Source organism: Dromaius novaehollandiae, chromosome 15 (genome assembly GCF_036370855.1).
Source record: "Dromaius novaehollandiae isolate bDroNov1 chromosome 15, bDroNov1.hap1, whole genome shotgun sequence".
NCBI classification, from domain to species: domain Eukaryota; kingdom Metazoa; phylum Chordata; class Aves; order Casuariiformes; family Dromaiidae; genus Dromaius; species Dromaius novaehollandiae.
Genome location: NC_088112.1, coordinates 10,687,445 through 10,960,311, shown reverse-complemented (window position 1 = coordinate 10,960,311; position 272,867 = coordinate 10,687,445). Strand labels below are relative to the sequence as shown.

The 272,867-nt window shown below is 55.6% G+C and overlaps 11 protein-coding genes and 3 long non-coding RNA genes across 25 annotated transcripts; 6 read left to right on the top strand and 8 right to left on the bottom strand.

Moving 5' to 3' along the window:
* Positions 1–530: 530 nt before the first annotated feature.
* On the bottom strand, positions 531–6,890 carry GM2A (ganglioside GM2 activator). Its single transcript, XM_026118678.2, has 4 exons — positions 6,525–6,890; positions 4,147–4,299; positions 2,992–3,174; positions 531–2,682 (listed from the first exon to the last, which is right to left on the bottom strand). The coding sequence occupies exons 1-4, from the start codon at positions 6,636–6,638 to the stop codon at positions 2,527–2,529; spliced, it is 606 nt and encodes a 201-aa protein (XP_025974463.2). The 5' UTR covers positions 6,639–6,890; the 3' UTR covers positions 531–2,526.
* A 6,734-nt stretch (positions 6,891–13,624) lies between these two features.
* Positions 13,625–22,988, top strand: CCDC69 (coiled-coil domain containing 69). 2 transcript variants are annotated; one of them, XM_064520895.1, is made up of 9 exons: positions 13,625–13,831; positions 18,755–18,824; positions 19,265–19,431; positions 20,004–20,091; positions 20,345–20,418; positions 20,654–20,755; positions 21,116–21,235; positions 21,516–21,613; positions 21,822–22,988. In XM_064520895.1, exons 1-9 carry the CDS (start codon positions 13,763–13,765, stop codon positions 21,988–21,990), a joined length of 957 nt encoding a protein of 318 aa, XP_064376965.1. In that variant the 5' UTR covers positions 13,625–13,762; the 3' UTR covers positions 21,991–22,988. The 2 variants fall into 2 exon arrangements, with proteins under 2 accessions (XP_064376965.1, XP_025974379.2); XM_026118594.2 differs by lacking the exon at positions 13,625–13,831 and having other exon boundaries at positions 18,066–18,824.
* An 11,811-nt stretch (positions 22,989–34,799) lies between these two features.
* On the top strand, positions 34,800–56,429 carry ANXA6 (annexin A6). 2 transcript variants are annotated; one of them, XM_026118658.2, is made up of 26 exons: positions 34,800–34,929; positions 38,308–38,368; positions 41,683–41,767; positions 42,090–42,184; positions 42,446–42,559; positions 42,650–42,740; positions 42,849–42,928; positions 43,011–43,067; positions 43,253–43,346; positions 43,848–43,943; positions 44,804–44,862; positions 45,330–45,452; positions 45,590–45,648; positions 46,336–46,414; positions 47,339–47,420; positions 47,762–47,856; positions 48,530–48,643; positions 49,806–49,896; positions 50,692–50,771; positions 51,009–51,062; positions 53,069–53,086; positions 54,145–54,241; positions 54,606–54,701; positions 55,044–55,102; positions 55,397–55,519; positions 56,052–56,429. In XM_026118658.2, the coding sequence occupies exons 2-26, from the start codon at positions 38,351–38,353 to the stop codon at positions 56,109–56,111; spliced, it is 2,019 nt and encodes a 672-aa protein (XP_025974443.1). In that variant the 5' UTR covers positions 34,800–34,929; positions 38,308–38,350; the 3' UTR covers positions 56,112–56,429. The 2 variants fall into 2 exon arrangements, with proteins under 2 accessions (XP_025974443.1, XP_025974445.1); XM_026118660.2 differs by lacking the exon at positions 53,069–53,086.
* Positions 56,430–63,686: 7,257 nt separating this feature from the next.
* On the top strand, positions 63,687–89,631 carry TNIP1 (TNFAIP3 interacting protein 1). 6 transcript variants are annotated; one of them, XM_064520888.1, is made up of 19 exons: positions 65,473–65,557; positions 74,586–74,737; positions 75,446–75,616; positions 76,754–76,876; positions 78,472–78,560; positions 79,074–79,142; positions 82,847–83,038; positions 83,363–83,457; positions 83,551–83,632; positions 83,910–83,999; positions 84,319–84,384; positions 84,588–84,723; positions 84,804–84,928; positions 85,443–85,565; positions 85,865–85,990; positions 86,645–86,725; positions 86,917–87,111; positions 87,446–87,536; positions 88,118–89,631. In XM_064520888.1, the coding sequence occupies exons 3-19, from the start codon at positions 75,475–75,477 to the stop codon at positions 88,141–88,143; spliced, it is 1,851 nt and encodes a 616-aa protein (XP_064376958.1). In that variant the 5' UTR covers positions 65,473–65,557; positions 74,586–74,737; positions 75,446–75,474; the 3' UTR covers positions 88,144–89,631. The 6 variants fall into 6 exon arrangements, with proteins under 6 accessions (XP_064376961.1, XP_064376960.1, XP_064376962.1 ...); XM_064520890.1 differs by lacking the exons at positions 65,473–65,557; positions 74,586–74,737 and adding an exon at positions 63,736–63,813; XM_064520892.1 differs by lacking the exon at positions 74,586–74,737 and having other exon boundaries at positions 65,451–65,557; positions 87,450–87,536.
* A 484-nt stretch (positions 89,632–90,115) lies between these two features.
* On the bottom strand, positions 90,116–93,764 carry GPX3 (glutathione peroxidase 3). The gene is made up of 5 exons (XM_026118581.2): positions 93,493–93,764; positions 91,831–91,984; positions 91,582–91,699; positions 91,143–91,242; positions 90,116–91,042 (listed from the first exon to the last, which is right to left on the bottom strand). Exons 1-5 carry the CDS (start codon positions 93,577–93,579, stop codon positions 90,836–90,838), a joined length of 666 nt encoding a protein of 221 aa, XP_025974366.1. The 5' UTR covers positions 93,580–93,764; the 3' UTR covers positions 90,116–90,835.
* A 12,227-nt stretch (positions 93,765–105,991) lies between these two features.
* On the top strand, positions 105,992–119,934 carry DCTN4 (dynactin subunit 4). 3 transcript variants are annotated; one of them, XM_064520883.1, is made up of 14 exons: positions 105,992–106,196; positions 107,914–107,984; positions 108,460–108,638; positions 109,569–109,612; positions 110,561–110,668; positions 111,341–111,361; positions 112,322–112,395; positions 112,730–112,842; positions 114,190–114,299; positions 115,281–115,354; positions 115,756–115,810; positions 116,296–116,403; positions 116,747–116,844; positions 117,558–119,934. In XM_064520883.1, exons 1-14 carry the CDS (start codon positions 106,062–106,064, stop codon positions 117,769–117,771), a joined length of 1,404 nt encoding a protein of 467 aa, XP_064376953.1. In that variant the 5' UTR covers positions 105,992–106,061; the 3' UTR covers positions 117,772–119,934. The 3 variants fall into 3 exon arrangements, with proteins under 3 accessions (XP_064376953.1, XP_064376954.1, XP_064376955.1); XM_064520885.1 differs by lacking the exon at positions 105,992–106,196 and adding an exon at positions 106,677–106,784; XM_064520884.1 differs by lacking the exon at positions 111,341–111,361.
* Positions 119,935–120,180: 246 nt separating this feature from the next.
* RBM22 (RNA binding motif protein 22) lies at positions 120,181–128,601 on the top strand. The gene is made up of 11 exons (XM_026118644.2): positions 120,181–120,334; positions 120,824–120,877; positions 121,899–121,928; positions 122,990–123,122; positions 123,396–123,496; positions 123,685–123,857; positions 124,437–124,637; positions 125,192–125,356; positions 125,807–125,895; positions 126,432–126,563; positions 127,293–128,601. Exons 1-11 carry the CDS (start codon positions 120,281–120,283, stop codon positions 127,421–127,423), a joined length of 1,263 nt encoding a protein of 420 aa, XP_025974429.1. The 5' UTR covers positions 120,181–120,280; the 3' UTR covers positions 127,424–128,601.
* A 308-nt stretch (positions 128,602–128,909) lies between these two features.
* MYOZ3 (myozenin 3) lies at positions 128,910–140,031 on the bottom strand. 2 transcript variants are annotated; one of them, XM_064520886.1, is made up of 7 exons: positions 139,100–140,031; positions 136,946–137,095; positions 136,322–136,476; positions 135,869–135,943; positions 135,343–135,490; positions 134,075–134,246; positions 128,910–130,810 (listed from the first exon to the last, which is right to left on the bottom strand). In XM_064520886.1, exons 2-7 carry the CDS (start codon positions 136,974–136,976, stop codon positions 130,648–130,650), a joined length of 744 nt encoding a protein of 247 aa, XP_064376956.1. In that variant the 5' UTR covers positions 136,977–137,095; positions 139,100–140,031; the 3' UTR covers positions 128,910–130,647. The 2 variants fall into 2 exon arrangements, with proteins under 2 accessions (XP_064376956.1, XP_025974431.1); XM_026118646.2 differs by having other exon boundaries at positions 136,946–137,061.
* Positions 140,032–140,152: 121 nt separating this feature from the next.
* On the bottom strand, positions 140,153–165,371 carry SYNPO (synaptopodin). Its single transcript, XM_026118662.2, has 4 exons — positions 165,265–165,371; positions 156,201–157,023; positions 144,461–146,340; positions 140,153–142,904 (listed from the first exon to the last, which is right to left on the bottom strand). Exons 2-4 carry the CDS (start codon positions 156,667–156,669, stop codon positions 142,101–142,103), a joined length of 3,153 nt encoding a protein of 1,050 aa, XP_025974447.2. The 5' UTR covers positions 156,670–157,023; positions 165,265–165,371; the 3' UTR covers positions 140,153–142,100.
* LOC135330021 (uncharacterized) lies at positions 148,679–153,607 on the bottom strand. The gene is made up of 2 exons (XR_010391732.1): positions 153,544–153,607; positions 148,679–149,774 (listed from the first exon to the last, which is right to left on the bottom strand). It is a non-coding gene; the product is annotated as an uncharacterized LOC135330021 (long non-coding RNA).
* Positions 165,372–169,544: 4,173 nt separating the features above from the next.
* Positions 169,545–178,057, bottom strand: LOC135330019 (uncharacterized). The gene is made up of 3 exons (XR_010391731.1): positions 176,061–178,057; positions 171,767–175,946; positions 169,545–170,145 (listed from the first exon to the last, which is right to left on the bottom strand). It is a non-coding gene; the product is annotated as an uncharacterized LOC135330019 (long non-coding RNA).
* Positions 178,058–181,144: 3,087 nt separating this feature from the next.
* NDST1 (N-deacetylase and N-sulfotransferase 1) lies at positions 181,145–222,921 on the bottom strand. Of its 2 annotated transcripts, none has more exons than XM_064520880.1 (15): positions 222,784–222,921; positions 196,310–197,202; positions 193,660–194,142; positions 193,282–193,369; positions 192,034–192,188; positions 190,024–190,209; positions 189,488–189,616; positions 189,120–189,302; positions 188,637–188,733; positions 188,357–188,480; positions 187,289–187,463; positions 186,825–186,995; positions 185,475–185,584; positions 183,960–184,062; positions 181,145–183,759 (listed from the first exon to the last, which is right to left on the bottom strand). In XM_064520880.1, the coding sequence occupies exons 2-15, from the start codon at positions 196,817–196,819 to the stop codon at positions 183,640–183,642; spliced, it is 2,634 nt and encodes an 877-aa protein (XP_064376950.1). In that variant the 5' UTR covers positions 196,820–197,202; positions 222,784–222,921; the 3' UTR covers positions 181,145–183,639. The 2 variants fall into 2 exon arrangements, with proteins under 2 accessions (XP_064376950.1, XP_064376951.1); XM_064520881.1 differs by lacking the exon at positions 222,784–222,921 and adding an exon at positions 221,093–221,109.
* Positions 222,922–224,326: 1,405 nt separating this feature from the next.
* On the bottom strand, positions 224,327–231,005 carry LOC112994337 (uncharacterized). The gene is made up of 2 exons (XR_003261929.2): positions 229,831–231,005; positions 224,327–226,220 (listed from the first exon to the last, which is right to left on the bottom strand). It is a non-coding gene; the product is annotated as an uncharacterized LOC112994337 (long non-coding RNA).
* Positions 231,006–231,133: 128 nt separating this feature from the next.
* On the top strand, positions 231,134–235,401 carry RPS14 (ribosomal protein S14). Its single transcript, XM_026118601.2, has 5 exons — positions 231,134–231,267; positions 232,715–232,865; positions 233,758–233,919; positions 234,571–234,647; positions 235,291–235,401. The coding sequence occupies exons 2-5, from the start codon at positions 232,717–232,719 to the stop codon at positions 235,356–235,358; spliced, it is 456 nt and encodes a 151-aa protein (XP_025974386.1). The 5' UTR covers positions 231,134–231,267; positions 232,715–232,716; the 3' UTR covers positions 235,359–235,401.
* The last annotated feature ends 37,466 nt before the right edge of the window (positions 235,402–272,867 follow it).

Below are 272,867 nucleotides of genomic sequence, written 5' to 3'. Positions count from 1 at the left end.
CTGCAGCGAGCAGCCCCAGCCCGCGCTTCCCCGCCCGCACCCGACCCCTCGGAGGAGCAGGCGGTGCCCAGGGGCACGGTGCGCCGGCGTGCTGGCATGCCTTGCTCATGCACGTGCTGCCGAGGCTCGGTGCACCCGAATCCCCCTGCGTGTGGGGCAGCAAGGAGAGCCCTGATGGCGGGGCAGTTCCTGGGCAAGGCCTGCTGCTGTGCGCGCTGTGCCAGGGCCTGCAGAGCAAGGAGAGTCAGCATGATGCAGGGAGGTGGCTGGTGGCAAGGATGATCAAGACAGCCCACGAGGGGAGGGACAGACCATTGCGAGGTTGTGCCTTTCGGCTGCGTGGTGCTGTATTGCAGGGGGAGCATGTGCAGATCCACCGCAAGCCTTGCACAGGCAGCCGGCTCCAGGCTGCTGTTGATCGCCTCTGATACCACCACTTTTGTTTCCACCGGCCCAAAGCCACGTCACCACCATCCCAAGGAAAGCAAATCTGGCTCCCTAGTTCGCTCCAAGCACCAAGAGGCATCAACTGCAATTTTCAGGGAAAAAGATTTATTAAGAACCTGCAGTGGCTGCCCGAGAGGAGGTGCCTCCTTGGCGGGCGCGCTGAGCAGCGAAGCAGCGAAGCAGCGGGTGGGTTGGTTAGCACTTCTCTAGGCAAAACAAATCCCAGCCGAAGGCAGTGGCCGTATGAAGTGGCACAAGCTCAGGGTGCAAAAAGGTGCTGGGAGCCTTGCAGAGCACCCACAGCCTGGGCTCCGCTCTCTGCCAGGGCAGCGCGCAGGAGCGAAGGCATACGAAGCGCTCGAGGAAGACCAGACAGAAATACTAAATAAGGTGATCGGAGGCTCAGCAGCCAGATGGGAGGAGCTGCGCCGCGGCTGAAGGCCACCCGAGCAGGCTGCTGTTCTTCAAGGGCCACCCCCTGGTCCCAGCCAGCCCTCCGAGTGGTGGGATGGGACCGGCAGCCTGCCCCGCACGCAGCCCCCCCGTGGCGTCCCCCGCGCGCCCAGGATGGCGCTGCCCGCCTGCCGCCATGGGCAGGAGCACACAGCGGTCACGGAGGGGGGACCGGCTGGCAGCACGGGGCGATCCAGCGCATACACATGCCTGCCACATCACCGGCTGCGCGTTTGTCCAGTGAGGGATGCCGGCGTTTTGGCTGCATGGTGGACGTCCATCCGGTCACCCGAGGGATGGAGTCAGGGGCTGACCTTCTGCAGCCAAGGGGCCCGGTGCTGTGGGAAACAAGTTTCGCTCACCGATGTCAAGGGGCTGCAATAAATAAACAGTTCAGAACAACCCCCCCCCGCGGCTGCTGGGGCAGATCTGCGCAGCCTCCCCAGCAAAGCTCGTGGGGTAGGTACTAAACTGTGTTTTGCATCACCCCAGCCTGTGGAAAACACTCATTTCAGCCCATTTCCAAGGGCAACGGGTGCGTGCTGCGGTGTGGGAGAGGCTGCATGCTTTGCCCGCCACAAGCACGTGCACCGATGCGTGCAAGCGCCTTCAAGAAGCAGCTCCGTAGAGGCTGTGGTTAAAACGTTCACCCTTGCCGGAGTTAGGGCTTGAAAAGGAGATGAGGAGGACGCGTCCTCGGTGAGGCTGTGCCCCAGCCGCCTGCCGTAGTCATGCCCCGCAGCGCGGGAGCCGGCGGCGTCCGGACTCCTCTCCCCCCGTGAGGAGCAGCGTGAGTCATGCGGTACCCTGAGAGCGCGAAGGCCGCTCGGGGGTTACGTGTTTTCAGTTCCTTCTCCCTCGCAGGGGTGGCTGCTTTCAGCAGGGTCGTCTCCGGAGCTGGCCCCGCGCACGGGGGGGGGGGGGGGGGGGGGGGGATTTGCTGGAAGGGGACCCGGAGCTGCCGTTCTGGGGACGGGTCTCTCGTGGATGCTTCTGCACGTCGTGGCCCGGCCGGAGGAGGTAGGGGCGAGTGGGGGGCACCCTTGTAGCTAATCCTGCACCCTCCAGCCTGCCTGGGGGCCGGAGGCATGAGACAGCCCCCAGGCAAATCCCAACACTCCCTTTCCAAATGCTCCCTCCCTTCTTCTTTCAAGAAATACGGGTTGCTTTTCCCTGGAATGCTTTTGTCTAAAATTCCCCTGATGGGATTAAGAGAAAAAGAATTGAAAACAGGTAAAAAATCACTGCCCTGCCCCCGTCCCCTCCGAAAGGCTGGGGGTGCTCGAGGACGGCTTTGCCCTGGCAGGGGATGCTGGTGGTGGCTCTGGGGTGGAGCGGGACAGCTGGGGGCCCTTCTCTGTTCACCAGGATGGGGGGGACATAAAGCAGCAGGAATCGGGGACACGTCCCGGGACCGGCGCCTCGCCAGCCCACCCAAAGGCTCTCCCTCCCCTTGCCTTGGAGGTCGGTGTTTCGTTTCAGGAGCAAGAGGAGGGCCAAGGTGGGGGGCTGGAGCGGGAACGGCAGTGGGGGGAGTGGAGTGAGGGTGGGCCGCAGTGGGTGCCAGGGCGCGCGCCTCGGGGAACGGCGGAGGGGGCGTCGGGCAGGGGTGAGACCCCCGGCCCCTCACTGCTCCTGCAGGGAGAAGGTCAGCCTGACGCAGGCGAGCTCCTCCCCGTTGTTGCTGATGGCTGTGCGGACGCGGTAGTTGCCATTGGTCATCCAGGAGGGCAGCTGGATGTCAGGCAGCAGGAAGTCTCTGGCTGGCAGCGAGTAGGAGCCCTGCGGAGAGGGGAGGTGTAGGTTGAGATGTCAGTGGTGGCCCCGGCCAAAATTCCCCGGCCAAAATTCCCAAAACACCCAGCACTGCCCCCGTCCCTCTCAGCTGCCCCCGACACGGCAGCACTGAAAGGCGTTTCAGCGCCCGGCGCCGCAGCAAGGCAGCAGCTCCAGCTGGAAAAGCGCCGGTGTGGGGGCAGCAGCCACATGGCAGCCGAGGGGAGGCGGGAGGAGATGGACCATGGTCCCGCGCAGCTGCGGCACCGGGCAGGCGGTGCAGGGCACGGCCAGGCAGCTCGGCGCTGAGCTTACCGCTTTGAAGGGGCAGTGGCAAGGGATGCCGTAGGTGAGGAGGGGCTCCGGGCAGGTCATCCCCGGAGGGATGAGGTTGTCCAGCATGGCGCAGATGTCGCTGTAGGTGCAGCTGCCCAGCTGTTCAATGCAGGGCAGCTGGACCCAGAAATCGCCCAGCGCCTTCTCCATGACCACAATCACCTGGAAGGAAGGAGGTCGGACACCGGGGCAGCCCGCAGGCGCCAGTGCCCTGCGGCTCCTCTGCCGCATCCCACCCCATCCCTCCTCCGCTTCCACTCAGCCCTCTGCCCTCTGCTTTGGGGCTTAGCGCGCACACCGGCCTGCGTCTTGGGTGGCTGCAGGGAGCAGGGTAAGCGCGGATTTGCACCAGCACAACTGAGCTCAAAACCAGCCCGTTTGCAAGCTGATGGGCCAGTTCACAGCAGGAGGGGTAAAATGCAGGGTGAAACAACATGGGAGACCTCCCTGAGGGCTGCAAGTGTCTCACCAAGCGTGGCTCAGCGGAGATTAAACTTCTCCTCCCCTGTTCTCAAAAATCATGTGGTTTCCTCCAGGCTCTTTACAGCACCGATCACCCAAGGTGCCGGCAGGGCCACCTCCCACAGCACTGCAGGAGGCACCAGCTCGCACCTCCGGTCCCACCGCAGCGCCCCGCACCCAGCTGCGACGTGCCAGCCCCGGCCACCCGGCAGAGCCCAGCACTGCCCTGGCCTTGGCAAGCCCCGCGAGCACAGAGCCCGGGCGGCTGCGCGGGGACGATCGGGACGGCGCTGACGCCATCCACCTCAGCGCCCCGTGGCACACAGGGATGGGATGAGAGATGATCCCAGCCCTTGTGGGGAGCCTTGTGATCCGAGGGGGGAGCCACACTCCCGTTGCCCCTGGGCATCTGTGGGGCCATCACATGCCTCCACCTCCCGGCCGCCTTCTTCCCGCTTTTGGTTCCTCTCTTCCCACGGGTTTCTCTTCCCTCCTTCCAGCCTTGGCTGCGCCGCTGACAAAGCTTTGCGCTTTGTCCAGCCCGGCACGGCTCCACATGCCCAGCTCCCTCCACGGGCTGCTCGTTCCCGGGCACGTCACAGCTCCCGGCACCTCCGCGGGCTCCCTGCCGCCCCAGGCAGCACCTCAGCCCCGCGGGTCCCTGGCACCTACCTTCAGCGGGGAGGTCAGCGCCTTGCTGCTGTTGATGGCGACGCTGATCCGCAGGTGCCCCGGGATGGTGATGGGGTCCGGCGCCACGGAGAGGCTCTGGAGCACCACTGGATCCTTCCCATCACCACAGTTCTCCCAGGAGAAGCCTCCGACCTGCGGTGTCAAGGGACAGGACTCAGACTCAGCGCCACAGGGTGCCCCGGGGTGCTGGCCCGCGTCCCCCAGGCGCTGGGGCCGGGATGGGCCCCAGACGTTGCTCGGGGGCTGGAGGACGCCCTGCACCCACGCGTCCGCTGCCATGCGGGGCTGCTCGCAAACACGGCGCAAAGGAGCCTCAGGCCCCCAAAGGCTGAGGAGATGCTTCACCTGCTCTTTGACTTCCACAAGTCTAAAGGCATTTTAGAAACTCTTTCCTTTAGATAATAATTGTAACAAAACTCCTTTCTATCCTTTTTACTGCATGTTCCCTTGCTGCAATTTCCAAACCATCTGTTAGGCCATACTCAAAGCGCTTCGCATGCACAAGGTAAAAGTCAAATTTCATGCCAACTTTAATGAGATGCCGGTGAAACCGGAGGTGCAAGAGCCCAGGAGAAACCGCGGGGACAGCAGCGGCCGCGCTGGGCGGGAGCTGCCGGGCTCCCCAGGGAGCTCGCCTGGACTCGTGCAGCCTCTGAACTGAGCCCCAACCAGCCCGAAGCGAAAAGCTCGCTGCGGGGAGGGAGAACCAGCCCGGCCTGTTCACTCAGCGCCTGGTCCACCGACTCCTGCCATGCAATCCTGTGCAGGAGCGGGAGCCGCGCTCGTGCTTTACGCTTCAAAACCTGCTCAGCATTTCCATACGGCCTGCTGCGGAGCGGAGGCAGAGGAGCCTGACTCACTCGCGCGGTCGGCACCTCCGCTCCCCAGACACCTCCGCGCGTGGCAGCTCAACCAGTTTAATGACTCTCTGGCTGAGCCTGGAAAACAGCTTCGTCCCGTCCCTGGGTGGCTGCGGTGCCCGAAGCAACACGCGGAGCAGATGGGTCTGATGGCCCTCAGCACCACACCGTGCCCGGCCGCCCCGGGAGGAGGCGAGGGGCTACTGCCACGGGCCAGTTGCCAGGCCTTGGGGAAGTCTCTGCTTTGGGAACCTCGCGGCCAGATGGAAGCAGCTAAAGCAGAAGTGGTATTTAAAGAACCTAAAGAAGAACTGAAATGTGGGGGCGAGCATCCAGACGGCCACCCCTTAAACCACAGCGCTGGCACGTATCATGCCGGGAGCTGAGCTCCTGTGCCACCCTGACCAGGCACCAGCCCAGCTGCAGGTATTTCCCTGCGGTGCAGGCGGCTCCGGGCTGCCCACCCCAGCAGGTTTGGTGGCGGCAGGGGCTCTCCCTGCCTGCCGCAGCAGAGAGCCGCAGCCACTGCCGGTGGCACCGGCTGGGCCGGTGGAGGTGGCATCCCTGGCGCCAGCGCCGAGACCCGTCGGGCAGCGCTGCCCACGCGGCCCAGCCCAGCCCTCCCTGGCCCCATCGCCGAGGCCGCAGGCTCCTTGCGAGCCCTGCCAAATTTGGCAAGGGGCAGGTGAGCCCGGCAGGCGGACTGGCGGGTGGAGCAGCTCCTCGGGCAGCTCAGTGCGGCAGCGCGTGTGCGCAGCCGTGCCGAGCTGCGGGGTCACCCAAACCCTGCTGCTGCCCCACATAGCCACCCTCAGCCTGTCCAGCCTGGCTGTCCCTTCCCAGCAACATTGGCTTTCCTGAAAGGAAAGGGATGCTCCATGCTAGCCAAAAGTCAAGCGGAGATCCCCATGTCCCCCAGAACTGCAAGGATATTTTCTGTGCATCTCCTAATTCGTGCGCGTTGATTCATCTGACCCAACACCACGTGTGGGAACACGGCAGCGGTGCGAGCTGGTGAGCTGGGAAACGCGGATGGAGTGAAGGGCTGAAATCAGACTCGCTGAGATGCCGCTCTTCAAGCCCAGCTAAATGCAAAGAGGTCAGCTGGGCATTTCAGTGCCAAATGGTTTGCCCAAGCTGAAACTCCCTTCTGCCGGGAGAAGAGGCAAGGCTGAACTCCAGACACATCTCCAGCCCTGCTCCCAGCAACACGATCGATCCGACCCTTGCTGCCCCGCCACCCGGGTGGCAGAGCTGGCGCGTGTTGGCCACTGTGAGCCCTCGTCCTGCGCCAGGCAGAAATCGCTTCTGACCCCTTGCGAAGCACAGCAGGACAGGGAAGGCTTTTCCTGCAGGGCCGCGTCACTCCGCCGCTGCTGCTCGCCCCGTAAAGCACCCGGGTGCCCCCCGCGAGGCCCCCGCACCCGCACCGCCAGCCCCGTGCGTGCCGCTCCCTGCAGAAGCGGAAGCAGGGTGAAGGGGTCTCACACCTCCTACCTTCCTCAGCTTCCCGGCCCCGCTCCGCTCCACCACGACCTGCGGGCGCCCCCGCCCGCCGCGCACAGCTGGGCACAGCTGCAGGGCGCAGAGAGCCAGCAGCGCTGCTCGCATGGCGGCGGCGGCTCGCGAGCGCGGCCTGGGCGGCACAGACCAGGGAGGCGAAGCACGAGCTGGGGGCAGCGAGGCCACTGCGCGCCGCCTGAGCAGGGCTTGCTTGCAGCACGGTGCCCGCCGGCTCTGGATGCGGCGCACGGGCGACAGGGCAGGCCCAGCACGCCGGCTGCAGCAGGGATGCACCCTCTTAGCTGCTCGTCCGGCCCACCCACGATTCTCCTCCCTCCGCTTGCATTTGCTCAGAGATTTTCCCTCCCCGTCCCCACCCTTTTTTTTTTTTTTTTTTTTTTTTTTTGCCAAGCACAGGACTGGAGCTGCGCGAAAGCCGGGACGGGAAGCAGCGTCTTCCCAGGCATCCGGGCCTCCCCCCTGCCGGCACGGCAGGGCTGCCGGGGACGGGAGGCTGGCACGGGATGCACCCCGCTGCCCAGCCGTGGCCAGGCCCTCTCCCCCTGTGCCAACCCTCTGGCCTGGCCAGTGGCTCCGGCAGCCCATCTCCCGCTCCGGCAGCCGCCTGTCCTGCACGGGCCAGCTGTGGCAGCTGCAGCACGTGCAAGGTCTTCAAAAGGGCAAGAAGCAGGACCCAGGGAACTACAGGCAGGTCAGCCTAATTTCGATCCTTGGAAAGGTGATGGAGCAGCTCATCCCGGATGCCATCTCCATGCATGTGGAGGATAAGAAGGTGATCAGGAGTAGTCGGCATGGATTCATAAAGGGGAAATCATGCTTAATGAACCTGATAGCCTTCTCAGATGGAATGACTGGCTGGATAGATGAGGGGAGAGCAGTGGATGTTATCTACCCTGACTTCAGTAAGGCTTTTGACACTGTCTCCCATAACATCCTTATAGGCAAGCTCAGGAAGTGCGAGCTAGATGAGCAGACAGTGAGGTGAATTGAGAACTGGCTGAAAGGCAGAGCTCAGAGGGTTGTGATCAGTGGCACAAAGTCTAGTTCGAGGCCTGGAGCTAGCAGTGTCCCCCAGGTGTCAATCCTGGGTCCAGTACTGTTTAATTTATTCATCAATGACCTAGATAAAGGACTTCTCTCCAGTATAAGAGAGACATGGAGCTACTGAAGCAAGTCCAGCGAAGGGCTACTAAGATGATTAAGGGACTGGAGCATGTCTCATATGAAGAAAAGCTGAGAGAGCTGGGATGTTCAGCCCACAGAGCAGAAGACTGAGGGGGATCTTATCAATGTGTATAAGTATCTGAAGGGAGGCTGTAGAGAGGATGGGGCCAGATTCTTTTCATTGGTGCCAGCGATAGGACAAGAGGCAACGGGCACAAACTGAAACATAGGAAGTTCCGTTTGAACATGAGAAAAACCTGCTTTACAGTGAGGGTGACAGAGCACTGGAACAGGTTACCCAGAGAGGTTGTGGAGTCTCCATCCTTGGAGATATTCAAAAGCCATCTGGACATGATCCTGAGCAATGTGCTTTAGGTGATCCTGCTTGAGCAGGTGGTGTTGGACCAGATGATCTCCAGAGGTGCCTTCCAACCTCAACCATTCTGTGGTTCTGTGATGGGCTTGGCACTCGCCGTGGACTTGCACTGGCCCTCTCCAGCTCCAGTGCAGCCTCCTCAGCACAGGACAGGTGGCAACTAGAGAGGAAAAGGAGACACTTGAGAGACCAGATATGATGCCACATGTGGTGTGGGAGCGTGGAAGTACCCAGACACCGGGCAGCAGCTTGCTGCAACAATAAAGAGACACCCTGCTACCCACTGCCCCTCTCTCCACCGCTTTGGCGTTTAATGCCCCCCTCTTCCATCCTTGCCCCTTCCAGCACCCATTTTCCATCCAGAGCTCCCCCAAGCTGTCTGTCATACTGGAATGAGCCCAGCTGCTACCACGCAACTGCTCTAAGTCATGAATGACTCTGGAATACAATTTCCCCCAGATTCTGGTGAATGGGTGTTTTTTTTCTGTTGAAAGCCTGAGCTCCCTCCTGCCACCCCTGTGAGGAGAGAGGGTGGATCATCTGACAGCATGAGGTGATGGGGGGCGGAAGGGGCACATCCCCGGCTTCCTGGCCCAGCAGGCTGCCTGGACCCTGGCAGATGCCCACGAGTGCCCCTGTGGCAGAAGGACCGTCCTGACCCAGCGCTCGCTTTCCGAGAAGCCGTGGCTGGACCCTCCATGCGTCTCTTGGGCACCGAGAGGCTGGAAGGGGCTGAGCCGACTGACCACACAGGATATGAGTGTGGCAGGTCTCAACTCTTTCTTCTCCTCCGAGGTGCAGTTCGGACCTCCAAGCAGGCCCCTCCTGGCCACAGCTCAGCTCTCCCCTCACATGTGGATCCCAGCTGTCCCCCGCCGGGGCCAGGAACTCACCACAAGGCAGGGCTACCATCCGTAACGGCACGCCAGGGCTCGGCTCTCCGCTCCACCGAGCCCCCGTCACCCAGGAGAGCCTCAGAGCCACCTCCTGACACGGAATAGACCAAGAGCAAACAGATCCCAGTCCAAACTTGGCCACGCTGACCTTCTCCGCACCACATGCCGGGGGCGAGCGTGGGCCCCTGCCTCCTCGGGCATGGCGGGATACTGGAGCCCTGCTGGCAGATGCCCGCGAGGCGCCCCTCGGGTATCCAGCGCCGTGCGCCCCCGCGGGAGGAGGGCTCCCAGGCCCTGGGATGGGTCGCGTGGCTTGTCCGGACCCCAGCTCGCCTCTATTTTTAGCCGCTCATCCTTATTTAGTAGCGAGGCCGGCTGGGAGCATGCGCGTAGGGCGCGGGAGCGGGCCGGGGCCCCGCACAGCGGGGGCTACCCAGCCCCGCAGTGACAACTGCGTCGCGACCGGTCCTCAGAGGCTTAAGGGCGAGGAATAAATAGCACCATTCCCGCGGGCCCCGTCCTCCCGCCCGCCGCCTGCTGCGGCCGCGCTCTTCCTGGGAGTGAGAGTGCAAGTTATCGCCTGGCATTGATCTCTGCTTCCACTTTTGCCCTTGGAAAAGAGAAAAAAAGAGTAAAGAACTATTAAGACAAGTTAACCCACGTCATTTTGTTTGAAAAACACAGACAGAGGCAGGAATGATTTCAAATCACTTTGCCTTCTAAAAGCAGAAGCATGTATGACCTCGAGCCGGCACTCCCGAGAGCCAGGACCTCCCGCAGGTACAACCAGAGCAGTCTGCGGCTTTTTTCTTGGGCTCCAGCACATGCAGGACGCTCTCCAGTGCAAAGGATTTTCTGAGTTATCTTGCGCCATGCAAAGCCCAAGTCACGAGGTCTTGCAGATCTGGCCTTTGATTTGCATTGAGGAGAGCCAGCAAAGAACAGCAACAATGTTAATGATTTCTTTATGTCTCATTTACAAAAACAAATGATTGCAGACGATGTGCGTGGCCACAGAGCACAACCACAGACCACCCTCTCCCTGCGGGTTGGGGCTGGAGTGGGTCCAGCCTGGTCCCATGCAGAGGCCCAATGGGCCTCCTTGGCCGGGGGGAGCGTTGCCGCAGGCTGGCTCCTCAGCCGCATGTTGAGCTGGCCAAAAATCTTCCAGCAAAATCTTTCTTCTCCCCCCCCCCCCCCGTTTTTTTTGTCAGAAGACTAGGTTTTGAAAAAAAGAAATACGTAAGAAAGAATGACTGCATCAAGTATCTGCTTCCTGCAGTAAATCTTATTTTCATCTGGCAAAATTCATGTCCTGAAAATCGTTTCAGGTATAAACTGAATTCACACAGTGGGGAGCGAGTGCCCCTGATGCCCCTGGAGCAGCGTGAGGGGCCGTGAGCCCCTCGGGGGAAGCCTCTGTGGGGCGCTACTGCGCAGCCATAATTCAGGTCTCCCACCCCAAAGAGAGCACGGGACTTGGGCTGAGCGTCCCTTTGGAGCAGAGCAGGTGGCAAGAGCAGGGGAGCCATGGCAGGCGGTGCGTGAGCGGTCCCCTCTGCACACAGACACCCCTTCAGCCCCGCACCGCGGCCGGGCGCCCCGACCTGCTGCACAGACAGCCTACGAGCTCGTACCGACGCCGGCTTGTGCCCCCTCCGTCCTGACCACTCCCTGCCAGCTAAAACTGCGGAGAGCGGAGACGCTTCGTCAGCTTGTGTAAATACTTCTCTTATCCGTGAGCTTTGGCAAACACTTTAAATTAACATTGGCACAAAATAACTCCCCATCAGGTCGGCTGTTATCCCATTTACGGCAATTCAGCCAAGGATGAGATAAACCTTCCCCGGATCATTTTTCCAGTCAAACCCCTTGAGATATCTCCAGCCACTATCATCCCTGGGGACCCAGGGAAATTGTGAAAACACGCGCTTGCTAAATGTCTCGCTGGCCCCGGGCTGCCGGGAATGAAATCCCCGACCTGCCCACGTTATCGGCCCAAGGCTGGGGCCGAGCAGTGGCTGGTGGGGCCAGGCGGCTCCGCTCCTCCCGGCAGAGCGTCCCCCAGCGCTCAGGGCCTTCTCGCTGTCTCCCAGTTGCTTTTGCTGATGGGGAGAGGAGGATGGAGGAGGATCGCCTGTGGACTGGGACAGGGGTAGCACCAGCATCCCCACAACGTGCAGGAAACAAGGGGGTAGCATTTTCCCACCCCTTAGAAAGCGCTCCCTGCTCCAAGGTCCAGCTAAGGGAACAAGGATGAGCCAGCCGTTAGGGCTACTCGTCCCGCTCCTGCGCCCCGTGGAGCCCCGTCGCTTTGCTCTCAGCTGGGCAGAAAAGCTGTGGGCTGTTTAACCGCTGCCCTGCAAAGGGAGCAGATCACCAGCGTGCTGGGGCAGGGGAAAGCAGCAGAGGGGGGTTGGGTTGATACTGATCAGGATTGGTAGGGGAAATCTCTCCAGCAAGGACACATCCTGCGCAGCCCACACAGGAAAGACTCGAGAAATGGAGGAATTGATAAAATAAAGCTAAATTAAGAAACCTTTGGGGCAGCAGAGACTGATGACTTGGGCAGGCAGCACCATGGATGAACCTGCAGGCTGAAGGAAGGATGTAACCTTATCTGGTGCTGCCTCTTCTGCAAAAGTCGGTAGTTTATAGAAACAGACTTTTTTTTCTGACAGGGGCAAGCTCAGCACAGCACAGCCCAGGAGCCGGCGGCGCTAGGGAGAGGGGAGGCCCTGCCGGGCTGCCCAGGGTCCCACTGAAAGCAGGAGTTACCACGAGCACACGTGCAAACGTGCACCAGCATGTTGCGTGCACAAGCAGGACACCACGCCAGTTGGACACACAGCTATTTGCTTCTGTTCATAGCTACAGCACCAGCGGATGCAAATTCAGCCCAGAAACGTGCGTGTGTCTCTGTGCTTCCACACACAGGCCTCAAGTCTCTGAAATCTGCACCAGGATTTTTACTTAACCCTGGAGAGGTGGAGACCAGTGCCTTGCCCTGATGAGCCTTTTATCCATCAAAGGATCTTCTAAGCTGGACAAGTAAATACTCTCATTCGGAGAATGAGACTTGTCCTATCTATGCAATATTTAAGGCGCATCAAATGATCTTCTAAGCCAGACAATACTCTCTTTCAGGGAAGGAGACTTGTCCCATGTATGCAATATTTAAGGTGATAAGACCTGAGATGCTCTTAATAAGTTTCCAAACCGGCCGTGCTGTGGGAGCTGAGTGCCAGGAAGCAGATCTGACTCACGAAACTTCATCCGGATTACGCAGCACCTACCTGAAAGGACACAGGCAACTGGTCCCACCAGTCCCTGGGAGACTCCCACAAACCTGGCGCTGCACCTTGTTTTCCTGCCCTGGTACCACACCGGCATTTCACAATTTCCCCGGGGAGTGGACATGTCCTGTCACAGGTGCAACAGGGCCAGCCTCAGCCGCGAAAAAGCCTGGCAGCCGCACTGGCGACCAGCCACAGGAGCGCCCTCAGCAGCAGGTGGCTTGGACGTCTCCCAGGGGTTATTTGGAAAATGGCAAAATAGAAACTTGTTGAGAAAAACTGGCGATGTTTCCATCAGGGCAAACTCGTGAGCAGGCTGAAATGCTCCTACTTCAGCAGTGCTGGATGGGAAAGTTTGATTTTTCATGTGGGAATGTATTTGCATTTAGAAATGTCAGTTATTCCATACTGCTAAAAAGGCATCATCAGAACTGAAATATTTAAAGGAACCTGCCTCCCCTCCTAATTTTCGGACAGGGCACTCTCCGGCCCCCGTGTTTCCCCCTCCTCTCAGGACCCGTTTCCAAACCTCAGGATTTCCTCCTGGAAACGGGCACCCAGCTGCAGGCCCAGCATTGGGGTGTTTGGGGTACCCCAGCGTGGGGGTGGACAGACTGCAGTCCCCCAAGCAGTGCGGGCAACACCGGAAGCATCCTTCAGCCAGCACAGCTACCCCCGGAGCAGGGCTGCTGCCGCGGGAACACCGTGAGCTCACCACCAGCACGAGTCTCCGTAGAAACTTCATGGGCCAAAGGCAAAAGCCAGGCTGGGCCCTGCCTTCGCCCCTCGCACCCCTCCTCCCACTTGCGCGGTGGAGCTGGGGCGGGTTCACCAGGGCACCCCCTGCCCGGGGGCAGCCCTGCTCTGGCTGGACCCCAGCCCCAGCGTGGGGGCCCTGCTCCCCTGGCACAGGCCGGAACATCCCCAGCATGGGGGTCCCACTCCGCCTGCCCCTGACGGAGCATCCCCAATGCAGGGGGCCCAGGGTGGGTGCACTCCCCATATGGGGGGCCAGAGAAGGAGCACCCCTGGGATGGGGGGGTCCCACTCCTCCTACCCAGGGTGGAGCACCCTGCTACAGGGAGCCGTGGGTCAGTGCAGCCCCAGTGCAGGAAGTCCTGGTCGGTGCACCCCGGTGTAAGGGACTCAGAGCTGGTGCACCCCGGTGCAGGGAGTCCTCGTCGGTGCACCCCGGTGCGGGGCTCTCCCAGCCGGTGCACGGCCGTGCCGGGAGTCCCGGGCCGGCGCGGCGGGGGCGGGCAGGCTGCGGCCGGGGGCGCTGCCCGGCGGCGGCTCGGGGGTGCAGAGCACCCTCTCCCGGCACCGCCTGCGAGCAGGCTCGGGGACTTTTTTTTTTTTTTTCCTCCTCTGCCTGCTAGCCCCGGCCGGGGCGGCTCGTCGCTGCCGCGCAGCGGAAGCGGCGCCGCGGGGGGATGCGGCGCCCCGCGCCCCGCCGCTGAGCGCCCCGCGCCCGCGGCCATGGGCTGCCGCGGCAGCTCCCTGCGCTGCTGCCCCGCCGGCGCCGAGGCGCGGGCTGCCGCCGGCCGGGTAGGGGCCGCGTGCGGGGGGGCCGCGTGCGCGGGGGCCGCCCGCGGGGGGCAGGCTTTGCGTGGGGGCCGGTTTGCGTGGGGTCGGCTTTGCGTGGAGTTGCGGTTTGCATGGGGTCAAGTTTGTGTGGAGTTGCAGTTTGCATGGGGTCCAGGTTGCGTGGGATCAGGGTTTGCGTGGGGTCAGGGTTTGCGTGGGATCGTGGGTTGCATGGGGTTCGGTTTGTGTGGGGTCGGGGTTTGCCTGGGGTCGGGGTTTGCCTGGGGTTGTGGGTTGCATGGGGTTCAGTTTGTGTGGGGTTGGGGTTTGCATGGAGTTGGGGGTTGTGTGGGGTTGGATTTGTGCGGGGTTGGGGTTTGCATGGAGTTGGGGGTTGCGTGGGGTTGGATTTGCGTGGGGTGGGGGTTTGCATGGAGTTGGGGGTTGCGTGCGGTCAGGTTTGCTTGAGGCAGAATTTCTGTGGGGTCAGAGGCTGCGTGCGATCAGGGACTGCACAGGCCCGGGGTTTGCACCGCTGGGGCGCCGGGCCCTGGCGTGTGCGGGGGACGGCCCACGGGGGGCAGCGCAGCAGCCGGGCTGGGCAGCGCGGCCGCCCTGGCAGTGCGGGGCCCCATGGGCATCGCGGTTCGGGCACCGGGCACGGGGGGAGTCAACAGCCACCTGCCCTCCAGCACCCCTCTGTGCCAAGGGGGGAGCCCCCACATCTGGGAAGCCCAAACAGCCAGGGGTGCAGCCCTTGGGGTGATGATTCATGCCTGAAAAGCTGGTACTGCTCAGGATAGGGATGGGGTCCCTAAGCCAAGACCTGTGCTGTCCCCCCGAGCCCCCCCAGGTGCCATGTCCCCCTCGTGCTGGAGGTGACGCCTTGGCAGGGAACTCCCCGGGCCCCGGCGGGTCTCGGTGTGTTGGTCTGCACCAGAGAAGCCTGGTGCGAGTGAAGCCTTCTCTCGGCTCCAGAAATGATCTGCTGCTAATTATTATTTTTTGATGTGCTCGTGACTCGGTGGCTGCCTGAGCGCCCCACCGTCGGCCTCGGGGTTGTTTGTGAAGCTGGACATGCTGTGCTTACTTGCCGCTTGGCACCGGTGGGTTGTGACCAGTCGCTGGAGGGTGACAAGGGCGGGAGGAAAGTCGAGAAGGGCCTGAGGGGTGAGTGTGGCCCTGTGTACTGGCGGGGGAGCAGGCTCAGGGGAGGCTCCCGCAGGCCCAGAGCCAGCGAGTGTCTTTATTTACAGCGCTCACGAGCCCGGCTGCTTCTCTGTGTCATGGAAAATACACGGTGCTCGTTGTGCCATGAGCTCCAGCGCTTCCAAGCTCGGCTGCGGCTCTGAGAGCTGCGGAGAGGGCGCTTGGGCCGGGGCAGCGGGAGGCGAGGGGCCCCAGGTGTGCCGAGCGCGCGTTTACCGAAACGGGGAAATTTCGATCAGCCATCCGGGGACGCCCCTTCCTGCGCTCAGCCGCACGCCGCCTGGCTCGCCAGGCTGCTCAGCAGAGGCTGCGCCCCGTAAAACCGCCCTGGCGCTGTGCCAGCAGCTCAGGCTAGTCCTGAGAGCGCCTCCGAAAATCCCCTTCTTGCCCTAAACGGGTACAGAAGGGCATCGAGCCGTGGCCTCGTATCCGGGCTGGGTGGCCCAGACACCAGAAATGCAGGGTGAGCTCCGTCACCCTCCCGTGTCCCGATGGACAGACCGACGTGGGGAGCTGAGGGAGCAGGGTGCCTTGGCCCCCGGCGCGGAGGTCCGGCACGGGGCTGTGCTGCGCTGCGGGGGCTGGACTGTGCCGGAGGTGACCTTGGGGAGCCTCGCGCCCGGGTGGGCGGGCTGCATACCAGGCGCTCCTTGCACGCCTGGCCCCCATCCATCCCTCCTGCCGCCGGCCGCTTGCCCCGCACGCAGCTGGGAGACGAGGACGCACCGGGGCGGGGGCCACACGAGAGCCCCGCCGTGCGCCCCGTCCCCCGTCTGCGCCCGACTCCCGCGGCTGCTCACTGTTGCTGGCCTTCGGTCCGTATTCCCCTCCTGAGAGATGCCAAGATGCCTTCCTGAGGGATCAGAGCTTGGAAAGCTTCCAGCGCTGGGATAAATTTATTTTGGAGATATAGGAAGTATATGTAGCATCAGGAGCAAGGGAAAGGTCAGGATGCAAAACTCACGACTTCTGGACGGCGTTAACAGCTTGCAAGCCCATGGTGCAGATTTGACTGTGCAGGAGGTGATACTCATTTTGTGTTACAACTGTTGCACTGGAAAAAACAGCAGCAGATGGCAGGAGACAGGCCCAGCAGACCCATGCCAGCGGTGAGCGGCTGCTGAGGGTCCCGCAGCAATAGTGGTGTTATTGGCCAAATCCTGAACTCCTCTCCCCAGCCGCAAAGCAAAACTTTTTACCTAGGAGCAGAGTCGGGATTTAATTGCTCGTTTCCCCTCTCTTTGTGATTTCATTCTCTGACGATAATGTTGCATAGTTTCGTTGCCTAATGTAGTTGTAAAACAGGAAAAGAGGAAGAAAAATGTGGTAAAAACAACCTCATGCAAAAAGCTAAAGCATGGGCTGCGGCTGACAGCGTGCACCTGCCTTTGCGCATGCCTGCTGCCTCGGCACGTGGACGAGCTCTCCCAGCCGCCGACAGGTTTTGAGGTGGCTCAGGCTCTGGTGGAAATCCTGGCCGATTGCTCCATAAAGAGCTTTGCTCCAGGCCTTTTGAAATAGTCTATTCTAAGAAGCTGGATACTGTTTAGAAAACTTTTAAAATGAGAAGATAACTTTTGACACGAGGAGCCTCTTCAAACCTGAATTCAGAAGTTTTCATGATGAGACATTGAGAAAAAAATACTGCTGCCAATGGTCTGCGCACGAAGGACGTTTCAATTTGGACCAGCTGGTTCCTCAAGCACCTTGTGTTTTGGCCTCGAAGCCTCCAGGGACTCCGGTGCCGGCAGAGGAGGGCGAGATGCTGCTCCGCACCAGGCTCTGTGCCGTCCCTTTGCTTTCCAGGGTGGTGGAAGGAGCCCAGGGTGAGGGGGGCAGCACGGATCCCAGCAAACCTGCTTATTAGGTGGGGTGAATTAAATGGGGGCAGGATGCAAATCAGCAGGGCAAAACCCGGGGGAGCCCTGGACAGGGGCAGTGGGGAGGTGACCTGGCATGATGAGCAGCTTGATCTCTGATGCAGAACTTTATCTCTGCAGTAAAGATGGGCAAATGAGGCCGGGAGAGGGCCAAAGGGGCCTGCCTCTGCCCGGGGGTGGTCCTGGCATCCTGTGCTTCTTCCACGGACCAGGCTCAGACACGGGGGGTCTGCAGCCACAGGCACTGCTTCTCATTTAAATTCCCAGGTCCTTTTCTTAACGCCTGGGAAGAGCCTGAAGTTTTGGGGCTCAGGTGGGACGACCCGCAGGCAGGCAGGACCCCCGGCGTGCTGGGCACCAGGGGCAGCCGCCCTCGCTGGCGCTGCTCTGGGGCTGAGCTGCCAAGGCTGCGGCGGCGCCCCGGGACATACCTCGGTCTGCCCGGGGAGCTGCACTGGCGATGAGAGCAGTCCTGGCGCGTCCCGGCTGCCTCGTGTCTCCTCGCTCTGCCTGCTGGGGCCGAATTCAGCGCCGAGTCTGCTAAAGCCATAGAAGGGAAGATAACGCTGTGCTTTCCCAGAGGCTCAAAGTTTTCCTGCTCGCTCTGGCAGTTCCTCTCCCATGCAGCCGGGAAGGGGGGGCCGCAAGACTGGCAGGAGCCGGGAGGCAGGACTGTTTGCTTTGCACTTCTTTTTTCCCCAGCCAAGCTCCCTAATCCGGTTTGTATTTGGCCAGGCGTCGTGCTGGCCCGAGGGAGGCTCAGCGCCACGGCGGGGTGCAGCCGGCGCAACGTGGCCCTCGGCCTGGTGGAGCGGCGGCAGCCTGGGAGCCCCGGGCTGGCCGGCCCCGGATGTCTCGGGATGGTTGGTTACGGGCCAGAGCGGAGCACGGCACCGTGCCTGCAGGTGCACCCCGTCGCCCGCGGCATGTCTGCGCCCGTGCCGGAGCCCCGGCGCTGGTGGGCGGCGAGGGCTGGATTTGCCCCCGCGCCGGGGAGGCAGAACAAGCAAGCTTTGCTTTCATCCTCCAACAACAGATGAAAATGCATCTGTCTCTCTCTCTTTTTTTTTTCCTCCTCCCCCCGCCCTAACTAAATTAAGCGCATCCAGGGGCTGGAGGGAGGCGTGCCGAGCCGCGCTGCTGAAGCCAGCTCTGGGCTGTCCCCCCCGCGCCCCGCACGTGGAAAGTGTGAGAGGGCCGCGGCGGGCTTCCGCGCCGCATTCCTGCGCTCCTCACGTCACCGCTCACCCTGCGCCCGCCGGCTGCCCGCGCCTTTGAGGAGCCGCGAGGCTGTGCTTGGTTTGTGCTCGCCGCTGATTCATCGTCGTTTTTCATTCCTTGCTCCTGCCTGGGGTCTGGGCTCCAGTGCAGGCTGCCTCGAGGCCAGACTATGTAAAGCACTGGCACATTTGTGTGTTCGTGGGTGTTGCAAAGCACCCGGGGCCCGGCCGGCCCCCCGAGCATCCCAGGACAGCGGAAGGAGGGCGGAAAGGACGCGCTGTAGCTGGAGCCCTGGAACTGCTCCCTGCTCTCCACCCCCAGCAGTTTTACTGCCTGAGTCCATCTTGGGCTGGCACCTTGTCGGATGGGTTTGCAAGCATCCTCCATGTTTCACAGGCCTCCCAGTGGCCGGGAAAGGAGGCTGGGACCTCTGCGCGGGCAAAGCATCCTACCTCGACCCCACAGCAGCAGTGCCAGCAGCCCGGCTGAGAGGGGAGACAGGAAACAGTGGGGTGCAAGCTTCAAGCTTGCCTGCAAGCTGTGTGCATCCACCGTGGCTGCAACTATCAGCAGTTATTTTTCCATCTTGGCATGGCATGGGACCAGGCCTCTCATCCTCCTCTCTCTCTTCCAGAGACGGCTGAAAGCCCGGCAGCCGAAGGGAACAGCTTCACGGGAGCTGACAGCCTTGAAGGCAGAGAATGGTGAGAAGAAAGTCTGTGGCTTTCCCCCCATGCTTTCTTGGCACTATTGCATCTTTAAAAGCAGTAAAATTGACCCCACAAGACAGCAGTTAGTAACAGTAGCTGGGAGGACGCTGGGATGATGACTCTAACTTCAACCTGGCTGTGGCACGGGGAGGTAGATGGTTGCATCCTGTCATCCTGGGTAGACCGGTCATCCCTGAGGCAGGAGGCCTAACGAGGTGCTGGGCTACGTCCTCTTTGAGCCTGCCAACGCCATCCCAATTAGTGCTAATTTGTGCCCGCGGTGGGCGGGGAGAGGGGTGGTATCTGTCCAGTACGGACAGGACAGAGAGGGCTTGAAGCTGGGCCACCAAGCTGCCAGCGGGTCAGCTGCCCAGGAAGGCAAACTAGCTGAGTTTGCAGGATCCAGCCATGTTTCAGCAGCGTTTACATTGCAGCCAATGCCACCCCATTGCCTGAAGATGGGAAGGAGAAAGCCACACTGCTGGAAGAGCAGAGGACAGAGATTAAAAAAATCCTTCAAGGACACGAGGAGGAAAAGGAGAGACTGAGACAAGTCCACCAGGCAGAGACCCAGAGACTTGCCCAAGACATCAAAGCCCAGGTAGGACAAAAGAGCAGGCTCTCAGGTGGGACTCTCAGGAGCAGCACACAAGCAGGGCATCATTCATCCGGTTGGGACTTTCCAGGCAGCTATCATGGACCTGGCACAAGCCAAGCATGGCATAAGCATACCCTGCCATATCCCGCTTAGCTGTGCTGGCCTGCTGGCTGTGGCGGAGGCTGGGATGCAGCGAGGTGGCTCTGCCTGTTGCTGTTCACGGGTGCAGTTTCCCCTGCACATCGGAGCAGGCAGGGCACAGACACGCACCATGCCTCAGCTGTCGCCCCGCGTGCCATGGGATGTGCCGCCATGGACAGTCCTGGCTCTGGTCTCTGCTTGTCAGGCCCTGGCTGCTGTGCCAGGAGCATTCGAAAGCCCAAAATGCTGCAGGGCTGCACCATGTGTGAGAGCACTTGTCCATCCCTTGTGTCCCCATGTCAGTTTCTGGCTCACATAAGCAGAGAAATGAGAAGTGTTGCTAAAAATAGTAACCCAGCCTGTCCCCCAGGGGAGAGGGAGCACCCCTTACGCTAGATCAGATGCTGAGGGTTTGTCCTATCTGTGGTTTCCAGGTGGAAAAGGGAAAAGACTTGGAGCTGAAGGAGCAACTCTCCGAGCTGTTCAACGCGCTGAAGAGAGAGCATGAAGGGACCCTGCAAGGTAGATGCAGTCTCTTCAGGAGACCGCTTTCCACCTCCCCCAGCCTGCGTGTCGGTGCCTCGGCCCGTTCTCCAGCCCCGGTCACCTCACGAGTGCCTTCAGCAGGCCGGGGCTCGGTGCCCCATCGCTCTGTGGGGGCTGCGGGCAGGGAGATGCGGCAGCCCGGGTCGCTCTGTGGTGTCGCAGGGCACAGGCCAGGCTGGCTCCTCTGGTGTCCTTGCACCAGTGACACTCAGCTCATGTGTCCCCACAGAGCTCCAGAGAGCACACGACCAGGAGAAGCTGCTGCTGGCAGAGTCCCACCAAAGGTCCCAGGAGGCCTTACAGGTACCAACAGGGGGGATGCTGGCAGAGGCCTTGAGCGACTGGCTCCTGGCTCTGCCATGGTGCCCATGCTCCTGCGTGGCTGCTTCAGTCCCTGGGGTGCCACAGGGACCTGACTTCCAGCTCTGGGGGTTATCGGGGCATCGTCTTCCTGTAGCCAAGCAGGGACCTGCTAGAGAGGAAATTCCAAGCCTAGACACCTCCTTTCCTGCTTTTTTTCCCCCCTCGGCTGCCCTAGGAGACAATAGATGCCTTGAATTCCCAGCTGAAGTCCTTCCAGGAGAAGATGAAGCGGGCGGAGGAATCGCTGTTGAGCAGAGACTACAAGAAACACATCGAGGTGCAGGGAAACACAGGAATGGGTGCCTCTTTGGGTTCGGTGTCAGCAGTCTCTTGCCTCCGGCAGTTTGGCCCAAAGCAAGGGGTGCTGCTTTGAGGGACCCCAACACTGGGGTGGAGGGGCTGGGGCCAGGGGGATAAAACTCCATGTCTGGGAGTTGCATGGGCTGTTTGGGTCTCTTGCTCATGAGAGGCTGCAGCAAGTGGCAAAACGCAGTAGGTTGCGGGTACAGAGTGGTGCTGGAAGGGGAATGGTGCTGGCCACAAGCATTGGCCCACAGCAGTCTCCCAGCTGCCGTGCAGAGGATGTCTGTGCACCGCGGCCAGCTGCGGGCTGCTGCATCTCCCCTCTGCCCCCCAGGAGCATGGAAGCCCCAGCCCATTCTGGGAGCAGGAGCTGGAGAGCCTGCACTTTGTCATTGAGATGAAAAATGAGTACATCCATGGCCTGGACAAGAAGCTGCTGAACCTGGAGACTGTGGTGCGTTCAAAGCGCGGGTCGGAGATGGGCTTTCCCCTCTTTCCAGCTCTTCTTCCCACCCTCTGAAGAAATTGCAGCCGGAGCAGAGGTGGAAGGAGCCTTGTTCCTCCCTCTGGCTGCTGGCACCTTGGAGCCAGAGCACGGGGGCCGCAGGCTCAGTGCAACACCCTGGCACTCCCAGCGAGCTGGCATGCATCCCTGTGGGGGGTCCAGGGTGCACAGAGCCAGCGGCAGGCACCCCAGGGCTCCCCCCAACCCTCATGCTCTCCCGGCCCCCCAGGTGGAGCAGAACTTGCTGCTGGAGGAGAAGGTGAAAACCCTGCAGCAGGAGAACGAGGACCTGCACGTTCGCACCCAGAACCACTTGATCATGACCAGGTAATTGCCCAGCCCCGGCCGGTCCCTCAGGCCTCCGCACGCCGGCTGGGGGTGGCAGGGGGACACCAGCGTGGGTGGCACTTCCCGTGGGAGAGGGGTCTGTGGTGGGGGGACGCATGGGTGCTCTGGGGGCTGTAGGAGCTGCCCCCTCTCAGGCGCTCTGCGGGGCGCGGGGCATCCCTTCGCAGCGCCTGCCCTCTGCCCACAGGCAGCTGTCCGAGGAGCTGCTGGCCGCCCGCGGGGCCCTGGAGAAGGAGTCGCAGCTGCGGGAGCAGGCGCGCCGCGAGAAGGAGGAGCTGATGTACCGCGTGCTGAACGGGGGGGACGCCTCCTCCTTCCCCCTCCCTCCCGCCGAGGTGCCCCTCATCGCCACGTAGCGCCCCACGGCCCGGCGCCATGGCGGAGCTGCCGGGCCTCCCTCCCTCCCTCCGGGCACGCAGACTGGAGCCGCTCCCACGCGTGCCTCCGTGCCCGGGGCAGTGCCTCAGGGCGGCCGAGCCCTCAGGGCAGCCGCGGCAACAGGGTATTTCGCAGAACACTTCCACCCTGCCTTCCCCCTCGCTCGTGCCCTCCCTCCGCTGGGGACCGTGGGCAGCTCCAGCCAGCCCTGTGCATCGCTGCCTCCAGCGCCAAGCCCCGCGAGCAGGCGCATGCTCGAGACCGGCCGGCTCGGGGCAGGACCAGTGCCAGCGTTCCCGCGAGGTGATCAGACAAGTTGGTTGCCTGTGGGGCAGATGGGATGGGGATGAGCACCAGGCAGGTGAGGACGGCCCCGAGGCCGGGAAGGAGCCGAGGGGGAGCAGGCGCTGACCCCGGGGGCCTGGTGTTAAGTGTAAGTGGCAAAAGGCGGTAGCAGTGCTGTTCCCCGGCGGAGAAGCCCTGGAGATGGGAGGCAACAGTGGAGAGAGGTGTCCTGGCTCTGCTCCCCTGCTCTGGCCCCCTGAGCCGACAATGCCCGGATTGGCTCCGGTCCTTGCTCAGAAAAGTGCTGCTCCTGCCATTTTCACAGTGAAACCAAGTTTCCCCTGCCTGGGACCTGCCATGGTCCTTGGGGAAGAGGGGGAGCAGGCAAGGCTTGCACCGCTCCCCCACCCTCCTCCTCCTCCTGTAACCTGCTCCCAGGGGTCGCTCCCACGGACCGGGATGTGCCCGCTCAGCGACACGCAGAACCGAACACGTCCGGCTCTTGCCATCTGGTCCCATCTTCTCCCGGAGAGCTGGGCAGGGGATGCACGCTCACAGGCATGCTCAGAGCAGAGAGCATCCTCCCCCAGGGGAGCAGGCTGCGGTGGTCACCGCCGGCGGGTCGCGTCCCTGCCCACGTCCCCTTGGCGAGGAGGTTGGTGCAGCAGCAGGGACAAGGGGGACTGGAGAGCTGCGAGACAGCAGCTGGATGCACACAAGCATTTTCCACTGGGTTCGTGAGTGTGGTGGGACGGCAACTGCTCCAGTGGCTGTTGCTCGTCTGTCCCCCCGCCCCAGGCGGGTTTAGCTGGGATTGGGAGGTGTATGTGTGTATGTGTGTGTGCATGAGTGTGTGTGCGTGCGTGCGTGTGTGTGTGTGTGTGTGTGTGTGTGTGCGTGCACGAGGCTGATGTGCTACAGGCTGTACCAATTACAACTCTAAAAGCAGCAGCCTAAAGAATCCAGCGTCAGCATTTTTTTGGGGGGTGGGGGGGAAACTGATGCTTGGAGGAGACTGGGCTGGGAAAACAGTCAGGGAGTCCCTGAATAAACCACTTATTTTCCTGCCTGAAAAAAAGCAGCAGGGAATGCAAAAGGCAGCAAAGGAGCAATTTTGCCCCCATCGCAGGCTAGACTGGGCACCCCGGCCTCTCCTTGCAGGCAGGCTGAGGGTGATGGCAGGGAGGCTGCACCCCGACTAGGCATCGGCGGGGGCCAGGAGGACACAGGTGGAGGAAGAAGGGGAGAGTTGGGAGTGTGCAAGGGCATGGGCACCACAGTGGTGATGCTGCCACCTCTGCAGCGCGGCTCAGGCATGAGCGAACCCCAGAGAAAGGTCTTGCTGGCATGTCCATAGGAGTCCAGGGTGCTTGCCACTTTTTCCTGCCTCCTTTCCCCTTTCCCAATGCACTCATGTTTCCATGGGCTCCCCTCCGAGCGCGGTGCAGGCCCCAGCACCGCCCAGCCTGCCCTGCCTTGCCGAGTCACAGGGGCCAACGCCACGGTTATTCCCGTCCTTTGTGCTGATCCTTCTTGGGAAAATGCCTCCATCAGCTGCAAAAAGGCAGCCAGGAAGGCAGACCCCGCTCTCTTCCCGGTGCCCTCTGCCAGGGCTGGGTGCACGGGGCCAGGAACTGGGGTGCTCTTCTGCCCCGGGCTCACCCCAGCCAGCCCTCTGCGGCGGGGACCTGCTGACCCCCTGCTCAAGCAAAGCAGGGCACAGAGAGGCCAACGCAGCGGCCGCTCTTACCTGCTGCCTGGGGTACACCCGGGTGAACGTGACGCTCGCCTCCGGCTCTCCAAGGACAGTGCATGTCATGTTGAAGCTCTCCCCCGGCTGCACGGCGGTGGCTGAGGCTCTCACCGTAGGTTTGGGGGGAAGAGGAGGGATCTGCAGGGCCAGGGGCAGGTGGGAAGGAAGGGGGCAATGCATGAAATCACCTGCTTTCAGCCTGTGTTCAATGCCGAGAGACAGCAGCCAAGGTGAGCATGGTGGCCTCACCGCCTGCCTGGGCTGCATGGCCTGGCCTAGCCCCTGTCACCAGCAGCCCACCAGCCGGACACCCTGGGGGTCGGGAGTGGTGGATCGTGAAGCCCCTCTGGGCGCCATCGGAGATGTCGACACCATCCACAGGCACCTCCAGGTGAGCAGGGTAGCTCCAGCACACAGCCCTCCCGCAGCACAGCAGCTCCAGCGTGTTGCCCGCCCGCAGCGCCACGGCCTCAGCCACCACCTGAAAGCACCCCGGCCCCAGCACCCGGAGCAGCACAGGGGGCCGGGCCGCCTCCGCTGGGGGCTGTGCCTTCGGCTGGCGCCCGTGCAGCGCCTGTGCGGGCAGGCAGCCTGCTGCCTGCGGAGTCTTCAGCTCGCCACCTTTGGGCTCATTTGTGGCCTTCTTTCCCATGGGCTTTCCCTTCTTGTGACACTCAGCTGGGGAGGGAGAGGAGGAGAGTTATCCCAGCTGCGCTGCTCCGAGGGCGACTCGGGAGACAAAGGCTCCAGCTGAATTTGCAAAACTTGTGCTCACCCATCCAACAGAGGGTGGGAGGGCGAAACCACGCACAGATTTGGGAGGACTGAGGAGGAGGCAGCCATGGCCTCTGCAGAGGCACCACGCCGCTTTCCCACCTCCAGCCCCGCAGCCAGGCCAAGGGGCGATGGCTGAGGCAGCCTCCTGCGCTGCACCGCAGCCACGCATGTGCCGGGGGGGGGCACACGGCAGGCTGCACCCCAGGTCGCGCACAATGGGCTGCACACCATGGGCTGCGCACTGCGGGCTCACGGGCTGCAGCCCCAGCCTGGAAGCTGTCAAGGTTGCTCCCGGCTCACCTGCAGAGGAGCTGGTCTGCCCTGGCCAAGGGCCAAACACATGCACCGAGCACTGTAGCACAAAATCAGAGGTCACGGGGCAAGGACCTGGCGCTGCTGTTGTCCCCATAAACTCCTGTGCAGTTGTAAATAAAGGGGACGGGAGGCAGAACTGCTGGCAAAGAGAGACGAAGGCAGCAGGGCCAGTTGCCCGGCTCTGAGCGCTGTCGCGGGAGGGCACAATGTCCTGCTCTCTGTGCTTTATCTTTGGGACACGCTTGCACAGCCAGGGGGTTCGGTTTCCTTGTCCCTATGCCACACAGCTGCCAGGGGCTGCAGAGAGCAGGGGAAATGCCTCTGGCTTGGCTGAGTAAGCAGCTGGGCCAGCGCAGGGAGGGAGACCGTTCTTCCCTCACCCAGCTCCTCCTGTCCCAGCTTGCACCACCAGCCCCGCTCCGCTCTTCCTCGCTGCACAAGCGCCAGCCAAGGTGTCCAGGGGCAGGACATGGCCAAAGGCATGGCACAACCCCCTGCACAGCAGCAGTCCCTGGCATGGCAGGGTTAAGCAGCCAGTGCAGTGTCCTGCTGCCCTGCAAAGACGTGACATGCATGGGATGAGATAAATGTGCCCAGACCCAGGAAAGGGCAGTGCTGGGATGGGCTGGGGACCGAGGAGGAACGAGGGTGTGGAAATAAGGACTGACCTGCCATAAGGAGGAGAAGGCAACAGCCCAGCACAGCACAGCCCTTGGTGTTCATGGCAGGACAGGCAGGTCAGCCACCTCTTACCTCTCTGAAGCAAGGTTGGGCTACAGAGGTGGCGCAGCAAGGACGGTGAGGGCCCAGCACCTGCAGCTTTGCAGCAAGAGAAACATCTGCTCAGCTCTGCCACAAGCAGCTGGGGGCCAGAGGGAGGAGGTGAGCATGGGGACAGGGATGAAGTAGCAGATGTAAGGGAGAGGTTTCAAAGGAGAAAAAATGTATATATATATACACCAAGGGCTTGACTCTTTTCCTCTCCAGACAAAACTCTGTTCCCATGGGCTCGCCACGAGGGTTCAGGTCCCTTCCAGGGAGGGGCCATTCAGGCCCAGATGCAAAAGAAAACAGCCTCCGCCGCTTTGCTCCAGATTGTGCACTGCTCTCCGAGGGCCAGCCTATCGCCTCTTACTGCCCATCGCAGGGCCCGTGGGGTTATATACATGGCAGGGGGACACAGAGGGAACTACCACTGCTCCCATGACATCTCCACCAGGCCATCCCTCCCATCCACCCAAAACCCACCAGGTCTGCCCATTCTGTAGGGACACAGGGCACCCTTTCCTCACCCACAACCTCCCTATTATCCCTCCAGCACCATCCAGGATTTTTCCACAAGAAGGATAATACTACCCAGGTTTTCTTCTTTACCCTCTTCTCCTCTGGGACAGCTGTGACACCGCTAACATGAACAAGGGGTGCTGGGCATGGGACACCTATGGAGGACAGTATGGAACCTATAGAGAGGAGGTTGATGAGGTGACATATGTCTTCTAACCCTAAGTGACAACTGGTGGCCACACACCTCACCCGAGAGCATGCTGGATGGAGGGGTGACAACATGGACAGTCATTTATGACATTCAAAGAGGGTCATCAAACACCAGCCAAACTCATTAGAGAAGGTAGTGGCGGCCAATGCTGCATTTTTGCATGGATCCTCAGGCACCCGTTTAACACAGCTGCACAGAGGCAGGACTCCCCAGCCTCAGTTTGCTCTGGGCAGCAGGGTTCGTGCTCCTGGCTGTGCTTCCCATCTCCTCCTGGGGAGGTGGCCCTTCAGGCTGGCATCTCTCAGTGCTGTGGCAGATCCCATTGCCAAAATAAATGAGAAAAGCTGGGAAGAAACAGAATAGTATTCAGGGCTTTTTCTTCCCTCTCCTCCATACTGAACAGCACCACAGCTCACCGCTTTCCACCCCCTTTGGTGGGACGATTAGCACCACATGTTGGAGCATGTGGTGGTTCCACCATCTTTTTATGGTAAGACTGACTTTCTGCACCCATCCACCACCACTCCACAGCAAGCACTAACGTTACGGGCTTTTGAAACACCCACGCTTTGCCCAGAGAGGCTCCTGGCAGCTCTGGGACCTCCAGCTCCATGGGGCTCACTGAGAGCCACCCAGAACAGGTACCACAGCCAGGTGGCTGTGCTGAGATGGGCCACCAGGTAGCTGTTGACAGTGAGGCTGAGCAGCAGCAGGACTGGCAGGCAAGGTACCTGGAATGAGCAGGCACAAGGCAACAGGATCAAACCTTCAACCAGAGGCACTGGCCAGCCAGCAGGGCTCCTACAGCCCCCTCTCAGCTCTCTGCTGCCAGGGCTACTTGGCCACCAGCAAGGGAAGGGCCAGCAAGGTGGAGAGACATGAGCTGTGACTCCCAGTCTTGACTGTGGAGACTGATGCTCATGAGGGGTGGTTTGGCTGACATGTCCTGCACCTGGGAGGAAGGTGCTGTAGGATTTCAGAGGGAGGGTAGTAAACCACTGATGAAGCCTACCCAGAGCATCAAGACCAGATATCTCTTTACCAAAGAGCTGCTCCAGTTTGTGCATCAGGTACTGGGCTCTGTGCAGGGCTCAGGAGATGTCCCTTCATTTGGCCTGTGACACACCAGGGGAAGAACTAGACAGTCCTCATGGTCCCTTTGAAAAACCCAGTAATCTGCCAGACTCATCCAACAGTGCTGTTTAATGGGGACACAGAAAAGGTCTGGCTGCCATAGGATGGAGGAAACATCCCCCTGATGCCATGCAATATAACCCTTTTCCCACAGGGATATGGCACTTGTTTCTGTCCCCCACATCATTCTCCTTTGGGAAGACCCCTGGACACCAGGCTTCTTGGTCACCATGAAGGACCCCTTCTCCTGGCTCTGCAGCTGCCTCCAGATGAGCAGGGTGGCCCCCAGGATTCCCAGGAGAGGCAGAGCCAGGCCAGCAACACACTAGGCACCCACTGCCTGCAGGCACGGCAGCCCTATGGTGCTCAACATGCTCATAGCTCAGATCAGCACGCCGGGGGACGGACCACAGGCAGCAAGTTAGGGGCCAGCCACTCCCAAGCTGAGCTGCCTCCACTCCTCGGCACAGAGTCAAGGCCACTGTTGCATGTTGGAGTGACAGCAGGACAAACAGGGGCCAGGACTGGAGCCAAATGGTTTGTCACAGAGAATTTAACTCTTTTCTACCCAGTGTTAGATGTCGACTGAGCGAGAGGTGTAGAGACCCATGCCAGTGCAGTCGGTTGTGCAGCTGTCAGGAGAGGGCAGGAGGGAGCTAGGCAGACCCTGCCTGCAGCTCATTTTCAGCAAGGATGAACCTGCCAACGCATGCTCCATCAGTCCCCCTGGGTTGGCTGCTACCTCCACTTAAGGCACATTGCTCACAGGCATACCTGCAACTGTCAGAGCATAGACCACCATATGGGAGGAATGAAGAGGTGGACACAGGGGTGGGTGGACAAGACAGTCCCATCAGAGCTGTTCAGCTGGGACCATTCCATCAGAAGTGTCCTGAGTGCTAGGTTCAGGCCGATAGCTGAGGAAAAGGCAGTTGATATCCAGGCATGCGAAACACCCCACTCTTCTTGGTGCCTGGGAGCTGCATTCCTCCTGTCTTCCCAGCAGCCCTTAAAAAGCATGATCTGCAAAGGGGTCCTGGGAGGCAACTCGCCTCTCCGGCTCTGAAGGTGAACCAAGTCCAGTGCCTTGGTCCTGTCGTGGTCAGCACCAAGAGCTCACTAACCCCCATCCGCTGCCCTCCTCAGGCCTTCCCAGCAGCTTACCTGAGGGGAAGCACACAGCCAGCCACCAGTGAGTAGGCCATCGGTGTACTGATGGACATCATGTCAACCAGGGGTTTCAGGTCAAAAAGGAGGGCCAGGATAGCTGTAGACAGAAGCAGCCCTTTTGGTCTCCTGGAAGAGCTGGCGGCACTCTGCTGCTTCCCACCCACCTTCCTCACCCTCTACACTCCCAGGTCCCTTTGTAACACCAGCAGCAACAGGACTCAAACATCTCTTTGAGCTGGTAATGCTTCAGTCAATCATGCAAAGCATCCTACCACCACCTCCCCAAACAGCTGAGAGACTGCTCTAGTCCAGGGAGGCTAAATGGTCTCCCACTCACAGCCCTGAACAGCTGCATGGGCACATTTTCACTCTGTCACACCCTGGGTCTCCATCTCTCTCCTTTAAAGGAAGTTCCCAGTATCTTAACTCAGGATTCTCCAGGCCTGCTTGGTTTCTCCTGCAGGTTTTACATTCACAGGTATTTCATACTGGAGATACATCACTCAAACAGCAATTGGCAAAAGCATTGGCAAGGGATACAGGAATCACTGCTGATTTAGCAGCATGGCAGACTGTCCTTTAAGGGGTTGGCATTGTCCTGCCAAAAGAGGACATTCACCAAGCTCTACTCAAGGCTAATGGCTAGCACAATAGCTCACCTACCTGTCACTCCTCCAGACATCAGTGTTGCCATCCCTGGGCACTGATGACCACTAACTTTGGCCAGAGGTCTGATAAGGAGCCCATCTGGAGCCATAGCATATAGGATCTGAGGCATGGGGAACATGGAGCCCAGATGGCTGCAGAGGAGGGAGGATATGGGTAAGAAAAAGGGTAGAGTCAAGAAGATGCATCCTGCCTTTTGCTCCTCCTCAGGTGCCAAGGAAGGTCTTGTTCATCTCTTCCAAGTGTGACCTTCTCAAGACCATGTAGACATGGCCTTCACCTCTCTCACAATGGCATGAGGAAGTGTCTGGGAAGTGGTGTCTACATGTCACTGGGAGACCTGTGTGCTGAGACATCACAGCCTGCTCCTGACAGCCCATCAGCTGTGGTCACAGTGCCACTAAATGCCTGACCACTTCCCAAGACTTCAGGATAAAAACAGCATGCCAAGGGGGTCCAGTTACCATCTTTGTTCAGGAAGTGGCCAGGATAGCAGCAACAAAGGTTTGCAAGGACAGGACTGAGTGATTTTGGTTGAACAAGGCAGTGAGAAGGAATTGAAATGGGGATACTTTCTGGATTTTTTGTGAGCATCAATGAAACCTTGCTCTGACATCAACTGACATCAGGGACTCCCTTGCCTGGTAGTCAGGGCACACAGTGACCCCACAGTATTTTACACTGCCACAGCCAACATATTCAAAAGCTGCTGGAAGTGGGTTCACTGTGTCCTGGAGGTGACAGAGCACAGTCAGCGTGAGGGTGGCTGAGACCCCAAAGTAAGCCAGGAAGCAGATGAGGAGAGAGATGACAATCCCCCATGGGGATAGATCTCTGGGATTTCTTTACTTCTTCCGCTGGGGAGGACAGGTTTGGCTGTAAAAGCATGCTTATTTAGTGTCCATGCCACGCTAAGAGCCCAGCTCAAATGTGAGAATATATCCTACATCCACTGGCTAGAGCAGACAGACTTTCTAGCAAGGACCACTAGACCTCCTGGGCTTGAGGGCTTATGGGAACCGGGACAGTCTTTGCTTTAGGATTAGCCCGTGTGGGCTCATGCCATTCCTCCTCTGAGCATGGAGGCTGGAAGACCACAATGGTGGCACAGCCAGGAGCGTGCCGCTTCCCAGCTTGGCTTCATACCAACACCTGAGGCCATGGGGAGAATCACTGCTGCGCTTTCCCAGCCTGCAGAGGAGGCACACACTGACATCTCTCCCTGCCCCACTTACCCATGGTAGCAATGCAGTCAAATCCAACAAAAGCATAGAAACAGGTAGTGGCTCCAGCCAAGGTCCCAGTGAAACTGTAGGGCATGAAACCTTCTATCCCAAAGCCATTGGTTCTGTTGGCAGTCACAGACTGGTCCTGGAGAGGAGGAGGATGTTGGTCAGTACAAAAGGAGGGGTCAGTGCAAAGGGATCCTGGGATGGGGCCAGGCTGACCAGCCCCATCTAACCTTCTTGCTCCTCTGGGATCAGGACTTGGGCTCTTTGGTGCATTGTCAACAGGGCATGGAGAGATAAGGAAGGAGCAGGGTTTCCTAGGATACAGCATTAGAAGAATCACCCAGCCATTCCCTGTCCTCCTCTAAAGGCATGGGGAGGGTGGTTGCCCCCTCGTGCCCAGCCCCATGGGAGACTGCCTGCAGCAGGTCAGAGGCCAGGACTCCTGGGCTGCCAGTCCATGCAATAACAGCACAGCTTCCTTCAGCATGGCACTCTGAAGGACTCGCAGCAGTCATCGATGGGGACCCTAGCCTGGCAGAAGTGCCATACCATGGGATATTTGTGCTGGCACATGGAGTAACAGAGGTACTCAGCCAGACACGGCTGGGATCCGTGCGCCTTTCCCCCACCACTGCCCCAGTCCTTCCCCATCTGAGCTCCTGGGACTCTGGAAATGGGTGCTGCAGTCCTTTGCATCCACACAGGACTTTCAGGACCTCTTCATTACCACACAGCAAAGCAAAGTCCACTCTGCGTGCTTCAAATCCTATGCTGCTTAGGGGGCCTGGGTTGGGCGCACCCAGGTGCCAGGGACCTGGCAGTCAGCTGGAAACCTGGCACACCACTGTGGGGCCACAAGACCCCTGCAGTCTTTTCCACCACTTGGAGCCCAGACAGGACAGGGACAGCCACTGCAGCTCCCCACAGCCCTGGTCTGTGGCAGCAGGTGCTATGAGCCCTTGTGGAGCAGAGAAAAGCTCAGCCCATCGCACTGAGGCCCAAAGGTAACATGACCTGGGGGTACCTAAAGCCAGCTCACTCTGCGGGGAACATGGACCAGGATGTCAGTCCCAGGAGTCAGACAGATGAGGAGTTTGCAGCAGGGCTTGTGGCCACCTGAGCACATGGAGGAGCTGGTCTCTCCAGGGACAACAGCCATCTTGCTTTGGGTGCTGGAGAGCTGCTAGGTGTGGCCACGACAGCTCAGGCCACTCTGCCCTCCCTCCATGCACCACTGCAGCGAGGAAGTGCCCTGAAATCTGTGTCTCCCATACCAGTCCAGAAGCACCCACCCTTCATACACTGTAAATCCCACTTGGAGAATTTTGCTCAGACCATTTTTCCTTCTTTTGGCAAAATAAACTGCTTACTTCACTAGTCCTTTGGAAAAAGTCATCCAGGCTCAAAGCTGAAGGCAAGCACTGCAAGGCAAGCATTGCACAGCTCCATCAGCAGTATTAATCTCTCTCCTCAGGCTTAAATCCCTTTTAGGAACATCCTGACCCTCACTGCTGCTCCCAGCCCACCTTCCCCTGCTCTCTGCTGACCACCACTCTGGGCCATACAATGGGAAACCTATGCAAAAGTATTTTTCCCACACCTTCCAAACCATACACACACGCCCACAATACTTATAGGCTTGGAGACATTACTGAGGAATTTTAATTAACATTTCAAAATTGCCTGTGCCAGTGGAATAGGAGAACCCCTTCCCAGTCTTCTCACATGCTCTCCTCCTTTCCCTGCTCTTCCCTGCCACCTCTCACACCCCCTCACATCAGGAACCCCAATTCCAATGCATGGAGCAGATTTCAGAAGAAAGAGGAGCAGAAACATGGCTAGGTTTGGGTGCATGGGGCTGCAGTAGTGCATACACCCACATCATGATACAGCTGTGACTGCCTCCAGGCCTAATTCTTCCTAGGGAAGGCAAAGGGAGGTGACCAGGTCCAAGGACTGAATGCAGATGAGAGGCACAAAGACAAGCATTAGGGTGTGGAGGTACTGCCAAGACCCAGCTGCAGCTCCCATGAGCAAAACACCAAGGCTGCCTAGTTGCTTGCACTCCCCCGGTACTTGGGCATGAGATCCCAAATGCTCCCCAGAGGAGTAGCTGGTCACAGCCCCATCATGTGGGGACAGCAGCTTTAGAGGAAGAAGAAAGATAAGTGACTAGCCTGAGCTCAGCCTGCAGCTGAGCAAACAGCAGCAAGACCATCCATCACTGACCCATCCAGCCCCATCCTGAGAGCAGGACCACCCCAGAGGCCCTCCCACAGACCTGAGACCACAGCTCCCAGCACAGGCAGTACTTACCCAGTTTAGTCTGCTGAGTCTCAGATTGTTGAGGTGCAGCAAAGATCATCTGCTCTATAAGGGCAGAGTGAGACAGGACCTGTAGGCAACCCCAGAACAGGCAGAACCCTCCCCAGTGAGATACAGGCCCCCAGAGACTAAGCAGGGGGCACAGGCAGGTACTCCTACAGAACAGTTCAAACAGGAGCTGAGGGCTCAAGCAGAGCTTAGATGGAGCCCTGGCCCACAGGCAGGGTGCAGGTGTGGGTCCCAGGTGAGGCTGTTTAGGGCCACAAAGGCTTCATAACTCCTGCACCTCCCTAAGCATTACCTTGACTGTCTTTGTTGTAGTGTCTTGGGGCCTAAAATCCTTCATGCTGTGGAGCAGCTGCAATGCAGAGCAGGGCACAAGACCTAGCACTCTCTAGTCTTCAGGTGCTATGAAATTTTGCAAGATGCAGAGAAAAGGAAACATCAGCAATGAGGAAACAACTAATTACAGGTGAGGAAGATCCTAGAACTCCTGGGCTGTAGGTGCTTGATCTAGTCACAAGACTGCTCCACACCAGCTGCAAGGAGTAGCAGCTACCCAGGGCACTGTTGGAGCAGTTGGAGCAGGGCGGCTTTATGCTTATTGTGTCCTTGTGCACCCGCCTGGCTAGCACATCCTGGTCTGGGGGCTCTGCACCCTGTGGCAGCCAGGAGGAGAGTGGGGCTGTTGTCCTGCACTGCAGCACACAGAGGGGAGCAGGGCAGGGTGAACAAAGCAGTGCTTGTCACCCACACAGTCTCACATGAGTGAGGCCTCTGGGTGCCCCTGCTGATGCCAGCCGATGGGAACATCACCCTGCTGCCTTGAGAGGAACAACAGTAGCAGAAAGGACCAGTTTGTGCTGGTGGCCAGGGTGGCTGGGGGAAGAGCTGGGCTGTGGTAGTCAGCTATAAACTTTCCCTTCCTGCTGGCTGCCCTGCAGCCCTGAAGAGATGTTCCAGCCAGTAGGTGCCACCTGGGCTCGGAGAGCTGAAGGGTTTTGTTTCAGTACCTGCTCCCTCTCTGACCATCCCAAGGGGTGGGGTGAGGAAATGGCTGCTGGGCACCGCAGGCAGCAGGGAGTGCAGCACTGGGGCCCTACAGTGTGCCTGAAAACACCCCATCATCCTGGGGAGACTAAAGCTGTGTCTCCGCCCAAGGCTCTGCTGCAAGATCCTCTCATCTTTCCGTCCCCGGCCGAGGCAGAGGAAGGTTGCAGGGTAACCGCAGGCTGCAGCGTGGAGAGGAGCCATCGAGCTGCAGCTCCTCGCACCCCGTGCCAACCTAGCGCTGCCCCGCGGCTGCTCCTTGCCGAATCCCCAGCCAGCACTATCCCCGCGGCGTTTGCAGCGGGCGCCGGGGGAAGGGGCCGGGTGGGGGGCGGCCCGGCGGGGGCACCGGGGCACCGCCAGGAAGCCGCGGGGGGGCTGAGTTTCCGCAGCTGCAGTGCAATCGCCCTGAGCTGCCCGCGCCCCGGCCGCTGGCGCGCAGCCCGCGCGCGCCCCGGCGGCGCTTCCCGGCCGGACCCCCAGCGCCCCCCTTCCCAGCCCCGGGCGGCGGCAGGGCGGCTCCGCGGGCGGCGGTGGGGCAGCGCGGCGCCGAGCGCGGGCGGGCGGCGGGATTGGAGGCTGCGGAGCCGTGACGTCCCCGACGGGAGGGGAGGACAGAGCCGCGCGGCCGGGAGGGGCGCACACGGCGGGGGGACGCGCGGGGAGCGCCAGCGCCCAGCTGCTGCCGCTAGCGCCACACGGGCCTGGGCTGCGCGTAAGTGTGCGCCGGCGGGCGGGGGGCAAGGGACCGCGCGGGCGGCTGCAGGGCGCAGGGGGAGGAGGGGGAAAGCGCCGGCCGGGCAGCGAGCAAAGAAACGGAGGCTCCCGCAGAGGGGCGGCGGCGGGGCAGGGCCGGAGCTTAGCTTCTATTCCTGGAAAAATCATTCCCCGCCGGGCGCCCTTGGGGCCGGCGGCCATGGGCGGCTCCCGGCGGCCGGGGATGCGGCGGCTCCGGCCGGGCCGCGGAGGTGCCCATGCCCCCAACGCTACGCTCAGAGCTGCGCTCCCGCGGGGGAAAGTGCCGCTCCGGTACCGAGGAGATTTTGCCCGGGGAAACGTATTGTGCGGCGTTATAAACGCATATAGATCTAAAGGGGCGGGGGACTTTTTGCTGCTTGGGAAGGGGGAAAGGGTTTTTGGAGAAGTCCTTTGCCTCGGTTGGGTCTTCCTCCCTTTTTTAAGGATGCTTTTCTAAGCTGCGAGAAGGATGCAGGCAGGCTGCTGGGTGTGCCTGGCCCTGCATGGTGCTCGGGGAGACCCGTCTTCCGCTGCGCCTCGGGCTCGCTCGCTGCCCACAGAGGAGCCTGCCAGGTGGGAGGTGCAAAAATAGCTCCCGGGTGCAGGGATGAGGCCTTCGAAAGCAATGGCAGCCCAAAGCTGCGCCAGGGCTGGGGCTGTGGAGAGGCTGGCGGGTTGCGACAGGAGCCACGCAGCTGCAGCGGATGCAAGCTGTGAGCATGAAAGATGCTTTTTGGAAAGGTTCATTCGGCAAAGCTTATTTGTTCTGCAAAGGACTGAGAGGGTTGGGGAACGATGCCAGGGATTGCATATGTAAATCCTTTGGGGGTTCTTGCAGCACTTGCTGTCCTGGACCCCCCCCCCCCCCCCCGCCGACACCTCTCTGTACACCCCAGATCAGAAGGCACGTGGAGCTGGGGGTAATGCCTTGCCCGGGGTCCAGGAGCCAGACTGCCTATGGGCGTCATCACCTGCGCCATCGGTGGCCTGTGTTTGTCCGCCAGAGCCCAGGCAGCTCCAGGGCGTCCTTCCCAAGCTGGCAGCGGGTTTGCCTGCTGTCAAGGGCAGAGCTGGGCCTCTGCAGAGGTCTCGCCGCAGCCGGGAGTGATCAGCCCTGTGGCTGGCCTCAAAAGCAGCCTCACATGGAGGCAGGGGACAGAGGGACAGGGTGTGGATCCAGTTTTGTAGGGATTCTCAGCCACTGCTGAGATAAGTTGGGCAGTCTCAGCCCAGTTGCTGCATGCAGAATGGGAGGGAAGGAGGCAGGGAAGCTATGCCAGACACAACTTTCTGTGTCTCCTGGAGGGCGCAGGGCTCCTGAACTGCAGCAGTGTACAGGCTCCCTGGGCCTCCCGACACAGCGGGGTGGGACCAGGGCTCAGCGAGTGCACCAAAAGGCTCTTGGTATGTGGAAGTCCAGCAGGTGCTGGCCCTGGGCAGCTGTGTCCCTCTGCAGCTGCCCAGGCCTCCACATGCCTCCTGTCTTTGCCCTTTCACCCCCTCATCTGGGGAGAAAAGGGTGTAATATAGCAGGCCAGCAGCTCATGGGGGGTTGCAGCCTCTGAGAGCAGTGTTTTGCCCCCCAGCCTGCTGCAAGTGGCTCAACAGGGGGGGCCATGTGGGCTGGGTGCCCAGCACCCCGCTCCTGGGGGCTTTGTGATCCTCCTGCGCCTGGCACCCGCCAGCAGCCAGTCTGCAGTGCTGTGCACGGGAGCCGCCGAGGCTCTCCAGCCGCCCCCGGCTCCCAGCCTGTGCTGAACCGGGAGCTGAGGCTTGCAGCCTCCCCAGCTAAAAAGGGAAGGGCAGCAGGGAGGCAAATGCTGCGCTGGTTCCCAGCAAAACTTCCTCCTCTCAGCAAGGGTGCCCACGTGGGCTCTTTGAGTCAAAAATCTACCTTCCCTGAGCCGGGAGGCTTGTCCGTAGTGACCTCCCTGCATCGCCGGGCACTGAGCAGCACCCCTCCTTGGCTGCTGGCGGCCTCTCCGTTGCAGGGATGTGGGGCGGTGCCGGGGAAGTTCATGTGATATATCTGTTTTTCCCTTCTGCAGTTGCTCACTGGTGTGAAATTCGGTTCTGCCTGGGTTAGAAATCCCCTCGCTTGCTCCTCAGGGCGGGGGGCTGGGGAGGGCTCACCAGCTGTGCCATGGTGCAAAATGCTTGCTGCGCCTTGTTTTTTCTTGCAACGTGTCGAGGATGGCGGCTGAGCCCTGGCTCGCGGCGGAAGGGGGGGATGTGACTCCTAGCTGGAGAGGCCGACCGGCTCGGATGACGCTTAGGAGATTCTTTCATGGCCGCGCTCCATTTTCCAGCTGTTTCTCTCCTTCCGCCAGCTCGCGAGGCGCTTGGCGTAAACTGTGCTCTTTGGGGACTTTCTCTGTGTGAGTGGGGAAGGCCTGCACCGCCACAGACTAACAGCTATAAATGGTGCTTGATGTTAGAAAACAGTCTGAGTTACCCTGGAAACCGAGCTGTTTCCTGCGCTCTGCTCTGCATGTTTGATATCAGGGCTTGATTTGGTGCACTAAAACTCAGATAAAGCCAGCAGGACCTTGCAGGGAGCTGCCTGGCGCTGCCACCCCAGCGCGGCGGGGCTTTCCCCAGCAGCCGCTGAAGCCAGGGCAGCCCCAGTGCTCCCGAGGCCTGGAGGGCCGTGTGGGGAGCGGGATGGGGGCTGCCGTGCTCCGCTGTGGCTGATGCTCCCGGCGGGACCCCGGGGCTGTGCTGTACGCCTTGGGGCACAGCACAGTGCCAGCCCTGTTCCTGTGGAGGACGCTCAGCCCATTTCCACATATTCAGCGCTTTCTTCCCCGCATGATTTCTCTCAGTGCTGACTGCCTGAGGTTGCGCTGCCAGGAAGCCGTGCCGGGGCAGACCTCCGCTTGTTTCTGCCACCACTCCTGGGATCCCTGGCTCGGTGCCTGCAGCAAAGGGCCTCAGCCCTGCAGGGCAGCCAGCCCCAGCCTGGCCCAGCACTGCAGCGTGCTCCTTGCTATCGTGCTGGCAAAATCATGCTCCCCATCTACTGCCTGCAAAGGGCCCTTGGCTGACCTACCGGAGCGGAGCAGGATGGGAGATGGAAGTGCTGGGGAAATTGCCATGTGTCAGCCCAGCTGGCCAAGCTGGAGCTGCTTGGAGCCAAGCTCCATGGCCAGCCCTGAGAGCCCTGTCCCAGCTCTGGCGCGTGGCCCTCAGAGGGGACTGGGGAGTCCTCGGCTCTCCCAGGTGCAGGAGACTGCTGAGGAAGGGGTGTCCTGGCCGAGGATCGGAGCTGTGCTATGCCTCACTTCCCACCAGAGCGGCCTCGCATGCAGAGATGCTCCAGCTCATATCTGCTTGTTTGTTTTTCCTCCCACAGCTCCTTCTCTCCTCCGTGCCGGTGATTTGCAGCTGCCGAAGCCATGGCACCCAAAGGAAAGGTATGGCGCACTCCACGCTGCAGGTGTTGGGGCAGGGCCAGCTCCCAGGGCACCCCCTGGCTCGGAGACCCCTGCTGCAGGATGAGCTGTGCCTGGGCGGCGGCTTGGTCCCGGAGCTGGGGCGGCGGGTGTGGGGCTGCATCCTGCTGCGGAGCCTGTTTACATTGCTCCCTCTCCAGACGCGGCGCGGATGGGGGGAAGTGCTAGCATGCTGGGGCCAAGGGGGCTGGGAAGAGGCAGGGAGGAAGGCACGAAAATCCCTTTGGGAACAAAGTGGGATGGGAGAGGGAAGTGGAGCTGTGGGAAGGGGAGGAAGATGGACGTTGCCCCTGGGATTTGATGGTTAGCAGGGGAGACGTGGTGTGCAAGAGCCCTGGGTGCAGGAGCCAGGGCGAGTGGGCGCCTGCGCGGGGGGCAGCCCTGGCGGTGGCAGGGGTACGTGGATGCCCTTGGGTTGGGAGGAGAGCCCTGACTCCTGCCTTTCCAGCCCTCCGGAGAGGCCCAAGGCCGTTCCCGCTCCCCTCCCAACCTGGCTTTTCTGTGTGGGGGGACCCAAGTTTTGCTTCCCTCCAGGCGTGGGTGCCTTTGCAACCTGCCATCTAGCAGCTCGGTGAGCAGATGCCCCCTCGCAGCCATGAAAACATCTCGTTGCGGGTGGAAAACCTGCAGCTCCGGTGGTGCGGGGGTGCGCCCTGCCCGCGGGGTCCCGACTGGCCGCGCCAGGGCTGGGCAGTCCCAGCCCTCCACGACTCCGACCCCTTCTCTGCCCCTGGGCCAGGCTCTGCTTCCTGTTCCCTCGGGAACAGGCAGCTGCTGCCTTGGACCCGGTTACCTGCAGCTTGTGTTTCCCACCCACCCGAGGGGATGGTCACCTCCGGGTGGGGAAGCTGAGGCACAGCGTCCCACCTGCGGCTGTGCCCAGAGCCCGTGGCAGCACTGGGAGAAAGCCAAGACTTTGCCTCCCCGGCCCCCAGAGCTGCACAGGGCTCCTCACCCTGGAGGAGGTCTGTGTCACCCCCAGTCACGGGAGCGCTGGGCGCCGCTTGGTGCCACTGTGGCGGTGGAGGGGAGCCAGCTGAGGGCAGCAGGGCCAGGAAGAAGTCCAGAGGCCCAAGTGGCTGTGCAGCGGGCAGAGGAGAGAGCGAAGCCTCGCAGGGAATTTTGCCTCCACCCTCCCGGCCTGGCCTATTTATAGCTCCCAGGTCCCTGCAGGCTGTGATGACTCAGGCTGGAGGAGGGGAGGGCAGGGGGCCCCCAAGCTGAGGTCTGGGGGATGGAGGGTGAGGAGGGCACAGCAGCAGGATGTCGCTTCCCTCCCAAGGGCCATTTCTGTGCCGCCCTGGGGCCTGTTCCCGGGAGCCTGCAGGGAGGGCTGGGCAAGGCACAGTGCTGAGCTCCTGCCTCAGTTTCCCCTACCCCATGGCAGCTGATGCTTTGAGGGGAGGCTACTCAGCCAGTGGGGCTGGCAGGGTAGGAGCCTGGCCCTGCTCCTCATCCCTGTTCAAGCAGGGCCAAGACCTGCCTGCCAGCCCTGTCTGCTGGCACCCTCCAGCCACTCCTTGTCCTCTCCTGCTGCTGAAGCCTCCGAGTGACTCCCGTGCCCGGTAACTCTTAGTCTGCCTCTCTGCGAGGCACGGGTGTGGGCAGCTGCCCACGCTGAGCCAGATGGGCCTTGGGAGCTTATGGGAAGCAGGGCTAAATCCAGCCTCCCAGCGAATCACCTGCAATATGATCCCGATCCCGTCCCCATCCCCAGCAGAGTCTCAGCATCCAAGGTGCCTCCTGGCTCCCTCCACACCTCAAAGGACAGGGTTTCCTCTTGCCAGACCTTGTCCCCACTGCATAGGAGATCGATGCTGGCAGCACCTCCAGAGAGGGCCTGTGCTGAGCCCGGAGGTTGTCTTCCTGGGGAAAGAGGCTTTCCCCGTCTCCTGCTCGCTGTGCTGCAGTGCAGGCAGCTGTTCCCCCCGGGGGCTCCGCTCCTGGCCGAGCTGCAGTGCCCAGCGTGTTCCCATGGGCCAGCCCCTCTGTGCTGGCTGCCCCACTGCTGCCGCGCAAGGGGCTGAGCGCCCTGGGGAAATGGCAGAGCTGATCTTGTGCAGCCCAGCAGATGAGGGGACCTTCCGTGTCATGCCTGGCAGTACCCTTTCCGGGGTGAAGGGCTGCAGGTATGGGACTGCCCCCTTGCCCATCCCCTTGGTTTCATTCCTGGGTCCCCTGCCCTGTCAGGGATCTGGCACTGCTGGTTCCTGTCTTGTCTGGGGACAAGCTGGCTTTAAATGCCAGTGCTGACAATAGTCGTGGGCCTTTGTGCAGCTCCCGGGGATTTTAATGAAGCTCAGCAACTCTTCCCAAGTGAGTGAGCCTGGGGAGATGTGCATACTGCTTGGCATATGATAAAAACTGGGTTGAGTGGGCATTCAGAGTTTCCCAGGGTCCTGAAGCAGCTCAGCGAAGCTACTTGGTGTGGCTTGCAGCCTGCTGCTCCCTTTTCTGCTCCCCAGCAATGCTGCTAAGGAAGTTCTGCTATTCAGCTCTGCTCTGCTTCTCTAGCGGGGGATTTCTCAGTTCCTTATGTGGGGTGTGGAGCCAAGCTGGTTTCAGCTCTGCTTCCACCCCGGGCTTGTGCTGCTTTCAGTCATCTCCTGCCCCAGGTTTGCAAATTCCCCGTGTGAGCTGCTTCAGAGCTAACCTGCGAGGAGGGCAATAAGCGATGCAGGGAAAACCCTGGCACTGTTTCCCCTTATGTCTTCACTTGTGTGGTCTCATTTCTGGCGTATCCATTGTGCAGCGGTTTGACAGCCCCGAAGGTGCCAAGGAGCAGCCAGAGTGAACTGGGTGATGCCAGCCTCGGGGATTTCTCAGGTTCCCAGGAAAGTCTCTCCTCGCAGTCTCTCTCTTCCCAGCTGGGAACCAAAAGCGTTCAAGGAACCTGCTACCAAAACACTCGGCTCTTGCTGACATGGATAAGGAGGACTGTGTTTAACTTTTAAATACACAGTACAACAGGCACAGAACAATGCCACTGAGATAAGAGAGGGAAGGTCATGTACTACAATGACCTGGAAGGCAAACAGTTTATGCTGCATAACAAATGAGAGGAAATAATTGAAAAGAGGAACAAATATTTATGTTTGAAGCTAAGCTTTGCCTTCAGAGAGCTCAAAAAGGGAGCTGATCTCACCCTGCTCCTGCTCACCATCTGTCTTTGCCTTCTGACTTTTTCCTTTTTTTTTCTGCCCTGTTGTCTAAGCTGGGCCCTGCTGGGAGAGGGAGATGGAGCCATGGGAATATCTTTTTCTTCTTTCTCCTAGGTCTATAGGGGGTCAGTGAAGGATTTCCCAGGCTTTGATGCCAGCCAGGATGCAGAGGCCTTGTACAATGCCATGAAGGGATTTGGTATGGATGCTCCTCCCAACCATCACCCCAGGGTTGCCCTAATGTCCCACAATCCTTCAGGTTGACCCCTTGCATGGCTGAGCATCCTGCATCACCGCCCTTTCAGCCATCTGCCTATTTTAGCAGCACACCGGGGCTTTTCCTGGCTCCCCTTTGCTCCCCATCAGCACCAGAGCCTGGCAGGCATTGCCCCTTGGCTCTGCCCCTCCTGTTTCTCCTCCCAGCCCAGAGCTGGAAGCAGCTTTGAGCATGGCACGATCTTTAAGATGAGCCAAGATGTGGGGGGCAAGACCAAATGTGACTGTCGGGCTGTCTCCTGCAGGCAGCGACAAGGAGGCCATCCTGGACCTCATCACATCCAGAAGCAACAAGCAGCGAGTGGAGATCTGCCAAGCCTACAAGTCTCTCTATGGGAAGGTAACAGCAGAACCGCCCCCCAGCCCATGCCCCTGCCACCATCGCAGGCTGGCAGCGGCTACCCTGACAAGCCCACGCAGGGCTCCTGCAGCTCCCCGGCCCTGAGCCATGTGACCTGCAAAGGAGGAAAGGGCCTCCTAGCCTCAGTCCTCCCAGTGCCCTGCAGAGCCAGAGATGCCCTCCCAGGCCAGCGACAGGACCTGCTGCTCCCCGCAGGCGGGAGCTGATCTTTCACAGCCCCTTTCTCCCTCTCCCCCCCAGGACCTCATTGCAGACCTCAAGTATGAGCTGACAGGGAAGTTCGAGCGATTGATTGTTAGCCTGATGCGGCCCCCTGCCTACAGCGATGCCAAGGAGATCAAAGATGCCATCGCGGTAAGGGGTGGGGGGAAAGCCCCTGCGGAGCCCCCTCCATGGCTGCCCTGGCTTGCTCTGTGGTTCACGGGGCCCCATCTCTCCCCTCAGGGCATCGGTACCGATGAGAAGTGTCTGATTGAGATCCTTGCCTCCCGCACCAACCAGGAGATCCATGACCTGGTGGCTGCCTACAAAGACGGTGAGGGCTGGGGATCGGCAGGGGATACCCCGTGTCCCCTCAGGCTGGGGCAAGGGGCAGAGTTAAGGGGATCTGGCTCCAGGCCCTGACCTCTCCTCCTCCCACTAGCCTACGAGAGAGACCTGGAGGCAGACATCGTTGGAGACACATCAGGTCACTTCAAGAAGATGCTTGTTGTTCTGCTTCAGGTAGGTCCAGCCGGCCTCCCCTGTCCTGTGCTGGTGATGGCTGAGGGAGCCCGGCAGTGTTGAGCCAGTGTCTGTCCCACAGGGCACCAGGGAGGAGGACGATGTGGTGAGCGAGGACCTGGTGGAGCAGGATGCCAGGGTGAGGCCTGGAGGATTGCTGGGATGGGGTGGCATCTGGACAGGGATGGAGTACTGGTCACGCTGGGACAGTCCAGCCCTGAGGCTGTGAAACACAGTGGATGCTGAGGGTGCCTGTGCTCATGTAGAGCCCAACATGAATGGCACTGTGATTTGGGCTCTCTGCCATCTTCCCCATCCCTCAAGGACCTTCTGGAAGCTGGCGAGTTGAAATGGGGCACAGATGAGGCCCAGTTCATCTACATCCTGGGCCGGCGAAGCAAGCAGCACCTCCGCTTGGGTGAGTGTCTCCCATGAGTTCAGGGCTGGGGTGAAGGTAGCTACAGGGTTTGGGCAGCTCCTCCTGCCAAGCCCACCTGGCTGGACACCTGGGTCCCCAGGGCTCCATCATCTGCCAGCCAAGTGCCATGTTTTTGTCTGTGGTGGCAAGGACATGCTTGCTGAAAGCATTGCTTAGTATAGTCCTGAGCAGCAAACTGGGCCTTAAAGTTGTGGGGTCAGCTGAACCCCACGTGACTGTCCTGCATGTCCCCAAATGGCTCACCTGGCTGGACAGACACCTGAAGGGGGAGAGGAAGTGTCCTGCTTTATCCCGCAGCGGCTGCATGCCCAGGGCTGCCTTTGCCATGTGCACACGCAGCACTGGGACGCCTAAGGCCCTGGGACGCCCCGCTGTGGAGCAGTTCATGTCTTCCAAGGGGGGGCTGCACCACTCCTGCCAGCATGTGTGGGCCATTTTGGGAGGGCTCAGCCGGGGCCTTGTCTCACTCGTGCTCCGCAGTCTTTGACGAGTACCTGAAGATCTCAGGGAAGCCAATCGAGAGGAGCATCCGGGGAGAGCTGTCTGGCGACTTCGAAAAGCTGATGCTGGCAGTGGGTAAGTCAGCCCCATTGGTTGGGGGTGCTGCAAAAACACATTATTTGCCTTGCTGGGGATGCGAAGTCTTAAGAGTCAGTGGGGTCGATCCCACTGTTATAGCTATGCCTGGTGTTATGTAGCTCAAATCTGGGCACGTGCTCTTGGGAGGGATGTGTGTGAAGAGCAGCATGAACCCTTAGTGTATGAGAATGCAGAGATGCCTATCCTGGGGACTGGCTCAGACAATGTTCATGATAAATAGCCATTCACACCTAAAATTGGTCATTCTGGGCCGTTCCTAACACATGTGCCATGAATGTTTACAGGCAGTCCCCCCATGAGCCTCCCAGTGAACATGCAGATATATTTGCCATTCTCTGCTGTTGCTGGACTGTCTGTGCTCCCACTGTGTGAATCAGGGGCCAGGAGCCAGCAAATGCTTGTATGTCCGTATTCCCATTGCTATAAAGGCTGAAAATGGACAGGAGATGAAGAGTTCCTCCTGCAAGAAAGGAACTGTGGAGGTCCCCTTTGGACCAGCCCACAGTGCTGCTTGATGCTGCACTGATTTACAGCTAATGGCACCAGACAATAACTGCAGTGTTTGAGGCACAGCAAAGCACACGGCTGTGTAGGGAACATCTCTGGATGGTGGGTACATACAGTCATTTGAGGGGACACTGAGGGCTGCTCTCGGAAAGCCAATGAAAGCAGGTAGCTAGGAGGAGGATGGGTGGTGATGGTAAATGTGGTGACGGAGAGACTTAAGTCAGGAGAAGGGAATGGGAGCTCAGAAGCACAGGTTGGGGGTCAGAACGAGAGCAGTATGACAGCTTCCTGGCCTCTCTCACCTCCCCTCCTTTTCCCCCCCACCACAGTGAAGTGCATCAGAAGCACAGCAGAGTATTTTGCTGAGAGGCTGCATAAGGCCATGAAGGTGAGTGGATCACGCCCTTTCAGAGCGAGGCTTCTTTGCAGCTTTTGGGGAGCAGAGCACAGGATGCGCCTGACATGCAAGCCCTGTTTCTCAGAGCACATGAGAAGCCCTGCAAGTCTCTCTTCCCTGCCCCATGCTGTGGCGTGCCAGCAGTGGGATGGATGCTATAGGGCAGGATGATGGTCATATCTTCACAGATGGCCTTATATGACCCTGGGGTCTTTGCTTCTCCCCTCCCCTGTGCCCCAGGGTAGACATGAAGTCATCTCCAGCAGAGGAAACCTCCAAAGCACTACTTCGTTCAGCTGGGACTGGGTGGAAATCTGATAAAGGGTCCCAGATCTGGTGGGCTGAGTGGCCTCCCCGGGCTAGTCCCCTGGGGTCAGGCCTATGGCAGGGCCACGCAGGCTGCCCAGCACTCACTGTTTGCTGTTCCAAGGCTTGATCTCGGAACTCATCCGTTGCAGGGGCTGGGCACAAGGGACAACACGCTGATCCGCATAATGGTGTCTCGCAGCGAGATCGACATGCTGGACATCCGAGAGGTGTTCAGGACCAAGTATGAGAAGTCTCTCCACAACATGATAAAGGTAAACATTAAGGGGTTCCTGACCATCTTCTGCTGATCTCCGGCTAGCAGTGTTCTCACCCTGACACCAGCATCCCCGGGAGGGCTGAACACCCTGTCCAGCTCGCTGTGTTCAATTCTCTATCTCTGTCTTTCCAGGAGGACACATCTGGCGAGTACAAGCAGGCCCTGCTGAAGCTGTGTGGGGGTGATGATGAGTAAGAGCGCCTGTTACTGTCTGTCTTTCCCTTGGACCGTCCCTCTGGGTCCCCTTGGGGCTGCCCCGGGTGCTGAGTGCAAACCTGGCCTCCTGCGAAGCCTCGTGGAGCACCATGCTGGCAGATTTTGCTCCAGACTGGGAGCTGGACAGGACTGGCAGCACTTGCAGTGGGAGCAGCTCAGTTCAGAGGGCTCTGTGACCCCTCCGTGTGGCAAACCACAGTGCCATGTCCCTCCCTGGCATGTGGAGGCAGCCCCGCAGAGGCAGGGGAGGCCAGGGCAGGCGGCAAGAGGGGTTGTGCATCCTCCCATCCCTGAGTCTGAGAGGTCAGGAAAGGCAAGCCTGGTGGGAGGATGCTCCAGAAGGGCAGTGGGGACAGTTTATGGCCTGCTTCCCCCTGGTCCCCAGGGCTCCCTCCACTGGCTGCCTGCTTCCCCTCGCACAGACAACGGGTGTGCAATTCCCCCCTCGCACCATCACCAGCCCCGCTGTTGCTGGCACAGCTGAGCGGTGGAGCAGGATGGGTTATGGGGCTGCTCTGCGGTGGGGCTGGAGCCAGCTGCTTGGCCCTAGGCTGGGGTGGCGGCATCGGTGCCCATGGGCTGGGTGGCAGCGCTGGCTGCCCTGTGTCATGTGCTCCAGCCCTTTCGCTCACTGTCCTTGTGTCCTTGCCCTCCCGTTGCAGTGCCGCAGGTGAGTTCTTCCCTGAAGCGGCGCAGGTGGCCTACCGGATGTGGGAGCTTAGTGCAGTGGCTAAAGTAGAGGTCAGCACCCCGTCCCCTCCCGCCTCCGTCCCTCGCTCAGCACCCTGCCAGCTTGGAAATCACTGCTTCTCCTCTCCGCACACCAGGGCCTGCTGAGGGGCCTTGGCCAGGCTGGCGCCTCCTCTCTGCCTCTTGCTGTCTTCTCTTGACCTTTGGCTCTTCTCTGGTGTTGGGCATGAGGTTGGCGTGATGTAACCCTGGCAGTGCCGTGGCCTCCACTAACCAGACCTTCCTGTTTCTAAAACCTGATCTTGCTGGGACGGCAGGCACTGCATGTCTGTGCAATGCACCCCGTGTGGCCTCCGCTTCAGTGCATGGCGGAGATGTCACCCCTCCAGGGCTGAGCTCCTCATGGGCAGCTCGCACTGAAGCTGGGGCTAGGGGCTCGGCTGGTGGGGGGTCTGCTGGCCCTCACACCTTGGGGAGCATGTGCTGTGCATGCAGCAGGAAGGCATATGGAAGGTGCTCGTCTGGCTGCAGGTGATAGGAAGAGATGGGTAGAAAAGCCCCTTGGGTGCAGCACACAAGGCAAAGTGCCCTGTTAACTTTGCTGGAAGCTGTGTGAGGACTTAGGAGGGCAGAATTACACCTGACTGGGGGAAGGAGCAGGAATCCTTTCAGTGACCCCCCCCTTTTGGCTCGCAGATGCAGTCAAACCCAGCAGAAGGGCCCATACGGTCAGGGAGAAGGTTACTGCACCAGGTGCCACACTGAGACACCAGTGTCCACTGCCACCTCCTCCCCAGCCTCCGCTGGCCTGGCTATTGGTTGCTCCTTGATGGAAGGTGGCAGTGAGGGCACATCCGCGCTGAGCCCTGGCGCTTGCACTAACCCACCACCTGCTTTGGCCTCGGCTTGCTGGTTGGCACCCTCCCTCCCTGCCTCCCTCGGGAGCGAGCCTAAAACCCATCTGTGCCTATGCAGCTGCGAGGAACTGTGCACCCTGCGGGAAACTTCAACGACGACGGTGACGCGCAGGTGCTCAGGAAGGCGATGAAGGGACTGGGTAAGTGGGTGTTGTGTGCGCCACACTGGCGAGCCTGCATCCCCTGGTCCATGGAGGAGATGTTCTTCAGTGGATCAGGGAGCAGAAAACCATCTTGACTCACCCAGGACTGCAAAAAAAGCCCAGAGGGGAGTAAGGAGCCAGCTTTGGAGCTGCGGGAACAGCCCTTTTCCATGTCCCCAGTTTGCAGGGGTGCACTGTTACCGGGCGGTGACATGCCCACAGTTATGGGTGACACAGTGCGGCTTGGTGTGGCTCTTTGCGCCAGGCTGGCTGGGAGAGTGCAGAGCACTGGGGGCCATGACTTGCGGCTCTCTGCGGCATTGCTGCTGTCATTGCAGGCACAGACGAAGGGGCCATCATTGATGTCGTCACCCAGAGAAGCAATGCCCAGAGGCAGCAGATCATAAAGGCGTACAAGGCTCACTATGGCAGGGTAATGCTGGCCTGTCCCCTCTCCCATCACACTTCCTTCTGCCCGTGTCCTCTCACGCTGATATCTGACCCTCGCTGAAAAAATCCTGCTGAAGGGGAGGGGAATCTGGGGGCCTTGCTTTGTCCTGCAGTGACTCCCCTGAGGAAGACTGAGGTTTTCAAAGTGGCCTCCCATTCTGGGTGTGTGGCCAACCCAAGGTGAGAGCATCCATTTCCCTCCACTTTGTAAGGTACTGGGCCCCGTATAAAGGACTCCAGAACTAGGCTCTCCCCAGAGCCACCCCCCAAAATGTGACTTTAAACAGCCCCGAAGGTTTGCCCAGATATGCCTCACCTCCAGGCAAGAGCGTCTCTTTGCTGTGGCCAGGAAGACACAGATCACATCCGGCACGAGGAATATTATTCCTCTTCTATAGAAGGAAATGAGGGTTTCAGGGATTCTAACTCTAAGGAGCTGGTCAAATGCACTTCTCCTTACTCCTCCTCGCTCTTCCTCTGTACAACCACCTGCTGGCAGGGAGGATTTGGAATAGCTCTTATTTCTCCTTGCATTGCTCATGGGTGGGCATCCCATGCTGTTTTCCCCTGTTCTCTCCCTGTTGTTGCCTCGGTCAATCCATCCCTGCCAAAGGAGCAGGGGACAGGCTGAGTCTAACGGCTGAATGTTTTTGCAGGACCTGATGGCAGATCTGAAATCAGAGCTATCAGGCAGTTTGGCAAAGCTGATCCTTGGGCTTATGCTGACTCCAGCACAGTACGACGCCAAGCAGCTGAGGAAGGCTGTGGAGGTAACTGTAGCACCTGTAGGATCAGCTTCAACACATGGGGATGATGCAGTATTTGTCAAGTTTGTATCCACCCTGCCTGTGTCCCAGGACAGTGTTGGAGGATGGCACGCTTGTTCCCTCTCTTACGGACTGTAGCAAGCCAGGGCTGTGAATCGGCCCTGGCTTCATATGCCACCAGTCTCTTCATATCCCATATGAAAGGAAAGCAGAGCAAAAAGCACCAAGGCCTGATTTGCACTTGAGGCCTGTTGGGAGCCCAGTTTGGCTTGTTTGCAGCCAGCATGCTCTCAGCAGCTTTTATACAAAGCCTTTCAGCAGGTTGTGGGCTGCTTTGCACAGTATCCCCATTTTGCAGCAGGAGGCAATGCCCCGCTGACTGGCCCAGGCAGCCAGGGCAGAGCCAGCGTGGGTGCAAACCAGCTCTACACAGTGCTATGCACTGAGCTGGGCTAGCAGGACCCGCACTGGTGGTGAGGCTGAGCACCCTTCATCTCCCTGCTGGAGACCCTCCCTGACAGCAGCTCTCTTGGACACTTTTGTGCTGGCTTCCCCCAGCCCATGGAGCTGTTGGGAGGTTTCTATTGGCAGCCACAGACCTCCTCCTTCAACCATCCTCAGAGCTTCTGCTTGACTTGGAGAGAGAAGGCACTCATCCCTGAGCTGGCTTGCTGTCTGGAGGCTCATCCGTGGCCCAGGTTGCAGGACACAGCCTGGCGTCTTGCACATCTGCAGAGCCAAGCATGGGCTTGGCTGCGGATACTAATTCTTTCAACTGTAACAACTGTGTCCTGCTACGCAGAGATGGGAAACAGAGCCCGTGATGTGCAGATAACAGACACGGCTGGGCTCAGAGCAAACCTGGTCTTCATGGCCACACACATGCGCACACACACACCCTTTTTGTGCAACTTTGGGAGGGGAGTTAACTTGCACACTCTAGAAATGACTGGATAAATCCCAAGGCACCCTTGCATGGCAGCCGCACTGGAGAATTTGGAAATGGAGATGGGAAGATCATGTGACCTAGAGATGCTTGGGGTGATGTGGCTCTGGGCTCAGAGCAGCTCCTCCTTGCTTTGCACTGATGGGGCAATGCGGGAGGGCCGTGGCATCCCTATCCCATGCTGAGTCCCACAGCACGCTCCATGCCACTATCTTCTAGGGGGCTGGCACAGATGAGAGCATCCTCATTGAAATCATGGCCACAAGGAACAACCAGGAGATCAAGGCTATCGACGAAGCATATCAGCAAGGTACGGCAGCAGGACGCAGTGTGGGGAGTGTGCAGGGTGCATCGAGGGTTCTGGGGACCGGCAAGGAGAACAAAAATGTTTAATGTTCTACTGCTGTATAAGGCCCTTTGCCAGTACTCAGGGTACAGCTGCTTTCTCTGGGCTGGATCCATGGCTTGTTGCAGTGAAGGTACCTTAGCCCTTCTAGGCAATAGCAGCTGTTACTCAGGCCCAAGCCTTTATTAAAAAGCAGTAGAAATGTGGGACAAGGCTGGCCCGAATCCACAGATCTGTCCTATCATTTCTTACATCTCTAAACCATGCACTTTTTTCTGCTTCTTCTGTCCATGCCCCCTTTTCCTTAGGGAATGAGAGGAGCTGCAGGATCAAGGTTATAATCCTCAGCCTCATCTCTCCCAGAGTCATCCCGTTGGTTTTAAATAGACATCTCTGTGGCTGGTAGCCCTCAGAAGTGTGCTGGTCCAGGGTCTCTCCAAGCCATGGTGAAATGCTCCTAGCTCTGTCACTACAGTTTTCTTCCTGGAGATCTCTTTTGCAGTGGCCCCTTTCCTTCCTGAGCACCCAGAACAAGAGGCTGTGCTCTAGTCCAGGGAATTAGAGCTGTTGAGCTGATCCCCATTCCTCTGGGCCTGAAAAATCCAGGTGGAGGCATCTGCTTCAGAGATGCAAAGGATAGAGGATGGGCATCACCCTCTGCAGGCGCAAGCGTTTCCTGTGGGGATCGCTGGCACAAAATATGCTGGGAAGTGGAGCAGGACCCTTGGTGCAGGGCTCAGCTCTCCTCTTTCTCCCCAGCCTACCACAAGCGCCTGGAAGATGACCTGAGCTCCGACACCTCAGGGCACTTCAAGAGGATTCTCGTGTCCCTGGCTCTGGTGAGGGCAGCTCTCGCGATTGGCACACTCCCTAGGGACAGGGTCCCTGCACTGCCGTGTGGGAGAGGGTCCCCGTGGAGCAGGTGGGGGTGTGCAAGGATGCAGTTTAGGAGAGGACTGTCAGAGTATCACTGAGTGGCTGGGCAGGGCCCTGCTGGACTCTGTTTGCATCCCCCTGTTGGGGCTTTCCCGGAGATGTTCATTCCCCAGCTCCACGATTTTTGTATTGAAACACAGGGCAACCGTGATGAAGGACCAGAGAACCTCACACAAGCTCAGGAAGATGCCAAGGTAAGGGCTGTACTGGAGGCTCACCATGCAAATGGGGATGGCATCTGGGAACAGCTGAGGGCTTTCCTAGCTTCAGCAGGAGCTAGGCAACTTGGCCATGCTGTGTTGCTGATTGTGCGTAAAAGACCAACGATGTTACATCCCCTGGTCTGGAAATGGCATTCTCGAGGAACCTAACAGTGTTGGGGCAGCATCTCTATAAAGTTGCGAGGAGAAATGTCAGGTGAAGTGAAACCTTTGGCGGTGAATCTGCCAAGTCTGATTGCCACAGCCTGGCTGATGCCCTGGGCTCCTCTGCTCCTAGCAGAGGTTGGTCCCTGCATGTAGAGGCTGCAAAGCATGAGAGCAGGCTGGGGCCCTGCCCATGGAGCTCCCAGCCCCAGTCCCTGGAGCCTCCCAGGTGCTGCACCACTAGCTGTGCAGAGCTGCCATTTTGGGGTCTGGCAGCACATAGCAACACCGAAATTTAGCACTTTAGCTTTGAAGGCTGCTTTAGGCTGGCCCGTAGGGGTCATCCACCTCATTGTTGGGCATGGGGCAGCCCTGAAACATAAGCATGTCACCAGCACCTGGGATGGCAGCCCCAGCTCCCAAACCATCTCTCTCATCTTTATTGGGCCACAGTGAGCGTGAACTGGAAGGGGAAGGCCAGGCAAGCAGAAACGGCAGAGCAGGGTGTTGGGCCCAGCTGCCCTGTTTGGCTGCCTCCAGAGCCATGTGCCTCCCAGGCCCAGGAGAACCACAGCCCTTGGTGCTGTGCACTTCAGGCTCCCGTTCCTGCACCTGCAGGCAAAGCTGCCTCTGAGGCCAGCTTTGAGTCTGACCCAGGCGGCTGTGTGCTCCACAGTGTGCCTTACTATCCTGCTCCCTGGGGCTGCCTCCCAGCATCATGGCAGGATGGAGCCTGGGTGCGCCCTATCGCCTCACTTTCCTTTAGTGTGCAGCAAGACGCGTGTCTGGGGGATGCTTGGAGTGGGCTAGGGGCTCATTTCTGCAGTGAGCATTGCTCCATGATGCCTCAGACTGAGGGCCTGGCCCTGGGGACCACCCTATGACCCTCCTATCACCTCTCTGAGCTTGCTGCAGCGCCTGCTCTCTCACCTGGCTGCTCTGCTTCAGCGCTGCTTGCGCTAACGCTGCGGGCCGCTGCCGGCAGAGGGAGCAGATGCTGCACTGGCTGTGCGCTGCCGCGTGCTGCTGCTGCTGTGCTGCTCACCTCCCGCTTGATGGAGAGAAAGAGAGAGCCAGGGAGGAAAATCATAAGGATGTTTTCTAGGCGGATGGACTAACTGTGCTGGCACCATCCTGCGTTTAGTCAGCAAACCTGGCCCCTGCCCTTCTCCTGCTGCCTGGACTTGGCAGAGTGGGACAAGCTGCCCTCAGCCGGCTCCCGGCTGCTCCAGCCCTGCCCGTCCCTGTACCAAGCGGCAGTTTTGTCGGCCTCACAATCCATGATGTGTGGCATCCCTGCTGTACCTGCTGGGACCACGCAAGGACGCTGCCCCTCATAACTGGGAGCCCAGGCAGGCTGGCGCAGTGCTGGTGGAAAAGCTGCTACCCAAACTCAGAGGCCTTGGCTTTGGCTGGGTTCGCAGGCTCTTCCGTACCCTAGCACCACCCCAACAGGAGCCTGTCCCTCTCATTTCCCCCAGTACCCCTACCTGCAATTTCCATCCCTTGTACCCAGAGGGACCCACTGGAGAGGTCTTTGACCTGCCAGCACCCCTGTTTCCGGGGCTCAGCAGGTTCTGCCAGGGAGCATGGATGGGGTGCTATGGGGTCTGGAGGGGCTTGCTTTGCTCTGCCAAAGCCCCCAACAGCCAGCAGTGTCATGGTGGACATGGGTGGCTCATAAGATTACAGCCACGCATGGGGAAGCCAGGGAACAGGGGACACATCTTTTGGGGTGTTTTGCTATGCTTACCTCACTTTGTCAGGGAAGGATAAAGGTTGTGCAGCACCTTCTGACCCTGTTGTCTTCCTGTCTCTCTCTTTCTCTCTGCCAGGTTGTTGCCGAGACCCTGGTGAGTGCCTGCCCTTTTGCTTCTCAACCTTGTGCATGTTTCAGGGGATGCTCCAGGCCTTGGGTGCTGGGCTGGAGGAGTATCCCCACGCTCCCAGCTCCCCTGGCCGCAGGGGCTGTGCCCGCCAGCTCCAGGCTCCTCACAGCGGGATGGGGTGGTGAGGTGACAGGCTGGCATGAGGGCATCTCCCACAGTGCTGCCAGACAGGTGGATGCAGTGCTGCAGAGGGCAGGGTAGGAGAGAGACAAGCTGCCCACCTGCCCTTGGTGGGGCTGGAGACCAATCCTGCCCACTGGCTGCAGGGGAGGGCTTGTGGTCAAGGCAGAGCAGGGCTCACGCCTGGCTTCCCTGCCTCATGGGCAATTGGGGAAGGGGCAACTTTCTACTGAAATAGACCAATGGGGGTGCAATGAGTACAGCATCCCTGCTGAGCCCAGCACCAGCTATGGTAGTGGTTTCACCCATGGACAGCACTAACGTGACCCAGCGTGGAGGGTGGTCTCTGCATCTGGCATCTTTGATTTGCCTGTTCAATATTTGTAACCCCCCAAAATATCCTCCAAAAGAAGAAAAAAATATCCTAACCACTAGCATTACACAGATTTTTCATAAAAACTGGGAATCCTCTTTTTGCAGAGGTGATGTGTGTATGCATGTATGTGTGTGGGTGTGTACACAGCTGTATACCACCTATGCAGGCTTTTCTTAAAGCTCTACAGAAAATGCTTTTATATATATATATATATATATATACACATACATATATATATATATATACACATACATATATATATATATATACACACACATACATACATATATATACACACATACATACATATATATACACACATACATACATATATATACACACATACATATATATATATATATATATATATATCTCAAAAAACCTAGGGAGCCTTCTAAGAGCAGAATACCTCTTTGCAAGAGGGAGTCCAGGATTGGCTGTCCCAGGAAGGGCTGTTTGACATCTTTTCCCCTCTCTGTTATGCCCTTGCCTCTGCTCCCCTCTTCACTCTGGGTTGCTCTTGCAGAAACTTGCTGACGTCTCCAGCAATGAGTCCAGTGACTCCCTGGAGACCCGCTTCCTCAGCATCCTGTGCACCCGCAGCTACCCCCATCTCCGGAGAGGTAGGACCACATTGCATGCTGATGCCAGGCCTGGCCAGGACATGAGCGCTTCAGTTTGCCCTGGGGTGGGCTGGATGGGGCTCCCAGGCAGTGGGTAGCTGGGGTGGCCCTGTGTCCTCACCGGTGGTAGGGATGAGGAGATGAGCTGTCTGCTGGGAGGGCATCAGGAAGAGATAGTGTGGCCTTGCATTTGGGGTGGACTGGTTGAGGCTGCCCAAGGTGGCACCTGACCTAGTCCTGTGCAGTCTAGAAGTCTGTTTTTAGGTTTTGGGGCTCTTGGATATCTTGCTGTCCTACTGTCCCAGGGCTCTGGGGCTGGGATGGAGCTGCTTGGTGGTGACTGTCTCCTCTCATCTATCCCTAGTGTTTCAGGAGTTCATTAAAATGACCAACCATGATGTGGAGCATGCCATCAAGAAGCGGATGTCAGGAGATGTCAGGGACGCATTTGTGGCCATCGGTCAGTGCCTGACGGGTGCTTCTCAGAATTTTCCTCGGGGCTGCTCAGCAAGGCAGGGTGCCCTGACCGGCAGCCTCTTCGCCTGCCTTTGCCAAGGCAATGCTGCCTGCCCATTCCCGCTGCCTTTGGTCTATGGAGATTCCCAGTATGGCACTGGATCAGGGTGTTTATGGGGCCATCCTGTGGGAGCAGCCCTGTAGCTGAGGGGGGTTCTGCAGCTGGCCCCAATGGAGGGGTGAGGGGGTGAACGCAGCTCTTCTGTGATGGCCCAGTGGCGTTTACCACGGATTCGGCAGTACCCTTGGGCAGGAGCCCACTGTCTCTCCCCTGTCTGTGTTGCAGTGCGGAGTGTGAAGAACAAGCCAGCCTTCTTCGCCAACAAGCTCTACAAGTCCATGAAGGTGAAAACAGGCTCCTTTGGGGCTGGGCTGCAGGGGTGATGGCAGGCGGGCACCCTTTGGGGAGCTCTGATTTGACCCCACAGAAGTGATGGGGTTTGGCCTCCTCCGGCCATCCCTGAGGGAGCAGAGCCAGGCTCAGCTCAAGCTGTTACTTGAATGCCCATAGGGGATTAGTGGGGGATGCAGCAGGTCCATGTCAGAGGGGAGCCCCTGACTTGGACTGCGTTGGAGACACCGGGAGGCTACCGGGATCCCTCTCCCTCCAGGGTTATTTGTTCAAGCTCCCCCTTACAGGGTGCTGGCACGGATGAGAGGACCCTCACCCGCATCATGATCTCCCGGAGCGAGATCGACTTGCTCAACATCCGGGGCGAGTTCATAGACCTGTTCGACAAATCGCTGCACCACATGATCGAGGTGAGGCCCCGCGGATGTCCCTCCCTGGCGCATCAGCTTGTCTTTCAGAGCCCTGGTGGTGTTGAGCCTTGCGTGGACCCTGGGCTGGGAGTGGTGCTAAGCCAGGCACCCAAAGGCTGCAGCACAGCCTCGGGAGGAAAAAACAGCCCCAAACAGCACTGGTTTAGCGGGTCTGACTGTGAAGGGGTTGCAATGCCAAACCTGCTGCTCTGCAGATCCCTGCAGTGTGGCTGCGACATGGAGTTACTGCCCGCGTGCCCAAGGGCAGGCCTGCCCCACGCCCCAGCGCTGCGGAGACCCTAGGCAAGCTCCGCGCAAGGGCTGTCCTCGTAGTTCAGCTGCCCAGAGCTCACCATGGTCCCCATGCCATCTGCAATAGAAATACCAGCACCAACCACCCCTCTAGGGCTGCGAAGGCAGCCAGCAGGTCCTACTCCTGTCCACACCGCGAGCTGCGCTTCCCCGGGGCAGGGATCACCGGGCGGCGAGAGCGGCATGTGGCGCTCTCTGACACAGGTTTCTCCTCCTGCAGAAGGACACCTCTGGTGACTACCGCAAGGCTCTGCTGGCCCTGTGTGGCGGGGAGGACTAGGCCGTCTGGGGCCACCGTGGGAGCCCTTCCTTCGCGTCTGAGCCAGCACATGCGCACACACCGCCTTGATGTCACTGCAGCTTTGGGGGCTTCAGGGAACACTTGGTTCCCCTTGGAAGACAACTCACTTTGTGCTAGAAAATGGCGCCGCGTTGCAAGCAGGGGAGTCTCGGGGAGGGGTGCAGAGGGGTCTGTGTAGGGGGATTATGTCTGTCTCAGTGCAAAATGATTCATACCCAAACGTGCCACTAACCCAGTAATTTACCCAGATCAAGAAGGCAATTTTAAATCTCAGAAATAAAACCTTGATGTTGCTGACGCTGGGCTAAGACCAGTCTATTTATTGCAGCAGGTTTGGGTGGGACTGAGCCCCTGTGGAGGAATAAGAGTGTCTCCTTGCTCCTGCGGGCAAATGTGCTCAGCGCCAGCCTGTGCTGGGCTGCCAGCCCTGGGGAGGGCAGCACGCAGGACTGGGCCAGGCGCAGGGCTGCTAAATGTGCCTGCAGCTGGTTTCTGCGTGCAGATTTCACTATGAGCTTCGCTGGGTGCCTCTGAAAATCACTGGTGCTTCTCATGCCCCTCTTCTCCGGGTTGTGGCCAAAGGCTGGATCTTGTGCAGGCGATGGTGTTACAAACCAGAGGTATGGATCTGACTGGACGGCATCCCCTTGTCCTCGCACGCAGTTTGCTGTGCGCTCAGCCTGCTGCGGGGGCATTTGAAAGGCACATGCCACGAAGGCTAGTTTATGTTTGCATTTCCCCCAGTTCCCAGAAGAAAAGCACTGGAATTTCCAAAAGTGGGGAATCCCAGCACTTTCAATTGTTTCCAAGTCAGGACATAAACCCCTTAACTATCTAAATTTTCCTTAGAACTGCCTGGCGAGGAAAGGCTTACCTTCAAAATATCAAAGCAGTATTAGAAATAATAATGCAATCTTATTACAACATCAAAACCAGGGGAGCCACTCGAGAAGTAGCAACACATACAGACAAGCAGCAGACAAGTTGAAACAATTCATTTTGGTGTTATTCCACTGAAAATTCCCTCGATGCTTTCCTGCTAAATGTCCACATGTGACAAAAAAGCCTTTCCTGCTGCGAAAACAGCCCTGCTGAAGCTTTTTTGGCCTCAGGTACAGATTTGTGCTCCCCTGTCATGCCTGCATGGCACAGCTAAGTAGCAATGCACCTACCTCCCTTTCCCAAAGGCAGCTGGGTGGGCTGAGCGCACCTGATCCCCTCAGCAGCTCACGTTTTGCCTGTTTTGGTGGGAAATTGCTGCAAAGACTTTGAGCAGATGCACCACATGTTTTGAAGGGAGGATATATGGACCGATATTGATCTGCCTGTCTCTTCCTGTGGCTCAGCGCTGCAGCTCTCAGCCTTTTACCAGAGGCGCGAAGCCACCGGAGGGCTGAGGTCGGCAACTGTGGCAGCAGGGCAGATGCGCTGTAGGTCTGCCTGCGTCTTGTGCATGTGAGAGACCTGGGAGGAGCTGGTCCTGTCCCGCGCCGCGTTCCTGCTGGGGCCAGGCACCTCTCAGCCTGGAGGGCGTTTGGGTGTCAGGGCCTGGGGTCCACCCTGAGGGCACATCCCCGTGCTGGGGCAAGGCAGGGGCTGGGAACGGCTGCTTTCAGGCACCAAGGAAATCTGAGGGGACCTCTGCTCCTCAAGGGCATGGGGGAGGTCGGTGCCAGCACAGGGCTGCAACCTGCAAGCCATCAGCCCAGCTTGCTTGTGGGCCCCCTTCTTGCTGCTAAAATTGAAGCTATTCCAAGTGTAGGATATGTGTATAGGGCTGCGTGTGTATCTTGGGCACAGGAGTAAATGCTCCAGGGAATTTTCTGGCTTTGATGTGATGGCCCGTGATCGGTGGCCCTGTCACCCACAGCCCAGCTGCCTTGACGTGGCACAGGAAAGCGCATGAAATCAGACAGCCCTTCTGGGTCTGCTCCCCCAGGCAGGGCCCCAGGGAGATGCACCCTCCAGAAATCCCGGCTGCCCCCAATGCACCAGGAGCGGCGGCTTTCATTCCCACACACTAGGAATTTCCCCGGCAGGGTGCGGCTATGAACTCCGCTCCTGGCCGCTCCTGTGTTGAGGGCGAGATACCAAAGTTATACAGTGTTTGCGGAGGGAGAGCAAGATGGGATTTCCTCCTTGAAGGGACTCCCTCTCCTGGAAGACTTCTCCTGAAAACTCCTGCTGCCGAAAGGCCTTCCTCCTGTTACCTAGCCCTCAGCGCTGCAGTAATCCGTCTCCAGCAGCTGTTGCTACAGCTGGAGCAGAAACCAGCCAGCCACATTTTAATCACTGCAAATATTTAAGCATATCCGTTTAAGCATTGGATATTTAAGCATCCTGCCTTCGCATTGCTGTGGTTGGTAGCATAGCTGGGGCTTCTCATGGTGGGCTGCCCTGTGATGGAGACTGCAAACTGGATGAAGCAGCCAGGCGCTGTGAGCATGGGGAGCTCAGCCACCCTACAACACCTCCAAAACCCTGAGGAGCAGCTATCAGCAAAGAGCTGCCCACCATGAAGGCAATACTAGCAGAACGAAGGCTGCTCGGGAAGCACGAGCACAGCCCCAGGAGTCATTCTGCAGTTGGCGGGGAGTGGGGGGGAAAGTTCTCTGTTTCTCACCCCAAGGCCATCTTTTGAGAGTGATTAATCTGCAGTCAGCTCCTGTTCAGAGAACTGTCTGAGGTACATTGCAGTAATGCATCTCCCAGTGCCAGTTCAACGAAACCTCCCAGGAGCACTCACTGCCTTCCCGCTCTGGAGAGTCGGCTGCAGTGAGGGATGAGGTGATTTAACTCCATTTCTTTCCAAAGACTCCACGCCAGGCCCAGAGGAAGAAAATATCTCTGGTTAAACGCAGCAGTGAGGAAGGAGGAAGTGCTGGGCTGGTGTGTTGCTTTTACAGGACTCCAAGCAAACCGAGCCATGCACGGGATGGCAGCACAACGGCAGAGGCTCTGGAGCCTGGTTTTAAACGTACCTCTCCACTGTACGAAGCAGCGGAAGAAACCCAGTAAGCAGCACAGAGGCGAGGCAGACAAAAACAGTTACACTCACAGCCCCGACCTCCTGCACCGCCCATTGCCCCGGTGAAGGATTTGGGACGGACTAAGTATAACCTGCAGTGAGAACAGGGGAAATTGAGGCTAGGAACTGGGGAGGATACGTGTTTGGCTTCAGCTGAGCCTGAGAAAGGAAGAAGAAAGGTGATTACTTAAGTGTTTGCTCAATTGTTTATGTTTCCTTTTCTCTCAAATCAGTGATTAGAAATTTGTGTTAACTGGCAATAAATTAAATTCAGTAAAATTCCTTGGGGTTGAAACTGTTTTGCCCATGACAACCTTCTATAAAGAAGCAGGCCAGAGTCCCTACAGACAGCTTCATCCCTATAGCATCCCATTCTCTACAGAAAATGCACCTTATAGCATAACTCCTCCAGGAATGTCTCCACTCCCTCTGCTGGCTCCAACCCTGCCCAGTTTGAGGGCAAATAGTGGCACATCTCATGCCTTGCCTCTGAGATCCACAAAAAGGAAAGCAGTTTAAGACAAGCAATGAAAGGAAAGGTGAGGACAAAATGATGAAAAAAAAAAAGGGGAAGAATTAGGAAGGCTGTCACCAGGGCAAGGTTTGAAGGTAGGTCTGTGCTGGCTACCCACACTTCAGGTCTTCAGGATCCCTGCAGAAAAGCTATTCCTAGGGTCAGGGATTTGCACACCAGCTCTCAGGGTACAGCTGTCCTGCACATTGACTTGCAATACTGGTAGCAAGGGCTCGCTTCCAGGCAAAGCCAGCACTAGATTTCACAGGTTGCAACATCCAAAAAACCCCGAGAACCCATGTTTTGTGTGTGGAGGGTCAAACCTCTCCCTCTGAGTCAGCTTCTGGGGCCACCAGACCCTGGGAGGAGCCACATTTGGTGCACAGAGACACATGGGACATTGGTCTCCATCCTTGACCTGGCACCACACTGCAATCTCAGTGAGCCACTTCCACCTCATCCACAGTCCTCCCTGTCCTCCAGAGGAGAGAAACCCAGCCAGGGCTTTCAGTCTTGTGAACTGGCAGAGGTTTTTTTCTTTAGCTATTCCTTTTTCCTTGCCAGGAGGAAGAAGCAGCATTGATCCTCATATCTGTGTGCTGCTCACTGGGTGTCCTGTTTCCCACAGTGCCCCAACACAGGGGAATGGCTGGTACATGACACAACCTGGTTTTCCCCAGCCATGGAATAAAGCCAGAACCCTGTGTTGCAGAGAGCAGCCTGAAGACAGAGAGGCTCATTATGTGCTATAAACCTGCTACCGGCATGATCGTACTGTGTGATCGTATTAAGCCACAATGTTATTCCTCCCATGCCACCTCCGTTGCCCAAGTTGTGTGTGGTGCTGAGCCCCAAGGCTGTTCTCTGCATCCTGTCCTCCATGGAGCTGGCATTGCAGGACACGATGCCTGCTGACAAGCCCATTTCTCAGGCATGACAACCGGATGAAACACGGCCGAGGGAGAGAGAAAGAGGGGAAAATCTGTTTTGTGTGTGGTGTTGATCTTGCAGATTGGGACTCTGAATACTTCAGAGCTTAAGGCATGCAAGCAAATCCTTTGAGGGCCCCAGGACCTGGTTCTCACTGTTTGTGGTATATCTGCTGGTAGGACTGCACAAGGTGCCATGATAATCTGGTCCCTGCTGATCATGGAGGAGGGAGGGGGAGGATGGCAAGATTGTGGAGGAAGGCCATGGGTAGCGATTTCCTCCTGTGAAGTGGGAGACATGGAGCCTGTCTCACATGCCAGAGGGAGAAGGGAGCTCCCCTTCAACAAGAGGGAAAAACAAGCAAAGCAAAAGAAGTCCAGCATCCAAGCAAAGTCACCATGCAACTCTGACCCCCTGCAAAGGCAGGGCTCTGCAGGGGATCTGGAGGAGCAAGATCCCTCCCCAGCTTCTTTTCTCCATCCCTCTGCTAACCTCTCTCCTGTTCTGACTCTTTCCACATTCCTTTCATCTTTCCTCCCTCTCCAGTAGTCCACTCTTTCCTTTCTCTTCTTTCTCTCCCTCTTCCATCACCTCTCTCCCTTGCCCTCCATCCCAGAGCCCTCCCACCCTGCCAGGTTAATTCGAGTTCCTAATTTGCATAGGCAGCAGATCACAGTGTTCTGGAAATCCCCTTCTGTGGCCGAAGCTTCCTCCCAAGCTCTGAAAGCGTCATCGTTGTCCTTCTGCCTTCCTTCCCCTATCAAAGCACCAGAACACATCAGATCAGCGCGATACAAACAGCAACCCCAAGTGAAACCCACTTCTGATGTCAACAGGCACTAAACGGCAGCACCCCCATGGCCTTGAGCCTATCTAAATCCACAAATGTCCCTGGGGCACCGTGCCAACTGGTTGTGCCTGCAGCCTGCTCTGCAGCTGCCTCTCTGCTGCTCCATTGCTCCTGGGTCAGCTCTCCAGCACAGCCACTCTGAACAACCAGACTGTGGCTGGCCTCCTCACAGCATACCTTCTGTCCCAGCAGGGTTTAAATGCACTGCTTGACTGGCAGTATTTAGGACTGGTGGACTTATTGGGTGCCTTGGGCTGCTGGCTGGGCCCTTTCTACATGGGATTCGCACTGCAGGCAGTCCTGGATATGCTCACCTCCCACCCAGCTCTGTGAAGGGACAACCCAGTCGAAGCTGCTCCTGGATAGAAAGAAGCAGGAGCACAGGGGCAGGCAGCAGAAGCAGAGCTCATACGCCTGCACCAGCCCATCCATGTGCCCTCTTGCCCTGCTCCCTGCAGCAAAGCCTGGTACAGCAGCAAACAGAAGCAATTGCAGTGCCCTCACATGAATAAGTCTCAGCTGAAGGTGCTGACTTCTAGCTTTATAGCCCAGCCCTCCACACCAAAAAACCCTAGTATGTAAAAATGGCAACCATGAACTCGTCTTCAGAGCCACTCATGTGTGCTAGTGAATCATAGCTGCTGTCAGGTGAGTTTTCTCTCCTGTGACCACTGAGGGACCAGAGGAATGAGGGAGAACCAATGGGACCAACAGCCTCTGGCATCAGCTGACCCTCTCCTAGTCACTGGATTTGTAGGATGGCATTTGGACCAGTCTGAGTTGGTAACCTCAGGTGGAAATAAAAAGAGCAGCCAGCTGGGGAAAAAGAAAAGGAAGTCCATAGGCGTGCAGGCAGCAGCACAGTGCTGGGTGAATATAAGCAGGCTTTTAGCTAATGTATTCACTTGGCTTCCAAGTCGGAGTCAGCTCACACCCCAGTGGCATGGCAAACAGGTGTATTGTGTCCTGTGGGGTAACACTAATGAAGAGGGATCCTGAACATCACTGACAGGCTGGCATGAGGCAAATATGACTCAGATGCTGTGAATCTCTTCATATCAGCACAGTTGTGTTGATGGAGATTTCACTGCCCTTGCAAAGAAGTTTCCACAGCCATGGTGCACTCCCAGCATGTTCTCTGGATGTACTGGGAGAAGCTGGGGCCTAGCTGGGTGCTCCCACCAGTGCAGCAGCCAGGTCTTTCAGTAGAACAGTCAATTCACAGCTGTAAGAATCACCAGACAAGAGTCCCCCATCCTCCTGGGGTCATCAAGGGAGGAACCTCATCTGGATGTCCCTGATGGAGAGGAACACTCTCCCCATGCTTTGCAAGAGGAGTTCAGGACCATGCTCACACAAGGCTCTTTCCCCATGGCCACTGGGGCTGTTTACTGCATGCAGAGACCTAATCCAGCATTGCATGGCTACTTAGAGAGATGAAGAGGCAGCGGAAGGGAATGCTGCATCAACTAACCATGTCCTGGGATGCCTAGGCTGCAGGTGGGTGTCACCCCCAAGGAAGCTCACCCCTCATGCCAGGTACCCGTGCTACCCAGAGGTAGCAACACAAACAAACAAGACTACAGCAGAGCGGTTTTCAGGCCTTGTAGTTCATGCTTCACGACTGTAGGGCAAAGACACCTTGCCAGGTACAAAGTTGTGTTGACTAGGCACTTCGAAGCTGGAACGGGTCTCTGTAAAATAGAAACACTTAAGTCTTCAGTGTCTATTCCAGCATCAGCTGGCTCCAGCTGTGGTTCTGACCATCAGATGCCTCAGTGGAAGGTCTCCAGGACTATGTGCAATTCTGCCATGACATCGCCTGTCTGGCTTCCCTAGTGGAGCCAGCTATTCCCTACTCTCCTACTGAGAAGCATCCTCCTGTTTTGGCCAAGAATGGCATGTTTGGGATGGAAACGCAGGCTGGACAATGACAACATCTCCCTGCAAGATGCAACAGCTCTCCCTGGGGAGAAGCATGAAGCGTTTGTGAACCCAGCTGAGTTGCTCAGAAACCAGGTGATGAAAATGATGTAACCAGCCTTTCTAGTAATCCATAAGTGAATCACCAGCCTCAGTGACGACCCCCTCCTTCCCTTTCTCCGCTGACTAATACCTGACACTGTTCAGCTGCCCCCTTTGTGTGGAAAGAATAGCAAAGGAGAGCCCTTTAAATGGTGCCTGGCTCCCTATCAAAACCACGCAGAGGCTGGCTGGGGCCTCCATCATGGGAAATTCCCCTTCTCCATGCCTAAAAGTGAACTCAGCTGGGCTGGTCTTCCTGCATTTGGTGATTGCAGCTGGAGAACGCCTGGACCAAAAGGCTCTCCCTCTCTGAGCCCCTCTGTGTCCCAACTGGGTGAGTAGCACAGCTTTTTTCTTGGTGTGAACCTGTCTGAGACGGAGCAGAGGGGAAGGGAGGCAGCTTTTTGGCTATCAGTCTGGAAAGCTGGAAACAAGAGCCGTGCCACCCCCTCTTGTCTCCTCACAGAAATATAGCAGACTTTGGCTATTTTTTGCAGGCTGAGATACTGTCTTAAAAGAAAATGCTTTCTCATTCTGTGGGACTGCATTTAGCTTTGAAGCCAGGTTTTCTGAGAGTTTACAAGCTATTTGGGGAACAAAAGTGAAGTTTTTCTCTGTTTGCCGGGAGCCCATGGATTCCAATCAGGGCTGCGTGCTCAGCTTCGGAGCACAGCCACACTTTCCTCTCTCATCCTCGTTTAAGATCTTGGACATGAGAACACCCAAACAGCCCATCAGGGTCCCAGCACCTGCTGAGCTCTGCCTTACAACCCAGCCAGGCTTCAAGGGCAATGCTGTGGTTGGAGCTAAGAGCAGTTGGGGGAAGGATTTTTTTTTTCTTTCTTTCTTTTTACTCTTTACTACTCAGGCAGTACCTCAAAACCTCTAATTGCCAGAAGTGATGGAGCTGTCTGAACACAGCTGAGCAGGAAGCCAGGGCTGGGATAGCTGGAAATAGCATGGCCTCCAGCGAAGGACACCTTTGAGGGAGCCCTGTAGCGGTTGGCTACAGACAGGAGGAGAAGTCAATGGGTGCAGGCAGAGTGAGCAGCATGTTCACTTACACTGGGGTTTCTCTGCTTCTGTTTTTCTGTGTATGTTTTGTAACACCTTTCTTGTGGCAAAACCAATACAGGAAAGAAAGTCAGGTAGCTAGCGGGCAAGTCCCAAAGACCTATGCGAAACCAGAAGGTGTTCCTCATGACCCTTGCTCCTCTGGCTCATTTCTGTTGTTCGTGAACACGCAATTATCAAAACAGCAGCACTGAGGAAAAGAATCGCTAACAATAAACACTCCAGCTGGAGGGTTATAATGGTTTTCGTGTAACTTAAGGCAGAGGGACAGACTCCTCCTTCCTCAGAGGGGAATTCTCTCTGCCTCAGCTGCTGAGGAAGAGCTCATAGCCCTGGGACGGCGGGTGAGCAGGCAGCGCGGGCACAAGCCACCTTCAGGGCACGCAGCGCTCCTCTGCTGGGGCTTTGCGGCCTGGGGGGAGCCTGGCATTGCCAGGAGCCCCAGCAGCCACTTCTGCTGCCACCACTGTGCTGGATCCCCAGCACTGTCCGCCCCGGGCCACGCAGCGGTGCAGCGCTCTGAAGCTCCCTCAGCTCCCTCTCCCCACGCTCACGCGCATCTGCTATTTTCACCCAGCACCCCAGAAGGGTCCAACTCTCCCATGAGGTGCCGCAGGTAGCGGAGCTTAGCTCTCCCCACTGCTCCCCGGGGAGCAGGGCTCCCCGCCAGCCCCCTCCCTCACCACGACCGCAGCCGGCCCGGCCCTCAGTGACCGGAGGGGAAAAAAAGCCCCTGGGGGCAACTACGGCCCCCCAGGTGGGGCGCGGGGCAGCGCCCAGAGGGCGGGCGACCGCAGCCAGCCCCACCCGCCACTAGACCACACTCCCCTGCAGCCACCTCCCGCCCCCCCTTATATGCCCGCCGCCCCGCGCCGATTGGCTGCGCGCCTTGTCCGTCAGGCTGGGAATTTCCCGGGGGCGGGCCTGGCTGCCCCTCCCCCGCTTCCTCCCGGGCGGGCGGCGGCGGCGGCACCGGCACCGCGGCGGGGGTCGGCACTGGGCAGGTGGGTCGGCGCCGGGTGGGGGGCTGTGCGGGGCCCCTGGGGGAGCCCTGCCTCGGGCAGCGGGCGCGGAGGGGCGGTCCTGCCCTGGGCGCCGCCGCTGGGGGTGCTGCCTCCGTCCCGGTGTGTGTTTTGGGGGGTCCTGTCCCGGTGCCCCTCCCCCCCCGGTGTATCGGGGCTGGCGGCGTCTGCTCGTCTGGCTCCGACGTGCCTGGAAAGCCGGCGCCGAGGACCGGCCCGTCGCCGACCCGCCGGTGCCTGGCTCGGGCCGGCGCCTGGCTCCTGCGTCCTGCGAAAAAAAGGGCTAAAAATATCCCCGGGTTTCCCCGGGGCTGGTGGGAGCAGGTGCCGCGGCCCCGCGGAGGCGGCGGGTGCCGGCAGGGCGCGGGGAGCTGCCCTGCCCTGCCGCGCCCCCCGCCCTCTGCCTGCCGCCGCCGCGGTGCCCTCGAGCAGTGCTCCCCCCCCCCCCCCCCCCCCCCCAGCGGCGGGACCTCCCCTCGTGCGCGCGAGCCTGCGGCGACATCCCGGCGGGGACCGGGAGAGCGCCGAGCGCCGCCCTGGCACCGGCCCTGGCACCTGCGGCTCCCCCTCTGCAGCGGGGAGCGGTGGCGGGGGGCGGGCGTCTCGCTCTCACTGCGTGCCCGAAACGTGGTAGCCCTCGCCACTTTGCCGCCGGCCCCGGGAGTTCGGTGATGTGCTGTAATGCTCTGGCTGCTCGTGTGCAGCAACATGAGAATTTGTCTTTTCTTTCAAGCATCTAGCACTTGCGGTTGCAGAGGAAAGCTTGAAGTTGCTAACGGTGGTGATGCTGGATTTGTTGGGGCGGGGGGTGCCTCTAAAAGGTGTTAACATAGAATTTCTCTGCCTTGAAAACCAAACTCCGGCGGCTTTAGGGACTTGACTCATGGGTTTTGGCCCCTTGGGCTTGACAGCCCTGTTCTACACCACTTTCTTACTCCATCATGGAGAAATTCAGGGTTTGCTCCACCCCTTGCTTTTAGTTACACAATCCTGGTGTTTCCCAAGACCCATAGATCTGCTTTCTGACTATTTCTGGGCTTGTGATTTCCACTTAGGGAGGGAATACACACAGACGCCAGACTCTGATCTTCCAGGGTCACCAGCTGGGAGTCTATCCGACTACTTACGTGCATTGTCACTGTGCCTGGGAATGCGCCTCAGGAGCTGCGCCCTGGGGTGCTGGAGGCTTAGCTCGATGCAAGAGGCTGCAGAGAGCCTCCAGTCAGCGCTGTGTTCCTCTGTCGGTGAGTTTGGCTTCCCAGCCTGGTGTTCCAGGTGTTGCGAACTTGTCTGGTCCAGCTGTGCCTCTCTATCTGTGCTGCACAATGTGAATTCACATTTTGGAGTAGTAGGGGTGAGGATGGGAGCGCCTCCTGTTGCCCGTGCTTCCCCACTGCCCTCGGAAGGCTTTTCGGTTGTAAGCTGGGCATATGGTTTCCCGCAGCCTACAGAACAGTGTTCTATATATAGGTGCTAACAATGTCTGTGGGGAAATTACTCACTTTACTTATCTGGCTGGGACTGCACCTGAAGAGCCAGTGCTGGCACAGCAATAGCACACAGTGCTGTAAGGCAGGATTACTCAGCAGACGTGTGGAGTGGGTGATGCTTGGCGGTGTGGCCCTAGAGATGCGAAGGTGTATGAATCTGCTGGGAGGTTTTGTGCCAGCGTAAGCAGGGCTGGCCTGGGGCGGCAGGAGGGGGTTGCTTCTGCCTTTCCAGTGGACATGAAAGGGATAACGTGCTGTAGCCAGAGGTGAGCAGCATTGCAAAGGGCTGTGTGACTTGCATTCCCATCTCCCCTCCCTTCCTTTGAGGTTAAGGTAACTGGTAAGGGTGAGAGAAAAGCTCTCACCGGTAAGGGTGAGAGAAAAGATGCTGCTTGTCAGCTCCTCTTTGGAGGACAATAGCTCTGGATGGGATTGAGAGTTTGGTGGGAACCGGCAGTTGGGAGTTGTTGTCTCTCACAGGCTTTGCTGTCCTGTTCCTCGGTGCCCTGGTTGCCATCCTATATTGTAAGTGGTGTGGGGAGGAATGCAGCCTTTCTCTTTAGCTTGTTATTTCCATGTATTTAGGCAAGTAAGAGGTGTTCTACTGCCACAAGCTCTTCAGAAGAGCAAATTTCTTTTACAATCTTTGGCAAAGACAGTCAGAACGTGCTAGGACTGGGACAATGGACCTTGAGCATTGGAGCAAATTCTGGAGATGAGAACACTCCAGCAAGGTATGTCCTTGAGAACTGTATGTGGCAAGGCAAAGAAAGCAATAAGAAAGGAGAGGCTTTTTAGCAGCCTTTGGCATCGTTCCTCACTCTGCAAGAACTCTTATAATGCCCTTCTAGCCTGATTTACACAAAACAGAAGACCTATTTAGCATGGGGCTGTTGATCATTGCTTGCCAGCAGCTGGTAGAAAACACTCATGGGTGGAGGAAACTACACCATCTACTCTTGTAAGAGTGCAGATTTCATTTTAAAATAACAGCTCTCATACTTTGGGTTGCAAAGATAATGTTGGTGCCAGTATCTTTTGCTGCTCAGGTTCTTCTCTGGCTGAGGCACTCCAAATTGAATAGGAGCTGCTTGGTTTGCTCTGGTGCTCTATGGAGCTACAAGAGCTGCAAGGAAAATAGCATCTGTGTCTTGCTCTGTTTTTGAACCCGGTGACTACTAGCAGTGGTAGCTACTGGAGCTCTGTAGGGGAAAGAAAGAGAGGCATACAGCAGAAAATGGGGTCGCAACACCATGGGGCAAGACAGCACCATGCTGTGAGGGCTGGACATCCCATGGGAGCACCACCCCCGAATCTTGATGGCTCTCACTCATGTTGCTGCCAGATTAGGAGACTGAAACTGGCAAGTAACCCCGCAGTTATATGTTGTTGCACATGTTCATAAACTTGAGCCCGAATGCTGGATTTATAAATAGATGCAACTGAAGCAAATCATCTTTCCTGCGAGAAACATCATTGGAAGCAGATTGTTTTTTCGAGCTTCTGCAGGAAGAAAATTTCTCAGATCAGGATGGGATTTCTGAACAGAGTGCTGTCGCTGTGGCCGAGAGGGAGCAGGCAGGACCTGCCTGGCTGTGGGAGATGCGCTGCCCAGCCCTGCCTGGTTTGGAGCAGAGCCCAACCTTTCTGCCTAGCCCTCCTGTCCAGCGCTTTCCTGGTGGGGAGATTTCTTGAAGTGCTCTGAAAGGCCTTGCTTTTGTGCCCTGCGAAGTAGAAACACATTTAGAAACCTTGGAAACTCCCAAATGGAAGAGCTGGTTTCCAGCCAGCCTGGCCGGAGCAGTGTCCATGGCCAGGCGGGTGGGCTTGCCTGGGCCATGGTCTGAGCGCTGTTGCACTGTGGGAGTTGTTCCCTCCATCGGCCCCTTGTTCCTGGGGATTCCGCTTTTCCCTGACCTCTCCCAACACCTCTGTAACTTCTGTTATGTTTTGGATATGTCTCTTGCCTTTCCCACACGCTCTCTGTAGCCAGCCCTTGATCTGGGCTGGGAAGAAAAGATGTTCCAGGCAAAGATTCAGACCTTTCCTTTTTGAAACATGGACGTAGGAGTCACGTAAGGTCTACGTTAATATTCTTTTTTCATCCCCATCCTGGTGGCTTCGAGTGCCCGGAAACTCTCCTTATTGCTTGTTCCTACAACCAGCTTTGCCTTTGTAACCCTGCAAATGGGGCCAGCTTGGCAGTCCCACAATACTTGTCCCTGGGCCGGGGCTGCAGGAACTCTGCGGAGGAAAAGGGGGCCGTGACATTTTACTGCTTTCCAGTAAAACAAACAAAAACCAAAAAAAAGCCCACAGCATCTCTCTGACTTTTGCTTTCCTTCTGAGGAGGAGGGATACTGGGGGACTGGCTGCCTCGTCATGGGAAAGCGATGCTGTGAGCATGCAAAGAATCACTTTCACACCATGCATTCCTGGCAGGGAGGAGACTTCCTGGGAACGGGCGCTCCTCGGGGTAAGGAAAACCCCATTCTGCGCAAGGGCCACGCTGGGCTGGGCTGAGCCGACCGCCCACCCCGGACGGTGCCTTGCGCCCGCGGGACGGGGGAGCGCCGGGCTGCTCAGCCTGCCGAGCCCGCAGCCTCCCTGGGCCTGGCGCCAGGGCTGCTATGTGTGCATGGTCCGAGGGCTGGGCCATTGTTCGGGAGAGGGGCTGCGCGGGGGACAGCATGATCGTGAGCAGTGATCTCTGGTGTGGCTGGGACCTCCCTCCTGCATGTGCTATTCCTTTAAAATTCCAAAGCAGTGATGTGTGCGGGGAGGGAGGAAGGCTTTTCTTCCTCCTCACTTGCCTTTAATCCAAGCCTATCAAAAACAAAGGGCTTCAGGAGGTCCCCTTGACAAGCTCCCTTTATTTGACCTGTCCCTGCCTGATGGTAATTTCTTCTTTTGTACCATACCTTGCTACCGTCATCATTAGGTTCCTACAGGAAACGTCCCACGACTGTGTCCAAGCAGCCCTGAGGTGCCAGCCTGCCTGCTGTGCAGGGTGCGCATCCTCTGCATTTGTGTCTGTGGCTGTTTGGTGTTTTAAAGCAGGAGTTGTTTTGACTGCTGCTCCTGCCTTGCTGGCCATGGAGTGGTTAGAGCTGTGGCACTAATCCTTGTTGCTCTGGCAGTGATGCACATATTTCCAAATGACTGGGGAGAAAAGTCTGAAAATGGCTATACCTAAGGTGAAGTGCACACTAAATGCTGCGAATTCAGGAGGAAAGTGAAAAGTTCCTGGCCTGTGTTGGCCTTAGCTGCTCTCCCAGTTTCAGCATCTCTGACCTGTGAGCATTGGGGTCCCCAAGAGGCAAGAAGTGATGTGTTTGCTGCCATCACATGAATATCCCATGGTTTCCCAGGGCAGGATTTAGAGGGGGGCAGAAGAGAGAGCCAGTGATCGTGGCTGGACGCAGAGAGCTTTGCGTGCTCGGGCCCTGCAGAGATCGTCCTGCTGTTGTCCACAGGGGCCTTTGGCCAAGTAGCCATCCCTGTCCATGGGTCTCTGGGCTGCGCATCTTCAGCTGGCTTTTAGTGGTGTGTCCACACTGGTTCAGACCCACGTGGCTTCACCCGGCAGCCTTGCTGGGAGTCAGAGGCGACTCTTGCAGCCCGGACAGAGCAGTCATCGGGTCCCTGTCTCTGTCGGGCCTCTCTGGAGGAGGCACACGAGCCTCCCTTCTGCCCTACCTGAAGCCCCTGCCTCATTTTCCCTGTAAACAGTGACAGATCGCACCTGAGCCACAACGCAGCTATTTAAATTCTAACCATTTTCAGCTTTGCCCTGGGGTCTCCCCTGCCCACTCACTTTGTCATTCTCTCCTTTTGCTGAGTTGTCATAAAAATTTACTACCTAAAGGTCTCGATGCCCCACTTGCAACCCAGCACCTGCCCACGGGCAGCTGAAGCACTGAACTGCTGGTGGGCAACCGCGGCATCTCGCAGCCTCTCCCTCTGGGTCTTCTGAAGGGTTTTCTGCCCTCGAGGGAGTCCTGTGACTGGAGGGAGCTGCTAGGAGGACCTGGGTGGTTTTAAAAAAAAAAAAAAAAAAAAAAAAAAAAAAAAAAAACAGTGAGCCTACCCGAAAGCCAGCACGCTTCGCTTTGGTTTGCTGTAGGGCTGAGGAGCTGCAGTGCTTGTGGGCTCCTCTGCTGCTAGCTAGAAAGAGCAGACAGACACCTGAGTGCAGAGGAGCAGTGTGGCTGGTCGTGTACATCCGCGCAGCATCGCTGCACCTAGGCTGTGCTCCTGGCAACGCGGTAACTGCAACTAGTGTGGTGCTGCATCTGGGTTAATTAGCCCTGGCTCTGAGGTGATTAGCGCCTGGGCACAGAGCCGCAGTGATTTGCCTGCACGGCTTCTGGACGGCCGGTGGTCCCTGGCTGGCCCGCTCATGGCACGGTCTGGGCTAGTCTGCGTTTGTCTTTGTGCGTGAGCATCCTGCACTGTGAGATACTGTAAGATTGGCTTAGAAACTATTGACTGACAAAAAGAAAAGTGTTTTCTGGTGGTGGTGGCTGTTTGTTTTTTTGGAGTCTGTGCATGATCATGCTTTCTTTGCATTTCTAACAGTAGCTAGAAACTTGTCTATCTTCTCTCTCATCCCCTCGTTTTTAATTAAATTTGAGATTTTCATTGCAAATCTTGAATTTCAACAGTCAGGACTTCAAGAGGAAAAAAAAAACCATAGACGCCAGGGCTGGAAGAGACCTCACAGTGACCTGGTCTGTGCTCCTGTCCCAAGTGTGGAGCTCTGTCCTGGCAATGCCTTATAGAAATTGAGCTGCTTTACAACCCCACCAGCAGCAGGAACTCCACCGCTTCCTTGGGCAAACCCTCGCTGTGCCCAGCTGGCTCGCTGCCAGGCTCAGACAATTGCAGAAATCCTTTCTTCTTGCCATATCTTGTTTGCTAGTTATTTCATGTCTTATCCGTCCTTGTGTCAGCTGGGGATAATTCAGTTCCTCTTTGCAGCTGCTGTTTACATATCTGAAAACTGCTCCCATGTCCCCATGTCTGTTGTCTCCTCCCCAGGCTAAGCCACCGATCTGTGAGCCTTCCCGTCATCTCGCTCTGACTGTCCCTGCCGTTCTCCCTCCTGCTGATGCACACCCTTCTCCAGATGTAGTGCCTAAAACTGGGTGTGTTGTCTTGGTGGAGATCACACCACGTTTTGGGATGGCCCTTGGGTAGAGATATCGATGATAAAACTGGGAATTGAGACTAACCTAGGCCAGAGGCTTTTGGTGGCTTCTTCCAGCTGAAAAAACATCAGACCGTAGTAAGTGAGCTCTGCAGGCAGGTAACAGGGTTAGTGCAACTCATTCTGGTTCAGGTTGAACTGTTTCATGCTGCCGTCACCTCACAGGCTCTAACGTGCCGGGGACTGATGTGGGGGGCTGGCAGGGGACAGGATGCTGTCCTCTCTTGGTGTGTTCGCTCTTCTCCTTCCCTGCAGTGGCTGTGCTGCAGGGTCCCCGGGCGCCGCTCGCCATCACGCCGGCGCCCCGCAGCGTGCTCGTTCCTGCCCGCAGGCTGGCCTCCCGCTTAGCGAGTTTTCTTCACCTGCACACGTCTCCCCGGTGGGGAGAGAAGGGGGATTTCATGACAGCCGTGGCAATACTTCCCGCTGTCGAGCGACGCCTCGCTCACTGTGGGAGGTCAGCAGCACAGAAACCACCCCGGTTCTTCTTCAGCTTCCTGTCAGCTGCTTGCGCCCTCCAGAAATAGCCTTTACTCAGCCCACCTCGGGCAGCAGCTGGGAAGATACAGTGGCTCTCACTGTTTTCACCACCTTCATCGCTTCAGATGAGGCTTCCATCTCCCTGCCTGGGGCTGGGGCCGTTTCTGCGGTGCAGATGGTGGTCTGAGAGGTCTTTGCGCAGAGACGGGGTTTGGCAGCATCCAAAGAGCAGCAGGAAGGTGAGATGTGACGCAGGATGCAGATAGGTGGGATCGAGCCTGTTGGCAGAGAAATAGAGGGATTACTCCATGGCATCTGGCCCTTGCATCTCCCAGAGTGCCACCTTTCACCATTCTGCCTCCAGCAAGCTGCTCCGTAAGCAACGGTCCGATGTGCTTTGTGCCTGGAGCAGCCTGCGTGCCGTGCCGGGGGGCGAAGCATGCCCACGAGGCTCCTCGTCCCAAATGGACATGGTGGCGAGTGACACGCCTTCCTGGCCACTCCCGAGGACGTGTCCCCAGTGAGGTCATGTGCAGTTATCTCCCGGTGAGGGCAACATTAATTGCCGCCCTAGTTGCGGATCCTGCCAGGTGGCAGTTGTCATCTGGAAAGTCCCCGGTTGTCCCTGGCAGGCAGGTCATGTAAACTGGTCTTGGGGATCAGCCCCACGTCCCGGGCCGGGCCAGCCCGAATCACTCGTGATGTGAGCATTGGCTTGAGGTCGAGATGGTTTCGGGTATGAGCGTCCCACCTTCCCCTTTCAAAATGACCCTGCTCAGCCCCCTCCCGTTCGCAAGCTCACGATGTCCCAGTGACAGCCGTATGCTGGGAGGAAAAGCAGCTGGGGAAGCACCCACGGGAGTTTTGGCCCTCGCTTTCCGACTGTGCTCTCCGGCAGCCAGCATGGCAGGGAGAGCCGCATCCTGCCCTGCGCCGCCTCCAGCCGCCCCGTGCCTGGCATCACCCCCACGGGGACGCCTCGGCTGCCGAGCAGCCCTGGTTTATAGCTGCTGGTATTCATGCAAACAGCATCAGGGTTGGGTGTTGTTTTTTTTTTTTCCTGTTTTTTTTTTTTTTGGGGGGGGGGTTGTTTTGTTTTTGGATAAGTCAGGCTGTAATTCACAGCAGCTGCTTTAACACCCCCAAGAGAAGGGCAAGACAGACAGCTGGGGCAGAAAACCTGCTCAGCTCTCTCAGCATGAGACCTCACCAGGAGGGAGGACTTGGAGACCCACAAATGCAAGGAATTTAAAAAAGCACGTATTCTGTGCCACGTGTGGGTATTTCCTTCCTCGCTCCTTGCTCCCTGCCAGGCATTCACCAGGATATTTCTAGGGGTCTCATTTTAATAAACTCTTGGAAGCCACTCTGCAGGCACGTGGTTTCTCCAATTAATTCAGCCTGGCCTGGCTGCTGGTGGGCTTATCCCATGGACCTGCTGGTGAAGCTGCTCCTGTGCTTTCCTCCTGTGCTGGGCTAGTGCAAGGGGCTCCTGATGGGATCTGGCAGTCTCGTCAGCTCACCTGGCCTTTCTGTTCTCCATGCGCTGTGATCCCCGTTTCTCACTTGAAGTCCAGCCTGTCTTTGTCTTGTGGCACGTGCTGGACACTCCGGAACTGAGTGAAAGGATTTGATTTATTTTAAGTTTTACCCTCTGACTTTTTTTTTTTCCTCTTCCTCTGGTGACAAATATTTGCAGAAATCTTTTTTTAATGGAAGAGCTTTTTGGCAAGATTTGGGCAGTTTGGGTGTGTCGGTCTGATTTGGTGTTTGCCCTGACATATGGCAAGAAATTATAAAACGTGGAAGTAATGTTCTTTCATTTCAGTCACTTTCAACTTTAAAAGGAAAAAAAGCTTACAGAAGAAAACAAAAGCCCAAAGACCCCAGATCTGTTTTGCAGAACCTCTTGACTAAGAAAACTCCCCAAACTTCCAAAACTTCAAAGGAATGAGTTGCCTTTTGATCATCCTACCAAATGTAAGAGAAACCCATGGTTCATGGCGGGGGGAGCAGGAAGGGGTCTGAGCCAAGCAACTAGTCACCCTTAGCGAGATGTCATGCCCAAATCGCCCTCCGGACACCACTGCTGCCGTGGCCTGCTGGGCTGCTCTGTGCCCATGGAGGTTAAGGCTTTTGCAGCTATAGGAAGTGCCTTTCCCATAACAGCCGTTTGTGCCCCCTGAATATGTCTTGCGCCTGGTAGAGCTTCCCCCAGCAATGGTGTCCAGATATGCAATAACGGAGGTGGACACCTTTGGGTGTCCTCTCTGGTCTTGTTCCTGCAGGGATGTGGGAGCAGAGTGGCTGATGGAGTACCTGCTTTTTGGGAATTCCTGTGCCTTGTGGGGGCAGTAGTTGTCTCTGATCGGGGTTTGCTGGTGATGCCTCCTCGTGTGACATTTCCCATGGGTGTGAGTCACTGGCACGTTCACCCACAGCAAGGCAGGCTTGAGTGGAGGCCAGAGAGGGAAGTGCCTTCACCTGATACAGCTCTCTGCTCGCTGCTCTGGCCACTGAGCAGCACTACCTCCGCTGGCGCAGAGGCCACGGCATTAGCACCCACGGGAGTCACAGCATCAGCACCCGCAGCACCAGCCCCCACAACACCCCTGCGCGGTCGGACTGAGGGGACTGCGATGTTGGCCGGGCCCAGAAAAGGTGACGCTGTGTTTTGTTGCTTTGCAGGGATGTCTGGTTGGGAGGTAGGCGATTAAATGGCAGACATGGAAGGGAGAGGACCCTACCGCATCTATGATCCTGGTGGGGGGATGGAGGAAAAAGGATCTGTGACCTTTGAGCAGTTGGTGGAGGAGAACACCCGGCTGAAGGAGAAGATGCAGGGCATAAAGTCCATAGGTAACTGCTGCATGGGTGGAGGATGGGGTTTGTCTTCTGGGGAGCCTGCTCCCTTCCTCCAACAGCCTCTGTCTGGCAGCCTTGCCTGCATTCAAGGAGCACAACTGTTTTCTTGCTCCATCTGCTAAGGAGGGTGCTAAGAAGCCAGGGATCTTAGTAATATGACAATAGCAAAGCAAAGCTCTCACCCTTGTGGTGGCTGAAGTGGGATTTCTGGGCTTTTTTTGTGGGCATGTTTGCGGATGGGCCCAAGGTCTTTGCTAAACTCCTGGGGTGCATTGCAGTGTGACAGATGGCTGAAAAAAAGGGGAAGCAACTGGAGTAGAGTTAGCTGCCCTGGAGTGGCAGATCATAGAAAAGCAGGCTCTGTCCAGCTTTCAACTAAAGCCCTCACCTCCTGCAGCCCCCATCTGATCAGGGGCTTTTCCTGGGTACTGCTCAGAGCCTGGACCCTGATGCTGGGAGATCCCTGCACAGCACAGACATGAGCAATGCTGTCTGCAGTCATTGGCAGCAGAAATCCGCAGCAGCAGGGATGTGCCAGTGCTGAGACACCATAGATGAGTAGTGCCACCCCCTTTCTCCTGCCTGGCTGCCCTCCTCCACCCGCCTCTGTTTTTGCTTTTGGTCTCGTGACCCAGCTTCCGGTTTCAAGTCCTGCTTCCGCAACTGAATTTCCACTTGCCTTGTGATTCCTGTCGTGTGTGCCATGCCCCTACCTGTGACTGAAACCCGCTAGCTTGGGAGTAGCTGCCTGGGGTGGGGAGAGGGCTGGGTTGCTGGTGCTGGATCCCACAGCTTGAGGGCTGGACCCTGCATCATCCAGGCTTAAAACTGGCTCTCCTGGAAAGACAAGACACCTTTTGAGAGATGCAGTGCTGCAGTTCCGTCTCCTGTAACCTGTCTTCCTTGCTTCAGCCTGGGGCACTCTGCAGCCATAGGTGTAGCTCAGCTGTGATATTTGACCAGGAAGAGCTGCTTTTAGATGGGGGGGGGAAAGTAGTTCTGGGCCCTTCCTCTCCTTCTACCCCCGAGCAGAGGGTACTGGTACTGACTGATGTGGCTGCTCCAGGGTAGGCGCTAGGAAGGGAGGGTGAGCGCAGGGGAACGTGAGCATCTTTTTGTTGCCTACAACAGGAGAGCTACTGGAAGAGTCCCAGATGGAGGCATCCAAGCTGCGGCAGAAGGTGGAGGACCTTGTGAAGGACAAAGAAATGCTGATGGCGTCATCTTCCTTGGACAAACTGGTGGAAATGGGAGGTAGGAGATGGAAGGCCTGCTGAGGCATCCTGGATGGCTCAGGATCCTGAGTTCAGGGGAAGGGAGAAGATGCAGCACAGGGTCTGGAAGGAGATGTCCATGAGGCGCTCTTCAGGGGTGCTCGCTTCTCTGTTAAACAGCCAGACTTGGCTTCCTTTGCATCTACTGCATCAACTTTGCTCCCTCGCTGTCTTTGCTTGTCCACAAGTCTCCCTCATTGCCAGAAATACACATAAGAGCTAGCCCGACTGAATTCCCACACATGGGACACGTTCCTGGGAAAGTGACAGTGGGGGAGGGTGCGAGCAGCGCAGGGTGTGACGAGCTGCCGACTGCCCAGGATTTCCTGCAGCCTCTGGAGCAGCTGCATAGGCATCTGTGCTCCTCTGGCTGTGTGTCTCCGCACTCCTCTGGCCTGGGAAAGGCCAGACCCAGCTTTACTGGCAGGCGGTGGTTCCTAAACCACCATTTCATGGCTGGTGGAAACAGGAAGGCAAAGCCACACTGGTGTAACGGGAAGAAGAGATCATCCTACCACAGTGCAGAGTTTCCTTGCATCTTGTCCAGCTCCTTAGCAGTGAGCTCAGTCTCACAGGGGCATGGGCTGGGGCAGTGGTTATCTTTAGCAAGGAAAGCAGAGGTGGCTCCAAGTTGAGTGCTTTACTCTGCCAAGGTCAGTGCTGCATGTTTGGGTGCATTTCAAGGCAGTCTGCAGCCTTCTCTGCTCACAGGAGTGTGTTTAATAAGGCTGAGCTCAGCCAGAACTGGCCAGGGATGTCTGGAGCTGATGGGGGCCCTAACGTGGGCAGGGCTCCTGCAGCTGAATCTGTTTCTGCCAATGTTTATTTAAGGCTACCTAAGGCTAAGCAGTTTTGAAGAGTAGTTTGAAGTGGCAATGGTGCCAAAGCCTTACCTTCCCATGGGTTTAACTTGCTGGGGGTGAAAACCGATGGGAAGTCTCTGCAGCTTTGCTCGGTGTAAGCAGAGCCACATGAGCCAGGAATTGTCCGTGGCGGGGTGAGCTGACTCCCTCGGGGTTGGAGGGCCGTCCCTGTGACGGGGAAGTTGTTCTGCCTTGCCTGCTAGCTGGGTCTAAGCCGGGGTAAATGCAGAGGGGCTGGTTGGTCTGGCAGGCAAGGCCCTGCCATGGCACGTCCTCCCGGTCTCTGTTGGCCTGGGCGGAGAGGGGCAAGGTGCAGCCCCATGCTCTCTTCTTTGTCCCTGCACCGCTTTGCTCTGAACGTGCTAGTCTGCAGCTGGTTAGATCAAGAAGGATCCAGTCTGCATCGTGTGTGTCCTGCTGCCAGTGGAGCTGTTTGGTTTTACCCATGGTAAGCTTAGAGAGGGCAGGCACAAGCCATCAGCTACAGCCAGTGAAGGATACTGCTGCCGCTGTTGTGCTCAGTCAAATCAGCACTGTCATCCCTTCTCCTGGAGGGGAGCAAGCTGGGAGGTTTCTGTCCCATCACCATAGCTGGAGAGGAAACCGTGTGTGTCTGACCTTGCATTGTGCCTGGTCTCTGTGTCCCTGTGCAGGAGGGGAGAGGCCTTGCTCTCCAAAACACTTGTGGCTACATGCTCTCTCCCTTCCGCAGCCAGCGCCCCTGATCCCAGCTCCTCCCTGGCCGCTCCAGGCAGTACCCAGAAGCAGCTGAATGCAGAAGCGCGGAAGTCTCCTCTGAGCGTGAGTCTGGTGAAAACAAGAGCTTGCTCTGAGATGACCAAAAGGGAAAGGCTGGCTGGTTAAAAGAAAAGGAAGCAGTCTTCATTCTCTAGGGATGGGAACAAATCCGCAGGGGTCGGCTTCTCTGCTCTCCGTCTCTCCTATGCTCCCAGGACAGCAGGGACCGATACCGCTGTAGAGCTGGTGACCACAGGCAGAACCTGCTGCAATTACTGAGGGCCCTGGGCTCCCCTGAACTACCCATGCAGCTGGCAAACCCTAGGGAGAGCAGATTGGGAAGTCTCTTTCCTAGGAACCTCTGGGTTTCCACGGCCCATATATGTGGCATTATCTTTGTAATAAGTCAAGATGCTCAAAGCCATGTTGACTTGTAGGAGTGCAGAGGGATGAGGTAGCTTGGGACTGGGCTGTGCTCCTGTCCTGGCCCTCCCTGAGGTCTCCCTCCATGCAGGGGAATAGCAGAGTTGCCTTTCACTCACTGGGGGGAACCTGACCTTGTGCCTCCTGTTGCAGGGGTCCTCGTCGGAGTTTGAGATCGTTCCTGCTGAAGCACAGGGGTTTTTGCAGGAGAGCGGGAGAACGGTGAGTGGCCCTGGTGTCTTGAGGAAGCTTGTTTAGGCTGCAGGTGGAGAATCGGTCTTGGGTGTGTCAGAGGGTGTGCGTGGGAGTGAAGTGCCTGTTTCATGCCCCGGGAGCGTAGCTGTCGTCAGACCGCATGGCACAGGCACACAGGGCTGGAAGGCATGGGTCCAAGTGGGCATTTGGGTTGTTCTCTGCACTGGCCTTCACCAGTGGCGAGGTGCCGTGGGTGTGTGGGCAAGGGAGCAGTGATGCCTATTTGCAGCTCCAGCATTTGTGACGCTGAGAGCATGGTGCTGTCTCATTCAGCACCTCTGTCAAGCCAGCTGGCATTGGGCTTGGAGAAACTCCTACTAGTGCCGTCACCAGGAAGGGAAGGAGAAGAAATAGAGGCAGAGACATGGCTGGTGATGCTGTGGGCTCTTCCACCAAGTAGCAGTGGGGCAGGAAGAGCTGGCAGCCCCCTTCCTCCTAACAAATTGCCTCTAGGCATTCACAGAGCAGCCGAGCACGCAGAGCCAAGCACATGTGCAGCTCCTGGGACTGTGCAGGACCATGGTAGCAACATGGTGTCCAGTAGAAGCTCCCTCACTGATGACAGTGAGTGGGGCTTGGCCGGTCCATGGGCAGGAGGGGAACTGTACAGCCCCATGGCTGATCCTCCCTACATCTCTCCCTGTCTCGCTGTGGTGCAGAGGGCTCGCAGGTGCTGGCACATGTGCCCCTGCATACCACTTCTCTCGCCTGGCCGAGGCAGGGAGACGAGAGAAGGGGGAAAGCATGAAGCTGCTGTCAGAGGGCTTCTTGCTCCCATATGCAAGTAGCCTGGCTGCTGGGTGCCCTGGCACTGTGAGCACAGGGCCAGCAAGTGACAGCAGCCAGCCAGGGACCAGTGCTACCGTGGAACAGTGATGGGAAGGGCTGTGATGGCCTGAGGAGCTGTTGGCAATGCTCAGATGCTCACCTCCCAGTTCCCAGATGGGGTGGGGAGACTGGGTTTATTCTCTCTGCCTCCATCGTTGCTGACAGGGTCTGCCGCAGCCCAGGCATGTTTGTGAGCTCTGCTTGCTGCTGTCTGAATGTCCTCTTGGCTGGGATACTGCATCCTGTCCCCTCCATGGGTCCCAGTCTGCTTCAGGCTCTTGTGTGTGCTGGAAGGGATGTGAGCAGGGACGGGGGAGTCCAGCCCCACAGCCCCTACCTGGCCTAGCCACTCCAGCATTCAAGTGGGATGAAAAGCGACATGTGGGGCAGGAAGGGGAAGCACTCTTGTTGCACATCCCCATTTGCCTTTGTCGCCGCTGTCATCTCTGAAGAGTGAGGCAGCGTTGGGGTCTGTGCTGGATCACGTCAGATCCGCAGGAAGGGGCACTGGGACACAGCTAGGGAACAGCAGCCTCTGGGTGGCTCAGTACCATGCTCCTGTCCCGCTCCAGGCCCTGTGTGCGTCCTGCGCCAGCTCCGCCTCCTCGGCTCTCCCGGCCGCTCCAGCTGGGCTCAGGTCCTGGCTGCCTCCTCTCGCCAGCCAGCGCTGGTGGAAGGAGCTGGCTGTCCTGTGCCCTGTAACACACCCTCCCCACGGGATCCCCCGTGGCAGTATCGGGGCCATAAACCCTGGGGTCGGGGAACTGGGGCTGCTCTCGGCCCGTGGGAGTTTCCGAGGACGGAGGGGTGCGTGCAGGTGAGTCAGTGGGGCTGGGAGCGGTGCAGGCGAAGGCGTGCCAGCGCTTCCCCGCCTCCTGCCCAGCCGTGGGAGCCAGCCGGCGCTGCACCACACACGGGCTGCCGCGGCAGGGCCAGGCCATGTTGTGCACACAGCGCTGCAGGTCTCCTAGGCAATGCAGGAGTTAATCACCCACAACAATGGAAGGCAAGCCGGTTACGGTTGCTGCAGCCGGGGCGCGCGCCCTGTGCGTAGTGGGTGTGCACGTGGGTGTGCGCGGTGACGCTGGCAGGCGTGCTGTGACCCGGGCTCTCACCGGCCACGCTTTAAATCCAGAACATTTTTGCTCTTGGCTGCTGTGTGCCAGAGAGCCTGGATTGCCTGGTGCCCGCTGTGTCGCGGCAGACGGGAGAGCTGCAGAGCAATGCCAGAGGAGGAGAGGACGGCAGAGGTACAGGCTGGGGTAAGACTGTCCCTGAGCTGAGGGAGGAGGGGGAGCTGAGACCTTTGCAGATCCAAAGGAGAGAGGTGGGAGCGCAGGGCAGGGAGGAAGCAGCCAAGACCCGCTCGGAGTAGGCTGGAGGCACTCGGGGGCACAGGTCTTACATAGGGTCAAATAACACCTCATTTCTGCTGGGAAGGGAGAACCTGCATGTCCCAGTGCCCCCGGCAAGTAGTCCCTACGTGTCTGTGGTGGTGGCTTAGCAGGGTGCTGGGCGCTGCAGGGTCAGGCCTCTCCTGCTTTAACCTCAGCTTGCTCGGGTCCTGAGGGCAGCCAGGAATGGGGCAGCTGAGCGGGTTTCCCTGCCTTCCTGGGTGCCATTTGGGTTAGCTGCAGGCGGGCCTTGGCAGCGCTGACGTCGGAGGGGAGGTTTGGGAGCAGCATTGCTGGGGAGCTGGGGGGAGAGGCAGCCGGAGGAACTGACCCCAGGGCTGGCTGCAGCACCTGCCGAGTGGCCCCGCCGGCTTAGAGAGCCCCTCTGTCCCAGGTCCCAGACCTGTCCACAGTGCGCATGTGCCATGACAGTGTAGCAAGCACGCAGCAAGTCAAGCGCTGCATGCGGGCAGCCACCAGCATCCCTTGCGCTGCATGGTTGGGTGGATGCAATTAATCAAATCCTTATGGACGCAGCACGGGGCTGACATCTGGTACAGCAGGCACAGTGCATGGGGTTGCCATATGGGATAAGAAATACAGAGATCCTCTCCTGGAGGGACAAGGAGCATTTGGACAAACCTCAGCTCCCAGAGCGAGCCAGGGCCCCAAAGGGCCATGATGACCCTAGCTATGGGGAAAAGACAGTCTCAAGACAGAGTGATTTCTGTCTGATCTGGTATTGCTGGTCATGGTGCTCACTGCTCCAGAAGGGTGTTTTGGGGCACTGGTGTGAGGAGTTCGGGAAAGAGAAGGAGGTAAGGAATGGAGATACTTCCTGTACTATCGAAGAGTCCGAAACTGGGTCTGCTGAGGTTTTCAAGGGGGTGAGGTATTGATGGGCTGTGGAAGCTATTTTGGTAATGCCGCCTTCTACCTAGGCACTTAGTGTATCCAGGTCCAATGGCTGGGAATCAAACCTTTACAAAGCAGACAGAGTTTTTTAGCACACCTAGGGTTATTGCAGTATTCATCCTTGGCAGTTTGAAACATAGTAGACTGGAGACCAAGAAAGCTGTGTGTTGCTATAGAGGATGTCAGAGCAGATGACTGTGACAGTCCCCTCTATCTTGTTTCCTGCACAGGGCAGGTGGGTGGTGAAGAAGCAGGGATGGGTCAGCAGATTATGACTTGTGTGTTTTGAGAAGGTGCCTTTGGGGTGCAGCGAGGGCAGCATAGCCTGCAGGCCCAGATGCCACCAGAGGGAAACATATGAACAAGCTGCAAGGAGAGGGCTGAAATGCAGCCCTGCGCTCAGTGCTGGGCCAGCTCCTTGCCGTGAGGAGCTGACACATGCCAGAGGGGGACAACACAGACCTGCCACAAGAGGGAACTTTGAGATGCTTCTTGAACTGAGCTAACCATACTTCATCCCCTTCCTGTCTGTAGGACTTGGAGCAGCTGCCGAATGAGGACACCAACCTGCTGCCCCAGCTGCAGCGCCTGGAAAGCACGCTGAGTGTCTGCACCGAGGAGGCCAGCAAGAACCAGGTCTTCGTGCGCCTGGGCCACATGGCCTCTGAGTTCAACCGTCTGGCCTCCAAGGTGCACAAGAATGAGCAGAGGACATCACTCCTACAGGTGAGGGAGGGCTGGCTGGGTTCTTCCCTGGGTTTTTCCTTTTTTCTTCCAAGCCCTCCTTGTCCTTTTGCTGCCCTATTCCCTCCTGCCCCTGCCTGCTGTGGGCCCCTTCCCTGAGCCCCCTCACTGCTGCCAGCCGAGGAGCAGGTTGCCAGGGATGGTACCCATCCTGCAGCCACATTCTCGATCCGGGAGCAGAGCTGGGGGCCTGGCAGGAGCTGGGTGGCCAGGGAGGCTCTTGGGGCCATCAGCCCTGTTAAAGGGAGGGCATTCGCCTGTGATGGTGCCTCAAGGAGCCTCACGCTGCCAGCATTTGCCCCTCAGACACTGTGCGAGCAGCTGCGCAATGAAAATGAGGAGCTGCGAGCCAAGCTGGAGAGAGACTTGGAGCAGAGAAACCAGGCCCTGGAGAAGCTCAGGTGAGGGCAGCTGATGGGGTAGGGGACAGGACTGCCCTTCTGGCTGCCCTGAGTGTTTCTCCCTTCCTGACCCAGGCTGTCTCTGCTGTGCAGGTGTGAGAACCAGGAGCTCCGGAGGATGGTGACGCTGAGCAGCAAGGAAAATGCAAAGAGGGAAAGTGCTGAACAGCAGCAGGTAATGGGACAGCCCCTCCGCCGCCCTAGCAGTGCTGCCCTTGGAGAGAGCTGGCAAGGAAGCAGGGAGCTTACAAATCACATTAGCAAATGCCTGCATGGGCTGATTTTAAACAGGGACCTTGTTCTCCAGTTTGTCCCAGTGTGACTGATGCAACTGTTCAGGAACTTGGGGGGCATGGAAGGCCGTGGTATGGAAAAGTTGCTTATGTTTAGCTGGTGTCTGTGCCTGGCTTCTGCAAAAGCCCTGAGGGTGCCTCTGTGTGTGCTTCCACCAGAGTGGGACCATGATGGAAAAGGTGCCAGGCAGAGGAGGGCTGGAGGCCAAGGAGAAGAAGGTGAAGATCCTGGAGCACCAACGGAACGAGGTGAGGATGGATGCCAGAGCGAGCCACTGGGCTGGGTGAGGGAGGCACCGATGTGGAGAAGGGAGTGGGGTTGGATTGAACCGTGGGGCACTCAGCTGGGATTGTGCTGGTGGGATTGGTGGTGTGGGGGCCAGAGGAAGGGCTGTGGAGCAGCAGGAAAGTGTTGCCTGGAGCAGGGATCTCCATCCAGCTCCTTCCCAAGGTGTTTTTACGGTGGGTTTGTGGAGAGCAATGGGAGGCTGTTCAGGGCTAATGTGGGGCTACGCCTTACTTGGGGCCAGAGCTGGGCTCATGTTCACCCAGCCCTTCCTCCCCGCAGCTGCTGGAGGTCAATAAGCAATGGGATCAGCACTTCCGATCCATGAAGCAGCAGTATGAGCAGAAGGTAAGGCCCAGTGCTCAGGGCTGTTTGCTTTGAGTGCACACCTCTGGCCAGGTGTGGGGTGGGGAGACTCAGAAGAGACTGAGTGTCAGGGAAGGCGTTTGGGTGCTGTCCATGCCCTGCTCTGCTCGTTCTACCTCCGGTATAGGCCCATCTGCTCCCGCCACTGGAGCTGGATAGACCGATGTCCCCTTCCCTCCTGGCAGATAACAGACCTGCGCCAGAAGCTGGCTGAGGCCCAGAGAGCACTGACTGAGCTGGAGTCAGAGCGGGAACAGAAGCAACGGGATTTTGACCGCAAGCTGCTCCTGGCCAAATCCAGGATTGAAACAGAGGAGGCAAGTCCCCTGGGAAAGGCTGTGGAGAGCCACCAGCCCTGTCATCCTCTCCTGGCTGATTTCCCTCCTGGCTCTTCCAGGCAGAGAAGGACAGGCTGGCCACAGAGGTGAGGGACCTGCAGCAGAGGATGCGGTTCCTGCAGGAGCAGCTGGCTCCGGTCACCAAGCAGAGGGAGTACCAGGAGAAAGAGATCCAAAGGCTGAACAAGGTGAGGCCTGTGACACAGCTGGTCCTTGCAAAATGTCTTTTATGCTCTTCAGCCTCTTCTGCTCTCTCAAATCCCAAACTGACCCTGACCCCTTCTTGCCTCTGCCCAGCTCTCAGCCCAGGAGGTACCAGTGCTGTGGAGCTCAGCTTTCCAAGCCTCCTGAGATGACCCCACCTGTGGCTCCTTGCCCAGGAGGCCTGGAAGGAGGGGCTTGCACTGCAGCAAAGAGCCTTGTCTGGGCGGCAGCCAGCTGTGGTTCCTTTGGGACCATGTCCAGCACTGTCTGCTGCTCTATGCTCGCCCCCCCCTCTCCGAGGGAAGGCAACAGAGAGAGCTTGTGTGGGACAGAGCAGACCATGTCCCTCTAGGCTCTCTGGAAAAGGGGAAGGGAGGGGATTGCTCTGCCTGTTTATACCTGCTTCCTACGCTGGGCATGTGCTGTGGCCCTCCAGAGATGTCTCCTGCACGGTGCTTTGCTCTGACTGCTCTCCCTGCTCCTCTTCTCCCTCCTCAGGCACTAGAGGAGGCCCTGAATGTCCAGGCCTCTCCGCCACCTGCCTTTGCCACTGCTGCGGAGCCAGTTGGGAAGATGCCACGGCAGGAGCTGCTGACTCAGAACGAGCTCCTCAAGCAGCAGGTAGGGCAGGATGGAGCCAGCCTCTGCTCTGCAGAGCTGACAGAGGCTGTGAGGAGCAAAGAGCCCTGGCTCCCCCTGGTGCAGAGCCCGGCATGGCTTGGAGCAGCCCAGCAGCCCTAGTATGTCTCTGCTGGGGGGGGGTGTAGAGCCAAGTGCAGCATCTTCCAGGCCTTAGCTGGAGGGACTGCAGCCTTGGGCTGTAATGCTAACATGCCTGCCTGGAGCTTGGCCTAGACTGCGGGAGTGAGGACGATAACGCAGCAACAGTGTGTGCTTGAGAGGAATCTGCCCTTTGCCAGGTGAAAATCTTTGAGGAGGACTTCCAGCGGGAAAGGAGCGATAGGGAGAGGATGAACGAAGAGAAGGAAGAGTTGAAGCAACATTTGGAGAAGCTGCAGAAGCAGTTGGCAGTCTCCAACAACCAGGTGAGCAGCACTGCACTACTGGCAGCTCCCAGGAGCCCCAGTGTCCCTTGTGGTGCAAATTAGAGGTGCTCACCCCCAGTGTCCCAGCCCCTGACAGCACCAGGGTTGCTGTTTCCATCTTGGAGGAGGTGAGGAGAAAGCAGAAAGACCAGAGCAGTTATTTTCCTTTCTCTTGTCCCTGCTGGAACCATCTGGGGAGGGCCTGGGAGGGCTGAGGTTTGTTTGGACCCATTGTGTATGGGTGATGCAAAGCTCCCGTCCAGCCTGGCAGAGAAAGGCCTCCTTTTGCGAGGCAGCTGTCACCAGTAAGTGGGACCTGGCTGTGCCCTAGGGAGGGATTTGGGGCCATCTGCCTGCACTTTCCTTTTCCTACTGCTAGTCTCCTGTGGGACTGACTGAGGGAGACCTATAACCATAGGAGAGGAGCAGCCCATGGCTATCACTGTGCCAAAAAACAGCCTGTCTCCTGTCCCCTTCCTCTCCAGAGGTCAGGTTGGGAGACCCCTGGCTGTAACCACAACTCCCCACTGTTGGCCTGGGGTTTTACCCCCCAGTGTGGGCAGTCCTGCAGGGCCTTGCAGCATCCTGTGCCCTATGGACACGGGAGAGGGCTGGCACGGTGGGCTCCATGCTAATCTCCTCTCTGACTCGCAGCTGCGTGTCTCCAAGGACGACTGCCAGCGGGAGAAGGAGGAGAAGGAGAAGTTGAAGAAGCTGCTGAAACAGCACAAGCAGGTGGGGAGGATGGAAATCCTTCACGGCCGTGGCCGGAGGGGCTGGCCAGTGAGTCCTGGCAGTAGCCCCTTGTCTGCTGTCGGGCTGCGTGGGTTTGGGGTGCACTTTGGAGAGAGAATCTGGGTCCTGGCGTTGGTTTGTATCAGTGGCTGCTCCTAGCGCTCTTCTGCATCTCTCTTGGCTCCTTGCAGGCTTCTGGCGAGAGGCTGCACCCCGAGCCGCTGCCGGGGCCTCTGGCCCCTGCCTGCCCCATGTACCAGTACCAGTACAGCCCCCCCGTGGCTCATCCCGTGTACCACGGCTTTGACGACTGGCAGCAGATCCGATACCCACCAGCAATGCCGGGCGAGCACCCACCAGGACAAAACTTCCACCACTTCCCTCCAGTGAGTATCTCCTTTGCCACTGCATCCCCAGTCTCCTCCTCTCCCTACAGTTTTGGGAGGTGTTTGGGTAACCAGTGCCTGCCCCACTGGGCTGTCCCATGCGAACAGGACTGGGGCTCATTGCAGAGTGAGCAGCACCTCCAAGTTTGCATGGGGAGTGAGTCACTAAGCAGGGAAGTGAGCGTGCATGTCCTGTTGGCATGCAAATGTTCAGCCCTCTCTCCCCCCTTCATCCTCCTCCTCTCATGTCCCAGCAATTATATACAGAAAGAGCAGACTTGTGATTTACATGCGTAGTAATTCAATGTTTCTATTTCCCTGTCCCCTGTTCCAGCCAGAATACCCCTGGCGCCCGCCCTGCGCAATGTCTCGGAGCCAGAATGCCCAGGCAGTGGCTGGGGTGAAACCAGTCCCCAAGGACGTGGGTAAGGGACTGAGGGTTGCCTGGGGAGGAGTGGGAGAGGGGAGCTTCCCAGCTGGATGAATGCTCAAAGGGGGCACAGAATTTTTCAGACAGTGGCTCTTTCCCTTCAAACCTTGTCTCCGATCTGAAGAGTCAGGCAGTGATTCTGCTGTGTGCAGTGCCCAGCCCTGCTGCGAGGGTCAGTCTCTGCTCTGTTCCCCTTCCCCATCCCATCCCTTGGCAGTGGGAGAAAAGCCCCATCTCGCAATTGCAAGTTAGCCAAGCCAACGCACCGAGAGGCCAGTAATGATTCTGCCTCCACACGTGATAATCCAGGCAACATTTGGGGACAGAAATGAGCCTGAGCCCAAGCAGCACATGGGTTTACAGCATGCCTGCTTAGTGCCAGGGCTCAAAGGGGACGGTGGTAAGGGCCAGCTGGGCCCAGAGCTGGCATATAGCCAGCCCAAGAATGGCTCCCTGCCCACAGGGCTCTGGCAAGGCGGGCCCTCAGCGTCCCACCCCCATTTGCAGCTTTGAGCAGCTTGAAAGCAATGGTTAAAGTACAATATTCACACAATGCCAATGTCTTTTGTGTCTCAGAACAGGCAGGTCCCGGATTACCGTAACGCCCAGGGCTGTTTTAGCTGTGTTGTGATACAGGCTAAAGGCAGAAGAAAAGTAGGATGTGTGTGTGTGCCTGTGTATATATATCTAGGACCTTCCGGCTATTTACCCCTGTGCACATACACATGGTGTATATGGCACGTGCTCATGGCCTGAAACGGCTCCGGCAGGAGTTGCTGGGGAGGAATGTGCACGGAGGTAAAGAAGGGACTGGAGATGCCGTTGTGGTGGAGTCTCCTGCAGAGAGCGTGCAGACAGCCCCGTGTGGCCGTCTCCTTCCTGGCAACATTATTGGGCTTGAATTTGATGCCCGGCTTTCTGTAGCTGAACAAGGAGGACAAGGTTTTCGGGGAAGGGGAGCAGGTGTTTGCCAGGAACGCACGCCGGGAGCTTCCCATGTCCCAGGAGATTCGTCGTAGGACAACGATGTGGTTCTTCCCCTTGGTGAACGTTTCTGCAGGCTGATGGCACAGACCTCTCCTGGTCGGCAGGTGATCCCAAGGTTGCAGGTTCATACCCTGCGTGGGCACAGACTGGGCTGACAGTGCTTGGTGTCTTTGTATTTATTTAAGGATTGAAGCTAAGCTGAGTCTCTTTGTTTTCACCCTGAAAGCGTGCTTTTTTTTGGAAAAGTTCCTGTAAGACTCGACGTGGGAGTTGTGCTTAGACTGTTTCAGATTTGTTCAGAGGTAGCCCTATGTCCAGAGCAAATGCAAGGGGACCCAAATTGCTACAAAACACTCCAGTATTTATTTACCCAAGCGAATGCTATCCACCTGCTGCAGGGCAGGCACCACACACCAGCTTTGCAAAATGTAGCAACTAGCCTGACCTGCAGTCCCATCTGTTAGCCTGAAGGCAGGCACGAGGATGTCAAAACAAGACTATGGATTTAGCCCTCCATCCTCCACATCCCTCGGACTCCTTTCCTACTGCTTGCTCACCCCCTATGCCACCTGCTCACTCTCTCCTATCTCTGATTTCCTGCTGTGCTTGGATGGTGGCCATTTTCTCAAATGCAGAAAGTAAATCTTCCAGATGAAAACAAGTCTGGAGAAAAACACCGTTCCTGTAAGAACTGCTGTCACATGGAAGGCAGCGGGGAGGCAGGGAGCTGAGACGTGCTCGTCTGTAAGAGGCCGGTTGCTTGCTCCTAGTAACAGCGTGGTTCACGGCAGCAGGTGAGGGTCCTGCTCTGTGCAGGGGAAACATGCATTTGGGCTCTTCCACCACCTGCTTGGCCTACTGCTTTGCACTCCTGTTTGTGCTCTGGACTGAAACCTGTTCCACTCCTCGTTTGTTTTGCAATGACCTCAACGTGGCAAATGCACAGAACTGATTCTTGCATTCAGCCCAGGACACGCCTGGGGTTTGTGTACAAGTTAAGGGAAGGTTTGGCTTGGTTTGGTCGGTTTCTCTGCAACAAATCATTAGGAACTGTAATAAATACATGTTTGCAGTAATCCTTAATAAACTGGCTGGAGATTTTCCATCTGGGCCCCAGTCTGGTCTGGGTTGGGATGGCTGCAGCTCATCCATCATGTAATCCCCAGCCCTGGGTGTTGTGGGGGCTATCATCAGCCCTCAGAGCATCCTGCCAGGCTCATCTGGTGTGGCCCCATGTGCTGGACCTGCCACTTAGCACTGCACCTGCAGCACCACGCGGTCAGCGTGGGAGGGAGGCCATGGCTCCATGCTGTGGATGTAGGGGCAGGAACTGAACAAGCAGGTCATGCATGTAATTCGTTTCAAAAGGCCTGAGTGCCACTGGGGGCTCTTCTTGGGACTCCTGGCCCAGGGTAGTGCTGGGGTACGTGACTGCTGCTTACCCAGCTCTTGTCATGGTGCCTGGAGCCTGGCCTGCCTGGTGTGACATGACCCAGAGCAGGAGCACTCAGCAGCAGCTGGTCACTTGCGCATCTCCATGCTGGCCCAGGACCCCTCTGCCCTCCCTTCCTCATGAGGAACCAGGGCTGCACATTTGCAGAGCCTTTATTTGGTGTTTCTACAGTGGCAGGTCAATGCTTCAGGGGCAGGAGGGGGCTGGCTGCCTCCAGGAGAGGAGAGGAGCATGTCTCTGCGCCGGGGACCACGGGGCAGCTTGAATGCACTAGAAGAGCTGCTCCATGCCGGGGCAGGCTCAGGCCAGGTCCACCCCATGGCAGGGGCTTTCAGACCTGGCCTTCATGGAGATGTGGTCTTCTGCGCCTGAGGCAGCCGGCCCCCATGCTGACGTGCGCGCCAGGAGAGGTGTGCACGAAGCTGGGACAGCGAGGGAGTGCCTGTCCCAGGGAGCTGGGGGGCACAGAGGCAGGATTTTGTGGGGCAAGCTTTTGGCCTGGAGGAGATGCTGCCATTGCGGGTGGAGATGAACATGGCGTTATCAGGAAACATTTCTCTCCCCTTGCTGGGGTCTCTGCCACCCTGTAACCCACCGCAGTGTGAGCATCCAACCTCAGCCAGAGAGTGGGGTGGCGCTGGGGCAGTGGATAGGTACCAGCGTTCGGCTTGCTGCAATGGGATGCTTCCATGTGGTTTCACTATGAAACTGGTCTGAAATGGAGCCAAGTGTTGGCTTTCACCACGTTGGATGGAGGGAGCAGCCCTTGTAGCAGCCGATCGGGAGCCAATTCTCAGTGGGTGCGGGTGGGAGGGGAGCAGCCTAACCCCACCACGCGCCGGCAGCCACCTCCTCTACTGGGCCTGCTGCTGCCTCATGTAGTCAATGATGTCATTCTTCACGACAGCAATGTTGGTCCGGTGGTACCAGCGCATCACGGGCACCCCGTCAGGGCCCACCAGGAACTTCTCAAAGTTCCACTTGATGTCATGGTTCCTCAGGGGCTCCCAGAAGAGGTTCTTGGGGTTCCCAAACTCCTCCGCCACTGGTGGACAGGCGTTCTGCAATGATCGTGAGCGTCAGTGCCCCCCCTGCACCCAAAAATCAGCGCCTGCCCACTTGGCACTGCCCGTCCCCTGGGGCATGGCTAAGGGCACAAACCTTGAGGAACGTGTAGACCTTCTGCTCCTTGGCACCGTTCACGTCCCCTTTCTGGAAGAGCTGGAAATTTGGGACAAAGCCACCCCCAGGCCGGACGTATCTGCAAGGAGAGAGGCCGCCGCATTGCCTCGGTGAGCTGTGTCTCATCTCCGCGCTGCACGGAAGCAGCGGCAGAAGGAAACCACTGCCCTAGGCTGCCCATGGCCCTGGTGATCTGCACACAACCATGTGCATCGGCGAGCCACGACCCTGGCCTGGAAGGGGGCTTTTATGGCAGCCTGGGCCAGGTGGGACGTGGGGCCAGGCTCCCCTGGCCTCTCGGCGGGGACCAGCCAGCCTCACCGCGGGCTTGCAGCCAGCACCAGCGCTTTCCTGTTTTTCCGCGCTGACCACAGCCTTTCCGCCCCCTCCGAGCCCGCCCCAGGGCCGCGGCACTCACTTCAGTGCGGGGAGGATCTCCGAGTTCTGGCCAGGTTCTTGCTTTCCGAACTGGTTGGAGGGGAAGCCCAGGACAACGAGCCCGTACGGCCCCAGTTCATTTTGTAGTGCATTCAGTTCTGCGGGCAAGCACGGCCGGGGCCGCGGTCAGCGCAGCGGTCACCTCACCCACGCCGGCCCCCCCGACGTGACCGCCCCCTGCCCCGAGAGGCGCTGGCATGGGGGGCCGCGGCCGCGGCCGCCTCCTTACCGAGGTACTGCAGGGTGAGCCCTCAGTACGTGGCCACGTTGACAAAGAGCACCATCTTGCCCGCATACTTCTTGAAGGGGACGTACTCCTCGCCGTCGATGGTGAGGGCCCCATAGTCATAGACGGTGCCCTGCACTGAGCTGTAGCACTTCACCTGCCGAGCGCCCCGGGAGTTTGCGTGTGGCGGATGCGGGGGGCTGCCGGCCACCACACTCGCCTCCCCCCCCGATGTCCCACTGCCTGGGGGGGGGGAGCCGGCGCTGCCGGGCCGACCGCGGCGCTCTGGCTGCACCAGGGAGGGGGGGAACTGGGGCCGGTTTGGAGATACCGAGTCCAGTCCTCACCCCCCGCCAGGGACACACAGCCCTGGCTGTCCCCTGCATCCCCCTCCCCCCCCCGTCCGCAGCCGCCCCCGCTGCTTCCCCGCGGCTCCCGCCCTTTCCTCAGCCCCCCCGCCATTTCTGCCTTCTCCCCGGAGCTGGCCTCCGCACCGGAGCAGGGGACAGGGAGCCGGGGGCGCCGCGGCACGGGCTGCGCCGCCAGCAGTGGGGGTCGCTCTGTGCCCCAGGCGGGACGAGCGGCGGCAGGGCCCTGGGGGCGGCTGGGGGACCTGTGTGCGCGCTGCCGCGGGGGTGGCCGCCAGCGCTGCAGCTGTGGCAGTGTTTACGCTGCTGCTGAGCAGGGGTCGCGCGGACGCAGCAAGGCAGGAGGCCAGAGAATGGCCCGAGCACGTAAACACGGAGCACAAAGCAGCGCCGGGCAGCGCGGGGCACAAGGAGCGTGGCAGCCCTGCAGCCAGGCCGGGCGTGCTGCCCCGGGCCGTGCCAGGGCTGTGAGTCCGGCCCTCGGTGGCGAGTGTGACCTGGAAAGGGGCTGCTGCTGGGCTCCCCTGCACCGCCGGGGCCCAATTTGCCTCCGGACAGCGCGTCCCCGGGCCCGGCAGCACCTCGGGGTGCCGCAGCCGAGCCGGGCCCAGGCGAGGGAGGAATTGGGGCTGGATGGGGCCCATGCAGGGAAGCGCCAGGCGAAGCAGCCTCCGCCTGCAGCAGCGCAGGGGTTAACCAAGGGGCGCTGCCTCCTGTTCCTGGCTGGGCACCAGCAAGTGCCCCAGAGGGTTTATTTTGGGAGCTGGCAGGCGATAAGCCCGCAGGGGCTCTGCTGGGGAGCACGGCTGTGCCGGGGCCGGCACGGGCCTGGTGCAGGGCTCTGCCTCGGGCGAGCCGGGAGGGTGCCCGGCGGCCAGGTCACGAACACCCCCGCGCCCCGCTTGGCCCGGCTGGGGAGCTGAGGTTGGGGATGGCAGGGCGCGCGAGGGGGCCACTCCAGGGCCCTCCAAGCACCCCGCGGGCACCACACGTCAAACAAGAGCCATGCACCACCCCAGCAGGGATGAGGGCTCCGCCGGGGGGGGGGGGGGGGGGGACAAGGCTCTGCACCCTCGCGGTCCCAACCCCAGGACGGCAACTCCCCCTGTGCATGCACCAGCTCAGAGACCCCCCCCCCCCCCCCGGTGCAGGCAAGTAGGGTTGAGGGCACGGGGGGCTTCAAGCCCCGCTGCAGCACCCACCGCTGCATCTCCTGCCTGGGGTGGGGTGTCCCCGGCAGCACCCTGCCACGCCAGCCCAGCCCGTGCCCCCGCGGGACCCGCACCCCTCCTCTTACCTTCTCCCTCTCCTGGCTCAAACCTGGCTGGACGAGCCCAGCCAAGACCAAGGGCAAAACCCAGGCGCCGTGGGGCCAGCCCCCCATGGCCGGGCTGGGCGCAGGGTGCGAGCACCCTCTGCGAAGGGCTCGGACAAGCCCTCCCTCACCCACAGCCTCCTGCTGCCTCCAAGCCCAGCAGCAGTGGCGGCGAGGAGAAATAGCGGCTGGGCTGTGCGCGGAGCCAATCGCCGGAGGCAGGGCGCAGGGCTGTGCTGTTAACTGTGTGGGCCCTGGGGCGGCTGTGGCGCAGGCGGCCGCAGGCTTCGGCGGGGGGGCCGGGGGCACGGCCACGCCGGCGGCTCCAGGCGGACCAGCCTGGTGACACCCGGAAAGCACGAGGCTCCGGGGAAGCGGCACGTGCCGCCGATTTATGCAACGCGCTACCCGAGCTGCATCCCTGGCCTCAGAGATTGCAACCATGCCGAAGGAGAGAGCCGACCCGCTGTCCCAGCCAGGCAGCCAGCCTCGCCCGTGCCGGTGCCAGCCGGGAGCTGCTGCTGCTCGGCCAGGCAGAGGCTGCTCTGGGGGGCCACAGGCTGCTGGGGGGGCTAAGCCCCACAGCGGCTGGGATACAGCACGCAAGAAGGGGACGAGCATATCTGCCAGCTGGAAGGAGTCAGCGGGTCAAAGGCTAGTGCCCAAAGGAGGAGGCGGCGTGGGAGGTAGCAGGCAGTGGCACTGCTTGGGGGGGTACCAGCTACATCGATACGAAAATAAATACTGTTTTTGTATATATAAACATATATGCTGTGCAGGCTATGGAGGAACTGGGCAGGGCGGGGGGCGACACAGTCCCCGCTCCTGCCCTCTGCCCTGCGTCTGCCCCCGCCTGGCTCTGGGAGGGCTCTGCTTGGCGGCCAAGCGCCTGCGCTGCCTGCTGCTGGTGCCCCAGCTCTGGCCGGGCTCCGGCCATGGGCAGCAGGAATGCGGGAAGCAGCCGCACTGCGAGCAAAACAGCCTCGTCAGCATCCCCAGGGAGGCTGGGCTGGGGCACAGCTCTCTGAGCCCGCTCACCCCCATGCTCTGGCCCTGCAGGTCCCCCTGCGCGCCCGGCTCTGGAGCCCCCCAATGCAGGGGGCGGGCAGCCAGGGCTGCGTGGGGCTGGAGGGCCCTCATGGACCCTGGAGAGGCACCGTGCCAGCAGCTGAGGGCAGGGACAGCGGTTTCCTTGCCCTCAGCCTCCCGTGGGGCATGTTTCCAAGGCCCCTGCTTGCATGCCCGGGGAATCAAAACATTTACACTGGGCTGCCTCCAAGGGAAATATCTCCAGTGAGGTGCAAATTCCCTGCAATCCCGCAAGATGCTTTGATGGCAGGATTAAGCAGCGGGGGGAGTGGGGGCTGCGGTTTGGGTGGGTGCTGCCTGGAGCATGGGCCGGGGGGTAGGAGGAGGTGAAGAGCGGGTGAGCCAGGAAGGCACCACGAGTGCACGCCGGGGCAGGGTGCGCGCGGCCAGACCAGCTCCAGCGGGCGCTCCGAGGCCTTACCGCCAATGCCAACGTGGGAGCTGGGTTTGCTAGAAAGCAGCTAGCTGCTCCAAGGCTTTTAGCACTGCCTGGCCACTGCCCCTGCGCAGGACGAGCCTCCAGGGAAGGGGAGCACGGCCGAGCTCCAGGAAATGGTGTGCTGCTGGTGCGGTGGGAACACGCCATCCTGGGACAGGCCGGAGCTGTTTGCTTTGGTTTTGGCCTCGGCACAGCCAGCAAGGGCTGCAGGTCAGGAATGTCCCCTGGGTGCATGGGGACCCGGCTGCTAGAGCAGCCTGCGACCAGGTTGTGCCCATGGGCTGAAACGTAGCGGAGGGCATTGCTGGGTGACGGCAGACCGTCCACCATCAGGTGGGGCCAAACAACTGCTTGGCTCCAGGAGCCGGAGGCTTGGCAGCGCCTTCCCCGAGAGCAGCACCGGGCAGAGGCTGGGTGGCTGGGGGGGTCCTTCACCCCATGCTGCTCCTCGCCTCGCCGTGCCCTCGAGGACCTGGGAAACCCTGGGAGTGTTTAATAGATGGGGCGAATGTGGCTGTAGGTAGCCAACCCTCCGGTCGCCTCCTCGGGGCAGTGGCCGGGTTGTGCCCACAGCAGGGCAAGCCGGCTCCGGTCCCCCCCATGTGAGGGAGAGGTGCCACGGACATGGCTGGGGCTGGTGCAAGGTGGCTGCCGGCCAAAGGTGCAGAGCCTTCAGCAGCCAAAGCGGCGAGCCGCTGCCACCCAGAGCTGGCCACCCACTCCTATTTATAGCCCCCCCACTGCCACTCTGGCGGGGATGCTGGGGTCAGAGCAGGGGTGCCGCAGGACAGCGACGGCACCGCGTGGACCGGCTCCCTTCCTCGCAGCCCCAACCCCGCCGTGTGCAGGGAGAGGCTCCACTGTACCACCTACCTGGCAGCTTGTTTCCTGAAAGAATAGGAAAACCAGCCCGTTTTTCCCAGTGCCCTTTCCCCGGGGTGGTGGGTGTCCTGTCCCACAGGCTGGACCCCCAGGCTGCTCTGTGGCCTACTGCAGCGAGGCTCTGCCCCTTCCCGGCGGCGCCTGACGGGAGCAGGGAGAGGCTGTGGGGCTGAGGAGGCAGAAGCCTGTGGGGCAGCACGCAGCAGCCCGGGCGCTCCCTCCTGCTGCGGCCGCTGCCCAGGAGCAACGAGCCCAGCTCTGCCCCCATTTCTGCAGCACCGGGGGCATGTGCCAGGCCATGCCATGCTGAGCTGGGCCATGCCGAGCCATGTCGAGCTATGCCGTGTCGAGCCGTGCAGCTCAGGGGGTGGCAGGAAGGGCAGCAGGGGGACCAGGACGCCGAGGCAAGGATGCCCAGGTGCAGTGTGCTGCTCCCCCTTGTCCCTGCCCTGGGCTGAGTTTGCCCGGGCGCCCCTCTGCAAGCGGGTGGCTCTCTGGCCGCAGCGGCGAGGAGCAGAAACCCCTCGCTGAGCACGGGGGGCTGCTTGCACCCCTGCAGCAGGACAGGAAAGGCCTGAGATGAGGGGGAGTGGCGCGGTGCCTGCCCCCGCCCCGCGCCCGGGCCCCGGTCCGACGGGGTGGGGGGGCTGCACGGGCTGGCCGCCGGAGGAGCCGCCCTGCTCGCTGCTCCTCCCGCCGGCGCTCGGCCCCAGCCGGCTGCTGCCTGCGCAGATGTCTGGCAGCCGCTCGGCGTGGGAGGCAAGCGGCGCCTGCCCCTCTGGCCCGCCGCTCCCGCGCCGCCGCCGCCGCGCCGCCGGAGAAGCCTCCTGGGCCAGGGCGGCGGGCGGGCAGGGCTCGGTGCCCAGGCAGGGCCGGTGCGGCTGCCCCCGTGCTGCGCTGAGCCAGGAGCAGCCCCCAGCCGCAGGGCTCAGGAGAGCCACGGGGACGTCGCGGCCAGCCAAAGACCGAGGATAAACCAGGCTGCTGATGGCCGCGGAGCTGCTGGGAGCAGAGGGGCCCGGCGGCTTGCCAGGCTGGCACGGCAGGGCGGGAGGGCTGCAAAGGGCCCCTCGGCACAGCTGGCCGCCGGGCGCGGGCACCAGGCCAGCGGGCTGCGCCTGGGGCTCTGCGGGCGCGCGGCGCGCGGCGCTGGCACAGCCTCCGCGCCAGGGCAACCTCTGAACTTTTGTTCTAGGTGTGCAGCGGGAGGCGAAAGCAAAATAAGCGCCGGCAGGAGAGAGAGGCCCCAGCTACCGCGGTGCCGCATGCTGCCACGGCATCATTTCCCAGAAGTGCCAGGGCCACTGGCTCACTCGTACTTCCCTGACTGCCATGTCACACCGGGGCCGGTGGCCTCGTGGCTCGGCACCTCCGCGCTGGCCCCGCAGCGGGGGTGGGATGGGGGAACGGCCCCGAGCACAGCGGGTCGCCTGGCCAGCGCAGCTGGGAAAAGGCCTGGCTCTCACCCCGCAGCTGCCTGCCGCGGCTGGACCGCCCAGGCGGGGGGCACGGGGGCCTCGCCGGCCCAGCTGGTCCCAGCAGCAGGCAGGACGCCTGTGGCCGATGCCCTGGGGGAGTTTTATTGCCCTGGGCTGTGCAGTGGTGCTCACACAGGGCCATCTCGCTGCAGGAGGCTTCAGGTATCATCAGTGCAACGGGCGGTGCAGGGCAGCTGGGGGAAGGCTCCTGGCACAGGGGAGAGGGCATCAGGGAGAAGCCCCCCCATTGTGCCTCAGTTTCCCTAGCTCCTCCTTTGCCCTGGGCCCCTCCAGTGACCCGTGCTGGGGATGTCACCCTGGGACAGTCTCTAGCCGGTGTCAGTGCTGGAGCAACCTTCCTGGCAGCCCGCTGGTGCCAGTCCCTGGTGCTTTCCAGGTGCTCCTGGGCCCAGGCAGCCTGCTTTCCCAGGAGCTTTGGGGTTGAGGAGCCTGCAGTCTGCGTCCAACCCTGAGCAGCTCCCGGGACGCTGGGATCCCTCGCAGCCCAGCAGCTGGGGCACGCTGTGGCACCTCCAGGCAGCCCGGCAGCAGGCTGGCGGGGTCACCGCCGGTGGGGCAGGACGAGGGGTGCTGCTGAGGCTGCCCGCAGACTTCTGACCAGCCACAGCGTTCGCAACCCCCCTGTTTGGCAGCGATGCTGCGGCCGAGCCAGGCGCTTCCAGCCCAAGCAAGGCTCTCGGTGCTGCTCAGAAACGGGCTGGAAAATAGCATCCTGCGTCAGCACCTTCGCTGCCTCGGATGTAATCATCTGCCTCCCCGGGGAGCAGATGTCGCCTGAGTGGCTTTGCGCCAGGAGCCTCTTCCCAATGCCCTCGGGCACCTGCGAGGCCAATGCTGAATCACCTCGACTTCCGCAGCCGCTCGCCGCCGTGCCCGTCGTGGCCTCCCTGCTGTAGCCACCGGCTCTCCAGCAGGGAGAGAAAGGCATTTTTCCTCTGCAAAATGGCACGCACAGATGCTGCCTTTGACCTCTGGTCCTCTGCTGGTGACCGCCACGAAGGCTGCAGGAAGAACTGCTTATCTTACTCGGTCTTGGAAGGGGGACTGGGAGGAATTTCCAGCGCTGCAGTGTAAATCAGGCTAATTAATCCCCAACTGTCATGCTCTAAGAATGACCCAGATTTTCCTTGCTGTCCCCCCCACTGCTGCTTCGGTTTGGCTTTTTGTTAACAAGCTCTTCATTTCAGCGATTTGCAATGCCTTTCCTAGAAATATTTGCAATGGGATTGAAACTTCCCAGAAAACTCCTACCGCAGCAGGATCCCTCTCCCTCCTGCAGCTAAGGCGCTGAGCCCCAGGCCTCGGAAAGCACACGTGCGGAGTGGCCCCGGCCACCCCCCAGGATTTCACACCTCTGTGCCAGGTAAGGCCGCGGTGGTCGGCATCCCCGGGACAGGAACAGGTGCCGGGGTGCTGCTGTCGCAGGGCAGGCGGAGGGAAAGCTGAACCGGGGGGGGGGGGGGGGGGTTTGGCCCCGCCGAGCTGTAATCGACTCCAGCTGCGGCTGCGGTGACGCGCCAGGGCGGCCACGCAAGGGAGGGGGAACAATGGGAAAACAAGTCTGGTTATTTGCCTCAAGTGCTGCAACTCTGGGGGAGAAATACGACAGCTCGCCACAGAGATGGGTTTCCGGGCTGGGCGAGGAATACGCACCCGCTCCCGCCTCCAGAGAACCACCTCCCGCGCGCCGCCCGGCGTGGACACGCGTTCCCGGGGGCCACGGCTTTCCCGGCAGCCCGGCCCGGCAGGGGTGCGGGGCTCCGCGCCGCCGCAGGCCCGGGCTCTGCAGGGTAGGAAGAAGCATTTCCTCAGCACTGGAAATTTCAGGCAGCCGTGGCCGCGCTCTCTGGGGAGGGAGCTGCTTCCGGAACAGCACGTTCCCACTTCCCTGGGAATCGCTGGCCCCTCCACCCCCTCCTGACCCCACTGCCAAAAGCAAACTCGATGTTTGCTTTCCTTAATCTGGCTGCGCGTGGATGGATTTAGCTGAGTCTGGGCCACGGGGCTTCCTCCGCAGCAGGGCTGATGGCCGCTCCCCGCGGGGGAAACGTGCTTTGCACAGATGGCTGCCCACCAGCATCGCCACGGTGTTCCCCACATCCCGGCCTGATTCATCTCCTCGCTCATGGCCTTTCTCGCACTGACTCACAGGCGCCCTTTCCTCCGCAGGTCTCCTGCTGCACACGAGAGCCGGGGCAGCGCTTGAGGCTGCTCGTGAGCCTCCACCGGCCAATGCGAGGCTCGTGAGAGCAGCCATGAGAAACACCAGCCCCTCGCCTGATACCCACTGCCCGCGCCAGCGCCTCGGCGGTCGGCAGCTTTCCTGCGGCTTTCTCGGTGCCGCTGCTGCCATCACGCCTGGCTTTGGGGTCGTTTGAACCGGCTGCAAGCGCAGACCGCAGCAGGCATCTCCTTGGCCGAAGGCTCAGAGGCAGGGCAGGACTTGGGAGCCCTCGAGCCGAGGTGGTGGATAAGGTCAGCAGTTGGGCAGTTTCTAGAAGTGGGTGCGAAGCATCTTATGTCCCGCATGCGGGATTCCAGGTACCACCCGCAGCGAGGACATGACCACACAACACACGAGCAGAGTAAAATCCATTTATTTTGTAGCACAGGGCAATCTTAGGGCTTACCTGGCCCCTGCCAGTGCCTCCACCCCGCTCCCCTCCTCTGCACCAGGCTGAGCGGGGCCAGGCAGCGGGAGGGGAGGCGAGGGGTGCCCAGCCCCACGGCCCCCGCGCAAAGCAGCCTTGGGCCCTGCCCTGCGGGGTGATCTTGGCTGAAGTGGGGAGCACCCCGGGGCCAACACACTGGGCGGGCAGCGCGGAGGTCCAGGAGCTGCCTGCGCTCCTCTCCCTCGCCAGGCCGAAGGAACCAGGTGCCCTGCAATGCTTCCCTATGCTGCTAGCAGCTATCTGCTATCTAGAAAAGCTGGCACCCGCCGCGTTTCTGAGCCAGGACAGGCTTTTTCACCGATGCTTTTGGTGCAGTTTCTAAATGCACAGCCAGAAGCCACATCTCTCTCAGCTTGACTCCCCGCCGGCCCCATCAGCTCATGGCGAAACCCGGGCGGCAGGGTCGCCCCACATGAGGCCGGTGTCCCGGGCGCTGGATCGCACTGGCTCCTGCCCCGGTGGGCTCTGCGGGGCGGCCCGGCCGCAGCCCCCGTTGCCTGTTGTGTTCAGACGATGCCGTTGCGCGTGGGGTGAGTCCGTACCCGGTAGATGATGACCGCCGTGGCCGGGCAGAGCACCAAGGCCGTCATGACGAGGATGGTGGCCAGGATGATGAGGACGATGACCCAGATGTCCAGGATGTGCTTGGGGAGGGCGGCGGTGGGGCCCGTGTGGCCGGGGAGGTCCATCCTGCAGGGAGACGTGGTACGAGTGAGGCACTGGCCCCCTCCTAGCCTGCCCGTCGCCCGCCCCGCTGCTCGCCCTTTCTGCCGAGAGCATGACTCCCCTCCCGGCTGCCAGCTTCAGCCCCCTCCTCCTCCTCCTCCTCCTCCTCGCCGGTGGGCCCACCGCTGCCCCAGCCCGTCAGGGGCAGATGGGCCGTCCCAGCCGCCCCTTTCCCTCTCGCTGTTGGGGACGGCTCAGCACTGTCGCACAACCCAGCCTTAAACCCACTGGGTTTAAACCCACTGTCGGGGTGGAGAAACTTCCCCGGAGAGGGAGGAAGCACCGTCCCGACTTGCCGTCACTGCCGCAGGGCCTCTCCCCCAGCGCTGGGAGGGTCCCATTGCTGCAGACTCTGCACCAGGAAACGCCACAGCTGCATCCAGCCTCGGCTCCTTCGAGAGCAGAGGGCCTCAGTTAAGAGCTCGGGTGAGAAGACCCAGGGTTTATAGCGTGCTTTGAGGCAGCAGGAGAAGGGCCAAGGGAAAAACGCTCCCTGTTTGCTGTTGCTGCCAGCATGGAAGCTGCCGCGGCCTGGGAGCAGCTTGGTGCCTTCGACCGTGTGCACAGCCCGGCCCCTGGGGGGCCCAGGGGGGCCAAGGGGTGTTTGGGGTCTGAGATGCCCAGGAGAGCTGCTTCAGGCAGCTCTTTGGAGAACCATGGCTTCCCTGCACATCCCTGCCACGAGCTGCCTCGAGTCTCAGACTCAGGCGGACGGAAGGCACGGCCAGACCCTCCCTCAGCCCCCCCTCCCACCCAGCGGCCCTCGCTGAGTCACGGCAGCAATGGCTCAATCACCAGCACTGCTTGGGGACAACATGCTGAGAGAGGGACGTCGCCGGCTGTGCCTTTCCCCCACCGTGCCTGTCGCGGCCTCCCTCAGGGCCCTCCAGTGCCTGGGCCGGGCTGCGGGGTCCTGCAGGGCTCGGGGCTTGGCAGGAGCACCCATGGGTGCGATCCCACCATCCGCAAGGTGCTGGGGAGACCCGGGGGGGGCTCACCATTTGCAGAGGGATAATCCGGCCCAGCACCTTCCCCAAGAGCTGCCCCGGGCCAGGCTGGGCACTCGCTTTGGTGAAGGGCCGACCACAGCGGAAGCTGGGGCTGGTGCCTGGGGGATGTCCACAAAAGGCAGAAGGCCCACGCTGCTGGCAGGTCCAGGCCTGTCCAGGAGGGAGCTCGCAGGCAGGTTTCGGCTGTGGTTACAGCCGTCCCTGAGGCACCAGGGCAGCTGGGCTGGGCGAGGAGGGCACAGTCCATGTCCAGAGCTGCGCTGGGCCAGGAAGGGAGAGCACAGCCCTGGCAGCACCCGAAAAACCCATGTGAATAAAGACTGCCTGGCTAAGCTGCAGAGCATCTGGGCAGCAGATATAGCTGAGCAATTTGGCTGGAGAAGCCAAGTGACATGACCAAGGGCGTGCAGCAGCCTGTGGCGGAGGCCAGAGCTGGGCCAGGCCGCTCCCCAGGGAAGCCCTCAGTTCCTCGTTCCCTGCAGGTGAGCAGCGACCACAAGTCCTGGGGACACCCAGCTGAGCCAGGCGACGGAGCCAAAATGCTGTGGTGCTTCCAGAGTCCAGCCTGGGTCAGTGCCGAAGCCCCAGCCGGGGATGAGATGTGGCAGCCTGTCCCTTCCCTGTCCCTGGTGCACCTCAAGTTCACTGAAAGCTGCTCCCCAAAGCCCTAGGTGACAGTATTTCTGCCCCGTGCATTAGACCAAACTGTTTCAGCCATTTTGAGGCCTGTAAAAGCCAGCATTTGCGACAGCAGGGCTGCGAGCGAGCTCTCCGGCCCCAGGGCCCACGGGACAGCAAGTAGCAATGGCGGCCGGTAGCTGCGCCCCAGCCCGAGAGACGCCAGGAGCCATGGCGGGGGAACCTGCCCTTCTGCCAAAGCCTGGCCGACACGCCAAGTGGAGGCAGCAGGAGCCGAAACGCTGCTCTTGCATGCCCGTTGATGCTGGGAGAGGCCACGGCCGGGAGCGACGTCGCGTGGAGCTGAGTGCAGCCCAACTGGGTGCTATGTCTCGAGCGAGTCCCTCACCCCCTCCCCAGCCTTCATCAGCAGTGAGGGCTGGTTCCCGGCTGGAAAAATCCCGGGGCAGCTTTTGCCGCACAATTAGCAAGGTTTGTGCACTCGCTCGGCCTCCGAAGCTCAGTGGCAAAGGAGGCAGCGAAGCTTGGCAGCAAAGGCGGCAGCCGGCAGCTGCACGGCTCCTCCGTCTCTCCCCACCCAGGCAGCAGTGCAGGAACTCGGCGAGCCGGCTGCTCCCCTCGGGCACCGCAAAGCGCTCTCTGCCCCTCCCTCCCCCGGCCCCTGTCCCTTTCCCCCTGTCCTCCCTCCCCCTGTCCCCTGTCCTCTGTCCCCCCGTCCCCCGTCCCTCAGGGGAACCAGCACCCGGCCGCGGCAGGGCGCCCCGGCGCGCCCGCAGCCCCGCAGCAGCCGGAGCCGAGCATCGCGGAAACCCGGGACCGAGCACCGACGGGGGGGAAAGAAACCTCTGCCCGGAGGCGCCTCTGGTCCCGCGGGGCCGGCGGAGGTGCGGAGCGGCGCCCGCGGAGAGCCGCGGCGGGACGGCACGGGCGAGCGGCGGAGCCGAGCGGAGGGGAGCGGAGCGGAGAGCAGCGCCCGCCCCGCCGCGGCGCCTCGGCCGCCGGAGGGAGGCGGCGGGAGGCGGTGGGAGGCCGCCCCGGCGCCCAGCTCCGCCCCGGCCCCGCTGCCCTTCCTCGGCCCCGACCCGCAGCGGCGCGGGGCCCCCGCGGGGGCTGCTCGTGGCGGGTTTGGGAGAATAAAAGAGGTGGGAGGGAAGGGAAAAGGGGGGGGAGAAAAAGCGTGAGAGAGAGGGAAAGGAGAGAAAAAGAGGGAAAAGGAGGAAGGGAAAGGGTGGAAAGAAGAGGGAGAAGGAGAAAGGAGGCAAGGGAAAGGGGGAGGGAAGGAGGAAAGGATGAAGGAAGAAAGGCAAAGAAGAGAGGGAGGAAGGGAACGAAGGAAAGGGAGGAAGGGAAGAAGGGGGGGGGGGGGGAAAGGAGGACTGAAGGCAGGAAAGGCAGAAGCCCCAGATGAAGCCAGGCAGGCTGTGCTGCAGCTGCTGTGCCCTCTCCGCGGGGCAGCCCACGGCAGGCTGAGCTGGGCCCCAGGGGCTACGCTGCCACTGCTCATCGGGACCAAGAGCCTGGGCAGGAGGCCAGGCCAGGCCAAGTCGGAGGGGCTCGGGGGTTGCAGCTGGCCCGCGCGAGGCAAAGATGCACTGAGGGGACGGTTCCGAGTTTAGCAGCTTAATAAAGTGCTTTGTCCCCTGCCCACTGGGCTGATTCCAGGCTCTTCTCCCTCACTGCTTTCCCTCCTTCCTAGCAGACAGAGGAGGCGGCTCATATGCATCCACTTGCCTTGAAGGCCCGGGGCAGGAGGGAATACAGAAACACCGAGAACCTCTATAAAACCCTAGCAGCTATAAAACTGCAGCGCTGGCGGCAGCGAAGCACCACCCGCTGCTCCCCAGGGACCCGGGCAGGCTCCTTTCACAGGGAGTTGGCAGCGAGCGCCTCTGGGGAGGCTGCAGGCCTCGGCTGCTCGTGCCGGAGAGGCTGTTCCGGCTCCCGGTGGAAGATCGCACTCCGCTGGGCGATGCATGGGCAGGGAGAGCAGCCCCTATGCCCCACCAGCTCCAGAGCCAGCACGCAGCACCAGCAAGTTGCCATGCTCTGAATTATTTTCCAGTCACCTGTGTGTCCCCCAGGGAGTGGGGACATGGGCCTGGGGCACTGAAGCAAAACCGGAGCCTGCCGACCCCGGCCTGGGAAGCATTTTTCCCCACCCCAGATCTTGGGCTTCAGGTGCGGAAGTCTGCTGAGGCGCCAGGGAGCAAAGCCCATGCTCTGCTGGTGGCCCCGGGGACGTGAGGGGGAGCCAGCGGCACCGCCAGGCCTGGCGTTGCTGAGGCCATGTCGAGGCGCTGGCTTCTGCCTCTGGCTTTCTCCGAACGGCAGCGAGTCGTCCTGCTGCTGCTGGCCGTGGAGCCGCTGGGGTGGGAGCACGCCGCAATGGCCCCACGCACGGCGCCCGCCGGCTGCTGCCGTCAGATAAAAGCACATGGGGCTCCTTATCGTTTGCAGTGAAGGGAGCTCTTGGCCGGCAGTTTCCTCCGAAGCTGCTGGGTCAACGGCACTGGGGGGAGAGCCACTGGACTGGGGCCAGCGCAGCTGGCAGGGAGAACGTGCTGGGCAGGGCGGGAGCTCCGGCGGGGTTTCTAAGAGCAAAAATGCGATGGTCTACTGCTACGGACCCTGCCCTGTGGCCACAGGCCGAAGCCCGGCACCCGGAGACAGCATGTTTTTCCTGCAAATCTCACGTGACGGGGGTGTTGTTTTGCTGTGATCCAGCTGTAGTGGTGATGAGACTGGAGCAAAATCGCCTCTGGGGCAGAAAGAAAAGCTTCTCGCCTTGTGGGGCCAGAGGGCTGTTGGAGGCCGGTACTTGCCAGCCGGGTTGTTTTAGCAACTCCACACACGGAGAGCGTAACATTTAATATAAAAGTTTACTTTGAAGACGTTTGATGTTACAGGGGATGTTTGATTTAGCAGAGTGACACAGCAATATACCGAAATCACAGTACGAGTGTATCCACCAGCAAAACAGCGGTCGCAATACCCAGCTGCAGCACGATGCCAGCGTGGCTGCCACCACCGGGCTCTGCCGCACACCCGCCGCCCCAGCGCTGGGTGGCCCCCACACCGGGAAGCAGCGCCTGGGCTGAGGCCAGCTCGAGTCCGCTGCTCTCTCCGAAACCCCTTTGGCAGCTGCGGAGGTTTTGCGCCCTGCGCCGGGCTGAGCCACACGTGCACCCACCGTGAGCAGGCGGAAAGTATCTCCAGCCAACACCACCCGTTGCTGCTGGAGGACGGGCTGCATCAGACAGCACCAAAAGACGCAAGCAACAGGTACAGCCATCCCTTACAGTGCCCGGGCTGCTAGGGGCCTGCTGGTGATGCACAGCCGCTGCACATGCTGCAAAGACCATGCAAGGGCCATGCACCGCCGTTGCACGGACTGCACGGGCCCCCAGGCCATGCACTGCCGTTGCACGGGCCGTGCACGGCGGCGGCGCGGGCTGCAAGGCGCACGCGGCGCCGCAGGGGTTAATCGCCCCCGGTCACGTGGCCGCGCGTACCACGTGGTCCGGGGGCGGGGGCGCGGCTGCCTGGTCACGTGGGGGCGCGGCGCGGCGCGGCGCTGCCGCCATCCTCTGCCAAGATGGCGTCGCTGCTGCAGTCGGAGCGCGTGCTGTACCTGGTGCGCGGCGAGAAGGAGCTCCGCGCGCCGCTCTCGCAGCTCTACTTCTGCCGCTACTGCAGCGAGCTCCGCTCCCTGGAGTGCGTCTCTCACGAGGTAACGGCAGCGGCCTGGCCGCGCCGCGCCCCGAGCCCGGGGGAGGCCCGCGGCCCCCTCCCCGCGCGCCGATTGGGCGGGTCACTTGCCGCTTAACGGCTGGCCGCCTCGCCGTTGGTCGGTGGCTCGGCAAGGGGCGGGCGCGCGACGCCCGCGGAGAGCGGAGTGACTGGCCGCGGCCGGGGGAGGGGGCGGTGCCTCGCCTTGGATTGGCTCCTCGCTCCTGTCTGTCTGCGGAGCTCGGCCTGTGATTGGCTGAGGCGCGCATGACGGGGGGGCTGCCTGGAGAGGTGTCCTGGCCTGGGAGGGTAGCAGCCCCCCGCTCCCTCGCCCCATAGGGCCTCCCCGGGGCGGGGTGGGGGGCGAGCGGGGCCCGGTCGCCTCCCAGGGGTGGGAAGGGCCCTGTGGGGGCTTCGCCATCACCCGCAGGCCGTGCGGGCTGGCTGGGCCCGGGCCCTGGCGCGAGCGCGGGGCTGGAGCTGTGGGGGGCCTGTGCCTTTCCCTGACTCATAGCTGGTGTCTTGCGAGGGAGGAGAGCTGCTCTCGGAAAGGCGACGAGGACTTGGCTAAGACTTGCTAAATGTGGTGGTGTGTAAAGCACTGTACTAAAACAATAGGAAATTATCCATTTTTAGAAGTCAGCAGACTGGAGTCTGAGAACATTTTACCTGTTTCAAGAATGAAGTCAGGGTTGAGAATATTTCATGTTGATTTATTTTCACCTGGATAAGCTTTTTCCCTAAGTTTACGTAGTCACTGTGGTTTTTCAGATCCTTTTTGGTAAGGGGGATTTGGTCTTTGGCCATGAATAGTTTGATGCAAGAGCAGATTTAACCTCTTCATCCCTGAGTTTTAGATTATGATCAGGCTGAGGTGATGGTCTGCTGACACTTGGGGCCCACCAGGATCAGTACTTTTGTGCAAAACAGCACACAGGCAAGCCTGGGGCCATTTATGTGACTTGTCTGGTGGCCTTAATAAAATTGGCTTTAAAAAAAAAAAGATTTCATGAAAGTCTGGTTGAATTAAGAAGTAACCATAAACTCAAAAAGTATTAAAAAGCAATGACAGAGCAATCCAATACTCAGATGAGATATCTTTTAGCAAACCCTAAAAACTCTGAATAGTAGAAAACAGCTTTGTAACCAGGGTGCATATTTCATAAATTCTCTGTAGTGGGCCAAGTCTAGTCATTGTGCATTGCCATGTTTAATAATAATAAGCTTGCTTTCCTTTTCAAGAATGGGACAAATATTGTTTTAATTGACAAGATTAGTTTGTGATATCAGACAGATACAAAATACTTTTTGAAATGTGTTATTTTCTGGCCAGTGTAGGTACAAGGGCAAAATAAAGTTAGTTATAAAATGATCAAATGGGAAATAGCATGTTAAAATCTGTTGTTCAATCTGAAAAAATTATCTTTTGGTAACTGCAAAAGGTCAGTACCCAGTAATTATTTTTGTATTTACTAGGCTGAGCAATTCAATCTTTTTTTGACTTAAGAAACCTTCTGATTTAAGATATTAGATTTTTTTTGCTGAGGCTGGCTAAGATTTCGGATATCAAGAAATGTCCCAAAACTTCGGTGACTTCATGTTGCTGTTGCCAGACACGAAGCCTCGTTAAGTTGTGTGGCAGAGTTGCAGGCTATTGTCAATGTGCTGTGTAGACAAATTTATGCCAGGAAGTCTAATGTGACTATGTTGTTCATCAGGTGGACTCTCACTACTGCCCCAGTTGCCTGGAAAATATGCCATCAGCTGAAGCCAAGCTGAAAAAGAATAGGTAAAGTTGCTGTAGCTTTTTTAAGTCAAACAAACTATTTTAAATAGCTCTTTTCCTACTTTATCGACACCTGCCCATCTGTATATTCCGTAGGGTTTGACTTCTTGAAACTCTCTCCAAAAATTTTGTCACTCTGTTACTTTTCATTTTGTTTTGGGGAATGAGTATGTCTTTCTGTGATGTATCATGTGCTCTTGACATTCTAGTTTTTTTGGTGACCTGCTTTCATATTACAAACAATAAGCTTTTGTATCAGCCAGTACTTCTTAACTATTGGCGTCCTCACGTTGACTCTGAACTCCTGTTGTTCCCGTTGATGGCTTTGTTGCCGTTCTTCCCTAGTGTTGTTGAGTAAGATGAAAAGGTCTGTTGGTTTAGTCCTGATTTGCATGTTGGGAGTGTTTTCTTAGGCCTGTGGGCTGCATTAGGACTGGGATCCTTGTCAGACCACTGTCTCGGGCCTTCCTCTTTGCAGATGTGCTAACTGCTTTGACTGCCCCTGCTGCATGCACACTCTCTCCACCCGGGCCACTAGCATTCCTGCTCCACTCCCTGATGACCCAGCCAAAACTACCATGAAGAAAGCGTATTACTTGGCCTGTGGATTTTGCCGCTGGACTTCCCGAGATGTGGGCATGGCAGATAAATCTGTTGGTAAGTGACAGTCAAAGCCAGAAGACTGAGTAATGGCAGGAGCAAAATATATGTTTCAAAGATAACAGATAACCAAACTAGTTTCCAGGCATGTAATGTATGTAGTATCTGCCTAGGTTTTGAGTCAGAGTTGGAAATTCACAGCAAAATGGATTGTCACTGAGCTTTCATCTGAAGGGCTAGGATGAGGTAGTGGAACATCTGGCCCAGTTCCATGCTCACGTTATCTGACTAGTGAGAAAGCTGTCAAACTGTTGGCTTTTTTAGTTGGTGTGCAGTCCTCACAGTGAGTGAGAGCTTGTTTGTGTACTTTTAGAGCCTTTGAAGCTGCTGAGTCTGACAGCATAAAAATATAATTTATTTTCTGTCACTTTTGTTCATTTATAGTTGGAAAAGGCTTATTTCAAAGTTGTTAGTGTTTGTACTTTGTTTCTCTCTTCATGATAGCGCAGGAACAAAGCTTTTATCTCTCGTTGGTGTATAAGACATGCAGAAAATATCTGTTGGGCTCCAGTAATGGAGCTGCGTAGACCCAAGCAGGTAACTTTTTGACTTCCAGTGTTCACATGATTGAGACTTCTAGCTGAAGATGCAGGGATGTGGGCACCTAGTAATAGGGGAGTATTCCTGTGAACTCATGTATGTGCTGCTAAAGTCACTCCTACATGCTATTCTGAGTATGTCTCAAACAGAAGTTCTTTTTTAAAAAAACAAAAGCTGGTGAAGCTACTTCTGCCAAACCTGCCTGTGAAAAGCTTCAAAGATGCATGTTTGTGCAGATACGAACTTCAAGAATTGTTGTGATAAGTGTAGCAAAAATAGGGGATGTCATATTTCATGACTAAGACCAAGACAGCTGTGCATTAGATGCAGTTTCTGTGTGGAATCTGGAAATTCTCTTGAAGACTTTGTCCTTTCTTTCTTGTACAGCTAGTGGCGGCTGGCAGGAGCCGGAGAATCCTCACACACAGAGGGTAAGTGAAGGGGAAGGCCATGCTTAGGCCCAGGTGGCATCAGCCAGAAGGAGCTGTTAGAGGTGCTGTTCTCTCCAGATAAGTTTTTCTGCATCTGTGTAATCCTTCAGATACCAGTTCTAGAATGTAATCTCTATCTTGACTGAATTCAGTGGAAAGAAAGCCTCTTAGAGGCTCTCCCATGGATGTCACAGTATAAATAGTATCCCCTTTTCAGAACACACTCAGTTCGAAACATCCCATGTAATAATGCTGTTAAAATGACACTGATGGGCATGCTGTATGTGTATTTTTTAGGGAAACTTGGGGAAGGCTGCTAATGGAAAGTGCCGTTAGTCTTTGACAGAGCACATCTGATTTTGCTTTATTGGTCTTCATTTGAAATTTTGTACGCGGAAATCAAGTTCTGGAGCATGTAGCCTGCATTGGAAGATTCAAAGGCTGAATCTAAAAGGAGCAGTCCATTTGACATGTTTCCTTCGTATGGACAAAAGCTGTTTTTTTGTCAAGAGTATCTGTAGGATCTGGAAAACAGAAAAGTGTCTTTACTCCCCTTGTCTGTCACCAGTAGGGCTCTATAGTAAACGTGATCAGTCCCAGGGGGAAAAAGATGCTGTTTGCTCCACCAGTCTAAACTGCTGGTTTTCGGCTATACCACGTTACCCTCTGGAGTCAGGGCAAATGTGTGAACAAAGTTTGTTACTTAATTGCAGATGGAGAATTGGTCTCTGTGATAGGCCTTATTCCCAGAGGAGACTGAATTGTTATCCACATTGTGGTAAAATGCTAAGACGTGCAGGCTTCTTTGATGTGTATTTTTCAAAATACAGCTAGTAATAGGTTCAAACAAGTAGCAGGAACATGAGCTTGTTAACAAATGAATATCACTAGCTGGTGCTTTTTTTTTTTCCCCGCCCCACTGGGTGTCTGTTCCTGTTCTGCCTCCAGATTAACAAACTGGTTGAGTACTACCAGCAGTTGGCACAGAAAGAGAAGATTGAGCGGGATCGGAAGAAGCTGGTGCGACGCCGAAACTACATGCCACTGGCCTTTTCGGTGAGCTGGCAGTGCGGTGCTCTCAGAGGAGGAAGTGTGAAGCGCAACAGCCTCAGCTTGAAAGATTATATTGATGGTAGCATGTTTGGGCTGCTCAGCCTCTTTTGTTGAGAAGGAAATAAGCTAGGGCCCTTGGGTTTCTTTGGGAACAAACAGCTTTACACCCATTACTGTGTGTGATATTGCTTTTCTCTCTCTAACAGTCCCCTCTGAAAAAGCCAGAGGAGTTTATTCTTGCCATACAAGGCAGTATGTTATCAGCAGTGAAATGCACTGCAACTGTGCCATTCTGGTGATCTAAGACTTATTTTCCATACTGCATCTGTATGAGGGAGGTAAGGTGGCTCCTACCTGCAACAAGAAGACATTCAGGATACCAGTACTAGCGCTTTCTCAGGACAGTTGCATACTGCTGTTCAGTAACAGACCAGGATTGTCCTGCACTTGCTTTCTGTGAAGTATTAACTGAAGTTAACCCTAACAATTGATTGTGGCCTGAACAACATGTTTACTCTAACTGTCAGTTAAATGCTTACTTCATTTAGCTGGGTGACTCTGCATATGCTTGCTACCTCTCAATTAACTGTGCCTGCTCTGTGCCCTTGCTCACGTCTTATGGCTGCATTTTTTGTCTCCGTTGCTACCTGCTGCTATTTTGGGGGCTGTCCACAGCAACACACTATACACGTAGTGGTAAGTCTTTTCACAGTTTCTGCTGGTGTTAAAGCTCTCGTAGTACCAATCGAAGGGCAGTAGCATATCTTATTCTTCGCCTTGCCTCAGGGGCTTTGGCTTGGATGTGCCTAGAACAAATGCATCTGAAGTCCTAACTAGTCAGAAAGTAACATTTGTAACAAAAATTGTATTTTATTACTTTACAAACAGTGCATCGCCTTTGGGCATGTAATGTACACTTGGAAAACGGTGTTTCACAAAGCTCGGCTGAGACATAGCCGTCTATCTACATGAGGTAAATGACACCAATGTTAGTCTTCTGATCCTTGGAAAATTGCCAGGGTAGGCTGATTCTTAGATTTCTTATTTGGTGAGAATTCTGGTTCTTCAGATGGGCCCAGAAGGAAGATTTCTGCCTTGAAACATCCTGCATTGAGTTAAGCTGTGGAAGGGTAGCTCAGCTATTCTTGCCAATTGGTGGTGCCTGGAGAGAGAGCGTTAGACTTTTAGGTAACAAGACCTATAGGAAGCTGAACCTGAAGCTGCACTCTGTCTTCTCCACTTCTAGTGGTGCTGCAGAGCAGTTCAGATGGGAGCATAACCACTTCAACCCAGTTCTTTAGTCAGCTGAACTCCCATTCTGCACCACTTGACATGCAATTGCTTGGAAGAGAAGATCAAGTGAGAACATGTTAGTTGTGCAGGTTTGTGGTTTAAGGAAAGAACAAAAACTCTGAGCACTAGCCACATACATCTGTCTCTCCCAGTCTGCAGTGTGGTGGTAATTGTTTTCTCCTTACTAACAGTTTGATGAGAAAAAAAATCTGAGAAACATTGAATACCATTCCCTTTTTGCTTTCCTTTGCTTGTCTCCCTATGCTTGTTGTGCAATCCAGAGGATGTGTTTGCAGTAGGTGGTCTTGGCCTGATGGAAAGCAGATCTGAAGCTGACAGTACTTTTTTTTTTTTTTTCTGTAGGACAAATATGGCCTGGGAACCCGGCTTCAGCGCCAGCGATCTGGAGCTCCTATCAGCGCTCTCGCGGGACTCTCGTGAGTTTCAGGTTTGGGATCATATTTGTGGGCGGGATAGGAGATATTGGCAAGAGAACAGTAAAGCGACTCCAGAATGATGATGAACTATGTCCTGGTAGTACTGAAAGGTGCTTTTGTTTTTCGAGAGCTGGAGAGGTGTCAAATCCATGCCCACCTCTGTGGGCAGCTCCAGATATGCAGGCTCCTCAAAGAAACAAGTTACTGTTCATCTCTTTGTATACTTACCATTGTCTTGCTGTCCAAGCTCTTGCTGTCTTCTGTGGTATTAAACAGTTACTGATGTTGCAGCATGCCTTTTTTAATGACTAAGTTGTCCCTCCTCTTGCTTCAGTCTGAAAGAAGGAGAGGACCAAAAGGAGATCAAGATTGAGCCAGCTGATGCAGTAGAAGAGGTGGAACCCCTTCCTGAAGATTACTACACAAGACCAATCAATCTGACAGAAGGTAACACCTTAATATTCTGTCACTCTTCGCGCTTGCATTCTATAACATGGGCAGTGTTTGGAAACTTGCTGTTGGGGTTCATGATGTTCCATTGTTTTAGTACACTTTCTACTGGGATTGAAATGTTGTGTTGATGTTAATAAAGTGGTGTGAAATTTGTGACTGTTTAAATGGTAATTCTGATTGTAGCTAAGCTTCATGTTATACAGGGAAAGCTCAGAGCTAAAGAAGTTGCATCTATTTAGTGTTGTTTCATTTTATTGCTGACCTTAATTTCTCTGCATGTGAAGTGCTGACTTTAGGCTGGAGAAAAGATCTAACAGTCTTGTTTCCTGATGTTATTTGAAAAAGGAATTGGCTGTACTGCTGGGGGATTGGCACATTAACAATATGCCATTGTTAGGAAACAATAGTGCATTATTTTGGCATTGGTTTGAAACAGCTTGCATACACATGTGAGTTATTTAGCTAGCTCATGATCTAATCAAATATTGTAAATTGACCAAGGAAACTTGGGAATGAATAGTGTAAAACCACGGGTGCAATGTGGACTTCCTGTTGAGGTGTCTCTAAGTAAGGGCAGATGTTCTCTGCAGGCCTACAAAGCCCACCAGTGTTAAAGGTTTGGGGAAAGGGATAGGTCCTCTTAGTCACCTTTCCTCATGAGACTCCATCAGTGTGAAAATAGGCTGGTAAAGAAGAGAACTTTAATGGTTCTCCACCATAAGGGAAAGGCTGTCAAGTGGCTCACTGCCTGCTAGACAGTAGGGAGTCCGTGGGGAGCCTGTTTTTTGGGAGAAACCCTTGGAAAGTGTGGGTTCTGGAGTTCCCTGTCTCAGGTATTACGTAGTTACTAACTGTACACCAGTCTGAGTGATAGGAACTCCTTGCTCAGAAGTGATATATTCCACTTGGACAGTGGCCAGCTGTGAGGGTAACAAAGTTACAATATCTGCTTTGCCTTTAGGGAAAAAGAATTTATTTTCTAGATGGATACAAAATGCTGTTTCCTTTCCAGATGAGCTTTGCCTAGAGATTAGGGTACTTTGTTTCTTTGGGGTAGTAGACTACACTACACTGATGTTGTGCTACTGTTACCATGCCTGGTTAGGGGAGCCCTTTGTAGGCCCCTATCCTTGCATTCATGCATTTCTAGAAACACCCATATCTGTCAGTGATTTCTGAATTACTGGCAGCTGCAAATGAAGTTAAGTTTATTAGAGAATGTAACATGCTTGCACTTAGTACACTGCATGTTTGCCCTTAGTGCAGTCCCTATATATAATCTGGCTTGAATTTCAATGCTGCAGTAAGACATGAATTTGGTCTTGCTTTCTGTGTACCAAGTGACGACTCTGCGTCAGCGTCTGCTGCAGCCTGACTTCCAGCCAATCTGCGCTTCCCAGCTCTACCCACGCCATAAGCACCTCCTGATCAAACGTTCGCTTCGCTGTCGGGTAGGTAATTAAATACAAAAATAGGAGCTTTTTTTCCAGGCTCACAGATTCTGGATTGTAGGAAATGGGCTGTGTATTCTTTTTTAAAAGGAACTGTTCAAATGCTGTTGAAAGTTCTCAACCAGGGTATTAGTAAAAGCAGCAGGAGAGCAGCATCTTTGACATGTGATGGAGAGTGTAAAATGGGCCACATTGTCAAAGATGCATAAAGATACAAAGGTGGATTTGCAGAAGGGTCTGCAAGATCTGCCTAGGTGAAGAATCTTATTGCAGAAATCAGTAGGATGTTGCCAGTACAGTTAGCATTATAAAATTTCTGCTGTTACTGAAGACAAAAATTATGTCAGCAAACACAGAAAAAAGAGAGACAGTGCAGAATACAGACGATGTCCTTAGAATGTTGACAGAATATTTCAGAGAAAAAAAGCAGAGAGCTGAAGAATGAAGACAGGCAAATATCACATCCAAGTTCTCCTGTTGGCTTACTGGATGATCTTCAACAAGCCACTTTCTCTGTGAAACAAGGATATTGTTCATCTACTTTCCAGAGCAATAGAGTAATATTCTTAAGTATTTAAGATGGAGAACACTTTGGAAGTGCAGAGAATTTTCTCAGAAATAAGTAGTCACAGGCTGAACCTGTATTTGAAGAGTAGTGGGGTTTTTTTTGCTGCTGCTGTTCTGGAGTGTGAGTCAAAAAGCTGCAGGTATCTTTTGCCTTTCTCCCGCTACAGTCATTGAATGTCTAAGTATTTTTAAGCCTGGTCCTAAATCTTGTGTTTCTGCAATTGTGCTGATAGTGCTGGATATGATCTTTTCAAAGTATCAATAACTTGACACAGCCACCTCTAGGCTGCTTTTATGTGCTGTGCTAGGAGCTGGTAAATACTGTGGCTATCAGCATTCTGCTTGCAGCTCCGATTCTTCAGTGTGTGACTACACCCTGTCTTTCAGTGCTGATTAAAATATCTTTGCCTCTAGAAATGTGAACATAACCTGAGCAAACCAGAATTCAATCCAACATCTATCAAATTCAAGATCCAGCTGGTTGCTGTGTAAGTAAGATATGGGGATAGGGGAGAACAGCTGCCTGCCAATTAGTTAAAGCCTTATTTTCATTCCTTCTGTGCTCTTGATTTGATCTCTCAGGCACAATCAGTTTTTAATATTTTGCTCAACTGTAGTAAGTTTTGCTTTGTGATCTAATAAAAGGTTTGCTGAGGGTTTGAGCTGTTTGAAAAAGGCACTACATGCTGGTCTAGCCTCACCCAATAGCAGGAGTTGATAGGTTTGGCTTTGTATAGAAAAAGGACACTTCATCTGTCTGTTTAACGTAAGCCTAGCTTTAATAGCATTAAACAAGTTAGCTGAATGTCTGTGTGCTTCTGCTTTAAAGAGGCAAGTTACAGACAGCAGCACAGTTCATCTCGGTGATTTTACTTTGTTGTTCTTGTAGTAACTATATCCCTGAAGTGAGAATCATGTCTATTCCTAACCTGCGCTACATGAAGGTCAGTACTTTTTTCCAGAAACCTCTTAGGGTGAGACACAGCTGAGACGTGTGGATTTGGGACCTTTTAAAAAAGATTTATGTGGTGTAATGCTTGTTTCTCGAGGACTTTGCTCATTTCATTCATCACAGAGGGTGCAGGGGTTAAGGGGGTGGTGAGAATAACACTAAATGTACTTGTCACTCTGCGTGCATAGACTACACTGCAATATGACTTGGGGCATCACAGGCACATGCTAGTATGTCAGGAATAAAAGCTACTGAGTGGAGGTCTGGGCTGGATTCCTAAGGTGTGTATTTCTAATATTAAGAAAGTGCTGCAAGGCTTTACTATCTTTCTTACGGGTTGGGGGTTTTCATCACTCCCTTGAGTATACATGATGCAAGTTCTGTAAGTGACTGGTCAACACATTCAAAAGGTGGAAGTAAGAGTAAAACAGATTTTTAGAATAACTGCTTCTTGAACTGTTTCCTCAATCTCCTCAGGAGAGTCAAGTTCTTCTGACTCTGACCAATCCCGTGGAGAACATCACACATGTCACACTGCTGGAGTGCGAGGAGGGAGACCCTGATGATATCAACAGTACTGCCAAGGTATTGCGCCCTCCTGCTGTACAAACCCAGGCCTTTTCCAAGGCTCCCCACTTCCATTTATCCACCGAAGCACATTTTCCTTGGTGGCTTAAATGACTGTCGCCAACATAAATGTCATTGTCAGATAGTAAAATATTTTGAATGTTTCTGTTCATTGACATCCAGAACCCAAAGGAGAAATATAGAGAGGCCACTTTACTGGTGGTGTGGGAGCCAGAATTGACCAGAGTGGGGGAAAAACAGAGGATGACTCACTTCTCTGTTAAGCAGCCCTCAGAAGGGAAGGGCTCTCTCCTGCTTGCAGTGTGGATGATGGGCCTCCTCTCTCTGTGCTCTGTTTTAGGTAGCAGTTCCTCCCAAGGAGCTTATTCTGGCTGGCAAAGATGCTGCAGCAGAATATGATGAGCTGGCAGAGCCTCAAGACTTCCAGGATGACCCTGAGTGAGTGTTGTATTCCTTGTGTCCATCCTGTCCCTAAAACAACTGGCACTTCAGCCAAGTAGCTTACTGTCTTTCTGTCTGTCTAAAGCATGCTTTTTGTTTTGTTTTTTGTCAGAGATTAGAAATGCAAATTTATCTTTTCTGTTTGTGGTTTGGACTATTCAAGAAATATTTGTTTCCTTTGAGGCAGGGTGTGCTGTTATAGCAGCTGGGTTATAGGTAGTAGTACTGATTCTCTCAAGGAATGCCCTGTGAAATCTTTTCCCTTGCAAGCACAAGGTTCACAGCAGTGGTGTGAACTACACAGTACTACTGTGTGCTACACAGAGGTCCCTTCAGTCTTCAAAATGAAAGAAGTTCTGCAGCCTCTTATAGAGCTACTTCAGTTATATCATGGCCCATCTCTATTGCACAACTGGGTATGTTAACTTCTGTGGCTAAGGCAGACTTGTTCCGTGTGATGGATGTGTAAACAGCTGCTAGCCTAAAGGGAAGTATGCACATTCTGATCATGAGGCAGGAGGGACTGTGGGGCCCTCCAGGAAGAAAGCAGCAGGGAGTAAGCTACAGACTGGAGGAATTGTTCTTACTGGGCAGATTCAGCCCACAGACTGTAAACTGAGCATCTCTTATGGTATCAGAACAAATCTTTGCAAAACAATTGTTTGAGAACTTGGCTGAGCCAATGTCCTCTTTTTTTTTCTGCCCTGCAGCATTATTGCCTTCAGAAAAGCCAATAAGGTAGGAGTTTTCATCAAGGTCACTCCACAGAAAGAGGAGGGTGAAGTGACCGTGAGTTTTAAGATGAAGCATGAGTTTAAAAACCTTGCTGCTCCAATCCGGCCCAGTGAGGAAAGCGATCAGAGCTCTGAAGTCATCTGGCTCACCCATCACGTGGAGCTCAGCCTTGGTCCGGTGCTCCCATAAATGCTCCTGACACCTGCATCCCAAAGGCTGGCCACAGGATAGACTGTCACAGTAGAAGACTGCACCCTGGTGAGAAGTTCTGCAAGAGATCCTCTGTGATGTGTGGATGTGGGCCAGGGACTCCAGCCAAGCCACAAGGAGGAAGCTGCATGGATGTGGGCGAGGGTACCATGTTTTTGGATGATTTGTTCTTCTCCCTCCTCTTATCGTAGTGTCCACTAACTACCACTCTGTTTCCCCACACCACTATGTGCTAGTTTAACTTACAGCACTTGTTTCAGCACAGAGAAAGATCTAGCTTTCTCCAGATCTGCACTACACCTAGCTGAATTTTTCTTTATCAACAGAAAAGAACCTGTATTGGTCTTTTTCTTCATCATGTCATTCCACAAAGCTAATGTTGCATACTCAGTTATGGAATTCTTCTTTTCCACACAGAGCTATGCCCTTCCTGAGAAGACATTTTAGGAGGTGACCATGTCTGCTGCATTACAGTCAAGTCTCTCTTGCAGCCAGATGGTTTTTTTTTTTTCTGGTTCCTCATAGGATCCTTCAAATACGTGTGTGGGACTCAAAGGTACAACTCTTGTTATGAAAAAAACACTTTGGCCTGTGTAGCTTGCTTGGCCAAGGTGATAAATCTGTCTTCACAAAGGAAGTGATCACTTTGCCTTTAAACTGAAAACATAGTATACTGTATTGTTCATGGATTTGACTGGCAACCAGTCCCACCATAAGCAAGATGGATTTGATAGCGTGATGCTTTACAAATTGGGAATCAGATTCTGATATAGTTCTTTACTGAGTCAAGGATGTTTCTGCGAGGCTGCCTGGCAGTCTTCATATCAATAAAATTGTGTTAATGGGGATAGCAACCAGAGAGTATGAAACTTGGAGAGTTTAGTCCAGTGTACATAAAACTCCAAGGGGTGTTCAAGTTCATGCTCAGTCTTTTTCCTGTTACAGCAGGGTGGGGAAAAATGTAAAGGAGGAAAGACTGTTACTCTATAACTAGCATATATTCTACCATTATAAAAAGATAACTCGTCCATGGTGTATCCAGGGTGTAATTTGGCTATAGTCCAAGCTAAAACTGGTAACTAAGAGCAGTGTACCCATGACACTGGATACCAATAGCTACAATAGTGTAGTGCAGGCAGGCAAGATACCTCTTCCTGCTGGGACTTCAGTTGCATTCCTAAATCAGTCATTAACCTTTGTTAAACATTTCTGATAGTCTTTAATATGCTGGTGATATTGGGAAGGGCTGAAATACCAGCCAGTTACGATTTTATTGCTTGAGACTTAAGACAGGGTTCTGCCAGTCTAATGTTGCAAAGCATCTGTATGAGAGGAAGGGATTATGCTGCCTCCTCTCCTAGTGAGGTGATGATGCAGCAACTACAGCTTGGTGCGCCTAAAAATACGTCTCACCTAAAGCAAGAAAACTGCCTGTGGGTGTCCAGAGTGATGGATTTGACAGCTCTGCAAGGGAAGCATGCCTTATCTCCCCATTGTGCAATGGGTCTTAAAGCAGCGAGGTTTCCTGTTTACAGGTTTGCGTAGGCTATACACAGACATACAGCATGAGTTTAAGAAGTGTAGTTTATATTTATTCTTAATGTATAGTGTTAGTGTCTGCTGCTGTTTTACCTTTCAAGATAACAAAACAGTTAAGCTTTGGCCATGAGTTCTCTTCATTAGCCAAATAGCTGGCACCCCTTGCAACACTGAGGACAAGCAGGCTTTGGGAGGAGCTGTTGGCTGCTGGGCCCTGCTGAACTGCACCTAGTGCTCCCTCTGGTAAAGGAGGAATTTGAAATTGGGATTTTGTTGTGTTCGGTGGGTCCTTTGGCTGTTATTTATGTTATAGGAAAATAAGATATACTTGTGGGCTCTGAGTCGCTAGTTTGAAAACTAAAGGGTGCGTTGACTTTTTTTTTCTCTTTTGAATGGTTTAACTAGTCTGGTGCATTTTCTTCCCCCTTTAGATGCTTATAGGAACTAGGAATAGCATTCGCTGTGTCCTTGTGTCTGTCTGTGCAGAAGTGCCTGGCCGCGCTCTGCCTCCATCAGTGTCTGCCCCTTACTGACGGGCACCTGTGTTGCCTTATCGCTTAATTTCATGTAGTGGACTTCAATAAAGCAAAGTTGGCTCTCTGCTGCTTTTGCCCTGATGCTGCTCACTCTGCGCTTGGGAAAAAAGGGCCTAGCTCTACCCCCCCCCCCCCCCCCCCCCCCGTCCTGTGTAATGGGCCCGCCCGCCCTGGCTTCCCCCGCCCTCCGTAGTGGGCCGGTCCCCACGCTCACATCTCTTCGACCGGTTCGCGGTGCCTAGAGTGTCCCCACCCCTACGACACACTGGCGCCGTCCCGTCATTTCCCCCCGCCCTCAGGGAAGCGTCGCTGGAGGAAGTAGCGTGAGCACTTCCGGCTCCGCTGCCTGCCGGGGAGGCGGAGCGGCGGGAGAGCTTCCGGTGGCGGTGCGGAGCGGAGGGGGGCCGGCGGCCATGTCGACGTCGCTGGGCTCCAACACCTACAACCGGCAGAACTGGGAGGACGCGGTGAGCGGGGCGAGGCCGGGGGGCGCGGGGAACCGCTCCCGCGCGGCGAGGGGCTGCCAGGGGCCTGGGCTCGCCGGGCCGCTCGGCGCTCGGGTCCTGCCGCGGCCGGTGGGGCCGGGAGCCGCGGGGGCACTGTGGGCTCGGGCCGGGCCTCCTCGCTCCAGCTGCAGCCTTCTTGGGGCCGGCGCCGCGCAGAAGAGCGGACGCCGGGGGGCTGGAGTCCGGCCGCGGGGCGCTTAGAGCTCTGAAAGGGCGGTTGCGTTTCTTGAAGGCTGCTCTTGGGGCGGGAAGTGCCAGCAGGCCGCGGCTCTTCCGCGTTGGGGTCTCCGGTGCTTGCAGCCGTCCCGGGAGTCATCGTTGTGTCTTTCGGTCACATGGGTTTAACTCAGTAGCGTTTGGTGCAGAACCTGATCTGAACGCTGTTGTGATGAAAGAGAGAATCTGGTGCTAATTCCTGATTTTTTTGTATCTCCTCCTCGCTCGTTTCAGGACTTCCCTATCCTGTGCCAGACATGTCTTGGAGAAAACCCATATATTCGAATGGTACGTGCCTGTTGGACACTGTGGTCTTTTGCTCTGTTTGGTGAGGGTGGCCGTAGAGCTGTTGGGTTTTGAAGGCTATATTTAACTTGAAAAAAGAGAAGATGCTGAGATGCACTTGAGCTCTGAATTAGTTAATTCTGCACTACGGAACTTAATTCCTGCTTTTTCTGTATGCCGTGCCATGACTTTAGGTGTGTGATTTAAGAATCAACCAGTCAATAACAGAAGTAGAGAATAAGACAACATTGTCTAACATCTAAAGCACAGGAAATACTAGAAAACAAAGCTTTGGTACGGTTAAATTGTGTGGTGATGAGTGAGATGCTGAAGCATCGAATACATTCATACAGTTTCTAGAATGGGCAGGATACGCATCTGTAAAATCTAGTTTAAAATTGTCTTATGAAGGTTGCTTGACAACAATTCAAATCCTTGTTCCTTTACTGTGGTTTCTTCAGTAGAAGATGAATGAGTTCATTTTATATCACCTTTATCTGGACTTAGTCCAGTTGTATATGATCTAGACTTCGATCAAGTGTCTTCCCTTCGTTGTTTCCTTTCTACTAATATTTCTGAAAGTCTTTTGTGAAGCATAATGTTGGCTACCAATATAGATTATACTTCAGAAATGGCTTATTTTCATGTAATTACAGTTTTCATCTGTTAGAAGTAGCAATTAATATTTCATTTCGTTCTGTGTTCTTCTCCATACATGGGGTTGATCTGGTAATAGTGTGTTTTTATTAAGTGCTTCCACAATCCAAACCAAAAAGGAGTTGAGAGGGGTTTTTTGGGTTTTGTGGTTATTTTGGTTTTGTTTTGTTTTGCTTTGTTGTTCTGTTCATCCGCCAAGGACTATCCTGATTGAGTCCAGACCATAGGGGTGAACAAATCTAAATGCAGAATAAGAGGGGAAAAAACACTGTGCTATAATTTTGATGATATTGTATATGGGGGAGAGTTTTATGTTGATTGAGTTAACATCTTTTATTTTACTTTACTGTTTCTGATTATATTTCAGACCAAAGAGAAATACGGAAAAGAATGCAAGGTATGTTTGCTGTCTTTTGAATAACTGAAATCTAAACTGCCACACATCTATGAGTAGTAATTATTAATGTTAAAAAACAATTGTGAGCTTCGGAGAAGTGCTTATCTGGATTAACAAGTTAATATGTTTGTGTAACTGCATAAGTTTGTGGATCAATCTACCATGTGCTTTGTTAGAAAAAATCCGTTAATCTTACAAGACTAAAATTCCTGAAGAGTTTGTTTTTAGGATTTGCTGTCAGCGTTTTTCAGATTTACATTTTGCTCATATTGGCTGTGCTATATTCAAAGGTATTTCAGAATTTCAAATGATCTCATGTTTTCTTTTCATATTTACTCTAACTGGAGTTTAGTTTTTGCTGTGAATAAGTTATTCCTGCCCATCTAGTGATTAATGTTAGCTGTTTAAGAAATAAGCCAGGTTTATTTCTAGCAGAGAACAAGAAATATCTAGTGCTGTCTTTTGGAAATATAAAATAGAATGCTTTGTCTTGATTTGAAGAACTTTTTTTTTTTCCTTTTTTTTTTTCTTTCACCAATTGTCACCTGAGTTAGGAAGAAGGTTCATGTTGAAGTCTTGCTTTCTTTCCTCAAATTGTACATACAGTGAAAGCGGATACGTCTTTCCAGCAGGTATCATAGACGACAGTATTTTTTTTCCTGGATCAAAAGTTCTCTTACCTTTCACTGGCCTTGCTGCTATGCCAGTGGGTGTTCAATTTAGAAACAATTGGTAACTTGCCTCTTACAGCTCTATGGTGACATCTCCCGGAATAAAGAAGAATTTTTTTTCCTTCGTGTAGCTTTGCTTTCAGCATTCAGGTATTGTACCAACTCAAAAAAGTCCTTTCCAAAACTTTTTCCTGTCAAAATGAGACACCAAAGCAAAACAAATACTGCATGAGATCATAAGTTTGTTTGTCTGGATCTTTGCGTTAAGATGATGAAGACAGACCCATGGTTGAAAGACATTTGATGTGTTCGGACTTTCTCTGTGAGAACTCGAATGGTGATTTCATTGCTTGGTGACAATGATACGAGTCTCTACTTTCTGTCTTTCAGATTTGTGCCAGGCCTTTCACAGTATTTCGCTGGTGCCCTGGTGTTCGTATGCGTTTTAAGAAAACAGAAGTATGTCAAACATGCAGCAAGCTCAAGAATGTCTGTCAAACCTGTCTGCTTGACCTGGAATATGGTGTGTACCAAAAAAAAAAGAAACTGAGATGAGAAGCAGTTCTGCTTGCCTCTCATAGCTGGTGAAAAGTCCTTAAACATATGCTTGTAACTGGCATGGTTGTCTCTGTCTCTTGACAGTCTTTCGAGGAGAACAAGTCTCAATGATCATATCCCTTCGGAGGTTCGGGGACACGTTTGATGTATAGTACGCGTGGCTATTGCAGGTTGTAATAACTGTTTTCACCCTTTCAGCTTGTGCTTAATATGGATTTGGGTTTTAATTTAATTTTAGGTTTGCCTATTCAAGTCCGGGATGCAGGACTCTCCCTTAAGGATGAAATGCCTAAATCTGACGTCAATAAAGAGTACTACACCCAGAACATGGAAAGAGAGGTAATGAAGTCTGCTTATACTCATGTTCTGTACTCGTGGGTGTGTGTAGGGGAGAGAGGGGGCCGAATTCACTTGTTCTGAAAAGAAAAGACCCAGGTCATCTTAAAATCTCTTGCTTGCTCCGATTCTGTGCATTAGTTTTCTATAATGACTTGTATCTAATTATTTGTCTTTTAACTGTTATTTAGATATCTAACTCTGATGGCACTAGACCAGTTGGTGCGCTAGGAAAAGCCACTTCCACAAGTGACATGCTGCTTAAGCTGGCTCGGACCACACCTTACTATAAACGTAATCGACCTCACATCTGTTCCTTCTGGGTAAAAGGAGAATGCAAGAGAGGAGAAGAGTGTCCCTACAGGTATGGATACAGCTTAAACAGTTAATCTCTTCTCCATGGTCAGATATGGGTCCCTCAGGGTGTGAAGAACAGGGGGTGCCACAGTAGAGAGGAGATGTAATGCTGTGATCAGTGTCAGTGTGAAACTTGCTGTAAGTTGGCATGTAGCACCAGTGAATGAGTCTTTGTTGTGGCAAGTTCGCTCATTAAGAATTTGCAGCGCGGCCTTGTAGTGTTTTGCTGAAGCAGTGAATGCAGCTCTTCTCTTGCGTAGTTCATTTCTTCCCTTTGTGGCGTCAGCCCCCTCAATCAGTGATCTTTGTATTTGAACAAGAGGCCAGTTGAAATCCAGCTCTTCTGTTTTGTAGTATTGAACGCTGAGCTCTCAGGAGTGCTATTCATTTGGAACTGAAAGCAGCACAAGCTATAATATGATGATAGCTGCAATTTAAATTCTCAGGGCTCTGTGTTCCATTTCAGTATGTTTGTGTGAATAGGTTTAAGGATGTAAGCAAGCTTTAGAAGGGAAGGTAGCAGCCATTTTAATCTGATGCAGTTGTGATTGTGCTATTATGAAATGCTGTGTTTACTGAACCTCAGACATGAGAAGCCTACAGATCCAGATGATCCTCTGGCTGATCAGAACATCAAAGACCGTTACTATGGAATTAATGACCCTGTGGCTGATAAACTTCTGAAACGAGCATCAACCATGCCTCGTCTGGACCCCCCTGATGACAAGACTATTACCACGCTGTATGTTGGAGGGCTTGGAGATACTATCACTGAGTCAGATCTCAGGTGTGTTGGGACATTTGTATTGCCCTTACTTTTAAACCTGATGCCTCGATTATGGAATCTTAGGTGCATTCTCTGCCAGAATTATTCCTGCAGTGTGGAGGTTTCATCTGTGTTGTCATGCCTGAAGGATCTTTTCTCTTGCAAGAAAAGAAAAATCCTGTTCAGTTTTTCATAACAGGGAACTGGTTGGTGGGTGAGTGCAGAGGAGTTCCAGCTTCTTGGAGGACAGAGAAACAAGGACATTTATGTGCTTTGATTAAAATTTCTCTCTTAAAGATGAGTCATCCTCTGAGCTCTTGAGGATACCATGTTATGCTTTTTACAGAAAGATCCCATAGCTACTCTCTAGTTGGCATCTGGGAAAAGCTGTACCAGAATTTTTACTACTCTGTAATTACAGAGGGACAAGGGACATCATTTCTAGTGGCTGGTCTGAACTGGTGATGGAGAAAAGAAAGGATCTGAGCGCATTTATTCGAGCACATGAGATCCTTCTGTGCTGTGTGCTGTGTTGGTAGGAGGAGTGGGGTTTAATACATGTTTTTTCCATGCAGAAATCACTTTTACCAGTTTGGGGAGATTCGGACAATAACTGTAGTACAGAGGCAACAGTGTGCTTTCATCCAGTTTGCCACCCGGCAAGCTGCAGAAGTGGCTGCTGAGAAGTCCTTCAACAAACTCATTGTCAACGGTCGCAGGCTCAATGTCAAATGGGGAAGGTGAGTGTGGGGTGTCGAGAAGCATTATTTCTTCTTCAGATGCCTTGTGGATGCTGTCCTCTGGAGACTTGATTCTTAAATGAGCAGAGAGGTTCAAATCCTGTTGTGGTTCTTCATTCGTTTTATTCAGTCTTGATGGGTTGGGATAGTCACTGAGTTGATAAATAGCAGGGGTCATCTTACAGTCTTGTTCTTTCAGCAGTGGGATTTGGGTTGGAGTGTAATTTGTGTTGGGGGCTTTCTGGTTGAGTCATAGTAGATTGGGTTCTCACCTGGCTCCTGTAAACGCTGTTAGCTCACTCTGTACTGACTGTTGCTGACATTCTGTGAATTTTTGTCTTTGGTCTGAAGCAGTGGATCTAGGTTAGATAATGTGAAATTGTTGTGGTGTTAATATCTGCTCTTTTTTTTTTTTCTGTCTTTGTTCTCAAATGTTTGTCTGGATTTTAGGTCCCAGGCAGCAAGAGGAAAAGAAAAGGACAAGGAAGGAACTACAGAATCTGGGATAAAGCTGGAGCCAGTTCCAGGGCTCCCAGGAGGTAAGGGAGATGTTTTCACCTCTGAAACACTTAATGCTGACCTGCTGCCGTGAGAGACCAGAGTTAAACTCTGCTGTTTTGGTCTTGGAGGTTTGGGACAGCAGAGGCACTGGCGAGCCCAGAGCAGTTATTGACAGCATGTTTCGAGCAGACCCTGCTGGAATCAGAGGACAGCTTTGCCTAAAAGCAAGTTCCTGGTGAAAAGAGGTCTCCTTGTGTAATGGGTGAAAAGCTTATGCTAAAGTAAAGTAATTCAGGTCAGAGATACTGGCAACTCATACTGTTCAATGCCCGACTAATGTATTCCTAATTCACTGAGTGTTGTATGATGGAAAAAGCCAGGCCAGTTTCATGTGGAGAAAATGACTGTTCTGGAGGTTCAGTACAGTCCTGCTTCTCACTCCTGTTTAGATGTGCACAAGTAGCAGCAGTCCGCCCTTGTGGGAGAGTTGGCTGTGCCTCCTCTCTGAAGGCAGGTACCTCTGCATTTCTTGATTAAGAGGTATTTCCAGTAACCACAGTGCATTCTGCTGCAGCTCTCCCCCCGCCTCCAGCTGCAGAAGAAGAGGCTTCTGCAAATTATTTCAACCTACCTCCGAGTGGCCCTCCAGCTGTAGTTAACATTGCCTTGCCACCTCCTCCTGGCATTGCTCCGCCACCACCTCCAGGTACTTGTTTTTCCTATTTGAGTGGGAGCATCTAGCTTGGTGCACCAGCACAGAGGGCTTGAGATTTAGTCCTCGTTGCTCAGCTGGGCTGTAGCGTATGCATGCCTTGTGTTGATTTTCCTCACCCCTAATCATGCAATCTAAACTGATGATATAAGATGAGCTGTCAGCACAGCTTGATTAAACTGAGCTGCCTGTGGTGTGTGTTCACTTGCAAACTCATGGGTGACTCAGAGGTTCCTGTTACTGGTACTGAGACCTACTCTGTGCTTTTGCTGGCTGTAGAAGTGTCACATTGACCTGAACTTTGAAGGGTAAGTCTACAGATGGTTGTACACAAGCCTGTGTTTAGCTATGTGTATGCATCTATCTGGAGACCACCTTTCTGTGGGACTTAAGGACGCTGTGGGTGTATCCGACTGTTGTGAATGTGTTTGGTTTGCTTCATAGTTGAGTAGAAAGCATTTAGATTGGGATTATAGACCACCGTGCCAGCCCCCTCCACCAGGTTATATTTGTGAGCAAAAATGTATGTTGGCTAAGGATTGCCCCAGTTACACTGGGAGGAGGGGAGGGGAATTTGGGGATTTGAAAAATCTGGAGTGATAGGCACTCTTTCTAAGGTGTGGCTGTTAGGAGCTTTGTGTAGGTGGTTTTGAATGGTAATACATCTGCATTGCCTGCTCTGTTGCTTTGTCTGAACCTGATGTCTTTGTTTTGTGTGTGCAGGTTTTGGACCACACATGTTCCATGCCATGGGGCCCCCCCCACCCTTCATGAGAGCACCAGGCCCCATTCACTACCCGTCTCAAGATCCCCAGAGGATGGGTGCCCATGCAGGGAAGCACAGCAGCCCCTAGCACATCGTGCCACTTTCCTCATTTGAGTAAATGTTATTTTCTAGTTACCATAGTAGCGCCATATGTTGAGCTGTGGGCGAGAGAAGCCTTACTTCCCTGCTTGCAGACACTGGGCAAGCTGAGCTCTGTGTTGCCGCTAGCTAACCAGATCATTGATACGTCCCAAATTTTTCACTTAGTGTTTGGAGGGTGGGGGGTAGGGAGGAAGAGGGCAGACAGAAGGATTGTCAAGCAGGCCATGGATCAGTTGTACTAGAATTACAGTGCTGTCAGTGTATCCTGTTTTGCACATTTTTGAAATAAACTTCTGGAAAAACGAAAGCAAACCCTCTTCTAGCCCATTTGATATCCTCAGACTGAACACTGTGGAATGGATAAATGTAACCAGAGACTCTTCTCTGTGTTTAGTAACTAATGACTTATTATTCTACTGAGGTACTACATCTTGTAATATTAAACTGGGACTGAGTGAGAGGTGAAAAACAAGCTGATCAGATGTGCCAATTTCGTGGCTTTACCTTACTATTGCTCTAGTGCTTTTTCCTGACTTTTTCCTGCTTTTTCCTGACTTTTTGCTGAAACAAACTCCCTGCTTTTTCCTGACTTTTTGCTGAAACAAACTTTTTGGTGCTTCTTTTCCAGTCCTGCATTTCCTGAGCAAGGTATTAGGTCTTGCAAATAGTCCCCTGCTAGTGCTGGCATGACCTGGAGTGGCAGGTTAACAGCTGCTTATTTTAGCCTCCTGAAGGCCCCCCTCCGTGGCCCACAGAGAATTGGGTTGTGTTGCTGACAGCTGCAGGGGCAGGCCACAGCAGAGCTTCAAGTTTGTCCTGTTTGTGTTCAGAGGATGATTAGGGCTTTCAAGGCCTTTGGATACAGTCCCTCTTAAGCTGTGAAATGGATCCAACTTTTTTCTGCTTTGATTATACATGAAACTCTTCTTTCTGTGGCTCCAACTGTAATGTTTGCCCAGGAGTGCCTGTGTCCTGCATGGAGTCTGCAGTTGGGTAGGGTGTATGGGCATATGGCTGAAGGATTTTAAGATTATCTGTATGTCTGCTGCTTTCATGTAATCGATCTTTGGGTATCTTTCTGTAAAGCAAAACATGACGGGACCTGTTCTGAAGCCTCATTTACTTGTTTAAAAAGAAATACATTAAAATGTGTGAAATTTTGAACACTGCTTAGTCTCTGCTCCCTGAAGCAGGGTGTCTGAGGCCTTTGTCTGACTTTTTTGGCTTGCTGTCAAAGCAAAGGTAGAGAGGGTGGTGTGGCAGCAGGTCCACTTCTAGGTCAGTGCACTGAACTGTACAATGCCACTGGGTCCCACTGAAGCCACCACCGAAGGCTTGTTTGACACTTCCAGCCTGCAGGGCTGTCATTTGTGGTATAGGAACATACATAGTGCTAGGGCCGTAGCTGGCACATGGGCCTTCCTTCTCTGGAAAAGAGGTTGGGCTTTGGGCACAGGTGACTAGCTTTTGTTAGTGAGAGACCATCCCAGGGTGGTATTACAGGGCAGGCTGAGGCCCTGCTGATGGATCTGGAGGGGAAGGCTGCGTTGTTTGCCGTTGCTCTGGACTTGACTCTCTTCAGTCAGTGCCCATGAGCATCGGTCAGACAGATCTCAAACTCAGGCAAGCTTTACGTTATGGCTAGTTTATTTTTTTTTTCCAGCCATGTCCCCAGATGTACACACATTCTTCAGCTGATGGATATGGGAGAGAGAAGAGTTTGGAACTGGACAGTATTTGGGCATCGTAAGTTTTTAATACTTACAGAGCAGACCTTTTTGTTTTTCTGTTAGTTTGTCCTGTTGTGTTTCTAGGGGAAGAATAGAGGAATGAAAGCTTCCTTCTGAATGATGTGTTGTTAGAGCAGAATTCCTGTGTGGGATTTCCCCTGCACATGCCTTCACTGTACTACAAATACATTTTACAATTAAGGCTACTGTTAACTGCATTTTTACCATCTGGCATACAAAACTTACTTTCCTGGTTTATCCATAGTGGTAGAAAACAACAATATTTTTATCCTGATTAAAATAAACGTTCCTCTGGTTTTGCAAGATTAAATAAGGGTAACATTAAGGACCTGACAAAAACAATTGAACAAACGTAGAGACTGCATATTAACTTAGAGATTTCTGTTAGCTGTAAGCAGAGTTTTCCAAACATTCCTGGTGACTGTCCTTTACGCTGTCATTATTGCACATTGCATCCCATGTCACTGGTGAAACAGTTTGTACAGTCAAAGCCTCACTGCTGGCTGTTTTGCATTCATGGAGAAGCCTGTGCTTGCTGTAGAGACATGGCTGGGCTGCTCTTCCTTCCCACGTATGTTGAAGTTACTGGTATATCCTGATACCTGCAGTATCTTGCAGACTCCCCAGACTGGTGCAGTTGTGCTGTGCATCTGCTGCAGATGGGGCCTGATCCTTGTTGACCAACTGTGTAAAGCAAATCTGGCATAACTTAACCAAGTGCTTAGACATTCAAGCAAGGCATGCAGACAGGAAAGGGAAAATGATGACTGTAAAGTGCTAGCCAGCAGCTTGTGGAGAAAGCTTGCGGCACAAGTTTCCAACTCAAGATGTTGTTCCCCTCCCATATATCCAGGTTGTGATGTATGTATGTTGGTAAACAGGCAAATGCCCAGTTCAGCATTTGTTTTTCAACCAAGCCCAAGGTAACGGCTTTTAACATGCTAAAGCTGCTAGTGACTTGTTTTGCGAGTGTTCTTCAATTATTGCCTCCTCTCACCAGAAAGACAGAGATAGAGTTGTCCTTAAGATGAAATTTCTCTGTGAAGGCACCACCTGTTGAAGCTGATGTTGTGTGTCAGTGAAGAAGCAGCAAGACAACTGGATGTTACAGCTGGTGGTTCTGCCATTTTCCATGACATAAGGGAGAAAACAGGCTATACAGGACATTTTGTACCATGATGGTTACGGGAGCTTACAGGGATCTTGTGTTAGAGATGCAAACTTGGCTGGTTGGGTTAGTGCTAAATGCCATTGTGACAATGGCTGGTATGAGACGCATTCAAAATGGTCCCAAACTTGAGCTTGTTCACATCCCATGGAAAAGGATGACAACCTGAGACCACTAGCTTAGCTTCCACGAAGTGCATAGGCAAGGATTTTTACTCCCTTCTGCCGTACTGTGCGAGGTATGTTTGAGTCTAGCAAGAGAAGCATCTGCAGCAATGGGGAAGGGAGTGTATTACAGCTCATCACTCTCTGGTAGAATCCGCACCCAGCCTTGCGGTGCTCTGTTGAAGTTGGGTCTGTGGGAAATCAGCTCCAGAGTGCTCAGGTTATCAAACTCCATTGTAGGCATAGAGAACGTGTCACTGACTTGTGCTCTGCCAAACGGGGTGGGAGTCCTGCATCACAAGAAAAAGTAGACTTAGCTCATGGAGAGAGGTTGTGCATGTTTGTAATGGTGAGGTACAGGAAAAGCAGATCTGGACGTTTTCACTCCTTATGAGCCCGGTATCAACAAGACTTGCAGCAAATGACAGCGCTTTTCTTCCTGCCTAAGATGCCATTATAATCTCTGCCAGCCCATCAAGATACTTCTGTTGTACAGAGTGAACCTCAGTTGAAGCTTTGGCAGGTTTTGCATAGTGTTTTGCGGTGCATGAGTTTTAGTGGCCGTAATGGGGAGAGGGGAAGCCATAGTCTCTCTTTTTACAGGTTCTGCCAACATAGAGATGTGCTGTATGTGAAAAGGATCAGAGCAGGAGAGCAGGTAACAGGGACAAGCCCACTGATATTTAAAAAGGGGCTTGTCTGCAGTTAATGTATGCGGCTAAGGACTGAGGCTATGTTAGTGCTGCCTCCTGATTGCTCTAGCACATGTTCAGGCAAATGTCTTTCTCTTGGCCTTCACTCTAGTCTGCATTTTGGGACAGCTTCTTTTGAACTATGACTAATAGGAGGAGCAGTGCGGGGGCAAGAACTGTCATCTCTTTCTGGAGAGATGTGAAAAGGGACTGAGGAACAGTGTACCAGGCCCCTGAAGAGCCAGGAAGTGCTGGTTTTGGAGCAGTGCATGCAGGCTGATCTAGCAGTGAGGCGTAGCTGAGAATGTTTGCTTTGGGAAATGTTGTTCTAACATGAATAACGTGGCACTGTTTTGCAACAGCATCCTAGAGAGAAATAAGGAGGGAAAAGGTAAATGAGAGAGATTTGTTCCAGATATTCTCTTCCTCTCTGCCCAGAAGAGGCAGACATTTTCAAAGCTGTGTTCTCGCTCTCTCTCAAGGTGGCACACCTTAGCAAGCTAGCTGGGTATCTTTGCACCACAACCTGAATTTTTAAGGTTGGCAATAAATCAGTCTGCTTTAATGCAGTTGCTATTGAGATGGTGAACTTTCCCTTGGCCTGTGACAAATGTGAACTGTGCTGGGATTCACCTCGCTATAGGCAAGACTGCTGGCTTCTCACTAGCTGATTTGATCCAAAAAGCATGTTTTCTGCATTTTGGTATTTGATGAACTGAGAAGTGATTTAAAAGCCAACAGCTTGGAGGATCATAAAAAACCAGTTAAAAGTGGATTGGCTCTCTGCTTCTTTATGCCTCAGTGAAGAATTAGAGGAGGTGGCAAGAGACTTGGTGTTAAATTAGCATCCATCTGTATTAAATAACAGTTCAAGACTTTAAATAGAAAGGCAGCATGTGAGAGGGGAGAAATGGTACTGGGTAAAGCATTATTCAGAAACATGCCCTTGCTTCAGTCCCCATCCATAAATAAATGCTGAGGCAGGAACATGGCTAAATGTTGAAAGAAAAGAGCCAAGTGTCTGCAGCAGCTTCTTGTTCTCCCTCAACAGCACCTCCTCTGATGTTACTGCACTAGGAACTTTGAGATGATTGAATAACCTGGAAGGAGATACTAAGGAAACTGCTAATACAGTTTGCTTCTCCATGCTTTCCCTCAAACAGTTGACTGGGCTTCAGCCTGCTTTCTCTTGGCTGCCCTCTGGGTTCCTGTCCCTTCTGTTAACCCTGTTGTCTCTTCCCTTCCCTCTCTTGTTTCCCTCCTTCCTGCTCCAGTACTGATCAGAGCACCGTCACTCTTTCAGTACAAAGATGCATGGGGAAGAACTCCTCCCTGGAGACAGTATGGAAGAGAGGAAACACGTAGGTCATAAGTGTGCAGCTTGCCAGGCACTAGGGCAAAGCTCCAGTGCTGAGGCTGAGAAGATCAGAGAGCAGCAATGGGACAGTGGCAGCATTGTCTCCGGTCTGCCCAGGTTCAGATTGATCTCTGCCCTTTGGGATGGCACAGAGCCATGTTTTCAGTGTGGAAGGGTTGCTAGTCCCCCTGCAATGCCTTTCTGCCAAGTTTTCAAAGCAGAGCAGTGATGCTCCATGTGATTTAAATCCAAGCACAGTGAGGCTTCAGTAAAGTTGCTGTCTGCAGAGGTCCACCACTGCTGCAGACAGTCTGAAGTGGGAATAGTGCTGTATCCCAGTAGGGAACTCCAGTGAGAGTCCAGGCACTCACAGCTTGCCTATGGTGACTTTGGCCAGGCCACCAGGACTAGCATCTTTTCATCTTCATGAAAGAGGCTTTCAGTGAGCAGGAGAGCCAGGGCCTCAGTTTTCAGATTCCTTGAGAAGATGCTCATTTTAAAAGTTCAGTTCTCATTACTCTACCTTGTGTTGCAGGTACTTTGCTACCACCAGAACTCCCTCTCCTGAATTCTCACCAAACACTTTTCCAGAGAGTTGACTCTCCATGAGGGTTTCTGCACTAGGATCCTAACCTCAACCCCAGTGTAGTTTGGAGGCTCTAAGGAGGCTCACCAGCAGTGCTCTGTTGGAAGCAGCCTCAGGATGTGGAGCTGGCCAGGCTGAGCCACTAGTAACAGGTCTGGAGACTTCAGTCTCAGGGCTGTGTTTGGAAGGAATCTGGTGACCTCTTAGCACCTTGTGGAAAGATTAACCTTGTACCTCCCACTGCTTCCAGCAACTCTTGGGTACCTTAAGAAAACTGAGACCTGACACTGTCTGTGCCATTCTTCTACCCAGCCCAGACCTGAGTCTGGCTGGGAACTGTGGTGATTCCTTCTCCAGGATCGCGTGAATGAGTCCTGGAGAAGTCCTCCCAGATGTCAGCGGTCATCCCTCAGCCTGAGGTTACCCAGCGAGATCAAGTGCTCAGGGCTGCACAAGGCGGTGGAGGAGCTGAGATTAGGGCTGGGGAACTACTGGAAGCAGGGACCTTTGCAGAGGGGCCAGAACAGAGCTTCTAATATTTTCTTTGCATTTTCTCAACAGGAAAAGATTGACCTGAGCCCTTTTTGTTTACACTGCTCCCCTTTGGCATATAAAGAGGGCATGGACTATTTATTGTGTTTTTTTCCTTGCAGGCTAGCATGTGCTGTTGCTCCTTGAGGCTTCATTGTCTCAGAGGAGTCCCAAGGAGGAAGATAGAGCAGAATTAGTGCAGCTCTCACTTTGAGAGCGAGGATCCACGTGCCTTGTCCCATTCCAGTGCGGCACCACAGCCCTCCACCCCTTTGCTCCAGGGCTGTGGAGGCTAGAGGCTAGAATGGCTTAGCAGAGGAGCAGACAGCTGGAGGCCCCACAGGCTGGTTGGTGTCTAAGCCCCAGCCAGACCCGTGGCCAGCGTTACCTGTTGAAGCTTCTGAAGTCCCAGTGAGTGGGTTTTATAGGCAGCTGGTTCTCTCTGCCTGCCGTGTAGTCCTTCTCGCTGAGGAACTCCTGCCACGGGGAACGGTAGCCCTTGGGGATGGCAGTGACGTTAAACTTCTCAGGGGGAACTTCTTTGAGGGGGCCAGAGTAGCCTGCATTTGGGAGAGAGACAGCTTTTGCTGCTGCAGCGACAGCCAGACTGTGGCAATGTGCTCCAGGGCTAATGGTGCCTCCTGTGCAGGGGTGGGTGAGCTTGGGAACAGCCCTGCCTTTGCACAGCCACAGAGCACCTTCTGCTGTGGGGGGAAATATACATCTATATGTAAAAATACATTTACATATCTATAAATACATCAATATATATATTTATAGATGGTGGTTTTTTTGATGTTGATCCCCATTCTGATGTTTTTTAATGATAACCTGCAAGACCTAAGGGGTAAAATGCCTGAATATTGCTCATGGAAGTGAACGCTTTAAAAATATTTTTTTAAGGTTTTTTCCTTTTGAAAAATACTCTTTTTCCAGAGGCAGTTTGATGTGCTCTTTCAAACAGGCCATACCAGCACTGTCTGTTTTTACCAAAGTTTGTGGGATGGTTGTATGGGGGGATCGTCAGCAGGAAGCAGCTCACTAGCTCCCTCCAGGCCCAGCTAGCTGCCTTGGTGGCCCGGGCTGCTGTGCTGTGCTGCAGTACTCTTTGCAGAACGGTAGCAAATGGGTAAGAAATAGGGCTGTCCTGCAGGAGTGCTGGAGAAGGGCAATGCCTGGGAGCACATCAGGGCCTGGGGAAAAATAACCCGGAGACTGGGATTCAGACCAGTCTGCTGTGAGAGCAGTGAATTGCAGGGGGACTCTGTACAGCTCGTATTCTGCCTGCCCACAGCCCAGAGGGCAGATGCCTCCCATCCCTGAGGCTGCACTGCGGGACTGCTTCCTTCTGCCATTTCTGCAGCTCCTGCGGTGTGTGCAGTGCTTTATGGATAGGTGTAAAGAGGAGAAACCTGTTTCAGCCCTGGAGGGATGGCTCTCACCAGCATAGACTCCAGCAAGGGAGGCTGTCCAGACACAGAGTGGTGGAGTAAGGTGAAGAGCACAGGTCTCAAGCTCATGCCTTAGAGGGACAGACCATAGTGCCTTGCCCATCTCCCACCTCATGTCCCCCAACACTGGGATCCTTCTGGGGATTTCTATAGCTCTGTGCTAAGATCACAATGAAGTTGGCCTTGTGGTGTAGACAATATTTACCTGGGGCCAGAGCATCTGGGTTGAGGGCTTTGCTCATCTGCAAGACTTTCTCTGTCTTCTTGGGCACTTTGGGAGGGCCCCCCCGGGCCGACGCTGCCACATGGAGCTCGGAGTGGTAGCTCTGCTGACCCTCAGCATTGTCACCTGCCTGCGAATGAGAGAGTAAGTGGGGCACTGGGGGAGACCGCAGGGCAGCTCGTACCCTGCTGCCTAAGGCAGGGCTCACTGGAGAAAGTGGGGTGCTAGCAGGGAAGTTTTCCTATTGAGCAAGGGAGTGCAAAGCAATTGGACAGCCTGGCATCCTCAGCAGAGCACAGAGGATGCTATTAAAAGCACCTCTGAGCAGCTGTGCATGCTGTTATCAGAGCCTGCAGGTGGGAGTTGTCAGTGCCTGTCCAGAAAGGCCTCATTCAAGTCCAGAGCCCATGCACAGAAGCTGGAGATCAGCAGCCCCAGAGGTGCCATCAGTCGCCCCTGAGCAGCCACGCTTGAGCCTGGGACAGCAACTGCTTCCCCAGCTACTCACCCTCCACTCATTTGCCGTTCCCTCCAGGTAGCCTTTCTCCACGCCATGTGATTCACCTGTCCCTGTCCCCAAGAGCTGCAAGGAGCAAGGAGAGGGGTTAGTAGGGTGTGGAGACTGGGAACTATCCTTTTGCTCTTCTGTGGACCCTAAATGTGACATTTGGCCATCCTTCACGTCCAGCCCTACCAGATGACTGCTTCCCTCTTCTCTCCCTTAGTTTCAGACTAACCTGGGGTAGCCCTTATGCTTGGTCGTGAGGCCTTGAACCCAGCAATGGGCTTCCGGGCTTTGCAAGCCAGCTTCATAAAACATACTGCCATTAACTGAGCATGGCTGTCCTGCTGAGAGAGACCTAGAGCCCCGCAGAGAAGTGCTTTCCTGCAAAGGCTGTGAAAGCCAGGGAAACGCCATCCTGTTCGGAGCTGGGGTGCCAGGAGCGACAAGGAGACCCACCTTCCTGTAGCCGCTGGGATACTCAAAGATGAAGCGCTGCATCCGTCTCTGCCTCTGCTGGAAGAGCTTTGAGCCCCGGTTCGTCTGCAGTGACAGCTCCTCTATCATCACATCCTGCGGTGTGCTGACCTTCTTGCCCAGGTCCAGCCGAGGGGCTGAGGACACGAGGGGGGAGCACAGCAGGAGCTGAGACCATTGTAGCATGGAGGATGCCCGAGCTCAAAGTGAGGAGAAGACAGCAGTATCCTCTCGCTCTGGCTGGGCACAGCCTGTACCAGCCCCTCAGAGGGGTCTGCATCTCGCAGAGCTTGGCCCTGCAACCCCACCCGCACGGCAACTGCACCGGTGACTGGTGTTTTCTTGGTGTGGGGATTCATCAGGGAGTTATCTCAAATCCAGAGGCTCAAATCAACCTCTCCTGGTCCAGTGCATAGACCCCTTCTGCTCTCAACAAGTATTTACTGTCCCTTGGGGCTGTAATGTGAGAGGGGACCAAGAACATAAACACTGAGGTCCTGGGGACCTGGGCCAAGAGCTCCAGTCAGAGCTGGATCCAGCCCCTCAGCATGGGGAATGACACCCCACACTGCCCTGGGAGCTGCAGGACCTCCCAGTCTCCCTTACCATCTCCTGGTTCTGGTCTCACGATGGTCATCGTCTGCTGTCACACTCCTGGTGTGGGTCCGTGGAAGAAGGCTGGTTGCTGTCCAGCTGGGAGAGAGGCAGCCCAGTGCTGCCAGCTGCAGCGCAGGGATGTGTGAGCCCCCAAATGTGCTGTGGGGAGAGGCCAGTCTTTGGCTTTGTGTCCTGGGGCCCAGGTTTTCCCTCTCAGCTTTGGAGAACACACAGTACTGGCAGGCCGAGGAGTCTCCCCTGGGGAATAGCTGAAGAAAGGGCTTATCCTGTGCTGTACCGGGGCTCTGCAAGGCCCCAGTAGCCAGCCTCTAGCACGGCAAAGGTGTGCAAAGTGGCTCTTCACCCTCCGCTGAGTCACAGCTGAGCTTCAGACAGTCCTTTCGGCTGGTGCAAGAGCCTCCGCCTCTGCACCTCCTGCCCTCTGGGCTCTCCCAGCACCTCAGCCTGCAGTTTCCCTGCTCCTGCCTCTTAGTCTCGCTCTGTGCTGTTTGCTGCATTTAATATCTCCCCAGACAGCACCATGCCTGCATTACTCTCCATTAGCTGTCTGGGAGGAGCTCAGGGGCTGTTCCTGGTGGTAGTTTGTCCACAGCGTGCTAGGTCAGGCTGCCTGGTACAGCCCACCAGCCTGGCAACCCTCAGCTGCTCCTCCGTTCAAGCTGGGAAGCAAGAGACAGCGTGGCCCTGTCCAGAAGCACGGTGCAAAATGTTCCCTGGCACCCTGCAGTGGGGAGCTCCCCGGGCTAGCCTGGAGGGCTGCGAGCAGAGCAGTGTCCTCCATTGTGCCTGGCGCCTCTGGGTGCTGTCACTCGGTGTGTGCCAGCCAGTCTTTGGATGTGTCACTCATTCATCCCATCCCTGACCCACCTTGAGACCCCTGGGGAGCCTGGATCCGCTCCCTGGCCTCTGTGCTTGCTCCCCTTTGCCTTTCCTTAGGGCAGAGAGTGGCCCCAGTTCTCTCCTTGCCTGCAGCAAGCTGGTGTCCTTTGGCACCTCTCTGAGCCCTGCACCGACGGCTCCAAGTTAGCAGGAGCTATTTTAAGCTTCTGCCTGGCTGGAGTGGAAGCTGTGACTCTGATGTGCAGGGTGCCCGAGCCCGCGGATGCCTGGGCTGATGAGCCTAGCAAGGGGCCGAGCTGTGCCCGGGACCCACAGACACCACTGCCTTCACACACCAGGCTCCAGGCGCTGCAGCGAGGAGCAGGGGCCGGCTTGCTCCTTAGCTTCCCCCTATCCTCATCTCTCCCAGGCCAGGGCCAAGGCTGGTCCCACTGGGGAAGGGGGTTGCAGACCACTGCGTGTCCTGAATACAGCCCCCTTCCCCAGCACTGCTTGGAAATCCTCACTGCCCCACATGAGGGGTCTCACCTACCAGGACCAGGCTGGCCTGGCCACCCTCTCGGCCACGGCCCGTGCAAGCTCTGATACCCAAGCTGTGCCGTGGGCCCGGCCTGAGGAGGTGCCCCTTCACCCAACCTCTGGGCCACACACTCGAGTTGGGTCTGGGGCTGGGACTGGGGCTGGGGCTGCCGCTGCCACTGGGGAGGCGCCAGCAGCCACCCACCCGGGGGGCTGCCTGCAGCAGGGAGCAAGAATCCCTGCCTTTGCAAAGCAGGGACTGCAGCAATGCAAACTAGCCGAAAGTTACCCACAGCCTCCCGGGCACGGGCTGAGCGTGGGTGCGAGCCCACTCCCGCGTGGCCGGAGCATTCGCCTTGGCAGCAAGCGCAAGGAGAGGAGCCGTGCACGGCCCCCTGGGTGTCACTTTGTGGCTGTTGGCTCGGGCCAATGCTGAAGCACTGTTGCATAAGCGCAACCCCCCCCCCCCCCGGGGGGCGGGCTTGGGGGGCCCTCAGGGGCGCTGGTTACGCAGTGTCTGGCACAAGGGCCCAGATCCTTCTGCATTAAATATTAACCAGCCTCTGTTGGCATCAGCACTGCCTCCCCTGTGCCTGGCATGAGATCCTGGCAATCGGTCTCTTCCCTCACCCTGCCTGCCAGGGCCCTCTCCCCTGCCCCGGGTACCTGCCATGTCCCATGGGAGACCACACTGCGACCCCCATGGTGGCAATGTCCTCATGTCCCCACTGCCACGGCGGGGGTGTCCCCAGGCCCCGCACACCCGCACATTGCCTCCCCTACCTGGCTGGAGGACAACCGCTGTGCCGGGGATGGACGATGCTCTCCTGCAGTGCTGGGGAGGCAGCTGCAGCTCGGCTTGGGCCACCAGCGCTCGGTGGCCCCGGCGAGCCCTTCACAGCAGCCCGTGGGCTCCCTGCCTCTCACCCTGACCTGTGCTGGGCTCCAGCCCGGATGCCAAAGTCCGGCCGCGGGACAGCAGTTATTTCTGGCTGAGAAAAGGGGCGGAGCAGGGCCACCCCTTGGGGACAGGGACGCCGTCGGTTGCGCCGGCATGGCCAAGCCCCACGGCGGCCGAGTGCAGCCCCTGGATCCCACACGCACGGGCACTGCGCGTGCTGCACCTGTGTCTATTCCACCCCCCCGTCTCCGTGCCGGGAGGTGTGTGGCCTTGGGGGCGCTCGGATGCGTTCCCACACCCTCTGGCCCGCCTGAGGACATCACAGTGTCTCCTCCGCGGCGACAGAGCTGCTCGGCTGGTCCCAGGCCCTGCTGGTACCCAGGCGCCCCTGGCAGCTGGTGATGCCCCTGCCTGTAACCTGCTAGCCAGGGGGGACACAAGCCAGGGCTGGGTGGGCTGTGCAGAGCAGGGAAGAGCCGTGCTTCCGCCATGGTCCTGGACGTTACCTGCCTCCCGGGATCACCCAGACTGGGCTTCAGCAGGATGCCTGGCATGCGCCTTGCTCCTGCGGGCCCCGGGGCCAGGCCAGCAGCGTGGGTTTGCTGCAGGCTGCCCTGAGCCCCAGCTCAGCTGAGCTGGCATCAGGGAAGCGGCCTGCATCCCTTGGGGGGGCACGCGGAGGGCAGCGGGAACGTGCCTGCTCCAGAGCCTCCCGCAGGGGCTGGGGTAAAGGCAGAGGCCGCTGCAGCCTGTGGCAGCCCTGGCTGTGCCTCCGGGGCAGCTGCCAAAAAAGCCCCCCCTTGTTGTAGTGGGGCCGAAGCAGCTCTGGGAGCTGGTGGGAGCAGCTGGGTGGTGGGTGCGGAGCAGGCGCAGGCAGTGGCGGGGGGCGGGAGCAGGCGATGGTGGGGAGCCCTGGGGCAGGAAGGAGCCAGGCGGGTGGGATAACGGCAGTTTATTTCTGAGCTGGGGATACAATGGCGTGGCGACAGGCAGGCCGCAGCGGCTGCTGGGATGGGCAGGGCAAGCGAGCATCCCAGGGAAGGGCAGGCTGGGGGGCGGCGGGATGGGCGCTGGCTTTCTCTGCTCGAGGCATCCCGAGGAAGAGAAGGGAAGGGGCGACCCCATGCTGCCCTAACAGGACCGGTGCCCGATGGCCCAAATGCATCCCCCTGTCCTGGGGTAGCTCCTACCACCCCCAGTGCTGCATCCCCTAGGCCAGGGCTGCTTCATGTGGGGCTGGGCTGTGCCCCCGCCATCCTAGCATCTCCCTGGCACCCTGGCAGCGGTGGAGGGCACCAGGGGGCCTGGCACCCCTCTCCCTGTGGCTGAATGCTCTGGGTACCTGCTGCCCCCCCCGGCACCTGCTGCTCCCCCAGGCTCTGCCCCATACCTGCATCTGCCCTGACGCCCTCCTCCCGCTGGCACCCACCCACGCTTCCCTCTGACACCAACACCCCCTCGGCCCTCGGGGGAGCCGAGCTGCCTCGCGGGGACACGGTCCCATCCCCGAGACCCTCTCCACATTGCCTGCTGCCCTGCGACCTCCCACAGCCCCTCCGCAACCTGCTCTGCGTCCTGTGTACCTCGTGCGGCCCCACTGCCTCCCCCCGCTGGGCCACCAGCCCCACTCAGCCCCTCAGCCCCATGGAGCTGGGGTGGGGGGCAGAGGTGAGCATGGGGGAGGAGAGAGATGGGGGGGATGGACATGGGGGATAGGGGTGGGAACAGCCCTCTCTTTGCCTGGGCTGAGTTGGGGGGCGTCACCAGCCATGACAATAAATAACTTTGGCTTTCACTTTGGTCGCCTAGGAAGGATCTGGGGAAGCTTCTTCGAGAAGGGGGTCAAAAGTGGAAAAAAAAAAAAAAAAAAAAAAAAAAAAAAAAGTAGTGAAGATTTGAGGGTTTGGGGAATGGACTGAAAAAGCAACTTCTCCTCTTGCAAAATCGGAATAGAAATGAACCCAGCATGAACCGGAGGCTGGGCCTTTTGCCCCTGCCCGGGAACGCTCCTAGGATCTGGGGGGACAGATGGGGCAGGGGACGCCCAGGCGTTGGGGACCAATGTTAGCTGCACGCAGCCACACAGGTGGTGCCCCGGGGGGCCTCCTCCCCCTGCTGACCACGCAGTCCCTCTGGTAAAGGTTAGGGTGGTAAAAATAGAGCTGGGCCACGGGATCCTGGGCAGGCGGGAGGCTCCTGACCGCACCAGCATGCCGGAGCAGGCAGGCGGCAGCTGCGGGAGGAGGCTGCTCTGGCGGGGCAGGCTCGCTGCACACCCATGCTTGCTCCCCCCCTCCCCCCCGCCGGCCTCTCCTTCTCGCCCGTCCTTGTCGGACGGCTGAGAAGCACCGAGGTGGGGGGCCTCCGTGACGAGGTCCCTGGGTTGGACATGAGCCGTCCTCCGGCAGCGTAGGGGCTCAGCCCTGGCTCTCACTGCCGGCGGGGGTCCTCGTGGGCCCGCTGAGCCGATAGCCCTGCGGCACCTCAGAGGGAGCGGACACGGCCGGGCCCCCTTGCGTGCTGGCCGGACCACACCGCTCTGGGGCATGCGATGCTCCTCAGGGACATGCCCAGCGTGGGGGCTGTTTGGGGAGGTGAGGGAGTTTCCACCGTCCATGGGCTCCAGCCCTGCAGCTGTGAGCGCCAGGCGAGTAGTGGCCTCTGCACCGTCCTGGGGCCAGGGATGCTGCTGCCGAGAGGGCGGCTTCGGGGCTTTCTGGCCTCATGCTGTGCCAGCAATCCTCCCCTCCAGCCCAGGTGCAAACGCAGCGTGACAGTGCCCGGGGTGGGAAAGCTCTGGCGCTGTGGCCCGCTGGGGGCCAGGAGCGGGCAAAGCTGCCGGGATCCGCTCCAGGGCCACCGCGGGGTCCTCACCAGCACTGTCTAGGAGGTGCAGGGGGCCCCTGGTGGAAGCCCACCCTGCTTCAGCCGCAGGCTCCCGCTCCAGCCCCGCGGGCAGACATTGAAGCTGTGGATCGCAGGGCTCCTGGCCCCCGACTCTTCGGAGTCGAGGGAGACATCCGAGTCCGTCGGGGACCGGGAGGCATAGCGCCTGGCGGGCCCCCGTGCGCCCACCGTGGGCGACGGCAGGGGGCTCCTGAAGGTTGGCGAGCAGGCGCCCAGGGTCCGGGGGCCGGAGGAGGCGCCGGCGGGCAGCACCCGGGGCTGCGGTTGGTGGCCGTCCACCCGGCTGGCCCTGGGGGCCACGGGGCTGGTGCCGGTGGCAGTGCCGAGGCCTGGCGCGCCAGTGTCAGCCGAGCCGCGGTGCCCATTGGCCCGGGGCGATTGCAGGGGGCTTTTGCAGGCAGGGGAGAGGCTGCGCAGGGTGCTGGGGGTGCCACAGGCCGGCAGCACCCGTGGGGACCGCGGCAGGCTGGGGCTGCCGACAGTGGCTAGCGGGGTGAAGGGCCGGGAGCCATCTGGCCCCACAGCTTTGGGAGAGGAGCTCTTCCTGCGGGCGGCATTGATGATGTTCCTGGCGAGGCGGGCTTGCAGCTGGCGGCTCGCCTTGGGGTCGGCCTCCTGCCGCAGCGGGGACGCACACCGCTCGCTCCACGGCGGGGACGCGGGGGGCTCCGTGTCGAGCTCAGGCACCGAGGCCGGGCTCGCCCAGCCATCGGCGCTGCCCTGGCGCAGCGCAGCCCGCGGCGTCCACGTCGGGGAGGCGGGCAGTGACGGCCGCCTGTCCTGGAGGGGGACAGAGAGATGTTAGCGTTTTTGCACCACGCGCACAGCCCGGCCGTGGCGGCAGGACGAGCTGGGCAGCTGCCTCCCAGCCCTGCAGTCCCCCCAGCCACCCTGCTGCCCACAGCCGCCAGCAGCTCCTCGCGAGCCAGCAGGAAAGAGGAGGCAGAGGTGACAGTGCACTTGAGTGTATTAAGAAAAAGGGAAAAAAATACACAGGAGAAATTAAAGCAGAGTTGAAAGGCAGCTTGTTAATGCAGAAATGGAGGCAGGACCTAGGGAACCGCAGCAGCTCCGTGCAGCCACCCTGTCCCACGCGCAGGGCATGGCCGGGGCTGCGACACCTTCCCCGCCCCGCTCCCTCCATCTCCTCCGGCCACAGGCGGTGGGGTGAGCGCCAGGAGACGCCATCTGGGCGCCACGGCCCGCCATGAAGCCGCCTCAGCCTTCCTCGCCTCGGCGTCCAGGAAAGGGGCTCTCCGCCTCTGGGGGCCGAGCCATTCCCATGGGGGCCGAGCCATTCCCATGGACTTCCCCAGGCATTAGCATCCCCCCGCTGCCCTGGTGTCTCCCAGGGAAGCCACCGGGTTTTACCAGCAAATCACCTCCCTGGACTTTGCTGAAATCAGGGCTGGTGAGAGGCAAGCGTGCAACCGGGTGGACCACGTTGCTCTGCTGGCCACTCCCGGGTCCTGCTCTCCGATGTGGGAGGGCTGGCGCCTGCTGTGCCAGGGGAGGCACCTCTCGGCGCACCAGGGACCCTCCCGCACCGGGAGGGATGGGGACCCTGAGGAGTTCCCATGGCTCCAGGCCAGCACCGTGTGGCTCTGCCGGTCCCTGGGCGGGTGTCAAACTCCTCCATGGCATGGAAGCAAAGAGGGGAAAAACCCTAACGAGCAGCAGAAGAGACAGGAGCAGGCACAGTGGGGTGGCGCGGCGGCGCGGCGCCTCTGGCTGCACTTTGGTAAGAGGCCGCTAAGGGTCAGCAGGACAGAGAGGCTGCAGAGGAGCAGGCAGAGACGGGAGCCGCTTTGCAGAGAGCTGGAAATGCAGGTGAGGAAAGGACCGAGCCAGAGACTTGATGCTCCATAAAGTTTCCAGGCAAGAGAAGAGAGTGAGCAGCAGAGGTCCTGCTGGTTCGGTCGGGCTCCTGTTACCGCTCCGCACAAGTTCGTGTGCCGGGGCCGGTCGGACATCCCCAGCCTGCGCTGCACCCCTGGGCTGGCCGCACTCCTGGGACCCCGCGTGGTGCAAACACGCGGCTCCAGTTACACGGGCTCCCTGAGCCCTCGGCTGCACTGCCGAGGCAGGGCCTGCCCAGCGCCTGCTCGCCGCCGGCGGCGGAGAGACTCCTGCCGGACCTGGGGGCCTGCCCACGTGTGGGCACTGTCCTGAAAGCCTCCGAGCTACTTTTTTTTTCTTTTTCTTTTTTTTTGGTTGTTTTGGCTTTTTGCACACCCATGAGCAATTAGAGTGGACTTGGCCAGTGGAGGGAAGCCTAAAACGCATGTGTTTCCTCTTTGACACCACTACTTGTAGTAAAAAGAAGGTTTCCACACCTGTGGCTCGATTCCCGCGTTCCTGGTGGAGTAGGATGGTCTGGGCGCCTGGAAGCCTCCCTTCGCTCTGGGTGACAGCATGTGGCCCGGGCAGGTGAGGAGCACATCAGTCTGGGCTCCGGGGCCGGTCCGGCCATCGTGGGTCAGGGGCACGGCCCCAGCCGCCGCAGGGAACAGGCCGGAGGGGGGCCTGCTGGCACCAGGCCTCACGGGGCGATGCCAAATGGGGGATGGAGGCAAAGGAGACGTGGGGCAGGAGGTCTGCTGGGGGTACAGATAGGAGTCGGGAAGTGTGGGCCTCGGCGGAGGTGTCCCGCGGGGCATGGACCTCAGGGGCCCTTTGGATGGGGAGAGGATGAAGAGCGAAGACTGGAGCTGGTAGGGCTGGTGCTTGGAGATCTCCAGCTCCTTCTGAGAGACCTCATTCTCCACCAGGCCCCCCCCATACAGAGATGCTGGAGGGGTTTTGGAGGGCCTGGAGGGACTCTTGATGGGGTGCCTGGAGATCATAGGCGACACGCAAGCATTGGCGTCATACTTCCAGGAGGGAGGCAGAGACATGGTGGGAGATGGGGACCGCAGCAGGTCAGGCTGAGATGGAGCCTCGATGATGAATTTCTCCATCCTTGACTGCCTCCTGGCGAAGAGCTCGGCTCCTTTCCCTCGCGCCTCGGTGAGGTTGTGGCTGGGCTTGATCTGGGGCTTCGGCTGGATAGTCGGGGACTTGAGGCAGGAGGACCACGCTGGAGCGTCCTCGGCCGGTGGGAGGTGCTGCCCGCCCCTGGCCGCGCTGCCGGCAAGGAAGTTGGCAGCTTCTGCCCCGAGCACGAATGGCTCTTCCTCAGCACCGGCCTCTCCCTGCTCCTTCTGCTTCTTTTTGATGTCGGCGTTCTGGACCAAATCCAGCAGATCAGGGTTAGGGCCCAACTTTGGCTTCTCGACAAAAGTGAACATGGACTTTTTATTGGCTCTCCGGGCAACAGACTCCTCCAGGATCCCCGTTTTGGGCAGGGGGGCCAGGCTGCCTCCTCCGCAGCCGGGGAGAGGTTTCCGCCCACCAGCGGGGTACAGCGCCGAATAGGCAGGTGGCGAACGGACCCGAGTGAGCGGCGGGGGGCTGGTCAGGGTCTCCGCGTAGGTGGGCGGCGGGGGCAGCTCAGCCGCCGGGGCCTGCTCCGTGGGCTGGCTTTTCACCACCGACGCCTGGATCCCAAACGGCCTGGCCGTCCTGTTCTTCACAGGCTTGGGCTTCGCCAAGGTGAGGTGGACCTCGTAGTACTGCTTGCCGTGCGTGCCGTTTGGCTGCTTGCTGGTTGCCGGTGCAGCTGCTGCTGTGTCAGCTGCAGGCGCGCTCTGCTCCCTGCCCGACCCCTCACCGTCCTCCTGCGGCTCAGGGACGGGCATGCTTGGTGGACAGGCGGTCTGCGTCTCCCTGGGCCCCGCGGCCTCGCCCTGCGTCCCGCCAGGCCCCTGCTCATGCATGCCGTTGGCTGAAGCCATATTCTCCTTCAAGTAGACGCTCAGTGGGACCTGCTGCAGCTCAGCCGACGGCTCCTCGTGGTGGGATGCCTCCGTCTGCACCCCGTCGCGCTGCATCCCAAGGCCACTGTCTCCCTCCATGCTGCCCCCCCGGGGCACTCCAGCGGTGGCACCGCAGCTGGCGGGCGGCGGGCTCAGCGGCCACCCCGTGCCATGGCCAGCGCCGGCTCCCGCAGTGGCCACCCAGGCGAGCTTGTCGAGGCGCTGCTTGCGCCGGTGGAAGAGCAGCGTGCCCTTGGAGCTGGCACCCGGTGCTGTGGTGAGCTGGGCTGCGATCCTCCGGCTCTGCGCCTTTGCCTCCTTCAGCTCCTTCTCGGAGAGGCTGGCGCTCCGGGAGAGACCTGGGTAGAGGGGAGAGTGGGGTTAGTGCAGGACCCCTGACGGCCCCACGTGGACACGGACAGCCTTTCCTTGCGTTTCCAGTGCCGCCCTGTCCCTGAGCCTGGCCACCCAGCTGCAGCCTCTCCCGGCCATTCCCAGAGGGACAGCGGCTGGGAAGAACCTGCGGGCACCCCAGCTGGCCCCAGGGCAGTTTGTTTTGCTGGGCTCAGCCCTGCGCACGCCATGACCATATGGGAAAGGAATTTCTCGAAGGACTTCAAAAGGGCTCAGGTTGCAGCTTGCAGGGATTCGGCCCCTGGCACAAGCACGTCCCTCCTCCTGGTCTCCCTCCGCAGATTGGGGCCCACTCCGCCACTGTGCCAGCAGGGAGACAGCCAGAGGCAGGAGACGTGTCCGTCTGTCTGGACAGGACTGTGACCAGGCTGGGGCCAGTCTGGGACTTACGTGTGAAGCGACACAAGGTGGCAGCCGCTGCCGGCGGAGCCACGCGTCAGCCCGCCTGAGCAGCGTGCCAAGCTCATTCCTCAGGAGCCTACAAATGTGCTAAAAACGGCCAGCCAAGCGCCTGCTAAACCCCGCGTAAGCCCCGCCGGGTGCTGCGGGGCTTTGCAAAAGCTGCCCAAGAGGTCAGCGCGAAAGCCGGTTCCCATGTCCACAAGGACGCGAAGTTGCGGGGAACGCGTTTTCTCCGGCTGCCTAATTCCCTGCGAGTGCGTCCTGAGCCCCCGCGCCAGCAGCCATTTAGTCGGAGCCAGGTTTGCGGAGGTGCCCCCAGCCTGGGCCGGGGTCCGCGCTCCCTCCGTGGAGGGGCTCCATGGCCCCTCACCCCCTTGGCCGCCAGGGGCTGCCCCACGCGGGGCTGCAGCAGCCGGACAGAGGTGGGTGGCCGGGGCCGCCTGCCCTGAGCCCGGCTCCTCCGAGCGCAGCCAGCGTCCACTCCCCTTCGGTTCACATGTTTCTCATTTTCTTGCCTTCTGTGCTGCTTGGGATCCTTCCAGGATATTTTAAGCAGCGGCTCAGCCTACCAGCGAAAGGAAGGACTGAATGACTAAGCCAAATCCTTCCAGCGAGCTCACGGTGGAGCAGGAAGGCTGCCCTGAGCTGGGCATCTCCTCTTCCTCAGCACCCGCACTGCCCTCCCCAGCGCCCGCAGGCAGCTGTGGGCAGCATGCCGCTGCCTGCAGCCACATCTCCCTGCCTCCATTTCTCGACCCAGGTACGGCCCAGCACACGCCGGGCTGCCCCGATGCACCCTGCTAGGCGAGCAGGAGACACTGCCTCCGCGGGGAGCTGCGGTGCAGCTGGAGCGTTTCCCATCCACCGAGGACATTCATCCGCACCCTGCCTTCCTCTGGGGCGTTGCCATCAGCACCCCATCCCCGGCTTTGCCCCCAAACAGTTGCTTAGCCCGAGATGGCCACGTCCTCAGGACACGGCACCTGGGCAGGCCACCGCGGGCTGCGCCGGTGCTCTCAGCGTGCAGCCACAGCCTGCTCCGGCCCACATCCCCTCAGCCTGCATCTTCATGGAAACCCGTGGGGTTTTCCTGCGTTGCAAAGCCTGATGCGTGTAACTTCCCTGGGCTGGCTTGGAGGGCGGCTGCGGCCGCCACTGCCCCCCTGGGAGAGGTGGAGGAGCTGGGCTGATGGCGCGGGAGGACGCTGGCTGGGCAAGGGGGAGAGGGGGCAGAAATGCCGACAGAAACTCTCCGCCGGAACCAGCGGCGGCGGCCAAGCTCTCCTCCGTTCGCAGCCGGCCTCGTTGAACACAGCCTTCCTATTTGCTTTGGCTGCGGCGCAGCGCGGGAAGTGGCTGCCCCCACGAGGCCGGGCTGCCTGGAGGGCGGCCAGCGTCCCCAGCGCCCCACGCCGCCTCCCTCGCCGAGCAGCGGGCGCAGCGCCACCGAGGGGCTGTTGGGAAACAAGCCGCAGGCTCCAGATGTCTGCGCGTTTCGTGCTCAGACGGGAGCCGCGCTGTGCGCAGCCATGCTGCTCCGAGGCCAAGGCCGCCGAGCTCTCCGTGGAGCCATTTTGGAGCCTCCCGCTCTTGCTACCGCCTTTCAACAGTGCCGGGGGGCTCACGGGAGCTCTCCCTCGCCACGGGGCGACTCAGCTCGGCCGGGGGAGCTCTGCGGGGTCGGACCCCCGGCCTCACCCCCTGGCCCAGCTGTCCACTCCTGGTGTCCACTGATGGACCCCATCCTGGACCGCCCACAACGCTGTTGGAACAGCCGCCTCGGGCCCTCTGTCCGCTCTGCGCGAGCCGTGTCACAACTCCTCCCTCCGAGCTGGGGGAAAGGAGTCGCTAGCAATAATAATAGTGATGGGGGTGTTAATAATCGTTCTCAGCATCTGATTTTTATTGCACAGATGGAAAGCACTGGACCCTCTGGCAGCCCAGAGGAAATTGCAGAGAATAAGATTATTATGCATGAGTACTGTCCATGCACACACTGCCATGCCCACAGCCCTGGTTACCCGTGCCCAGGATGGCCTGTCTCCCCCCACCTCACTGCACCTCCAATATCAGCCGGGGGATGAGGCTATTCGACCTGGCACAGGAGTATTTTGCCATCCGGAGGGACCCTCCATCCCCTGGCATCAGGAGCGGGTCCCCAGCCTGTCCTGGCTGGCACGGCCTCGGTGCCACTGCGCACGTGGCCGCTCGCTGCACCCCTTGCTCCCCTCCCAGCTGCCGGAGCCACAGGAAACGAGCCCTTAATCCTTCCCCTGCCACCTCCGACAGCCGGTGAGCTTCAGCCAGGCTTTGTAGCTGCACGGTTCTCCCCAGGCCCCAGGCAGACGGGATGGAGCGCAACGCAGTGAAAATGTCCAAGTGTTGGAGAGGAGGGAGGAGGCATGTGGGGCTGCCGGCAGCCCGACGGCACGGAGAAAGGGCTGAAGCAGAACTATATATGGCCAAGGGCATCCAAGGCTAGCGCGACACTGGAAACCGGCTTCCGGCCATTAGGAGGCGGCCAGGAAAAAATCCAAGTCCAACAAGTGACTTGCTCTTCTTGTGTTCTTCCAGTCTTCCTTCCTTCCTTCCCACAGCCGCTCACCGGCTTGCCACTGCGCCGCAGCTCGGGGAGGAAACGTCGCCCGCTTCCAAATGTCCCAGCTTCTTCCAAGAACAATGAATCCAGCCCCGCCAGCCCTCTCGGCAGCCCGCGCCCTGCTTTGGCGGCTCTGGGGCGTCCCCCAGCCGGCCCTGGCCCGGGGCACCTGCAGGCTCCCCGGCCCCTCCTGCTCCGACCAGCCGGGCAGCGGGCAGTCGGCAGGGCTGGTGAGCTCCCGGCTCCCAAAACTCCACGACCTGCCGCCACCAGCCACGTGAGCGCTCCGAGTGCCACTTTGGGGGCCCCTCTCACCCCTCTGGGTGCAGAGCAGGGCTTCCCCGCAGCAGGCAGTCATATCGCCGTTGTGCGACACCCCTGAAAGAGCAGAGATTTACTGGGAAGGGCTCCAAAATCCAAACCTCTCTCCAGCTCACTGCTCAGCCCGCCTTTGCACTTCATCTTAGGAAAGAGGAGCCTATAGCTCTCTGCCTCTATATTTATATAAGCACTTGCCCCTTGGGTTTCCTCTCGCCCCAGGAACGACTTCCAGCAACATCCCCAGTGTGCCGGGCTTAACAGCTTCTCACCGCGCTGTCAGTTAACCTTTCTGCAACAAGTACAGTGCTCTCTCCTCCAGGGTGAGGATGATGAGGGTGACGAAAGGCATGTTTGTTGCTCTCCCCTCACAGCCAACTGGCAAACAAAATTCCTTCCAGCTCAGGTTTCCGTGCAGAGGACAGGTCCCCTTGCACAGGGCTGCTGGTGGCATCTAAAATACATGTAGTGAGGCTGGACTCACCATGAGACCCCACACAACGGAGACGGAGGTATCAGACCCTGCCTGCAGCCTGTCCTGCCCTGACACCGACCTCCACAGCCTGGCTCTCAGCTGGACCAGATCAGAATCTGGCCCCAAACTGCAGGGAGGGGAGATACCACAGGCTTCTCTGAGCTGATCAGTTCAACGGATTCAGTTGAAGCTGCTGGTTTTGATACAGCCAGGATGTCACAGCACATCCATTCAGGCCAGCTGATGGTTTGCAATGGGAAACCCCAGCAAAAAACAGCTCCCAGGCCAAAGTGTAACACACTCGGCTCAGCTGTGCTGTGGATAAGCTCAAAATCAGAGAATTTTGCAACAATCTTGGGAGGAAAAATCGTGACTTGGAAGCTGTCCCCTTGCAGCCTGGGTGGCTGCTAGCACCAGGCAGGACGGCAAAAAGACCCATGCAGGGAGCGTCAACGCTAACGGTTAATGGAGTCTCCCGACGGGGCTGACGGGCTGGGGCCGGACACGTGAAATCGTGGGCTCCAGCGCTGGCACGTGACTCCAAATACTTTGATTCAGGATCTCCATCTGCAGCCTGCTACTGGTTTGGAAGTACGGCCGTCCGAAGGCTGCAATCCCCCTCGCAGGTGGCCGGCCCAAGACGACTGCGCGGAGCAGGCTCGGGAGGCAGAATGGCCCGGACGGTCCCGCGGGGCCGAGGGCTGGCGCAGCATGGACGAGAACAGCGGGAAAACCCGAAATCCACCTTCGACAACAGAAAAGCAGCCGCCATCCATAACGCACAGACACTTTTCCAGATTTTGAATGACCATCAGGCTGCTGTCTGGGGTTGGCCCGCACAGCAGCTTGCCCTCCCCCAGGCAGCGCGCAGCCGAGCGCGCCTGCCCTCGCTATGCGATCCTCCGGCAAAAAGCAGCATTAAGAGAAAACCCGCGTCTATAGAGGGGTGCGCACAAGCGTTTCCAAGTCTCTGCACCGAGCCGCCTCACAGCTCCCACAGCCAGGCCTGCGGAGCAGCAGCTCCCCCCAGCCAGGCTCCCGCGGCTCTGTCCAGATGTGCCCAGATGCTCCGGGGGAGGGCAGCAGGGCTCGCCCCCGCAGCAGGCTCACCTACGCTAACCACCCTCACTCTCCTTCTGGCTGGGGTTTCGGGATGAGATTAGAGGCAGAGAGCCGCAGCCAGCAGGACGCCCTGTGCCGTGTCCCAGCAACGTGAAGCCCACGCCCCAGCGCCGTGGCTGCTCTGCACTTTGCACCCGCGAGGTTACCTAAAGCGCCCGAGTGATCCCGTGACAACATTCGCAGCCTGCCGTGGGGAGCCCCTGCATCAGCTCCTGCAGGTCGGCCAGGTAAAAAGCACCTCGCCCAGGGCCGGAGCCGGCCCTAAATCACATCTACATCCAGGGTGGTGATGGGCGGGGGGAGGAATTCAGTGTTTTCACCCAAATGTTGAGGGCTTTGGACACTGAGGAAATGTAAGCAGGTTTTTTGGCAGGGAGGCCAGCTGGCCCTTTGCCTCAGGTACAGCTGTGCGAGATTTTTTGCAATGTGCGCAAACTCGCACACATTGAAGTTTGCTCTTTCCTCCAGCTCCCAGTTATCCCAAATAATCTACTGCTAGGAAAACAAGAAGGGCAGCACAGACAGACAGTCTAGCTCGCTCGAAACAGATGCAATAAAAATGCACGGATATAAATACAGCAATTTTCTGCCTCACTTGCAGCTTCCAACCCTCCTTTACACCAGATACGAGTTTCTACACACACTGGCCCTAGGGCCCCCACAGGCCCCCGCTCAAGTGGCGGTGCCACTGTGGGAACCGATCTCCTCCTCCTGGCAGGGCTCGCCGCGCTGGGCCTCTCCTCCCTGGTGCCTTTGCCAGTGACAAAATCTGGCACAGCAATAAAATTCGATTCGCTTGCAAGTTTCCCCCATGCTGGGTTTGCGAGGGCTTTGCTGGATTTGGAGCTGTTTGCCACCCCGCACCCACCGCTGGGCAGCCCAGCGCTCCTGCCGCTCGCAGCCTGGCCCCGGCCCTCAGCGCCCCGACGAACGTGCCCCGACCCCGGCCCCGAGCTGCGAGCCTCCGAGCACCCCTCTCCCATGGCAGGGAAGAAGGCAGGAAAGGCAATAGAGCAGCGGGATGAGGAGGAGGGACCGGGGATTTTTGCTCCTTTACAGGCTCTGGCTGTTCCCAGTGTGGCCAGAGCCTGCTTGCCCGGGGCAAGCCAAGCCGCTCCTCCCCGCGGGGGATGCCGAGGGGATGCAGCCGAGAGTCCAAGCCCTGCTTAGATCCGCTCGGGGGAAGAAGAGGCTGCTGCAACCACGAAAGCAGAGCCGGCTGCTTCCCCCAGCCTGTCAAAATTAGCCTTTCAGCTCTGTTAAAGGAGAACGGGGCAGAGCAGACCTCCTCCAGGCTGCTCCCACCTCAGCCCTTGGTGGAGAACGGGCAGCAGCCCCAGCCCAACGTGGCGGGCACAGCCTGTCCCAACAGCAAGGCCAGGTACAGGGCGCCCCGTGGCCCCAGCGGCAGCCCGGCGGGGGAACCAGCCCTGCCCGCGCCGTTGAAGTGCAGACGCCCGGCTACAGAGCCCAGGTAGCAGCCCTGGCTGGCTGGTCCCATGGGCGGGGAGGAGATGGCCCTGCGTGAGAAGGTCATCTGGCTCTTCTTGTCCCTGACGGATGGGCAGAGCAGGGAGGGGATGGGGACGAAACGGTGCCTTTGAGTGTCCCTTGCACAACCCGTAACAGATCCCTCTGGCTGCCAATCCAGAGGGACAGACCTCACGTCTCCAGCGCGAGATGGCATGGCCACGAGGAGCCCTGCTGGGAGGAGAGCTGTCCCCGGGGGGGACATGCAGGGGGACAGGGGACGCAGCCTGAGAAGGAGCTCTGTAGGGCTGGGAGATGCCACCCTGCTGAAGCGCTGGTGCGGCTCCCCCCGTCGCCCCCGCTGCCTCCCACGGCGCAGCCCCGCGCCAGGCCCATGGGTGGGCAGAGGGAGCGTGGACACGGCACAGCCCACTGACACACGCAGAAAGCAGCTCAGCCCTCCTCCCCTGCGGTGGTCTGCGCGCACACTGGCTCACCCTGCCCTGTGCCCGGGGAGCCCCCGGGGCGCACCCCGCGCCCCCCAGCCCCGCTTCCTGCGCCCTCCTGCCCCCCCAGCCGCCCCCTCGGGCACCCCCAGCCCCTTCGCGCGTCCCGCCCCGCTCCCCCAGCCTCCGCAGCCCCCGCCGCCTCTGCACCCTCTGGCCCCCGGGCCGTCGGCTCCCCGCAGCCCCCTCGCCCCCCGCACACCCCGCCCCGGGCAGCCGCCGCCTCCCGGCCCCAAGCCCCGAGCGCCGGCCCTACCCGCGGTGCCGGTGCCGGTGCCGGTGCCGGCGGCGCCGCCGCCCCTCGCAGCCCGACTGCACCGAGGGAGGAGGCGGCGGGCAGGAAAGTTGCGGCAGCTCCGCCCTCGGAGCGGGCCGGGGGGGCTGCGGGCGGGGGCCGGGCCGGGCCAGGGGGCCGCGGCGATGCGCTGCCGCCCGGGGAGCCTCGGGGCCACCCGCGCCCGTGCCCGGGCCCGGGCCGGCCCGGGGACACGGCCCGACCCGGGGACACGGCCCGGGACCGCACGGGACCGGACGACCCCCCTGGTGGTACGGGCAGTCCTGCCGCCGTCCCCGGGTCCCCCCACTGCATCTGTCTCACTGCTCCCTCGGGCCAACCCGAGCCCTCTGCAGAGGTGACAGCAGCCCGGGGCTGTCCCCCTCACCCCTGCCCTGTGCATCCACCTTACCCTAATGTCGTGCATCCCCCACACATGCCCCTTACTCCAGCCTGAGGCATCCTGCTTGCCCCAGCCCTGTGCATCTGCCTCCTCCAAGCCCTGCTGGGGGCCTGCAGCATGCTACCTTTCAAACACCGGGCGGGGGGACACTGCTCCAGCTGCCGGGCCTGGCCAGACCTAGCATAAAGGCTCTGTGGCTCCTCTTCCCACTTACGTACCTCCCACAGGTGGCATCAGCCGTGCCTCACCGCTCTGCTCTTCCTGAGCCTGTTCTCACCACAGGATGAGCTCTTGGCTTCATTTTTTGCCTTTCTAATTTCCTTTCTTCCTGCCAGCATTTGCTTTTTTGTGCTTTTCTGGTTTTTGAGGGAGACTGGTGCTGGCTCGGCAGCCCCCAACAAGCAAAACCTTCTGTTTATTTGCACACCAGACGAAGAAACCAGCCCTGTCTGCTGCATCACCCAGCCGGTGCCTGTGCCCTGGGCTCCTCATGCTCCCACACCTGCCCCGAGAGGTGCCAAAAAGCCCAGGCTGCTGTGGCACGTCTGTAAGGAGACAGCCTGGCCTTGGGCTGCTCAGTGGGAACCACAGCGGCACCTGGGAACCAGCCGGCTCGCAGACCCTGTCTGGCCAGTCTACGCTGCTCCGGGGATGCCACGGCCTGGCTCAGTGCCTCCTGGCCACCCCTGCGCCATGCTAGTCGGGCAGCAAAGCCTGGTCCTGCTCCCAGCCCTCAGCACCCTCTGCGACATCCTGCACAGCAACTCTGGAAAGTCTGACAGCCACACAGGCAGCGGCTGGTGGTGATCTCACTTGGAGGAGGAGGAAACAGGACAGACAAACTCTTTCCAACAAACCTGTTGAGTTACTTTAAAATTCCAGGCTGGCAGCAGAGCTGCTGGATCGCAGTGCAGGCTAGGAAAGTGCTGAGCCCAGATGCAGACAGCCCTGACCTTTCCCGCTGCAAAGCTACCATCCGCAACAGAGAACGGTGAGAAATGGGAAGAGTATTTGGATCTGTCTGGTTTGCTTGCCGAGCCCTAAAACACAATGACTGTATGGACAGAGAAGCTGCTAGAGCAGCATTTGTCCAAAGAGCATGTCTGAGATTTCCATCAGCAAGCCCTCCTCTGAAGGGCTGCTGGTTTTGAGGATGTTTGACATGTGAGACATCCCAAAAGGACAGATTTTCAGAGGACAGATTCTGGGAACCAGGTGCACTTCCAGCACCTCCAGCTGAAGACAGCACCGCCCCGCTCTCCTGCCCCCCATCCCTCTCTGGGCTCAGGGGCTGCTCTGGGAAAGCCATGTTCAAAGGAAAGCAAAAACATCCAATAGCTCATTCCCATCAGGAGGCAGTGACATACCTGCTTTGGCAATATTTGGCATCTGAGGTAACAGCTGAGCAGGAACAAAATAGAAAGAGTGGTGGAAGAGGGGTTTAAAAATGGCTCCAATGCCTGGAAAAGGGTGGGTCTAATTCTGCAGTGCATCTCTGTGGGGCTGGGCAGGTGCCAGAGCAGCTGCTGTAACCCTGGGTGAGTGGCTGTATTTGTGGCGGGGGTTCGAAGCACAGCTGCAGCCAGCAAAGCAGGGCCACCCCAGCTGCAGAGCAGGGCTCCGAGATGAGGCAGCACGAAGGAGCGCTATAGGAAATCGCCAGCCTGAAGTGAAGTGCTTAATTTTTACATGAGGGCTTGAAATAGAGGTGGCTCGAAGCCAAATCATGACAGCATCCGTGCGGGCTCAGCCCTTCTCCCGGCAGGCCATTGCGGCCAGCCCCTCCCTCACAGGTGCCGGTGTCCCCAAAAGCGTGCTGCAAGGGGGCCCTGCTCCCCCGCTTGGCAGCCCAGGCCAGGCTCCCCCGGGCCCCGAGGCCACGGAGAGCAGGCCATGCCGTCACCGCCAGGGCCAGGGTGTCCTTGCCTGTCCATGCCTGCTCGAGGCTCAGGAGAGGTCTCGGAGAGCGCGGGAACCCACTCGCTGGCTTCCCACCTCCCTCCCGAGAAAAGCCACACATTCTTCCATATTTTTAAGGCCACAGAGATCATCTCAAACTGGAAAGTCCCAGCAGCTTGGCCAGGAGGCCGGGCCCTCCAAGCAGGCGCACAGGGTGCAGGGCCGTCCCAGCGGTCCTGCCTGCTCCTGCTCGGGGAGAGCGGGGCTTTCCCCTGGGCAGGGCGGTGGCACAGGGGGTGCAAAGCCCAGGGGCTGGGAAGCAGCGACGGTCGCTCACCTGCTTTCCTCGGCTGGCCGACGGGAGAGACGAGCACTCGCTCGATCTTCACCACTCTCCACTCCTGGCTTGGGGCAGCTGTGGGGCTCGCTGCAGCGGGGGGCAGCTCGGAGCTGGGGCAGCTGCTCAGAGGCGCGGGCTCAGCCGCCGATGCCAGAGCGCTGCCATCCAGCTGGAGGCCCAGCACGTCTCCATTGAGTCCGCCCGGCTCCTGCGGGGAGTGCGCGCTCACTTTTCCACCCGACGGCTCAACCTTTTCTTCCTGCTCCATTGGGTGGAAAGGGGAAACCTCGCTGAGCTGCTGGCACCTTTGCTCTCCCCTCTTCCCTCCCTCCTGTGAGCAGCCATGTCCTTCTCCTGCATCCGCCTTGGCGGGCCTGTAGGCACGGGAATTTTGGCTGGCTTCGCCGGGCGCAGCACAGCCAGGCTGAGTCCGCAGACACAGCGGCCGCAGCGTTGCCTTCAGCATCTTGCCCGTTTTCCTCGGTCTCTTTGGGGATGATGCTCAGCCTGCTCCTCCTAACCCGAGGGCTGGATTCCCTCTGGGATCGTCCCTAGGAGCGCGCCCACTGTCCGACAGGGAAAGCGTGTCAGAGCTGGTCCTTGCTCATCAGCCAGCGCCGCAGGCAGGATTCGGCTGCTGCCACAGGGCCACGCAGCCAGGCTCCCGTCAGAGAGGCATCGCCGGGACACGGCGGCGTGCGGCCGCTTCCCCCGCAGCTCTGTCCATGGAAGATCTGACTGGGACTATGTCACCGAGGAGCGTTTTCCAGGGATTTCTCCTTTCCAGAAACACGGGGCAGATGGAGCGGCTTCCAGGAACCTGAGCAAAGGGGAGGCAGAGCGTGAGCGCTGGGACTGTTCGGGCACGCACCGACTTATGCCAGTCTGAGCCAGAAACGGTTCCCTGGGTCCCAGCCCAATGTGGGCAGGTCCAGCCCCCATGGCAGCTCTGGCAATCCCCTGCCTCAGCTCAGCTGCTCTCGCACCACAGTGGCCGCCGCCAGCCCCCCACCGGCAGCCGCGGGGGGACGAGGCGGGTGCTGCAGGGCTCGCCCCGGGGCTCGCTCTTCTCCCTCGCCGGGGTGCGCGCTGCCGCTCGCCACGTTGCCCTCTGGCGGGTTGCGGCGAGAGACAGTGCGGCTCCGGGCAGGACTCGCCGGATGAGTCAGGCCAGCGGGAAATTCCTCGCATTCTGGGATGTGGCGCTGCCCTCCCACACAGCACAAGCCCCCGCGCCAGCAGGCTGGTGATGCGGCTGTAAGGGAGGTGGGGGCGAAGGGCGGTCAGCAAGAGGGCCGGCGGGGACACCCTGCTAACGCTGCCCGGGTACCCTTGCCCCGGCGGAGCCGCGGGATCTGGAGCTGGGCACGGTGCTCAGCTCGGTTCGCCTTAGTGGCACAGACACAGCGGCAGAGGCGCAGCCCGGTTTGGAGGCCGACACTGGCACGGTGGGGATCCTGTTGGAAAGGTGGGAGCGTTTGGGTAGCAAGGCTAATTCCTGGTGCTAGGAGGGTCTGCAGAGGAGCTGCGTTTGGCAGAGCAGCCTCTGCCTGAAGGGGTGTTTGCCCGAGGCTAGCTGGAGCCCGGGCTTCCACCTCCATCCTGCCTGAAAGCCGAACAGGCATCCAGCTAACACGGCGAGGCCGTGTTAACCACCGAGTGACTCACACGGCACCAGGACCGTCACTCCCCTTGCCTTCTGCGAGCACAAGCACTGTCCAGCGACCAGTGTGCGCAGCTGCCCAGCCCAGAGGAAAGGTGTCAGATGGGGGGGGGTATATCATCGCTTGCGGGGCAGGATATGGGTTACAGTGCACGTAACGGGGAAATTCCTGGGCGGTGAGTCCACCAGAGCCACCGGCACCATAAAGCCGAGTGCCGCTCAGCTGCTGTGTCACTGCAAGGCTTGTTCTGCGCGCAGCGTCACCCAGCCTGCGGCTGCTGCCGCTGTCGCTGGTGCAGCCCGCGTGGCCCTGCCACAGGGCCTGTGGGCCGAGCAGCTCATCACCCACGGCCCGCAAAGGGCTTGCCCATGTGACAGCTGCAAGAGAAGCTTGGAGAAAAGGGTTCAGCTTGACCCAAAAAAAACAGCCTAAATTTTTGCGAGATTTTTCAGTGAAGTGAGAGGAAATAATTGCTTCAGGTTAATGCAGTATGTTCGATTCAGCCTGGCACATCTGCTGCAGTTTCGCTTGAGGCTCACTGTGTTTGTCCACATAAACGTCCCCGCTCTCCCTCAGGAGCCTCCCGTTGGGAGCGAGGGCAGGCCGCCCCGGGAGCTCTGCTGCCAGGACGCCCAGCAGACACCTGGGCTTTTCCCAAGCAAAACACTGCGTCTTTGAAAGTGCCTGAAGGAGAGCTGCTGCCATGCCTCAAATCCTCCCTGCTGCTCGCTCTGCCTGCAATTATTCAACATGGATTTGCAAGAGATTTGGGGGGACAGATTTCAGCGTTTCTTGCTAAAAAAAGACTCTCACCCTGCTGTTTATGTAATTCAGAGCCCCGATACTTGCGAGAAGCCACCTACATCTTTCCTTAGAAACCCGGCAAGTTGTTGGTGCTGGCTTATCTCGAATGAGGACAAAGAGAAAGTTTCCTAAAATAGCTGTGCGCGCAGCCTGGGTCAGGAGATTTTCCCTTGGTGCGGCCCTGCTGGGGCAGCCCCGTGCCCCGCTCGCCCCCGCACCCGCATCCCTCGGGAGCAGGCTTCCCAGGCGGCACAGCTCCCATGGACAGCAGTGGAGGACCGTGCCTGCCCATCCCATGCCATCGCCGCTTTGACAGTTTGCTGGCAGAGCCCGTGTCGCTCTGAAAAATCGTCCTCCCAAGCCTCCCCTTTCTTTCTCGGAGCACTTTTCTGCGGCTTCACCTCTTGCGGGGATGAAGTGACCACATCCGCGGGCATCCCCGGCAAACCCCTCCGGCGGAGACAGCTGAGGAGGCCAGGGCTGCCCGCACCGCACAGGCCCGCAGCGAAGCCGCCTCGTGAAGGGCGAAGTGCCAGGCCAGGGAGCCAGGGCTGCTCCAGCCGCCGCGGTGCCGGCTGCGGGGAGACACCTCGCGCTCCCCGGCGGCAGCACGCCGCAGCGCGTCCCTGCAAGAAGAGCCCGTAGCGTTTATAAGAAATGTGCACGCTGCAAAGCGGTGCCAAGGGAGGGAAGAGCGGAAGAAAAAAAACCCCAAACCACCCTAAATTCGCCAAGTGCTGAAACCTGGCGGCAGGAAGACCTTTTGCTCGCTGCCGTCTTTCCCTGCCTACTCGCCTGTGGCTGATGCACAGCAAATCTCCCCCCCACCTCTCTCTCTCCTGCCTTTTTCACAACCTGCCATTGCCCCCCCTGCCTTGAAAAAGGAAAACTAAAGTTAACTTTCCACCTCCCACACAAATATTTTTGGCAGGCGTTGCAGGCGCTCAGGCTGCCAATCTCGGGGAGCTGGAGCCTGCAGAAAACCTTCTCGCGTCTCCATCTGTCCGTGGCTCCCCCACGGCCCCCCGCGCCAAAGTCCCCGGTCGTGAGGTGCCCACGGGAAGGGGCCACGGGGGCCGCAGAGGGGCCCTGAGCTGGTGCTCGCGAGGGGCCAGTGGCACGGCTGCAGCTGAGGGGGCCTGGTGCAGCCCCGTGCCTGAGGCCCAGCCGACCCAGTGAGGCGGTGGCCAAAGCAGGGCAACTTGCACCCACGCCCAGGCTCTGCCCTTAGCTCCCCATGTCTCTGCAGGCGCATTGCTGCCCTCCACGTGATTTCCAGTGTCCTTAACTGGGAGTGCGGGTGGCGGGGGGCTGAAACCGCACTGCCCGGCTCGGAGGGCCACGCGCCTCCAGGACGGGGACTCTCAGATTTCCCCCAAGGTCGCGCAGCAGGTTGCTGTCACTCAGAAAGGATCCTGCTGCCCAGACTTTCAGTCCCCAGCTCTAGTCACAAGATCGGCTCCTTCCCTTTCCAAAATAGACCAGGCGCAACACACACTGGGGGATTTTTACACCTTTGGTGTGCCAGCGACTCAGTGTCCTGGGCGGGGAGCTTGGCAGAGGCTCCCGGCAGCACATCCACGCTGGTGCTGTGGATGTCCCAGGTCTGGCCCGGGCAGAGGCCCTGGGAGCTGCTCCCACCACGCTCCCGCCGAGCCCGGAGCACCGGAGGATCCCTGCCCTGAGGCTGCCCCGGGCGAGAGGGCAGTGTCCCCAGCCAGGATCCCCGGGGCTGCCGCTGTCTGGGGGCACTGGAGGGGCCAGGGCTAATGCAAGAGGCGCTGGACCGGCGGTGAAGTCGGGATCCTGGCCCTGCCATGCTCGGCCATGCCTGTTTTGCACATGCGAGCGAGCTGGCACAAGCCGATGGCTTGTCTGGTGCTGCGTCCCCAGCGCTGCAAGCACCTCACTCAGCCGTGTCCCTGTGGGTGCCGGTGGCATCTCCCAGGGGACCCTGCTTCTTTAAGGGAGATGCCTGCACAGCTGATACGGGACCTGCCACCTCGGTGTAGCTGTCACCGAGCGGCATTTGGAGAGGAGCCAGGGCCGTCCTGTGCCTGGCCGCTCTCACATCTGTTGCAACCCAATATCCCGCGCCCAGCTCCCCAGGGACCTTGCCAGCAAGCCATCGGCTGCAGAGCGGCGCTGAAACCCTGCCGGCGTGCTGCTCCAGGTCCCGTCCCCTGGTCATGCCAGCTCCGTGGCACCGGCAGGCACCGCAGTGTGCTCTGCGGGACCGCGGTGCCGCGGCAGCAGCAGGCGGGGGGGGGGGGGGGGGGACGCGGGGTGCCCCTGTGGTGCAGCAAGTCCCCACCACCACTGCAGCAGGGGTGAGGGGGCTCCCGCGCGCGGCCCCGGCTCCTTCTGGGGTTGGTGGCGAGGGCCAGCAGCGCTGCCCCACTTGCCTTGGCATCGCCCTCGCCCCTTGCGGTCGCCAGGCCGGGGCAGGGCCAGCCTCGGCGCTCTGCTGCGTGCTTGGGAAAACAAAAGCCTTTCGCAGCGTTGATTTACTACCTTGGAGGAAACCGGGGTGGAAAAAACAACATTCCTGCACGCCTGTCCCCGTGCAACCCTCGTGGCCCGCAGCGCCCGGGCGGCCCTCGGGGTGGCCAGCCCCGGCGGCGGGTGCTCATGCCGCGGTGCACCCTCGGCACGGCGCTGCCGCCGCCGCGGGAGGGGCAGCCGGCAGGAAGGGCAGGGAGCAAGGCCCGCGGACGGCGGGGGCGGGGGGGCCGCTCGGCACAGCCTCAGCACCAGGGGACGTCTTCTGATTAAGCGGAGGAACCAATGCGAGGCAACGGGAGGAGGCAGCATAGGGGCAGCTGGGGCACCCAGACCGCACGTTCGCCTCCCTCCTCGGCCCCCCGCCAAGAGCACGGCCTGGGCGCAGGCTGCAGGCACTGCTTTAGAGCCTGTCGCGCCGCTGCTGTATCTGTCCGTCTTCCCCCAGGCCCTCGACTTGTCCCTCACCTCAGGGATGCTGCTGCCACAGAGAGGGAAGGCGATGCCCTGCGCAACTCACCTTTCCGCTCCCAAGCACTGAGGGGGCTGAGAAATGGCTGGGGTGGGGGCCGGGGCTGGGGAAGGATGCTGGGCCCCGGGCACAGGCTCCCAGGAGGGCAGCAGGTGGCTGCCGGGGCTGGCAGTGCCGGTCGGGCTGAAATGCATTTGCTACCTCGACACGAATGTCTTTCGTCAAGCCCCTCCACTCCAGTGGACCTGCACTGAGCCCGGTCAGGCCTTCTGGCTAGGTCCAGAGGTGCATCTACCCTCACATCCTCCCTCTTGGGGCTGCCTGGACTGGTAGCCGCATCCAGACCGTCACCTTCATGCCACGAGAGGGGCAGTGGCCTGCCCGACGCTGGGCTGCGTGCTGCTGCTGCAAGGAGCGGCCATGCAGGGCAGGTCCCCGCCTGTCCCTCCCATTGCTTATCTTGGCCCCTGCAAGGGCAGCGCTAACTTTCGATTTTATCTCCGGTGTTTCCTGGACGTGAGGACAGCCGCGGCCCCACTCCAGTTGTGTAAATTGCCCTGGGGCCTTGCGGTGTAGGTTTGGGGCGTGAAGCACCAGGTTTGCTGAGCCCTGGAGACCTCAGGCCAAGGTGCTGCTGCGGCGGGGTGCCCTCTGGCACCCGGGGCCAGCACCGCTGCTCAGGGAAACAGTGACGATCGGCTGGAGCTGAGGAGAAAATTGCAGCTCAGCCTTTCCGGGCTCAAGTGAAACATAAAAGGTAGCTACAGACCAAGAGAGAAGACCTTGAAGTCCCAAGATGCAGTTCTGGGGGCGAGGTGCCGACGTACCTGGAGCAGGGTGCAGAAAGGAAACTGAAGACCGTCTCTGCTTCATAGCTGGGGACTGCAGGGGGCCCAGGGAGCCCGGGGAGCCCGAACACCAGCAGGACGGGCTCCGCCACCTGCTTGTCGGGGCGAGTCCGCTGGGTACGGAGCTGCTTCACTTCCCCGCATGGGGAGGTTTCACCGCAGCCCTGCTCTCCCACGGCCTGGCAGGGGAAGGGACGGAGACAAGTGGTGACTCACCGGCGCGGGTACAGCCGGTGGCAGAGCCAGCACAGCTCCCGCTGGCCCGGGACTGCCACGCTGTGCTCCTTTTCCCTGCGAAACGGACCCAAGTGCCACCGCAGCGAGCTGGCTTTGAACTGTACGGTGCAGGCGGCGTCCAGCCCCGCAGCCCCTCGCCTACCCCGGGCAGGGGGCTGCAGACGTGCCGCACGTGGTAGCCTCCGCGCAGAAATGGCTCCTGGTTTCGAGCCACCGACTTGCAAGCACTGCCAGCCCCACACCCAGATTTCTCAGCAGAGCTCTGACAGCAGATGCCAGAGGGAGGCCTGGCATGATTGAGCCTTCACGACTTTCCCATGCAGTGCTGCCGAACATTTGCTGGGGGGTGATGACGAATGCTAGCTAATTAAACAAAATCCCACTCGTCACAGCCATGAGCAGAGCACAGTCAGGGCTCTGCTACCCTGGCTGTTGGGGGTCTTGTTGCTGGTTTTGCTGCGTTGCCTGTCCCCAGCACTCTCCAGGGGGGACAGAAAGCCATTTCAGTGAGGAGCTCAGAGCAGCTGCCCCACAGCGGGAATTAAGGCTCACTTTGCAGCCATGCTGGCCCGGGAGCTCAGCCGCCCGTGGCAGACACAAAACACAACCCATTACCTAGGGCAGGGAAACTCACAGCCTCAGTGAGCTCAGGGCTGCTGGAGCCGGGATGACAGATAGCCGGAGCATGTCCCTCTCCCCGCGGCCCGGACGGTCCCCTCTTTGCTCCAGCCCCTGCATCTGGCAGGGCAGCCCTGGGGGTTGGGGGGAGCATTCAAGACATCTCCTCCTCCCTGAACACGGGATGCTGACACTTCAGGCTGGCAGAGGAGCACAACCAACAGATGGACTGGACGGGGCACGGCTGCATACACAGACGAGTCCGAGACAGCCAGGTCCAGGCAAAGGGGCCCTCCAGCGCCCGGGAGAAGGCAGCATTTACAGCACCTGAGTGGAGGATCCGGCCCCTCTGAGCCCCACGGGCAGTGCATGGGGACCGTCTGGGAGAAACAAAAAGCGTCCAGGGGGTGTTTCCTTCCTTTTCCAGCCCTGGGAAGCAGCCAACTCCCAGCACAAGCCCTGTCTCAGGCCTTGGCCCCGGCGCCGGCTGGTGCCCTTGGGACATGGGTTTGCTCCCGTTTGCTCCTGCAAGCCCACTTGGCATGGGGGCTGGCGGCGCAGGAGCAGCCGTCGTCTTGCCGTGGCACGGCAGCCCGGCCACCCTACCCCTGTGGGCAAGGCGGCTCAGCTGGGGGGGTCCCACAGAGGGAGGTGGCGGGGGGGGTGCTGGGGCGGAAGTGGATCTGTGCAGGCAGAGTGCAACTGGGAAGCATTTTAGGACAGTGCTGTGCATGCGTGAGAGGCAGAGAGCTGTGTGTGTGTGTGTGTGTGTGTGTGTGTGTGTGCGCGCGCCTGAGAGCGCAGTGTGTGCGTGCTCAGCAGTCTGGCTCTGGGTCTGGCAAAACCGCTTGTGCAGTAGGAATAAACATGCCGAGGACACATCCAAGCCAGTGCAAACAGCCCTGACCGCGCTGGTCTCTCCCAGTGCTGTTTTCTTTCTCTGCTTTTCCTCTTCTCTCTTAACCCCTTCGGGAGCCCTGCAGACCGGCGCGGCTCAGGGGCAGCAGCCCTCCCTGTGCCGGGGCTCTTGGCATCCCTCCGCCCAGCACCGGGGCTCCCCGACACCCTGCCTCACGCCCCAATGTGCGGCACCTCTCCAGCAAAGCTCCTGCTGGAGCCAAGCCCCACGTAGCCGCATCCCATCCCACGGACTGCCCTGGGGTGCAGCCCCCAGAGCTGGGAGCCTCATGGGTGAGGGGGCAGGGACGTTCCCACAAGCCCGGGAGCCTGTCACGCTGCTGCCACGGGTTGAGGTGCGAGGGGGGCAGAGCCGGGCTGTGAGGGGCTGCGCGGCTGCCCCGGCATGGAGCTGGCACCACACGCAGCAGCCTCCACCGCTGCCAGCCCTCCTGCACCCCGCTGCTCTCCCTCTTTTTTTCCTTTCCCTTCCCAGCAGCAGCACCCAGAGCGCACCCAGAGCTCATCCCCTCTCCGGCAGCTCCCGGCAGGCACTGTGGTGGAGGGGTCAGGGGAAAAGGGCTGCTCCCTCCTCAAAATCCCCCATCCCCCCTGCCCGAGGCTGGGCTGCAGGCACGCAGGGAGAAACCATCTCCACATGGGGCTGAGGAGCGACCCAAACCCCTGCTGTCGGCTGCTCCTCACCAAGGCGTTGGTGACCGTGACGGAAAGCTGACATCCGCCCACCGGGGTCCTCAGCCGCTGGGACCGCCACGCCTGCAGGGCGCCCTCTGGCCCGTCCTGCCCCCACGATGCTGCTCCCCACATCAGCCCTGGCCGGCGGCGGGCGCTCCTGGCTCAGCAGCCCCCGGCAGCGTGGGGGTATGAGGGGCAGCTGCCCCGTTCGGCGCATTGCTGCTCCCCCGCCAGGAGGGAAACCCCGCATCTGCTCTCCACGTGCTCCCAGCAGCCACCCAGGCCCCAGGCGGGCCCCCTGCTCGCCCCGCTGTGCCCCATACCTGCTGCGGTGCCACGGTTCTCAGGGGCCACGTGCTCCCCGGGCGGGCGCCGGGGCTCCTCACGCTGCTGCTGCAAGCAGCCTGCACCACGGAGCCGATGGGAAATGGGGGGAGAGGGGCGGGCGGAGGGGAGTGGGGAAATGAAACTTTAATAGCACAGAGCCCCTTTTGTTTCCCAGCATATGGTGTATTTCATACATGCTGAAGGCATTAACCACCTATATTCGTCAGCGCCGGCCGGCGGCTGGGAGCGCGGCCCCCACACAGCTCAGGGGGCCAGCAGCCGTGCCGGGGGCCGGGGGCAGCAGCGAACACCCCCTCTCCCCAGCATCCCGCCCTTCACGGCTTTTGACCTTCAACGGCAGCCTTGCAAGCTGTTCGGCCTCGCCAAGGGAGCTGCCTGCTGCTTTTCATCCCCCCAAAGAGGGGGAGAGGGAGGAAATGCCCATTGCCTGAGGATGGCCACTGCAGAGAGGGAACCCCCACCCCCGACTCGAGGCGAGGAGAAGGGGTGCCCCCTTCTAGGGCCATGCTGCAAAGCCCCGCCATGAGGGCCCCTGGTCCAGGGGGTGCCCAAGACCTCCCTCAGCCTGATGCCTTGTTCTCCTGCCTCCTCTCCCGTGGGCATGGGGACCAGGGGCTGCACTGCTGACCCACGAGCTGTGGACAGCCGAGATGGGCCGGGGAGGCTGGCAGGGTGCCCACAGACGGTCCTGCAGTGCACGAGCGTCCCGGGGAGCAGTGGGGCATTGGCATGGGGCAGAGCTTGCCGTGGGATGGAGGCGCTCGGGGCAAGGCTGGAAACTTTCTGTGCTGGGCATCCCCGTGCTGCTCATCCATGCCCCCGCCCCGACCCCCCCCCAGGCAGCCTGGGGACAGACGGGCTGCTCTGCCCCGAGGGGCCGGTGCGACGGGTGACACCTCTTCGGCAAGTGGGGCAGGGGCACGTCCTGCTCCCGACCGCGCATAGTGGCTGGTCCCTCTCCCTGCAAATCTCTCCGCCGTGGGATGGGGACACCAGTGTCCCTGGCGCTGCACATTGCTGCCTGATGCCCATCAGAGACGTCGGCTTTGACCCCATGAACGGGAGAGGACATCACCTCGTGGCAGGCCTTGAGCAGTGGTCCCCCCCTCCCCCCCCCCCCCCCCGTCTTGAGGCAGAGGGGAGCTGCATTTTACCCAAATTCAGTACCAGCTCCCCCACCAGACATGTCCCCCTTCCCCAGCCCGTGAGAATTTGGGCCGGCAGTGGGGGGAGCAGCCAGCAGGAGCCCGGCTTGGCGGGGTGAAAGGCCATGTTGGGCCCCCCGCAGCGGCCCTGCAGCCCGCGCCATGTGGGGCGCACGGAAAATTGGTACTTTGTCCAGTGTTTATCCAGCCACACTCTAATTTGAAATAAAAAATGCAGCCAGTAAAAGGCCTTTATAACTCTTCAGAGCTCATAAACCTGCAGCCCTGCCATAAGGGGCCAGCTGATTGGGGGCAGCTAGGAAAATTTATTGCAGATATGGGTAGGTCAGACGTGGCAGCCTGGTGAGCCCCAAGGCCTGCTGGGGCCGAGATTAAACCCGGGCAGCTTTACTGAAGGGGAGGGAAGGGGCCCTTCTCCCTCCTCCAGCGCAGGGCTCCCCTCGCCGCACTGCAGCGCTGCTGCTCTCAGCATGACACCTCTGTGCAGGGTGCCGGGACCTGCCGGGGCTCCTCCTTTCAGATGCCGGGTGGGCGAAAGCTGCCTTCCCTGCGAGGGCACCCTTAGAGGCCACAACATGCTGTTGGCGTTTTATTTTCAGCGGAGGACACCAGATTGGCTGTTCCCAAGCAAGCCCCCACTCCCTGATGACTTTTCCAGCTGCTAGCAGGCCACAGTCCCCCAGGCTTGTGATGAGACATGGGAATGCCTGTTTAACATCGACCCATTTTCTGACCATTTCGGACACTAGGCAAGCTTCAGGCAGCCTGGATCCTGAAGCCTGAGGCCGAGGGGGCTTTCTGTGGTGACCTGTGCAGAGTGCAGACCCAGGTTCCATCTCCACTAGCCGCCGGACCACTGCATCACCCTGGCTGCTGGGATCGGCATCACCCCGGGCAGCAGGATCCACATTGCCATAGGCAGTGAGATCTGCATCGCCCCAGGCACTGGGATCCACATTGCCCCAGGCAGTGGGATCTGCATTGCCCCAGGTGCTGGGATCGGCATCACCCTGGGCAGCGGGATCCACACTGTCCGGGGAAGCAGGATCCACATCGCTCCAGGCAGTGGGCTCTGCATCACCCCAGGCAGAGGGATCTGCATCACTCCAGGCAGTGGGATCTGTATCACTCCGGGCAGTGGGATCCACATGGTGCCGGGCAGCAGGATCGGTGCTGCCGGCCGCAGCCCCATGTCCCGGGCTCTGGGTGTCCTCAGGCTCCGCAGTGAGAGCCAGCGGGAACATGCCGGCACCTCATCCCTGAACTCTCCCAAGCTGCCGCCACAACATGGCCGGCCGGTGGCTTTGCCGGCAGCCTGGCCGGGGGCAGGAAGAGCCAGGACGGCCTCGCTTGTCGTGGGAGTCGGGAGTGCTCGCAGAGAATGAGAGGAAGCGGCTGGGGTGGGGACCTCACGCGGGAAGGCGGGTAGAGGGAGGGCGGCATTTTTCCTTGCCAGTGTCTTGGCTGCTTTGGTGTGAACTGCTATAAATTTACTCCTTATCTCGCAGACCATTTAATGTTTTCATGAAAAGAAAATATTCTGCAGGAAAAAAAAAATGCTGATAAAATATCCCTTTGGCGGAGGGAGGAATGTGAAACATCTCTAATCAGTGGGGTCTCTGCAGCACTCCGGGGTCGAGTGCTCCTGCAGGGCGGGGAGCTGGAAACGGCCGAGACGGAGCAACATCCCGCCTCGGCTGGCCGAGAGCCGTCCCGGGGCCAGGCGCATGACTCAGGCTGCGGCTTCCCCAGCCTGGCAAAGCTCAAACCGCGGCTCCCCGGTGGTGATGAAAGCAATATGAGTGCGAGCCTGCTGGCGAACAGGGCCCCAGCACAAGAGCATCCCTCCTCTCCCCACCCAGCCGGGGACCAGTAGTGCAGCAGCACCGGCTTCGCTGCCCGTCCACCTTGCAGCGCCCCGACCGTGAGCAGCGCTGGTCCTTGGATCCCTGTCAGAGGGGACAAAAGGGCTGTAACCCCCTCTGAGGGCAGCGCAGCCGAGAGGGGGGTGTCCCAGGGGGACAGCAACAGCAAGCCCTGGGGACATGTCTGACGGGATAGCAACAGCACGCCCCAGGGATAGCTCGAGCCATGTTGTGCCGGAGGCTCAGACACCTCACTGGGGACAAATTAAAACAAATACCATCAGAAAGAATAAAAGTAGGAAGCCAGGGATAAATTAGCCTCCTCATGGGAATACAAATATGAATTCAAATCCTTCTTGGCTCTTATCCAGAGACAGCAGGAGGGATTGGCCAAGTAGAAGCACTATCCCAGAGACCCGCACGTGGCTTAACACCTCGGACAGCCGGTAGTCACCGTCTTCGCCTGTACCAGCAAAGGGGTCACGTTGCTGATGACAGTCTGGGCTAGAGTCCTATAAACCACGACATGGCTGGGAAATATCATTCCCCTGGAGAACTGGCCCGCTTACAAGTTGCTCATTTGATTTACAGCTGCAATAGCGAAACCTGCAGGGACTTCCCACGGCACAACAGTGATGCTCTGCCAGGCTGGGCGTCATGGCATGATCGCCCAGGGAACAGCTGCGGCATTGCCCCAATGAGCGTGCCCCGGCGCTGGCACCCTTTTGGTGCCACCGTGCGCCCGGGAGCGCAATCGCCCCGGCGCAGGTGAAGCTCTGCCACGAGGTGCGTCACGAGGAGCTGGCATGCTCCTGGGGCACCACGTGCCGGCGCTGCTCGCCACCTCCCCACAGCATCAGGCAGGCTTGGCTTATGCTCATACACCCTTGAGGCAACTAAGCCACTGCCATGAGGTTTCTTTCTTCCTCCAAATATTCAGTGTATGACTACGGTCAGCCCCATGTGCTCCTCGCACATCCCTCCGCAGGGTGAGGAGCACATCCCAGCGCTCCAGGAGCGAGTGCGTGCCCAAGCCTCCCAACACGGCAGCCTGGAGACGGCAGAGCCGCGTCACGGAGACATTTGAGACTCAGAGGCACAGCTTCACGCCAAGGCAGAAAAACAAGCAAGCGAGAAAAAATGTGACTGTGAAGGGGATTTTTTGGGGTGGGGAGGAACAGTTTGCTCTGATTTGGAAATTTATTTTTTCTTGTAATGCTTCATTTTATATTCCAAGAGATCAGAAAGGCCGTCTCAAATGAAAAATCAAGGCCTTCTGTTTCAACACACTCCCCGGTCCAACGTCCTCACGCACAAACACACCCACATACCAGCTTTCTTCCAAAAGACAATTCCGGTCCAGCTCATCCCCTTTGCAGGCAGTGTTTCTCTTTGGCCAGCATCCCGTTCCCGGGGTCTGCAGCACTGTCGCGCGTCCCCCTGACAGCCCCGCTCCGACTCCCGCCAGGGATATGCGCAGCCCCCCTCTGCAGGGAAACACATTTCTTGCACATCCATCATGTGGAAATAGGATGTGCATTTCTGTGCCAAAACATGCACATAAGCACATGCCAAAAATGTCTATACAGCCACACAGAGCAGCTTGTGTTTTGGTAGGTTGTACAATTTACTTTTGTTGGAAAGTCTTGGCACTACCTGCTGCTTCACGTTGGTGAGGAGTCATCAGCCACCGCAGCTTTCTGCTGAGAGCCGGAGCCGTGCGCCTGCCACAGACGCCAGCCTGCAGAAATCGCCTCGCTCCCCAGCCTCTCACCTCCATCTGCCTACAGGCCAGGGCTCGCCTCTCACTGAGGCATCTCTGCACCTTTCAAAGGCAAAATAAAAGCCCCCCCCAAAAAACAAAATTAGGGGCAGCTTGGTGCAGTCGGGCAGCCTGGCCGATGTCATGGCACGCTGATGGCGGAAGCAGCAGCCTCCCGGGGGCTCCGGCACCGCCCTGCCGCTGCGACCATCCTCGCCCTGCGGAGGAAACCCCCGGCTCGCTGCCGCCACCTCTGACGCAGGCGGCTGCGTTTGCCAAGGAGCCGCTTTACCCCCAGAGCCGGGGCAGAGAGAAGCCCCTTTGTTCGGCTCCACAAACAGGGCCCCCGCCGCGGCCTGACCCCCCACCTCCCCGTGCCGCCAGCCGAAAGCAGCCCGCGCCACGCCGCAGCCCCGCAGCGGCAGGGAGAGCTCTCTGGAAGGCTGCAGGGGTGAGGGATGCACCTGCGGCGAGGTGCCCTGCTCCCCACGGGCTGCTGCCCCTCACCGGGCTGCGAACCTCCCGGACCCACGTGCCGTCGCCCTGCACCCTCGCTGGCCCGGGTGCAGCCCAGCTGCCCTGGCGGTGCTGGGCGCCGTCCGCGCACCCATCCCGGACCAGCAACAGCAGCATTTCTCCGCCAGCGCCTCCCGCAGCAAATGCCAGCAAGCTCCTGGCTGCCCTGCTGGGCTCTCAGGCCTGAAACCCGTCACTGGGGCACCTCGCTTGGTGCAGTGCCAGGCGGCAATGCCCGCGCCGCAGACCCGGGGCACGCAGGCCAGCGTGCGCCTTGCACGCGGCCTGAGTGGGCAGAGGGGGTGCGGGATCCGCAGGGCGGCCGCTTGCACATGGGTGCACGCCTGGGCACGCGGCGAGGAGAGCTCAGCACAGGCGGCGTGGGAAACGGTACAGACCCCTTTACAGGGGCTCTGCGCTGCTGCTGGTGCAGGCTGGGGGCTGGCCGGAGAGGACCCCCAAGCTGTCGAGCGGGGGAAGGAGGCGACAGCACAGAAATGTCATAAACAGCTGTAGCTCCCGGCCCTGGCTCCGAGCCGCTCCCCCCATCGCCGGTCAGCCCCCTTGGGCTGTTTATGGAAAGCCCGGTTTACCGAGAAATCCATCTCCCGTTTCCTGTTGATTGCTAGGAGCCAAGGGCCATGCAGCCAAAGGCGGCAGCTCCGGCGGGCTCCCGGCTCGGAGCGAGCGGGAGGAAGGGCCGAGCTGCGGACAGTGCCACGGGGGCCAACTCCGCGCAGCGTCGCGGGTGCAAACTGAAGGCCTCACACGAGGTTGGGCAGCCCTGGCCCCTCTTGAACCGCCGCGCTGGGGTGCGCAGAGGTGCTGGGGCAGGTTTCCCTGGCCGCTGCTCTGCTCACTGCCGAGAGCTGCTCTGGGGAGGCCGCAGTGGCATGTTTGCACACAGCTCGCAGAGCTCCTGGGCTTTACTCCTCCCTGCAGCCTCTGGGCACACCGCCCTGCCTCGCTTCCTCGCTCCCTGCAGCCGGGAGGTGACAACCACCTGCTCCAGCAAGTTCCCTGTGGGCTGAGGAGCAGGCAGACATTTGCAAAGCACTTTTGAGCCCCCATGTTCAAGGCGAGCCGTGGTCTTTCCTCCCTCTTCCCCGCACCTCTGCCCAAATTCACTCGCTCTCTCCTTCTCTCTCTCTGTTTTTACCCAGCTCACCGTCTAAATCAAAACCACTGCAGCGGATGTCTTGCATTTAAAGGAGTCTGTAACTCCGTGAGTAAGCCGTGCTCAAGGCCAACACTATTGTTGCTGAAGTTGTCCAAGGCAGGAGCAGAGCCAAGCGGGGCTGGAGCTCTGGATACTGACGCTGTTTACTGTCTGAGTCATCGGCCATCACGAACCCGGAGGAGCAGAGCGAGGGAGAGCTTGGTGGTGGCCTGAAGTCCATCTTATTTTTCTCAGAATCAGTGCAAGGAGGAAGGGAAACATGTATTATTTATTTATTTATTTACTTGACAGCATATCCACCGCAAACCCAGGGCCCCTGGTGCTGGTGAGGGAAGGGAAGAGCTCCCTGCAGAGAACTTGCTTCTCTGCTCCTGGCTTCCCACCCGCTGGGTGCTGCAGGGGTTTTTGCTGCGGGAATGAGCAAATCTGGGCCCTGCGAGATGGGCAAGAGCCATGGGAAAACTGCATTTTGCTGCAAATGGATATTTATTTCCTTCCCAGCAGCCTCCATGGAGACTTAGTCCTGCTCCCACCCCCAGTCCTCCTCCAGCCCAGCCCAATGGAGACCAGGCTGCAGCGAGGGGATGGCAAGGGAGCCTACAGCTCCGTCTTTGCCAGGTGCCTTCTCCGAGCTGCAGTCCCTGTCCGAGGGGTCCGCGCAATGCTGGGGCAGAGCTCCTCTCCCTGCGCACACTTCGTGCAGCTCTAAGCACACAGCCAGCCCTCCCAGCCTGCCAGGGCCAGCCCCCTTTCTCCCTGCAGCGTCCCACCAGCAGCGCTGTGCCAGGAACCGGCAGCACGACTCTGCCAGCCTTGCCACAGGCGGGCTCCTCCTGGGCCCGCCAGCCCTGCTCCAGCAACATGCATGCATTGAAAGACAGAGAGAAAACACAACAAGGCATGTTCAGGGTGTGCAGGAGCCTCCTGGGCCTCCCTGGGCTCCTGCTGCAGGTCTGCTCTGCTGCCGGCTCCAGGGGGCACGTGTCCGCCTGCGGCTCTCCCCACGTCCCCCACTGCCAGACAGGCCAGAGCAGCATGGGAGATGAAATGGCTTCTGCTGGCCAAGGAATCACCGAGCAGTTGGGGTGGGAAGGCACCACTGGAGATCACCTGGTCCAAGCAGGGTCAGCTAGAGCACGGACCCTAAACGTGGCTGTACCCCAAAAGCCACCTCTGAGCAGTCAGATGAGTAAAATGACCCCCTCCATCATCTGTCAGGGCCTTCCCTCACCCTCCTTTCTCCTTTGCCCTCCTTCCAGCCTCTCCTCCATCGCAATGCTTTCTTCCCCAAGACCTTCAGCAGTGAGATAATCCCAAGTGCTCTGAGAATCGAGTCCCTCACAAGAAGTGGTGCTCCTGTGTGCACATGCCCTCCCCTCTCCCCCAGGAGCGACGGGCCACCGCAGCACGTGGGGACGGCAACATCTCCCTGGGACAGACCTCTAACGCTCGCAGGGGACTTCAGAGCCCAACTCAGCGCTCACCAGTAACGCCAGGCACCGGATCCGGGGAGATGCCCGGGGATGCTCAGCCCCCAGCCCTTGGATGCCCCCAGTCCTGGACTCTCCCTGCACAGGGCGAGAGTGGGGAGGGGGCCGGCGGCCCGCCCAGGAGCTCAGGGTACGGCCGCTCATGTGGCCACCAGCTGCTTGCAAATCCTTCCCTGGCTTCGGGTCATAAGTACAGATTTTTATAATTATTAGCTCTGGTAATTTACCATAAAATATTTATTCTGGCTCGTTCTGAGGTGTTTGATTCGTGTTGGGCCTGTATGGCCTTTGTGTGTGTGCCTACATGGAGGCACGGGGCCGTGCGAGGCTGGATGCTCCGCTCATGTCGCCTATAAATATCCATGTGCCTGTGGGTGGCCCCGGGAAGGGGGCCCTGAGCAGCCCAGCGTGGGGACCCGGCTCACTGTCTGTGGCCCCATCCTGCACAGTGGTGCGCCCAGCAGCCCTCCGTGTACGCGTGGGGTGCACCTCCGGCGCGAGCACCTCTGCGGGAGGGACGGCAGCACTGGCCGCCGCGGGGCAGGTGGGAGAGGGGGCTGAGTGGTCCCTCGGCAGCGCTGAGCTCCCTGCGGCCCCCGGCACCGGCTGCCTGCAGCATGGGGCAACCCGCTGCGTGCTCCCGGCCCCCAGCGCTCCCGGCGGCTCCGGCAGCCGCAGCCCTGTGGCACGCGGGGGGACCAGTGCTGAGACTCAACCCAGATGTGCAGCAGCGGGAAACCCTGCAACGTTTCCCTGCTCCGTGCCTAGAGCTGGAGATCCTGGTTCGGGGGGCAGAGCCGCAGATCTGCGATGGCCCTGGCTCACATTGGCGTTTCTCCTCCTCGCTCCCAAGGTGCCTTGCAAGGGGGACCTGAGCGCTGTCCGAGGAGGGGGCAGGTTGCTCGGGCAGGTCTGCGCAGAGCCAGGCATGCCACTAGAAGCTGGGCTTGCTCAAGGAAAAATTGCCAGGAGAGCCAGAGCCACCCACATTTCTCTGGCCTGCACAAGCTGCTTTCTTAGCACCTCCAGCCTCCCTTGTTTCGCAGCTGCCTTTGCTTTTATCGGCTGCTGATTACCTCGCAGTCCTCTCTAATCCTAAGGTGTATTGACCCTGGCTTTGCTGCTGGCTTTCCCAGGTGCCTCACTGCATTATTGAAGCAGGATCACCTTATCAGCTATTATCTTTTTCCATTCGTGCTAAAACTGCCAAGCGGCTCCTGGCTGCAGCTTCCCCAGCCATTGGGAGCGCCTGGCTCCTGGCAGGGGCGTCCCTGGGCTCCGGCAGTGGCAGGGCGGAGAGAAGCAGCACGCGGAGGCAGGGGCATCTCTCCCACCCACATCCCCCAGGGGCACGCACCTCCCGACCTGACCCGACCCCCTGCGCGATGCTGAGGGTACTGCTCGGAGCAGGGCTCAGACATTGGGGCCGTCCCGCTGGCTTTCCTGGCATCCCCGACCGCAGAGAGCAGCACAGCTTGGGAAAGCGCCCAGGCACAGAAGGGGGTGGGTGAAGGCAGAGGGCCCCAGCACGCGCCGGGGTGCACAGGCAGGCTTGCAGAGGCCAGCTACCTCCGCCGAAAGGGTTAAGAGGGATTTCCAGAGCCCGCGGGCAGGCGGCTCGCTGCAGCTCAGCAGAGCCATGTGCGTGCGCTCAGGGCAGCCTCTGAAAGCTGCCGCGCCGGCTCCATCTGCGAGTAAGCTGCCGAGCGAGCGGTCTCCAGGGAGGCCCGCTCCCCGACCAAGGCTGCCTTTGATTCCTTCGTGTCTCACCACGAGAGAGGAGGGGAGAGGAAGGACCCCCGCCCCCTCCGGCTTGTTCTTGCAGAACCCAGACAGCCTTCCTCGCGAGCCTTTTCCTCCACAGCTGCGCAAAAAAAATACGAGGCTCCGGCAGCCCCGGTTTGGTGGTCGCCCCCACGACAAGCCCCCTCCTCCGGCGCCGTCTGCCTGCCCCAAGGCCAGCGGCCTTCCCGGCAGCCGAACAATGCCCACTCTGTGCCGCACAGCCAGACGCCCCATGTTATTGCAGACGGGGCGGGCGTGCGGCCGTGCCCCGGCCCCGCTCCTGCTGGAAGCTGCCCTGCGGCGCGTGCACCATGCACAGCCTGGCTGCCGGAGCAGCCTCCTCCTTCCCGACGGCATCCTGCACGTGGGGTTTCACCCCATTGCTATCCCTGCAGCTCCTCTCCCAGCGTGCTGCCGTGGTGCCCTGCTACTGGCTGCCCGGCATGGCTCCCTGGGCGGAAACAGCCCCGACTGCCTCCCGGGCTCCCCGCAGCTCCCTCCAACACGTGGTTTCAATAACCGGCGCCGGGAGGGACAAAGGCTTGGTGCAGGGCAGCCTGGCTTGGAGGGGCTAAAATCTGCCCCCACTACGCAAAGCCAGGCAGAGGTGCCAGGGGCACGGGCCATGCCTCCCGCAGTGGCTCTTCCCTGGTGCTGCTGGAAACCCGAGGAGCGCCCGTGTCCTGGGCGGCAGCGGCGGCTGGCTCCGCACAGCTGTGCCACTGACCTGGGCTCCACGAGGCACATGTGCAAGCCATCACCGCGCCAAGCCCAGCGGTTTCGCGTTTCTCTCCTCCATGTGTCTTCTTTGAAAGGAAACTGCTCGCAGAACTTGGTTAACTTCAGCCACTGGAAAGCTGGGATTAATGTAATTTTGTTATAAGGCAATTTTCCTGCATGGAAGAAACATATTTTTGTCATCTACACTTTGACATTTAAAATCTATTTTACATCTGAGGCATTTTTTGAATTAAACCGTGACATTTAAATGTGTGATTCATACTTACAGTCTTAGGCATTGTAAATGTATTCTTCGTTTATAAATGTCCTCTAATGTGTAGAGCATCGCATATCTTCAAAACAAGACGTATGCATGTTTAGAGGAAGACATACAACTTGCAAAAGATTTCTATAAACTTTGTAGCCCAGGGGTATAGAAACATATAATAAAAATATCACATTGAAATTTTTTCAGATACTAAAATTTAGGGTTTCTTTTTCCACAAAATAAAAAGGCATCACTTCCAAATCAGGAGGGAAATTAGAAGAAATATTTTGCATGGCTTTTATTCAAGGGGAGGATCTTTTTTAATTTAAGGAAAAAGGAGGACTGGGATGCCAATTTTTTTTTAATTTAAGGTTTAATTAACCTTTCAAAACAAATACAAATACAGTACACCTCCCCTGGAAAGCTCTCAGAGTACAGCCCCTCTCCTGCAGGCTAGTTGCCTCCCTGAAAGCACGGTGTGTTCACGCCTAGACCTTGTGCCCGGGCCCAGGGTTTCAGGACGGCAGGGTCAGAGCCTTAAAGATCTTCTCATGTTTCTCCACCCAGCTGGAGGACGGGGGGACTATTTCTGTACCCCGGATCTGCTGTATCGTCACAGCTCTCAAAGGCTTAGCTCCGTGTGGGTTGGAGGATGTGATCCCACGCGACGGGTCAGAAACGCCCCCTCGCTCCTCGCCGTGCTTCTGCCAAAGCAGCTCAGCAACACCAGCCTCTCTCTCCTTCTTGCTGGCTTTTATTGCCTCCCCCCCCATCACCTGGACACTGTCTCCCCCCACTTGGCAAGACCTGGCTCCCCATGACAAGAATGCCATAAATACAAATGCTGGAGAGCCAAAGTCACGTCCCAGCAGCAGTGGTGAGAGTGGAGTCGGGGCAGCATCCCCACGTGGCAGCCCATGTGGTGGGGCAGTGGAAAGCTCTCCCGAGCCTCCAGCGCAGGAGTGCGCGGTGCCACCGCAGCTCGTCAGCGCTGCCGCCAGGGAGGCAGCTGCCAGGAAGCCAAGGCCAAAGCTGGCCAAATCCACCCCTCCATGAGGTTCCCAGCATTACAGCAGGATCCTCCCAGGAGAAGGTTCCTTGCCTTGGTAAAAGAGCCTGGGAGGAAGGAGACTCCATCGCTGGTTTTGTCGTTCTGCCCCAGTGTGAAATACTTGCATCATCTGGTTTTAACGTCCAGCCATCTGCTCCTGGCCACTCCTTTCCCCAGGGAGCGAAGGGGCTCTTTAGTGCTTGGTGATGGCTATTATTTATAGGGTGCAAACGCACCGACTTGCAGCCTCTGTTTTGAGCCGCTGAAGCGGCTGATCACTTGAAGACCCTCCCTAATGACAGAATAATTTCTATGGCACTTCCCAGCCCCCACTCCAGATTCTTGAAGCCAAGGTCTCGGAAGCCTTAGCCCTTGCCGCATCAAGACGCCTTTTGGGTGCTCCTTCGGAGGAGTGGCAGTCACCCCTGCAGACAAGAGGCTTTTACACTGATGGTGAGGATCACAGTGAGGTTTCTCCAACATCAAAATTTTGCAAAGAAAAATTTCAATTAAAATAACACTGATTTCCACAAAAGTCCAATCAGTAAAGCTCTATTTGAACATCAAGTTTCATCCAGCAGTAAAGCCTGCTCAATGCACAGAACATCTGGCTGAGGAAGAACAGCCCCCTCCCCCCTGCCAAAAAAAAAAAGCCCTGCAGGGCACCATGGCCTCTATCCATGCTGGAAAACAAATAAAGGAGATGGCTTTCAGCATGTCCAAGAGGTTTCTTTTCTTGTGCTGCCACCCGCTCTACTCACCAGGCGATGAAAGACCTGCAGCGGCCCACCGCGCAGGAAGTCCTCAGCATTGCGCGTGGCCCACACCCAGCTCTCACGTCTCGGCAGGACACCCCACAGCTGCGCCCCTTCGTGCCGGCAGGGCAGGAGGAGCTGGACGGGGTGCACGTACCCACAGCCCCTATTTCCATCCCGTCCTGCCTGGACTCCCACCCTCGCTCTGCATGCTGCGAAACCCATCTCCAGCCCCCTCCCTCCTCTTCACCCCCCCCCCCCCCGGTGAGCCGCAGCAAGAAATGTTTATGGGCTTTTGTAAATCAAGTGAGGCTGTGAAACTGTGAACTTAGCTCCATTCCCTTCTTTTATGAGCTTTATGTTAATACACTCCCTCCCCAAGGCTGCTCGTTGTGTGGCTGAACTGCACTTTCTAGTAGCAGATGGACCTGCCAGGGGAGCAAGGGGGCTATAAATCTTCTGCCTTTCCAGGCTTGTAATCCCCCCCCAAGTGAGCCCAGCAGAAACCCTGGAAACTCGTGGCTTTCCTCCCCTCCCGCAGCTCCCCACTCCCCTCTCGCAAACCTTCTGACGGGAGCTCTTGGAGCGAAGCTCGGCTCCTCCGCCGCCTCCTGCCAAAACCCCAGGCCTGGCCCGGCCTGCACGGCGAGGCCCCCGTGAGCCAGAACAGCAGCCGCGGTGCGGCGCGAGGCACCCGGCCGCCCCGCCGGGGCCCAAGTGCCCCTGTGAGCTGCCCCTCCGCCGCTGGGATGCTGCCGGCACAGGAGCAGGAGCCGTCCCGCGGCATGGGGCAGCGCTCGGCCCTGGTGGGCCCACCGGTGGCAGCCACCTCGTCCCGTGTCCCTGCCATGGCCACCTCCGCTCATGCGGCCCACCACCCCTCGTGCGGCCCACCTCCCCTCGTGCGGCCCACCACCCCTCGTGCGGCCCACCTCCCCGGCCCCCAGCCCTTCCCTGCCATGGCCGGTTTGCAGCAGGGGCCTGGCGGCCCGCTGCCGGTGGGGTCTGGGGGCCGGGCCAGGCGCAGCCGCCATGAAAGGAGGTCTGTTTTAGCCAAAAGAAAATAAAGTGCAAAAAAAGGGGGGGAGGAGAGCGCTTCCTTCTGCTGGCGCCGCCCAGGGCCCTGCTCTCCGGCCGCCTGGGAGCGGGATGCTGGCGGCGGCAAGCCGAGCCCGGCACTTCTGCCCGTTATCCCCAGTGGCGCCCTCCAGGTCCTCCCCCCCCGCCCCGCAGCCCCTAATGCCCCCCGGAGATAGGAGGGGGCCAGGGCTCCCGCCCCTGCCACCCGCAGCTGCCCCGGCCCTGGCCCCTGCCCAGCACGGATTTCACCTCGTTTGCACATTTTCTGCAGACGCCAGAAAACAGCCCTGGTGCCAATACAGGCTGTGGGCGAGGGGCAGAGCCCGGCCCCCCCCCCCGCCATTGCTCCCGGCGCCCCTGCCACCCTCCCGGCGCAGGAGCCATGCATTGCCAAGGGGGCAGGCGGGTGGGTGCAGGAGGCCCCAGGTGCTGGGAGCCTTTTCCCCCAGGTGGGTGATTAATTGCAGCACAGGGACATCAGGCAAACTGCAGGCACAGGGCATGCGGCTCTGCTCCAGCGGGACAGAAAATCCCACACCTACTTGCAAGTGCCCCCCTCCTGGGCGCTGCCCGCAGAGCGAGCAGGCCAACGGGCCCGCGGGCAGCGGGGGAGCCGGCGGCTCCGGTGAGGGCAGAGTGCAGGGCGCCGCGGCATGGAGCAGCCCTCCTGGCGGCCCTGCCTGCCGTCCCATCCTGCGCCGCAGCACTGCGTCTGTCACTCCGGCAGGCTCAAACAAACCTTGCTGCTGCCCCGCCTGGTATCAAATAGGCTCTGACTCTGGCTCCTCTGGTGTTTTGCAGGGGCTGCGGAAGGTGGGAGGGAGGGAGCAGGGGCCGGTTATGCCACCAGCAGCAGCAGCACCCGAAAAGGTGAATGGGGGGTCCCCCCGCAGCCCCCCAAGTGCAAGTCCCAATGCCAGGACCAGCTTGGTGCTGGGTGCGTCCAGGGCAGGTGGTGGGGAGCCACCAAGCCCATGGAGCTGGACCAGAGGGACGCGGGGGCACAGGCAGCTTCAGGGAGCCTCCAGGCAGCAGGAAGGAGGGAAAACATACAATCTCTGAGCTTTGGGAGCCTGCAGCAGGGCTGTGCTGCTCTTAGGGGCTCACGGAGCAGACGTGTCCCACCACGCAGACGCATCCCACCATGCCGCATGGCTCCCCGGGGCACAGCCCAAGGCTATCTCCTCCCCTCCCCGGTGGAGCTGGGCTTCCGTCTGTGCTCGGACCCCCGGAGCTGGGGACGCTCAGCAGGCACACAGGCCGCATCCTGCCTGCTTCCCGCAACGCCTGCCACAGCGCCCTTCGCTGCACCGTGGCTTCTGCTGGGCAATGCTCTGTGGGTGCTGGCGAAGCCCCAGCTCCCGGAGCCAGGGGATGAACAGGATTCTTGGCGCAGGGAGCCCCAAGAAGACAGCACAGAAAGGGCTGAGAAACCAGAGCACAAATAAATTAAACCCAGCGCTTATTTCTTTAAAACTGTGCTTTTCAAGGCAATCTTTCCGGGGCCGGCGTCAGGATTTTGGACACCACAGGCCCTGACTAACCCCGCTCCAAGCCTGTGAGGGAGAGCGCCAGGGCTGCGTGCTGGGGGGCTGCACAGCTAGGCACGCTGTCCCTGCCCCTCCAGGCATGTCAACCCACAAATGAAGCGAGTGTGCAGAGCCTCAGCACCGGGGCTGCCCCTCTTCCACCTTTTGGACCTGTTGGCTCCATCGTGGCTGAGCCCCGCAGCCCCACAGGACCGCTGCGATCATCTCTGCCCCTATCCTGCGCATCATAACCCCCCCCCCCCCCAAAAAACCTCCTTTCTCACCCTGTTTGGGAGTTGTAGGGGGCCTCCGCCACCGAAATAGCAGGGGTGGGGATGGGTGGTGCACTTATTCTGGCTGTGAAAGCGGGGCTGAAGGACCCCAGCTGTCAGCGGCGGAGCTGGAGCTGGGGAAATAGCTGGGCCATTCCCAGCCCGGCTGCTTGGCTTGGGCCCAGGGGCAGCGCAGGGGCTGCGGTGCGTTTCGAGGCTGCGGCGGTGGGGGGCCGTGCCGCGGCGCCGGGCAGCTGCTGCCACCTCGCGCACGGAGCGGGGCCGCGGCGGCTCTGGCTGCCGCCTCCAGCCCTCCTCCCCCCAGCAGCTGGGTCCACCGGCCGAAAGCCACAGGAGGCTCGGTCGCGCCAGCTCACCGGCCGAGCAGAGGAGAGACGCAGGCAAAAACAAGCAGCTAAAACTAAAGAACCCCATTTTATTAGCAGTTAGTTCAACAGGACCTTACATTAGTGACCGGGAAGCTCTGAATGCAACCAGAAGGGACCGGGCTTGAAAAGGGCCAAACGGAGGGGCAATGGGAACAGTGCAGCATCCTTGCCCCAGCCCTCCCTCGGCCCTGGCCCTCCCCCGGGGATCACTAGAGTTTCATGCAAAAATAAAACGGTGGGAACTCCCGCTCCCAGAGGGGCCCACCCCGCTGTCGGAGACAAAACTAAACAAAGGGAGTGGAAAAGCCCAGCATTTCTGACGCTCTCCCCCGCTGCTGCCCTGAATTTGCTCCCGAGCCCAGGGCAGCTGCTGCAACCACCACCGCGGCTTCCCACCGCTGCTCACCTCGTGGGGCAGTGCTGCAGCTGCCCAGCTCCGCCGGCAGCGCAAGGGCGGCCGCAGAGCTCCCACCACCTTCCTCAGGAGCCAACCATCAAATGCACTGCCACGAAGGGCCAAACTTCCCCCGGGCTGGAGAAAGCACTTGTCCTTCCCTCCCTCCAGTCTCCCTCTGCAGTACCACCAGCTCGGGGGAAATTAAGGCCTTTGGCTTCTCCTGCGACAATGCTATCGATGCCTTGGAAATGGTCTGAAAAGCGTGCTGTATTTTGCCAGCTCTGCACCCCCTCGTGAAGGGAAAGGGCAGCCCTTCGCCACAGCCACAGCCCAGCCACTCAGTGCAGCTACAGGCATGAGAAGACCTCAGGATGAAGGGAGCCACCGAGATGGACAGCGACTGCTCAGCTGCCCCAGGGCAGGGCAGACCCTAGGCTCTTCCTCACTCCTGCAGGGGCCCTGCGGCACTTGGCCCACAACAGCTGCTCCTTGCACAGCTCTCACCACCTCTTCTTTCCTAACGTACGAAAATTGCTGGGTTCTTGGGCTGGCGAGCAAAGAAAGCCCCCTCTTCCGTTCCCAGCCTGCCACAAAGGGTCGCCCACAGGGCTGCCCTTCCCGAACCTTTGGCACACATGTCCGAACAGCTCCATCCGAAGAGAAACCTGGGCCCTTCTCCACATAAACTCACGATGGCTCAGTCTTGGCACTGCTGCAGCATGCACAGACAGGTACACACACACTCATGCACGCACACACACACACACACTCACCCTCATGCACACACTCTCCCAGGGTAGCTAGAGAGAGTGGTGTGTTTGCAAGCTTCACCGATGAAACACTGGCAGCAAAAATCAGAGCATGTAGTGGGGCGCTGGGAGAGAGGCAGAAATAGAGGTGCAGCTTCTGTATGTCACTGTTACAAGTATAAAGATGTGTCTGTCTCCAGCTTGGAAGCCAGAGCAAGAAACCTTCCCATTTCCCCACTGACCTTTGTCCACTTCTTGTGTAACAGGTAAGGAGACGAAATAAAATCCTAGAGGCTTAGGTACAAATTCTGGCACCAAAGAAAAACAATCCCCTGCAAAATAGAACAAAAAACCCTCCCACCCAACCCAACATTATTAAAATACTTTAGCTTTTAATATTCAAGAGGTTTGAAGTTCTCGGCATCCTTCTGACCGCCGTTATCCCAAAATCCGCCTTGTCCGCAAGAGCCCGCTCTGTTCTGAGCCGGGGTCTGGAGCGCACCGGAGGGCACCGGCCGCCAGGGCTGCCAGACAGCCCCTCAGCTTTACCACAGAAAATACCACGCGTGTAAAACATTGCAACGCACGATCAGGGGGATGGGGCGGATGTCGTCCGGGGAACTTTGTCGAGGCCAGTTCTCAGTTCAGTTCTCCTGGGTGACAGCTTTCCCATCACACTGCCCATGGACTGGGAATAAGAGGTTGAGGAGATTAAAAAACAAACAAAGATGACAAAAAAATACTGCCCAAGTCTTTAAAAATAAAAAAGACACCTTTTTCTCAGCTTTGAACACTAGATTTTGGGGGAATCCAGCAAACCACTGTTACACACTCCTGTTTCCTGCTCTTGGGCTACACTGCAGGGTCACTTCAGGCTTTGGCTTTCTAACAGCTCCTTTCCTCTGCTCCAGACCAGCAAAAGTTATCTTCGGTGTGCCTGGAGCTGCTTCCCCATCATCTGACGAGGAGGTAGAGAACTGCTCTGATGCTGCTCTCAGGCCGAGGGGAGTTAGGACCTCTGCCAGGTAGAGAAATAGAGAATTTGCACCAGTTCCCCATTTCCCCATCAGAACAGGATGACAAATGACCTCTTTGACAAGCCCAAGAATTAAAAAGAAAAAAGAATGGATTTGGGGGTACGTGGAGAGGTCGTAGTGCTGGGACCGCAAAGTCAGGCCGCAGCTCACACGGCCTTGGGCACAGCCATCCCACTCTCCGCTCGGCAGCTGCCGCGGGCTCCTCGGGGTCTCCTTCGAAGGCCGCAGCTGAATATTGCTCAGAAACGCTCCCCCCTCCACGGGTTCGGCTCGGTGTCAGACGGGAGGTCTTCCTCGCAGCCTCACTCCGCTATTGCTCAGGACGGCGGCAGGCAGCAGCTACCTGGTGTTCTGCAGCTCCTCCCGCAGCCAGGTGGGCAGCGTCTGGCCCATTTTGTACAGGAGCTTGGACAGCTCGATGTTATGGTCCCTGTAATAGTCCCGCAGGAAAGCTCGCGACTGCAACAGGAGAACGGAGACCACAGTTAGCGGGCCACAGGCTGCAACGCTCTGGAGCAAACTCTGCTGCCCCCACACCTGCCCGCCCTGCGGGACACCCAGCACAGCCCTTCCCTGCCCGTTTCCACCCTGCACTGCAGCTGTTTCTAGGGCATGCTGCCAGCAAAGCAAGTGTCCCACAGGGTTTTCTGAGTACTCACGTCTGAATCCATCTCAGGGTACTTCCTCCCTTTGCTTTTTCCCAAGCATTTGGTTTTTCCTCCTTCCAGAAGCTGACACCAGAATCCTTTCTTTGGATCAAACCTGTGAAACAACAGTTCTGCCTTGACCCCTCTTGTTAAGCCAAGCACAACCTGCTGGAGCCTCGACTGAGACCCTTCTGCACAGGTGCACTTCCCTACAGCATGCAAGGATGCTGTCTGACATGACCCCACTGTGCTGCCCCTTAGTTTGTAACATCTCAGTGCTCTAGAGCAGCATTTCTCCACCTATTTTTAATTCACAGCCCAGCTAACATCTCGTTATTGACCAACTTGTACAACAGGTTTCCTACACAATTGCACAACAAGCAGCCTGACAACATTCATTTATTACTTGCATTTCCCTGCTGTCTGGAAGCATGGGGGCCTACGTGGGCTTTATTACTATCTTCTGCTGCACCTTCACTCCTGGATATTCATGGAAGCCCCACAGCACCTGGCCACAGCCTTACAGAGGCCATAATACAGACAAGACAGCAAGGCCAGCATGGAGATAAGTTACTCTTTTTCTAGGAGCTCTTAAGGCTTGTGCTTTCTGTGGCAGGCTTGACTGTCTCAAAAGCTTAGAGAGGGATGACCGTATTAAAACAGATGCAATGTCTTCACTGTCATAATTAGCAAAGTGACCAAGAAGTAACGAGGCACTGCCCCAGCATGCAAAGCACCCATAGCAGCCCTCCTCCAGCTCAGCCTGAGCTATCCCCAGCTGCAACCACCAGCCAGCCCACACTTGCTGTCCCCAAATGGAAGATGTCACAACACCCGCGTAGGTGCCATATGGTAAGCAGCAAGAGCAGCTCTCTGTAGCAATTGCATGAGAAGCCAGGGAGCCAGCGCCCAACACCCCAAGCATGAGGCAATATCACAAGCGGTCCGAATGCACCCCTGGAACTCAGTTCTCAACTGCCGGGGGACCCAGGCGCTGCTCCTGCATTGCCCAGCATGACACCACTGTCCCCACTGCAGCACAAGGATAAACAAAGCAAAGTGGGGCGCTTGTCAAATGGAAAATGATGGCTGCAGCACTCAGCAGCAGTCACCCATAAGAAATGCAGCCTTATGGCTTTGGATAAACATGATCCCGGGAAAGAGCAGGCTTCCTGCAGAGGCTTGTCACTGTGTCCCAGCAAGTAACGGCTTCTCAAAGCCATAGCATTAAATCTGAATGCAGCTACTCCAGACAGCAGCATAAATCTCAGCAATCAGGAGCTCCGGTTCTGGCCCCAGGCTGACACAAGTAAAATCTTGGTGTCATCAGAATCAGTGGGAGCTCTGCTACGAACTTCCAGGGGGCCAGGTACTGTTCCTTCTGGTGCTACACTGGGGCAACTCTACGCTCTTGGTTTTCCCTGATGGAAACCTGACGTAAAAAGAGAGATTCCGCTCTCTGTGCTATGGGGAATGGCAGATGCTTTCCTGGTTAAAGAGGAAGAAGAAACTCTGGGAAGGACTCACGCCAGGGTTTTGTGATAATCAATGAAGTTGGTCACACCAAGGAATTTCTGGACTGTTTCCATCACTTTGGCGGGTTCTGTTCGGAGCAGTTTGCCATCCAGCACGAGGATCTGTAAGGAGTGAAGCAGACCTGTGAGGTCCAGGCCAGCTTGTCAGGTAACCACATCCTGCTGGCTCCCAGCCAAAGTCTCCTGGCACATTATACCACCTTTCCTATATATTTCGCCATTTGGGAGCCAAATTTTCCACAAGCCTGCACAGGGTCTTCTTTCGGATGCCAACAGCTAACATGTCCAAGTGTTCCCTTACACTGGGTGTTGGGAAAAAAAATGCAAACAAAATCCAGAACCAGGTTCAATCCAGGATGATGCTGAAGCTTCGGCTCAGAGTTGCCTGACCCACTGACAGCCAGGATTGTATTACAGCAATTACACCAGGACCAGACAACAGACTTTCAAAGATTATATGACAGTGGAAAAATCATTCAGAGACTGGGCAGAATCACCCAACGTGGCCCATATACAGCCAGCAGAGCACCCACTCTCCCTGTCCGTGTAGGTCACACTGGGGCTGCGATCTAGCCCTGATTTCCCTTACAGGCAGCTCGAAGCAATGGAGAGCATTGCCTGCTATTCTTGTCCCACTCTGCTCCTGCAGTACCACTGGACAGGGCAACCCCGAAGGCCACATGGGGATCTGAGGCCTGAGAGCGGCTGGCAGCAAAGCCCACAGGCGCTCCCTTTGCCTGCTTGGTCCGGCACCCTGTACCCACCAAGCCACCCAAACCCCTCTGTGCCACCGCCAGCATGTCGAACATCAGGATGGGGGTCACCCGTCTCCCTCCATCCCTCCCGTCTCCCCACTTGTACCTCTGCAGACTGCCACCAGCCCCACCAAGCCTTTATAACACTGCTTAGAAGAGCCCTCGTGTGACAGAGGATGGAGTTCTGGTGGAAGGAGTTTGTGAGACAGTCACATCCTTGCACACTCCTGGCCTTACGCACTGACCCTCCATTGCATTCACACACTTAGGGAGGAAAAACCCCAGCCTCCCCTATATGCTCAGCTCTACCTGCCCCCAGACTGAGACATCTTTGTGCCTTGGTCATAACCAACTGAAACTACAAGGGCTTCCTTTTTGCACAAAATCTCCCCTCCACGCCTACCCAAAGTACCTTTGTTCCTATCCCAAAGGTCATTAGGGTATAAGAAGAGAAGCTCCCACAGGAGCACCCTTGCCGTGGACTTGTGCCCAAGCTCCTTTCCTCCCCGTGTCGTTGCTTGGGAGAGAAGGGCTCCCTTGTGCTGCCAGTCCTATGAGCGAGGTGCCACAGGTGCTGTCCTTCATACCTGGTTGGCATGGTAGTTATTCAGCCAGCGCTCGATGTGGGTAGCGTACCAGCCTGGGACCAGGCAGCGGTTCTGCAGGGTCCGGAGCTTAGCAGTGGCCTCGGGTCCAGCTGTAATCACCTCGTGGAAGGTGTATTTCAGAGCAACCGGGTCATCGTGAGCTCGCTGATGCTGTCAGACACAAGCGAGATGGATTTGCTGCTGGGGCAGTCCAGACAGAAGGCCGGTGGGCCTAGAAACCCCACATTGTCCCTGAGACACAGCTGAGCATCATAGCTCCCCAGTCACCATGCCATGTGTTTGGACTTCTTATTCAGCCCAGTGCCAAGAAAACTTCCCCTCTTCCAGGGGCCATCCCCATTCCCAAACCAAGCTGACAGCAAGGGAAGCTCCTGACTCAACGGGACATGGGAGGCTGGTGCTGCCACAGGGAGCCAGTGCAGCTCCAGAGGCAGGCAGCTCACCTGATACCAGGAGTAGGCTCGATCTGCAGGGTTGATGAGGATCGTGATGACCTTGGCCTTGGAGAGCAGGGCTGCAGCCCGCCTGGGAGCCACTTCCGAGTCAAAGTAGTTGGCACTTTTTTCAAAGTAGAAGTCAGAGGTGGTATTGGAGGGGATAGGGAAGAACTCCATGTACCTGTAGAAAACGCACAGCATAAGGCAAGCAGACAGGGTCCAGGAGACATCCCTGCCATCCTCCTTTGCAAGTGACAGTCTTGACCTCCTGTACCAAGCACTAAACTTCCAGGGTTCCCCCAGCTGTGATGCATGCTGCCTGGGGCTCTACAATCCCCTCCAGCCATTTTGGACAGTCAGGCCTCACCAGGTTCCCCAGGCAGGCCCAGAAGCCGTGGTGTAGCCAACACACACAAGCCTGGCTTCTGCCAAGGGCACTTCTGAGTCCTGGCAAGCGGCTTTTGCCTTCAGAATGACATCTCAGGAATAAACTGTGGCAATGCAATGGCCTGTGGGCAACGTGGCAGCAACTGCAGTCAGTCTCGGTGGCACTGCAGGCATTCAGGGTAAGATACACTCTGTGGCCACCAGGCAGAGCCGGGGCAGAAATCATCACATCTCTGCAACAGGGAGAGCCTGCGTGGGATTCATTTCACCCCGCAATGGCCAAGTATCCCAAGCTTGCTCTCCCTTGCCTCTCCAGGGGAGGCCAATTCCCCCTGTGACACCCCTGGAAAGCTGAGTGCCTACCTTTCCCTGCTGATGACACGGGGGTGGACCCCACTTCTGGCTAGACCCCAACTTTGAGACCCACCTCTTAGGCCATGCCACAGAGGCCTCTAATCAGGCAAAGCTGCAGGAACAAATTTTGTTTTATTACATCACAGCTTCATCTAACCACTGCTACTTCTACCTTCAGCTAAAATCAAGTTCCCCTCAGCTTCTTCGTTAGGGGTCCAGAGGCTGTGAGGCTGACAGGAAACCCCACAGCAACACTGCTCCTGTTCCGAAAGGAACCGGCACTCCCACCCAGGCAGCTTAGACCCTGTGGTGGGGAGAGGCAGGCAGACCTACCAGTCAATGCCCTTGTGATAGTTGTGTCCGTTGAAGAACTGTATCTCCTCGAAGGTCTCCGAGCTGGGGTAGTTGCTGCTCAGGTCTGGGTGCATCCCCAAGAAGAGATAAAGGGCAGTCGTTCCTTCAGACAGAGAGAAAGCAAGAGCTGACCTAGGCCAAAACTCTCTTCCCGCTTTGATTCAGGCCAGCAGGGCCATCAACAGGCTCTTTGAGGTGGGCACAGGGGATTTGGCAGGCCTCCCAATGAGCTCATGGCACTGAGAGTGAAGGGAAGTACCTGTTTTTTGAGGCCCAATGATGAGGAGCTTTGGGAACCGGTCACAGGTCTTTTCTTTAGACCAAATGTCTTTGTGCCGCTTGTCTTCACAGGGATCCTGAAATGCAGGAGAGGAGGATTAGAGACAGGGCAGCCTAGAAAGGACTTTGCGCCACTGCTCAGCTGCCTTGAGGCAAGAGCAGATACATAGGAAGGCCACGCTGCTCAGCAGACTGGACAAAGGACTGGGCTTATTTCCAGATCTACCGGGCAAATCCTTTCTTGGCACAGCTGGACTGCCCGCAGAACCACAAAGATGTGAAATATCACTGCTTACCCATAGCATCATAGGAAAATGCGGGTTGAAAGGGACCTCAGGATGTCACCTAGTCCAAACTCCTACTCCAAGCAGGGCCAGCTATGACTTACTTCCCCTTCCCCAGTCCCAAACTTCTGGGCTGCTTCCCCCATTTCCTCCACACAAGATGCTGGCCCGCAGCATACCTGCCACAGAGGGTCCTTCTCCTCAGAGAAGATCTGGAAGTATTTCTGTGCCAGCTGCACAGGTGGCAGCGTCTGCAGCTTCAAGTTGGTCCAGGAGTTGAGGAAGTGGACCAGATGTTTGAAGGTGTACAAGCCCAGGCGATCGTTGCCGTAATTGGACAGATGAGTCATGAAGATGCTGATCTGAAGCAGAGAGGATGGAGCAGGGGTTAGAAGAGCCTCACCTGGCAGCCATCCTGCACGTTCCCCCTGACAGGGGACCCCTCAACCCTGGCCGAGCACTTCGTTTGCCTACAGTGGCACACAGGTAGGGGTCTGCACAAGATGCCTGTCCGCTCATCCCTGAGTGCCTGGGTGGCAGTACTCACAGGGTTAAGGAGCACAGTCAGGAACAGTTCACCCCCGTTGATGATTTTGTCCAGCTCATTGGAGCCACCAGGGTATTCATTGTAGAAGATGGTGTGTGTGAAGAGGCCGCAGGTTTGCCGGGGCAGTACCTGGTGGAGGAGAAAGACGTCTGGAGCAGGTGAAGGAACCAGAGCCATGAAACAGCCACACAGCTCGCTCTAGGAGTCCAGGGCTAGATCCTCTTCCTCCTCTCAAACTAAAAGTGGCCCCAATGTCCTCAGTCCCCTAAAAGTCAGGATCAGCTCCATTGCCCCTCACTAGCCCCTGGGTAAATGCTCTCTGATTAAGGTGGGCAGATGGAGAAGCCACACTAAATACTCCTTGCAACAACTTCCCGTGTTGCAAGACTAGCAAACACAGAGGGTGACACAGTCCCCTCAAACCAACAGCTTCCTCCAGCTGGGTCCAAAGCAGCTGAGCCATCCAGGAATGACCCACGGAGGTTTTGGTGAGGGAGACAGGAGGGAAGCATCAGAGACAAAACCTGGCCACCTACCATGATGCCATCATGGATGAAGCCACGGCGATAGCGAGCAGGTTTCAGGTGGGGATACTCCTCCGTGCTCGTGACTTTGATTGACCAAACCTGCTTCCAAGCTTCGTATAACTGCACATGGACGGGGTACACGCCCGAGTGGTGGGGGGCCACTGCGTACCCCATATCAGTGGGGATGCCATGTTCCTGCGGAGAAGAGAGCAGGGAGTGGGTGACCAGAGAGAGCCCAGAACCTGTGACCTCCCAGCTCCATCCAGACACCCCCAGGGATGGTCTGCTCCCAACTAAAGATAGTCTCTTCATGTCTCTGGAGAGCAACCAGGGCAGAGCTGTCTGCATATCCTCTCCTAACTGGGATTGTCTCTAGAAAGGGAAGCCGAGGACCATATGTGCTTGGTGGACACTTGCTCCTCTGCTCCACTTCACCCATACTCATCCCTGCCATTTCTGCTTTCATCAACAAAACAATGGCAACAAAGCTTTTTGTCAGAGACTACGTTGATACATCTATATAAGACTGTAAATTGATTCATGTCTGTAGATGTAAAACACCCTGAAAAGTCTGATCTGGACATCTGCCTGTCTCTCCCAGCACAAGTAGGGATGGTCCAATCTATCTCTCGTTAAGCACTTCCAATTAACAGGCAATTAATTCAAGTTAGCTTGATAATCCACCTTTTAGGCCATGGACCCGATTATTATTGCAGGGTTTGGCTTTACTGGGGTTGGATGCAAGACAGGTGTGAGCAAATCAGTCAGTCACAGCATGATTTGGAGTTGATGCTGGCTTTATCCAGGCTGAAGGAGGACTGATGATACCTAACCATACCTAAAATCCACACTTATAAAGCAAACGAGTCCCTCAACAACTTGACCTGCAGAGGGAGCTTTTATCAGCCAGAGCCTCACAGCACAGGGCCACAGCATTTCTGATCCAGCTCCACCACCCCGCATCAGCCAGCTTCAGTGCAGCATCAAACCACAACAGGCTAACCATCAAACCTCAGGCTTGGTTAAAACCCAGCACACAAACCCTTCATTTTGTAGGGCTGAGCATTTAATCTCTATATTCCTACTAACACAGGTCTAGAGCAAGCAGCTGTATCAATCCATACAACGCGGTGATGAGTGGGCACGGCTGTAGCACTAGAGTGAGAGTGGAGCAACATACTGACATGGTCCTCCCTTAAATGGGCCCTGGGGGAACTCACCGGCACAGGATTACAATGGCTTGCTCAGAGTACTAGCATATAAATGCATTTTCCCACCCTGATTTTTTTTAAAAAGCTACAAACACAGAGTGCTGAGCTCCAAGCCTCAAAAGATCTCCATTCCAAATTTATACCCAAGCAGACAGGACGGGGGGGATTTCCTCAGGCTTTCCTCATACCTGTCCTTCAAACCCCAGCCTACATATCTGCACGTTCTGCAGAGTGATTTGCTCCAAACACAGCCCTGAGTATGGCTTCCCTGCAACACATCTCTAAGCCTCGCCATCATCTCCTGCTGCCTCTTCACAGGGTAACACTGGCTCGTGTGAGAGGGAAGCCTCCTCTCCACATCGCTTCTACAACTCAATGCTGCCATTCTTTAGGACGTTGTCATCGTCCTCCTAATCCGCGGGAGCCTCAGAGGCAGCCTCCTATGCAGGAGCTGGCAGGCAGTGAAACATGGACAGAGGCTCCGGGGACTGCTCCTTTGAGAGATCGCGCTGCACAGCCACTGCGGCAGCAGGACATCCCCAATCATGCACACAAAGCAGGCGAACAGTGAAGGGCACCAAGGGAATGTGACTTAATGTCACCAGCTCCCTTTGCTCTGGCAAATAGAGATCATTACCCGACTCCCCCAGGGAACTAGAGCTCTGTCTGAGGAGGAAAGAAACAAGCCAAGGGACCCCAGGAGGCCAGGTCATCGCCTTTGATTTCTCAGCCTATGAAAGCCTCTTTATCTCCCCCGTTTCCCATCCTCCCCCCATGCCAATCAACCCGCAGGCGGCATCTTACTCACGACAGCGAACTTCTTGTTTAAGGTCATCTGCTCTGCAAGAACCGACTGGTTGTGGAAGAGATGAGGCTGCATGTGACTCCACATGTGTGGGAACCACCAGAACTCCCTCACGTAGGACAGCAACAGATCATCGCCTTCATCCTCAGCATCGGTACCTGTAGGGTCAACCCTACCGTCACCCCAAGGCAGGCAGAGCCACAGAGTTAATGCCCAGGTCAGGGCAGTGCATGAACACCCTTTGCAGAGGGGAGGGCGCAGGCACTGATGGCCTGGACACCGACATGGGCTAAGCGCCGCAAGGGGCTCTCTCAAGGTCCGAGAAGGCTCCTGGAAGTGAGCCACCTCGTGGAGACCTCGCTACACGCTCTGGCTGCCAGGCAGGCTGTTGGCTTTCCAGCACCCTTGGGCTGGCATTGGCGTTTTGCAGTCTTCTCCCCGCTCCCCGAGGCTGGCCTGAGTTCATAAGCTGCACAACGCAAATCGCTCCCAAACTTCTCAGAAATTTGGAGTTGCACAGTGAGACCAGGAGTATCTTTTCCTTATCCAGGGGATGAAGCTGGAGCTCCTGCTCATCCCAGCTGCCACAGGCCCTGTTATATCTGCCCATCTGCAGAGGGCAGCGGGAGCAGGAGGCATCTAACGTGACTTGGCAGCCCAGTACCTGCCAGGAGGCAAGCTGCCAGGAGAGAAGGATCCCTCGGTACATCTGGCCCGCTCTTCTGCAGAGCTCAGGGCAGCCTCGTGTCTCCCACCTTCCCTCCCACACTTGCAAAAAAAAGGGCAGCAATATTCAGTTTACCTGCTCCAACTGCCACAGGCCTTTGGTGAGCCAGACTGCAAACCTCGAGTGCATCAGCTGCTCTGTGGTAATGTGGAGGTAGACTCCCTCTCTGCGACTGACTGGCAGAGGAATGATGGTGTGGGTGATTAGGCCCCCTGGGGAGTCAATCCACATCCCTCCACCAGCCGATACGGCTACCGCTGACAGTTTGGGTGGGCATGAGACCAAGGGAGCAGCAGGGTACAGACCTTTCCCTTGCAAAAATTCATCACATCAGTGATGAGAGTTTGGCACCAGGAAGAGGCTTTCTGCCTGGGGAGCCTCTTGCAGTCCCACTGTTGGTCTGTTTGAACACCAGTTCCTGCTCTAACACCAGCAACAACACACCAACGCCCCCACTGCTCATAGCAATGCAGCAGCTGTGCTGAGCATGGCGGCAGAGATGCTTGAAGTGACGCCCTCCTTACCTGTGTGGAAGAATTTCCCTGAGTATCCCAGGTTGAAGGTGAAATTTGGGATGTGGGTGCGCAGCTCATTTTGAGTGTCGAACAGCGCCTGAAGCACAGGAAGAAAACACAAGGATGACCTTAGCACACAGCAGGAGAGACCTTCCTCCAACAGGCCTGCAGCAAAGCACACGCCAGCGCTAGGAGAGTCCGCGAGACTTTCAGAGAGGGCAGCTGCAGCAACACCCCAGGGAAGGGGTTCCCACTGCCAGAGGATGTTCTGAGGGCAGGAGAACTCATGCCTGGAGTCAGGAGCACCCTGGACCGTGCACAATCTCCCAGCCCTTGCCTCAGTCCCATGCATCATCTACCCATCCAGCCAGGACGTAACAGCAGTACCTTGACATCTTCCACCTTCATGCGAGTGCCTTCCTTGCCCACAAAGATGTCATCAATGTCCACCAGGATGTAGCGGTCAAGGGGCAGGGAGAGCCTCTTGCCTGTTAGGAAGGAGACGGAGTCCACAAAGACCAGTTTGTGCAGCCAGAAGTTGAGGTTGTTGCCGAAAAGCACCCTCTGGATGCCATCATGAAGACCCAGGTCCTGCATCACGGTGGTGTGCAGTGCTGCGTCCACGCTCATGTGTGGGATTGACTCTGCCGACTTGGTCTTGGCCAGGAGGACCGGCTCATAGGTGGAGTGGTTGGACTGGAAGACGGTCCAGTCCTCCCCTGGGAGCACTCCCTTCTCCACCTCGCTAGGGCGCGTGATGTACAGGAGGGGTGACTTGGGGTTGATGCTGCAGTCCTTCAGCGCGAGGTTGGAGTGGAGGAAAAGGGGGAAACCCTTCAGCTGAGCACTCAGCAGGCTGTTCTCATTGGCCTGCAAGGGGAGAAACATAGACCAAATCAGGAGGACCGGGGGGGAGGAGGGGGGAGAAATGCCATGAACAAAGGACAAGGACAAGGGGAGCAATAAGAGGAAGGCATTTAAAGACACGGTGAGCGCTGCACAGGTTTTCTATCCATGCCTCCTGGCTCACCTCTCACTGCTGTGCTCAGACACCCCCATTGTGTGGCCTGGCTGCTCAGGAACACCATAACCCAGGCAGGGGCTCACCAGAGGGAAGGGGCAGCTCATCACCTCCTCTGGGAAAAGCTCTTGCCCTGGCTCAGGTGCACAGCCCTCACCCCATGCACTGGAGCGCCAGGCTCCCTCCCCTCTTCCTCTCCCAAACACGCCAGCCTCCCCTGCCCGCAGCCATCTGCGAATCCTGCATTATGCATTTCTCCTGCAACAGCTTAACACAGGAGCTTCCCCCAGCTCCACCGCCCGAGCGCAGAGGCACCACCACTCCGGGTCTTTCCTAAAGACCACCATTCCAGATGCTTCCCTTGGCCAGTGGTTCCTGAAAGCCAGCAGACTTTTTATACATCTGGATGTGGGCAGATGTTCATACTTACTCACATCCAATGTGCAAAGGTCAACTGGGCTGCAAACCCTGGACCCTGGGAAGGGAAAGGGCAGGCAGAACGGTTCAGTTGGAAAAAACCCCCAAACATTTCTGAAAGCCCAAAGTGGGCACAGACGCTGCCTTGTAGGGATCCCGGATCACAGCTGCCGTGGGAAAGAGCAGGAGACTGCATAACTCCACAAGTCACCTTTCTCGACCCACAACTCGCAAACAAGCCAACAGCCCCCACAGCCAGCTCTGGACGGGGTGGCAGGCTCCGGAGGGCTTGGCAGCCAAGTGGGCAACGCAGCTGCCACCTCTTGCACGCGTGGAGTGGCCACCTGCTGCAGCGAGCTCCAGAGAGGGGCTTTGGTGCTGCTCTGCCTGGGCAGCCGTTGTCGCGTGCCCTCCCCATCCTACGGAGGGTGACGTGCCACGTGTCCGCAGGGAGCAGCCTGCCCCACAGCTCAGAGGGGCCCCAGGCGTTTCCTCGCGTGCCAGCCCAAAGCCTCCGTCAGCACCCTTTCACCCGCATACGCCAGCCCCCACTGCCCCGGGCATGAGGCCTTTCGGAAACAGCTGCAGAGGCTGGGCAGGGGCCAGCGGCCGCTCCGCCGAGCACTCCCTGCCTCGCTGGCAGGTTTCGGAGGCAAGAGCGGGCCCTGTAAGCCCTGCCGCCACTTGCACCCGGGGCACGGCGCTCCCGTGCCAGCTGCAGGGAGCGGGCTCCCTCCCCATCTGCTCCTGCGCTCCCCACTCTAGCTCCCCAGTCAGCACTGGAAACATCTCATAAAATATAGATTTATGATCCTGAAGAAGGACAATACTGGGCCGAACTCGTCCCGATGTCAATGCCTGCAGCCACGTGCCCTCCCACCAGGAGCCTCTTGTTTACACCCAGCCTAGGGCTCGAGCACCCGGCGAGCCCCAGCGAGGGTCATTGCGGCAAAACAGGAAATTAAAAATAACTGGACTGAGCGCACGGATCCTGCACCGGGTGCCCCAGAGTCCCACTGGGGTGCAAAGTCATGCAGGGAGCACACACTGGGGGGAAGAAACAGAGGGACCAGATGGAAAAGAAGCGGTTTCCAAAGTGCCCAGCAGGAATCCAGCTGTGCCCCCGCAGCAGCCCAAACACCATGGCCTTTCGGAAAGCAAACTCCTCACGGGGAGGCAAGTGCTAAGGCATTCGAGGCCCACAGCACCAAGAGGAAGGACGGACGGACGGACACCGCTGGCCTCGGGGGCACAGAGTGCCCAGCACGGCCTCCTTGCGCCCCATCCCCCCATGATCTCCCGAGCTGTGCTCGTGCCGAGCCCCACGGGTGCGCGCAGGGCCCCACACCTCGGCACCCTCACAGCTTCCACCTGCCACCAGCCCAGCAGCGCTGGCAGCACCTTCTCCTCCCGCGCAGGCAGGGGGCTGCGCGAGCCGCCCTGCACCCGAGCCGGACACCTAAACCCTGCACGCACTTCTCATCTCCGTGAGAGCAAGCTGGACGCACAGAAACACACCCACGCTATCTCCGAGGGCACGGCACCCACGCCACGGGGGTCAGCTCACCCCTGCACTCCAGCACCCCCCTGGCCCCGTACCTTGAAGAACCCGATGATGCCCACGCCGTACTCCACGCAGTACTTGTCCAGCAGCTCGCGGTTCCAGGCGTCCAGGTTGACGTATTTGAGGATGTTCTCGTAAATGATGAGCGCAAAGCGTCCCCGGTCCTTGTCGGTCAGTGTGGGCATGTCCCCTTTCCCCGGGGCGATCTCTGTCCTGTATTTGAAGCGGCTCGACTCCAAAATGGCCACAATCTCTTGGCCCAGCTGAGAGTAGAGGCTTTCCACAAACACCAGCACCAAGGGGTCCGTGCGGGAGGAATCGGCCACCTTGAGGGCCTTCAGCGGGAGCAAGCGGGAGGGGGCGACTTTGGGTTCATCGCAGTCTGGCCCTGGCACATCCCCGGAGGGCTCCAAGCCCCTTTTCCACCCATATAAATAATACGCAGAGACAAAAACACTGAGCAGGCAGAAGGCAAAGAGCAGGAGCAACACAACCTGTGGAGATACCTGTCGGATACTCCTCCGGACCCTCGCCAGCACAGTCATCCTTGCATCTGCAGAGCAAATTCAGGCCCCTCTCCTTTGCCCACTCCCCTCCCCTTTCAAACCCCAGGGGAGGGGAAGAAAAAAAAAGGTAAAAGAAAATTGAACAATACTAATAATAAATTAAAATACTAGCAGGCTGCATGTGCATGTGCAGGCTCTCTCCCCTCCGACAGTCCGGTGTCCCTCACTGTCTGCTTCATGTCACCATGGCAAATCCATTGAGAGTCCCCTTTCAGAGCTGAAATCCCTGCAGCAGCATCCCAGGATCAGCACCATGGCCTCAGAGGGGCAAAGGGGCGGAGGGCGGCGTCGGCGCGTCTCAGTGGGCGCGCGGGCATGGCAGCTCCCCGGGGTGCCTCAGTCCTGCAACACTGCTTCACGCCCTGCAAGAGAGAGAAGGGCTCGTGAGCACAGGAGTGATCCCGGACGGAGGGCTCGCTTTGATATCTACGCTCTGAACACTGATGCCGTGCGGCTCCGCAGCTTTTATTTATGCAAGCGCAATCACTCTAGCAGATCCCTTGGTGAGCTCACTTGCGTGCCAGGACTTGCAACGAGAGCGTCTCGAGCTCTCAGTGGTGCCGAGGATGGGGCAGGGAGTGCCTGCACACGCACACGTGCCAGGACACCCCAGCTTCGGCAAGCCCAGGGCAGAGCAGTGCCACGGGGGTCTCGATCAGGATGCCAGTGCTTTGGGTGAGTCCCCGCGTATCTGTGAGTCCCCAACCCTCCGCAACACAGCTGAGCCCTCCTAACAAACGGCTGCTGCCAGATAAGAAGTCCCGCTCCTCCCTTCCCCCTTGCAAGCATGCAGCCCACACCCTTTTATTTTGCATGGGCTCCAGTGCTCGTTTGATCCCTTGTCAAGTGCACTGAACTCACAAAATATCCGCTTTCTCCCCCATCTTTTTGCTGGGCTCATTTCCTTCTAGTTTAGCAGGCTCAGCGGGGCAGCCAGCGCGAGCCAGACTGCTGCAAGGGAAGCGGCAGGAGCGACCGGGTGCGCCTTTCAGCGACTGCACAACATGGGATCGGCTCGGCCCCGCTTGCAGACCCCCCTGAGTGAGGGGGACGGGGCACTCGGAGCACAGCACAGGGGGCTACGAACCTGCCATCACCATCCTCGCGCCAGCAGCGCACAACCCAGGGGTCAAAGCATGGGGGACGCTGACAGCCAAAACCACTCCAAGCTGGCTGTAGAGCGGGGCCAGTCTGCAGAGCCACTGCTGGAGGAGCCCAGCCTCGCGCCCCCGCAAACGCGGGCGGCCTCGACAGACGCAGGGACCGCTCGCCATCGCCTAGCGCAGGATGCAGCCGAGCCTTTGCCCCGGGCCGTGTCGCACTTAGGCGGTTCAGCCCAGCCTCGGGGCGTCTTGGCCATCTCTCCCGAGTGGCTAGAGACCCACGATACGCAGAGGTGGCTACCGAGGCTAAGCGCAGCCCTCACACCCTTGCTGCGTGGGCACCACTGGCCAAGGGCAGGCGCCACACCAAACAGAGCCTCTCCGGCCCGCGTCCTCCTGCCCCAGCACGGCAAGCAGCGCTCCCACCTCTGCAAAATCACTGCGTTATTTAAAAGTCACCCAGCCACGAAAGGCACAGACAGGAGGAGAGCAAGACAAACACTTCGGGCCAGGCTGCAATCTCATTTACACCAGAAGAAGCGCTGAAACCAAAGGGAAGCTTTCCAAATTTACTCCCATGCTGCCAGGAGCAGCATCCGGCCAGAGCCCCATCACACAGAGACACCCGGTTATTTGACAACGAAGGCGCTCCGTGCGGCAGCGAGTCTCTAGGAGGATTCCCCTGCCTCACAGAAGCGCCGTCCCTGCAAGGGCCCTCCGGCAGCCCAGGACAGCAGCACGGCGGACACGCACGGTCGCAGGGGAGGGACGCGGCAGCCAGCCAGCTGGAAGCCACGAGGCTGAGCCACGGGCCAAGGGGGGAAATTCCAGCCAAGGTCACCGAGACAAAGCCTCCTTCTGAGGGAAAGGCCAAGGCAAGCGAGAGCGTCCACGTGGAGCCGAAAGGACCTTGGGAATTTTTTCCTTCCCCCCTTGAAAGGCCCAAGAAAAGAAAAGAAAAAAAACAGCATGGAAGTGAAGCTGTTCAGGGAGGGAAATATTGATACTGCCAGTGCATTAAAAAAAAAAAAAAAAAATAGTATCTCCCTTCCTGGGAATCTGGTTGATCCCCCCATGGGCACGAGGGAGGGAGCACGCCGTGGGGGCTCGCTGCCCCCCACACGGTCTCCGAACCCCGGCAGAAATCCCCGCTTTGCGCTGGGAAGACGGCGGGGCGCAGGCACCGAGGGCTGGCAGGGCCGTGGGGAGCCCCCGCGTGCAGCACCGTGCCGGCCGGCGGGGGCTCAGGCTGCCTCACCTCTGCTTTGTGGGAAGGGGTTTGTGCAAGAGAAGCATTAAACAGGATTGGGAGAGACAAAAATAGAGCGCCGGCATCCCGGCTGCGGCAGCAGCCATGAAGGAGAGCGCCGCGGCTCGAGCCCGCCCAGAGACTGCGCCCAGGACAGCCGGCCCGCTCGCCCCCTCGGCTGCGTGCCCCAGCAGCGCTCAGGGCTATTCGTGGCTCCTCGGCTGCGTGCCCCAGCAGCGCTCAGGGCTATTCGTGGCTCCTCATGACTCCCGCTGGCACCGTCTTGCCGGCCTTCCCCGAGCGGCCAGTCCCACTCTGCAATCCACCCCGGCCTCTGCCCGCCGGAGGTCCCGCTCCGTCCTTCACAGCCTGCTACCGCCCGGCCAATGTGTCTCCCAGGGGGATGGCCGGCAAGGGAAGGGCCAGGGTGGCCACCGGTCCCCGCACGGCCCGCAGGAGCGAGCGAGGGGGGTCCAGGCGGGAGGGGGGCTCTGGGCATGCGGCAGGGTCACGGAGCGGCTGCGCAAGCTGACGGCTGCCGCACAAACATAATCCGGGCGGTAATGGGATTAAACTTTGTCAACTGAAAAGTAACAGGGATTACAGGCTGCGACTTTGCAGCGTAAGCCTGTCACTGCTGCCCTTACCTGCTTCGAGCAAGGCCTGCTTGAAGCCCCACGCCTGGCCTCCTGCCCCGCTCCCGGGGCGGCCGCCGTCCCCTCACCCAGCCGCCCACAGAGGGATGCTGGCCGCGGAGCAAAGCCGCGCACAGCCCAGACGAGGCAGCGATGGGCGGTGAGGAGTCAGCCTCAATCACAGCTTCCACCGCCCACCAGCAATGCCCACTCCCAGCTGTGCCAGGACAGGAGAGCAGCTGGTGCTTTATTTTTTTATTTTTTTATTTTTTTTTTTTAACAGGTGGACGATGCCCAGCAGGGATGAGAGAGGATGTGCCTTCAGCTCAGGATGTTCCTCAGCCCAGGGAGCAAGGGCAGCAAGTGGCTTTCCTCCTCAAGGCGGGATTCGCCACCCTCCTCTTTCCTGCCTTGCTGCATTGCACTGCTTTCCCGACCTGCGTGTTGCAGGAATATTTAACCCACCCCAGCGGCGAATGCTTCAGATAGCTGACCTCCCAATGCAGCACACCCCAGCCCCCTTAGAGGACGACAGGCTCCACTCATCCAGGACTGGGCTCTCACTTTGCCCTGCCTTCACCTCATTTATATCTCCACCGTGTCACTCAACATGTCACCTCAACAGGGCTGAGCTCCTCTTGGATGTTCAACCTCTCGAGAAGAACATCCCCAGCAGCAGTCTGGGGCAGGACAGTTCTCCAGGTCTGTCTCTCCCAGCCCAAGTGACACAAAAACACAGGGGCAGTCCAAGTGCAGCACGGTGCACACACGCAGCACACCACTCTCACAGAAAATCCAGCACCCGCTAGGGCTCCTGCACTGGGATTGCCTCCAAAATTGAGCAAAAAGCATGCAGTAATTTGTAATCAGCACTCACAAATAGCTTTAAAAGCTTACGAAGAAAAACAAAGCCAAAAGGTTTGTACACATATTAGCGAAACTCTTTGAAGAAACAGGCTTTCACCTCCCTGGTCTGGCAAGCCACTCTGCAGAAGACAGAGCCGAGGGCACGTCACACCGTCAGAGGCTGCGAGCCAGTGCTGGCACTAGCAACATTGCATGGTTTCCTTGCTGCCGGTGCCAGCGGGTTTATACCTCCCCTTGGATACCTCTCCCCACATTTCAGCAGACCAGGATGCATGGCTCTGGCAGCCGCTTGCATGGGTCTCCTGCCCCAGCCCTTCCCATTCACCAGGAGAAGAGTCCTGGCACGCGCCAGGCCCAGCATCCTGCCTCCTGGCAGGCACAGGAAGCACAGGCACCAGGGGAACTCCTCTGGAAGCCAAGTCCCTGCAGCTGATGACACCCTCACATGGGACCAATACTAACGAGCAGAGACAGGTGATACCCTCAGCTGCCCAACCCCAAATAACCCAGCTGTCAGGTATCACGTCTCATGGGAACCAGAGCTGCCCCGAATGGAAAGGTTCAGAGAAGCCACCAGCAGTAAGAGCTGCCAGAGGTTGGGTTTCTCCTTTTGTCCCTCTGCTGTAGGCCCTGCAGAGCTCATTCCACCTCGTTTCAATGCCAGGAACCCCCTTTCTGTTCTGCAGTGGCCCCCAAACCACTCCTGCATACCAAAGCTCCCCACAAATGATGACTCTATCCCCAGATGGAGATGGGGCAAATTGGCAAAGGAAAGCGAGTGGAAGAATTGCTTCTCCAAGGCAGTCGGCAAGAGAACTGGCTGCCAAACATTCACTGCAAGGACATGGCCTTCCCATCTGCCAGGCAGGCCCCAGTGACCCTCTTCTTGATAACACACAGCCCAGCAGCTTCCTTGTCTCCTTCAAAGAAGTAAAGGCTGGATATAACCTCAGGCAACCTTCCTGACAGCTCCCTGCAAATCCTCCCATCCATCCCTGCTGACTCTTGCACCACAGAGAGCGGAAGCAACACCTCTAAGCAAATTCCTCTGCAGAAACACGCACTAATAATGCGCTTATAACCTCCGCAGCATTCATCAAATCTTTTTAACCATTAAATGCCCTTAAACAAGAGGTACATGGGGACTTTGCTTTTACAGATGCGTGCGTGCGGAGAGGCTCTCTGCTTGATTATCTGTCCCTAAGGAAATGAAAGGCCGGGAACACCTTATGAAGCATCGCATCCTGGATGTGCCATCCCGTTCCTCCTCAACTTCTTTCATCAGTTAGGACGCTAATGCTTGCAGACCCACCCTCCTTCCTGCACAGTAGTTTCAAGCCCTCCATACCGACATCCAAGTTCCCATGGCTACAGGCAGGGAAGCAACAGCCAGCAGATTTAACGTCAGTGCACAGAGAGGCAGGAACAGAGATGGCTGCTGACAGGCGAGATTACACATCTATCTTCAAATCACTTGCAACAGAGAGACAGGACAGAGGGTGGACGTGGTGGGAACAGGGCCCTACAGTTGTATCAACTTCGATTTCCAAGGGACTTCATTAGTCTGTCTTGTTTTAAGAACTTATAATTATGGTTTTGTGCAGTACATAATAATCAGGCTTTGGTATGTTAAAACACAGGTTTGATTCCTAGCTGGAATTTTCCACCTCTTGGTTGCACACACATATTCACACGAGTCGGCTACTTGATGGCCCTCATGCAAGATGACCTGAACAAAAGCCCTGAGGTTTCTAAGCATCCGTCCACAAAGGTCTGGCCAAGCATGGCGCAAGTAACTCCAGCCAGAGCAGAGTTTGGACGCTTGGTTTCTTGCCCAAGTGCATGGCCAGGGAGGCAGCAGGCACAGCCTCGAATGCAGCCCAGCTTGCAGCACTGGTTCCCATGGACATGGCCTGGAAAGCTCCCAGCACCCAAATCTGGGTCAGTACAAATGAGCCCCAGTACAGGCATTGAGACTGCAGCAAGAAGGTGCCCAAAATCAAACTGGCAAGGAAGAGCCTTCCTGCATCGCTGTCACTGCATCTCCTTCTGGTAACCTTCCCTGGGGTCTCTTGCACAAAACCCAGCAGCACTGCAGTGGAATATTATTCAAGTACGTTGTAGAAGAGCTCGTGTCCATGCACGCCACGCGCTGGCCCCTTCCTCAGCACAGCCCTGCTCGCTGCTTGTGCAGACTAGCTCGCTCCACTCTGCGCCTGCTCCCACTGCTGTCTCCCGGGCACTTTATCTGGCCAACCCCAACCCTGCCCAAGTCCAGTCCCCAGAGAGAGCATCTCTGGGCAAACACAGGACTCCGGCTGACTCTTGTACACACACCCTGCACCTCCCTTTCTCCCACCACCACATACGTGGTCAGCCTCTGGCAGGTCCGTAAGTGATGTGCACCAGGCACAAAGCAGTTTCGCTCTTGGTTTTTCTCTCCTCCCTTTGCCCATAAGATGACAGCCAGGTTGACACGTCACCCTTCTCACCCCCAAAACACCACCGGTGCTAAAGATAGTTTGTGAGGCTTCTTTCTAATTTCTTCCCTATTTCACCCCCCAACCTCTAGGGAGGGCCACACAGTTAAAGCGCTAACGCAACACTTTCCTGGGCAGCATGCCAGCCCAGCAGCAAGGTGCCTGTGGGACCCTCGGAGCAGCCAGATGTGCGGCCAGGACCCGAGGGAGACAGCCGTCCCGCCCCAGCGCCCATCTGCTCCAGCCCCAGAAACCAGCTGCGGAGGCTCAAAACATCCAGGAATCCTGCTCTACCGGTTCGCTGCAAGGGCAAAACCCAGCTTCGCTTCTCTGCTGGTGGCAGGAATGGGAGCCGCAACACAGGGAGGACAACGAGGACTTTAGGACGATGCTGTGGGGTGGGGATGCTCCTGCTCAGCCTTCTCCTTGCGCAAGCGGGCCCTGGAAAGCAAGAGAGCCTGCTTTCACCTCCCTGGCGGGCTGTTGGCAGGCAGCACCCACCACAGCCCAGGAAGGAGGGCAGAGACGTTCCCCTTGGATCAACAAAGCCACTCGCTGGACCCTTCCTACGCACCGGTCAACAGGTGCAAGCCAGGGCAACCAGACCGCGTTTAGCCAGTCTGCACCACTTCCAGACAAACCTCCCCAACCCATAAGCAGCAGTCTGATAGCTGACAGCTATGCCCGTGAGAAGGAAGGTCTACCAAGGCCCTGGGGGCGGCGAGCGCTTTGCCACTGGTGCACGAGCGCAGGACGCACCATAAAATGTAAAGGGAGAGTTTAAAAAGAAAAAGAAAAAAAAACCAACCACTTTTGTGGCCAGGATTTACTTCTGGTGTTACTTATGACCACCTGAAGGAGCTGAGCGAAAGATCACAAGGATCACAGTCTGGTTTATGCACTTGAGAGTGCGGGACGGCCAGTTCCCATGGCAAGCATGGGCTTAGACCCAAGAGCAGGGAACGAAGCAAGTTCCAAGACCCACAATTTTTCTGTTATTTCTAAAACAAAAAGGGAAACATGATGGTAAAATAGAAAAAGAAAAAAAAACCACAGGAACTGGCAAGGTGACAGCAGCAGTCAAACTTCCTTTAACCTGATTTTTAGAAGCTGCTCAGGTGCCTTTTAAAACCACAGTGGCTATTTAAAAGACATCAAGTGAAAATTACAGTCCCTGTGCCATATCCGGACATCGAGCCCTCAGAAACACCATAGCTCACAGACAGCTGGGATGTTTGCAAGGCACCGTAACACAGACCAGTGACATCGACCAGAGCTGCATTTAAAAGACCACAGGAAAAAGCCACTGGAAGAGCCATTTTCTCTTTATCTCCAAGGAAAGCTCTCGCCCACCCTCTCTTGGAAAGATCCCCCCACGCTCAGAGAAGACCCTGCTTTGCCCGGCAGCCTGCCGGCCTTGCCATGCTACTGAGCTCACGCCCGCGGCTGAGCTGCAGGTCTGACAAACCCACCTCCCTTCACCACACAGATCTGAGTGCAGGAAATCTCCTGTCTTTTCAGCCTCAAAGACAGAGCAAGCAAAGCTTTAGAAATGCAGCTGATTTCTTTTTTTCCCTGGGGTGATTACAGAGCAAAGCACTAAAAAGGTAGCTTATGAAAAAGAAAGGGTGCAGGTTGCGGGAGGAGCAGGACAAAAAAGAGCTCCCCCGAGGAAGCGCGCTGCACGCTGCCCTGACTTGGTTTCCAGCCGTACGGCAGTCCATCACTAGACTTAGTGTGAGCACTCTTAATCCGGGAGCCCTGACAAACAGAATTAGCATCAAAACAGCTTCCCCGGCAAGCCCTGGCCCACGTGGCCGGCTGTCCTGCCTGCCAGCCTGCTGCTCGTCGGCGGGAAGCCCCAGCCACACGAACCTCGCTCCCTCCGGCCGCCCCTTGCGGCGGAGCTGACCTGCTTCCCGCAGGGCTGTGCACAAGGGAGGACCAGGACGGGGTGACTTGCTACACTGGAGGTGAGGGGGGTGAAAGGGACCCCGGTGCTGACCTCTGGGTGCCAGCAGCTCCCTCCCTGCCTGACTCCATGCACACCGTCCCTGTGGGGACACACCAGCCTCAGGGCAGCTGCTGCTCCGTGGGTAAGAGCTTGGGGAGCAAAGGAAGCAGCAGGAAAGGCTACAGGAGAGCCTGGAGACCGTCAGCCCAAGCCGCGCTAGCAGCGCCCCACCGGGGCCAGCCGAGCCCTCGCTCCCTGGGCAGACAGGTCCTGCAGGGAGCATGACCTGGCATTGCGGGGCCGGCAAAGCCGTGGCCCAGGGAGCAAAGTGAGGATGTCTTCGCCCTCCCCTGTACTGCTGCAGGGATACAGCTCGGCTTCGTGTTTCTATGAGCTCTCGCATGCCCTGTAACAATATCCCCCGTGCAGAAACCCCGAGAAGACCTTGGCGCATATCAGTTCAAAACCAAAGGCCTGGAGCCAGCCCCGACTCCACTGAGACCCAAATCCACCAGAAACCATCCCTGGCCAGGCTCGGCCAGCCCAGGCGGACGGGCAGGCACGAAGAGCCCAACCACACCGCAAGCCTCACAGGGCTGCAGGCACTTCTCCAGCAGCGCTGACGGCAGCATCTCTGTGGCACAGGCAGGGCAGCCGGTTAAAACCCCGACGGGGAACCACACACCAACTCCCCACAGCTCAATCCGTGCCACAAAGAGGAAGCTGGGGCACAGACACCCTGCGCCAGCCCTGCACTAGCAGGAATAAACCTGCAGAGAAGACAGCTTTGATTGCAAGGAGGCCATTAATGCAAACACACAGAGAGGCAAATTTAATCCACAAATGCCTCAAGTACCCAACCTCAGCCAACCTTGCTGCCAGCTCCATGCCTCCTCACCAGCCCTTTTCTGTCAGCAATTAAAATCTAACACAGTTGCAGGGGAAAGGGGAAAATAGTTAAAGACCTTTCCAAAATCCACTGTCCCTGTGGTTTTGGAGCCTGTGGTTTCCAGCTACTCAGAGTTATTAGCCAGCAGAGCCTGGTGAAGGTCACTGGTCTGGGGCGGGCAGGAACAGGGAACGGAGACATGCTGCGGTCCTGGAGCTCAGCAGCAGCATTGCCCGGAGGCCGGGGCAGGGAGGCTGAGCGCCTGGTCCTTGCCAGCTCCCTGGAGTTACTGCCCTGCCGCTCACCGTGGTGAGGCAGAGGCAGGCACGGGTCAGCCAGGGGAACCTGGGCCAGGGTTGAGGCAGGAGCAGCGTGTGAGCAGAGCCCAGGACGTCAAGGAAGGATCCGTGCAGCAGGTGGGAACGCTGCTGCAGGGCCCTGACAGCCGGGCAAGCAGGCAAATTTTAACACGCTTGCTCAGCATGCACCCAACTTTGGAATGGGCCATTTGAGCATGCATCAAGCCTCCTGCGATGACCGCCCAGCACCACCCCTGCTCCCCTGGCAGCGCGCAAACACAGCCATACCCACAGCCCTGCAGCCAGCCTCTCCCAGCTCCAAACACTCCCAGGGGATGGCCGTGCTGTGGCAGGAGAAATGTTGCCTCCTTGCTTGCCATCCCCCTGGCTCCCTGGGCTCTCCCCGAGCCAAACTCTCCAAGCTGTCTGCTGTCCATACCAACACATGCTCCTGCTTCCGTGCCTCCCTGCTCCAGCCAGTCCCTGCAGTACCAGCAGCTCTCGTGTGGGGAGGTGGAACAGCCCCGTCTGTGTTAATTGGCCACTTGGGATTTGTTTATTCTTCTCTCCCAGAACAAAAAGAGGAGAAACCCTGTTAGAAAAGGACTAGGGGAGGGTAACTCCCCCAAAGCAGGCTGGCCACCCCAGCAGGCAGGGAGAGCTGCTGGTCCCTCCCAGCTGGAAGAACCAGGGAGGCACCAGAGGGGATGGAGAGTGGATGAAGTATCTCTGTCACCAGCCTGCAGTGCTTTCCTTTTAACCTCCAAAGGGGTTTTTTTAGGGTGGAATGACAGGATTACATATAAATGAGGAAGCACAAATGGATCCAGAGGAGAGAGAAGGGCTGATCAAACCCATCAGACAACCGTGGCACCATTTGCTCTATCAGGGGCTGCAACAGGTCTAGCCACAGGTGGAAGCCATGAAGCTCAGGTGCTTTACAAATGCCTCCTGCCAAAAAAATCAACTGTCCAGACACCACAGCCCAGGGATGGGATGAGAGTTCAGAAACAGGAGTGTCGCATGGCCCAGAGGAGTTGGATGTTGAAATCACTCCCGGGTCTTCCTTGTACGGCTTTGGAAGGGGCTGGGGGAGGGAGCCAGCGCTGACCTTACCGCTGGACAGACCCCAAGACCTGCTCCCCACAGCACAAGCAGGGCCCTGTGCCCCCACTCCAAATGACGCCAGTAATACAGACACTGACGGTCAATCCAGAGAGACGCGTCTGCCCCACAGCCCTGCCCCACACACTGGGGCCAGCTCCTCTCACATCACTGCATGTGCCTGCATCCTTCAGAAGAGGCACCCCCTGGCACAGCCACTCCTCACACTCCATGTCATCTCCCATCTTCATGGTGACAGTCCCATTCTGCTGGCTCCGAACACAGGAGGAGGAAAGTAACAGCATCCCACTCCTACCTCTCCCCCAAAAGCAAGGTCCTGCCACCAGGCATCCTGGTCAGAAGCCCCTTGTGGCCCCTCCAGAGCTGGAGACCCAGTCGCCTTTGGCATCACAACATTTTGCTGGTGGTTATGTGGATAAGGGAAGAGTCCCACCCCAGTTTTTCTGCTGTTCCACATACATCCCGTTCCTCTCACCCCACCAGCTGTGAGGTCTAGGAGAGATCAGGGAAGCCTGTCTTGACTGGCAGAGGGCACAGGGGAAAGAAGGAATGACAAAAGCTGAAATACATCAAATAGCAGCAATGTAATGAGGAGAAGAGGGAGCTGCGAGCTGAGATGATTCAGCTTCTTTGGTCACTGTGGACCAAGCACAGAAACGTGATGCCCTGGCCTTTACACATCCTTCCAGGACACTCCGAGAACAGCAGACAGGATCTGAGGTAGTCACAGGGGTGATTAAGTTAAGCAGCACTTTAACAGTGTACATCTGCTGGGCTCAATCTCTCCCCGACGGAGAGGTTTGAGACAGGGACGTGACTCAGGCACCCCAGAGGAACGGCTCTGCAATGCCCTGCCACTCACTCCACAACACAACGTCCACTGGGAGGGTCCAGCCGCGCCGTCACTGCTAGATAATCACCCCACGATCGCCACGCCAACTCAATTTCCCCACGTAAGCAACCCTTCAGGGTTAAGCCTGGATGGACAAGGATTTAGAGGCACGATGTTAAATTGCATTGCTTAGCTCAGCGATTTGTGAACACTTCTGCTTACTCAAACACTTCTCTTTGCATATCCAGGCTCACAGCCTCCCTCACAGTGATGGCCACGGAAGAGGAAGCCACAGGCTCAGCCTGATCAACCCCACGCTTCCTAGGGCTCAGCTCAAAACCCCTAGGTGTCAACTCAGACAGGTTAGCACACATGAATGCACCATTTCACATTCAATGACAAAAGGCTAATGAAAGACCTTATCCAGACTCCAACTGAACAGCCCAATTAGCCTGCATTTGTCAACGCATCTGAATTTTAAGACGAGACAGAGCAGCAGCTAAACTAGGCCAACCTGTGACCTCTGTCCCTAGTGGGACCACGGCACTGGGCCGGCAGTGCCCATTGTACCCCTCTCTCCTACGTCTCGCACACATCCTTACCAGCATCCCAACACTGGTCCAGACCAGCAGTCTCTAAGCAGTTCTCTGCAACCCTTGGGAGTTGTGGACTACCTGTAAAAGATGCACAAAAGCTAATCAAGTTATTATTAATAGGTTTAAACTCCCTCTACAGGGAATCCCTTTCGCTTTGTTGGAATTGTTTAGAAAACCGCAGTTCTAAAACAGCTGAAAACCACTGAACTAAGCATGCCCTCAGAGAGAAGATTAATGCCACCACATTATTCAAGAGACAACCATGAGTTTAAGCCAGGGAAGCTTGAATTGAAAATGAAAGAGTAACTAGCATGAAAAGTTTTTCTTTAAACATCTACCTCTGAAACCTCTGACTCTTAAAGGCAGCAATCCAAAATGCAACTGGAAACACCTTCCAAGAGTCGAGAATACTGGCACCCATGAGGAAGAGCCATTACAAGATGCAAACAGCACCAATGTGAAGACAGCTACACCATCCCCATCACTTCCCTCCCCAGGGAGGGCTTGATCAGATAACCATTACCACTGCAAGAAGGCAAAGAAGAATCAAACAGAGAAGAACTCATTTCCTTTAGTGTATGTTTGCAAGGTGATTTCAAGAAAGCAGGCTACACAGCTGCTGCACACTAGTATTAAACCATGCTCTTCAGGCTGAATAAGCATGCAAGGCATCAAGTAGTAAATCCTTCCCTTATTACTTCAGTGCAGCATCTCACCTCTGAAGAACTCATCAAGCAGTGACCAAAGCCCTGGGCAGAAGGGGATGAAGCCTCAAGAGCCCAGGGAGATGAACTCAGCGTAAAAGCTTCAACCATTGCAACCACAGGGCATTTTCACGGCAATCCATATATCTACTGACAGCCCACAGTGCCAAAAGCCTTCAGAATGGGCCCAAAGAGAAATGGATGGATGGACAGTCATTATGGATGTCTGGCTTGCTTAGCTTCCTCTTGCAAGGCTGCAAAATCAAGATTTACAAGCACAGGAGAGGGATGCTGAGGAACGTAGCTCTTGGGTATGAAACTAGTTGTGATTAGTGGGCTGAAGTTCCTGAGAAGGCTGCATGGTCCCTTCCCTGCGAGCTGCACTCAGTCCCAGGAACGGCCCTGGCACAGCTCAACGTGGTGCCTCTCCTCCTCCTTCGCAAATGGGAAGAGAAAAGCAGCAGTGAAGTGCCGTGCTGTGGTTTAGGCCACAGAGCATCAGAGCAAAGCCACAGCTTGAGCCATGCCGTTCACAGGCAGACTGCAGCCAGGAGCACCGAGACCTTAAACACAAAGGCACTTTGACCACAGCATGGTGTTGTCTCTGCGTGTGCCAAATAATCCCTTCCTAACCTACCCAGTGACACTCTGATCTGTGCAAGCAGCAGCATCCCCAGAGAGGGGATGGCAAGGACGAGACATGTGCCCCACCGATCCTGCCCCGAGCCCTCCTGCCTCTTCCCAGCCCTGATGCCTGCAAGCCGACTGTAAAAATCCATCCAGAGAGCAGCGGCGCTGGCAAGGCAAAGAAGCCGAGTTGACTTTTCCCACCTTTCCCGGGCCCTTCCCCAGCCTGCTGCAGCCTGAAGGGGACAAGATGACGGCAAACCTGGGAGGCTCCACGGGCAGAGCCTGGTTGTCTGCGCAGGCATGCTCACAATGGGAAAGCTGCCTTGAGAAAGCTCTCCAGCAGGCAGTGCTTCCAGCCCCGTGAGGTTTTTATGCAGAAAAAAGCTAATCTTGGCCAGCCTGGCCCCTAACTCCCCCAGCTGTACAGCCGCGCACTCTCACCAAAGCAACCTGAATGCCCGCTCACTATCGGAGCAGTTTTATAATGCCAGATAAGGAACGTCTTAACCATAGATTACATGGGCTTCTTAAGTGCTTAGCAAACAGTAGTTACAACATGCAAGGGATAAAAACAAACTGCTTACTGGCAGGGACACAGGCTGAGTGCAGCCTTCCTTAAGGATGCCGGCATGGTTTTTCCCATTGCCCATGCCCAAAGGTATAAAGGAAAAAATAAAAAAGGACAAATGCATTCACCTTGGGCAAGGGGAAGGACGAGCTTAGGGAAGAGAGGACTCCCAATGCTCAAGGCAGCTCTGACCCAGGTACAGGGATGGCAACTGCACATGCAAAGGGTCTCTGCGTGACAGCTTCCAATGCCAAGGAACTTCCCATGCCAGAGGACTCTGGCAGATCCTTTGTGAAGTACCAGGTAACTTTTATACAACTAAAAGCATTTCAGTGACTCTGGAGTCCCTCCTGCTTTCTCTCTCCAACCAACACCTCCAAGCAGGCTCTCAAAGGGACCCATCGGCAGCTCCGAGCTCGGGGACGACAACAACACAGAGGGATGTGGCTTCTCCACTCCCATTCCCATCCTAACCCAGTCCAGACTCACCACTTGGCCTTTCTGCATTGTGAACGGATTGGATTGCAGCAAACGCAAGGGAGTATCAGGAAAATACGTCCATGATTTATTCGAGGTCTGGAGTAGTGCAATAAAAAGCTCCCCTTTTCTCAGCACTCTACTTAAATACAAGATCTTATATATAAGGCCTGCCCAGAACTGACCAGTAGGACTATGAGAATTGTTGCTGATGAACCAACTTTTCCCTACATACTTCACTGCCCTGTGGAAATAAAATGCTGGCTGCAGCTATCAACTGCCTGCCCCTCTTCTGCCCTTCACTATCAAAAAGAAATCAAAATGAATGATATGCCTGATAAAAATGGACAAAATTCTTTACATAAAAGAGTTATTTCTGGCCAAAGCATCTAGCTTTAAAAAAGATATTTTTCACCCAAAGAACCCTGTTAACACTTACCAGAAAAGAAAAAAGCAAAGTTTTCCATGTTTTCTGCAGAAACAATAATGAAAATGTTTCTTTCCTCATGGAGGGAGGGGGAAGGCAGGTTTCAGTCTGTGGAGGATTTCTGCAAACATTGTGCTAAATTGGGGGGGGGGGGGGGGGAAACAAACCCCAACACGTAAGAATTGGATCATGTTTCCAGAAGCCCATGATTAAAACATGCTCATTCTTTTCCAAGGAGGCAGGCACCCATCCTCCAGCAACTCTCTGCCAGAGGTGTCAGGGCCACCACTCCGGAGGAGGGGACCAAGCCATGCCACAAGGCATTGGAGGAACTAGGAGAGCTCTGTGCAAGGACTCACACCCGACTCGATCCCTGTCCCGTGGTGAAGCCAGGACCACAGCTGTCCCAGGTGTGCTGCTGGATGTGGCCACTGGCTGGTTATCCTCCCCACTGCTGAGGCTCTGCAAGGCTTGCTCCCAGCTGCAGAGACCACGGCAGGGCAAGCCCCACTCCGTCCCCAAGGACGGGCAGGCAGAGCCGACTGAAGTGGATTGAGGTGTTTAAGTCCAGCTCTAGCAGATCCAATGCTTTAGCCCGATTCCCCAGGTCCTGCACTAGCTCACATTTCCGAGACCCCTCCCTAGACCCGGATATGGTCCCAGACCCAGCCAGCCCTGTCCACACTGGCCTGCAAGGATATACAGATGGGTCTACCTGGACACTTAAAATCCCAACCAAAGCCACTTTTCCATTTGGTGCCAGTCCTGAGCAGCAGAAAGCATCGTCTCTGTTACACAGTGGCTTTGCTCAAAGCAGCAGGGCTGGCAAAAGAGAACACCCCCGAAGAGGGCCACCCTATGCTCGAGTCTTGCTGTTCGGTGGTATCGGCCGTTTCCTGGTTGCCATCCCCCCTCCATCCCCAGTACATTTTACCAGCACCCTGATTATCTAGAAATGCACATCTCGCACGCTCCTCCCACCACCTTCCTCTCTCATCTCCCGACATCCACATGAAAGGCGCAGCAGGGGGGGAAGCAAAGCAGCGGCAGAGAGAAAAGTGAAGCTTCTGCATAAACTAGGCCAACGATTACCAGCGCATCATTCGCCTTCTCATCCTATCCCCCTCCACCAGGGCACCAAAGACTCTCTGGGGCATGTCCTGCCTTTTGCCTCCCGCTTGGCCATGGGACCCGTGGGGATGCCAGGGCAGCACTTTGCTCCCGGCCCGCTGCTGAGCCAACAATCCCCGGATGTGGGCTCAGCAGCCAATGCCCTGGCACAGCTGAGCAAAGATGTGGCAGACCAAAGATGCAAGATGCTCCGTGCAAAGCGCCCAAGCCTCGGTGTTGCTCTCAGCTCCCAGCCCACCCTCCTGCTACAGTAGCACAGCCAGGGAAGAAGATAAGCTTTGGGCCTCTGGGTGCAGGTGAATGACTGCAATGAATCCTGGTGGTCAAGTTTCTTGCTTTTCAATGGAGAGCCTCCACAGCCCGGAGGCCTGCCACATACAACCCTCCATAACCGCTACGGTGATTCCTTGTACCAAGCATCCACCAGTTTGCAGAAATACCTGGGTGTTACAGGATCATGATTGCTTCCATTCCTGGGCCTGTTAGAGGGCAAAGATTACCTCACACCATCACTTGGCCAATGCCAACACGAGGCTCAGAGCTTAGAATTCAGTTTAATTCACACTGGCAACCCCATAACCATTTGCCAGCCACCACTCATTCCCCCTGCCAACACTTCTCCAAAAATATAACCTGGCGCTTTAATCACATCTCCCCAAAATGAGCCTGAACCTGTGTCTATACTTCCTCCCAAATCCCTCAATTTTCCCTGTCTCACAGCACTAGAGGAGGGGTCGCCCCAGCATCCAAGGGGAAAATGAGGCAGAAGAGAAAGACATAATATGCCCAGCGATGGCAAAAAGGGAGCAGAATCCAGTCCCAGTAGCCCAAGACCATGCTGTAATTCACAGTATACCACTGCCACCTTGTTCACCCTGGAAAGGCTAAATTGCTTTGTAGGTTACTCTTCCTCAGGTGGATTTTTTGCCCTTGAAGCCTCAGGAATACCCTCATTCCTGAGGAACATTTATTAGGAAGTAGGCCTTGGGGAATTCTCCCAAACCTTAACTGAAAGAGCTGCTTAACTAGGAGAGTTTCTTTTGTCTGTTAATTGAAACAGGTTCTTACTGACAAAACTCTCCATGAATTTTAAGTGGGTTGTGGGGGGGTGCGAGTGAAAAAAAATGCCCTCAATGAATTGGATTTCACTGCTTTGAAATGTGCCATGTCAGTTCTTGTGGTTCTCCAAGTGTCCAAGAGTCTTGCTGGATAAGCAGGGTCTGAAATTCAAGTATTTAAAAAAGAAAAAGTATTGAAGTAAAAAAAACCCCACCCTTGTGTCTATCTTACATGTACATATTTTCCTGGGAGCAAGCAAGGAGTCAAAGTCTGCACTGTCACCTACCAACTGCATGAGGACTTCTGTCCTGCCAAAACCCACAGGCTGAAACCGCCCTGACACCACTCTTTGCTACCTCCAACACTTGTTTGACAAGATTTTTCCTGGAGAGGCACCTTCCCTGCTGCAAAGAGTGGACAAAACGGGAAGGAGGGCTTGGCTCGCCCCGTGCAGACTTCTCCAAGATGCTTGATTACAGAGAGCTGCCTGGGGCAGCAGTAATTTTACAGCCCCTTGGCCAAGGCAGACCTCCCTCTGCTCCTGAACTGCCCAGGCAGGCTGGAGTGACACAAGCCTCACAGCACGTACCAGCTGCTTCATTTTCCTGACAGCTTCTCATTACTGGGAATTTGAAGGCCGTAAGAGACCAGCTTCAGCCAGTCTACAGAACAACCACCAGCTGTTCTGGGGACCACAGGCTGTCCTGCCAAATGCCAACCTGGCCCCAAAATGTCACTTTTCTAAACAAGCATCCATAAAACAGCAGCTCAAGACAGCTCCCAGTGTACCGGGAACCACTCTACAACAGCAACAACCTCCCCCAAAATGTTTGTGTTTGGAAATCATTGAAATGATGCAATATTGCACAAGCTGCCCCTTCCTCTCAGGAGGTACTGAGAATGCTCTCCCAGGGCTGCATCCGTCCGGTCTGATGCTCAGGGGCTTTGCTGAGCTGCAGTCAACCTCTGCTTCCCCTGCAGTCAGCAGAGACGGACCCGTCAGGGTGCGCAGGAGTCTGACGCACCCATGGGGCTGGGTGCTCACGGTCTGTACTGACTGTCTGGAGACAACAGTCCTAACTCAGGTAAGCGCCCGCAGTGAATTCATGCATGCTCTGGCATATCTCCTGAGCGGGCGAGTGCTTAAGGGCCAGTCAGCGCATTAACATACCAGAAAGATGCTCCCAGGGCCAGTGCGCTCCAAGGTCGTGGCCAGGCCAAGCAGAGGTCAGATCTTTTATTAGACCAACTGACACAGTTGGAAAAACTGGCACATTTTGGGCACAAGGACATTCCTCAAGCCCAAAAGCACATCTGTTTTTTCCTAAAGGTATTAGTTAGGCTAATAAAAGATATTACCTCTCCACACAAACTTTTCCACACTTAAAAAATACCAGAGGCTGTAATGCTCACCAACCCAGCAGAAATACAAATGGAGAGCAGGGACTGCTGTTGAATACAGAAGACACCTGCAGTATCTTTTTCACTTTAACCCACTAAAATGTTACCAATAAAGCATATGCTTGGCCCCCACAAGTGCAGCATTGGGGCTCCTGGTATCCAGGCTGCCTCTCGCCTCCCTGATTTCCAGAACAGTTTTTGAGGCTGCATGAGCTAAACAGCATTTGCACATGAAGTATGTTGCATCAGTTTATCTGATCCCAAGTCACGGCATCAGTTCCATCTTTGCCTCTTCAGAGGCTCAAAGCAAAGCAAATGCAATAGGAGTCACCCTCTGATGTCCCTTCTACTCCTCCACCCTGGTGCTGGACCTATCCTGTTCACTCAGACACCAGCTCACGCTTTCAGCCTGCAAGAGTTAACACACCAACAGTAACATGTGCTGCTTCATATCCCACCAGCTAGTTGGACCAGGAAACCAACCATTAAACACCGCTCCTGGCCTCTCTGCGTGGGGACAATTCCCCTATGCCAGGAAAACAGCTGGGCACCAACATCCCTGCAGAGCCACGAAGCAAAGCATCCCTGTCCTGTGCCGGGTACCCTGCATGGTCTTCCTCTCACCTGTCTGTGCAGTGCATCACAGCACAGCCGCCTTGGGTGGCCGCCCGGCCTCAATTCCTCTCTCAGATGTAAACCCCCAAGATCAGCGTTGCACCAGAATAGCCAAGGAATGAATCAAGGCCTCCAGAGAAGATTTAAAATGGACTAAGCCATGCGTTTAGATTTTGGGCATCAATAGCATTTTGCAGTCGTATTTCAACCAACGCTGCTGTGGTTGCTCTCCTTCAGCAGGGCTGTGCCGTTAACCCCCACCATTCCTCTGTCACAGACTAGAGTCACTTGGACACAAAAATGATCCAAAATGGTTCCTTATCCCCAGCCATTCCTCATCCTTTGGGGCCACATCTGACCCCAAAGCACCATCCTACTTGAAGTACCACCGTCCACCCTGCTGCCCTCATACGACTAGCACCAGAAACGTAACATGGCCCTTTCTTCTAAGCCAGCAGCACACCTTCCTGCTTGGTCATGGTCTTTGCCCGTGACAGACCCTACGCAGGCTGTGTCCCAGAGCTTGGAAACAGGATGGATCCTCCCTCAAAGCCAACGCAAACACAAATGTCCAGCAGCCTCCAGCCTGTTCACCATCCCACCCTCCTCTTGGGAAAGGCCATGCCAGGTGGTCAAGGCCCAAAAGAGACATCCTCCCTGGCCACATGGCAGATGCACTTGGCCATAGTTTCTCTCTGTACAACCAGCCTGACCTAATCAGCACATCTCTACAGCCTCACTGACGAAGGCTCCAAGCTCTTAGGCTGCTGCGCCTTATAAGACTGTGAAAAAGCAGATAGTGGCCAGGAAGGAAGAGGGATATTCAGCAAGAATTTGGGTTTTCTCAAGGCTGACACACCAGGAGGCAGAGTTAAGAGAGCAGCAGGCACGCAGAGCAGACAGGCCACTTCGGAGGATGGAGCGGGGTACTACATGGGGATTATAATCCTTTTTGACCATACAGAGAGCCATCAGGCAAGACGCAAATCTCTCCATGTCGCTGACAGAATTAGGAAGGATGACAGTCTGTCAGACACCTCTACCCAATGCGCCCGAGGAGGAGGGCAGGCTGCCATGGGCGAAAATGGACACCCCTTACTGCATGAACAACCAACAATATGCCCCACCAAAATGAGACAAACAACACTTCCTCTTCCCACTTTATATTAGTGATGAGATTTCCAAGACATTTTGGGTTTCCTGGCAGAAGATGGACAACATCACAGAGTCCCTTGGAGAAAGTCTCTGGCCAAGATAACCTACGCCTCCAAGACTTTGGACCAGACCAGGCCAGCAGCAGGGCTGAACTCTGGGCTTGTCCCACTCTAAGTACCAGGGCAGCTCCTCCTGGGTTACCTCACATTGAAGAATATTTTGACCTTCCTAAGTTATCCCAGGAGAGCTCACATCACCTGAAGACAACACTGAGGGTCTCGGCCCCTTCCTTGGGCAGTGGACCGCAGTCGTGGTGCCTGGGCAAGGCACGAATGAGCTACCCACACTCCAACATATTCCTGCTTTTTGAGAGGACAAGACAACTGAGGAACAAACAACCCACCCCCCTCGCACGCTCTGCGCAGCCTGCAGTCACATGCAGGATTTACGGCTCAGTATTGATTCATCTCTGCTAGCTCTGCCATTACAGTTGATGGCTTTTGCAGGAAAACAATATGAATCATAAGCTACAGGCTGCCCTCTCCCTACACCCGCGCTGCATGACTCACCATGGCTTTTCAGGGGTCTTGGAACGACAGGCTGCTCTGCTCCTCCGCATCTGGGGACAGGCACGGAGAGAGGGTGTGCAGGATACTCATTGCACACTGGTCCCTCCCAGTGGCACCAACTCCCCTAGGCACTCGGAGGCTGCATCATGACAGCTTCTGGGCCCTGAGGGTTGTGAAATGGTCCCCAAGATAGCAGCATCAACACACTCCCTCCACCCAGACTTCAAAGAAAGATACCCTGGGTCCTCCTTCCCCTGTCTCAGGCTCAAAACTGCTGGTGCCTGTGTGACTGCACACTGTAAGAATGTAAAAAGCAACATCGTCACCTCAGCCAAAAGTATCTCATTACCCAAGAACCCAAGAAGCATTCTGAGGTCCAAAGTCCCTTCAGGAGCAGGGCTAGAAACATGTGCTAGATAGATTGGAAACCTTAGCTCTCCATGGCCATAAAATAATTGCAAGATATAGGACCTTAATATCTTGCTTCTCTCTCTCCCCGACTGAGTCCTAACATAATTCTAGCAGACTCTAACTCAACGGGGGAAAAAAAAAAAAAAAGAACACTCAATAAACTACATCTGGAAGGTGAAATTCCACAACCAAAACCCTCTTCACCTACCCTACTCTCCAGACCACTAACAACCAAAAGAGCAACTGCTGGGGAATTGCAAATCATTGGCCAGCACCTTGGTTCCCAGCTCTCCCTTGTTGCAAGCTTACTATGATAAAGAGACAGCTAAAAATACAATTTTCCCAGAGAAGCAATTTCTGGAGCTGTCACAGGGACATTAGACAAGTGGAAAGTGTTGGGTCTGCCTTGTGCAGTAGAAGGGGAGGTGTGTGGTAGGGTGTTTTCCCTTATGATGCTCTGCTGAAACTGGAGGCTTGTTGGCAGGAAGCACTCATGTAGGAGTCTAGTAGAGGAATGGAAGTAAAACAGCAAACAAAAGACCCAAAATCCCAGTGCCTGCCAAGGAACAGGTTAACCAAAATGTTTTGGAGACTAGAGGCATTCAACATGCCAGAACACAAAGAAAACCAACATCACCTTGCCATAGTTTAGCCCGCCAGCTGCCACCCTCCCACGTGCAACTATGACAGCCAAGCTGAAACATCCCAGGCCTTGCCCCTTCTTTTGGGGCACAGAGGGATGCTGGCAGAAGCCAAGGTGATCACTGCTGACCCCGTGGTCCCCCAAGCCAGGGCAGGCCGGTGGAGTTTTCCATGGATGCAGCAGCCCTGGAGCCCTCAGCTCTGGACAGAGCATTTCCTCCCGCCTGCACCTCAGCAGAGAAGAGTGACTCCAGCCTCTCCCTGCCAGGTGTTCAGGTTCAGTAAGGAAAAGGCTGAAAAGAAAAGGCTTTAAGGGCCCCTTTCACCAAATCAATGGCACATTTCAACATTGGCTTCTCAGGAGAGGAGCTGGGATTTGGACTGAGAATTGTAACTTTTCCAGATGTGCCTGCACTCGCATGGTCCTTCCTGCTGGAATAGCCAAGCACGGAGGCTGAAAAGTTTTGCCGTACCAAGGGAAGCAGCTCCAGCCTTTCTGCATGGCTGCACCAGAAAGGCTGAAGCACAAAATCCTAGGAGAGCTCCCTCTCTGCCCGTCTCCACAGAAGACAGCCAAAGACTAATAAAAGTCAGTGGCCTCTTTGGATACATCCATCCCTCCTCGTTCTTCTCTCAGTGCTATTTTCTGCCTGCCCCTTCCCAACACATCTCCAGCCCCACGCCTGGCTGGAAACACCCTGAGATACAAACCAAAGAAGGAAGCTCGCTGAAACCACCTCCATCTGTCCCCTGTCCAAGTGGGCTGCACAGGCCTGGGCAACCAAAGAGACACCCCGAAAATGAAACACAGCTATAAAAGGTGGCAAGCAAGCTGGCAGGAGTGTGTCTGCATGTGCAGAGGCAGAGAGGGGCAGGGTAGTGCTATTCGCACCTTACTGCTCTATAGCAGGGACATGCTTGGCTGTGCAGTATTTCATCATGACATGTTACTGAAAAAAATATTAAATCATTCTCTGTTCACTCCAGCCTATTTTTTGACTTGTAAGGCATCTCTTTTCTTCTGTTTAAATTACCACCAATGGCACATTAAAACATGTCCTGTTTTAAAGTAGTGACAGTTCAATACAGAAAGAAAAGGGAAAAAATAAAACAACCTTTAACAAAAGATATGTTCAACTGCAATGGGTTTTCCACCCTCATTCAAAATCAATTCTGAAAAAAAAAAAAAAACAAAACAGACCCACTGGCTTTGTAAAGATACAGCAAATGGGAAAGGCCCTACATTTCTGAGCTTTCCAGTTATTCCAGACACATACACCCCACAAAGCCCTGACACCAGTGGCCACCAAAGCTGTGCACTGACCCCCGCCATAGCCAGGAGCCAGCAGCCTCAAGGAGGACATCACAGCTCCAGGCAGAAACGGGAGGAAATTCCCAGGTTGTAGCCTGCAGGTGGGATCATAAAGCAAACACCAGCAGGAGAAGGCAAGCCAACAGCAGAGCTTGTAGACATGCAGGATCAGGGTCCTGGCTGGGGGCGAGATCAGGACAAAAAGCCCTGTACCAAACACTGATGCTCTCCAAGATGGACGAGCAGCAAGAACCAGTTGCATCGCTGTTACCTTTTCTATCGCTCCCAAAGAGGAGTGCCGACACGTGCGAAGGGAGGACACTCAACCACCCTGCTGGAGACCAACTGGTTTTGGGGGGTTTTTTCTGCCATATAAAGCCATGCACATTTTTTTCTATTGTTTAATTTCCTTTTTCTCCACCCATGGCAAGTTCACTCAGAAGCAAAGAACTTATTTCCTACTGAATTCATCTTGGTTGCTTTATCTGGAAAACAACGACTTCCTCTACCATGGTCCCCATGCACAGCTGACAGAAGCAGGCGTGGTGCTGTTTATCTCCTTGTTTATGCCTCAGCCCCAAAAGAGCCAGTCCAGCCCTGGTTTAAAAAAAACAAAAAACAAACGAAAAAACCACCCTCTCAAGATTAAAGTAACGAAGGTGCTGCTTTGTTGTTGGAAGAAACTGCTGTTTGAAGGCTCTCCATGACACGGTAGCATTGCAAAGTGCTGGCTTTCCAAGCCCCCTAAACACAGGTAACACGAGGGATACGTTCCCCGTGCTACATCACAGCAGCACCCGGGCAAGAACATGGGAAGGGAAGGCCCTTGTCCCCAGGAGGTTGCAATGGGATCCTGTTGCTCAGCCTCAGCTCTGCTTATCTCAGCATCAGTGAGTCTGCTGCCACAGACACAAAACACCAGCCTCCAAATCAACCAAAGTCTTCCAAATGACTCTGAAAGATCGCCAAGCCCGCAAGGCTTCTGAATCACCAGCAACAGGGTGGCCGTTGGCTCCCTCCTATCAGCAGGGGGCAACCTGGCTGCACAGTGATGGAGTCAAAAAACACAAGACTAGCACAAAAAAAAAAAAATCTGAAAACACACACAAAAAACTGATATACCTTAAAGCCCAAGGAATTCACTCACAGCTGACTTAATGGTAGGATTCCTTCCGAAGGGGACTATAAGGTGCTTTATGGAGACTTCAGCCAAAAAGGCAATGCCATGCCATGTGAGAAGAGTGGAACGCTAAACCAGTTCCCAGCTGCACTGTTCTGATTCCCTTTAATCCTTTATTATTTTTATTTAATGCCATTTATGCTCCTCCAGAGCAGCGACATTTTAGGCCTTACAGCCTGTGCCCTTTGCAACCATGTTGCTCTGACTTTTGCGGAAGCAGTTTGTATCTTCTACTCCGAGCTTTTCAGCAGTGTCCACTGCAAAGGACAAGAGTCATTTGCAGCCTGACGTGCAGGGACCAGCGCAGTTGACTCATTCATATTCGTCCCTGCCTAACGCTTACCACTTCTTTCTTCTTCTCCAGAGTTCCCAGCACAGCACACTGGAAGAAGGAAGAATTGAAAGATACTGGAGGATTTAAAGCTTGATGGAGCCATGAAACATCCGCTGAAGGCCTTTTCCTGCTGCAAAGCCACGCTGGGGGTGGTAGGTTTGGGGAAAAAAGCCTCGTTTACCGTCACTTGGTTCATAATCTTCATACTCCTCGTAAAGCAACATGAGCTGGGAAGCAGCAAAAATACAGGGAAAAAAAAAAAAGCCCAGATCACCTCCAGAACACAGGTCGGCTCAGGGAGCTGGTGCCACAGCCACCCCCTCGCTCGGCAGCCCTGCGTCGTCTCCACCTAGCAGCGATGCGCCGCGGGCTGCTACCAACGCCTCCGGCAGGCAGCTGACTCGCTCTGGACATCCCGGGATGATCCTGGGGGAAGCCACGGCTCCAGCGAGCTCCCGCTTCAAACGTGGCGCCGGGGTGGCAGGCGCCTTCGCGAGGGCTCCCCGGCACTGCCCGGGACGGGGCAGAGCACTGCAGCGGGATGGCGAGCCTGCCGCCAGGCCCGCGAGCGAAGCGGCAGTGCACAAGCCAGCGCGCGGGGCAGCGGCCAGGCTGGAGCAGCGTCGAGGCACACCTGCGGCACGTCTGCTCGCAGGCGACACAGTCCCCGCGGGCGCCCCGGGGAGGCGGTGCGGCTCAGGAAGCGGTGGTGCGGGCCCGGTCCCTTGTCCGTCGCCAGGGCATCACCCGCCGCCTCCGCCCGCCCCAGGCCAACAGCCGCTGCCCGTTCTCCTCCCGCCGCTCCAGGCGCCCAGCCCGGCGCCCCAGCGACGCGCGGCCGAGACCGCCGGGCGAGCGCCCGTCCGCCCCGCTCCCGCGGCCGCGGGCAGGGCCCCGCTGGACGTCGCGCCCTGCCGCCCGCCCCGCGCCCTCAGGGGCCGCCGGGGGCCTGAGCGCGGGCGGCAGCCGACGGAGCCCCCGAGCGGCGGCCCCGCGCGCGGGGAAGGCGGCGGCGGGCGGGCCGGGGCGCGGTGAACCCGGAGCCCGGCGCCGGGGCCTGCTCGGCGGGCGGGGCGGGCTGCCGCGACCCCCGCCGCCGCGGCGAGGCGGGCAGGCCCCTCTTGCGGGCGCCCCCGGCCCAGCGCCTCGGCCGCAGGGAGGGACGGACAGAGGGAGGAGAGACGGCGGCGGCGCCGGGGCACGGCGGGCGGGCGCGGCGGCTCCCGGGCCGCGCTGCCCCGCCGCCCTTTGTCTGCGCGGCCCCGCGCGGCCGGAGCGCCCTCCCGCCCCGGCCCCTACCTGCATGCCCGCGCCCGGCCGCGCCGCGCCGCGCCTCGCCGCCGCCGCCGCCGGGAGCGCCGCGCCGCCTCGCCGCCGCCGCCCGGCTCGACTCAGCTCAGCTCGGCGCGGCTCGGCCCGCCCCGCCGGCCGCGGCCTGGCACCGCCTCCGCCCGCGCCCCGCCCCGCCCGCCGCCCCTCAGCGGAGCGCGGCCTCCGGCAGCGGGGCCATCGCGGCCCTCGGGCCCTGCGCCCCCGACCCGGCCTTGCTTGACACCCATCACCCGGCCGCCGAACCGCCTCAGCGGCGCGGCGCCCCATGCCCGCGGGCGGCAGCAGCCCGCGGCGGGCGGTAGGGTCGGGGCCGCCGCGGGTGTTCCTGCCCCGCGCCCCCAACTCGCAGAGGAGGAGCGCGTTTCGCTCCCTGTGCGCCGGGGCAGGGGGGCTATCTCGAGTTACGCGATAACCTCCCGATGGAGCGGTGCCCTGCGGCTCCCTGGGCTGGCAGTGCGCTCGATGATCTATTCAACAACGTTTCCTTAGAGGCCAGTCTCTCGCAGCTGCTCCCTGGGGGCAACTGCGATGGGGTGTCCTGGAGGGTAGGGCCTAGGCAGCACCCTTCGCTGCAAGCAAGGCTGAGGTGGTCCCGTCCTGCTCCCCAGCCGCAGCATCGCAGCTCGGTTTCGGAGTGCTGGGTCACCAGCTTCCCCCCGCCCCAGCTCTGGATGAGCTCCAGGTGCTCGCTGGAGTCGATGGCTGGCTGGGGCCCAGACTTGCGTGCGCACAACCAAAATTCCCTGCGTTCCTCACAGAGGGGAGAAGCATGCGTGACAGCTCACCGGCTCCGTCCCGGCCCCGTCGCGGGCCTGCTCTGGGCACCACAGGCGTGTGGGGACACACGCCGACCGAGGGAAAGGGCGCCCACGTTAATCTTCTGCACGAGCTGCCTGGCTGTGCCTCTCCAGCCTGCCACATGTGGTCGCGGCTGTTCCCCGGAGGCTGAAGCATTGCAGAGGGGCCCAGGGTAACACTGCCTCCGGGCAGAGGGGGGTGAGCGGAAACACCTGAAAGGAGATGAGCTGATTCAGAGGCAGAGAACAAGTCAAAACAGCAGAGGAACCGCTGGGAGATCCTCACCCGTCCGACCCATCCCCAGGGCTCCGAGCTCCCATCCTGGGGTTTGACGTTCTCCCGTGTGATGGGGGATGCCTTGCCAAAGCATCTCAAAGCAACACTGGGAATAAAACACCTTCTCCGAGATCTCCCGACATCCGTGCCAAGGCACGACAGAAGCTGCTGGTGCCGCGTCTTCGGGGCGGTCCCAGCCCAGGTCTGTGCCGCGTTATCCAGCAAGGCGTAAAGACCCCATGAGGTTTCACGTTTAGCCCACAGGGATGGGATGTGGCAGAAGATCTGTTTGGAATTTGGCTTTGGCACAGTACCCTGGGAGAGCTTCCCACTCAATAGGAGGCAAGGAAGCAATTTTAATCAAATGAAACAAGCAGATAAACAAAAAAAATAAAAGGAAAATAATAGTGAAGGAGAAACAAAGAACCGCAGACAATTATGACTACACATTTATTAATGCACTCCAAAGCATTCAGGGAAGTCAAATGCTTCTTACCCTTAAACACTTCACTTCCCTCAGATATCTTTTCTCCAAAGATCTTTGAATATCTTGCCTAAGTCCAAGTAACTTGAAAGCTTAGAAAACAGAAAGGGGCAAACAGGAAGTTTTTCAACTGTGAACTGCTGTAAAGTGTATTGAGGGAATATTTTTCAGCTTTAAATGATTTGTAGACTCAGCCTGAAAATGCATCTGCAGTATGAATAGCTTACTGAGGCATTGCTAACCTTTGTCAGAATTTTAGTAGAGGAGAGTCATGTACAAATTGTCATGCAAACAGCCAACAATGAGTAATAAAAATACACACGCAAAACTCTGAGGACAATCTCCAGAATTCACAGTCTCCAGTGGTAAAGTTTTCCACTGACTAGTCACTTTTGAGAAAAAGGAATTTGTTGAACACTTGGTTTGGCATTTGCAAATACATTTTTTTTTTAAAGAATGACCTACCCACTGGAAACAGAAATTTTTTCAGAAAGACACACATTTATTAATACCAGTTTTAACATGTTACATGAATATCAGGTAGCTTTCCTTTTCCTGTTTCTGTTTGCAAATACAAAGGAAACCATTCCTTTCCTGCATAATTTGACTTACAGGCTGTTCTTCAGCACATCTGTTGGGAAGAAGTTTAGCAGTTTTCTTCTGCATTGTCTCCAGTTTATTAATCAACACCTTCAGTTTCCTACTGAGTTACAGCCAAGTTATGATCCTATTGAAGTCAATGGCAACACTTCCACTGACTTCATCAGGATCAGAAACTGGCTCTTGAAGTCTTTGCCAAATCCTTATGTGCTTTAACTTCAACGTTAGAGATTTCTTTTTAAATCTTCTTAGGCCTGTTTCTGACACATCATTTTACATGTGTGTGTGCACAAACTGCATTTCTAAAATTAAAAATTCCAATAGCCTTAAAAGCAAATGGAAAAACTTGGTTTTTTCTTTTTACCTATGAATGGTTGCATTCAGAGTCCTGAATTTCTCTTTATCAGTGTTACTAGAGATGGAGAAAAGCTGCCATTTTGAGGGGCCTAGAGCCTGAAGCTGTTGCCTACCAGCACCGCGAGAGCCCCGAGTTCAGACCTCTACTCCGTTCCAGGCGGAGAGCAAGAGTTCAACCTCCAGGAATAGTTTTGGCCTCTTTCAGGTCTGGTCTCTGTTTTGAGACCACCAGTGCGGCTGTCGGTCTGGTGATGCCATTTAGCGAGTGGCTCATGGGAACCAAACACAGCCACGGAAACAATGATGATTTTCAAGTGCCAAAAATTCCGGCTTGCAGAGCCCTGAGCCGGGGTTTCACAGGTCAGGTCAGTGGCTTCCCACTAACCCAATCCCAGCCAGAACCGGTTTACATCAGGGCCAAGCCTGGACAGGATAAAAGGTCGAGAGCAGCACTTCCATTTGTGTTGGCTCTCGGGCTCCCTTTTTGTTTAGTCACTGGCCGAGTTCTGATTTCCGCCTGCAGCGTCACTGTCTGTGGGTTTCCCATGGGCTGGAGAGGCTATTACCAAGGAGCAGCTGGAATTTTAATTACCCATTAAGAGCTAAATCTGGGGGATTTCTCAATGCAAACACACATCGTCTCTGGCACTGACCTCGTGGCCTGCGCATCCTTCCCAGCCAGGCCAGAGGACGCATTCCTTCCAGCCACTACCGGGTGCCTTTCTCATCACTCATCCCAGCCTGAGACTTGGCTGTCCGGCACCAATGGGAAGGTCCTCAGCGTTGTCCTTGGCAGCTAGAAAAGCCTGCTCACGGCTGGCATTTGGGCCCCAGGAGTGTTTTGCAGAGCAGGCAGTTCTCCTGTTGACTCACCAGGACTGGTGCAAGACTTGGAGCAAAGAGAAAGAGAAAGATTTGCCCCTGAGAGTGGAAAAAGCACCCGTCCCACACAGTGCCTTGAAGGACTTGGTACAAGCTGCCTCCCAGCTGTTGTGGGCAGCATTGGATTTTGAACTTTTTTTTGTTTTTTCCCTAGAAGCTCATCTGGAGCCCTGGTTATCTCAGCCTGCTACCCCAAAGAGGAGGCTTGCCCATTTCCTTGCCTCTGGGTTGCATCTGTTCCACAAAAATATCTGTAGGCTGGTGCGAGCCTCATGGAGGATCTTTGCAGTCTGCTCTGCTTTGCCTTCCACACACACATGGTTCCTCTTTTCAGCCCTCCCACCCTGCTCTGGGAGAAATCCAGCCAGTCTGGTTCGCAGCCCTGCTCCCCAGGCACCCTTCACCTTTCTCACAGTTCTTTCTCAGACAGGCCACCCACAGCCACGAACACCACAGCACATGGGGCTGCCCACAGCCTGATGCTGGCTGACCTCTGCAACACTTGCCTGCTGCTAGCAGAAACTACCATCATACCCGCAGGGCTCTGGATGCTGAGAAAGGGGAGAAAAGGCCAAAGAGAGGGAGAAAAATTCTCAAGGCGGTGAGATTTGGAGCATGGGGGGGGAAGGCAAATGGAAGGACACTCATCCCCTCAAATCAACGCCCCTCAAATCTGAGCAAAATAGGGTGCAGGGGAGTCCCTGCCCTCAAGACATGGGCTAGAGCAGAAGGCAGGAAAAGGGCAGGCAGGTGAAAGAGCAAAACAGCCTTGCTCAGGCCATGAGCCTCTTCTTTCCCCCTTCATTCAAATCAGGCCACAGCCAGTGTCATTGGAGCCCACAGCTGGAATTACAGCAGTCCCATCGATGCATATTTTAAGAGCCTCTCATTCAATATTTAAACAGGAAGATCCCTGATGCAGCAGCAAACTGTTAATGAAGAGAGGAGTAGGCAAGGGTAGCCCATGGGGTCAAGGTGGGTGTCATCTTGGTGTCTGGGAGCACAGAAAGCTTTCCTAGGGATGCAGCCCAGCACAGCGAGGTGTGAGAGAGCAGGGAGACCTCATGGACCAAACCTCTTCTCCTGGTCACAGCTGAGAAAGCTGCATCCTGGAGGGACCTCGGATGCTTTGCCTGAGAAAGGAAAAGATGCCCCAAAAGGCAGCCTCGCAGGGCACGTGGAAGCTCCCTTAAGAAATGCAATGCCCCAGAGCTGCTCAGCTTTCCTGACTGATGGGATTCCAGTGCCAGGTCTCCCCTAGGTTTTGCTGTAATGATTTTTCCCACAGACCTTTCCGTCTTCCCTTTCATAGTCCCATGCTGTCCTGCAGCCAGGAAGTTTTCCATCCAAGAGTCCTCTGTCTCCCACAACACAGCGTCTGAACACACAGATTAAGCTGAAGCCCGCCTCTCATGTCCTGTGATGCAAGGAGAGCCACCTTCATCCCATCACTTCCCAGCACTCTCTAGACTTGCTGTTTTTTCCTCCAGCCCTCTTGGGCACCCAGTTCAGCAGAAGCATCAGAAGCAGGAGGCTGTGCTATATGAGCAATCTGGTGACAGACAAACTCATTGCACCAATCTCTTCTCATGCCAATGCTCCCTTAGGGCAAAAAAGCACCAGGCACCGGAAGGGGTTCAAAAGTTCTCCATGGACCAGCAGCAAATACTCTCATTCAAGCAGAGGCACTGGGCCCTCCCTGTAGAAGTGTTTTCAGGCCTTTGCATTGTACAATCCCTCCAGTGGAAAAACTACAAGCGGCCTCCCTAACACCGCATCTCCAGCCATCTGCTTCTTCTCTGGCCCTGTGTTTCAACCAGCTCCTGGCTGCAGATCTGAACGCTTGTCAGCCTTCCCTGCATACACACTGACAATAAGGCTCTGCACCAACATCAGGCATCGAGGTGGGCTGCAGGTTTGCTACCCGTGACTCAGTCCTGCGTGGCTCTGAGCAGCCTTTGCTTCCACTGAGGGCATAGCAATGGAGGCAGCCAACACCATGGAGAAGGCATTTAGAAACAGGGCAGGATCAGATCTTGGAAGAATATTGCAAGTGCTATTAAGTGAGGCTCAGTCTGCCTTTTTTCAAAGGTCCTTTTTGATGTTTGCTATCTTTACTCTCCCGAGCCCCATTTAAATCAGTTGGAACCAGAAAATATTCACTTGCTGGATGGCCTTAATGTAAAACTTTACAAATTTACATTCTATTTGCTGTAGAGGTGGAACAAATCTCCCCTGATAATTGTTCTAGGAGGGAGTCCCTGCACTGTCATTCACAGCTACAAAGTCTATGCCACTTACATCAGCCTTCTGACTTCCCAGCGGAGAATTATGTGCATTAAAATCTCTCCCATTAGCTCCTTAAGACAAAATGCTCCAAAGACTTACACATATTAAAATCTCTATGTACACTCCCTTGTGGGTAAAATTCCTGAGAACCTCCTCATACTCTTATACAGATAAATTTTCTGCGAGAATGATAGAAGCGTTGTGCAGCTGGCTCTTAGAGAAGGGAGTAAGGCAGCTATTAACAGTATTAGAAACCTATTTGATTTCTGCAGAAAATTCTTAACGCAAAGAAACATATACAGCTGGGCTGCATTAGCAGGTAAGCCTTGACTGCGATTCTCCTGGGATCAGAGAGCTGAACAAAGGCGTTGAGAGTCTAAGATGTCAATAGAGATCTTGACTGTAGAGAGTCTCTCTGTTTGGTTTTCTGTAATGGGTCAGGCAAGGTCACTGCACATTAAGCTTGGGCTTTAAGGTCTTAATCAACAGCCTTGAATTGAGTGACAGCCTTTCTCCTGGATGAAGACATTAAGCTTAGACCTGGTGCTGTCAATAGCTGGGAGTTACCTGATGGCACTATGGGTTAAGAGCAAAGCAGAGTCTTGCACTTCCCACCTGAAGCCTGTTCTTGCACAGTGTGAGACTTTCTTGGCCTCAGTAAGGGCAAGATTACCCCCCGCAGGAGGCTTGGTGCCCACTCGCGCTGTGGGCGGATGGGGTTGTGGTGAAGAAGCAGGAAGGATGCTTTCCTGCAGAAGGGCTTAGAGCGTTTCTAGTGGATGGGAGCAAAGGCTTCTGTCTGAACTTATTTTACAGACAAGCAACCTGGGCAACTAGATCCCCATAACATGGGGGAGACCTTGTTGTGCTCAGCCATCCGATAGCAGAGTGAGCAGGGAACAGCTTGTGCCTTAGCCTCTGCACAGGGCCCTCCTGGGACTGATGCCAACTTTGCCTTGGGTGAGGGCTGATGGTAGCTGCTCGGCCAGGAGGGACCCAGGGGCCCGTCTGCACGCAGATATTACACCAATTTCCTTCTAATTGTTTTTTTTTAAACCAATTCAGGCCTGCATTTCTAAAGCTCTCCTGGCGTAACTCTGTCAGGAACACAGACATAATGATGCTGAGGAAAGCCCTAGGGTAGATGTAGTTATACCGGTATTAAGTGCTTTCTCCCAGTCTCATTTATCTTGCTTCACTGAACTGGAATAAGCTATGCTGGCATAAGCATTTTATACTGGGGGCACTTGCCACATTAGCTACGTTAGCATAATTCAAACAGCAAAACTTGTGTGTGTACACAAAGCCTGAGTTAAAATGATACAAACCTCCACGCAGCAGTTTCTATTTCAGGTTGGCTTCTGTCAATTAAACCTAGCATAAAATAAGAGTTGCCTCATGGCCTTTTGCAACGGCTCGGCAGAGAGGGCTTAAAATCCCACTGTAAATTCGAAGCGAGGCTGGTGCCTGGTTCCGACAAGCTCCGACTCTGGCTGCGCTGGAGATGGCAGGGAGAGCAGGGAGGGGAGCAGCCCTCGGTTCAGTGATTTACCATCTCTGACACGCGCACCAGAAGCGAGACTGGTGCTTTTCCCAAGCCGCCGAGCCTCCAGGGGCTGGGACCGGCTGAACCCAGGTTGGTATTTTGCCGGAGGAAGCAGCACCGGTGCGGTGCTCCGGCTAGCCGGCAAGGCTGGCGCTCCCTCGGGGCTGCTGCCACGGACCTGCTCTCCCTCCCCTTGGCCGTCTGGCGGTTTCCATTTCCGAATCGAAGTCCACCGGGAGGCAGCAGCGGCACGCCTCGTCGGGACGCAAGCGCTGGAGTGGAGCCCTCCCGCAGCAGCCGAGCAAAGGTTTCGCATCCCGACAGGGCTTCCTGCTTGCACGTCTGCATCTGCCGGGGCTGCCAGCAGGGACGGCCTGAGCGGGGGGGCCTCGCACAGCTCAGCGGGACTGGCTCATTTATGCACATGGCAAAATCCCTTCTAACAGGAAAAAAAAAATCCTCCAGGCTAATGTGAAACAAAGGCGTTTCTGCACAGATGAGGGGAAGGCGCAGCGGCAGCTTCCTACCGTTGCCTTAGAAAGGCAAATTCGGTTAAAACAGTGCCTGAATCAGATGACACCAAGGCACATATTTAAACGCTGCAGCTGCTCTGCAGGTGCAGCCAAGGCCAGGACAGCGTGCATGCAAACGGGCAGTAAGACAAAGCTGGCTCCAGCCTCCAGGCACACGCTTCACTGCGACAGGAGGCCCCGCGCTTCCACACGGCTCCCCCCACACGACATGAGGCGTGCAGGAGCTCCACGCGCAACACCGCTGCTCAGCACCCCAACGCTGTGCAGAGAGGAGACCTCTGCCTCCTGGAGAGCCGCCGCCTCGGGGCAGCTCCTCCATGCCGCGCAGGGCTCTCCATCTTCCTCAAGGCCCGGCGACACCCCCCCGCCGCCGCCATCTTGGGAAGGGGATTCCGCGGCAGGCAGGCGCCGCCATCTTGGGGAGGGGACTCCGCGGGACGCGAACGACGCCATGTTGGTGAGGGCTGCCCCGCGTTTTCTTTTTGAGTGTTATTCGCCGTTTTGATCGTGGCGGTGCGGTGCTGCGGGGAGCGAGACAGATTTCTGTGCCTCCGATAACTGAAACGCCGAGTTCTTCCCAGAAAACGGCCGCCTCCCCGGCATCGCTTCCGGGTGAGCGCGGTGACCTCTGCCCCCTGGCCCGGCCCTCTTCCTTTCCAGCGCCGGCAGCCGGAGCAGACGTGCAGGTGAGTGTGGGCCCGTGGCGCATCCGCCGTCATCCGCCCGCCCGGGACTCGTCGCGGCGCCCCCGCCCATCGCCCGGCTCCTCGGTGCCGGGGCCCCGCGGGACAGTGCGCCCGGCGCGGGGGGAGGCGTGCCCGGCGGAGCGCGGCGCTAGGCCTCGGCTGAGCCGGGGGCTGGTGTAGCTGGGCGGGCCGGGCGCTCCCGGCGGCGTGGAGGAGCGGTGCCGGTGGCCCCTGGGCCGTGCGTGAGGCCGTGCCGCGGGTTAGGACCGCGGTTCTGCCCTCAGCCGAGGCTGCGAGGGAGCGGCCTGGGCCGGGCCGCCGGCTCCCAGCGCCACTCTCCGGCAGCCCTGCTGGCCTTGTGCGCTGCTGGTTTGCGTGTCCTCTACCCATTGGGCACGGAGCTAGGGCTGCGTCTGGTGGGGCGTCGGGGTGGTTTGCTGCGTAGTTTTGTTTCAGCGTTAAAGTGGCCACAGCTCACAGTTTTTGTTCTGTCTGCTAACTCAGTGCCACTGGACTTTGTGGGCTTGTAAGCTTCTGAAGCACTGCGGGGCGGTAACATTCATGAAGCATGTTCATGAAGCATTTCATGGACTATTAGAAAGAGGATGCAGCTTTCTTGCAGTAGTCATGCTAGGCAGTGCTCTAGGAATCAGTGTTTGGTGCCACTTTCTGGAGAGTGGGGATCATCAAGCTAGTCTTGTGAATAAAAGTGGGCCATGCTTTGGGCTGGCTTCCTTAATGACGTTGTTAAACTTTTACACAAATCACCAGTTGCAGCTGCCATTTGAAAAGAGAGGGCGGACTGGAACAACCTCTCTGTGTTGTAGAAGTAGGTGTTTGGGATTCTCTGCCACCTAACAAAGTGCTCCTGACTGCCACATCTGCCAGTTTCCATGGCTATGCCTAATTATTAGAAGGCAAACAGTGCATCTGAGCTAGTCCCAAGGATGTGTTTAGAAGATCAATGGCAGATATAAGAATGCAAGTTACTGTTTGGAAGCTCTGGAAAGTCAGAATTTTATGATAAGACCCAGGTCTGTAATAATTAGCAGGTTAAATATTTCTCTGCTTCCATGTAGTCATGCAGAAATGCCCCACTGCTGGTTATCGGAGATGTGATTCCCTCGCATGGGACTACAGTGGTGCCCAGAGGCAGCTGCTGAGATAAAGCTTATTCAGACAACTGCTGTCATGTGAAGTAAGGTTTCAGACCCTACTAAACAGTTGTGGTGGAGTGACCGGCCTGCCAGCATACAGCAAAGCTGGGAATGTTTCAGGTTTTTGAAGAGATTGAGTTGTATCCAAAAGTTGCTACTTGAATAGAATTTTACCATCGGGGCTCATCTTGCTCCCTTGGTAAAGGGTTGCAGTAGTGGGGAAGTTTGTAAAAACCTTACTCAAATGCTGAAAAAGCTGCTATGGCTTATCCTTTTATTTTCTTATTTAGAAATGGCACCTCGTAAAGGCAAGGAGAAGAAGGAAGAACAGGTCATCAGCTTGGGACCTCAGGTTGCTGAAGGAGAAAATGTGTTTGGTGTCTGCCATATCTTTGCTTCCTTCAATGATACATTTGTCCACGTGACTGATCTGTCTGGCAAGTGAGTATTGAACGCTGGTCACCTCAGTGTAGTACCTGGTTTCTTCTGTTTTGGAAATGGAAATTGTGTGGCAAGAGGCTCTGCTGAAGTGCTTGACTTTCTGCAGAGCTGCAAGATAAGATGAAGTGTGTGTTCGGGGGGAGTGGGTGCTTCAATATAGACATGTATATGCGTCTGTTCTAGTGTTAGCCTGTTCAGCTGTGATCTGCCTGGGGTCCAACTGATGCATCTATTTCTTACGTAAAAAGGCTGCTTTGACGTGAAGTGAGTTGGTTAAAGCAAGGGACCCGTAAAGAAAAAGTTTAATTTTTACTGGTCTGTTTCAATGTAGCTTAAAAAGGAGTTAATTTAAGCAAAAGCAGCATGCATTACTCATAGTATTACTTCTAAAGTAACAGTCTTAACCCCTTTTAAAGAGTCCTGTGTGGAAGTTATTGCTTTAGAGACAGTTCAGTACGCAGCAGTTGTTTCTAGAAACCTAGAAATGTTAAGTTAAATCAGTAGAAGGTTTTCCTGAGGTGTGACTTCCAACTCCTGATAGACAAGTTTGAGTGGGCTCCTGAGGCTGAGTATCTTCTAGTTTAGTGAAAAGCCATTAGGAGCAGGTTCAAGAAAACAAATTCTGCAGTATGGGAGAATTCCAGGAGTAACTTTTAAAGCAGTGCAGCTTCTGAGCTGACTAGGCCTTGCCCTCTCTGCCCTTTGTGTATGATCATAGATGAGGTGGCTTTGCGTGTTCGTTTGTGATGAACACTGCTCAGGGTACTGGGTAGCAGCTTATCCATCCAGTAGACATGTCAAAATGCCTGGTTTTGTTAGCAAGTGTGGGAAGCTGGTTTGGTGGAGGAGGGGGGAGAGGCTTTTTCCTGAATGTATTTTTCCCCTTTCTTAGGGAAACCATCTGCCGTGTGACTGGTGGCATGAAGGTGAAGGCTGACAGAGATGAGTCTTCTCCCTATGCTGCTATGTTGGCAGCGCAGGATGTTGCCCAGAGGTGCAAGGAACTGGGCATCACTGCCCTTCACATTAAGCTGCGTGCTACTGGTGGAAATAGGTATGTTGGAGGGGCTGTGCTCCAGTATCCACAGAGCATGTGTCTATTGGTGTTTTAGTATGCTGGTTGTGTACTTCATAAGTGCAGATTTGTCCTGCTGTTGTACTTGGAGTTTTGCACGCTATCTGCAATGTGTATGCCTAGTGCACTTAAAAGTGCATGCCTAGGATCAAAAACCAGTGTGGATTTCATATGCGTGTGAGGTGAGTGTAAACTCCTAGAACCATACCAGATTGTACCAAACAAAGTCCTGGTCCTTTCCTCTTTGCACTGCTTAAGTTGGTAATAATTGGCTGACATCTCATACTAAACATCTAGAATCTGTTCAAAGTTGATATCTTCAGTTGGCTAGAATTGGGATATGTTCTCAGGACCATATTTATCTGTAGTAGCGAAAAGGGAGGTGCTGTCAAACTTGGAGGTGTGTTAGCTTTGAATGACAGTAAAGTGTGTCTGGTGGATGATTGTGAATGGTTTGGATCTAGGCAAGGGAGGAAGGTGAATTCTGGTATCTTTGAAAATTGGATGTTAAATTAGGGGAGGAGCTGTATGAATTTTTTTTCTTTTTTTAAAGACTGTCAGTTGTTTGTGAACTGTGTGCTCAATTTAAGAGTCAGTTAAGGGATTATTGGATCTGATGCTCTTTTCCAGGACTAAGACTCCTGGACCTGGTGCCCAGTCAGCCCTGAGAGCTCTGGCCCGTTCTGGAATGAAGATTGGCCGCATTGGTGAGTGGTGGGGGAGGGTGATGCGTGCAGATGCGTGTGCCACTGCATATTGGAACAGAGTCTTGCTACCTCAAAATTAGTTTTGAGGGATTACTCAGTAAAAGGAGCACTCCCGGCATGTATGCTGCAAGGTTCCTGCTCTTGGTATGACAGTCTGTCTTCAGGGTGTTTGACTTGGCCTCTGTGAATGCCACTATAGATATTATTTCATTTAAGCAGATATGTACCTCCTTGGATTGAAAACTCACCAGGAGGTGGCATCAGTTGGCTTTAGCTACCGAATTCTTGGCTCTTTGGTAAATCTCAGCTATACAGCAGGATGCTGAGGGGCCTCTGATGTAATACTGTTCATGCCAAAGCTGTTCAGTTACCTAGAAGTATCATGTTGGTCTTGGCTTAAAGATCTGACTCTATAAGAAAAGAGTTCCTCAAACTGAGGGAGAGTCCCAGACATTGTAGGGGAGTTTGCAAGAAGTGGCAGTGTCACAAATATCTTAACTCCCATAGTTTGTTGATACTACCTGGGTAGCTGACTGCTGAGGTGCAGCCGTACAGTGTCTGGAGATGCTGCTTGGTTGGGTGGCTTTGACCACTTGGTTTCTTAGGTTATTTCTGGAAGGTAACAATGTTTTTATCTCTACAGAGGATGTCACCCCCATCCCCTCTGACAGCACTCGAAGAAAGGGTGGTCGCCGTGGGCGTCGTCTGTAACCAATGCTGCATCTTTCATTATTAAAGCTCTCTTATAAACCTCTTCTCAATTGTGTATTTTCTTACTGAGGTATGCTTAGAAGTTTAACAATTTATGTTGTCTCCCTGTCATCTAGGATCCCTAAGACCATAATACTTTTCTGGTTCTCCTGGAAATGCTTTAATTACATCCACAAAAGGCTTGTCCTCTGAAGTTGGGCTTCCTGCTTGTGTTGGGGTTGTTAGTACAGCTATAACAGAGGTACTGTGCCTACTTAAATACACACTAGGAAAGCTTCGAAAAGCACTGAAATTACAGCTCCTTCAGCTGTTCTGTTTATATATTTATATTTCCAGACATACTTGAGAAAAATGACTCCTTGCTTCCTAGACACACACTGCTTCCTGCACTGTTATTTACCCTCCATTGAAAACACTACCATCACTTGGAATATATGGCTATTTCCACCTTTTAAAGATTTAATATTGGGGAAGAGTGTGTTTTAAATCGTTCATGTTTCTGTTGCACTTCCTTGCCTATAGTCAAATTTTAGGCCAAAATTAAGATTCATTGGCATATAGTATTTGAGAAATACAGTGTAAGGTAGTTACATTCCTCTAGACTTAGGATGTCAAAGTGATGGTTAAAATATCTGTGGCTTCTGTTTTCCAATTAATTTAGCTGAAATTGCCAAAATTCCTCCTGTGAAATGGTGACTTCAGTCCTCATGTAGCACAGTATCTGTTGTTTTGATGTGGGTCTGTATTGTGCTGCCCTGTGCAGTTGAGTGGTAGGTAGGAGTTCAGAGGCAGCTACAACAGCTTGTCATACTCCCTCCCTCAGTTGCAGTTGCATACTGACGTATGTGTATACCACGTATGTGGTACAGTTTGTAGTCCCATATAGTATGAAACTCTTAATGAGTATGTGAGCTTGTCTGGCACTTGGAACATTGTTATCTGGGAATACTTGCTGTCAGGTTTAAGTGATGGTAGCTGGGGTTTATCTCTGGACTAAAACCTTAGGATTTTCAGCATGGTTGTATGACAAATAGGAATCACCTGCACAGTTATGTTTCCTTGGGCAGATCTATAAAATGATGTTGGAAGGTGGTGGTCTGGTGCTGTGGGCTCTTTGGCAGGGCCTGCTTTTACATACTGAACCTTGAGAAATTGTGCTGTTTTCGCATGGGCTCTCTTACCACACCACACTTCTGCATCTTAAAGTACTTCACAGGGGATTCCTTTATCTCCCCATCTTATTCATTACTAAAAAGGATGCTGTGGCTGACAGTTTTGTCAGAAGTGCTCTGTTCTCAAAGCGATTTCTATTCCAGTAAAGTTACTCAACATGAATTTGATCCAGGGCACATTTCTTCTGTCAAGCTTGACTTTTCACTTCTCAGGTACTAGTTCTTTCACAGTAAAGGGGATGAATTTCACAGCAGAGGAAACAAAACTGTCTGATCTGAAGCCATAGTTTTAACTACTAAAACTAAGACCTACTATTTGGATGCTTCTGAATTCAGTTAGTCATGGTCTCTTGGAGGTGTCCCTGCTATGGAAAAGAAAGCTGTGCTTGTGAGCAAATTGCAGAAATCCCAATATTATTTAAACTGTTGCTTAACACAGGACTTCCCGTTCTGGTGGAAAAACTCTCTTCGCCCAGACAGATCTTTCTAAGCCAGCGTTTCCTTTGGCATAGTCATAGTGTTTTATTTGTAATTTTATATGTGGCTGTGAAAAGGCTTTAGAAATAAACTTTTTTTACTATCTTAAAAGTGCATGAGTTGCAATTTAAATCACCATTTTCCTGTACTTGAAATGTTCTCTGAAATTTGTGGAGAAGCTGCTGAAAAATGAAACCAATAGTGGCTGAGCCAAAGTGGAGTTGAACAAGACCTCGTGTTGAGGAGCGAATAGGGCAGAGAGCTGTGCAAGAGAGCAGAATGCTGTTTGAGAGAAGTGCGCTAGTTTTTATACCCTTCCTAACAGTTGAATCCTTTTACTGTTCTGCTCATACATTATTTCGTCCAAGGTGACATTAATAGGGCTGCTTTACAGAATACATATTTGGGGAAAGCTGTCCAGGTATGATAAGTGGTGGGGATGAGATATGTCAGAAGGTGGTGAGAAATGACAGAAGGGGGTGTGATGAGTTGAAAGGGGCTGTAATAAGGAGGGAGGGGCTGATATATCATACAAATATCTTAAGGGAAGGTGTCAAGAGGACGGGCCTGGACTCTTGTCAGTGGTGCCCAGTGACAGGACAAGAGGCAACGGGCACAAATTGAAACACAGGAAGTTCCATCTGAATATGAGGAAAAACTATTGTGAGGGTGACTGAGCCCTGGAACAGGTTGCCAGAGAGGCTGTGGAGTCTCCTTCTCTGGAGATACTCAAAACCTGCCTGGACGTGATCCTGTGCAACGTGCTCTAGGTGACCCTGCTTGAGCAGGTGGGTTGGACTAGATGATCTCTAGAGGTCCCTTCTGACCTCAGCCGTTCTGTGATGATTGATTCTGTGAGAAGGTGATACGTAGCTGGGGGGTGATATGTAGGAATGAGGGCATGATAAGTGGCAGGGAGGTGATAAGTGGTGAGGTTTTGACATATCGCAATGGGGGAGCGATAAGTGGCAAAGAGGGATGATGATTGGTGGGGGCGGTGTGACTTGTTGGAAGGAGCTCTGGTAAGTTGCGGGAGGGTGATAACATGGCTGGGGGATGGTGTGTCAGAATGGGAGTGTGATAAATGGCGGGGGGGAGAGCTGCGTGATATGTCAGAAGGGAACAAGAGAGAGGGACAACAGAGTAACGCACAAGCAGTCCAAGAGGTTCCTGGAGAGCATCCGTATTGATATTAATTTTCTGATAGAGATGATAGAGGAGCCAAGGAGGAGAGGTGCCCTGCTGGACCTCATACTTACAAAGAAGGAAGGACTGGCTATAGATGTGAAGCAAGGGGACAACCTTGGCTGCAGTGACCATGAAATAGTGGAGTTGGGGATCCTGCAAGGAGGAAGCAAGGCAAAAGGTAGGATCATGAGCCTGGACTCCAGGAGAGCAAACTTTGGCCTCTTCAGGGACCTGCTTGGAAGAATCCCATGGGAAAGGCCCCTAGAAGGAAGAGGGGTCCAAGACAGCTCGTTAATTTTCAAGGATCATCTCCTCCAAGCTCAGGAACGGTGCATCCCAATGAGGAAGAAGTCCAGCAGAGGGGCAGGAGAGCTGCATGGATGAACAAGGAGCTCCTGCCCATGAGGAGCTAAGTTGGGGTGAGAGTGAAATTCGATGCCACCCAATAGCTAGCCATCGATGCCTCTCGATCTCAAGAGGCATCTGTCAGCAGGGATCGATATCGATGGTTACCGATTCCTACTGATATGTAGTGCTGTCAATGCCTCTAAGGGGGTACAGAAATTGTACCCCCTTAGATCGAGCGGTATCAGTGTACTGAGAGGGATGGATATGTATGGATGTTGTGCCCTAGCAATACAGTAGTTGTCAAGGCCTGTGGATGTCAAAAATGGTCAGTGTTGATAGTCATCGGTGCCTACAGAGAGCAATGTCGGCCTCAGACTGAAAGGTGTGCCCACGTGTCGGGAACGAGAGGAATCGGTGCCTATCGATAGGGTTTGTTATGAATATATTTGAATGACATTCTGATATATAATTATTATAGACTTTATTGATGTGGCTACATGGGATTTCTGGAGTTTTACTTTTTTAAAACTGAAAGCTCTTTTTGTGGAGAAGACATTTTACTGACAACAAAATGGATTAACCAACCAAATGTCAAATTTTAAGTATGAAACTTGAATGGGACACAGTTATTTTGATCAGGTATGGCTGACCTCCCTCTCTCCCCGCCTCCTCCCTGCCTCCTGCAGTATTTAGTGTAGACAAGGAAGGAACAGAAGACTGTCCTTTATAGGTCAGTGTTCCTGTTCTCGGATATCTGAGATAGCTGCAAGGAATGAACAGCCATGTGTCATTTAACTGAGCTGCTGTGATTGCTCCTCAAGCTTTTACGAGCTGTAGTATTGTCTGATTAGATGGTGCAGGCTTTGCAGCGGGATTCCAACCATGAGAAATATGTAAGTAGTGAAATGGAACAAACTCTGTGTGATGGTAATCATGTTCTACTCCCAAACCACTTCTATAGTAGTTTATAGCACTAAAACTTACTACTTCTAATCTTCTGGATGCTTAGTACAATCTCAAACACTTATAATATGTACACTTATGCTCTTAATGAATATTGAGGACTGAATGCAAACATCAGTGTAGTTCTGTGGGTTGCTGCCTCTCTGCAATGTGGAAAGCAAAACCAATCAGCCCTTTGTGTGAAGGATCTTTGCTACTAAATCATAAATGTAGTTTGAAAAACAACCTTATCCTAAGATTTCAGGGTGATTACACTTGGAAATCCTAACCCTACCTTATGTATGAAGTCATGTATATACATCAATACAAAATAGATATTCTTAAAAATATCTAAAATATCTAATATCTAAAATATCTAGTTGTGGTCTAACACCACAACTGTTATACTTCAGTCTGAGAATTCTTCATGCCTGAAGAGGTGGTTGGCTTTCTGGTATGTTTTTCCATACAAAACTTGGTCCTAGATCTACCAACTGTATTTAATCTTGAATGTAACCATAAGTGCAGTTGTTATGCATCAAGAAGACTGCCATACCTGTATTCAGGTTTTTTGCCTGTGAAGAATGGCTGAGAGAACAACTCTGGGAAAAAAAGCAGATATATGCTTTCTGAGGAAAGACAAATGATTAAACACTGAATTGTTAATTGACATAATATACTTAGTGCCATTTGAAAATACTGTAATCGCTTTAGCCTCACTTGAAGCAATACCGATGAGCAATGACCCAAAAACAAGAACAGTACTTGGCTGCAGCTGGTCAGAAAATAAATTGCTGTCTCTATCCTTCCAAGCAAATGGAAAATACAAATTTCCCCTGTATACTAATGCATATTTTTGAATAAAGAGTGCCTGAAGTCGCTTCTCATACAAAAGGTGCCATGTGATAAGAAGCATCCTTCTCAAGGGTGATAATTTCATGTTACACTGTCTCCTGAGATGGCAAAATAAATTTTCATTGAACATTGAAACAAATGCATTTTTTGTTTATGATAAGGTCAGAATGGTGGTGGTGGTGGGGGGTGTTCATTCCTGATCAATACAAATCAGGAAATTGGGAAGCCCTTTTTGTCTTTGGTTAGCTGTCTTCTAAAGATCTGTCTCACTGATGATGATGGGGAACACTGCTGTTCTTTCAGTGCAGTTTCCTGTCAAATGCAAGTCTCTTCATCAGCTCCGGATGATTTGGAGGTGAATATATGTCAGATGTACACGGAATATGCTTTTAAATCAAGTGTTGCTTGCAACATAAATATTATTAGTTGGAAACCGCAAGTCTTATCTGTTCATAAGACTACTGTTTTTCTCATTAATAAAAATACTTTTACAGGGTATTGCTGTTATAGCATCATTTCTTCTGTTTGGTATAATATCAATATAAAAATATAGCTGTGACACTTGAATTTATCATTCTTTCTCTGTGTGCATTTATTCATTTTATGAGAAATCCTTTCTTTAGAAATACTTGAATGGGTGTATATGGTACTTGTATTAGGTACCAGTATAGTTAAAATTTGGAGCTATTTTAACTTTATACAGGCTTTATATGGCATATATGGAAGTGTAACTGTGGCTTGATAGAAATTTATTATTAAGCTAGGGTAAGAATTCATCTTATAAAATATTATGTGTAGAATTAATCATTCCTTAACAAAAAAAACCTTTAAGGCAAATATTTTTAAATAGCATCTGTTCAGTATTTTTTTCTCATTTGAAAAATAAACAGTAGAAATTAAAGACAGATGCTTGCTTATATTCTTTGTAACATTGACAAATATTAAATTTGAGTTGTAATTTAGCCTTGAAGTTTACATCCTGTCTGTGGAAGCAGTAGGACAACATTACTTGGTAATAAAAGAACTGATGATGCTTTTTGTGTGTGTGTGTGGTTTGGGGTTTTATTTTATAACCTAGAGAGTATTTTCAGCTTTATGTTGCAGAACCCCCTCTTTCAATTTCTGACCTGAGAGCACTTACAGTGCTTTTGATAGTCCCATATGCTGTAGCTGTATTGGTAAAGTATTTTAAAAGCGCTATATATTAGATTTGCTTGGTAAGTGCAGTTTCAGAACAATCATATCAAATTTATTTTGTAGGAAGGTTGACATCTCTTGAAAGAATTCTTTTTGGTGGCACATTTAGGATAAAGCAATGTTAGTTACTGTGTGCCCAAGTTCAGCTAACTTTCAAGTCATTTCAGACTATGAAAGATTTAGAACCTTAATGTCATGTCACTGTTTAAATAAATAAATAAAGTAAACTTTATGGCTACTGCTTGAGCATTAAGTGTTATGAAGAGTTGGCTGTCAGATATAGATTTTACCATGAGCATTTACAATGAGTTAAGGTGACAAAATTAATATCATCAATCTTCAGCAGTCTTGAGTCTACTTTGAATTAACAAATATATTTCAAACGTTTGTGTAGACCAAAAACTGCATGTAGTCACTGTGATGCAGAAGTTGTCAATGTCCTTGGTCTTACCTGAAGCACATTCAGAAAGGACGGTGTTTAGTGTTGCCTTGAGATTGTAATATACTGTTTCTGCAAAAGGAAATAATGTGAACATGCAGTATACATTTATAAAATACAGTCTAGTATCTGATGATACTAATCTTTCAGGTACTATGGTGACTAATGAATATTTTTCAACTTAGATGATGGCTACAGTAAGAATTTCAAACCTCCATTTATGAATATGTTTGAGGGAAATGTCTTTGTACTGTGTTTTCATAACTTTGGTTGAAAAAAGATTGCAGTGTATTTAAAAAGAAAAAAAAGTAGATGGCATCAGCCTTGAGACTAAGTTAGAGAGGTTTAACCATTGTCCCATTTGCCACCACTGACAACGTAGCCAGTCTTTTTCTGACCAGTTGTTTTTTTTTTTTTTTTAATATATCCTTCTTTAATTTTACACGGCATGTGCTCATATTGACTTTAGGCCAGTGCGGTTTGGAAAATACTTTCTAAAAAAATATTTTTGCCTGAGGCAGTTTAGGGGAAAGTCAGTGCACGTGTTTGTACGAGTGAGAGGGGAGTACTTGCACATTTATAAATACATGGGGTAAGATAGGCCACCGTATTTTTGCAAGGTTGTTTTTTGTTTGATTTTTAAAAAGGTGGGGAAACAAAGTATAGGCTGAAATGGTATGTAATGTCTGCAATAGATTATCTCAGGTAATTACATTTTATGACTGAAATACTTGACTGCATTATGGTTGGGAGGAAAGACTAGCGCTCCTTTTCTCCTGTGCCAGCATGAGTGTATATATATATCTTCTTGAAGTACCGACTTTTGGCAAGAGTACGTAGCACAGAGTAGTGCTGTTCCAATTTCATGTTCTTCAAGCAGTAGTGGAGGCGCTTGCGGCAATAGTGCTGTGTTGGCGTGCTGCTGTGTTAGGTTAATTTACCCTTATTTTGCAGCACAGATTATTAGCTTCAGCTAAATAATGCATTCGTGTGACAATTACAGCATCTTAATCAGCAGTGGCGTTCCTCCATGGGACTACCTCCATGCATGGTTAACCCATGCACACAAAGTAATGCAAGTGGACTTTTCTGTTTAGATACAACCTTAATATATTGTAGAGAATAGAAACAATTACGCTGTTTTATTCTGCAAAGGCAGACTGTTTAGGGAAGCAGAAGTGGGAAGAAATAGTAGCTTTTGTGTGACAAAACAGTGTGATCCTTTCTTGTGTGTATACAATATCCTTGCTAGGCCAAATCTTTCAAAAGAACATCTTGCAGCACAGCTTTCTTCGGGAATTAAGAGGTGCTTCAGTGCTGAGAGGCATTTTAATATTTTCAGAGGAAGGTTTTTGGACTGTTTTAGTGATGTCTTACTGAAATATTCATTTATTTTGGAAAACTAACATTAAATGTACATGCAACTCATCTGGAAAGATAATTATATATTACGGTGAAGTTCAGGCACTCTAGATCTTCTGTCACATTTTACCTGTTACTTCATTTACTGATCTTTGCCCTTACTTTGCAAATTATTTCCAAATTAGCAAATTCTTGATTGTTAGCCATGTAGTGGTTCAATCTTTTGGTCATCACAATCTGTAGCCCTAATAATGTTCATATAACACCAAAAAAATGAAAGTGGTGTTATGTATCCAATAACCTGAAATATTCAACAAATGAAGGGGATTGTATTTGTCCTTTTGTAATTCAAAGGAACATCTGTATCTCTGCTGTCCCCCCTCCTGCTGCACCTTGTCCTTTCACATTCTACTTTTTCTGCCTCCCTGCAGGTGTTTGATGTTGGCACTGTACTTAAATTAAGCATATTACAGTCCTTCTAGAAATTAAGTGCTTTATTGACAGCAAATACTTCAGGAATGAATTCACTTTAGATAAAGTATCAACATTTGCTTCACAATGAACTAGAAATTTTTTTTGCCCTTGCTCTAGGTGCTCAAACACATCTTGCTGTTGAAGCTAAGGAGAAGTTTAATTCCACTGGAAAGTAGAATTTAAAGCAGTACCTCTAAAGTGCTGCATTAGCAGTATTGGAGACAACTTTGGAAGTCCTATGTTTGATTAACTGATAATTTAAAACATTTTTCTCCTCTTTTCCAGCTCAGTTAATTTTGGACATGAAGGTTTTGGTTTTATTGGATGTACTGGAAAGGCTCCTGGACAGGAAACAGTAAGGACTCAAATCACTCGAAAAGAGGGAGAGGGAGCTTGTGAAGATGAATCACACTTACCTTATTTTCCTCCTCCCTTTCAAGACAAGTATTGATAAGAAAAATGAACAAACTTATCCAATGCCTCAAAACATTAATGAACAACAAAGTAAAAAAAGAAACTTAAATTCAGGTTCTTTTAGCATCACTGTTTTGAATAGATTTCAAGATCAACTTAACATGTTGGATCTTGGAAAAAGAAGGAAATTTCTTTGTCTAAGCAGTGTCAGCTTACTTTTGGGAAATTTATGTCTCAAATTGGTGTAATTTTTTTTTGTTGAGAGTCTTGTTCATAAATCTGTTTTTAATATTATTGATCATGGAAGTAAAACCATTTGGCAAACAAATGATGATGGTATGGATTGAAGGTAAGTGAATTAGGAAAATAATTTCCTTGTGAAATAGAAAGGAAAAAATATTTCTTTCTAAAATAGAAAGAGAAGGAACTCTATTTTGCCCCTTGTAGAATGAGGTTATGGAAAAGCTAGTGGGAAACATAACTTTTGAATATATTATCATAGATTAGTATGGAAGTATCTACTGTTATTTTGTTTTGAGGTTATGTTTGAGCAAACATTTATGGTTAATATTTTTCATATTGCTTGTATTTTGTCTACTCAGCAGAACTCTAATTAAATTGCATGATTGTTTTTGTTAATAAACATAACTTTCCACCTGATTTAAATTGAGTATGATTAACATTTATAAGTACTGTTCTTAAGTGGCAGATAGTGGGTAAAGGATATAAATTGTCCAGTTTAAGATGAATCTAATTTGTGTTTGATGTTACTCACGTTCACAAAGTTTTTGTAAACTGCTTTTAGAAGTTGATTTGTTAAACTCATTTTAATTTGTTCATAAACTCCCAAGTGTTGTTAATAATGATTTATCTTCCCCCACTGCAGTAAGGATAACTATGTATGAAAGTTACTTTTAACTACTGCTATGAAGTTTAGTAAAATCTCACACTTACAGAGTAGCTTGCTGTAGCACTGAATGTCTACCAAGATTTTCTTTTTTTTAGCCTGTCACATGAAGTGGAAAAAGTAAACTATATGGTCAGATTAAAAAAAAAAATTAAAAACCCTTCTGGTTATACCTACATGTACAATGTAACCTCAAACAATTGGGTATTTAAGTATCCTGTGCTTAATGAAAATGAAAAAGAAATGCGATTTTTAAATAAATGCAAAAGCATAAGTTTTGAATTATCAGTACAGAAAGTGAAAATAGGATTTGCAGTAAATGAAAGGAAGTATTTTTTTCAAGAAAAAGTTCTGAACTTTATCAGTCAGTGGGTGAAAAAATTACTTTGAGTTGCCAGGGGAAAAGACTTTTGTAATAGTTAACAGGGAAAAATTGAACCAACTTTTCATACTGATGGGGTCTTTCAGAGATATTTAGGAAATGAAAACTGTGGTTTGTCTTTTGGGAAGTACCTGATTTTACAAGATACTTTCCTTAGGAGATGAGTCTTTTTGCCAGGAAAAAGCCTCAGATTTAGGATTAGGAAGACTGACTTGCATCTCCCAGCAGTGACAGCCACAGGGTTTTAGTAGCACAATGTTAGGAAGTTTGTATGGAAGAGTGTGGGTGTGTGTGTGTGCATGCATGTGTGTGAAAATTTACTGTTCTGAAACCCAGAGATGATGTTGAACATCTGGGCAAATACAAGCTTTTCATTGTAAGTTTTCTTTTCTTTTCTCCCTATATAGATTGCAAAGGATCCTTGCAGATGAAAGAAGTCTTTTACTGATATCAAGAGCAGTTGATCCAAAGCAACCTAACATGATGCTGGAAACAATGAAAATACTTTTTGCTATCTGCATTGCTGGAGAGGAAAAATATGTAAATAGACTATTGAAATGAGAATACTTACTTTTTTGAATGCTTGCAAGTTGTCACTTGGGACACAGGTGAGAAAATTTGCCTGTAAAACAAATGCAACTGTAACCTGTTAGTGTCTACAGTCTTTTTAATTTTTATGCTACTTGTAGTTTAAATGAAGAGACTTTTACCTCTTCTTATGTATTAATCTAATATTAAATCAGAAAAAAATTAACAAAAAACCATGAAACTAAATAGAAGGTTTCAAAGAACTATAACTGCTCATTGTGAAGAAGGGAAGATTTAATGAGTCATGAATGTTTACTGTAAAGGGCTGCTGAAAAGAGAAAAATTGTTTCGTATATCCCTGGTGAGTATGCAAAGGAGTAGTAAGTTTTGAATTGTCACAAGGAAAGCTGAGGGTCGGCTGGAGGGATCAGTTTTCTGATGTTGTATTGAATTGATGGAATGGGTTGCCACGGGAGGCTGTGGGCTCTCCATCAGTTAAATTGAACAACAACTGAAAACAGTGGATAATGGGATCTGAGGTAATCCCATTAATGATCTTATCCATTAATTATCTATCCCATTAATTATTCTGAGGAGGGGAAGACACAGTAATGATTTTCTAGAATGACTGATACGACACTGCATGTAGAGGTTTGTCATTAGTTTAAAAAATATAAAAATAAAAAATATTGACGGATTTTTATCAAAGGATCCTTTCTCTACCTATAAATAATTAATCTAACCAGGTCAGAAGAGTTTGCATTTATACCTGAAGTTTTAAATAATTCAAGTTATGGACTTAAGCTATGTAGCACATATCCATGAGCTTTTTAAAGCAAAGATCATCAACGGATATGTGTACTTTGAATTCAGTGTTAGTTTACTGAAGGTTCAAGAGGACAAACTCCCCATCTTGTATACAATAAATAAATCATTTTGTTTTCTGAAAAGAATTAGAATTCCCAAATATCATACTTCACTGATTGTACCAAATGCACAATGTTGTGGAGGCAGTAATTGTTTTTCTCTGCACGTATTTACTTGTTTCTTAGCTGAATGTCCCAACAGAGACTTACTCCCCCTACTTTAACAGTCAGCTCAGATTTTTTAATGTATGTTCCTTGATTTGTTTTCAGCTTAACACAGTAAGCGTGGAAAAAGGCACTTAGATTATCTATCAGTGCACTAAATGCTTGAGTTTTATAAACAGTGGGCTAAGTGTCTTCAAGATGGGAGTGTTGGCTATGGTAAACTTTTTGACACCTTATCTTTGTAGTCTGGGCAAGCTTTTAGGAGCTATAGCAACTGCTGCTGAAATGCACACCAGAGACCGGTTTTTGCAAACTGTAGAAGGGCTGGAGAACCATGAATTCTTACAGCTGCAGCTGTATTGATTTTTTTCTATATGCTTATTGATACTTGCAAAATAATGTAAAGTAGAAAAAGACTGTAAATGACTTCACAATTTAAGAATTATTTTGCCGCAAGATGTGTGATAAAACATACAAGGGGCTGTGCCACGTGCCCCCCTGCCCACTCCCCAGTCACTTACCATCTCCCCCATCACACCCCCATTCTGCTATATTACACCCCAGGCTACACATCATCCCCCCCAGGCCACACAGCATGTCCCCTCCCAGACTCATACGGATGACCCCTATCCAGCCCCTCCAGCAGGTCACCCCCTCGCCACCCACGATGCCCCCGTGGCCAGCTCATGCCCCATCCCCACCACTTCTTACCTGCTGCCAGTGAACTCACATTCCTGACCCGTCACACCCCAGCCAGCTATCACCTCCCCAAAATTTATGCTGCCCCCATGCTGACCCACCAGACTTCCTTTCACCAGACTTTCTGGTCTCCAGGGCCTGGGATTCCTGAGGGCCAGTGGTGCCGATCAAGACTGAAGCCAAGGCAGCATTCAGTACCTCTGCCTTTCTTGTGTCCTCTGTCACCAGGGCCCCTACCCCACTCAGCAGCAGGCCCATGTTTTGTCCAGTCTTCCTTTTGTTCCTGAGTATTTAAAGAAGCCCTTCTCGTTGTCCTTGCCTTCCCCTGCCAGATTATACTTCAAATGGGCCTTGGCCTTCCTAGTCCCATCTCTGCGTACTCGGACAACATGCCTATATTCTTCCCAAGTGGCCTGTCCCTGCTGCCCCCTTCCGCACACTTCCTCCTTCTGTTTGAGTTTTGCCAGGAGCTCCTTGTTCATCCATGCAGCTCTCCTGCCCCTCTGCTGGACTTCTTCCTCATTGGGATGCACCGTTCCTGAGCTTGGAGGAGATGATCCTTGAAAATTAACGAGCTGTCTTGGACCCCTCTTCCTTCTAGGGGCCTTTCCCATGGGATTCTTCCAAGCAGGTCCCTGAAGAGGCCAAAGTTTGCTCTCCTGGAGTCCAGGCTCATGATCCTACCTTTTGCCTTGCTTCCTCCTTGCAGGATCCCCAACTCCACTATCTCATGGTCACTGCAGCCAAGGCTGTCCCCTTGCTTCACATCTATAGCCAGTCCTTCCTTCTTTGTAAGGGTAACATGCACTACTTAGTATGCCCCGGCACAAGCTACTCAGTGTGCCCCCCATACAGATCACATCCCCTTCTGACATATCACAACATCCCACCACATATCAACACCAAGGAGGCACATAACATGCCCCTTGGCTACAGATCATGCCTCGTACCACTTACCCCACTGTCCTTCTAACATCTCCCCCCCCCCCCCCCCCCAGCAATGCATCAAGCCCTGGCCACATATTACTCTCTTCCAGACACATATGGTGCCCTCCTTCCCACTCCCCAAAAGATCACCCCCTGTGCTATTTATCATGCTGCCCTTCTAACATATCACCCCACCACCACCACCACATATAATTTATCATGCCCCCCCTACATAAGAGGACGCCTGCTGACAAATCAAGCCCTCACCAGGCTCATGTCAGATCCCCCATGTTGCTTCTGCCCCGCTGATAACCCCCCCCCAATTCCCTCTGCTGCTTGCCCCCCCCACCTCTTGCCCCCCCTCCCACTTTCCCCCCCCCCCACCACATTTGCACACCTCCATTCCATTGTTTTGCTGCCCCTACTGCTTTTTGGCCGACGTTGCTCTCAGTAGGCACCAATGACTATCGACATTGACCATTTTTGACATCGACAGGCCTTGACAACTACTGATTTCCAGATGTATCTCCTGGGCACGGCATCCATACATATCCATGCCTCTCAGTGTGCATCCACACCTGTTGATCTCAACAGGCATTGAGGCCTACCAATTTCCCTTCCCAGCATTGATAGTGGTATGTATCGATAACTATCAGTATCGATCCCTGCCAATAGTCATTGATACTTCTCCATCTCAAAAGGCATCTATCACTTTTGCTCTCACCCTGATTTTGCTCTTGGGAGACATCAAATGTATCGACATTGATCCTCTCAATACTGAGCAGCCGGTCCAATTGCACACCTAGCGATAGGGTTCAATATTCATATTGTACTTTCTGGGTTAATTATGGGGGCTGATCAATGGCACCATTTGCAAGGAGAGTCCACTTCCATAAAGAACTCCTAAATGCCAAGGATGGAATTTGAGGATGGTAATCCATTTCTCAGAGGTACCGTTCTGATCACGTCTTCAGATTTTTTGCCATGGTTTTAATTAGGCTCCAACAATCAAGTTAGACCTGCAACAATTCTTGCCCTTTGTAAAGGTCTGCATTCTATTGTTTCTGTGAAGTTAGAGAAATATTACGCCAAGAACCTTCCAAGCAAGACAACATTTTAATAACTAAGGTCAGTCCAAGTGTTGTTCCTAATATCATATAAATTCCCACCAATAACACATCACAACGTAAGTTTGAAAAGTGAATAAGCCCAAAGGAGGTCATCAAGGCAGAACATCTAGTCTGCTGTCCTCTACCTAAAGATTAATTGTACCTGCTAGTCTGCTACACAGGATCTCTACAGTCAAACAAAAATTTGAGTACATATTTACTAATGCAACTCTGTACCCACTGGAGTCTGATTTTTTCTATTTACTCCTGACAATTTGAAGTCTGACATTTTGGCTTTGTTGTAAAATTAAACTAAGCCCTATCTACTGATCAGCTACTACCAAAATAGATAGTCTCAACCCCCAAGCACAATGCTACCACCTCTCCCCTGTGCCAACACTCACACTCAGGCAGGTTTACGCTGAGCCAATTCAGAGAACAAGCATGCAACTAACAAAACAGAAGTTACTATATCTTCATGAAATTATCACCACCAAATTAGCTCCTTAAACTGCCTTACCATAAGATCAAGGGAACACTGCTGTTAACCGAAGAAATGAAGTCTGCATCTTTCGCTCGCAGCATAAATTATGAGAGCATTTATTAAACAAATACTATACACTAATATATCAAATTCACAAAATAATTAACAAGATGAAGGGAAAAAAATGAACAAGGTAAGATTTCTCCAATTTTGCAGTTAGTTTTTCTGTTGTTGTTTTTGATGGTGGTGATTTTTTTTTTTTTTTTTAATTTGTGCAACATAGCATATGGAAGACTATTCAAGAAACAAACCAGCAAGAAAACTAAAATTCCAGTCTGGGAAAATTTCTCAACTTTTTGTGTGTGTATGCCCTTAAGTGAAGATACAGTAGAAAATACTAAAGCAACGTGAGCAATATACTTAAATACTTGTGTTTTCAAATATTACATTTAACAGGCCAGAAAACAATGAGAACATATTTGAGGCTATTCCTTTGAAGTAAATCAGACCTTGAATGTCCTAACATGCTTAAGGAATCAAGATCTTTGCAAAGATTAAGAGACAAGGAAAACTATTTATATCATACACATTTTAAACTTTATATTTTAGTTTGAAGCTTCCATTTTTCTTCCAGAACTCCATCTACTATCATTTTAATGATATTAATTATCATTAATAATTTAGAAATGAAGGTAGCATTACATAATCATTAACCAACAGAAGTTTTATAGGATACATCTAGTGGGAGAAAAGAAACCACACAAGTAAATAGCTGTGGGACCCCTGACTGTATTTAGGGTCCAAAACGGGCAATTAAGAATCTCTCACTTTTATAGAGGTTCGCCAGACTGCCAGAATCATTCAAATGAGAAGAGAAATAGATCTTGATAAGAATATTCTGTTCCTCTAAGAGTTTAAAGCATCCACTCCACTGCCTCTCTTGGACTCCCACCAGAGAGCTGAACTAAAACAAGTTAGTGCAAATAACAGGAGTAAACAATTAATAATGAACACTGCTGTTATTCACTGTTTTTGCTGCTGCATTTATAACTTGACACACAATCCAGGGCTAAAATTAGCTTTAAAATATACCTATTGCTTCAGGTTACCAGGTTTATAAGTAGAAATATCTCCTGTTAAATCAAACAGCATAGCCACAATATGTGAAAAAGCAAACTTCCAGGCACTCAAGTCCTACTCCATAGTCCTAAGGACAGTTTGCTTGTCTGATCTTTCCAGCCCTAACAACTGTTCTCATTAAAGAGAAAAAGAATATGATTTCATAATGTTTCCACATATATTCAGAAGTCACTTGGAAAGCACATGAGTTGCATCATAGCCACCAATTCCTGGATGCTCCAACACAGCTAGAAGACTGATCTGTCATTCAGATGCTGAGCAGAGCAGAGGTTACACCAACCGATGCTGCTGACAGACCAATATTGTTACTGCACGTCTCCCCAGAGGGATGGCCCCAGCAATAGCTGCACCTAGACCAGGGCAGGAACTTGCCCCTATAACCACCTGCAAGACAAGACATGTGGATGCCCAGCTGCTGCAACCACCACCGCCCACCCCACATCTGCCACTCAGGAAGCAAGAGGGTGGCAGCTCCCAGGCCATCCCTGCCCCTCTCCCAGCCCCACGCTCGCTCACTGGCTCTGGCTCGTTCCGGCTCTCCTCCTCGGCAGCTGGCCCGCTCCGCTCCAGGTTCATCCTGGCAGAGCTCAGGGGATCTTTGTTGCCACAGCCAGTGCCCAGCGTCACCTAGTTCTCCAACCCGCCGCCACCTCCCTGTCCAGCACCTGAAACACCAAGCGCTTCAACGCACGCACCTCACATCACGGCTCCAAAAGTGTCCACAGCTCTAACACGTTCAGTGGCCTTACCGCGGAAGCAGAATCTTTGCAGCAGAAGTTAAGGAACATGGCCTTACAACAGGCCAGCTCTGCCAAGCAGACTGATTGCTCAAGTCTAAACTTTTCTCTGGGATGTGCCTCTGCTTTTTAGAATGAGTTTTCCTTTTATTTCATCTCACTGATTTTATATTTGGGCAGTTTATGGTATCGTAACTTCAGAATTACAAAATCAATTCATCATAAATTCAATCACTTGTTTACAATGACAGGCAATATAAAGTTGTTCCCAACCACATCAGTTCCTAATTCAGACTGCATCATTCTGCAGGGACAGTTTAACAAGCGATTTGCCAGCCAGCTTCAGGTAAAAAAACAAACAAACAAAAAAAAGCAAAAAAGCCAAAAAGCACCCAGATCTGGTTTTCTTCTCTTCAGTCAGCCCTTCTGGCAATTTTGTTTTTCTGTGCTGTCTCTATTTGTCTGCATTAAGCAGCACTCGTAAGCAGAGCAGAGAGATCAGTCATTCCAGGGTCAGGGGAAAGACATGGCTTTCCAGCTGGCTGACATTCCTGTGCACAGTCCCTAATCCAAACTCTGTGGTGCCATGTGTTCGGCATAACTCTCAGATGCTCTAGAGTTTTGTTTTACCAAACATTTCTGAATTTGCCACAGGACTAGTCATGCTGCTTTAGCCAAGTCTTCCTCAGCCAAACTTACACTGGACTCAGCTCTAAGATGAAAGAACAGCAGGGAAAACATTACAAAAAATAACTGCAGGATTAATGAAAACAGGTACATGTGGAAAGTCTCAAGAAAACTGTACATAGGTATATTTAGGCATTAAGTTAATTTTTTGATGAAGTAACAGATCACATGCATCATCTTAAGCAAGGCCAGAAGAAAATCACTGAGATTAACTGTAGGGACCATAGATATTAAATTGAAAAGACCCAGAGCATTTACTATTTTCAGTACCCTTGTGCAATAACAGCTACAGCCTTGACTGTAATGGAGGCAAGATGTGCCCCCATCAGTCTACAGCTACATGATGTGATGAAAGATTTGTCCAAAAGTACTCTTCCTTCCTTCTTTTCCTGTTGCCATTTGACAGTGGGACAAATGACTGACAGATAACATGTTTACTATATTGTCACTTTTTTTTTACTCCAACTTGCAAACATTCTGCACGTTGGCACATACAGAGCTTGGCTATGACATAAAATCCTTGTTTGAATTGTACAAGACATTGCTACGGGATTTTCTGGAGAAGCACCTAATTAGATTACTGTAAATCAAAAATCATTATTTCTACTTCGCAGTCTCCTCAGCAGAATTTTAAGTCTTTTCTTTTTTGCAAATGTTTTCAATCATACTCCAGAATTTTAGTATTCATATTTTTTCCTCTATTTTCAGGACAGGAAAAGCAAATATTCCATGTATGAACCAGCAACATATGAGCATACAAACTTTGCAGGCAATCTGAAGAAAAAGGAATGAGATGAGATAATGCAATTATCCCAATTAGGAAAATTTAAGTGGGAAAGTCCCTCCGGAAAAAAAGACAACTTTTCTTAAACCAGTAAGCAAACCTCAGATCATTTTGGCAATCGGTTTGCAGTGTAGTATGTTTGCCCATCTCCAAGAGCAGCCTAGTATGGCCTGAGGGTGGAAATTACTAGTTGTTGTAAATCTCTTCTTAATTTGGCTTCATCTCTGAAGAAAATTTAAAAATATACATTTTGCAAAAATCACTTCGTAACATTAAAACTGTTTAACTACAGAAGCTCACCACTATGTAGATACTAACATTTTTCCTTGTAATCTCAGTCATATTCAATCACATAACCACAATAGCCAACAGTGACAGAAAACTGCAAATAAGCGTCTATTAAAAAAAAGACTAAAATATTCAGACCATTAACTTAGAGCAAAGAGCTCATGGCCTGACAGGTGTGAGATATTCTAAGCCCCCCTCAAAGATGTACTATTTATACCTGAATTTGAACAAAACATGCCTGTGAAGATGACTGGCTGACCCAAGCAATGTAAGAGCTTATCCCTCTCTAAGCATAAAAGTACAACTGTGCAAGCTTCCAGAAGACACATACCCCAATAACACACGTAAAAGAAAAGAGTTTGAAGTCTGTGGCAGTTTATAAGTTCAAGGACAGAATTTCCATTTGCCAAAGGCATAAGCCTCTGCTTAAAACAGCAGTTTAAAACAGCTGCAGTCAACCAGTCACCAAAGCAGCTATTTGTATTTTAGTCATTGAGAAATGTTCTGCTCTCCAGGCTTCTGGTAGTGAAGCAGGAAACCAGCAAGATTGAAGTCACTGTCCTAACCGCACGGCAGGGGTACAAGAACAGATGAGTTCTGTATGCTACGGGGGAGGTAAAAGACAATCAACAATAGTGGCAAGACTAACTCCATTTTTTTACTAATCGCTGTCTTAAGATAGAGCCAAGAAAGAAGCCTTGAGCTTTGTACAAAATGCTCCAACTGCTGCCTGGCTTGCCAAGGATTCGAGGAGTTGAGTTTGCTAGCGCAGAACTTCCATCCTCTTTGTTCTCTGCCTTGTGTATATAGCCAGTCAAGAGAACGAGAGATAGAAATGATACCAGCCAAGGAAATGTATACAAGTCATTTAGTTATGCTAACCAGGGAAGCCTCTGCCTAGTCTATGCATCGGACACGCTTCCCCTGCAGCTGCTGGTGTTGGGGCGGCCACGTGGGTGTGAGCCTAAAGGCTCTCTCTGAGCGACGTTACTGCAAGTGAAGCTGTTCTACAACACTACCATGGGAGAAAGCATGCTATATTTGACTTAACCACAATGAGGAAATATATTGCTAAGTCACCCAGTAGTACATACCTCCAGCTTTTCATCCAAGAATTCTTTATCATTAGCACCGCCACTCTACCACGGAAGACACTGTAAGCACCCTTCCACTGCTCCTGTAGCGTTCCAGGCGCCCTTCAAGCTGTCTTCTCTCCTCCCTGTTACTGCACTCAGTTTTCTCCTGAAGCAGTTACTCTCCTGCCCCTTTTTGCAGTTTTAGATGAGCTATTTTTACATTTAGGAATTAAAAAAAAATCTCGAAAACTCTTCAGAAGGAAGCTAGGCTAAGACTGCTTACAATGCATGAAAATGTGGTAAAATACAGTCATTAAAAAGTCACAGTATAAATAACTTAAAAGGTAGGAAAATGGGATGAGAAATATTAACTACTAAGCAATGTAAAGCAACAACATGATATGGACATGAATAGATATTCTGTACGGACAAAATAACCTCACTTGCTAATAATATTCTCTTTGACTAGTTAAGTTTAATAAATATGGTTCAGTTTGCAAACCTAAATCCAGAGAAAATTCACTTACTAAGAAGATAGTCCCAAGAAATACTTGTTTGCCAGACTTTTATTTAATCTACAACAGTAGCTTCCTGGCCTGTTAGAGGCAGTCATGGTATAATGTGTCTGTAGATTAAGTCACAAGAAGTTACTATCATATTTCTAACAAATGCGTGTTAGTGATTTGTAAATTCATTAAAACATCCTAAATTAATGACTGAATAATAAAGCTACACTTCATATTACAGTCATGAACAGAATCAAAAATGTTAATTAAAAGGATGGCTAATTGTGAATATTTCTATAAATGGGTAAGGATTACAGCATAGGCAGCTTCTTCACAGCTATTTCAGTGAGTTTAATTTTCCATGGCCACAGCTACACTTTCTTTTTAACCAGTTGTGAGGTGGCTGAAGAACAGTCCACTGGTTAGGCTATATCCTGGAAAATTTTGAGCCAATTGACACATTTTGTCTGGACCTATTCATACTTTATAGGAAGAGGAAGCTGACAGCTCCTACCCGTTGTTTGAAAAAAGTTTTCATGTTGCATATGTCAGTGAGGTAATGAACTCCATGGTCACAGCAGACCTACCCTTGAACTTTACTTGCTGTGTCTAACTCCAAGTTAAAACCAAAAGCACTGGAGTTAGACAAGGTATAACAGTATTAAATGATATATCAAACGTACATAGTCAACCTGTGCCAAGACACTTCCTCCAATGAAGAAACTTATGTAAATCTAAAAATAAACTAAATACTGGTTTTAATCTGAACAAATTTTTCAGCAGGTTGTCAGCAGTATGACCCCTAGAATTGCTATTTGTAGACTATCTATTAGCAGAGTAATAAAGAGATGCTCACCTATGGTACGTGAAGTTTGTTAGAAATAAGCTCAGAGAAAGCTGGAGATAGCTGTCTCTTTGCAGCTTTTGGGCACTGAAAAAGGAGAATATATACACTCTTAAGTTTTTCTTTTGCTGTGCAGACCCTTTCTATTTTATTTGAAGGTAAAAGCAAATCAAATTATCAGGGGAACAGGCTGTAGAGAGGAAAGGCCATTATTAAAGTTGGTGCAGCTTTTTTCCAGTGTTCCCAAACAAGCAGTTACAGAGAACAGATTTTAGTGCAGAAGTGAACACAAAACAAAAAATAAGGGTCAGAGGAGGGTTTTTAGCACCAAAATCCACATTCTCTCTCCCTTGTAGTGCTATATAATTATGCATCAAATATTAGCCTTTCCAGGAAAGTGAAAGCTTTAGAAAAGCTGAAATTTCTGCATTAAAAAAAATAGTCAAGTTATCCTCAATTTGACTTGTCCTTGAATTTTGTTGCTGCTTTAAGTATGATAGTTTCATAACATGATAATATTCACTACCAGAATGATTTTGCTGTCAGATTAAGACAATAGGTTGCTGCAAAATGTCCTGCTTCTCAAGCTAAATGACAAGAGCCTTTAAACACCAACATTCGTCTGTTAATCTGCTCTTTACTCCCACTCTTTCTAGTTCTACTGCTTAATCTGGTGACTTTCCTATTGTTGAGTGCATGCATCTTCCTAAAGCTGCTAAAACAGCAGTCCTTTTTTGTACCAACCTGTGATAAGAGCGTCGGAACATTTGAAATGGAACTGCACATTCTTTGTGCCATTTTTCTGTACCTATTTAAGCTTATTCATTTTTCTGTACCTAAAGACAAAACAAATTTTATTGATAGCATTCTTGTAAATTTTCGAGGAAGAAAAGCAAAGCAGACAGGAAGTCTCTTCAAGGCAGCTGGCTTGGTCTAACTTTATCTGAGCTAAAGAATGAGGAGGCACATGCCCCAAGCTACGTTCAGTACAGAAAACAGAAGGGCTTTGCCTTCATTTTGCCTAGCAGCTTCTGGAGGTAAAAAAAGGCAGAGAACAAGAAGTTAAAACAAATGTTCCTGGTCAAATATAAGCAGAACTAGCATTTGAGAGGTATATTAAGATCTTGCTATTCAACGGTTGGTGAGCTGCCTAGGCATTGCTATGAAAATACAGTAGTCTGATTTTTTTCCCATTTCTCATTATAGTGAAAACAAGACTTCAGTATTCATGCCTGCCTTAGCATAAAAATAATGCAGTGTGTGTGTAAACTTCCGACCAATTATTTCAAGCTCACTATTAAGTGAGCTTGAAATGAGCTGAGACCTGGCACATGGTAATCTCTGCTTGAAGTGTTTTTTTATTATGATTGCCAAATAAAAATTTCCTGTTGATGTTAAAGTTCTGATGATGTATGAAATTACACATGGCTTGGAATCTCCTAACTTTATAACGCAACAAGTGATTATTATTAATTTGGAACAGACACACAGAGGTGCATCAAACCTTTACTGATAGGACAGTTAGTATATGGGGAACTTGCTTTGAAGATTTGGCCTCATGAGGAAGACAATAACAAACCAAATTCGAAATGCTAGGAACAGAAAGCATTTTCACAAATCCTAGAAAAGTAGTATTGCAGTAATCTAGGCAGTGTTTAAGGTCATGTATTGCTTTAGAAAACACATATACCATGGGATGCAATCTACTAAAGCTTATCTCCAAGCAATTTCTGAACAAGTTTTCTGCTTCAATGTATTTTAAAAGAATGCATGTGCCTTAATTATACTTCCAAATTCCAAGTTTGAGATTAAAAACAGAAAAGTACTGGATAGCTATCATTCCTTCCTCATACAGTAGTATTTTAACAGGTTCCAACATAAAACATTATTTGATGAGATAACTGCAGAATTTTTCAGTAGTTTCAGCATCTATGTTATCCCATGTAAATGAGTCATGGCTATAAAAAGACTTAATTAGGAAAGTTTTTTGAGTGGAATTATGAAAGGTTCAAACTTGTAGTGGATTTGAAATGTGATGCTTCCCTCTACTGGCTGACCTTCAGAGAGTAAGGGTATTACATGGTGAAGCATGCAACAATATTATTTTTAAAAGCAGCGGCCTATGCTTAGGACTGAAGTAAGAAATTTTAATTACAATCTCTTGCACAGGAAGGATAAAGTCCCTTACCTGCATCACAAAATAGCTTTCTCTTATGAAGTGACTAGAATCACATTAATCAGTTTTGGAAAAGTGAAAGGACACTAAGTCCATTGAAATTTTAAGCCACTTCATGCTTACTAATAACTATGCCACTAAGTATTAGCAGTACCTTACAAAGAACACGTAATCAAGTATTTGAATATTATAAGAAAGACATTTATCACAGGTAGAATCCATAACCCACACAGCATTCTGAATGACATTTAAAATGGGCTTATCTTTCAGCTTAACTTTTGAGAGTTGAAGTGCTGGACAATTAACAGAAAAATCGCTTTTGTTTTCCAGCTGAACTGACATCTTCAGAACAACTTCCTGCACCTCATTTCTCAGCTAACTGGATGCCTGGAAAAACCTCAATACCGAGGTTAGGTAAGAAAAGTGAGGTGTTTCCAGAGCACCAGCTCAAACAGCTGCTTTAGAAGTAAAAGGCTGCAAGCACACATGACCCACAGCCTGGAAACCAGCATTGGGGTCCTCAGCTACTCTCGGGAAGGCATGCTCCCTACTTGCTCTAGAGGAGATCATACAGGAAAACCTGGAGAGCCACTGCCTTGGGCATCCCACTGCAGCCAGGAAGGTCTCTGTGCCAGTTGCAGCCCTGTTCTTGACACGCGGTGCCATGCAGAGCAAACATGGAGGTTTGACTGGCCACAGGGAGGTGGTAGCATCTCCAGATGCTTTCAGGAAGATGAGATGGTCTGTAGTAGCACAGCAGGGTGAGACTGAGTACAAGGAGTGAGCCTGGACCAGGTTGCCCTGTCTCCAACCCCTGCAGCTTAGGGAATTTCAGGTCCCAGCTTGACTGACAAGTGTAGCAGGGAAATGGGACTCCCTTAGGGCAAAATGGGCAGGGGATGGAGAGTGCTCAGGCATCCCTGTGTTGCCCCTAGGATTGATCTAGGCAGATCAACACAAGACTGCACCTAAAACCAGAGAAGGAGCAAGTGCTCAGCTGCAGTTGTTTTATTTAACTCAGCAGGAATCATTGCCTGATTTATGCCAGCTGAGTAAGGACACCTTGGAGTTTTTGTTGTTATTGTTGGTGGTGGGTTTTTTTTTTTCTCCTCCTTTTTCTTCCCAGGACTCTGTTGCTGTGGGTGAGTGCAAGCTGAAGAGGGAGCAGCTGGGTTGCATGCTGTACCTGTTGTGGGGGTTTGCAGCTTGATCCCTGCTGGCTAGAGAGCTCCAGATCTGAGCTAGGAAAACTGGTATAATAGCTAAGGAAATCTTCCTGAGCTTGTTCCAGACCCTGAGTTAAAGCTTTACAGGCTTTTGGGCTGTGAGTAAGGAGGTTTGCCTAGTAACCAGTGATGCCAGTGAATGTCTGGGCAGGTTGCTTTTAATTTCACATCCAGAGTATTGTTTCTGGCTGAATTCTGACCAAGGCTGTACTGGGTCCTAATGCTGGAGATGGCAGTGCCAGGTTTCTCTCTGTGCCAGCCACAACCAAATCCTGATATGCAGGGAGGGTAAAGCACAACTGGCTTGACCTGTGTGCACAGAGTATTGAGGATATGTTACTGATGTGCTGCCCCTGAGTCCCTTTCTAAAACCATCCTAAAAAGGCAGAACAGGGTAAACATCTATTCTCACCCCCTAATGCCTGGCTAGGGTGCCCCTGGTGGGGTGACACCCTGTGAGGGAGCTGCAGGGGTGGCCTGTGTGCAGGGCCACCAGCCCTGCGGGGAACCCCTGGCTGTGTTTTTCCCACTACTGCTTTGTAAAACCAGGGTGGCTGCCCCCCAGGGCTGCTTCTCTGCTCTTGTTTTCTTTTGGGGGGGGGGAGGGTGGAGGCAGGGCCCCCGAATGCACTCAGGGCCCTAAAACCTGACCACGGCAGGTGACAAGTGTCCAAGAGGGCCTGAAAATCCTTGACAGTCCTTTAAGTGTTACCCCTTCTCAGACACCAGTGCACTGTGGAAGGTTTCTTGTATCCTGAGCCTCCCCTGGCAGACCTACAGCTCTCTGGTCTAGCATTTGTAAGTGAGCTCTCTTCCCCTGTGACCAGGGAAGGCCTAATTTCCATTTCTTGGTTGTTGGGGTTTATCCTGCTTTCTCTTTGAGGAGTACCACATATTTTATTGATGTGGTGCCTGAGAGATCGGTGTTAACTGAGCTCCAGCAAGCTCTGTGTCAGGCAGGCAAGGAGGAGAAAGACAGTTCCTGGCCCGGGGAATGAGCATCACTCAATCTACAATCTCTTGGGAGGTGTCTTTCAGGATGCCTCACTACACAGACACTTTCTAAGCTTGACGTTTGCAAACATGAGGATAATAGGTCAGGCCCTCACCTGACCTGTGACCAAAATGAGAACATCATGCAACCACATAAAGATATCCTCTCTCATGCTTTACGTACGTATCTAGTCATGAGGTCTGGATTCCTCTTGCTCAGTTTGAGCTGCTTACAGTGCAGATGGCTACCCCGAGCTAGATCCTACTATCTTCCTTTACAGTCAGCTGGACTATGAGGGAGTGATTCTGCCCTGTTTTAGATGCAGGCTTTAGGAGGGGATGGATTTGCCTCATATTCCACTGCCTGAACCAGCCAGGTCTCCTCCTCTCTAAAGGGAGCCTAGGATGCCTGGCTCAGATTGATAATCCCCTGGGTCCAGCCCAAGAGCTGTTCCTGTGACTGCCCTGCTCCAAGACATGTGGCTCAACATCAGAGAGAGGCAACTTCTGTTGCCAAAAGGGGACTGGATCTTGGATGCAAAGTGCATCCTTAGAGGCAAGGCCTGTTCTCCTGCTTTCTCACTCCTTTTCTTCCTGCTCTTCCTCTTTTGACCTTATTCACAGTTCTTCTCTAAGGACCTCTCCAATCTCAGGATCTGTCTTGACAGATGCCCCATAGCCACATGCCTCTGCCTAGTTTCTGGAAGATGGTGGAAGACACTTTGTCTTTGCAGGAATCTGGAGCTCAACTCCATACCTTCTGTCAGAATTTAGAGAAAGTGATGCTGAGCCCTGTGTCACAGGAAGGAGCTAGAAAGGGAGTTTCTCACAGGCCAGCTAGATGAAGAGGCAGGACTGAGGCCTCCTAGCACAGAGGAACATCTCCTTGGAGGGGAAGTTGGCTCAGAGATACGGACATGAAGGGGTTTGCTGCGGCTGTAGTACTGCCTCTGACCCCTCAAAAGTGGTTGACATGGAATAATGGTGAAGCAGGGCTGAAACACTTTTAATTCTTCTAGTTCTGGAAATTCATCTCCAAACCATGAGGACAGTTAGTGCAAAGGCGTTTCTACTCCAGTAGCTGACTGGGATGTGATCACTCAGAAAGAAGTATGTGGAGGCCCTCAGTCTCCTGTGTCTCCAATCAAGTGCTCCTTTGTCTCTTGCTCTCCATTAGTCTCTGAACCCTGCTGAGAAGCAGATGATCCTTTCCCTTGTGAACAAACAGCCCAAACAAACTTTACCAAGTGACAAGTAATATCAGTGTCAACAAAGATGTGGACCTGACCTTTCAAAGGGGACAGACTGTAGCTCTGCTGCAAAGTGTGGACACTAAGAGGAACAAGCAGATGGCTGGTGGATGCTGGAGGTACTGTGAGCGCTTCAGGGAGGTTTTGCCTGCCTCAGCATGAGGGTCAGAAAGCAAACCCAAACCACGTATTCATCCTGGAGTCTATGGATGGGTTTGGATGAAATAGCAGGTCATTTCCTCCCGGGTCCTCCCTCTACAGAGTTTGCTCAGAAAAAACCCACCTCTGCTTTGCCATCTACACCTGTAGCCATTAGATGCAAAGTTCAGGGTTCCCCATTCACTCCCTGCAGGAGCACTTGTGAAGTGTCATGACTGGGAAAGGAGAATCCTCTGCGCACAGAAACATCTTGAAATCACTTTGCTGGGTTTTGCAGATTGAGTGTTCCCTAGCGATGGAGTGGTTTGAACAAGGCTCCTGTGCGTACTAAGCAGCAGCCAAGTTAGTATTCCTCTCTCCTCCAACCAACTCTAAATGTGCCAGGCAGCTGGGTCCACATGAACTCTGTGTGTGCCTGTCCTCAAGGTCCCCGAGGGTTTGTCCCTTCTAGAAAACCTCCAGACCTATTGCCCAGTACAAAACCAGCAGCCAGGGATGCAGATGCCAGCCCTGGAGAGCAGAACAGAGAGGAGGCAACATTCATATGCTTTATCTGAAGCTCCCAGGCCTCAGGTGGCCATGTTCACTCCAGCTTTCCAGGTGAGAGTGTGAGATGCTCCAAAGTTTATTCCTAACAGCCCTGTCAGCTCGAACACTAGTCATTGTGTGTGCAGAGTATAGGTGGATGTATGGACCTGCTTTTCCAGCACATGTGTGGTTGTACAAGTGCTGCCGTGTGCTCCATGTGTGCCTAGCAGGGAAGTGTTGCGCCAGCCTGGCTCAGTGCCCTGTGAGGCTGGTATTCACCCTGCTGGAAGCTGGTGCAGATGGAGTTGGGGGAACCATCCTGGAGCACAATGGCACATTGGAGATTGCTGCAGGGAGTGACAGATGGGCCTTTCTGTCTCCTGCTGGGACCAGAGAGGGAATTAGTGAAGGGCAATGATTTGCGGGTGTTAGGAACATCACGCTGTGTATGTGCTGTGCTGTTTCCATGTCTCTCTGGCTAGAAGGGACACTAAATCACTCCAGGGAATTGCGCTTAGTGGCACATGCAGTCACCAGTCTCCCTGCATTGATGGCGATACTGTGCTGCCCTCTTGGAAATGGCCTCAGGGAGTGAGACACTACATGTCCCCTCTATATCCTGCCCTGCTGCGCATGTCCTTTCCCCTTTTGACTCTTATTTCCAATAAGAGCTTCCTCTCCTCTTTCTCCTGCCTTTCCCAGGTGGTTGCAGGTTTCTCCTTCACAGCCGGGAGTCCCCAGGAGGTCTGCATCCAAGCCGGTCAGTGTTGGTGCTGGAACCACATGACAAGAAGGGAAACAAGGAGTGGAGCCTGGTGGACATGAATGGCCAGAAGGTCTATGTGCTCTCCAGCTACCTGGTGATGGTCCCTGTGCAGGAGGCAATGAGCTGGAGCTTGCTAACCACCACCAACCCAGCACTCAAGGGCACGGACTTTGTGCTGGTCTCAGAAGAGAGGCATCCACTTGGCACCCAAGTTGCTCAGCATGGGAAATGCTGGAGAAGAAGGCAGCGTGGGAGGGCCCTGGGCAGGGAAGGCAGTAGGAAGCAGCTGGCAGAATATTGCCCAGAGGATATGAGTGTGAGGGGCAGAGGCTGAGAGATGCGGCAGGAAGGCATAAGGCTGTGACGTCCAATACGTGTTTGCTTACTGTTAGGCACCACAAAGGAAAGGCTCATGAGGAAGAGAAGGCAGGTGGGCTGCCATTTTGCAAGGATTTATTGAAATTCCTATCAATGAGAAAAGTAACCTTGGGGCAAGGAGACAGAATCTGTCCCCAGTTAGAACCGGTCCAATCAACAAAGGCGGGTCTCCTGGAAATGTGCCTTAGGAGGAGTGCCCGCATGCAACCTCTCTAATCAAAATGGGAGATGCTGGTGTGAGTGCGGAGACTGAGGATGAGGGAGCCCTAGAAACGCAGCTCCCTCCTCCTTATCAGGGGAGGGTGTCTGCCTGTCTGCAGTCCCTGAAGTGCCGTTTCAGCCCCCTTGGCAGCACAACCTCCACGTCTCACAGAAAGGGCATGGCAGCACCAGCCTGTGTTCACCCAAATTATCAGTGATGCCTAGCAGGTAGAGCATTGGGCTGAGGTTCCCAAGGCTTGGGTTACTCTCTTGGCGACCATGTGCCACCCTGGCCTCAGTTTCCCCCTCCGTACAGCAAGGCTAATGCTGCTGGTGTCTTTGTTAAGCACTTTGCACTCTCGTGATGAGAAGCACTCTGTACGTGACAGGTACGTGTGAGCAATGTTATTTAATGTGACTAATGCACCGACATTATAATACACCTCTACCAGCAGACAGCTCAGTGCTGCTGAGTTTCAGCTCCCCACTCTTGCCTGGCCCCAGGTCAGCGGGGCAGCGTGGCGGGCAGGGAGCCGGGACATCGCCTGCGCTGGCAGCCCTGCACGGCCCTGGCACAGCGGCAGCACGGCCACGAGATGGCAGAGCTCCCCCACACACCACCAGGCACCTGGGCCTGCAGGGTCGCCTGCCTCTCAGTTAGCAGCGAGCTGGGGGCACTGGGGACACTGGTGTCCACGCCCCCCACCCTGCTCAGGGGGCGGCGGAGGGGTTTTGCTGCTGCGTGCCCAGCAGGGGTGCATTTTGCTCATCCTTGGCCAGCAGGGCCCGGAGGGTGGCATGTGACACCTTGAGGTGTCACGGCTGGCAGTGCCCCAAGGCGCAGTCCGGGTCCCTGCTGGGATCCCACAAGTACATTGCACAACCAATGCGGTGGCAGAGGCCCTGTGATTCAATGGGAGGGGTGGCGCAGGGCTTTCGGGGCTTGGGAAAGTTCTCCATATTGCAGAAGGACAGCTGGGGTGAGGGCAGAGCAGACAGCCAGGCAGGACTGCGCTGACCCCGCTGAGACAGGGCCCCCCAGGCATGTCAGAGCCGATGTCTTTTCCAGCTGCCGCTGGCCTTTCTCCCATGAAAGCCCCTAACCGCTCTCTGAACCTTGCTTTTGGCCCCCACAGCATCCTGGGGCAGGGAGTTCCTCCATTTGTGTGTGCTAGGAAACGTGTCTTCCTTGCTGCCCGTGGCGAATTTCCAACGGCTTGACGTACGTGTGCTCAGTAGAAGCACGGAGCCTCTTGCAAGAGATTTTTGGGAAAACCAGCCTGAGTGTAACACCAGCACTGCCATTTCAAGGGAACCTGCGTGGGGCTACAGCAGGGGCACAGGAGGTGCAGGGACAGCAGGAGGGGTGTCCCGCTGGGTGGCTGAGACCCATTGTCCCTGTGCGCATATGAGGGGTGAAGCAAAGGTAGGGTAAGGTTAGGTCAGAGACATCACACTCCCTCCCACCACTACCTGAGGTGTCACCACTTTGTGCCTCAGTTTCCCGATAGCTTGCTCTGCTGCTCCGTGGGGTCATGGGCAGCTCTGAAAAGGGAAGGGCTCAGCTGGGGGTGCTCCTGGGGCAGGGAGGCTGGACGATCTGCGTGGTTTCTATCAGAACAAGCAAAGGAGAGAGTGTGCTGGAGAAATCAAAGGCAAGCTTTATGGTAGGTGCTAAGAGCTGTGGCTTTTGCCCTGGGGCGGTGAAGAGGTGGAGGTCATTGGGCGAGATGAGAGCGGGTACAGCACGAGGCAGACAGCTTGCAGGGACCTGCCGTCTGCCCAGCACGGAGCGCAGCGAGTGCCACGGGGCCGCGGCCTGCCTGCGTGTTGCGAGAGCACATCCCTGAACGTGCACACACACATGCCGTAGGAGAAACCATGTCCTAGAGCCATGGGTCTCTTGAAAATGAGCAATCCCACGCTCTTTGGGCCGCGGCCCACCAAGCTGTGAGTAAGGGTCATTGTGCAGGGGGGCCCGGGCAGGCACAGTGCACCCCTCCTCAGCACCAGGCACGGCGCAGGCATGCTGCAACCAGCCCCTCAGGGGCACCAGCAGGGTCTGGCAGCAGCTCGACATCTTGGGTGTCTCGAAGCTTTTCTTCGCTCTGGAGACCAGCGGGACACTTCCCTCCCCAGAGCCCCACAGCCTGCAAGGAGGCTGCCTGGGCTGGGTACCCCTGAAACATGAGTCATACGCCACTTCCAGCCCATCGTCAGGCCTCAGCCTGCCTGCTGTCCCCGCTGCCCTGCACCGCTATGCGGGTGCTGGCTGGGGTGTCCCCAAAAAGGTGCCCCAGCCCCTAGCAGGACTGCAGGGAGCCCGGCAGAGTGGCACAGGCAGGGACCACACACAGCTGCCATCCTGACCCCCTCTCTGCATGCACCCCACACCCCCTCTGCCCCCTCGCCCCGCAGCAGAGAGCAACCCGAGGAGGAGATGAGACCTTGCCAGCACCACAAGTGAGGCCAAGGTGGGGAGGCAGCACACCAAGCCCACGCAGACATCATGTCGGAGGGGAATTTGGGAGCTTCCCGCCACAGCCCCGGGGGCTGGCACGGCGCTCGCTCTGTGGGAGAGCTCGGCCGCGGAGCCCAGCACGGGCGCACGGCATGGGCAGGTGGTGCTGGCGCCGCAGGCAGGCTGAGCGGGCAGCCGGGCACCCACCCCTGCCCTTGGCTCCTCACGCCTCCCCGCATCAAAGGTGCTGCGGCATGGCTGGCAGCACCCTGCACGCCAGCTCCTGCGCCCTGGCCAGGTGGCAATGTGGCGCGCTGCCTCCCATGGGCGCCCGCAGGGCTCTCGCTTTGCAACACGGCTGCAAGCCAGTGGATCCCTGCCGTGCTCCTGCCGGCCATGGCTGCGGGCCAGGGGCAAGGGCAGAGGTGACATATCCTCGCCTGAGTACGTGCCGCACACCAGGGGGAGCGAGGGGGCTTTGGCGCCAGGCAGGCAGGGACGGGGCAGGTGGGCTCTGCTGCCTGCCCACACACGTGGGTCCTGCTGCAGGTGCTGGGGTCAGCGCCGCCCTTGGGTTTCACCCTCCATTTTATCCGCAGGGTCGTCCCCCCTTTACCTGCGGGAGGCTGAGCACTTGCTGACTCTGTCCCCCGCCCCGGGTGGTCATTAACACTTGAAAGGCCTGAGCAGACGCTGCTCAGCATGCAGCGCCTGGGGGGCTGGGGTGAGCGGCGGGGCGCTGCCTCCGAGATGCGGCGTTTGCCGGGGCGCTCACTCCAGCTGGGGAAAGGCAGCATGGGCCACAGCTGCCCAGGGCAGGGCTCTGCAGGCGTCCTGGTGGTCCCACAGGGGGAGGCCCGCCTCTTCTCGCACCAGGGACCTCATTCCTCTATGTCTGCAGCCGACGTCCCCCCTCCCAGAGCAGCAAGCCCTGGCGGCACTCGCACAGCACAGCAGTGGGGCCCAGACCTCCAGGTCGCTGCTGATGACTCCTCCGGATTTTTCCGTTCCTAATCAAACCAAATCAGGTCGGATTTCCCTCCCAAGCTGCCTTCCTGCCAGCTCAGCAGGGCGCAGATGCAATCAGCCAAATACCAGCTCCGGCGACAACAGGAGTCGGCAGCCTGGCAGGTCCCGCTCTGCCAGCTCTGGGACGCCCAGGGCCCTTTGGAGGGTGAAAGGTGACAAGGAGGGCTGTGAAACCACTGCTGCATTTCCCCTTCCTTATCTCTGTTCCTTATCTTCCTTATTCCTCTCAGAAGGAAACCTGCGGTGGGCAACACCATTGGGCTTTCTCCTTCCAGCTCAGCAGGACTCTGGATTTTGTACGCTCTAAAACGACAGCTCTCCTCTCCCTCCTGTCTGTGCACCATCGGAGGTGGCTGCATGTTAGTGCTGACCAAAAAGAGCTTCATGGCTTGCCTGCAGACGGCACAGAGGGTGCAGAGGGCTGTGAGGTGTCCTAGACCCCCACTGCCTCTCTTTAGTCTCTGTCTCACCCATCGAATGTCCATCTATGCAGCACCTACCAGGGGCTGATGAGAATGTGGAAGACAGGATGGAAACATCCCATTGGAAATCCCACCAGGAGACTTACGTTAGCCACACACTGACTGCTCTGCAGGAGGTAGCCAGCCCTTGGTGGCCACAAGGGCCTCAAAAAACTCAGGGACTTGCCTCCCCCGGAAACAAACTGGCCTCCTGCCCCCTCTGCCCGATGATGCACCGCCCTGGCAATCTGTGTTTAGAGCAGGATGTAGAAGAGGAACCGAAAGGCTCCGTCATGCTTGCGCTGAGACAGCCAGAGTTAGCACCATGCCCGCAGCCCAGCGTTGGCGGCAAGGGTGCCCTGCCTACCCGGAGGTCCTGGGGGCAGCTGGAGTGTACCGTGGATGCTCCCTGCTAGAAAAAGGGGAATTGGCTTATGCTGCTTGTTTTATTTCTGAAGCCAAAGTGGTGAGGATTGGGCCTCTCCAGTAATAGCCATTTCTGCTCTGAACCTTGATGGCTGTGGGGCATTTCCCTGCAGAGCCTGTCTCCAGAAGATGCCCTACTGCTTGGCTTGAGGAAATGGGGTGCTGACATCCCTCTCTTCTCCCATTATTTGACCCAAACTCATTGTACCCGGTGCTGCCCGAGCCTGGAACTGCTTACTCTGAGTCAGCAACAGGTACGGGCCTCTTCCAGCCTAAACATAGGGAAGAATAAAGGGCACAAGTATGTTTCTATATAGCCTGGTGAGGACATGCTCTTCCAGGAGGAATGCTCTGGCTGGGTCTGTGGAACATGTTTGTGGCTGGGGGCAAAGCGGGGCACGGCCAGGCAGGGGGATGACTCCTCGCCAGGCAGTCAAGTCAAGATTAGGGATCACCCTGGTCACGCACCACTGCTCTGCCAAGGCTTTGGCTCAGCAACTTGGGAAAAAGGAGGGTGGAGAAACTCTTCCCAGGGGCCCAGGTCTGATCTGCAAGGTCACGGCGAAGCCAGCAAGGTACTGCTGCGTGCGGCCTTGCCTCGCCAGGGCTGCGAGGAGTTTGGCGCCTGGCACAGCCCAGCTGCCAGAGCAGCTTGCCAGGCAGCTCAGATTGTCCAGGAATGGCAGCTTTGCTCATGTCTAGGCTGATTCATATCCTGGACGTGCAGGCATTTGGATAGAGTCCACCTGCGGGGTGTGACAACAAGGATCAAATCCTGGCCTGCTGGCCCGTCTGGCTTGTCTGCGTGTGTGTGTGTGTGCGTGCACGCATGCGTATGCGTGTGCGCACAGTGACCGAGGCACAGACTATGGGTGCAACAGGGCTTCTCTTCTCTTTGCTGCACCATGTGTGGAGAGAAACACTGTGCTCTCCTGTCAGGAAGGGTTTGCAGAGCCATCCCCTCCTGCCGTCAGCACCGCAGGTGTGTACACTTGTGCTGGTTATGCTGGATGTGAAAAGCCTCCCTCTCGGCTGAGCAGCCCCCTTGCAGCCAGGAGGGCAGCCCTGCCTCCACCTCCTGCAGGCCTGGTGCCTTGAAACCAGTGGAAAAGGAAGGGGCAGGAGGCGACGTGCTCATGCCCACCTGCACGCTTTGGGAGCGCTGCTGCCCCATGGCGTGGCCCCGGCTCGGGAGAGCTGGGCTGTGTGCCCCACTCACTTGTGGAGCAGGGACATTCCCTAGTAATGTTGGTCTGGGCCCCCATTATAAACTAGGAGGAGCCCAGTGAGACAGCACAGGGCTGTTTGAACAGCTGGGCCAAGCAGGCCATGAGGCGTCAGAAGCCTGCCTTTGGAGGGCACCTTAGCCTGATATAGCCATTGACAATCCATGGGGCTAGGTACGGAGGGGATATGTCCCCATCAGAGGGCTATCCTGTCGTGGGAAAGCCAGGTTGAACCCCAGGCCCTGGACAATCACTAGCCCAGTGCAACCGCAGCCTCTTGCGAAGATTGAGGCACAAGGATCTCTTTGCTCTTTGCCATCTTCCGGAGCAGGGAAGGGATGGGACAGTCTCCATCTGGGCATCATTGGCCTCCCTCCAACCCTCACCTCTGGGACCCTGCAGCCCCTTGCAGAGCCAGTGCCAGCCCCTCGGCTCCCATCACTCCCTGCAAGCTCTGCTGCTGGGGCTGCAGACCCTAGGCACTGGTGCCACGCTGCATGGAGAGCAGGACAGCCTGCGAGGACCTCCAGGCCACCAGGGCTGGGCAGCGTGGCTGATGCGCGGGGGTCCAGGGCTGGCAGTGCAGCTGCAGCGCTGGCAGTATTGAGATGCAGGGAAGCTGTTGGCTCCCAGCGCAGGCTGTAAACCTTGATGCTTTGGCCTGTGGCCAGGCAGCACGTTAACTCCATGTTCCTGGCTGATGTGTGAAGCGGGAGCTCCCTTCGTCCCTGTCGCAGTGCCGGGGAGCATGGCGCAGGGGTGCCCTCATTGCCCCAGCTCCCATTCCTGCCGTGCGGGAAACGGCTACGTGACAGGATCCAGCCCTGTGCTCAGTGACATGAGAGAGAGGCAGGACTGGTCTCCCGAGTCTCGGCCCACACCTTTGTCCACAGGGACGACCCATTCCCCTACTCCCTTGCTCAGGGTGGAAGAGCGAGGCACAGCCGGAGGGTCTCCCAGCCCCACACGGTCCCAGCCCCCAGCTGCGGGGGTGCCAGCCCCACCGTGCAGTGATGGTTCAGTATCTGCTCTTCCTACTGCCCTATCTGCTGGCCCCAGCTTGCCTGTCCCCAGGGACACAGCAGGAGGCTTGTGCAGGATGAGGAGCCACAAAAGGCATCTCCAGGTGGAAAGACACCTGAAGCAAACAGAACGGCCACATGCTCAGATGTTGGTCTGCCTGGTGGCTTCGGCTTGGCATCCAGGCAGCAGAGAGCCATCAGCAAGGACCCCACTAGCACTGCAAAGGCACCGGTGGAAAGCAGCTTGCAGGGAAGTCCCAAGCCTGGTTTGCATTCACAGCTGCATTCGCACCTCAGCACCTCTCCCTTGCAGGCTGCTGCCGGCTCCGACCTTCGGGCTGGGTAGAACGAAGGGAGGCTCCTCAAGCCTTGCTCCAAACCTGGGCCCATGCCCTCCCCACAGGACGTCTGAGCTTTTGTCAGGAGGAATAAATGAGCAGCCAGGTCTGCAGCATCCAGGAAAAGAGAGGAACAGGCAGGGCTCCCCAGGCTGAGGGAGCACGGGAACAACCCATGGCTGAAGGGCAGCGCCAGCCTCTGCCGGCAGGGCTGGGTTTGCAGGGCATGGTGCTCGCATTAATGAACACTTCCAGGTCTGAGCTGGCTCTGAGCGGAGCCAGCCTGTGCCTGCACCCATCCCCGGGAGCCTGCACGTGTGTGGGAGCAAGGCGGCCCACATGAATGAGCCCAGAGCCCCGGCACCGGGCACCCGGCAGCATGCTCACCGCCACTCTAGTGCGGTGGGGGGGCTGCACCACTGGGGGCCATGGAAGCATCAGGAGCAAGGAAGCCATGGCCGCTGCAGCGTGCCGGCCGGTACAGCCCCGTAGCGGCTGCCTGGAGCCTGCCGCAGCGCTAGCGAGTGGCTGTGCAGTGCTCCTCCGAAACGGGTCGGTGCGTCTGGTTGCGGCTTGTCACTGACTCACTGCTTTTGGTGCTGAATGCGCGGGGGAAAATGCCAGGTGGGTCAAATCCAGGATCAGCTGGTGTCCAAACACCTCAGGGGCAACGGTGGTGGGGTGTGAGCATGCAGTGCAGGCCATGGGGAGCCGCTGTGGGGAGCCCGCGGGTCCCCCCACAGGGCTGAGCCCCACAGAGAGCAGCGTTGGGGCCCGCGGGACGGGGGCAGAGGAGCAGGGCCACTCGCTCAGGATCTGCGCAGCCAACACCTGAATTGTCTAATAAAGTGTGAAATTGCCTTCACGCTCTGCTACCTCTGCTGAGACGGACCGTCATTACTGCCGTCCCTGCCGTCGCGGCGCGGCCGTGCCTCGGGATGCCGGGGGAAGGCAGCGTGCCTCCCGCAAGCCCGGCCCTGGGGCTGCACTGTGCCGAGCCCTGCCCTTTCCCAGGAATTGGTGGAGGGACGGTGCCCATCAGATAGCGGCCATGGGCAGGCGGGAGGGAGATAAGACTGCCTTCGGTGCGTGCCGGGGACAGCAGGAGCCATGTCGGAGCCGGGGGCCGGGGGCTGAGCGGGGGCGCAGGAGGTCCCTCCGGCCCCGCCTGGCCTTGCTCCACGCTGGAAGCATGACTAATTGCTCCTGAGCAGCTTGGATGTGCTCAGAAACCATTCACTGGACTTAATAATGACAATCAATCATCCTGCTCCGGCTCCGGTCGCTGCCGTGCAGGGCTGGCGAGAGGCGCTTGGGAGCGGGCAGCGGATGGGCAGGGAGACCGGGGTGCTGGTGGGAGGGACCTCACCCGCGGGGGGACGTGGTGGTCTCCCAGCTCCCGTGGTGGCTCTCCCGCCTCGCTCACCCGCTGGGAGGGAGTCTCTGTCCACGGGCGTTCTGCAAGGAGAAATGCCACTTCCTTGGTGCTGGCACCATGCCTGCGTGCCTGGGTCTGCGAAAATAATGATTTTTGTGGGCAGACGGGGCCAGCTGGAGGCCCAGCCGGGTGCCAGGTGCAGGCAGGTCCCATGCGGGATGTGCGTGCTCAGGGGGAGCCCGTGGAGCTGCAGTGCAGGGAGCAGGAGAAGGGGCTGTATCTGAGCTTTCTGCAGGGACCTGAAGGAAATGCCAGGCAGGCAAGATACTTTGCCCCTGGGGAACGGTGTCGTGTTTTTTCAGCCACTGATAAAGCTAAACCCTTGATCTGGTTAAAGACTTAGTCCACGACGCACGTTGGGGTAGGACGGCAACACTCTTAGAGCTGCCTACCTGAACAGACCTGGCCAGGCAGAGGGACCACGCACTGCTGCC

Excerpts from the sequence above, each read along its gene's own strand:
- GM2A (XM_026118678.2), bottom strand. The coding sequence starts at position 6,638 with ATGCGAGCAGCGCTGCTGGCTCTCTGCGCCCTGCAGCTGTGCCCAGCT. Across the intron at positions 4,300-6,524 it reads GGGCCGGGAAGCTGAGGAAG|GTCGGAGGCTTCTCCTGGGA; the intron begins GTAGGAGGTGTG and ends TTGACACCGCAG. Across the intron at positions 2,683-2,991 it reads GCCACTGCCCCTTCAAAGCG|GGCTCCTACTCGCTGCCAGC; the intron begins GTAAGCTCAGCG and ends CCCTCTCCGCAG.
- CCDC69 (XM_026118594.2), top strand. The coding sequence starts at position 18,485 with ATGGGTTTGCAAGCATCCTCCATGTTTCACAGGCCTCCCAGTGGCCGG. Across the intron at positions 20,092-20,344 it reads GCATGAAGGGACCCTGCAAG|AGCTCCAGAGAGCACACGAC; the intron begins GTAGATGCAGTC and ends GTGTCCCCACAG. Across the intron at positions 20,756-21,115 it reads ACTACAAGAAACACATCGAG|GAGCATGGAAGCCCCAGCCC; the intron begins GTGCAGGGAAAC and ends TCTGCCCCCCAG.
- ANXA6 (XM_026118658.2), top strand. Across the intron at positions 42,560-42,649 it reads AGATCAAAGATGCCATCGCG|GGCATCGGTACCGATGAGAA; the intron begins GTAAGGGGTGGG and ends CTCTCCCCTCAG. Across the intron at positions 48,644-49,805 it reads AGCTGAGGAAGGCTGTGGAG|GGGGCTGGCACAGATGAGAG; the intron begins GTAACTGTAGCA and ends ACTATCTTCTAG.
- TNIP1 (XM_064520890.1), top strand. The coding sequence starts at position 75,475 with ATGGCAGACATGGAAGGGAGAGGACCCTACCGCATCTATGATCCTGGT. Across the intron at positions 76,877-78,471 it reads CAAACTGGTGGAAATGGGAG|CCAGCGCCCCTGATCCCAGC; the intron begins GTAGGAGATGGA and ends TCCCTTCCGCAG. Across the intron at positions 83,039-83,362 it reads AGAGGACATCACTCCTACAG|ACACTGTGCGAGCAGCTGCG; the intron begins GTGAGGGAGGGC and ends TTTGCCCCTCAG.
- DCTN4 (XM_064520883.1), top strand. The coding sequence starts at position 106,062 with ATGGCGTCGCTGCTGCAGTCGGAGCGCGTGCTGTACCTGGTGCGCGGC. Across the intron at positions 112,843-114,189 it reads ACCAATCAATCTGACAGAAG|TGACGACTCTGCGTCAGCGT; the intron begins GTAACACCTTAA and ends CTGTGTACCAAG. Across the intron at positions 115,811-116,295 it reads CTAACCTGCGCTACATGAAG|GAGAGTCAAGTTCTTCTGAC; the intron begins GTCAGTACTTTT and ends CAATCTCCTCAG.
- RBM22 (XM_026118644.2), top strand. The coding sequence starts at position 120,281 with ATGTCGACGTCGCTGGGCTCCAACACCTACAACCGGCAGAACTGGGAG. Across the intron at positions 120,335-120,823 it reads GGCAGAACTGGGAGGACGCG|GACTTCCCTATCCTGTGCCA; the intron begins GTGAGCGGGGCG and ends CGCTCGTTTCAG. Across the intron at positions 120,878-121,898 it reads AAAACCCATATATTCGAATG|ACCAAAGAGAAATACGGAAA; the intron begins GTACGTGCCTGT and ends ATTATATTTCAG.
- MYOZ3 (XM_064520886.1), bottom strand. The coding sequence starts at position 136,976 with ATGACCATCGTGAGACCAGAACCAGGAGATG. Across the intron at positions 135,491-135,868 it reads GAACGGCAAATGAGTGGAGG|GCAGGTGACAATGCTGAGGG; the intron begins GTGAGTAGCTGG and ends TCTCATTCGCAG. Across the intron at positions 134,247-135,342 it reads CCCAGATGCTCTGGCCCCAG|GCTACTCTGGCCCCCTCAAA; the intron begins GTAAATATTGTC and ends TCCCAAATGCAG.
- SYNPO (XM_026118662.2), bottom strand. The coding sequence starts at position 156,669 with ATGCTGAAGGCAACGCTGCGGCCGCTGTGTCTGCGGACTCAGCCTGGC. Across the intron at positions 146,341-156,200 it reads CGGCCAGCCGAGGAAAGCAG|GTCTCTCCCGGAGCGCCAGC; the intron begins GTGAGCGACCGT and ends CCCTCTACCCAG. Across the intron at positions 142,905-144,460 it reads ACGCGGGAATCGAGCCACAG|GACAGGCGGCCGTCACTGCC; the intron begins GTGTGGAAACCT and ends GTCCCCCTCCAG.
- NDST1 (XM_064520880.1), bottom strand. The coding sequence starts at position 196,819 with ATGACTGTGCTGGCGAGGGTCCGGAGGAGTATCCGACAGGTATCTCCA. Across the intron at positions 192,189-193,281 it reads AGGGAAATTCTTCCACACAG|GTACCGATGCTGAGGATGAA; the intron begins GTAAGGAGGGCG and ends TTGACCCTACAG. Across the intron at positions 188,734-189,119 it reads AGAAGGACCCTCTGTGGCAG|GATCCCTGTGAAGACAAGCG; the intron begins GTATGCTGCGGG and ends CCTGCATTTCAG.
- RPS14 (XM_026118601.2), top strand. The coding sequence starts at position 232,717 with ATGGCACCTCGTAAAGGCAAGGAGAAGAAGGAAGAACAGGTCATCAGC. Across the intron at positions 233,920-234,570 it reads CGTGCTACTGGTGGAAATAG|GACTAAGACTCCTGGACCTG; the intron begins GTATGTTGGAGG and ends GCTCTTTTCCAG. Across the intron at positions 234,648-235,290 it reads AATGAAGATTGGCCGCATTG|AGGATGTCACCCCCATCCCC; the intron begins GTGAGTGGTGGG and ends TTATCTCTACAG.